Source organism: Pseudophryne corroboree, chromosome 3 (genome assembly GCF_028390025.1).
Source record: "Pseudophryne corroboree isolate aPseCor3 chromosome 3, aPseCor3.hap2, whole genome shotgun sequence".
Classification (NCBI taxonomy): Eukaryota; Metazoa; Chordata; class Amphibia; order Anura; family Myobatrachidae; genus Pseudophryne; species Pseudophryne corroboree.
In genome coordinates this window covers 387,118,276-387,362,068 of record NC_086446.1, presented here as the reverse complement: position 1 = coordinate 387,362,068, position 243,793 = coordinate 387,118,276, and the positions used below count along the sequence as shown (strand labels likewise).

Below are 243,793 nucleotides of genomic sequence, written 5' to 3'. Positions count from 1 at the left end.
TGGGCGGAAAATCACGTCTTAGCACTGTCAGCAGTGTTCATTCCGGGAGTGGACAACTGGGAAGCAGACTTCCTCAGCAGACACGACCTACACCCGGGAGAGTGGGGACTTCATCCAGAAGTCTTCCAACTGTTGGTAAACCATTGGGAAAGGCCACAGGTGGACATGATGGCGTCCCGCCTAAACAAAAAACTAGATATTGCGCCAGGTCAAGGGACCCTCAGGCAATAGCCGTGGACGCTCTAGTGACACCGTGGGTGTACCAGTCGGTTTATGTATTCCCTCCTCTGCCTCTCATACCAAAGGTACTGAGAATAATAAGAAAACGAGGAGTAAGAACGATACTCGTGGTTCCGGATGAACCAAGAAGAGCTTGGTACCCAGAACTTCAAGAAATGATATCAGAGGACCCATGGCCTCTACCGCTCAGACAGGATCTGCTACAGCAGGGGCCCTGTCTGTTCCAAGACTTACCGCGGCTGCGTTTGACGGTATGGCGGTTGAATTCCGGATCCTAAAGGAAAAGGGCATTCCGGAGGAAGTCATTCCTACGCTGATAAAAGCCAGGAAAGAAGTAACCGCAAACCATTATCACCGTATTTGGTGAAAATATGTTGTGTGGTGTGAGGCCAGGAAGGCCCCAACAGAGGATTTTCAGCTGGGTCGTTTTCTGCACTTCCTACAGTCAGGAGTGACTATGGGCCTAAACTTGGGTTCCATTAAGGTCCAGATTTCGGCTCTGTCGATTTTCTTCCAGAAAGAACTGGCTTCACTGCCTGGAGTTCAGACATTTGTAAAGGGAGTGCTACATATTCAGCCCCCTTTTGTGCCTCCTGTGGCACCTTGGGATCTCAACGTGGTGTTGAGTTTCCCATGATAACATTGGTTTGAGCCACTTAAAACTGTGGATTTGAAATATCTCACGTGGAAAGTGGTCATGTTATTGGCCTTGGCCTCGCCCAGGCGTGTGTCAGAATTGGCGGCTTTGTCATGTAAAAGCCCTTATCTGATTTTCCATATGGATAGGGCAGAATTGAGGACTCGTTCCCAGTTTCTCCCTAAGGTGGTATCAGCTTTTCACTTGAACCAACCTATTGTAGTGCCTGCGGCTACTAGGGACTTGGAAGATTCCAAGTTACTGGACGTAGTCAGGGCCTTAAAAATGTATATTTCCAGGACGGCTGGAGTCAGGAAAACTGACTCGCTTTTTATCCTGTAGGCACCCAACAAAATAGGTGCTCCTGCTTCTAAGCAGACTATTGCTCGCTGAATTTGTAGCACAATTCAGCTGGAGCATTCTGCGGCTGGATTGCCGCATCCTAAATCAGTAAAAGCCCATTCCACAAGGAAAGGGGCTCATCTTGGGCGGCTGCCCGAGGGGTCTCGGCTTTACAACTTTGCCGAGCTGCAACTTGGTCAGGGGCAAACACGTTTGCTAAATTCTACAAATTTGATACCCTGGCTGAGGAGGACCTTGAGTTCTCTCATTCGGTGCTGCAGAGTCATCCGCACTCTCCCGCCCGTTTGGGAGCTTTGGTATAATCCCCATGGTCCTTACGGAGTTCCCAGCATCCACTAGGACGTCAGAGAAAATAAGATTTTACTCACCGGTAAATCTATTTCTCGTAGACCGTAGTGGATACTGGGCGCCCATCCCAAGTGCCGATTGTCTGCAATACTTGTATGTAGTTATTGCCTAACTAAGGGTTATTGTTGAGCCATCTGTTGAGAGGCTCAGTTATATTTCATACTGTTAACTGGGTATAGTATCACGAGTTATACGGTGTGATTGGTGTGGCTGGTATGAGTCTTACCCGGGATTCAAAATCCTTCCTTATTGTGTCAGCTCTTCCGGGCACAGTATCCTAACTGAGGTTTGGAGGAGGGTCATAGTGGGAGGAGCCAGTGCACACCAGGTAGTCCTAAAACTTTCTTTAGTTGTGCCCAGTCTCCTGCGGAGCCCGTCTATTCCCCATGGTCCTTACGGAGTTCCCAGCATCCACTACGGACTACGAGAAATAGATTTACCGGTGAGTAAAATCTTATTTTTCCAGTTATCCTCACAGAATCACTAGTAAAAATAAGTAGCTCCACCTGTGGATCTTTTCAAATGGGTCAGTGAGGAATAAATATACCTGTGCACCTGCTAGGTGACCTGGAAACGAACTGTGGTGGTTCTGAGGACCGAGTTTGAGAACCACTGGTCTAGACTAAAGGGCCCTACTCACTCGGCGATGTGCCGCCGAGGTGCCCGACGGCCGACGAGCAACCCGGCGGCGGGGGGGCAGTGACGGGGGGAGTGAAGTTTCTTCACTCCCCCCGTCACCCGGCTGCATTGAAGTGCAGGCATATATGGACGAGATCGTCCATATTGGCCTGCATGCACAGCCGACGGGAGATCAGCGATGAACGAGCGCGGGGCCGCGCATCGTTCATCGCTGGAGTCTCCACACTGAAAGATATGAACGAGTTCTCGTTCATTTATGAACGAGATCATTCATATCTTTCAGAATATCGCCAAGTGTGTAGGGCCTATAAGAGAATGCTACACTCAGCCTGCTGTCTGATTAAGCCAGAGGTTCTCAAACGTGGTCCTCAAGGCACCACAATGGCCTAGGTTTTAAGTATATCCATGCTTGGCCACAGGTGCCTTAATTAGTAGCTTAGCCTTATACTACATTCAGACCGCAAATGCCGGATCCTACCCGGTAAGACAAACGTGTACTTACCGGGTGGGATCCGGCATTTGCGCTCCGCTGCTGGCTTTCCGACCCAGCAATATACCGGGTCGGTTGCCATAGCAGCGGAGGGAGCAGCAGCAGCAGGGGCGGGGGTGGAGGCGGCGTCGGGAGATGAGCTCATCTCCTGCGCCGCCTCTCCCTATGCTGTGAATGGGAACCGTGTCGCATCGACACGGCTTCCATTCACACCGCACCTGACCCGGTAATTAACCCGGGTAAAACCCTTCTTTTTTACCGGGTTCAATTACCGGGTCAGGCGACCTGCTAAATCGTGAAAGGACCTTTCACATCGCACACTGACCCGGTTCGACACGGCAATATGCCGTGTCGATACCGGGTTATTTGTGCGATGTGAAAGGGGTATTAGTCAATTTGATTTAACCATCTGTGCTGAGCCATAGATATACTTAGAACCTGAACCATTGGGGTGCCTAGAGGGCCGCGGGTGAGAACCTCTAGATTAAGTGATCCAAATGCAAGAATAGCACATCATCATGTAAATCACTGTGACAATACCTTCAGCTCGGTCTCAATATTTCTCTGCCTTGAGGAATACCTAAATTGCAGAACACAGATAACTTTTATATTCAAGTGTAGTCATAATTAATGTTTGCTACCACAAGTCATGTGCATGATTGGAGGAGATCAGTACGTAATCCCGCTGGATGGGATCCCGGCGGTCGAAATACTGACGCCGGAATCCCGACCACACAATCCCGACAGGGGTGGCGAGCGGGACGCAGCCCCTTGCGGGCTCGCTTTGCTTGCCACGCTGCAGGCACGGTGCCTCGCTACACTATTATATTCTCCCTCTATGGGTGTCGTGGACACCCACGGAGGGAGAATATATCGGGATTGTGGCGGTCGGTATTTCGACCGCCGGGATCCCGTCCAGCGGGATGTTGACCGCATCCCGATTGGAGGAGGAGGAGAGGGGGGTCATAGGTTCAAGTTCAGAACATGGGACCTCCTGGCTTACCATAACTAAGCTGCTTCAGAACACCGTTAAACTAATACTGACTTTTTCCACCACGCTGAGAATGGACACCAAGAAATAAAGAATGCACCACAGTCGAACAGAATAAATTGCACCATATACATATGTGTTAAAGTAATGCATTAAACACCTACATCATGTATAGCAGTGGTTCTCAAAGTCGGTCCTCAGGACCCCAAACTGTTCACGTTTTCCATGTCACCCGGCAGCTGCACTGTGTATCACCAACTGTCACATTTTACAAATCTACAGGTGACCTGCAAAACATGAACCGTGTGGGGTCCTGAGGACCGAGTTTGAGAACCTGTGATGTATAGTATACGTACTACTTTCCCTTATTAGCGACAATACGGGTGGTACTCACTATCCCGGCGATCAGCATACCGGCGCCGGGATACCGACAACTATTCTCCCTCTTGGGGTGTCCAAGTCACCCCTGGAGGGAGAATAAATAGCGTGGCAAGTCCACAAGGGGCTCTTTTGCGCTAGCCCCGCTGCCGGCATTCCGGCCATCGGGATCCCGAACAGCAGGGCAAGTGTAGTAGACCCCCCCAACAATACTGTACAACCTACCCTGGTGTACTGCTGCGTCCGCCAGAATCCACCTACAGCGCCCCCTGCCTGTCTCCCTGTCCGCACTCTCTCGTCTGTGAGTGGCGGTGAGCTTCTCCAGTCTGAGTCGTGTCAGGCTGCTTCCTGTTTGCGTTCCAGGCCTCTGAGTGCGCCGAGGTGCAGCGTGAGTGGCTGCGGCGTGGCGGGAGTGTGAGCTGTGCTTGGAGACCGGCTGCGCTCCCGGGCCTGGCTGTCACCGAGCATCGGGGCGATGAGTAAATCCAAGGACGCTGCGGGTGAGTTATATCTCGGTGTTGCTGCCGCCCCGCTTCTGGGAAACGCTGTGCCGGTGCAGCGACGCTTCTTCGTGGCCCTCGTCCCGGTAATAGGCTCACGCTGCACATTTCTGTGTCATTTATTATCGTCATGGGGAAATTAAAACCGGGCTCCTGGAGGTGACGTCAGGGAGCTGGAGTAACCGGGGTAACAGGCCGGCGTGCACGAGGCTCTCTGTTTTCTTTTATTAAAGTCTTCTCTTGTCTACAGCCAGCGGTGTTATACTCACTTACCTAACCGACCAAAACAGGCCGTACAGCGCACAGGACGTGTTCAGCAACCTGCAGCGGGAGCATGGCCTGGGGAAAACTGTGAGTGAAGTGCTACTACTGCACGTGGTGCTTGTTATGCTCTATCTATCATCTATCTATCTATCTATCTATCTATCTATCTATCCATCTATCTATCTATCTATCCCTGAACAAGCCACTTCCCTATGCAGTGCCTCCCTTACTTAACTCTTGACACTTTTACTCTGGTGCATACTGTTCATCTTCCGAGATCAACACCTCAACCCTGGCATTCCAAATTCATCAGACAGCTGCAAAACTGTTCATGTACGGTACTGCCTAACGACAGTGGAGGAAATCGCACTGTAAAGGGGGGTACACACATAGAGATGTGTGCTTAAATTCTAAGCAATCTTGCTTAGAAATGAAGCACACATCCCTCCGTGTGTATAGCCCATAGTGATAGCGATGCGCAGCCCCTCGTGTCGCTATTGCTGACTCTAGATTGGCCTAGTCAGATCGCTCACTTCATCGCTGGGTGAAGTAAGCATTTTCCCCCCCCTCGCTCAGCACACAACGCTCGCACTGTGTGCTGAGCGTCCTGAGAGGTGCACTGAGCGATCTGTGCTCAGCACACATCTCTGGGAGAAATCGGTCCGTGTGTGCCCCCTTAAGGCAGACTTCCTGCATTTCAAATTTATGCTCTCATCCTTTAGTGCTGCCCTTTCCTTCTTTAAACATTTGTACTTCAATAACCTCATCTCCTCCTAGTCTTCAAATCCCTTGACGCAGTGGTTCCCAAACGTTTTTGAATCACAGCACCCTAGAGTATCAGATTTTATTTTCTCTTACGTCCTAGAGTAGGGCTGGCCAAACCCGTCCTCGAGATCTTCCAACAGTTCATATTTTCTAGGCCTCCTGGAGACCTGTAGAATGGTCAGTTAGGAATGAATGCAGCACATCTTAATTAGAAATGACTACACCTGTGCACCAGCTAGGTGGTCTGGAAAATGTGAACTGTTGGTAGATCTCGAGGACTGGTTTGGCCAGCCCTGTCCTAGAGGATGCTGGGGACTCCATAAGGACCATGGGGTATAGACGGGCTCCGCAGGCGGCAGAAGACTTCAGATCTTCACTGAGGTAACGCGCAGCGCCATTGCTCCCACACAATCACACACAGCGGGCACTGTAAGGGTGCAGGGCGCAGGGGGGGCGCCCTGGGCAGCAATAAAAACCTCTAGGGACACTGGCAGATAAAGTAGATACTGCGGAGGCAGTATATTAATAAACCCCCGCCAGTATAAATAATTTGAGCGAGACCGAAGCCCGCCGGTGAGGGGACGGGGCTTGGTCCTCCAGCACTAACCAGCGCGATTTTCTCAACAGCACACTGCAGAGAAGCTGGCTCCCTGGACTCTCCCCTGCTGCAGTGAGTATATTTATATAAAAGCACTGTACTAACTGGGATTTTATTCCGTTGGGGCTGGGTGTGTGCTGGCATTCTCTCTCTCTCTCCAAAGGGCCTTATTGGACTATCTCCATATAGATATATCCCTGAGTGTGTGGGAGTGTCGGTACGTGTGTGTCGGCATGTCTGAAGCGGAAGGCTCATCTAAGGAGGAGGTGGAGCAGATGATTGTGGTGTCTCCGTTGGCAACGCCGACACCTGGTTGGTTAGATATGTGGAATGTTTTAAATGCAAATGTGGCTTTATTACATAAGAGATTTGACAAAGCAGAGTCCAGGGATAACAGGGAGTCAATCAATGGCTTTGACTGTGTCACAGGGCCCTTCAGAGTCTCAAAAACGTCCCCTGTCCCAAGTAGCAGACACTGATACCGACACGGATTCTGACTCCAGTGTCGACTACGATGATGCGAGGTTACACCCAAGGGTGGCCAAAAGTATTCATTATATGATTATTGCAATAAAAGATGTTTTACATATCACAGATGACCCCTCTGTCCCTGACAAGAGGGTATGCATGTTTAAGGAAAAGAAACCTGAGGTAACCTTTCCCGCATCTCATGAGCTGAACGCGTTATTTGAAAAAGCTTGGGAAACTCCAGACAAAAAACTGCAGATTCCCAAGAGGATTCTTATGGCGTATCCTTACCCTGCACAGGACAGGGTACGGTGGGAATCCTCGCCCAGGGTGGACAAGGCTTTAACGCGCTTGTCCAAGAAGGTGGCGCTACCGTCTCCAGACACGGCGGCCCTCAAGGATCCTGCTGATCGCAGACAGGAAACTACCTTAAAATCAATTTATTCACATACGGGTGCTTTGCTCAGACCGGCAATAGCATCGGCTTGGGTTTGTAGTGCGGTAGCTGCTTGGACAGATACCTTGTCAGCTGATATTGATACCCTAGATAGGGATACCATTTTATTGACCTTAGGTCACATTAATGACGCAGTCTTATATATGAGAGACGCTCAGAGAGACGTTGGGCTACTAGGTTCAAGAGCCAACGCCATGACGATTTCTGCTAGGCGAGCCCTATGGACCCGCCAATGGACGGGTGATGCAGACTCAGAGGCATATGGAAGTTTTGCCTTACAAGGGTGAGGTGTTATTTGGGGAAGGTCTCGCGGACCTGGTTTTCACAGCTTCCGCGGGTAAATCTACTTTTTTGCCTTATGTTCCCCCACAGCAAAAGAAAACACCACAATATCAGAGGTAGTCCTTTCGGTCGCATAAATCCGGAAGAGGTCGGGGCTCTTCCTTCCTCGCCAGAGGTAAGGGTAAAGGGAAAAGAATGCCTGCCACAGCTAGTTCCCAGGAGCAGAAGTCCTCCCCGGCTTCTACTAAATCCACTGCATGACACTGGGGCTCCACTGAGGGAGTCCGCGCCGGTGGGGGCACGTCTTCGACTCTTCAGCCACATCTGGGTTCAGTCAGACGTGGATCCTTGGGCAATGGAAATTGTATCCCAGGGCTACAAGCTGGAATTCGAAGAGGTGCCTCCGCGCCGATTTTTCAAATCGGCTTTACCAGCTTCTCCCCCAGAAAGGGAGATAGTTTTAGCTGCAATTCAAAAGCTGTGTCAACAGTAAATTATTGTCAAGGTTCCACTAGTTCAACAGGGGAAGGGGTACTATTCAACCCTGTTTGTGGTTCCGAAACCGGATGGCTCGGTCAGACCCATTCTAAATCTAAAATCCCTAAACCTGTACTTGCAAAAGTTCAAATTCAAGATGGAATTGCTCCGGGCAGTTATCTCCAGCCTGGAAGGGGGGGATTTTATGGTGTCACTGGACATAAAGGATGCATACCTTCATGTCCCCATATATCCCCCTCATCAGGCGTACGTGAGATTCGCTGTACAGGGCTGTCATTACCAGTTTCAGACGTTGCCGTTTGGGCTTTCCACGGCCCCGAGGATTTTCACCAAGGTAATGGCGGAAATGATTGTGCTCCTGCGCAGGCAGGGAGTCACAATTATCCCATACTTGGACGATCTCCTGATAAAAGCGAGATCGAGAGATCAGTTGCTGAAAAGCGTGTCGCTCTCCCTGAGAGTGCTCCAGCAGCATGGCTGGATTCTAAATCTACCAAAGTCACAGTTGGTTCCAACGACTCGGCTATCTTTCTTAGGCATGATTCTGGACACAGAACAAAAGAGGGTTTTTCTCCCGATGGAAAAAGCCCAGGAACTCCAGAACATGGTCAGAGACCTGTTAAAACTGAACAGAGTGTCAGTTCATCAATGCACTCGAGTAATGGGAAAAATGGTGGCGACCTACGAGTCGATCCCCTTCGGAAGGTTTCATGCGAGGACGTTTTAGTGGGACCTTCTGGACAAGTGGTCCGGGTCCCATCTTCAAATTCATCAGAAAATAAGCCTGTCCCGCAGGGCCAGGGTGTCTCTCCTGTGGTGGCTGCAGAGTGCTCACCTTCTAGAGGGTCGCAGGTTAGGCATTCAGGACTGGGTTCTGGTGACCACGGACGCGAGCCTCCGAGGATGGGGAGCAGTCACACAAGGAAGAAATTTTCAGGGACTATGGTCGAGCCAGGAGGCTTGTCTACACATCAACATTCTAGAATTAAGGGCCATATACAACGGCCCACGACAACGTCACAGCCGTGGCTCATGTAAACCGCCAAGGCGGGACAAGGAGCAGAGTGGCAATGGAGGAAGCCACCAGGATTCTTCGCTGGGCGGAAAATCACGTAAGCGCTCTGTCAGCAGTCTTCATTCCGGGAGTGGACAACTGGGAAGCAGATTTCCTCAGCAGACACAATCTCCATCCAGGAGAGTGGGGACTTCATCAAGAAGTTTTTGCAGAGATAACAAGTCTTTGGGGACTTCCTCAAATAGACATGATGGCGTCACGCCTCAACAAGAAGATTCTGAGGTATTGTGCCAGGTCAAGGGACCCCCAGGCAGTAGCGGTAGACGCCCTGGTGACACCGTGGGTGTTTCAGTCGGTCTATGTGTTCCCTTCTCTTCCTCTCATCTCAAAAATATTGAGAATCATAAGCCGAACAAGAGTTCGGACAGTACTCATTGTTCCAGATTGGCCTCGAAGGGCCTGGTATTCAGATCTTTAGGAGTTGCTCACAGAAGATCCATGGCCTCTTCCTCTCAGGGAGGACCTGTTGCTGCAGGGGCCCTGCGTTTTCCAAGACTTACCGCGGTTACATTTGATGGCATGGCGGTTGAACACCGAATCCTAGCTGGGAAAGGTATTCCGGAGGAAGTCATCCCTACTCTGATAAAGGCTAGGAAGGAGGTGACGGCAAAACATTATCACCGTATCTGGAGGAAGTATGTATCTTGGTGTGAAGCCAAGAATGCTCCTACGGAAGATTTCCACTTGGGCCGTTTTCTCCACTTTCTACAGACAGGAGTGGATATGGGCCTGAAGTTAGGGCCGAAATCTGTACCTTAATGGTGCCTATCTATATTCTTTCAGAAGGAATTGGCTTCTCTCCCAGAAGTCCAGACTTTTGTAAAGGGAGTGCTGCACATCCAGCCTCCTTTTGTGCCCCCAGTGGCACCTTGGGACCTTAACGTGGTGTTACAGTTCCTAAAATCTCACTGGTTTGAGCCTCTTCAAACAGTTGAATTAAAATTTCTCACTTGGAAGGTGGTCATGTTGTTGGCCTTGGCATCTGCAAGGCGGGTGTCCGAATTGGCGGCTTTGTCTCACAAAAGCCCCTATCTGATTTTCCATGTGGATAGAGCAGAGTTGAGGACGCGTCCTCAATTTTTGCCTAAGGTGGTTTCATATGAACCAACCTATTGTGGTGCCGGTGGCTACGGGAGACTTGGAGGATTCCAAGTCCCTGGATGTAGTCAGGGCCTTAAAAATTTACGTAGCCAGGACGGCTCGGATTAGGAAAACAGAGGCACTGTTTGTCCTGTATGCGGCCAACAAGGTTGGCTCTCCTGCTTCTAAGCAGACTATTGCTCGCTGGATCTGTAACAAGATTCAGCAGGCTCATTCTACGGCTGGATTGCCGTTACCAAATTCGGTAAAAGCCCATTCCACTAGGAAGGTGGGCTCTTCTTGGGCGGCTGCCCGAGGCGTCTCGGCGTTACAGCTTTGCCGAGCAGCTACTTGGTTGGGTTCAAACACCTTTGCAAAATTCTACAAGTTTGATACCCTGGCTGATGAAGACCTCATGTTTGCTCAATCGGTGCTGCAGAGTCATCCGCACTCTCCCTCCCGATTTGGAGCTTTGGTATAATCCCCATGGTCCTTACGGAGTCCCTAGCATCCTCTAGGACATAAGAGAAAATAAGATTTTAAACCTACCGGTAAATATTTTTCTCCTAGTCCGTAGAAGATGCTGGGCGCCCGTCCCAGTGCGGACATATTTCTGCAAGGCTTGTATATAGTTGTTGCTTACATAAGGGTTATGTTTCAGTTGAGATCAGTCTTTGGCTGATGCTGTTTTGTTCATACTGTTAACTGGTTGCGTATATTCCAGGTTATAAGGTGTGGGCTGGTATGAATCTTGCCCTTAGATTAACAAAAATCCTTTCCTCGTACTGTCAGTCTCCTCTGGGCACAGTTTCTCTAACTGAGGTCTGGAGGAGGGGCATAGAGGGAGGAGCCAGTCCACACCCATTCTAAAGTCTTTAGAGTGCCCATGTCTCCCCCATGTCTCCCCCATGGTCCTTACGGAGTCCCCAGCATCCTCTACGGACTAGGAGAAAAAGATTTACCAGTAGGTTTAAAATCTTATTTTTTTCACGTCACCCCTAGGCCAACAAAATTCAGTAAAAAATATTAAATTAAGAAAAAAAAATTATATGTCATCCTTAGGTTCAATTGTGTGGTGAGGGAAAGAATTCGCGTCTGCTTGTCCATATATTTTATGATTGACAGCCACCCTCACTGGTTTTGTCTATTACATTAACATAAATAATTTGAATTGATCCTGGTCCACCAATCCGAGGCACCCTTGCAAGTGAGAAGTTCGATAGACTTCTTGGAAAGCAGCCACTAACCCCTATTGCACACTGTAACTGAAGCCGCTGCGGCCGCTGTAATAAATCCTTTACCTACGTACTCTGTCCCCAGTTAGCGTACACAGTTCCGTACTGTGCACGCACTTTGCGTTCACACGCCGGAATAGCTGTGCAGCTTACACTCAGTGCATACACACAGACCGACACGCTGAGAGCACGAGGCAGCTCTAGGTGTGGCAATTATACTATACAAACGCTCAACAGAAACTGAATGCGACACCAGTATTTGATTGTATGTTGTGGTCCAAAGCAGCAACAAGTAATAATATATTTGTAAAAGGGGATTACAATAAGTTCAAATATAAATGGTGCAACACAATACAATTCAATCACAGAGAGAGAGTCACACCCAATGATACATACGTTTGTTCGGCTGCGCAACCCGGATCCGGTCCTCTAGTCGATCTGGCAAGATGACCTTAGAGCAAGAGAGAGAGAGAGAGAGAGAGAGTTACCGGCCCAGGTGCAAGGTTTATATACCCTTGCCCAAAATACAATACAATGGGGTTGTATGCTCTCCACCGATTGGTTGGAGGGATGGTCGTTTACAGTACAGGAGAGGTCATTGGTCGGTTTGAAGAGATGGGCGATGCCTTGATCCAGGGGTGTGTACAGCTGGTCAGCTCTGGATTCCCACCGCATACCAAGTACATAATAAACACAAATATACCTTTAATCTGCCTTTGCGAATAACTATTCGCAACGACATGCGATCTTCTCCAAATCAACACCAAATTATTACTCATAATTATCCGAACACGTAGATACCATGCATGATGCTCTGATCAGTTACTGTCCCCTCGCATACTGTAAAGGTGTATAATTCCCTTGTTGTGCCTTGTAAATAAGTAAAAGTTGTTTTAGAAGAATGTGTATGTGTGGTTTGATTAGCCTGTGTGTGAACAGTAACTTGCCTTTGAAGATTACACAGTCTGTACAAATTCTGTACTATAAGGATAGAATATGGAACATGGCTTTGGGGGCCTTTCTATGCGATTGCATATGTCACCGTATTTACCCATACCCCACGCTAATACGCAGGGCTTCACGAGCCAATGTATGCAGCGTCCGGGTTTGCGCACGCACGGCTAATACGCAACCGCACAGAAGCCACTCTGAATGGTGTCTGTATGTGTAGTGCGGGTTTGTAATATTTTCCGACTTTGACACAAGTGTCCTGTGCCACGGCACAGTTTGAGAACCACTGCCTTTTTCGTCTCTTTGCCACTGTCAGACCCTTCTCCTTATGCCCTTGATTTTGCCACCCACTTCACATCCAAAATTGACTCCATACGACAGGACATCACATCCCACCAGACCCACAACAACCAAATTGTGACTTTTTTTTCCCCCTGTAGACTCTTTCCCCTCCCGCTACCTCTTTCTGCCTGTACCCACCTTGCCGTCCTGCCATTTCCATCTCAAAAATATTTCCAGGATCAGACCTTTAATTACCGCAGATGCTACTAAAACCCTAATTCACTCGCTTGTCATTTACAGATTGGACTACTGTAATCTCCTCCCTAATCTGGCCTCCCTAACTCTCGTCTCCACTCCAATCTAGCCTCAGTGCTACTGCCTGGCTCATCTTCCTCTCCAAACGTGCTATGTCCAGCCCCTCTCTTACAAGCTCTGCACTGGCTCTCCTTTTCAATCCAACTGAAGCCTCTTACACTCGCAAAGCCCTTACTTCCTCTCTATTTACATATCTGATCTTATCTCCCTTTAATCTCCCACCCGCCCTCTTCGGTCTGCAAATGCATGCTGACTCTCCTGCCAACTGATTACTTCCTCCCATTTCTGACTCCAAGATTTTGTCAGTGGTGCTGTCTACCTGTGGAATTCTCTACCTCTCCCTATCAGACTCCACCTCTACCAAACTTCACACGGACTCTAAAGACATACTTCTTCCTCCAACCCAGTCATCTCTCATCCTAACCATCTGTTCCATGCTCACTTCTACCCCATCTGTGTCACCCCTATCTCTCTGCCCCTCACCTTCAGAATGTAAGGTCTCGCGAGTAGGGCCCTCTTCCCTCATCTGCTTTTATCTCTTACTTAGACAATCGTCTGTTCCTTACTTCTTACACTAGTACCTACCCCTTTGATTTCTGCCACCCTGATGCTTATTTCACTGTCATGTCCCCTGATGCAGGAATGTTTATATACCATGTACTTGTTCTACATTATCTTGTACTATAAGTCGCTATTTTCTTGTTTTGCTCATTTCTTTATATGTACTGTTAGGCGCTGTGGAACGCTTGTGGCACCATATAAATAAACAATAAAAATGATATAACCAGACTGGGCATACAGAGGTGTTCTGATGATGTATTTGTTTTATGGCAGGTGCCTAGATTATAGTCCTCCTTGTCAAAACCTGATCCTGGGTCTCACATTGCAAGAGAACACAGCTAATCATTGAGCTTCCACCCTGTGAAATGTTTGTAGGTCCTAGCATTGTGTATAAACCGATGTCAATCATTTAGTTTTCTTAGAACAAAAATTACTTCTGTGCATATTTTGTAATCTAGAATTAAATTGATTAATAGTTTAAATAACTGGTTTGAAATTATGTATAATTATTATAATGATGTTGATTTTATCTGCTGGATAATATCAGTGATTAGTCTCTTATTTGCACATAAATGTGAAACATTCTGCCATGAACTACAGCTATCATTGGAGACTAACTATTAACAATCCAGTCATTATTGACACCTCATTTTCCCTGCTTTAGGCTGTTGTCAAAGCGATGGAGCTGCTTGCTCAGCAGGGCAAAATCAAAGAGAAAGTGTATGGGAAGCAGAAAATCTACTTTGCAGATCAGGTGAGTGAAAGCTGGATACCCAGGTCCGCTGAACCGCCTTCGTCCACACAGACAGGGTCGTCTGTAATTCCTGTGTTTGTTACATAAATTAGGAGAAGTTTCCCAGTGTGAGTGACTTAGAAATCAAGAATCTGGACGTCCAGATTACAGAAATTACCAGTAAGGTGCAGAATACCCAGCAGAGCTGCCGACAACTGGAGTCAGGTTTGAGACTTACTACTGGTTATTTCTCATGTTCTCTTATAGTTTTGTGTAATCTGGTCCAATATAGTGTCACCAACAGCAAAGCAACTAACATACCGTAACTTTTATTAAATGCCTTAGTCCATTCTACCCGGAATTCCCAATCTTTTATTCTGATCTCAGTAGAAAACAAAATCCCAGTACATGACCAGTAGGGGTAAAATCTGTCTTTTGCGCGGTAGTATAGTATATGTGTACTGGTGTGATAGAATACAAGGCCAGGCAAAACTTGTGCCTCCTGTCTCGGGGATTATCTTTGTGCATACAAAGAACCTACCACAAACCACATCCACCTCTGGATCGTTGACTAGGTACTCTACTCTCCTACTCACAATGCAGCACTCCCATCAGCGGCGCATACAAGGTACTACCCTTTACAGCTACATGCATCAGGGTCTTGCCTGAATGTTGTGAGCCCTGACAGCAGATGCAGCACTGTTTCTATTTCCACTGTGCCAGTGTAGAGGTGCTTTCATCCCACTGTTCAATTCTATAGCAAAACGGGGGACAGCAGATACTGATGCATATCAGTACACAGGATCGATATTACCTATCTCCCCTTGATTAGTGATTATGCTCTAAACTGGATTTATGCATTTCTGATTACCAACAGCTAGTGGTTATATGGGCAAATGTTAAAACAGCCCTCTGCTCCAATACTGTAGAGGAGATTGACATAATCGGTTATGGTCTATTGCAGAGGTTCCAAAGTGCGGTACTCAAATCACCCTAACAGTCCAGATTTTAGGTATATCCATGGCTCAGCACAGATGGTTAAATCAAATTGACTAAGGTGCTAATTAAGTCACCTGTGGCCAAGCATGGATACATTTAAAACCAGGACCGTTGGGGTGCCTTGGGGACCGCATTTGGGAACCTCTGGTCTATTGATTACATTTCTTACCTTTTTCAGATATCTGTAGCATCAGCCATTATTCTGCATTTGTTTTGTGGTGTGCTATTTTAATCTAAGACAATATCTGTGAGAAGTGAAAGAGAATAGACAAGATAATAACATTAAAGGGCCGTATTGACGGCCCGATTTGGGGAGAGATGTGTGCTGAGCGAACCGCTCAGCACACATCTCTCCCCCCGCTCAGCACAGCACGATGTGTGCTGAGCGTGCGGGGGGAGACGGGGGGCCACTCACTTCACCCAATGGGTGAAGTGAGCGACTTGCTAGATTGGCCTGCATGCAGGCCAATCTAGCACCAGCGATAGCGATGCGCGGGGCTGCGCATCACTATCGTTGTGAGGGGTACACACGGAGCAATCGTTGCTTAAAATCTAAGCAATCGCTCAGTGAGTACCCCCCTTAAGAGTATCTGTATATACTGACATTTCTCTAACGTCCGTAGTGGATGCTGGGGACTCCGTAAGGACCATGGGGAATAGACGGGCTCCGCAGGAGACAGGGCACTTTAAGAAAGAATTTGGATACTGGTGTGCTCTGGCTCCTCCCTCTATGTCCCTCCTCCAGACCTCAGTTTGAATCTGTGCCCGGACGAGCTGGGTGCTACTTAGTGAGCTCTCCTGAGCTTGCTATAAGAAAGTATTTTGTTAGGTTTTTTATTTTCAGGGAGCTCTGCTGGCAACAGACTCCCTGCATCGTGGGACTGAGGGGAGAGAAGCAGCCCTACTCTCTGAAGATAGGTCCTGCTTCTTAGGCTACTGGACACCAAAAGCTCCAGAGGGATCGTACACAGGATCTCACCCTTTGTTGTCCGATCCCGGAGCCGCGCCGCCGTCCCCCTCGCAGAGCCGGAAGACAGAAGCCGGGTGAAAGAAGCAGCTGTGCGCCATTGCTCCCACACTACACCCACATACTCCGGTCACTGTAAGGGTGCGGGGCGCCCTGGGCAGCAATTAGAGACCTCTTTGGCAAAAGTTTGCATAATATACAGTTGGGCACTGTATATATGCAGTGATCGCGCTGAGACCAAAAAAAAGTGGGTCCCAGGGACCCCTCACTTTTAAAAATTGGGGTCCTACTTGTCCTTTTCTGGGTCCCATCGGAATGAAGGTTTTAATTAGTCTAATTAATGATTCAAACATAAAAACACAAACTTGATTTGGACACTACAAAAGGGGTGCAAGGGGGAGGATGGGGTGACGATGCTGCTGGGCTGTGTAGCATACAGGACACCCCGCACTTTAGATGTAATTAGACATTTTGGTGACCTTGTGGCAGAAAGAGAATTGGTTCTCCCGCACTGAGACTGAAAACTGCGACAGTGCGCGCCGAAGGCTCGCTGAAATTTTTTAGGGGTGTAGCTTCGTGGGGAAGGGGCGTGGTCACATAATAGTACCAATTCACATTATTCCACACAGTAGTGCCGCTTATACACATTGCACCACGTATAACCTCCTATACACACTGAGCCAAGGAGAGCACGTTATTCACATTGCACCAGGTAGAGCACGTTATACACATTGCGCCACACATTGCACCAGGTAGAGCACGTTATACGTATTGCGCCAGGTAGAGCACGTTATTCACATTGCGCCAGGCAGAGCACGTTATTCACATTGCGCCAGGTAGAGCACGTTATACGTATTGCGCCAGGCAGAGCACGTTATTCACATTGCGCCAGGCAGAGCACGTTATTCACATTGCGCCAGGCAGAGCACGTTATTCACATTGCGCCAGGCAGAGCACGTTATTTACATTTCGCCAGGCAGAGCACGTTATACACATTGCGCCAGGCAGAGCACGTTATTCACATTGCGCCAGGTAGAGCACTTAACAATTATATGATTAAAAAACAGGACAACATTATTAAATAATACATTTTCTATATGTAATGGCTTTATGGTGCCGCTATAATAGAGCCCCAGACTGGATTTAGACACTACAAAAGTGTTGTGGGGGAGGGTGACAATGCTGCTGGGCTGTTATCATATCGGAAGTATGCATTCAGGATCCTGACTGTCGGGATCCCAGCAGCCGTAATACCGATGCCGGAATCCTGACAGCAGCCACAATACCAACGCTGGCATCCAGAGGTGATCAGGATCCTGGCAACGATATAGCGACAGTCAGGATCCTGAAGGGAAGTATGCACTGCCGCCACTGGTTTAGCGTGCGGATGGGAAGGGGGGGGGGGGGTTAGGATATGGTGTTGGGGAGGGTTAGGCTGCAGAGGGGGGGGGGGGGGGGGTATAAGTGTTAGGCACTAAGGGGGTGGGTTAGGTTTAGGCTGCGGGAAACGGAGGGTAAGGGGTGGGAGGTTAGGGTACCCTCTGCACTCGTCACTCTTGTCGGCTTTGCTGCGATCGGGATGCTGGTGTCGGTATACTAAATCCCAACATCCTGACGACGACTTCGGACACTTGGTACAACCACTGGATTTGAGTCATGCTGCCTGTAATTTATGTGCTGACTGATCAACTTCAGTGACACTCACTGTGCTGGCTGCCTTTACAGTAACCAGCGGCAACCAGCAGTAACCAACAGCAACCAGCAGTAACCAACAAAGGCAGCCAGAACAGTGAGAGTCACTGAAGTTGATCAGTCAGCACATAAATTACAGGCAGCATGACTCGAACCAGTGGTTGTATCAAGGGTCCTGTATGCTGCAGAGACCAGCAGCACTGTCACCCTCTCGCCTCAGCCCCACTCCATACCACAAAAATGTTGCGTTTAACACCTGTTTGCAGGCGCCATGCAGCCCCCATCTCCGCCATCCCACCGATATGAGCAGCCCCCCAGCCGCCACCGCAAGTCCAGCTCACCCCTCCGCACAGTCCCCGGTCACCGGCGTTCAACATCCCCGCAGCACAGTGTGTAGCGCGCCGCAGAGCCGTCCTCACTGTCTGTCCGGCTCCGTGAAGCTCCAGCGGGTGATCGGCGGGGGGGGGGGGGGGGGCGTCCTCACTCTGTCCGGCTCCGTGAAGCTCCAGCGGGTGATCGGCGGGGCGTCCTCACTCTGTCCGGCTCCGTGAAGCTCCAGCGGGTGATCGGCTGGGGGGGCGTCCTCACTCTGTCCGGCTCCGTGAAGCTCCAGCGGGTGATCGGCGGGGGGGGGGGGGGGCGTCCTCACTCTGTACGGCTCCGTGAAGCTCCAGCGGGTGATCGGCGGGGGTGGGGGGCGTCCTCACTCTGTCCGGCTCCGTGAAGCTCCAGCGGGTGATGGGGGGGAAGGGGGGCGTCCTCACTCCGGGTACGTCTCTTCCTGTAGCGCGTAAAAACGCGCTATAGCGCGTATTTTGCGATCACTGTATATGTATGAGCCCCCGCCAAAATTGTACATGAAAGCGGGACAGAAGCCCGCCGTCGAGGGGGCGGGGCTTCTTCCTCAGCACTCACCAGCACTCACCAACAAGTTACTGTGTTATTCCTGGGTTAATAGCGCTGGGGTGTGTGCTGGCATACTCTCTCTCTGTCTCTCCAAAGGGCAGCGTGGACAGGTACCTTATCAGCAGAGATTGAGACCCTAGTATGTATATATATGTATATATATGTATATATATATATATATATATATATATATATATATATATATATATATATATATATTAAAGATGCTGTCTTAAGAGATATGTATATATAAAACATGCCCAAAGAGACATGAGTATACTGGGTCCTAGAGTCAAAGCTATGTCGATTTCTGCTTGACGTGTCCTGTAGAATATGCAATGGACAGATGATGCCGACTTAAGAGGCATATGGAAGGCTGAGGATTGTGTGGAGAAGGGTTCTCGGACCTGGTCTCCACAGCTATAGCTGGTAATTCTGATATTTTGCCTTATATTCCTGCACAGCCTAGGAAAGCACGACATTATCAAATGCAGCCTTTCGAATAAAGAAACAAGAAAGTCCGAGGTGCGTCTTTTCTTGCCAGAGGCGGGGGCAGAGGAAAGAAGCTGCACAACACAGCTAGTTCACAGGAACAGAAGTCCTCCCCGGCCTCTACAAAAATCCACCGCATGTTGCTGGGCTCCACAGGCGGAGCTAGGCCCGGTGGGGGCACGCCTTCGTAAGTTCAGCCACAAGTGGTTTCACTCCCTGTTAGATCCCTGGGCAATAGTTATTGTGTCTCAGGGATACAAGCTGGACTTTGAGAAGATGCCCCCTCACCGACGGCCCTGCCGGCTTCCCTTCACGAGAGGGAAACAGTGTTAACTGCAATTCACAAATTGTATCTTCAACAGGTGGTGGTCAAGGTTCCCCTCCTTCAACAAGGAGGGGGTTATTATTCGACCATGTTGTAGTCCCGAAACCAGACGGTTCGGTCAGACCCATATTGAATTTAAAATCCCTGAACATACACCTGAAAAGGTTCAAGTTCAAGATGGAATCGCTAAGAGCGGTCATTGCAAGCCTGAAAGGGGGAGATTTTATGGTGACTCGGGACATAAAGGATGCATACCTTCATGTCCCCATTTATCCACCTCATCAGGCGTACCTCAGAATTGCGGTACGGGATTGTCATTACCAATTTCAGACGTTGCCGTTTGGTCTCTCCACGGCCTTGAGAATATTCACCAAGGTAATGGCGGAAATGGTGCTCCTGCGGAAGCAAGGTGTCACTATTATCACGTACTTGGACGATCTCCTCATAAAAGCGAGATCAAGAGAGCAGTTGCTGAACAGCGTATCACTTTCTTTGGAAGTGTAACGGCAACACGGCTGGATTCTATATATTCCAAAGTCGCAGTTGGTTCCTACAGCTCATCTGCCTCTCCTAGGCATGATCCTAGACACAGACCAGAAAAGGGTTAATCTCCCGATAGAGAGAGCTCAGGAGCTCGTGACACTGGTCAGGAATCTATTAAAACCAAAACAGGTGTCAGTGCATCACTGCACTCGAGTCCTGGGAAGGAGGGTGGCATCATACGAGGCCATTCCCTTCGGCAGGTTCCATGCGAGGATCTTCCAATGGGACTTACTGGACAAGTGGTCCGGATCACATCTTCAGATTAATCACCCTATCCCCCAGGGCCAGGGTGTCTCTCCTGTGGTGGCTGCATAGTGCTCACCTTCTCGGAGGTCGCAGATTCGGTATTCAGGACTGGGTCCTGGGGACCACGGATGCAAGCCTCCGAGGGTGGGGGGCAGTCGCATAGGGAAGAAATTTCCAAGGGCTGTGGTCAAGGCAGGAGATTTGCCTTCACATCAATATCCTGGAACTAAGGGCCATATACAACGCCCTAAGTCAAGCGGAGACCCTGCTTCGCGACCAACCGGTTCTGATTCAGTCAGACAATATCACCGCAGTGGCTCATGTAAAACCGCCAAGGCGGCACAAGGAGCAGGGTGGCGATGGTAGAAGCCACCAGAATTCTTCGCTGGGCGGAGAATCCCGTAAGCGCCCTGTCAGCAGTGTTCATTCCGGGAGTGGACAACTGGGAAGCAGACTTCCTAAGCAGGCGCGACCTCCACCCGGGAGAGTGGGGACTTCATCAAGAAGTCTTCATGCAGATTGCAAGTCGGTGGGAACTGCCACAGGTGGACATGATGGCATCCCGCCTCAACAAAAAGCTGCAGAGATATTACGCCAGGTCAAGAGACCCTCAGGCGATAGCTGTGGACGCACTGGTGACACCGTGGGTGTTCCCGTCGGTCTATGTATTTCCTCCTCTTCCTCTCATACCCAAGGTGCTGAGAATCATAAGGAAAAGAGGAGTGAGAACAATACTCTTTGTTCCGGATTGGCCAAGAAGGACTTGGTATCCAGATCTGCAAGAAATGCTCACAGAGGACCTGTGGCCTCTGCCTCTAAGACAGGACTTGTGCAACGGTATCCGTTCAGGTGGTCGACCATGTTATGGTCGACAGTCATTAGGTCGACCACTATTGGTCGACATTGACATGGACACATGGTCAACACATGTAAGGTCGACTCATGAAAACATGAGTTTTTTTTAACTTTTTTTTTTCTGTTGGGGAACTTTTCCATACTTTACGATCCACGTGGACTACGATTGGAACGGTAATCTGTGCCGAGCGAAGCGAAGGCACCATGCTCGAAGCGCGAGCCATGCGAGGGGACGCGGTGCACTAATTGGGGTTCCCAGTCACTTTACGCAAAAAAAGCTAAAAAAACTCATGTCGACCTTTTCATGTGTCGACCTTTTCATGTGTCGACCATGTGTCCATGTCGACCATGTCAATGTCGACCAATAGTGGTCGACCTAATGACTGTCGACCATTCATACCGGAACCTTGTGCAACAGGGGCCCTGTCTGTTCCTAGACTTACCGCGGCTGCGTTTGACGGCATGGCGGTTGAACGCCGGATCCTAGCAGAAAAAGGCATTCCGGATGAGGTCATTCCTACGCTGATAGAGGCTAGGAAGGATGTGACGGCTCAACATTATCACCGTATATGGCGAAAATATGTTGCTTGGTGTGAGGCCAGGAATGCCCCTACGGAGGAATTCCAGCTGGGCCGTTTCCTTCACTTCCTACAGTCGAGAGTGACTTTGGGCCTGAAATTGGGTTCCATTAAGGTCCAGATTACGGTCCTATCCATTTTCTTTCAAAAAGAACTGGCTTCTCTTCCTGAAGTTCAGACGTTGTAAAGGGAGTTCTGCATATTCAGCCCCCTTTTGTGCCTCCAGTGGCACCTTGGGATCTTAACGTGGTGTTGAGTTTCCTGAAGTCACACTGGTTTGAGCCACTCAAAACCGTGGAGTTAAAATTTCTCACGTGGAAGGTGGTCATGCTATTAGCCTTGGCTTCAGCTAGGCGTGTGTCAGAATTAGCGGCTTTGTCACATAAAAGCCCCGATCTGGTTTTCCATATGGACAGGGCAGAATTGCGGACCCGTCCACAATTTCTGCCAAAAGTGGTGTCATCTTTTCATATGAACCAACCTATTGTGGTGCCTGTGGCTACTCGTGACTTGGAGGATTCCGAGTTGCTGGATGTGGTCAGGGCTTTGAAGGTTTATGTAGCCAGAACGGCTAGAGTCAGGAAAACTGAGTCGCTGTTTATCTTGTATGCATCCAACAAGCTGGGTGCTCCTGCTTCAAAGCAAACTATTGCTCGCTGGATCTGTAACACGATTCGGCAGGCTCATTTTGCGGCTGGTTTGCCGCTTCCAAAATCAGTAAAAGCCCCCTCCACAAGGAAGGTGGGCTCTTCTTGGGCGGCTGCCCGAGGGGTCTTGGCATTACAGCTTTGCCGAGCAGCTACTTGGTCAGGTTCAAACACTTTTGCAAAGTTTTAAAAGTTTGATACCCTGGCTGAGGAGGACCTTGTGTTTGCTCATTCGGTGCTGCAGAGTCATCCGCACTCTCCCGCCCGTTTGGGAGCTTTGGTATAATCCCCGTGGTCTTTACGGAGTCCCCAGCATCCACTAGGACGTTAGAGAAAATAAGATTTTACTTACCGGTAAATCTATTTCTCGTAGTCCGTAGTGGATGCTGGGCGCCCGTCCCAAGTGCGGACTTCTTCTGCAATACTTGTATATAGTTATTGCTTAAATAAGGGTTATGTTGTGGTTGCATCGGGGTTGATCTGATGCTCCGTTGTTGTTCATACTGTTAACTGGGTAAGTTTATCACAAGTTATACGGTGTGATTGGTGTGACTGGTATGAGTCTTGCCCTGGATTCCAAAATCCTTTCCTTGTACTGTCAGCTCTTCCGGGCACAGTTTCTCTAAAGTGCCCTGTCTCCTGCAGAGCCCGTCTATTCCCCATGGTCCTTGCCGTTCGTCCCGGAGCCGCGCCGCCGTCCTCCTCGCAGAGCCGGAAGATAGAAGCCGGGTGAGTATGTGAAGAAAGACTTCAGAGGCGGCAGAAGACTTCAGATCTTCATTGAGGTAATGCTGCGCGCCATTGCTCCCACACAACACACACACGGCAGGCACTGTAAGGGTGCAGGGCGCAGGGGGGGTGCCCTGGGCAGCAATAAGAACCTCCATATCTGGCTTAAAAATGATATATACAGGCTGGGCACTGGATATAAGAGATCCCCCGCCAGTTTTGAAAATTTTTCAGCGGGACCGAAGCCCGCCGCTGAGGGGGCGGAGCTTGTTCCTCAGCGCTCACCGGCGCCATTTTCTCCACCGCACACCGCTGAGAGAAAGCTCCCCGGACTCTCCCCTGCTTACACGGTGAAAGAGGGTTTTTAAAGAAGGGGGGGGCACATAATTTGGCGCAGATAAGGATAAACAGCGCTATCTGGGTAAACATATGGTGTTTTTTTTCCCTGGGTCATTAGCGCTGGGTGTGTGCTGGCATACTCTCTCTCTCTGTCTCTCCAAAGGGCCTTAAGGGGGAACTGTCTTCAGATAAGAGGATTCCCTGAGTGTGTGGTGTGTCGGTACGCGTGTGTCGGCATGTCTGAGGTAGAAGGCTATCCTAGGGAGGAGGTGGAGCAAATGACTGTGGTGTCTCCGTCGGCGACACCGACACCTGACTGGTTGGATATGTGGAATGTTTTAAGTGCTAATGTGAATTTATTGCACAAAAGGTTGGACAAAGCTGAGTCCAGGGAATGTACAGGGTGTCAAGCCCTGCCTGCCCCTATGTCACAGGGACCTTCGGGGTCTCAAAAGCGCCCACTATCCCAAATTGTAGACACGGATACCGACACGGATTCTGACTCCAGTGTCGACTACGATGATGCAAAGTTACAGCCAAAATTGGCTAAAAGTATTCAATATATGATTATTGCAATAAAAGATGTTTTGCATATCACAGAGGACCCCCCTGTCCCTTACACGAGGGTTCACATGTATAAGGAAAATAAACCTGAGGTTACCTTTCCCCCGTCTCATGAGCTGAACGAGTTATTTGAAAAGGCTTGGGAATCTCCAGACAAAAAACTGCAGATTCCCAAAAGGATTCTTATGGCGCATCCTTTCCCCGAATAAGGACAGGATACGGTGGGAATCCGCCCCAAGGGTGGACAAAGCGTTGACACGCTAGTCCAAAAAGGTAGCGCTGCCATCCCAAGATACGGCTACCCTCAGGGATCCTGCTGATCGCAAGCAGGAGACTACCTTGAAGTCCATTTACACACATTCTGGTACCTTACTCAGACTGGCGATTGCGTCGGCTTGGGTTTGTAGCGCTGTAATAGCGTGGACAGATACCTTATCGGCGGAAATTGATACCCTGGATAAGGATACCATGTTATTGACCCTGGGTCATATTAAAGATGCTGTCTTATATATGAGAGATGCTCAAAGAGACATTGGCCTACTGGGTTCTAGAGTCAACGCTATGGCGATTTCTGCCAGACGAGTCCTATGGACCCGGCAATGGACAGGTGATGCCGACTCCAAAAGATGTCAAAGTCGAAAAATATTGTAATGCATATGCCTTGTACTAACCCCATGCACATGCCCGCTGCTCGTGCACTTAGTCTGCCGTGCGTGCACATATCCGCAATTTGCGTAGGATCGCTCCGGCGATCATGCGCGTGATATGGGTATTTACGGCGGAGTTTGTGAGCGCATAGAGGGTTATCAGAACATTACATATTTAACCCAAATAGTGCACATTGTACACACAGCCCCCTGCACCACATCAGAAAGAAATAGCTGTTTAAAATGGTAACAGAACAAAGGGATTCACCTTTACAGGATAGGAGGGGACAGAACAAGGTTACAAGGTGGTGTTTGGTATCCAGCTGTAGGGTATTTTAAGGGAAACATTCTGGTGTTGGTTTGAGGAAGATCGCATGTTCCTGTGGATAGTTAGATGCAGAATATAGGTTTAAACTGTATTTACTGTATATTATGTATGCTGGGGGAATCCAGAGGAGACCACCCACAAGAGCAGTTGAGAAAGACATAGCCCACTTTTTCAAATCCACCTATGACCTCTTCTGTAATGTAAAGACACATACCTGTGTCCAATGGACAATGAGATTACATTGACCATTGTATTGTGTATGCATGTTGTGTATAAAAAGCCCATTGTTGCCTGGCCGGTCAGAAGACTGAACGCTATCTGTATGACCAGCGGAGGACCCGCCAGGTTGCGCTTGCGAACATTCTCACGTATGTACATTCTCTGTAGCCATTATTCTGTTTAGATTTACTTGTTAGCTTGTAGTGTATGATTTGTACTGTTTACCTTTTGGAATTAATCCACTGTGGCCTTAGAACCCTTTGGTTTCAACTACAAATCAGTGTTGCGTCTTCACTTTCCTGCAAGGGTCTTAGAGTGTATTTATCTGTATAAGGTGTATAAGTATTGATAAGGTGTACGCACTGCGGTTACTTTATACCGTCAGTGCTACTTAAGGTTTAAAGATATAACATCGTTGCAGTACTTTGTTGTTAAGGGTTTAAAGTGTAATCATATCATCACATTGTATCATTAACAAGATTTAAAGGTTATCAATTGTGTGTGCGCACGCTGTGTGTACTCTGTACACTCAGCGCGGCGTGTGTACGCCAAGTACGTACCACGTGCAGGACTCTGTACGCAAATAGCGTACAAAATGCGTAGCACGTGTATTCAGTCTAGCGGCCATAGCGGCTCCACGGTAAAAGTGTATTTAGAGGTATAGCTTTACGGTCTAAGATAATATCAACATTATCAAAGACATGGAGGTTTTACCTTACAGGGGTGAGGAATTGTTTGGGGAAGGTCTCTCGGACTTGGTTTCCACAGCTACGGCAGGTAAATCAAATTTTTTGCCTTATATTCCCTCACAGCCTAAGAAAGCGCCACATTATCAGATGCAGTCCTTTCGGTCAAATAGAAACAAGAGTACGAGGATCGTCCTTTCTTGCCAGAGGTAAAGGCAGAGGGAAAAAGCTGCCTACCACAGCTAGTTCCCAGGAGCAGAAGTCCTCCCCGGCCTCTACAAAATCCACCGCATGACGCTGGAGCTCCGCTGAGGGAGTCCGCCCCATTGGGGGCACGTCTTCGACTTTTCAGCCACATCTGGGTTCACTCACAGGTGGATCCCTGGGCAATAGAAATTGTTTCCCAGGGGTACAAGCTGGAATTCGAAGAGGTGCCTCCTCGCCGGTTTTTCAAATCGGCCCTGCCAGCTTCTCCCCCAGAAAGGGAGATAGTTTTAAATGCGATTCACAAATTGTGTCTTCAAAAGGTGGTGGTCAAAGTTCCCCTGCTTCAACAAGGGAAGAGGTATTACTCAACCCTGTTTGTAGTCCCGAAACCGGTTCGGTCAGACCCATTCTAAATTTAAAATCCTTGAGCCTATACTTGAGAAAGTTCAAGATGGAATCGCTCAGAGCGATCATCGCCAGCCTAGAAGGGGGGGATTTTATGGTATCCCTGGACATAAAGGATGCATACCTTCATGTTCCCATTTATCCGCCTCATCAGGCGTACCTGAGATTTGCGGTACAGGAGTGTCATTACCAATTTCAGACGTTGCCGTTTGGGCTTTCCACGGCCCCGAGGATTTTCACCAAGGTAATGGCGGAGATGATGGTGCTCCTGCGCAAGCAGGGTGTCACAATTATCCCATACTTGGACGATCTCCTCAGAAAAGCGAGATCACGAGAGCAGTTGTTGAACAGCGTGTCACTTTCACTGAAGGTGTTGCAGCAACACGGCTGGGTTCTCAATATCCCAAAGTCACAGTTGGTTCCTACGACTCGTTTGACCTTCTTAGGCATGATTCTGGATACGGACCAGAAAAGGGTTTATCTTCCGATAGAAAAGGCCCAGGAACTCATGACTCTGGTCAGGGACCTATTGAAGCCAAAACAGGTGTCAGTGTATCACTGCACTCCAGTCCTGGGAAAGATGGTGGCGTCTTACGAGGCCATTCCCTTCGACAGGTTCCATGCGAGGACTTTCCAATGGGACCTACTGGACAGGTGGTCCGGGTCACATCTACAGATTCATCAGTTGATCACCCTGTCCCCCAGGGCCAGGGTATCTCTCCTGTGGTGGCTGCAGAGTGCTCACCTTCTAGAGGGTCGCAGGTTCAGCATTCAGGATTGGATTCTGGTAACCACGGACGCGAGCCTCCGAGGTTGGGAAGCAGTCACACAGGGAAGAAACTTCCAAGGTCTTTGGTCAAGCCAGGAGACTTGTCTTCACATCAACGTCCTGGAGCTGAGGGCCATATACAACGCCCTTCGTCAAGCGGAGACTTTGCTTCGCGATCTACCGGTTCTGATTCAGTCAGACAACATCACCGCAGTGGCTCATGTAAACCGTCAAGGCGGCACAAGGAGCAGAGTGGCAATGCCGGAAGCCACCAGGATTCTTCGCTGGGCGGAAAATCATGTCAGCGCTCTGTCAGCAGTGTTCATTCCGGGGGTGGACAACTGGGAAGCAGATTTCCTCAGCAGACACGATCTACATCCAGGAGAGTGGGGACTTCATCAGGAAGCCTTCGCACAGATTGCAAATAGACATGATGGCGTCCCGCCTCAACAAAAAACTACAGAGGTATTGTGCCAGCTCAAGAGACCCTCAGGCGGTGGCAGTGGACGCCCTGGTGACACCGTGGGTGTTCCAGTCGGTCTATGTGTTTCCTCCTCTTCCTCTCATCCCCAAGGTGTTGAGAATCATAAGAAAAATAGGAGTACAGAGAATTCTCATTGTTCCAGATTGGCCGCGAAGGGCCTGGTATCCGGATCTGCAGGAAATGCTCACAGAAGATCCGTGGCCCCTTCCGCTAAGACAGGACCTGTTGCAACAGGGGCCCTGTCTGTTCCAAGACTTACCGCGGCTGCGTTTGACAGCATGGCGGTTGAACGCCAGATCCTAGCGGAAAAGGGTATTCCGGATGAGATCATTCCTACTCTGATAAAGGCTAGGAAGGACGTGACAGCTAAACATTATCACCGTATATGGCGGAAGTATGTTTCTTGGTGTGAGGCCAGGAAGGCTCCTACGGAAGAATTCCATCTGGGCCATTTCCTTCACTTCCTACAAACTGGAGTGAATTTGGGCCTAAAATTAGGCTCCATGAAGGTTCAGATTTCGGCCCTATCCATTTTCTTTCAGAAGGAATTAGCTTCTCTCCCAGAAGTACAGACTTTTGTGAAGGGAGTGCTGCATATTCAGCCTCCTTTTGTACCTCCGGTGGTGCCTTGGGACCTTAACGTGGTGTTGAGTTTCCTTAAGTCCCACTGGTTTGAACCACTTAAAACGGTGGAATTAAAATATCTCACTTGGAAAGTTGTTATGTTAGCCTTGGCTTCGGCTAGGCGAATGTCGGAGTTGGCGGCTTTGTCTCACAAAAGCCCCTATCTGGTTTTCCATGTGGATAGAGCAGAATTGCGGACTCGTCCTCAATTCTTGCCCAAAGTGGTTTCATATTTTCATATGAACCAACCTATTGTGGTGCCTGTGGCTACGCGAGACTTGGAGGATTCCGAGTCCCTTGATGTAGTCAGGGCTTTGAAAATTTACGTGGCCAGAACGGCTCGGGTCAGAAAAACAGAGGCACTGTTTGTCCTGTATGCAGCCAACAAGGTTGGCGCTCCTGCTTCTAAGCAGACTATTGCTCGCTGGATCTATAACACAATTCAGCAGGCTCATTCTACGGCTGGATTGCCGTTACCAAAATCTGTTAAGGGCCATTCCACTAGGAAGGTGGGCTCTTCTTGGGCGGCTGCCCGAGGCGTCTCGGCATTACAGTTGTGCCGAGCAGCTACCTGGTCGGGTTCAAACACCTTTGCAAAGTTTTACAAGTTTGATACCCTGGCTGAGGAGGACCTCATGTTTGCTCAATCGGTGCTACAGAGTCATCCGCACCCTCCCGCCCGTTTGGGAGCTTTGGTATAATCCCCATGGTCCTTACGGAGTCCCCAGCATCCTCTAGGACGTAAGAGAAAATACGATTTTAAACCTACCGGTAAATCTTTTTCTCCTAGTCCGTAGAGGATGCTGGGCGCCCATCCCAGTGCGGACTGCTTCTGCAAGACTTGTACATAGTTATTGCTTACATGAGGGTTATGTTAAAGTTTTGTTCAGTCTCTGACTGATGCTGTGTTGTTTCATGCTGTTAACTGGTTCATATAACCCAAGTTATACGGTGTGATTGGTGTGGCTGGTATGAATCTTGCCCTTGGATTAACAAAAATCCTTTCCTCGTACTGTCCGTCTCCTCTGGGCACAGTTTCTCTAACTGAGGTCTGGAGGAGGGGCATAGAGGGAGGAGCCAGTGCACACCCATACCTAAAGTTCTTTTTTTAGTGCCCATGTCTCCTGCGGAGCCCGTCTATCCCCATGGTCCTTACGGAGTCCTCAGCATCCTCTACGGACTAGGAGAAAAAGATTTACCGGTAGGTTTAAAATCTTATTTTCTCTGACGTCCTAGTGGATGCTGGGACTCCGTAAGGACCATGGGGAATAGCGGCTCCGCAGGAGACAGGGCACAAGAATAAAAGCTTTAGGATCAGGTGGTGTGCACTGGCTCCTCCCCCTATGACCCTCCTCCAAGCCTCAGTTAGATTTTTGTGCCCGAACGAGAAGGGTGCAGGCTAGGTGGCTCTCCTGAGCTGCTTAGAATAAAAGTATATTTTAGGTTTTTTATTTTCAGTGAGTCCTGCTGGCAACAGGCTCACTGCATCGTGGGACTAAGGGGAGAAGAAACGGACTCACCTGCGTGCAGAGTGGATCGGGTTTCTTAGGCTACTGGACATTAGCTCCAGAGGGACGATCACAGGTTCAGCCTGGATGGGTCCCGGAGCCGCGCCGCCGGCCCCCTTACAGAGCCAGAAGAGCGAAGAGGTCCGGTGAAATCGGCGGCAGAAGACGATCCTGTCTTCAGACTAAGGTAGCGCACAGCACCGCAGCTGTGCGCCATTGCTCTCAGCACACTTCACACTCCGGTCACTGAGGGTGCAGGGCGCTGGGGGGGAGCGCCCTGAGACGCAATATAACAGATACCTTAGGTTGGCTAAAGAATACATCACATATAGCTCTTGGGCTATATGGATGTATTTTAACCCCCTGACACTTTTTACAGAAAAAGCGGGAGATAAGGACGTCGTGAAGGGGCGGAGCCTATCTCCTCAGCACACAAGCGCCATTTTCCCTCACAGCTCCGCTGGAAGGACGGCTCCCTGACTCTCCCCTGCAGACTTGCTACTGAATCAGGGTAAAAAAGAGAAGGGGGGGCACTATTGGCAGCTAAAAACTATATAAACAGCAGCTATAAGGGAATAACACTTATATAAGGTTATCCCTGTATATATATATATAGCGCTTGGTGTGTGCTGGCAGACTCTCCCTCTGTCTCTCCAAAGGGCTTGTGGGGTCCTGTCCTCTATCAGAGCATTCCCGGTGTGTGTGCTGTGTGTCGGTATGTGTGTGTCGACATGTATGAGGAGGAAGATGATGTGGAGGCGGAGCAATTGCCTGGGTTAGTGATGTCACCTCCTAGGGAGTCGACACCTGACTGGATGATCGTATTTAAAGAATTAAGTGATAATGTCAGCACTTTGCAAAGAACGGTTGATGACATGAGACAGCCGGCAAATCAATTAGTGCCTGTCCAGGCGTCTCAGACACCGTCAGGGGCCCTAAAACGCCCGTTACCTCAGTGGGTCGACACAGACCCAGACACGGATACTGAGTCTAGTGTCGACGGTGAGGAGACAAACGTAATGTCCAGTAGGGCCACACGTTACATGATCACGGCAATGAAGGAAGCATTGAACATTTCTGACACTACAAGTACCACAAAGAAGGGTATTATGTGGGGTGTGAAAAAACTACCAATAGTTTTCCCTGAGTCAGATGAGTTAAATGAGGTGTGTGATAAAGCGTGGGTTTCCCCCGACAAAAAACTGCTAATTTCTAAAAAATTATTGGCACTATATCCTTTCCCGTTAGAGGTTAGGACACGTTGGGAAACACCCCCTAGGGTAGATAAGGCGCTCACACGTTTATCTAAACAAGTAGCGTTACCGTCTCCTGATACGGCCACCCTCAAAGAACCAGCAGATAGAAGGCTGGAAAATATTCTTAAAAGTATATACACACATACTGGTGTTATACTGCGACCAGCAATCGCTTCAGCCTGGATGTGCTGTGCTGGCGTCGCGTGGTCGGATTCCCTGACTGAAAATATTGATACCCTGGATAGGGACAATATACTGTTAACTATAGAGCATTTGAAGGATGCATTACTATATATGCGTGATGCACAGAGGGATATTTGCACCCTGGCATCAAGAGTAAGTGCTATGTCCATTTCTGCCAGAAGAGCGTTATGGACGCGACAGTGGTCAGGCGATGCGGATTCCAAACGACATATGGAAGTATTGCCGTATAAAAGGGAGGAGTTATTTGGGGCTGGTCTATCGGACCTGGTGGCCACGGCAACGGCTGGAAAATCCACCTTTTTACCCCAGGTCACTTCACATCAGCAGAAAAAGACACCGTCTTTTCAAACTCAGTCCTTTCGTTCCCATAAGTACAAGCGAGCTAAAGGCCATTCCTTCCTGCCCCGGGGCAGAGGAAGGGGAAAAAGACTGCACCATGCAGCCGCTTCCCAGGAGCAGAAGCCCTCCCCTGCTTCTGCCAAGTCTTCAGCATGACGCTGGGGCTTTACAAGCAGACTCAGACATGGTGGGGGCCCGTCTCAAGAATTTCAATGCGCAGTGGGCTCACTCGCAAGTGGACCCCTGGATTCTACAGGTGGTATCGCAGGGGTACAAACTGGAATTCGAGGCGTTTCCCCCTCGCCGGTTCCTCAAGTCTGCTCTACCAAAGTCTCCCTCCGACAGGGAGGCAGTTTTGGAAGCCATTCACAAGCTGTATTCCCAGCAGGTGATAATCAAGGTACCCCTCCTACAACAGGGATAGGGGTATTATTCCACGCTGTTTGTGGTACCGAAGCCGGACGGCTCGGTGAGACCAATTTTAAATCTGAAATCCCTGAACACTTACATAAAGAGGTTCAAATTCAAGATGGAATCACTCAGAGCGGTGATAGCAAACCTGGAAGAAGGGGACTATATGGTGTCTCTGGACATCAAGGATGCTTATCTCCACGTCCCAATCTACCCATCTCACCAAGGGTACCTCAGGTTTGTAGTACAAAACTGTCATTATCAGTTTCAGACGCTGCCGTTTGGGTTGTCCACGGCACCTCGGGTCTTTACCAAGGTAATGGCCGAAATGATGATTCTTCTTCGAAGAAAAGGCATCTTAATTATCCCTTACTGGGACGATCTCCTGATAAGGGCAAGGCCCAGGGAACAGTTAGAAGTCGGAGTAGCACTATCTCAGGTAGTGTTACGTCAGCGCGGGTGGATCCTAAATATTCCAAAATCGCAGCTGATTCCAACGACACGTCTACTGTTCCTAGGAATGATTCTGGACACAGTCCAGAAAAAGGTGTTTCTCCCGGAGGAGAAGGCCAGGGAGTTATCCGAGCTAGTCAGGAACCTCCTAAAACCAGGCCAGGTGTCAGTGCATCAGTGCACGAGGGTCCTGGGAAAAATGGTGGCTTCTTACGAAGCAATTCCATTCGGAAGATTCCATGCAAGAAAGAGGGCCGCAGATTTGGCATTCAGGATTGGGTCCTGGTGACCACGGACGCCAGCCTGAGAGGCTGGGGGGCAGTCACACAGGGAAAAAATTTCCAGGGCTTGTGGTCAAGCATGGAAACATCTCTTCATATAACAGGCGGTATTGATCCAATCAGACAACATCACGTCAGTCGCCCACGTAAACGGACAGGGCGGCACGAGAAGCAGGAGGGCAATGGCAGAAGCTGCAAGGATTCTTCGCTGGGCGGAAAATCATGTGATAGCTCTGTCAGCAGTGTTCATTCCGGGAGTGGACAACTGGGAAGCAGACTTCCTCAGCAGACACGACCTTCACCCGGGAGAGTGGGGACTTCACCCAGAAGTCTTCCACCTGATTGTAAACCGTTGGGAAAAACCAAAGGTGGACATGATGGCGTCACGTCTAAACAAAAAACTAGACAGATATTGCGCCAGGTCAAGGGACCCTCAGGCAATAGCGGTGGACGCTCTGGTGACACCGTGGGTGTACCAGTCAGTGTATGTGTTCCCTCCTCTGCCTCTCATACCAAAAGTACTGAGAATCATAAGAAGGAGAGGAGTAAGAACGATACTCGTGGTTCCGGATTGGCCAAGAAGGACTTGGTACCCGGAACTTCAAGAGATGCTCACGGAAGACCCGTGGCCTCTACCTCTAAGAAAGGACCTGCTCCAGCAGGGGCCTTGTCTGTTCCAGGACTTACTGCGGCTGCGTTTGACGGCATGGCGGTTGAACGCCGGATCCTGAAGGAAAAAGGCATTCCAGATGAAGTCATCCCTACCCTGGTCAAAGCCAGGAAGGATGTAACCGCAAAACATTATCACCGCATTTGGCGAAAATATGTTGCGTGGTGTGAGGCCAAGAAGGCCCCTACAGAGGAATTTCAACTGGGTCGTTTCCTCCATTTCCTGCAAACAGGACTGTCTATGGGCCTAAAATTAGGGTCCATTAAGGTTCAAATTTCGGCCCTGTCGATTTTCTTCCAGAAAGAACTGGCTTCAGTACCTGAAGTTCAGACATTTGTAAAAGGGGTACTGCATATACAACCTCCTTTTGTGCCTCCAGTGGCACCTTGGGATCTCAATGTTGTTTTGAGGTTCCTTAAGTCACATTGGTTTGAACCACTCACCACTGTGGACTTAAAATATCTCACATGGAAGGTGACGATGCTGTTAGCCCTGGCTTCAGCCAGGCGTGTGTCAGAATTGGCGGCTTTATCATATAAAAGCCCTTACTTAATTTTTCATTCTGACAGGGCAGAATTGAGGACTCGTCCTCAATTTCTCCCTAAGGTGGTTTCTGCTTTTCACATGAACCAACCTATTGTGGTGCCTGCGGCTACTAGGGACTTGGAGGACTCCAAGTTACTTGACGTTGTCAGGGCCCTGAAAATATATGTTTCCAGGACGGCTGGAGTCAGAAAGTCTGACTCGCTGTTTATCCTGTATGCACCCAACAAGCTGGGTGCTCCTGATTCTAAGCAGACTATTGCTCGTTGGATTTGTAGTACAATTCAGCTTGCACATTCTGTGGCAGGCCTGCCACAGCCAAAATCTGTAAAAGCCCATTCCACAAGGAAAGTGGGCTCATCTTGGGCGGCTGCCCGAGGGGTCTCGGCTTTACAACTTTGCCGAGCAGCTACTTGGTCAGGGGCAAACACGTTTGCTAAATTCTACAAATTTGATACCCTGGCTGAGGAGGACCTGGAGTTCTCTCATTCGGTGCTGCAGAGTCATCCGCACTCTCCCGCCCGTTTGGGAGCTTTGGTATAATCCCCATGGTCCTTACGGAGTCCCAGCATCCACTAGGACGTCGGAGAAAATAAGATTTTACTTACCGATAAATCTATTTCTCGTAGTCCGTAGTGGATGCTGGGCGCCCATCCCAAGTGCGGATTGTCTGCAATACTTGTACATAGTTATGGTTAACTAAATCGGGTTATTGTTGTTGTGAGCCATCTTTTCAGAGGCTCCTTCGTTGTTATCATACTGTTAACTGGGTTCAGATCACAAGTTGTACGGTGTGATTGGTGTGGCTGGTATGAGTCTTACCCGGGATTCAATATCCTTCCTTATTATGTACGCTCGTCCGGGCACAGTATCCTAACTGAGGCTTGGAGGAGGGTCATAGGAGGAGGAGCCAGTGCACACCACCTGATCCTAAAGCTTTTATTCTTGTGCCCTATCTCCTGCGGAGCCGCTATTCCCCATGGTCCTTACGGAGTCCCAGCATCCACTACGGACTACGAGAAATAGATTTATCGGTAAGTAAAATCTTATTTTTTTAATCACATATCTAATCAAACATCACTTTAGAAAAAAAAAAACATATGGGCAATACTAGCACATCTCTGCATACACTTCCAGCCCCACTGGATTCTTCCTATGATTAATAGGTTTAATTAAGTGAGAGTTGATTTATAGGGATGATGACATGTCATCAGTTACAGTGTGGTCAAGCAGCAAGGGGGCAGCGATATTTTGATGCTTTGCAGCGCAGAACTAGCATGCTGGCATGTAAACTCTCCCGCTTGTTGACATCTTAAAGGCCCGTACACACTAGTCGATAAAGCAAATGACGTCACTCATTTTGACCGACATTGTTCATTATATCGACTAGTGTATACGCTGTAAACGATGAGCGCTGTGCTCATCGTTAACTACCCTCAGTCTCGGCTCTGCATGCAGCTCAATTTGAACTAATCGGCCAAAGCTGCATGCTCCAGTCGGCCGCGTCATGACTGCGTCACTGTGCGATATTGCTAGCCGTATCGCACAGTGTGTGCCCACGTCGGGCGGCCCGGCCTGGGAGGGGGACACGCTAGACGATGTCGCTCTCTGAGCATATCGCCTAGTATGTACTCACTTTAGCTGTCAAACAGCCATACCAAACCCTATTTATATACAGACCTCTCATAGGGATCCTCCAATTGATCTTGAGGTTAATTATGTGTCCAAGGTTATATTTAGGTATGTTGGTATCTTTATTTAACTTATTTAATTTGTATCTTAATTCCAGTAGAGGTAAAATTTCAGTTACAGTTGTATATACATCTTGTGAGCGCCCCAACTATGTAGTACTTTCTCCTTGTTGTACCTTGATCACTTTACACATAGCAAGGTAATCATGCTACAAACCCTACTAACATTTCTCACACTGCTGTCAGATCTGCTGCAAATAATGGTTGCTAAGGATTGCATATTTACGGTGATATTTAATAAACCTGTTATTGATTTGTAAAAAAGAGTTAGAATAACCGTATATTGGTATTTTCTGTTTATGTACTTCTGTCATGATTTGTAGCCCAGGTTTGGTCACATGAATCGGAATGACTGACTACACTTTTAAGGAAAACACAATTTTGTAGAGCTGTGACTATTGTGCAGAGAATTTTATGTAACTGTATGGCTCCTTTCAATCCATATTTACAAACATCAACTTTGTAGAGCTGAAAGATTTGAGCAGTTCCATGACTACTGAAGAGATGATAAAAGAAATAAAGGAGTTAAAGGCAGAATGTAGTAGACACCAGGAAAAGCTGCAGAAAATTAAATCTGCAACCAACCATGTCACTCCGGAAGAGAAAGAGAAGGTACAAGTTCAGTGTGGTGGTTTGAGATGAGTGATGGCATTAATACATGAGAAGTGAAAATATGATATTGTGTTGTGTCTGCACGAATACCTGTACTGCAAACTGCTTTATATAATGTGATACTACTAAACTGTTTGTTTTTTCTCCTCTTGTAGGTATATAGTGAACGGAAGCAGTTTTGTAAAGAATGGAGGAAAAGGAAAAGAATGGTGAGTTTTGCTTGCTGCTGAGCCAGCCTTGCTCTTTTGACCAAAATCAAGTGTAGGACCATCAGAAGTGGGATTATGTTTATTTTATATGTTGAATTTTGTCTAAATTCCAGCTGAATTATTCCACAAATGCTTTTAACAGAGAGAGCCTGTCCTAAAGCCGGCCCTACACTGGGCCTCATTCAGACTTGTATGCAAACCCAATGGTTTGCATACAAGATCAATGGTGGATGGTGTGAACATACACAGGACTCACACTGAGAGTACCCAAGCTGCAGCATGATTGATATGATGCGGCCATTTGGTGGCAGGGTGGCATAGGGCGGCGTTTTTTTAAAACTTGTGTATCGCCCCCATTTGGTAGGTGTGGCCAGGGACATCCTGGCTCCAACTGAGCAGTTCTGGTTATTCTGAGTAAGCTGAGGCTTTTCTATCTGACATTAAAGTGCTCTTTTCTTGAGAATTGAATAGAAAGTTTCTGCAATGCAGTGATCAAGCCAGAACTAAAACAAGGTTGTATATATATATAAATGTTTAGCACAATGGCAGAAGCAATTGTGACTGTATACTCATGTATGATTTCCCTTCAACACCAGGCCACAGACATTTTTGATGCTGTTCTTGAAGGTTATCCTAAAAGCAAGAAGCAATTCTTTGTAAGTAATATATCTTTTAGACATTTAAAACACTCCTGAGCCTTTACCTGCCAACATTGCTGTATATAAAATGTTTTGTTGTATGCATAGACATGTACAAAATGATTTCATTAAACTGTACAGTTTGTGGTATTTTTTTGTAAGTTTACGTAAGCATACCTCCCAACATGCCCCTCTCCAGGAGGGACAGAATGCTCTGCTCCTGCACTTCACTCTTAATGTATGATTGCAGTCACCTGTGGTGAAACACCTTTCTTATCCATTAACTAGTTCAATACCGGTGCCGGCAATCATACATTAAGAGGAAAGTCCAGGAGCAGAGCATTGTGTCCCTACTGGAGAGGGTCATGTTGGGAGGTATGTGTAAGCATGCATAAAAAGTCCCTTATATGGACAGTATTCACTTGATGTCGGATCCTTTCCAACGGAAACTGGCAGCCCCATTCAGTAGGTCGAATCATGATTTGACCTAAAAAAGTCGGAAACTGCTGTCCTTCCGTCTTCAATTGAATACTGCCCTATGTCTCTTGTGAGTGTATATTTTGTATCCATATCCCAAGTGTATGTTTTTGTAGATTACAGAATTATAATAGTGTTGAAGTCATGTTTCTTATAATTGAGGCTGCAATGGAAACTACAGTACATAACTTCAGACAAGCCTATCAAATACAGACCCACCCACATAACCTTCAGTGCTTCCCTATCTAATTACATCCTCTCTGTACAGTACACATAACATCACATATGTTGTCTTTCTTTACTCTCACACCCTCCTGACACTTGGCCAACATTGCGGGGTATCCTCATACATCCCATTAAGAACCTTTGCAATCTGGCAGGACCATTATGCAATAGGTAGCTTCTATCCTTGTGTATCCAGGCCTATTTCCCTATAGATTGTAAGCATGCGAGCAGGGCTCTCCTACCTCTATGTCTGTCTGTTTTTACACAGTTTTGCTCTATTACTGTTGTTCTAATTGTAAAGCGCAACGGAATATGCTGCGCTATATAAGAAACTGCTAATAAATCAAAAATAAACAAATAATAACTACTGTGTGTGTGTGTGTGTATGTGTATATGTATATATATATATATATATATATATATATATATATATATATATATATATATATATATATATATATATATATATTTCTCTGACGTCCTAGTGGATGCTGGGAACTCCGAAAGGACCATGGGGAATAGCGGGCTCCGAAGGAGGCTGGGCACTCTAGAAAGATTTATGACTACCTGGTGTGCACTGACTCCTCCCACTATGACCCTCCTCCAAGCCTCAGTTAGATCTTGTGCCCGGTCGAGGTTGGATGCACACTAGGGGCTCTCCTGAGCCCTTAGAAAGAAAGTATAGCTTTAGGTTTTTTATTTTCAGTGAGACCTGCTGGCAACAGGCTCACTGCAGCGAGGGACTAAGGGGAGAAGAAGCGAACTCGCCTGCTTGCAGCCGGATTGGGCTTCTTAGGCTACTGGACACCATTAGCTCCAGAGGGATCGACCGCAGGCCCAGTCCTTGGTGTTCGGTCCCGGAGCCGCGCCGCCGTCCCCCTTACAGAGCCAGAAGCAAGAAGAGGTCCGGAAAATCGGCGGCAGAAGACATCAGTCTTCACCAAGGTAGCGCACAGCACTGCAGCTGTGCGCCATTGCTCCTCATACACACTTCACACTCCGGTCACTGAGGGTGCAGGGCGCTTGGGGGGGGCGCCCTGAGCAGCAATAAAAACACCTTGGCTGGCAAAAATACCACAATATATAGCCCCAGAGGCTATATATGTGGTAAATACCCCTGCCAGAATCCAGAAAAAAGCGGGAGAATAGGCCGCGGAAAAGGGGCGGAGCTATCTCCCTCAGACACACTGGCGCCATTTTCTCTTCACAGTGCAGCTGGAAGAAAGCTCCCCAGGCTCTCCCCTGTAGTTTTCAGGCTCAAAGGGTTAAAAAGAGAGGGGGGGCACTAAATTTAGGCGCAAATATTGTATATACAAGCAGCTATGGGGGAAAATTCACTCAGTTATAGTGTTAATCCCCACATTATATAGCGCTCTGGTGTGTGCTGGCATACTCTCTCTCTGTCTCCCCAAAGGGCTTTGTGGGGTCCTGTCCTCAGTCAGAGCATTCCCTGTGTGTGTGCGGTGTGTCGGTACAGCTGTGTCGACATGTTTGAGGAGGAGGCTTATATAGTGACGGAGCAGATGCCGATAAATGTGATGTCGCCCCCTGTGGGGCCGACACCAGAGTGGATGGTTAGGTGAAAGGTATTAACCGACAGTGTCAACTCCTTACATAAAAGGGTGGATGACGTAACAGCTGTGGGACAGCCGGCTTCTTAGCCCGCGACTGCCCAGGCGTCTCAAAGGCCATCAGGGGCTCAAAAACGCCCGCTCATTCAGATGGCAGACACAGATGTCGACACGGAGTCTGACTCCAGTGTCGACAAGGTTGAGACATATACACAATCCACTAGGAACATCCGTGACTTGATCCCGGCAATAAAAAATGTGTTACACATTTCTGACATTAACCTCTAAAAATGGGTTTTTATGTTTGGGGAGAAAAAGCAGGCAGTGTTTTGTTCCCCCATCAGATGAATGAATGAAGTGTGTGAAAAGCGTGGGTTCCCCCTGATAAGAAACTGGTAATTTCTAAAAAGTTACTGATGGCGTACCTTTTCCCGCCAGAGGATGAGTTACGCTGGGAGATATCCCCTAGGGTGGATAAGGCGCTCACACGATTGTCAAAATAGGTGTCACTGCCGTTTTAGGAACGGCCACTTTGAAGGTACCTGTTGATAAAAAGCAGGAGGCTATCCTGAAGTCTGTATTTACACACTCAGGTATTAGACTGAAACCTGCAGAGCGTGCTGCTGCAGCGTGGTCGGTGACCCTGTCAAACATACTAGTTTGCTAACATGAGAACATATTAAAGACGTCTTATATATGAGGGATGCACAGAGGGATATTTTGCCGGCTGGCATCCAAAATGAATGTAATGTCCATTCTGTCAGGAGGGTATTGGAGACCTGTCACTGGACAGGTGATGCTGACTTTAAAAGGCGCATAGAGATTCTGCCTTATAAGGGTGAGGAATTATTTGGGGATGGTCTCTGGGACCTCGTATCCGCAGCAACAGCTGGGAAGAAATATTTTTACCTCAGTTTTCCTCACAGACTAAGAAAGCACTGTATTATCAGGTACAGTCCTTTCGGCTTCAGAAAAGCAAGCGGGTCAAAGACGCTTCCTTTCTGTACAGAGACAAGGGAAGAGGGAAAAAGCTGCACCAGTCAGCCTGTTCCCAGAATCATAATTCTTCTCTCGCTTCCTCTGAGTCCACAGCATGACGCGGGGGCTCCACAGGTGTAGCCAGGTACGGTGGGGGGCCGTCTCAAAAATTTCAGCGATCAGTGGGCTCGCTCACAGGTGGATCCCTGTTTCATTCAAGTAGTATTTCAGGGGTACAAGCTGGAATTCGAGATGTCTTCCCCCTGCCGTTTCCTCAAATATGCCTTGCCGACAACTCCCTCAGGCAGGGAGGCTGGGCTAGAGGCAATTAATAAGCTGTATTCCCAGCAGGTAATACTGAAGGTGCCCCTACTTCAACAAGGACGGGGTTACTATTCTACACTGTTTGGGGTACCGAAACCGCATGGTTCGGTGTGACCCTTTTTTATATTTAAAATCCTTGAACACATACATAAAAAAATTCAAGTTCAAGATGGAATCGCTCAGGGCGGTTATTGCAAGCCTGGACGAGGGGGATTACATGGTATCCCGGGACATCAAGGATGCTTACCTGCATGTCCCCATTTACTATCCTTGCCAGGAGTACCTCAGATTGTGGTACAGGATTACCATTACCAAGTCCAGACTCTGCCGTTTGGACTGTACATGGCACCGAGGGTGTTACCAAGGTAATGGCCGGAATGATGATACTCCTTCGAAAAAGGGGAGTTTTTAATGATCCCGTACTTGGACAATCTCCTTATAAGGGCAAGGTCCAAGGAGCAGTTGCTAGTCGGGGTAGCACTATTTTGGAAAGTGCTACAACAGCACGGTTGGATTCCAAACAGTCCAAAGACACAGCTGTTTCCTACGACACGTCTACTGTTCCTGGGGATGGTTCTGGACACAGACCAGAAATAAGTGTTTCTCCCGGAGGAGAAAGCCAAGGAGCTGTCATCTCTAGTCAGAGACCTCCTGAAGCCAAAACAGTTATCGGTGCATCATTGCACGCGAGTCCTGGGAAAAATGATAGCTTCCTACGAAGCAATCCCATTCGGCAGGTTCCATGCAAGAACTTTTCAGGGGGACCTGTTAGACAAGTGGTCTGGATCACATCTTCAGATGCATCGGCTGATAACCCTGTCTCCAAGGACCAGGGTATCTCTACTGTAGTGGCTGCAGAGTGCCCATCTTCAAGAGGGCCGCAGGTTCGACATACAGGACTAGGTCCTAGTGAACATGGATGCCAGCCTTTGAGGCTGGGGGGCAGTCACACAGGGAAGAAGCTTCCAGGGACTTTGGTCAAGTCAGGTGACTTCCCTACATAAATATTCTGGAATTGAGGGACATTTACAATGCCCTGAGTCAGGCAAGGCCTCTGCTTCAAAACCGGCCGGTCCTGATCCAATCAGACAACATCACGGCAGTCGCCCATGTAAACCAACAGGGCGGCACAAGAAGCAGGATGGCGATGGCAGAAGCCACAAGGATTCTCCGATGGGCGGAAAATCATGTGTTAGCACTGTCAGCAGTGTTCATTCCCGGAGTGGACAGCTGGGAAGCAGATCTTCTCAGCAGACACGACTTCTACCCGAGAGAGTGGGGACTTCATCCAGAAGTCTTCTAAAGGATTGTACACCATTGGAAAAGGCCACAGGTGGACATGAAGGCGTCCCGCCTCAACAAAAAGCTATAAAAGATATTGCGCCAGGTCAAGGGACCTTCAGGCGATAGCTGTGGACGCTCTGGTAACACCGTGGGTGTACCAGTCGGTTTATGTGTTCCCCCCTCTGCCTCTCATACCAAAGGTACTGAGAATAATAAGAAGGCGAGGAGTAAGAACGATACTCGTGATTCCGGATTGGCCAAGAAGAGCCTGGTACCCAGAACTTCAAGAAATTATATCAGAGGACCCATGGCCTCTGCCGCTCAGACAGGACCTGCTGCAGCAGGGGCCCTGTCTGTTCCAAGACTTACCGCGGCTACGTTTTGAGGGCATGGCGGTTGAACGCCGGATCCTAAAGGAAAAGGGCATTCCGGAGGAAGTCATTCCTACGCTGATTCAAGCCAGGAAAGATGTAACTGCAAAACATTATCACCGCATATGGCGGAAATATGTTGCTTGGTGTGAGGCCACAAAAGGCCCCAACAGAGGAATTTCAACTAGGTCGATTTCTGTATTTCCTACAAGCAGGAGTGTCTATGGGCCTAAAATTAGGCTCCATTAAGATACAGATCTCGGCTCTGTCGATTTTTCTTCCAGAAAGAATTAGCTTCAGTACCTGAAGTTCAGACATTGTGAAAGGAGTGCTGCATATTCAGCCCCCGGTTGTGCCTCCAGTGGCACCTTGGGATCTCAACGTGGTGTTGAGTTTCTTAAAATCACATTGGTTTGAACCACTAAAAACCGTGGATCTAAAATATCTCACGCGAAAGTGGTCATGTTATTGGCCTTGGCTTCGGCCAGGCGTGTATCAGAATTGTCGGCTTTGTTATATAAAAGTCCTTATCTGATTTTCCATATGGATAGGGCAGAATTGAGGACTCGTCCCCAGTTTCTCCCTAAGGTGGTATCAGTTTTTCACTTGAACCAACCTATTGTGGTGCCTGCGGCTACTAGGGACTTGGAGGATTCCAAGTTACTGGACGTAGTCAGGGCCTTGAAAAATTATGTTTCCAGGACGGCTAGAGTCAAGAAAATTGACTCGCTATTTATCCTGTATGCACCCAACAGGCTGGGTGCTCCTGCTTCTAAGCAGACTATCGCTCGCTGGATCTGTGACACGATTCAGCAGGCGCATTCTGCGGCTGGACTGCCGCATCTTAAATCAGTGAAAGCCCATTCCACAGGGAAGGTGGGCTCATCTTGGGCGGCTGCCCGAGGGGTCTCGGCTTTACAACTTTGCCGAGCTGTTACTTGGTCAGGGGCAAACACGTTTGCAAAATTCTACAAATTTGATACCCTGGCTGAGGAGGACCTTGAGTTCTCTCATTCGGTGCTGCAGAGTCATCCGCACACTCGCGCCCGTTTGGGAGCTTTGGTATAATCCCCATGGTCCTTACGGAGTTCCCAGCATCCACTAGGACGTCAGAGAAAATAAGATTTTACTCACCGGTAAATCTATTTCTCGTAGTCCGTAGTGGATGCTGGGCGCCCATCCCAAGTGCGGATTGTCTGCAATACTTGTAAATAGTTATTGCTAACTAAAGGGTTATTGTTGAGCCATCTGTTGAGAGGCTCAGTTGTTTTCATACTGTCAAACTGGATATAGTATCACGAGTTGTACGGTGTGATTGGTGTAGCTGGTATGAGTGTTACCCGGGATTCAAAATCCTTCCTTATTATGTCAGCTCGTCCGGGCACAGTGTCCTAACTGAGGCTTGGAGGAGGGTCATAGTGGGAGGAGCCAGTGCACACCAGGTAGTCATAAATCTTTCTAGAGTGCCCAGCCTCCTTCGGAGCCCGCTACTCCCCATGGTCCTTTCGGAGTTCCCAGCATCCACTACGGACTACGAGAAATAGATTTACCGGTGAGTAAAATCTTATTATATATATATATATATATATATATATATATATATATATATATATATATATATATATATATATATATATATATATATATATATATATATATATATAAAAAAGAAAGGAAATTGGCGCCCAAAGGTTATTTTAACCTATAAATACAGGGAACCCAGTGGGTTTCACAATTAACATTGATTTTAAAACATAAACATGAACTGTTCTTTCATTAAAAATGTATTAAAATGTACAGAAGCAATGAAGCAAGTCCATCATATTACACAGACAAAATGATGTAATTTCTCTTCGAATACTCCATCTTTGAAGTTGATAGAGGAATATCGGCAACTTAGTGCAGTATCTTTAATCTTCCTCATATACTATTCAGAGATAACATCAAATATAACAACCCAACGCGTTTAGTCTAGTAACTAGACTTCATCAGGGGTATGTCTTTTGGTATTAACATTTATCAAAATGTGATCAATCAGAGTGGACACTCAGGATTTTTCAAAGAATAACTTCAAAACATCAAAAAGGAGACTGACAAAACTTCAAGCCAGTCTCATATATTCGATTGATCAGAATTCAGCTATTTCCTATGTTTCAAACTTTCAAAAGGAAGGTGAAAACAGCAAGATCCTGCCAAAAATGGACCTCATGTGTCAAACACAAACGTGAAATACAGATACGTATAAGCTATCCATACAGATTCACACAGGAAAAAACTTTCCAAACAGACAGCCAGTGGTACTCCAGTGTCCTTTTGAAAGTTAGAAACATAGGAAATAGCTGAATTCTGATCAATCGAATATATGAGACTGGCTTGAAGCTTCGGCAGTCTCCTTTTTGATGTTTTGAAGTTATTCTTTGAAAAATCCTGAGTGTCCACTCTGATTGATCACATTTTGATAAATGTTAATACCAAAAGACATACCCCTGATGAAGTCTAGTTACTAGACTAAACGCGTTGGGTTGTTATATTTGATGTTATCTCTGAATAGTATATGAGGAAGATTAAAGATACTGCACTAAGTTGCCGATATTCCTCTATCAACTTCAAAGATGGAGTATTCGAAGAGAAATTACATCATTTTGTCTGTGTAATATGATGGACTTGCTTCATTGCTTCTGTACATTTTAATACATTTTTTATGAAAGAACAGTGTGTTTTAAAATCAATGTTAATTGTGAAACCCACTGGGTTCCCTGTATTTATAGGTTAAAATAACCTTTGGGCGCCAATTTCCTTTCTTTTTATATTTTCTGTATCTAGTCCCTCCTAACAAGGGACTTAGTGAAATAGGCAGCCCCTCCCAAGGAGTACTGTATCTTATTGTATCTAATTAGCCTTAGAACAGCGAAGAAGGAGAGTATTTGGTTGATAGGGAGAGGACGTGGCTGGTGTCCTCTCCGTTTATTGTAGAACTAGAAGTTGATTGGTTTATTGCTTTTGCTTAATTGTGGGGAGGATTGGGGAGCAGCTGTTAGGAGGAGTACAGTGCAGAGTTTTGCTAATAAGTGACCACCAGTTTTTATCCGTTCTCTGCCTGAAAAAAACGCTCCATACCATATCTGTGCTCAGTGTGCTGCATAATATATCTGTGCTGAGTGCTCACACTGCTTAATTGTGGGGACTGGGGAGCAGCTATAGCAGGAGTACAGTGCAGAGTTTTGCTGACAGTGACCACCAGTATACATTGTCTGCCTGAAGAAAAACACTCCATATCTGTGCTCAGTGTGCTGCTTTATTGTGGGGACTGGGGACCACCAGTATAATTAATATTATATAGGAGGAGTACAGTGCAGAGTGCACTGCTGTACCTACCTCTGTGTCGTCATCCATTAAGTATACTATCCATCTACATTCTATACCTGTGGTGCATTTTAGACAGTTTTGCAGTTTGCTGACAGTGTCCACCAGTATACTATATATATACTTATAGCAGTACGGTAGGCCACTGCTGTACCTACCTCTGTGTCGTCACTCGTCATATATTAAGTATACTATCCATCTACATTCTATACCTGTGGTGCATTTTAGACAGTTTTGCAGTTTGCTGACAGTGTCCACCAGTTTATTATATATATACTTATAGCAGTACGGTAGGCCACTGCTGTACCTACCTCTGTGTCGTCACTCGTCATCCATTAAGTATACTATCCATCTACATTCTATACCTGTGGTGCATTTTAGACCGTTTTGCAGTTTGCTGACAGTGTCCACCAGTATACTATATATATATATATATATACTTATAGCAGTACGGTAGGCCACTGCTGTACCTACCTCTGTGTCGTCACTCGTCATCCATTAAGTATACTATCCATCTACATTCTATACCTGTGGTGCATTTTAGTTTTGCGCAGTAAATATAGTAGTAGGCCATTGCTATTGATACTGGCATATAATTCCACACATGAAAAAAATGGAGAACAAAAATGTGGAGGTTAAAGGGAAAGATCAAGATCCACTTCCACCTCGTGCTGAAGCTGCTGCCACTAGTCATGGCCGAGACGATGAAATGCCATCAACGTCGTCTGCCAAGGCCGATGCCCAATGTCATAGTAGAGAGCATGTAAAATCCAAAACACAAAAGTTCAGTAAAATGACCCAAAAATCAAAATTAAAAGCGTCTGAGGAGAAGCGTAAACTTGCCAATATGCCATTTACGACACGGAGTGGCAAGGAACGGCTGAGGCACTGGCCTATGTTCATGGCTAGTGGTTCAGCTTCACATGAGGATGGAAGCACTCATCCTCTCGCTAGAAAAAAGAAAAGACTTAAGCTGGCAAAAGCACAGCAAAGAACTGTGCGTTCTTCAAAATCACAAATCCCCAAGGAGAGTCCAATTGTGTCGGTTACGATGCCTGACCTTCCCAACACTGGACGGGAAGAGCTTGCGCCTTCCACCATTTGCACGCCCCCTGCAAGTGCTGGAAGGAGCACCCGCAGTCCAGTTCCTGATAGTCAAATTGAAGATGTCACTGTTGAAGTACACCAGGATGAGGATATGGGTGTTGCTGGCGCTGGGGAGAAAATTGACAAGGAGGATTCAGATGGTGAGGTGGTTTGTTTAAGTCAGGCACCCGGGGAGACACCTGTTGTCCGTGGGAGGAATATGGCCATTGACATGCCTGGTCAAAATACAAAAAAAATCAGCTCTTCGGTGTGGAATTATTTCAACACAAATGCGGACAACAGGTGTCAAGCCGTGTGTTGCCTTTGTCAAGCTGTAATAAGTAGGGGTAAGGACGTTAACCACCTCGGAACATCCTCCCTTATACGTCACCTGCAGCGCATTCATCATTAGTCAGTGACAAGTTCAAAAACTTTGGGTGACAGCGGAAGCAGTCCACTGACCACTAAATCCCTTCCTCTTGTAACCAAGCTCCTGTAAACCACACCACCAACTACCTCAGTGTCAATTTCCTCCTTACCCAGGAAAGCCAATAGTCCTGCAGGCCATGTTACTGTCAAGTCTGACGAGTCCTCTCCTGCCTGGGATTCCTCCGATGCATCCTTGAGTGTAACGCCTACTGCTGCTGGCGCTGCTGTTGTTGCTGCTGGGAGTCTATCGTCATTCAAGAGGGGAAGTCGGAAGACCACTTGTACTACTTCCAGTAAGCAATTGACTGTCCAACAGTCCTTTGCGAGGAAGATGAAATATCACAGCAGTCATCCTGCTGCAAAGCAGATAACTCAGGCCTTGGCAGCCTGGGCGGTGAGAAACGTGGTTCCGGTATCCATCGTTAATTCAGAGGCAACTATAGACTTGATTGAGGTACTGTGTCCCTGGTACCAAATACCATCTAGGTTCCATTTCTCTAGGCAGGCGATACCGAAAATGTACACAGACCTCAGAAAAAGACTCACCAGTGTCCTAAAAAATGCAGTTGTACCCAATGTCCACTTAACCACGGACATGTGGACAAGTGGAGCAGGGCAGACTCAGGACTATATGACTGTGACAGCCCACTGGGTAGATGTATTGCCTCCCGCAGCAAGAACAGCAGCGGCGGCACCAGTAGCAGCATCTCGCAAACGCGTTCCTAGGCAGGCTACGCTTTGTATCACCGCTTTCCAGAATAGGCACACAGCTGACAACCTCTTAGGGCAACTGAGGAAGATCATCGCAGAATGGCTTACCCCAATTGGACTCTCCTGGGGATTTGTGACGTCTGACAACGCCAGCAATATTGTGCGTGCATTACATCTGGGCAAATTCCAGCACGTCCCATGTTTTGCACATACATTGAATTTGGTGGTGCAGAATTATTTAAAAAACGACAGGGGCGTGCAAGAGATGCTGTCAGTGGCCCGAAGAATTGCGGGCCACTTTCGGCATTCAGGCACCGCGTACAGAAGACTGGAGCACCACCAAACATTCCTGAACCTGCCCTGCCATCATCTGAAGCAAGAGGTGGTAACGAGGTGGAATTCAACCCTCTATATGCTTCAGAGGATGGAGGAGCAGCAAAAGGCCATTCAAGCCTATACATCTGCCCACGATATAGGCAAAGGAGGGGGAATGCACCTGACTCAAGCGCAGTGGAGAATGATTTCAACGTTGTGCAAGGTTCTGCAACCCTTTGAACTTGCCACACGTGAAGTCAGTTCAGACACTGCCAGCCTGAGTCAGGTCATTCCCCTCATCAGGCTTTTGCAGAAGAAGCTGGAGACATTGAAGGAGGAGCTAAAACAGAGCGATTCCGCTAGGCATGTGGGACTTGTGGATGGAGCCCTTAATTCGCTTAACCAGGATTCACGGGTGGTCAATCTGTTGAAATCAGAGCACTACATTTTGGCCACCGTGCTCGATCCTAGATTTAAAACCTACGTTGTATCTCTTTCCGGCAGACACAAGTCTGCAGAGGTTCAAAGACCTGCTGGTGAGAAAATTGTCAAGTCAAGCGGAACGTGACCCGTCAACATCTCCTCCTTCACATTCTCCCGCAACTGGGGGTGCGAGGAAAAGGCTAAGAATTCCTAGCCCACCCGCTGGCGGTGATGCAGGGCAGTCTGGAGCGAGTGCTGACATCTGGTCCGGACTGAAGGACCTGCCAATGATTACTGACATGTCGTCTACTGTCACTGCATATGATTCTCTCACCATGGAAAGAATGGTGGAGGATTATATGAGTGACCGCATCCAAGTAGGCACGTCAGACAGTCCGTACGTATACTGGCAGGAAAAAGAGGCAATTTGGAGGCCCTTGCACAAACTGGCTTTATTCTACCTAAGTTGCCACCCTCCAGTGTGTACTCCGAAAGAGTGTTTAGTGCAGCTGCTCACCTTGTCAGCAATCGGCGTACGAGGTTACTTCCAGAAAATGTGGAGAAGATGATGTTCATCAAAATGAATTATAATCAATTCCTCCGTGGAGACATTCACCAGCAGCAATTGCCTCCAGAAAGTACACGGGGACCTGAGATGGTGAATTCCAGTGGGGACGAATTAATAATCTGTGAGGAGGGGGATGTACACAGTGAAAGGGGTGAGGAATCGGAGGATGATGATGAGGTGGACATCTTGCCTCTGTAGAGCCAGTTTGTGCAAGGAGAGATTGATTGCTTCTTTTTTGGTGGGGGCCCAAACCAACCAGTCATTTCAGTCACAGTCGTGTGGCAGACCCTGTCGCTGAAATGATGGGTTCGTTAAAGTGTGCATGTCCTGTTTATACAACATAAGGGTGGGTGGGAGGGCCCAAGGACAATTCCATCTTGCACCTCTTTTTTTCTTTCATTTTTCTTTGCATCATGTGCTGTTTGGGGACAATTTTTTGGAAGGGCAATCCTGCCTGACACTGCAATGCCACTCCTAGATGGGCCAGGTGTTTGTGTCGGCCACTTGTGTCGCTTAGCTTAGTCACACAGCCACCTTGGTGCGCCTCTTTTTTTCTTTGCATCATGTGCTGTTTGGGGACAATTTTTTGGAAGGGCCATCCTGCCTGACACTGCAGTGCCACTCCTAGATGGGCCAGGTGTTTGTGTCGGCCACTTGTGTCGCTTAGCTTAGCCATCCAGCGACCTCTGTGCAAATTTTAGGACTAAAAATAATATTGTGAGGTGTTCAGAATAGACTGGAAATGAGTGGAAATTATGGTTATTGAGGTTAATAATACTATGGGATCAAAATGACCCCCAAATTCTATGATTTAAGCTGTTTTTTAGGTTTTTTTAAAAAAAAACACCCGAATCCAAAAACACACCCGAATCCGACAAAAAATTTTCGGTGAGGTTTTGCCAAAACGCGTCCGAATCCAAAACACGGCCGCGGAACCGAACCCAAAACCAAAACACAAAACGTGAAAAATTTCCGGTGCACATCACTTCCTTTTTGGGTGTGTTAAATGTCAACCGATGAATTGCTAGGATCAAGCCATAAACCCAAATATTTATATTTGTCCAATGTTGTTAGTTTGGGATTTGCTACATTTTCTCATGGATTGTGTTTATCAGAGTTGTAGACCAGTTTGTTTGCGTTATCCATTGATCTACTTTTTCCAAGGCAGAAGTCTAAAGGCCTGCATGCACCTGGCACCCCCGACCCGCCAGCACTGCCAATCCACCAGATATGCCGATCGGCGGTCATCATGATCGGCCATCTGTTGGGGGAGCAGGGAAATTCTGCATGTTAAAAATGCCTGATTCTCGGATCTCTGGATTTTTAAACATGTTAAATATTTTTGATCCCCCAACGCGATCGTCAGGGTGTTTTTGTTTTTTTTTACAGTAAATCCCTGCTGTATGGGAGCCATAAGATCACAGATTGTGCAGTGTGTCTGTACGACCGCGCAATACTTTGTACCATTGGTCCTCGGTTTGGCTGGGATACACATCGTCCTGAAGTGTATCCAGCCTAAATATTAAGTAGGATACACACTAGGCGATTTCAGCCTAAAAAATAAGTATTATATCGTCCAATGTGTATGGGGGCAATATTGGTGAACATCCGTGATCGTTATCGTTGAACAATAACTTTCAGTGTGCATGCTGATAAAGCTAAATATTTATCGTGTATATAACCCTTTATGAGGTCTAAGAACACTGTACGCTATCTACGTAAGAAGTACCGTAAGGGTACGCAAGTTGCGTATCGATCGCTTAGCCGTGATCGAGACGCTCAGGCGTCACGTTCACTCACGGCCAAGTGATCGCAGGCAGGCAGACTATTGGCTGTTGACTTATCGTAATGATTCGCTATAGCGTAGCGGCGCTCGGGACCACGAGGAGATCACCAGCGATGCAGACGCTCACAACGTTAAACCTTTATATCTATACCTTTAGTAATGAAATACACAGCAAACCTCAATGTAGAGACAAAGTGTAAGTGCAACCTTGTGTAACCTGATTAACTACAAAGCTGCTTGAGCGTCACCGATGCTCAGGGAATACTTAACACTATAAAGAATACACAGATACCTGGGCTTAGGGTCCGAAACCTATTATATGTATTATGACTATTATACTTGCAAAAAGAATCACAGTACAAAGCATACACTACAATATAACATAAACCAACTAACCAGATAACTACACAGGGAAATACAATACAATACAATTAAGTCTAATCCAGGAAAAATACGAGAGAATGAGAAGAGAGGGAGAGAGAGAAATGGCTCACAGTAAGACAATATGATTACGGAGAGAACTTACGCACAAGGGGAACGATCGCATGCGCCTCGATATCCAGCTCCCGATTATCAGCAATGAGAACCGTTGAAGAGAGTGAAGTTGGATATGGTCGGCCTGCTATTTATGCCCCACACACAATACAATTCAATGGTCCCTACAATCTCATTGTTCATTGGACACAGGAATTCGGCTTCGCATTATAACAAAAGGTCATAGGTTGATTCATACAGGTGGGCTGTGACTATTTCCAACTGCTCAGGTGGGAGGGAAACTGGGTTTCCCGCCGCATGGGTAATAAAGTGCAAATAAAGTAAATGTTCATAAACTTCTTATGTCCATAACTATTCGCACGAGCGATTGATCTGCTTCAAACCAACACCGGAATATTTCTAATTAAATATTCTTCCGATGGATACTAAACACCACTGTATTACTCCTATCTGACCCTTCGTATCAAACAAAGAGGGATTCCTCTGTTCATAAACATTCTATACTAACCAAACTTTCAGAATCTATCAAAGGGACCATGATCTACAAAATACATTATTAGTGAAAATATGTAATGATTGAGTCGCACGCTATGATCGCATAAACTCTACCGTAAATACGCATACCATGCGCCTGCGGGTGCCCGCGACTGTGAGTATGCGCACGTACGGGAGAGCGTACGCATGCGCAGCACGGACCTGTGTGAGGTGCAAATATGGTAGTGTGCATAGAGATATTTTTCTGACTTTGACAATGCGCTATATCGATGAACGTTATATCGTTCAACGATATAGTTGCTCATCGCCGGCATTCCTGCATCGGCTAGTGTGTACCCACCTTTTAGAGTGATAGCACCGGAACATTTAGCTTTATACATAGTGGAGTTTTCCTGTGAAATAGGCGTAAAAGCACTTCTACACTACCTGTGCACCAAATTCTGCTTAATAGTATAGCACAGTGGTTCCCAAACTTTCTTGAATCACATCGTCCTATAGTAGGAGGATATTTTTCACGGCACCCCCAGTCAAAAACTTTGATTGAAAAATGTAGAAAAAAAAAAATTGAACAACTCCTTAAGTTCAGTTAGGTGGTGGTAGACAGGGTTGTACTTCTGCTTGTCCATTTGTTTTTTATGATTGGTAGCCACAAGCAATGGTTTTGCAACTTACAGGTTCTTTTACTGCACCAATAAGGATCCTTTTAAAGCTTAAATAGTTCTGTCCTATATATTGAATTTAGATTTTATAGGATGAATGTCTTTCATTCTAATAGGAATATATAGATTACAATCCCTAAGTCTTTGGGTATGATGAATTCCAAATTCTGCAGCCCACTCCTGCTGGCCATATGTTTACCTCCGGCTCTCCATTGGTATGGCAGAGGTAACCAAAAGCTCACTGGTGATGAAAGAATCAGCCAAGATCATGGAATGGGTAGAAAATGGGATTTTGGTACTTACCGATAAGTCCTTTTCTCCGATTCCATAGGGGACACTGGAGTGAATATGCTGGGGTATAGACGGTGGACGAGTGGGCTGGCACTTTACATTTCTTTAGAATGTTAATTGGCTCCTCCCCCTCTATACCCCATAGGAACTCAGTTAAGTTTAACCAAGCCCGAGTGGAGACGGATACCATAAACAACAGAGGAAGGTGAGAAAGTACTACAATACCATACCATGAAAATCACAGCAAATATGAAACTGATGAGAACAGAGACCACAGAAGCTCTTAGCCTAAAAGGCAGAGAAGCGATGCAGAAGGAGGAACCAACTAAGAAGAAACAATAAATAAATATATCCAAATCGCCCCAATAACGAGATGCCGCCGAGAAGCAAGAGCGGTGGGAACGTCATGACAACACTGCAGTAACAAGAAACAGCACAGGGAGGGTGTCCAGTGTCCCCTATGGAATCTGAGAAAAGGATTTATCTGTAAGTACCAAAATCCCATTTTCTCCTCCTTCCACTAGGAGACACTTGAGTGAATACACTGGTGACGTCCCAAAGTTGACCTCCCGGGAGGAAATGTGCTGAGAGTCTGCAGTACCCCTGACCGAGTCAAAGACAGTGGTCACATGGAACACAGTAATTGTCGCCCTAAAGCGGAAAAGGAGAGATCCGTGAAGAAACGACTAGCCCCAGCTGGAAGATAAAAGTAGAAGTAAAACCAGCACAACACCCAAAGAGGACAAACAACCTCCAGAGGTGAAGATGTATGGGAATCTATCAAGGAGGAACTCCTAGACGAGGAATGTGTGAATGGGACCCAGCAGTGACTAACAACACACTGTGTGAAGTGCAACACGACCCCTTGAAGAGGTATGCGTGACAGGGCAAAACCCGACATCCACTGAGCTGTAGCATAGTCCACAGAAGAACCACGTTTATGGCGACATTGGAGATTGATCCACTGCAGGGAGTGAGCACATCCTAAGAGGAGGCAAACAACCCTGGAGATAGAATGCATAGGCAGGAGAGCACCATATCTGAATAATGTTGAAAAATGTACTTGCAGCAGAAAACAACATGGTAGCAGAACCCCGGATGTACAAAAAAATGAAGGCCTAAATGGCTTATGGTAGTGCCGCAGGAATACAACCGTTACAGTCACCCTGGACCACAGACGTGGTAACAGTATACGAGACGGTTTTATATATATATAGATCGGCAGATATATCTATGGACGGATTGGGGAGTGTGCTGTGCATACACACGCCCGCCCAGTTCATGACGTCAGTCCCTGAGGGGGCGGGCGTGTACACACGCCCGCCCAGTTCAGCTGTCAATCGCCGGCCGCCGCAGCATGTGTACGGGCGGCCAGCTGGTCGCCCATACGCACACAGCGATGCGGCAATATATCGGTAGATATATTGGCCGTCGGCTGTGCTGCGGGGCCGACGCGATATGTCTGTGAACGACGGAGTTCACAGACATATAGGCCATACACACTGGCCGACGGACCCGCGATATATCATCTGTTCAATAGAACGTCCGATATATCGGCCAGTGTGTACCCACCGTTAGATTTGGTGGGTTATATTGTTTCTGTGCAGGGTAATTACTGGCAGCTTTATTTTTACACTGCAATTTAGATTTCAGTTTGAACACACCCCAACCAAATCTAACTCTCTCTGCCTGCCCTACCTCCCTGCAGTGCACATGGTTTTGCCCAACTACTAACAAATTTGCTGCTGCGATCAACTCTGAATTAGGCCCATAGTCTCCTACAGGCTATGAGGTATATGCAATAGCGGGCGAATCGGCAAAAAAGGCGAATTCCGGGCCGTTTTCGCCTCCAAAAATCAATTCGCCTATGCAGTGCAGTCATTTTTCGCAAAAAAACGGCCCGTCAAAATTCGCCTTTTTTCAATTCGCGTTTTTCCGAATTCGCCTTTTCTGCAATGGTACAGATGCTGCAATTCGCCTCCAGCATATTCAATTCAAGTTTGGAAATTCGCCTGCAGTGCTTTTAGACAGCAAATTCGCGATTTTCCATCCGCCACACTTTGGAGGGTGAAAACCAATAAAAAAAATTTAAACATGTTTTTTTTTGTGTTTTTTTTTTTTGGGAATAGTAGATCTATTTATATTAGAAGGGATTAGGTTTTTTTTTTTTTTTTGGGGGAGGCACAAATATTATTTATATATTTTTTAAAATAATATTTTTTTTATTTTATTGCTGGAACGTAAAATCAGAAAAAAAAATGGCGTGGGGTCCCCCCTCCAAAGCATAACCAGCCTCGGGCTCATTGAGCTGGTCCTGGTTCTAAAAATGCAGGGGAAAAATCGGGCAGGGATCCCCCGTATTTTTAAAACCAGCACCGGGCTCTGCGCCTGATGCTGGTGCCAAAAATACGGGGGACAAAACGAGTAGGGGTCCCCCGTATTTTTAACACCAGCACCGGGCTCCACTAGCTGGACAGATAATGCCACAGCCGGGGGTCACTTTTATGCCGTGCCCTGCGGCCGTGGCATTAAATATCCAACTAGTCACCCCTGGCCGGGGTACCCTGGGGGAGTGGGGACCCCTTCAATCAAGGGGTCCCCCCCCCCAGCCACCCAAGGGCCAGGGGTGAAGCCCGAGGCTGTCCCCCCCCATCCAATGGGCTGCGGATGGGAGGGCTGATAGCCTTTGTTGTAAAAAAAAGATATTGTTTTTTCCATTAGTACTACAAGTCCCAGCAAGCCTCCCCCGCAAGCTGGTACTTGGAGAACCACAAGTACCAGCATGCGGGAGAAAAACGGGCCCGCTGGTACGTGTAGTACTACTGAAAAAAAAATACCCAAATAAAAACAGGACACAGACACCGTCGACAGTAAAACTTTATTACACACTGCCGACACACACATACTTACCTATGTTCACACGCCGACATCGGTCCTCTTCTCCATGTAGAATCCCGGGGTACCTGAAAATAAAAGATCAATATACTCACCTCAACAGGCTCCAGAGATAAATCCACGTACTTGGCAAAAAAAGAAAGCGCATTTACCCGCTCCATAACGGACTGAAAGGTGTCCCATGTTGACACATGGGTCACCTTTCCACGATTAAGATCTGACAGTGACAGTTGTCACTGACAGGTCTCTAAGCCAATCAGGAAGCGCAAATTCGTTGCGCTCACCTGATTGGCTGATCGCTGTGACAGCGCCTTGCAAAGCCGCTCCATTATATTCAATGGTGGGAACTTAGCGGCTAGCGGTGAGGTCACCCGCCGGTCAGCGGTGACCGGCGGGTGACCCCACCGCTAGCCGCTAAGTTCCCACCATTGAAAGTAATGGAGCGGCTTTGCAAGGCGCTGTCAGAATACAGACGGCGTCCAGCCAATCAGCTGAGCGCCACGGAAGTAGCGCTTCCTGATTGGCTGAAGGGACATCAGTGACAAGAGTCACGTGATGTCCCGGCATTCGGGAGAAAGTAGTGTAATGTGAAAACATTACACTCCTTTCTAGTACGTATGGCTCGCTGATCGTTTTTTATTTTGCCAAGTACGTGGATTTACCACTGGACCTGGACCTCTGGACGGACGCTGGAAGGTGAGTATAATTTTTTGACAGGTACCCTCGGATCGTCGGAGATCGTTGCAGTCGGCGTGTCAACATAGGTAAGTATGTGTGTGTCGACGTATGAAATAAAGTTTTACTATCAAGGTGTCTGTGTCCTGTTTTTATTTGGGTATTTTTTTTTCAGTAGTACTACAGGTACCAGCGGGCCCGTTTTTCTCCCGCATGCTGGTACTTGTGGTTCTCCAAGTACCAGCTTGCAGGGGAGGCTTGCTGGGACTTGTAGTACTAATGGAAAAAACAATATCTTTTTTTTTTACACAAAAAGGCTATCAGCCCTCCCATCCGCAGCCCATTGGATGGGGGGGGACAGCCTCGGGCTTCACCCCTGGCCCTTGGGTGGCTGGGGGGGGGGGACCCCTTGATTGAAGGGGTCCCCACTCCCCCAGGGTACCCCGGCCAGGGGTGACTAGTTGGATATTTGATGCCACGGCCGCAGGGCACTATATAAAAGTGACCCCCGGCTGTGGCATTATCTGTCCAGCTAGTGGAGCCCGATGCTGGTGTTAAAAATACGGGGGACCCCTACTCGTTTTGTCCCCCGTATTTTTGGCACCAGCATCAGGTGCAGAGCCCGGTGCTGGTTTTAAAAATACGGGGGATCCCCTGTCATTTTTTTCCCCGCATTTTTAGAACCAGGACCAGCTCAATGAGCCCGAGGCTGGTTATGCTTTGGAGGGGGGACCCCACGCCATTTTTTTCCATGATTTTACCGTTCCTAGCTATTGGGCAGGAAGGCGAATTCAGCACGCCCACTGCTCGCCGATTGGCCTGGATCCGCCTGCGGGAGGGGCGAATCAGTTTTACATTGAATATAGTGAAACCAGCGTCCCGGCGACAGGGCTGCAGCTGGCGATAGCGGGCGAATCACACAGAGGCGGATCTAATGCCGCGATTCGCCCGCTATTGCATATACCCCTATGTGTCAAGGAATAATAGTGTACATAGCTAAGCGGGGTCGTATGAACCAGTTAAAACACTCTACCGGTGTCTTGATCCTGTGACCCTCTGTACTGAAGGCTGGAGCCCTGCTGGGTGAGCTATAATTAGCTCTATATACAGCCAGTAACCGAAAATGTAGCTAGAGTATTTAAGAATATATGGAGAGACAAGAATGGACAGTATAGCTGCTAACAGGACGGGAGTCCCAGCAGACTATGAAAGGTGAACATATAATTATATGTCGTTGTACGTAAAGATATAAGTTGACCACTTGACCACCATGTGGGCTCGAGACAAGGGTAATTAGGTAATGTGATTGTATTAGATTCATGTAACCAGTTGTAATGGGAAATTAGAAGCTAAACCACTGTAAGAAGGGGCCTATGCAGAGCAATTTGTGGTGCAAATCACTTTCCTGAAACCGGAATAGGGCAGTGACAGGATGTGTATATTACCTCGGGATTACAATCACCTCCAGGAGACTCGTGTCTCTTCAGTAAGAAGATGTGATTATAGGAAGCTGCTGGGATAATAGGCATGTGTAGAATGTGCTACAGACCGACCCACACACAAAGCCAAAAGCAATGTGTAGTCCTGAGACATAAGGCATGGCGAAGCACATGACGCTATACAGAATCCTGACAGCAACCTACGAACTATAGTTGCATACAAACTGTTTCTGCAGCGGAGTACACTGGTATTCCACAGGGAATAACATCGGGGTGTAGAGATGGATCTTGATCCGAGGCACCAACAGGCTAAAGCTTTGACTGTTCCCAGGATGCACTGCACTGCCTGCTCTATATCCCCGCCTCCAGGCACTGTAGCGAGGTTTGTAAGTTGGTGCCTTCAGTGCAGGCAGCTAACAGGGAGGGCTCTGTTAGGCAGCACTGAAAAGAGCTTTTCTCACAAGAAAGAAGACTTCACGGGCCACAGCGTAGGCACTTGGTGCTATATGTCATACTGCTGCGGCTCCTTCACCTCCCCCAGCGGCGCTGTATACTCCCGCGTCCTGGTTGCCAGGTACTTACAGCGGAGGCGCTCTGGTCTCATCAGGCACACATAACGCCGCTGCTCTCCTGGTTGTGGTCTCCGGTGACGGACTGCGCCACTGGCGTGGACACTGTGGCCTTGCAGGGACCCCACTATATCCACCTGGGCAAGGAGCACAGGTCGGATTTACTAAAATCCATTTAGTACAGGCATAGTACCCAGCGGTGAAGTCCAGCAGAGGGGATAAGGCGCTGACCTGTAGCCCCTCCCCCAGGCGCCATCTACAGCAGATGTTCCCGCCCTGGAGCTGCATCTCTTCCTCACTCTGTCAGCGTTTGGGCGCCATTACACACAGCTGCGCTAATTCTGGGACTGCTGGGCACTGTCTCCTCTGTAAAGCTGCCTGCCTCATCAGCGCTGTGCATTTATAGAACACTTAAGTATTCTACATGTCGTTTAGACAGCGTTAGTTAAGAACAAGTGCACCACTGACAGAATATATAGTACAAGTATTCTGTGATATACATCAGAATCCGCTTTATTGGCCAGGTGTACTCACGTACACTAGGAATTCTTTGTGGTACAATGCATCGCAAAGCAGCAACATGAAGGGGGAATACATAGCATAAGAAGGGGGAAAACGTAGCATACATTACAAACATTACACATATAAGTTCATACTGCACATTACAACTGTACAATAGACTCAACATATTATACATGTAAGACTAAAAACGAAGGCTGCTTGGCACCTATGCATTGGTATATCTGTATACATACATAGCTTTACGTAGTATTGCTAGTCCAGTGCAGTTTTATTGTTGTTTGTAATAATCTCTGTATTGTACATGTGACTGTGTGTGCCAATAGATGCTGTGTGGTTCCTATTCTGTGTATCTCACACATATTGCTGTTCCTATATTCTCTGATTGTGATCTGCATTGCATTCACCACTCCACAGGTAGTTTTTGTCAGGTACTGTCTGGCTATTTTGTACTGTTACACCCTAGGGCTACATTCTCCAATAATGTGTGCGTCACAGGGCGGGAGATCCGTGGCTGATCCTGCGTCATGCAGTGCTGACGCCGCAGATTTATCAGAGGAAAATATTCCAGCTGAGGGTCCAGGTATTGGGGGTTCTGTACCCCTCGGTCAGCCTGCAGCACTGGTGGCACACCAAGACCCACCTTGGGCTGCTTTTTCTAATTTACTGACTACGCTAGTAACTAGACTTGCACCCCCTGTGGGACCTCCTGTGCCATTACAGCCACATATTGTCCCTGTAGCTAATCCACCATGGGCGGATACTCTGTCAACTCAGATGCAGTAGTTAAATCTGTCTGGTTAAACAAAAGCCTGACACTCTCTCCCTCCTAGGACCAAAGGGTCATCTAAGCGGGCCATTTCTTCCTCACAATCCACGCATGTTTCAGATACTTCATCCGATGAAGATGGCGTATATACTGAGCCATCAGACACTGATGCTGATGCTTCTGATGGGGAATCTACAACACAGGTGGATGTTCCTGACCTCTTGGAGGCTATCAAACTGATTCTTCAGATTGATGATGAACCTGAACTTCCAGATACGTCTAAGAAACCTGATCAGTTCAAACGTCAGAAGGTTACTAAATTAGTTTTGCCACAGTCTGACCATTTAGTTGACATACGTCAGGAATCCTGGGAGTTTCCAGGAAAGTAATTGTCCCTGTCTAAAAAGATGCTAGCTCGTTATCCCCTCACTGCAGAGTTAAGTAAAAATTGGGAAACAACGCCGCCGGTGGACACGCATGTTGCACGTCTGGTGGTGTCTTCTACTCTGCCTGTCACTACCGTCACCTCGCTGAAGGAACCGACGGATAAGCGTGTGGAGGGTTGCTTGAAGTCTATTTACACTTTTGCGGGTGCTGTACATAGACCTACTATAGCGGCTTCTTGGGCTGCAAAAGCTATTGAAGCCTGGGTTCAAGAAGTTGAAGTGGAGATACCTCTGAATTTTTCTGATAATGCCAGACAGTGTCTTTCATATATTACCACAGCCTCTCATTACATTCTGGAGGCGGCCTCTGATGCTGGTGTGCTGGCAGCCAAAGCGTCTACTACGTCCATTCTGGCTCGCCGGATTCGGTGGTTATGGTCCTGGTCTGTGGATCTGGACTCCAAAAAGACCTTGGAGGTGATCCCTTTTAAGGGAAACATCCTTTTTGGGGAAGATTGTTGCTGACTTAGCGTCTGCTAAAACTGCATGTCTGCCGAGTACTAATCCTTCGGCTCCGAAGGCTAAGAGTACCACCTTTTGTTCTTTTCGACCTCCAAGTAAAGCAAAGGGTCAGGCGTACCCAAAACGGGCTCGCACTTCCAAAACCTCTAATCCCAAACCTAAACATTCATGGACTGCCCTGCCCTTCAGCTTGCTTCCAAACCAGACAAGCCTGCTGTATGACGGGGCGGGCCTCCCCCTGGGGGATCCCAGGGTGGGAGGCCGACTTCTGCAGTTCGCCCAGGTATGGTTACGGACCACTTCAGTCGCCTGGGTGAGGGAAGTCATCGCTCACGGATACGCCATCTCTTTCAAGGAACGTCCCCCTCGCCAGTTTTGCTTGACAAATATCCCTTCGGATCCATTGAAAGCAAAAACTATTCAACGCTGTTCCTAGTTCCAAAACCGAATGGATCCTCCCGGCCCATTCTCAACCTACGGCTCTGCCTGACCTTCATACTTTGACTCAGAGCGTTTTACGGATTCAACCTCTCTATGTCCCTCCTGTGGCTCCTTGGGATTTGTCGGTTGTTCTGGATGCCCTACAAGAGTCTCCGTTTGAACCTCTTGAGTCTGTGGACCTTAGATGGCTAACACTTAAGGCCTTTTTTTTTTTTTTTTTGCGGGCTATTGCCTCTGCTAGAAGGGTTTCAGACCTGGGTGCCTTATCCTGTCGGTCACCCTTTCTGATTTTTCACCGTGACCGTGCGGTTCTTAGTAGTCGCCCTGGTTATCTGCCTATGGTGTTGTCGTCTATCCACCTTAACCAAGAGATTGTGGTTCCGGCCTTTATCTCTCCTAGTTTGTCCACCAAAGAACGGTCTTTTGATGTGGTATGGGCTCTCCGTATATATGTGAAGAGAACCGCCTCTCTTAGAAGATTTGATTCTCTCTTTGTCCTTTTTGGTTTTCACAAACGTGGCTGGCCTGCGAGTAAGCAGACCTTGGCCAGATGGATTAGAATGGTGATTGCACAAGCTTATGTACAGGCTGGACTTCCAGCTCCTGCTACTATCAAGGACCATACTACTCAGTCTGTTGGACTGATCCCGCCGTGGTGCGTCCCTAGAACTATTGTGCAAGGCAGCTATGTGGTCCTCAGTGAACACGTTCATCAGGTTCTATGCCTTTGATACTTCCGCCTCCCATGATGCTTCCTTTGGACGCTGGGTTCTTGTGCCCGCTACAGTGCGTCCCCTCCCATGAGGAACTGCTTTAGGACATTCCCGATGTTATTCCCTGTGGAATACCAGTTTACACCGCTGCCGATTTTTAAATCTTTCTGCAAGGTACACTGGATGCCACAGGGCGCCCACCCTGACGCACTTAGCTTCTTTGGGTTTGCATGGCATTAGCTGCTGGTACCTTCTCTTGTCGTGAGAATGTGGTTATCTGTGGCTACTAACTACTGTCGTCTTTTACCTGCTACTGCATTGGACTGGTTAACAGAACTGAGCTCCAGTGCCTGGAGGCGGGGATATAGAGGAGGCGGTGCAGTGTATCCTGGGAACAGTCAAAGCATAAGCCTGTTGGTGCCACGGATCAAGATCCAACTCTACACCCCAATGTTATTCCCTTTGGAATCCAGTGTACCTCGCAGAAAGAGATTTAACAATGGTAAGTCTTACCATAAATCTCCTTATCTTACTGTAAGAGAATCCAGGGTGCTAACCGCATTTTATTGGAATTCCACCTTGTGGCTGGAATGTGTGCCTAAACATGCTACAGGTTCCCTTAGGACTCACTGGGATTAGAATATAAGCATATTATAGATGTCATATCCACACATATAGTGTGAGTATACTGCACCTTGCCCAGGATTGCTGTACAGCAAGGATCAAACTACCGTATATACTCGAGTATAAGCCGACTTTTTCAGCACTTTTTTTTGTGCTGAAAAAGCCACCTCTGCTTATACTCGAGTCAGCATTAGGAGGGACACGGAGAGCGCAGCGCGCGGCTCCCCTGTGTCCCTCCTGCATCTCCGGCAGCAGCGGCGTGTGTGTTAAAGGAAGTGCACGAACCGGCACTTCCTGTAACACACGCCACTGCCGCCGGAGACGCAGGAGGGACACAGGAGAGCTGCGCTCTCCGTGTCCCTCCTTCAGAAGACAGCGCGGGAGCGACGGAGGGTAAGTATCTGGCACTGTGGGGCACATCTGGCACTGTGGGGCACATCTGGCACTATGAGGTCTGTGTACGGCTAGAGCTGCATTTCCCACCCTATGCTTATACTCGAGTCAATACGTTTTCCCAGGTTTTTGTGGTAAAATTAGGTGCCTCGGCTTATATTCTGGTCGACTTATACTCGAGTATATACGGTAAATGTTACTCTGTTACTTTTGCAGTTTGTAGATAGGGCAGTATTCAATCTTTTTACCCCCTTCCAAACCCGTTCTGTTTCTTCTGACGACTGTGGTATAATCATTTCAACTCTCTACCCTCGCGGTAGCGAGGGCGCCCAAGCTTTTACGCAGCTAAACCTGATTACTATTGGTGCAATCTGTAAAAAAAAAAAAATATATATATATATATATATATATATATATATATATATATATATATATATATACATACACATACACACACATACACACACATACACACACACACATACACACACACACACACACACACACACACACACCCATGGTGCAAATCAATTCCATGACCTCAGCACTGTGAGGCAGCAATACCAACCACCACACCATCCGTGCCCCCCATAGCAGTAATGGGGTAACTTTAGAAAGGGGATTGGGCGTGATAGATCATTGAATACCACTCATAGTGTTATTTAGTCTGTGAGCAGGGCCTTTTAAGATCTGCAGCTGCCAATGCGCCATAACCTGGATTCGTAGCCAGAGTACTGGCAGTATAAAACATTGCCTTAACCCCTATGCCATGTACACAAGCCCTTTTGCTGTTTCTATTTGTAAAGCACAATGGAATTTGCAGCGCTATATAAGAAACTGATAATAGATATAGATACAGGTTGAGTATCCCATATCCAAATATTCCGAAATACGGACTTTTTTGAGCGAGAGTGAGATAGTGAAACCTTTGTTTTTCGATGGCTCAATGTACACAAACACAGTTATTAAAAATATTGTATTAAATTACCTTCAGGCTGTGTGTATAAGGTGTATATGAAACATAAATGAATTGTGTGAATGTGGACACACTTTGTTTAATGCACAAAGTTATAAAAAATATTGGCTAAAATGACCTTCAGGCTGTGTGTATAAGGTGTATATGTAACATAAATGCATTCTGTGCTTATATTTAGGTCCCATCACCATGATATCTCATTATGGTATGCAATTATTCCGAAATACGGAAAAATCCGATATCCAAAATACCTCTGGTCCCAAGCATTTTGGATAAGGGATACTCAACCTGTAGTACGATTAATGATGCACCATGCCTCCCATCATTCACTGCTTAGCTTCCAAGATCAGATGAGATTGGGCATTACAGTAATGTATAGCAGAAAGCATTTATGAACCCAGAAGTTTCGTTGTAGATAGTAAAGATAACTGAGCTTTCTTGTCAGAAATACTGAAAACGTGCTGCATTGTGCCATACTAGGGCTGGTCAGGTGGCATTTGGGCTTACGACCGTCACGCATTTGCTGCATAGCACTAGTCACCTCAGTTATGTAAGCTTATTCATAAAATAAGAATTTACTTACCGATAATTCTATTTCTCATAGTCCGTAGTGGATGCTGGGGACTCCGAAAGGACCATGGGGAATAGCGGCTCCGCAGGAGACTGGGCACAAAAGTAAAAGCTTTAGGACTACCTGGTGTGCACTGGCTCCTCCCCCTATGACCCTCCTCCAAGCCTCAGTTAGGATACTGTGCCCGGACGAGCGTACACAATAAGGAAGGATTTTGAATCCCGGGTAAGACTCATACCAGCCACACCAATCACACCGTACAACTTGTGATTTGAACCCAGTTAACAGCATGATAACAGAGGAGCCTCTGAAAAGATGGCTCACAACAATAATAACCCGAATTTTTGTAACAATAACTATGTACCAAGTATTGCAGACAATCCGCACTTGGGATGGGCGCCCAGCATCCACTACGGACTATGAGAAATAGAATTATCGGTAAGTAAATTCTTATTTTCTCTAACGTCCTAGTGGATGCTGGGGACTCCGAAAGGACCATGGGGATTATACCAAAGCTCCCAAACGGGCGGGAGAGTGCGGATGACTCTGCAGCACCGAATGAGAGAACTCCAGGTCCTCCTCAGCCAGGGTATCAAATTTGTAGAATTTTGCAAACGTATTTGCCCCTGACCAAGTAGCTGCTCGGCAAAGTTGTAAAGCCGAGACCCCTCGGGCAGCCGCCCAAGATGAGCCCACTTTCCGTGTGGAATGGGCTTTTACAGATTTTGGCTGTGGCAGGCCTGCCACAGAATGTGCAAGTTGAATTGTACTACAAATCCAACGAGCAATCGTCTGCTTAGAAGCAGGGGCACCCAGCTTGTTGGGTGCATACAGGATAAACAGCGAGTCAGATTTTCTGACTCCAGCCGTCCTGGAAACATATATTTTCAGGGCCCTGACTACGTCCAGCAACTTGGAATCCTCCAAGTCCCTAGTAGCCGCAGGCACCACAATAGGCTGGTTTAAGTGAAATGCTGAAACCACCTTAGGGAGAAATTGAGGACGAGTCCTCAATTCTGCCCTGTCCGTATGAAAAATTAGGTAAGGGCTTTTATAGGATAAAGCCGCCAATTCTGATACACGCCTGGCTGAAGCCAGGGCTAACAGCATTACCACTTTCCATGTGAGATATTTTAAATCCACAGTGGTGAGTGGTTCAAACCAATGTGATTTTAGGAATCCCAAAACTACATTGAGATCCCAAGGTGCCACTGGAGGCACAAAAGGAGGCTGTATATGCAGTACCCCCTTGACAAACGTCTGAACTTCAGGAACTGAAGCTAGTTCTTTTTGGAAGAATATCGACAGGGCCGAAATTTGAACCTTAATGGATCCTAATTTGAGGCCCATAGACAGTCCTGTTTGCAGGAAATGCAGGAATCGACCCAGTTGAAATTCCTCTGTAGGGGCCTTCCTGGCCTCACACCACGCAACATATTTACGCCAAATACGGTGATAATGTTGCACAGTTACATCCTTCCTGGCTTTGATCAGGGTAGGGATAACTTCATCCGGAATGCCTTTTTCCTTCAGGATCCGGCGTTCAACCGCCATGCCGTCAAACGCAGCCGCGGTAAGTCTTGGAACAGACATGGTCTCTGCTGGAGCAGGTCCTTTCTTAGAGGTAGAGGCCACGGGTCTTCCGTGAGCATCTCTTGAATTTCCGGGTACCAAGTCCTTCTTGGCCAATCCGGAGCCACGAGTATAGTCTTTACACCTCTCCTTCTTATGATTCTCAGTACCTTGGGTATGAGAGGCAGAGGAGGGAACACATATACTGACTGGTACACCCATGGTGTTACCAGAGCGTCCACAGCTATTGCCTGAGGGTCCCTTGACCTGGCGCAATATCTGTCCAGTTTTTTGTTGAGGCGGGACGCCATCATGTCCACCTTTTGGTTTTTCCCAATGGTTCACAATCATGTGGAAGACTTCTGGGTGAAGTCCCCACTCCCCCAGGTGAAGATCGTGTCTGCTGAGGAAGTCTGCTTCCCAGTTGTCCACTCCCGGAATGAACACTGCTGACAGTGCTATCGCATGATTTTCCGCCCAGCGAAGAATCCTTGCAACTTCCGTCATTGCCGCCCTGTCTGTTTACGTGGGCGACTGCCGTGATGTTGTCTGACTGGATCAACACCGGCTGACCCTGAAGCAGAGGCCTTGCCTGACTTAGGGCATTGTAAATGGCCCTTAGTTCCAGGATATTTATGTGAAGTGACGTTTCCATGCTTGACCACAAGCCCTGGAAATTTTTTCCCTGTGTGACTGCTCCCCAGCCTCTCAGGCTAGCATCCGTGGTCACCAGGACCCAATCCTGAATGCCGAATCTGCGGCCCTCTAGGAGATGAGCACTCTGTAACCACCACAGGAGAGACACCCTTGTCCTTGGAGACAGGGTTATCCGCTGATGCATTTGAAGATGCGATCCGGACCATTTGTCCAGCAGATCCCACTGAAAAGTTATTGCGTGGAATCTGCCGAATGGAATCGCTTCGTAAGAAGCCACCATCTTTCCCAGGACCCTTGTGCATTGATGCACTGACACTTGGCCTGGTCTTAGGAGGTTCCTGACTAGGTCGGATAACTCCCTGGCTTTCTCCTCCGGGAGAAACACCTTTTTCTGTACTGTGTCCAGAATCATCCCTAGGAACAGCAGACGTGTCGTCGGAATCAGCTGCGATTTTGGAATATTTAGAATCCATCCGTGCTGTCGTAGTACTACTTGAGATAGTGCTACTCCGCCCTCTAACTGTTCTCTGGACCTTGCCCTTATCAGGAGATCGTCCAAGTAAGGGATAATTAAGACGCCTTTTCTTCGAAGAAGAATCATCATTTCGGCCATTACCTTGGTAAAGACCCGGGGTGCCGTGGACAATCCAAACGGCAGCGTCTGAAACTGATAGTGACAGTTCTGTACCACAAACCTGAGGTACCCCTGGTGAGATGGGCAAATTGGGACATGGAGGTAAGCATCCTTGATGTCCAGAGACACCATATAGTCCCCTTCTTCCAGGTTCGCTATCACTGCTCTGAGTGACTCCATCTTGAACTTGAACCTTTTTATGTAAGTGTTCAAGGATTTCAGATTTAAAATGGGTCTCACCGAGCCGTCCGGCTTCGGTACCACAAACAGCGTGGAATAATACCCCTTTCCCTGTTGTAGGAGGGGTACCTTGATTATCACCTGCTGGGAATACAGCTTGTGAATGGCTTCCAATACCGCCTCCCTGTCGGGGGGAGACGTTGGTAAAGCAGACTTCAGGAACCGGCTCGAATTCCAATTTGTACCCCTGAGATACTACCTGCAGGATCCAGGGGTCCACTTGCGAGTGAGCCCACTGCGCGCTGAAATTCTTGAGACGGGCCCCCACCGTGCCTGAGTCCGCTTGTAAGGCCCCAGCGTCATGCTGAGGACTTGGCAGAAGCGGGGGAGGGCTTCTGTTCGTGGGAAGAGGCTGTCTGCTGCAGTCTTTTTCCCCTTCCTCTGCCCCGGGGCAGATATGAGTGGCCTTTTGCCCGCTTGCCCTTATGGGGACGAAAGGACTGAGCCTGAAAAGACGGTATCTTTTTCTGCTGAGAGGTGACCTGGGGTAAAAAGGTGGATTTCCCAGCCGTTGCCGTGGCCACCAGGTCCGATAGACCGACCCCAAATAACTCCTCCCCTTTATACGGCAATACTTCCATATGCCGTTTGGAATCCGCATCACCTGACCACTGTCGCGTCCATAACCCTCTTCTGGCAGAAATGGACATCGCACTTACTCTTGATGCCAGAGTGCAAATATCCCTCTGTGCATCTCGCATATATAGAAATGCATCCTTTAAATGCTCTCTAGTCAATAATATATTGTCCCTGTCCAGGGTATCAATATTTTCAGTCAGGGAATCCGACCAAGCCACCCCAGCACTGCACATCCAGGCTGAGGCGATTGCTGGTCGCAGTATAATACCAGTATGTGTGTATATACTTTTTAGGATATTTTCCAGCTTCCTATCAGCTGGTTCCTTGAGGGCGGCCGTATCAGGAGACAGTAACGCCACTTGTTTTGATAAGCGTGTGAGCGCCTTATCTACCCTAGGGGGTGTTTTCCAACGTGCCCTAACCTCTGGCGGGAAAGGGTATAATGCCAATAATTTTTTAGAAATTAGCAGTTTTTTATCGGTGGAAACCCACGCTTCATCACACACCTCATTTAATTCATCTGATTCAGGAAAAACTACGGGTAGTTTTTTCACACCCCACATAATACCCTTTTTTGTGGTACTTGTAGTATCAGAAATGTTCAAAACCTCCTTCATTGCCGTGATCATGTAACGTGTGGCCCTACTGGAAAATACGTTTGTTTCCTCACCGTCGACACTGGAGTCAGTGTCCGTTTCCATAAGACCATCCAGTCAGGTGTCGACTCCCTAGAGGGTGACATCACTAACACAGGCAATTGCTCCGCCTCCACACCATTTTCCTCCTCATACATGTCGACACAACGTACCGACACACAGCACACACACACAGGGAATGCTCTGACAGAGGACAGGACCCCACTAGCCCTTTGGGGAGACAGAGGGAGAGTTTGCCAGCACACACCAGAGCGCTATATATATATATATATATAGGGATAACCTTATATAAGTGTTTTTCCCTGATATAGCTGCAATATATATTTATCTGCCAAATTAGTGCCCCCCCTCTCTTGTTTTACCCTGTTTCTGTAGTTCAGGACTGCAGGGGGAGCCTTCCTCCAACGGAGCTGTGAGGAAAAAATGGCGCCAGTGTGCTGAGGAGATAGGCTCCGCCCCCTTTTCGGCGGCCTTTCTCCCGCTTTTTTATGGAAAAATTGGCAGGGGTTAAATGCATCCATATAGCCCAGGAGCTATATGTGATGTATTTTTTGCCAAAAAAGGTGTTTTTATTGCGTCTCAGGGCGCCCCCCCCCCCAGCGCCCTGCACCCTCAGTGACCGGAGTGTGAAGTGTGCTGAGAGCAATGGCGCACAGCTGCGGTGCTGTGCGCTACCTTAGTCTGAAGACAGGATCGTCTTCTGCCGCCGATTTTCCGGACCTCTTCAGTCTTCTGGCTCTGTAAGGGGGACGGCGGCGCGGCTCTGGGACCCATCCATGGCTGGGCCTGTGATCGTCCCTCTGGAGCTAATGTCCAGTAGCCTAAGAAGCCCAATCCACTCTGCACGCAGGTGAGTTCGCTTCTTCTCCCCTTAGTCCCTCGGTGCAGTGAGCCTGTTGCCAGCAGGTCTCACTGAAAATAAAAAACCTAAAACTAAACTTTTTTTCTAAGCAGCTCAGGAGAGCCACCTAGACTGCACCCTTCTCGTTCGGGCACAAAAATCTAACTGAGGCTTGGAGGAGGGTCATAGGGGGAGGAGCCAGTGCACACCAGGTAGTCCTAAAGCTTTTACTTTTGTGCCCAGTCTCCTGCGGAGCCGCTATTCCCCATGGTCCTTTCGGAGTCCCCAGCATCCACTAGGACGTTAGAGAAAATTACATTTTTAACCTCATGCAAGTATGCGAAAAACACAAACTCCACACAGACAGGGCAGTGGCAAGAGTCTGTGATGTCTGGCCACCCTTGGCTGCGTTAAATTGGGAGAGTTTGCTGCAATGTCTGAGTACTTACAAGTGTTCCGATGCCACACAACTGGCTTCCCACTAAATAAGAGATGGGACCTAAGGAACAGCCTCTAAATGGGATCTGCATTTGTTTACTATAAACATAGTGGTCAATTCAATTCGGCAATTTATGAATAGCGCCGGGACTTAGCTCCCGACGCTATTCAATTCAGCTCCAGTTAAGTCGGCGATGTCCCGTTCTCGCCGACTAAACAGGTTGAATTGTCGGGAGAACGAGCATTCTCCGACTTAACTCCCCGGCGCAAGGCTGATTCCCGACAGAATCAGCCTCGCGCCGGCCGCGAGGCAGCACTTTTGTCGGGTTTCTTCTCTCATCCCCCGGATGAGATTTGTGAAAAGGTGAGATCGACATAATGTTCTTTTGGCTAAATCACAGAGGACCAGTTCTATTGGAGGACCAAAATTCTGCAGCTGTTTTTTATGGATACCATGTCTAATGGAATTATCTTCTTGGATACATATATTCACCTATAGCCATGGTACCCCGGGTATTTAAAAAAAAAAAAATAAGATTTTAAACCTACCGGTAAATCTTTTTCTCCTAGTCCGTAAAGCTGAGATGGGGAACCTTCGGTCCTCCAGCTGTTGTTGAACTACACATACCAGCATGCCTTGCTGCAGTTTTGCTATTTGGCCATGCTAAAACTGTTGCAGGGCATGCTGAGATGTATAGTTCAACAACAGCTGGAGGACCAAAGGTTCCCCATCCCTGCCGTAGAGGATGCTGGGGACTCCGTAAGGACCATGGGGTATAGACGGTCTCCGCAGGAGACATGGGCACTATAAAGAACTTTAAGTATGGGTGTGCACTGGCTCCTCCCTCTATGCCCCTCCTCCAGACCTCCGTTAGAAAACTGTGCCCAGAGGAGATGGACAATACGAGGAAAGGATTTTGTTAATCTAAGAGCAAGATTCATACCAGCCCACACCAATCATACCATATAACCTGGAATATACACAACCAGTCAACAGTATGAACAAAAAACAGCATCAGTCAAAGACCGATTCCAACTGCAACATAACCCTTATGAAAGCAACAACTATATACAAGACTTGCAGATTTAGTCCGCCCAGCATCCTCTACGGACTAGGAGAAAAAGATTTACCGGTATGTTTAAAATCTTATTTTCTCTTATGTCCTAGAGGATGCTGGGGATTCCGTAAGGACCATGGGGTTTATACCAAAGCTCCAAACCGGGCGGGAGAGTGCGGATGACTCTGCAGCACTGACTGAGCAAACGCAAGGTCCTCCTCAGCCAGGGTATCAAACTTGTAGAATTTAGCAAAAGTGTTTGAACCCGACCAAGTTGCTGCTCGGCAAAGCTGTAATGCCGAGACGCCTCAGGAGAGCCACCTAGCCTGCACCCTTCTCGTTCGGGCACAAAAATCTAACTGAGGCTTGGAGGAGGGTCATAGGGGGAGGAGCCAGTGCACACCACCTGATCCTAAAGCTTTTATTCTTGTGCCCTGTCTCCTGCGGAGCCGCTATTCCCCATGGTCCTTACGGAGTCCCAGCATCCACTAGGACGTCAGAGAAAATAAGATTTTAAACCTACCGGTAAATCTTTTTCTCCTAGTCCGTAGAGGATGCTGAGGACTCCGTAAGGACCATGGGGATAGACGGGCTCCGCAGGAGACATGGGCACTAAAAAAGAACTTTAGGTATGGGTGTGCACTGGCTCCTCCCTCTATGCCCCTCCTCCAGACCTCAGTTAGAGAAACTGTGCCCAGAGGAGACGGACAGTACGAGGAAAGGATTTTTGTTAATCCAAGGGCAAGATTCATACCAGCCACACCAATCACACCGTATAACTTGGGTTATATGAACCAGTTAACAGCATGAAACAACACAGCATCAGTCAGAGACTGAACAAAACTTTAACATAACCCTCATGTAAGCAATAACTATGTACAAGTCTTGCAGAAGCAGTCCGCACTGGGATGGGCGCCCAGCATCCTCTACGGACTAGGAGAAAAAGATTTACCGGTAGGTTTAAAATCGTATTTTCTCTTACGTCCTAGAGGATGCTGGGGACTCCGTAAGGACCATGGGGATTATACCAAAGCTCCCAAACGGGCGGGAGGGTGCGGATGACTCTGTAGCACCGATTGAGCAAACATGAGGTCCTCCTCAGCCAGGGTATCAAACTTGTAAAACTTTGCAAAGGTGTTTGAACCCGACCAGGTAGCTGCTCGGCACAACTGTAATGCCGAGACGCCTCGGGCAGCCGCCCAAGAAGAGCCCACCTTCCTAGTGGAATGGGCCTTTACCGAATTAGGTAACGGCAATCCAGCTGTAGAATGAGCCTGCTGAATCGTGTTACAGATCCAGCGTGCAATAGTCTGCTTAGAAGCAGGAGCGCCAACCTTGTTGGCTGCATACAGGACAAACAGCGCCTCTGTTTTCCTAATCCTAGCCGTCCTGGCTACATAAATCTTTAAGGCTCTGACCACATCCAGGGACTTGGAGTCCTCCCAGTCCCCCTTAGCCACAGGCACCACAATAGGTTGGTTCATGTGAAAAGAAGAAACCACCTTAGGCAAAAATTGAGGACGTGTCCTCAACTCAGCTCTATCCACATGGAAAATCAACTAGGGGCTCTTGTGGGACAAGGTCGCCAATTCGGACACCCGCCTTGCAGATGCCAAGGCCAATAACATGACCACCTTCCATGTGAGAAATTTTAATTCAACTGTTTGAAGAGGTTCAAACCAGTGAGACTTCAGAAAGTTTAAGACCACGTTAAGGTCCCACGGTGCTACTGGGGGCACAAAGGGGGGCTGGATGTGCAGCACTCCCTTCACAAACGTTTGGACTTCTGGGAGAGAAGCCAATTCCCTCTGAAAGAAGATAGATAAGGCCGAAATCTGTACCTTAATGGAGCCTAACGTCAGGCCCATATCCACTCCTGTCTGTAAAAAGTGGAGAAATCGGCCCAGATGGAAATCTTCCGTAGGAGCATTCTTGGCTTCACACCAAGAAACATAATTTTCTCCAAATACGGTGATAATGCTTTGCCGGCACCTCTTTTCTAGCCTTTAGTAGAGTAGGGATGACTTCCTCCGGAATACCTTTTTCCGCTAGGATTCTGCGCTCAACCGCCATGCCGTCAAACGTAACCGCGGTAAGTCTTGGAACACACATGGCCCCTGCTGTAACAGGTCCTTTCTGAGAGGAAGAGGCCACGGATCTTCTGTGAGCATTTCCTGAAGATCTGAGTACCAGGCCCTTCGAGGCCAATCTGGAACAATGAGTATTGCCTGCACTCTCCTTTGCCTTATGGGTCTCAACATTTTTGAGATGAGAGGAAGAGGAGGAAACACATAGACCGACTGAAACACCCATGGTGTCACTAGGGCGTCTACTGCTACTGCCTGAGGGTCCCGCGAGCTGGCGCAATACTGTCGAAGCTTCTTGTTGAGGCGTGACGCCATCATGTCTATTTATTTGAAGAATTCCCCAAAGACTTGTTATCTCTGCAAAAACTTCTTGATGAAGTCCCCACTCTCCTGGATGGAGATCGTGTCTGCTGAGGAAATCTGCTTCCCAGTTGTCCACTCCCGGAATGAAGACAGCTGACAGAGCGCTTACGTGATTTTCCGCCCAGCGAAGAATCCTGGTGGCTTCCGTCATTGCCACTCTGCTCCTTGTTCCGCCTTTGCGGTTTACATGAGCCACCGCTGTGATGTCTGATTGAATCAGAACCGGGTGGCCCCGAAGAAGATTCTCCGCTTGTCGCAGGCCGTTGTATATGGCCCTCAACTCCAGTATGTTGATGTGTAGACAAGCCTCCTGGCTTGACCATAGTCCCTGAAAATTTCTTCCTTGTGTGACTGCTCCCCAACCTCGGAGGCTCGCGTCCGTGGTCACCAGAACCCAGTCTTGAATGCCGAACCTGCGACCCTCTAGGAGGTGAGCACTCTGCAGCCACCACAGAAGAGACACCCTGGCCCTGGGGGACAGGCTTATTTTCTGATGGATGTGAAGATGGGACCCGGACCACTTGTCCAGAAGGTCCCACTGAAAAGTCCTCGCATGAAACCTTCCGAAGGGGATGGCCTCGTAGGTTGCCACCATTTTTCCCAGTACTCGAGTGCATTGATGGACCGATACACTTTTCAGTTTTAACAGGACTCAGACCATGTTCTGGAGTTCCTGGGCTTTTTCCATCGGGAGAAAAACCCTCTCTTGTTCCGTGTCCAGAATCATGCCTAGGAACGATAGCCGAGTCGTTGGAACCAATTGTGACTTTGGCAGATTGAGAATCCAACCGTGCTGTTGGAGCACTCTCAAGGAGAGTGACACGCTCTCCAGCAGTTTCTCTCGATCTCGCCTTTATCAGGAGATCGTCCAAGTATGGGATAATTGTGACTCCCTGTAGTGTTCACTCTAGGATTTTTTTAGGGCAGGGTGCTGAGCAGTGAAGAGGGCACATTATTATTTTGAAGGGCACATTTTTTATGTGACGCTTTGCGCACAAAGCATAGTGCATATGTTTATAGTTTTTGTACATACATTTTGCCCTTAGTAAATCATATACCAATGCATACATATAAGACACCTAACATCTATACTGAGAAACATGCTTTATATGTCCAGTCTTCTATGTGTTATAAAACAGAAAAGTTAAACAATGGGTTGAAATATATAGGAAAAAAATAAGTCTGTTCTACTAGGGAAATACTGTAAGCAGTACATGCTCACTGCTTACCCTGTTCTTTCCCTCTTTATCAGAGTGCTGTGTTATTTACAGTGCCTCCTCTGCCATCCAGTTTGCTAAAGGATAGAAATTGTGCTCCAATTTCAGAGGTGGGCAAGGAGTAGACGACAACATTGTAACATGCACTCTGACTGTTGCATTCTGTATACAAGGGGATGATTTATGGTCCTGCAGGGTGCACTGAAAAAGGGCAGGGTGCTTTTTCACATTTCAAAAATGGGCAGGGGGCAGCACCCTGCTGAAACAGCCTAGAAGGAACACTATCCCTGCCTGCGCAGGAGCACCATCATCTCTGCCATTACCTTGGTGAAAATCCTCGGGGCCGTGGAAAGCCCAAACGGCAACGTCTGAAACTGATAATGACAGTCCTGTACAGCGAATCTCAGGTACTCCTGATGAGGAGGGTATATGGGGACATGAAGGTATGCATCCTTTATGTCTAATGACACCATAAAATCCCCCCCCTGTCCAGGCTGGATATGACCGCTCGGAGCGAGTCCATCTTGAATTTGAACTTTAAGTACAGGTTTAGGGATTTTAGATTTAAAATGGGTCTGACCGAACCATCCGGCTTCGGGACCACAAACAGGGTTGAATAATACCCTTTTCCCTGTTGAACCAGGGGAACCTTGACCACCACTTGCTGTTGACACAGCTTCTGAATTGCAGCTAACACTACCTCCCTTTCCGGTGGCGAAGCTGGCAGGGCCGACTTGAAAAATCGGCGGGGGGGCACCTCTTCGAATTCCAGCTTGTAGCCCTGGGAAACCATTTTGATTGCCCAAGGATCCACTTCTGAAAGAACCCAGATTCGGCTGAAAAGTCGAAGACGTGCCCCCACCGGTGCGGACTCCCACAGGGGAGCCCCAGCGTCATGCGGTGGATTTTGTTGAAGCCGGGGAGGACTTTTGCTCCTGGGAGCTAGCCAACGCAGGTGTTCTTTTCCCTTTACCCTTACCTCTGGCAAGGAAAGAGGAGCCCCGACCTCTTCTGGCCTTATGCGACCAAAAGGAATGCATCTGATACTGTGGAGTTTTCTTTTGCTGTTGGGGAACAAAAGGTAAAAAGGTAGATTTACCCGCGGTAGCTGTGGCAACCAGGTCCGCGAGCCCCTCCCCAAACAACACTTCACCCTTGTAAGGTAAAACCTCCATATGTTTCTTGGAGTCTGCGTCACCCGTCCATTGGCGGGTCCATAGAGCTCTTCTTGCAGAAATAGCCATGGCATTGGCTCTGGAACCCAGCAGCCCAATGTCTCTTTGAGCGTCCCTCATAAATAACACTGCATCTTTAATGTGAGCTAATGTTAATAAAATGGTATCCCTGTCTATGGTATCAAGGCCATCTGACAAGGTATCCGTCCATGCTGCAACTGCGCTACATACCCATGCCGATGCTATTGCCGGTCTGAGCAAAACACCTGTATGTGCATAAATAGACTTTAAAGTAGTCTCCTGTCTGCGTTCAGCAGGATCCTTGAGGGCTGCCGTGTCGGGAGACTGTAGCGCCACCTTCTTGGACAGGCACGGCAAAGCCTTGTCCACCCTGGGAGAGGATTCCCAACGCACCCTATCCTGAGCCGGGAAAGGATACGCCATAAGAATCCTTTTGGGAATCTGCAGTTTTTTATCTGGAGTTTCCCAAGCTTTTTTAATCAACTCGTTCAGCTCATGAGAAGGGGGAAAGGTGACTTCGGGTTTCTTCTCCTTATACATGCGCACCCTCGTGTCTGGGACAGAGGGGTCATCTGTGATATGCAAAACCTCTTTCATTGCAATAATCATACACTGAATACCTTTAGCTACCCTTGGGTGCAATCTTGCATCATCGTAGTCGACACTGGAATCAGAATCCGTGTCGGTATCAGTGTCGGCTATTTGGGATAGGGGACGTTTTTGAGACCCAGACGGGCCCTGTGACCTAGACCAATCTGTGGATTGACTTCCAGCTTTTTCCCTGGACTCTGCCAGGTCCAGTCTCTTATGTAATGAGGCCACACAAGCATTTAACATATGCCACATGTCCATCCATTCATGAGTCGGCGTTGCCGACGGAGACACACCACTCATTCGCTCCTCCTCCTTAGACGAGCCTTCCGCCTCAGACATGCCGACACGCACGTACCGACACCCCCACACACACAGGGATATATCTATAAGGGGACATTTCCCAACAAGGCCCTTTGGAGAGACAGAGAGAGAGTATGCCAGCACACACTGATACTGGAATACATCCCAGATAGCGCTTTTTATTATTAATCAATGTGTATAACACTCACTGCGCCTAGAAAATGCCCCCCCCTTCCCCCTCCCTCTTTTTCAGCCCTCTGTCACAGAGTTCAGCAGGGGAGAGTCCGGGGAGCCAGCTTCTCTGCAGCGTTCTGTGGAGGAAATGGCGCTGTTAGTGCTGAGGGATCAAGCTCCGCCCCCGCCAGCGGCAGGCTTCGGTCCCGCTTCAATGTGTAAAAAATGGCGGGGGATCTTTACATTTACTGACTCCGCAGCCTAATGTACACAGAAAAGCCATACCCGAGGTTTATTGCTGCCCAGGGCGCCCCCCCTGCGCCCTGCACCCATCAGTGCCTGTTCCGTGTGTGTGTGTCCTGTGTGGGAGCAATGGCGCGCGCTTACCTCAATGAAGGTCTGAAGTCTTCTGCCGCCTTGAAGTCTTATTTTCTTTATCATCCACTAGGGGTCACTGGAGTACTCTTGGGATATGGACGGGCGTAGCCGAACAAAGGCACTGAATATTCAAATTTAGGACTCTCCCCCCCCCTCCATATCCCCAAGTACCTCAGTGTACTTTGCCAGTGTTTTTTCGGTGCTCACAGATGAACATCGGCTTGTGGCAATGGCCACTTTTCAGATTTTTATTTTTATTTTTAATTTTTACACTTCCCGTCTCAGTTTATGGAAAAACATGGGTCCGGGATGGTGCCGCTGCAAGGCAGCGGATGGCGTGTCGGTCCTCACAAAGAGCACCCTCACAGCCACAGGCGCTATAGGCAAGCGCATGGCGTGTCGGTCCTCACAAAGAGCACCCTCACAGCCACAGGCAGCCACTGTCTCCTGCAAACTGAACGGAGCTTACAGAAAGAAGCTCCGTCACAGCCAGGATAAGACAAAGAGCTGGAAGGATCTACAGCTGCAAGGAGCTTACAGAAGCTCCGTCACAGCCAAGATGAGGCTGAAACGGAGCTTGCAGAGAGAAGAGAAGGCGGCACAAGGTATGAGTGTCAGGGCGGTCAGCTCACGCTGCCGCCCTGCTGTGTGTGAGTGTTATACTGTAGAAATGCCATAGCCGCTGAGCACGTGAGTGTTATACTGTAGAAAGAGCACGCCGCTGAAGGTCTTGCTGAACGATGCGCAGAGCGGCCGCACGTCACTCAGACGTTGGCCGCTCTCACTGCGCTGATGGCCCGGTACGAGAATCTCCGTGCGCTGTACTAAGCAGAGCGGCCGCACGTCACTCAGACGCCGGCCGCTCTCACTGCTCTGAGGGCACGGCACCGCTACACGCCACCGACATTCTCCTGGGCTGAACTAAGCAGAGCGGCCGCACGTCACTCAGACGCCGGCCGCTCTCACTGCTCTGATGCGGCACCGTTACACGCCGCCGACATTCTCCGGGCGCTCAACTAAGCAGAGCGGCCGCACGTCACTCAGACGCCGGCCGCTCTCACTGCTCTGATGGCCCGGCACCGCTACACGCCGCCGAGACGCTCCTCTACTAAAGAGAGCGGCCGCACGTCACTAAAGGACGCAGGCCACTCTTCCAGAGAGACACCGCAGACACAGGGAGACTGTGTACTGCTGTAGGAAGCAGCTGCCGGACGGCTCCCCGGCGCTAGATTCAGGCTCTCCTGCTCTCCCTGCTCCCGATCTCCGTACGCTGCAGGTAAGGGATGCAGGGGGGGGGGGGGGGAATAATACCCATAGCAGCAGCAACGGCTGCAGGGGTTCAAAATACACAAGCAGCGCAGCACGTTAAACAATGTACACTGTGTACTGTGATGTTTCAGCACGTTTTATATATATATACATATAATGAAGCTTTTGCTGGCGAAACTGTCTATAATATCAGTATGAACTGTGATTATATGTGTAAACACTTTGTATATATATATAATATATATATGAGGCTTTGGCTGGCAATAGGTTATCAGTGGCATAACCTATTGCACGTTTAACCATGTTTTCTGTTATTTTTGGTTACAGTTGCAAGATAAATACACTGCAGGCAGTGCTCATATTATTTGAATAAATGCATATATTTTACTGTATCCTACACCTGGGCAAAGTAACTGTATAATAGGCTATTAAGCCTATATTAAAACTGCAGCAGGTAACCTGTACTGTGATTTTCTGGGAAAGCATGGCATGACGGCCATTTTAATCATTGCTGGTTTTCCAGTTATAATTCCAGACCATACACCTCTACTCCACAAGGAGGCGCAGGGGTGTTAGTGGGAATTTTTTTAGTTCAAGATAATTCTAGAACATTCCTGCCCTACATCTTTAAGCCACCAGAAGGCGCAGGGGTGTTAGTAGGAATTTGGTTCGGGTTTCATGCCCATGTGAACTGCTTTTCACATAAAGACTTTAGTTTCCTAATAAATATGCTGTTCAGCAATAACATATATATATAGATATATATGCCATATAATAATGTTATTAAGTCGTGCAAGTGTCTGTCTGTTGCCTATTATGATGTCTGTCTACATAGCGAATAAGGCTCTAGTGCAGACTAAAAATGTTAACATTGGCAATTCAAATTAAAACAGCGGTAATCGGAGTCTCAGAATAACTCCGCCAGCGCTAACAAAAGACAATCTTTCCAAAGTGACAATTTTCCTTTGGGTACCAGAGTGTTTATTTCACTAGTCTTATAATTTAATGCACGATTCTATGTCAAATCTCACACCGATAACTACAAGTGAGAAGGGTACATTAGTCCAGCATTCAGATAGTGCGGGGTTTTGGACAACCATACATAATCGTTTCCAAAAGGACGCGATCCGCCATTGGTATATGCGTTTCTGTCAAACATTATAAAAACCACAGATACATTTGGGTCACTAGAATCTATGTATGAAACCATGCCGATCACGGTTAAAAGAAGCTGCAGAGTATATCTGTAAAGCTTTTGCTAACGCCGGTTATTTTCAATGTCGCTAGTTAAGCGCGACAAGGCCAGAGCTTGTTTGCTCCTAAATTGGATATATGTGTAACGACATTTTATCCCTTTACGATATTCTGCCATTAGCGCATACAATATACTTGTAACGGCGTTTTATTCCTTTATAAAAATCACTCACGCCTTGTAACGACAGGACGTTACAGTCAGCAAGCCAGTGGTTTGATGACCTCTTTTACAATTGTGGAAGTGCGTCTTTTCAGGTTACATTTGCGAGGTTTCATGACTTCAACTCATATATGTCTCAGCTATTTACAGCTTAGAGTACAAAACTGCTTCTGGCGAACGGTTTGGCAGGTTGTCATTTAGTCTTTGCTGGTTTATAAACCAGGCAATAGTACGCCAACAGAGTCAAAATTACTTATTCCCGTCTGTTTGAGCAAAATCAAACAGCTCCGTTGCAATATCAATCAGCAAGTCATTTACTACAGTTAGAAAATGGATTTTCTGCAGTTAGTTTTTGCTTATTGCAGCCACAAAATTGTATAATTGCATTTGATCTTCACAATGCGTATTTACCCAGTCCGGTTTCTTCATCACAGGTTCTAGCGTTTGCAAATCGCCACAACCATTAACCATTTCATTTATACCGTTGCTTATCGCTTCCGGTATTTACCAAAGTGATGTTGGAATAATCGCTCATCTCACATAAGAACTATGTATCAACAAAGTTCCTCTATCTTGCGCTACTAAGGTATACTGCGGTAGCAGATTAAGTTCGAAAACAATCACATCTAAGTCGGTCTAAACGATGTCAATTCCTAGGTAAGATTATAAATAAGGTAAATCAAAGACTTTTACCTACTACACCAGCAAGAACAAAGGTACACGCACAGCGGTACATTGGTGTATTCACTTATTAAGAATAAAGATGTGTTTTCAACGCAAAGGTTCTAAAACACGACAGATTGCTGTCAATAAATGTCCTAGAACTCTGTGCATTTTACAATGCAATAGATAAATGTCCTAGAACTCTGTGCATTTTACAATGCAATAAATGATTCGTTTTCAGTCTGACCAGGGATAGACTCTGGGTTCTCTTCAGAACGAATAAATCTTTCGCTTTTTACTAAAGATTTCTGTGGACAGGAACAACCGTGAGTTTCATGTAATTTTGTTTTTTCATGCCTGGCTCACGCTGCCCTTAAGCAGTCAAACAAAGCAACGGCAGTTGCATACACAACAACCAGTGAAAACCAAGAAGCCGCATGGCACTGCGGCAGGTAACTCAAATCTTCAATGGCTCAGAACGCCATTATGTGAAAATGTCAAGACATCAATCCGTGAGTGGACATTTGTTAGACAAAAGATCTCACCCGTCAGGGTTTGGATCTTGAAAACTGGACATTAAATCCAGAGGTGTTTCATATGTGAGTCCACAGAAGGCGGTTACCCCAAGTATACATAATGGCATCTCGCCACAATTACAAAAGCTCAGTATGTGTACATCACATTCATGGGGTCATTCAGCATCGTGTATCTGGCTCCACCATTTTCCGCTTCTCTCTTCGTTGCCAAAACGGATCAGAAGACAGTTCGTCACAGTCATACTGGTGGTATCTCATGGGTTTCGGAGAAGTTTGCTTCTCGAATTTTCAAGTAATACTTGCACACGATCTTGGCCTGCTCATAATACGGCCAACCTGTTACATCACGGAACGTTCTTTTACCCATAGTTACCTATGTACCTATTATCTATGTACCGCAGCTGCGGTTGACGGGGTGAGAGTTCAGACCGCTCTCTTAAAAAATAGAGAATTACAGTATCGGTTATACCAACCATGTTACGAAATAGTAAGCCGCTTAAGGCAGCTCATAAAAAAAAAAAAAAAAAAAAAAATTTCGTGTGCTTACATAGGTTATAAACCTCGGAAGTTTCCAACATCATACTTCAAGTACCCGTATTCTGTTAAACGGGATGGGTTGGACAACTGCGTTCATCTGCACTAAGAGTGCAGGTATCTGTGTGGTAAACTTATTTTCAAAGCGTTTGCCTCTATTTACGTCTGTAAACATCTTTCTACAAGGTGTCACCAAAGTTCAGACTCTATTTATCCCACCTACAGCGCCAGGCGATTTAAGGTTGGGTTCAGATTTCTTAGTTTTCATATTTTGGAATCCTTTCAACAAATGGGAATTAAGTTTCATATTTTTGAACCCTTACAACAAATGGGTATTAAGTTCTCACTTTGGAAAACATTTTTCTTCTAGCCTTGGCTTCGCCAAGGGTGCTTCGGCAAGGATTTTGTTTTCATATTTGGGTGCCTTGTATTCCAAGCCACCGTATTTGAGTTTTCTCATTACAAAGCAGATCTTCCGACGAAATCCGCTTTCGTATTCTTCACATCAATATACCAATAGTGGTTCCTGTGGGGACAGCACATTCTAAAATTCTGAATGTGGTACACGCGTTACGCGTTTATATATGTAGTACGTGATATGAATACGTTGTTTGTTCTATATGATACTGCAAACTGGGGTTAGCCAGTTTCTCAGCAGATTTTATCCGGTTGGATAATAATGACTACAAGTCAGGCTTACTTTAAGGCTAAGTTACACTCGCCTACGTCAGTAATAGCATCCCACAGGTTCTGTGGGAATGTCACACCCAGCGGGTCGTGGAGCGTCTACGACGCGGCTACATAGCCTTTAGTGCACCACGTTTGTGCACGTTTACACGTTATGAATGGTGGCGCCATCAGCATTTAGCTTTGGCTGTCTACTGTTACAAGTATCAAACAGCTCTCCCGCCCACGAGGGAAGCTTTGGTACGTCCCAAGAGTACTCCAGTGACCCCTAGTGGATGATAAAGAAAATAGGATTTTGGTACTTACCAGGTAAATCCTTTTCTTTGAATCCATAGGGGGCACTGGACGCCCACCCAGAGCAGTTTTACCTGGGTTGTTGTAAGCTCAAGGGAGCTTAGTGAACAAATTTAACTTGGATGGTATTAAGCTCGAAGGAGCTTAGGGTAACACATTTTCACCAATTGGCTCAAATTATAAAGTTCTATCGGTTAAGGTGTCAACTGTTTAGTTGACAATAAGGTTACGGATCAACTTTGTGGTTGTCCGTTATGTTATAGGGATTCTCCATTGTCAACCTCTCTATATCCTGTTCGCTCAGTAAAAAACACTGGCAAAGTACACTGAGGTACTTGGGGATATGGAGGGGGGGGAGAGTCCTAAATTTGAATATTCAGTGCCTTTGTTCGGCTACGCCCGTCCATATCCCAAGAGTACTCCAGTGCCCCCTATGGATTCAAAGAAAAGGATTTACCTGGTAAGTACCAAAATCCTATTTTCTTCTTATACTCACCCGGCTTCTATCTTCTGGCTTTGCGAGGAGGACGGTGGCGCGACTCTGGGACGAACTGCGGGGTGAGACCAGCGTTCCGACTCCCTCTGGAGCTAATGGTGTCCAGTAGCCTAAGAAGCAGAGCCTATTATCTAAGTAGGTCTGCTTCTCTCTCCTTAGTCCCACGATGCAGGGAGCCTGTTGCCAGCAGTGCTCCCTGAAAATAAAAAACCTAACAAAAGTCTTTATTTAGAGAAACTCTGGAGAGCTCCTCTGTAATGCACCCTATCTCCTATGGGCACAAAATCTAACTAAAGTCTGGAGGAGGGGCATAGAGGGAGGAGCCAGTGCACACCCATACTAAAAGTTCTTTATAGTGCCCATGTCTCATGCGGAGCCCGTCTATACCCCATGGTCCTTACGGAGTCCCCAGCATCCTCTAGGACGTAAGAGGGGGAAAAAATAGTCCACTTTTGATCACGATTACTTCCGATAGGACCCAGACTGTTAAATCGGGCCCAGTTGTGCACCAGGACTTGGCTCATCTGTCTAGTCTCTGAGTAGTGGCTGAGACTGTAGAGGAAGGTGCTTCAGAATGTGTAGTTAACTCTTAGGCTGTGTAGACATTGGATATATTTCCGAGGTGGATCAGAACGATAGTCTAGTGCAGGCATGTCCAAACTGCGGCCCTCCAGCTGTTGTGAAACTACATATCCCAGCATGCCCTGACACAGTTTTGCTGTCAGAGAATGCTAAAGCTGTGTCGGCATGCTGGGATGTGTAGTTTCTCAACAGCTGGAGGGCCGCAGTTTGGACATGCCTGGTCTAGTGTATACCCCAATCGCATGTTGCTGCTAGCCGTCTCATCAGGTGCACTGCACGACCAATGGGATGAGCCTGGCAACGATGGCATGCAGGTGAATGTGGCCATGATAATATTTCGGTCGGCTGTACACACTGGATGATATCGGCTGTGTTTTTGGCCAGGAAACACATTGGGAGACATCCTACAAACAGAATCTGAGAACCGGAGTTGTCATAAGCCCCAAAATATCCTAACTTTTCCTATGATATAAATGTAAAGGTAACTTGAAGATTAGACACTACACATCCTTTATTTTTAAGCCATTATAATGTAACTATTCAAACTTTTTTCCTGTTTTCCCAATATGCTGAATGTGTAAAAGTGTTGGTTTAAAGTATGTGTTTTACAAATGAGATGATTTTGTTCTCCACTGTGTAACTGTAAAATTGTTTTGCAGGAAGAAGTTGGTGTGGAAACAGATGAAGAGCATAATGTGACTTTGCCAGATATTTGACACATGTAAAATCAGTGGGTTCTGCAAGGTTTTTATACTTCCATATTAACTATCTTTCATTGTACAAGACGTCAGAACACTGGTTACTAAATAGCTTTGTGTATAGTAGCATTTAAGCTTCAGTTGGTTTACACTCTATTGCATAGGTTTTCACACTCGGGGGTCAATCCAATTAGCTGCGATATCATCACGGCAGGCCGAATTCGCACAAAACTGCTCACTACCCCATAGAGGTCCGAGCAGTTTTGTGCAAATTGGGGCTGATTCAAGGCCGTGAAGGGTGCGAGATCAGGTGGCGTTGCCTGCGTTTAAACGCCGTTGCAACTGCACTACGCACCCTTCAGAGCTAATTGACCTGACCCCTTTGTTCTCAGGATCCCAAACATTTCATGTTTTCCAGGTCTCCTCATGGAATAGTAAGTGAAATTAGCTCAACCTGTGGATCATTTAAATTGTAAGTAATAAATACACTGTGCACCTGCTATGTAACCAGGAAAACAGGAACTGTTTGGGGTCCTGAGGACTGGGTTTTGATAAGCATGCTTATTGCAGTAGAGCAGTGCTTATGTAAAAAAAAAAAAAAAAAAAAAGACTTTCCCAATCTGTTATTGTGAGGATCAATGAGAACCAGAGATGATTCTATAGCAATAAGAAAATGCTGGTATTTGGTACATATATACAGTATTCTCCATTATGCTATTTCATTAGCTTTATGAATCTACAAGAACAATGGCTCTTTACTATAAAACACCATAAGAAACAGGCTTTGTAACATTGGATTGGACTACATTTTATGTCAACTAGCAGTGATGTGCAGCTGCGCAAGTCTCCACTTATTAGGGATAAAGTGGGGTGTAATTAAGAATCTGCACCTAGGAGCTTGCAAGGTGCTGAAGAAGTAGTTGGAAAATTGGCACCATGCTAACTGAAAATCCACCTTAGAACCTTACCAGGAGGGACAGAATGCTCTGCTTCTGGACTTTTCTCTTAATGTATGATTGCCAGCACCTGTGTTGGCAATCATACATTAAGAGGGGAGTCCATGAGAAGAGCATTCTGTCCCTCCTGGAGAGGGCCATGTTATTTTACTGTGATATTGGCAGTAGAGCAAATACTGTTTACGACTGCCAGAGGCCTAATATGGCATACTTGCCTACCTGACCCTCTCCATGAGGGAGAAAATGCTCTGTTCCTGGACTTTCCTGGTAATGAATGATTGAGCTAGCTAATTGATAAGAAAGGTGTTTCACCACAGGTGATGGCAATCATACATTACCAGGAAAGTCCAGGAACAGAGCATTTTCTCCCTCATGGAGAGGGTCAGGTAGGCAAGTATGGCATATGGGAGGTCTAAAAAAAAAAAGTTCCAAATTTGTCCATGAAATTACACAAACCATAGAAGGTGACAACGTTTAAGACTCAACAAAATAAACAATACTGTCTAGATATCTTGATTAATAACTTATATTTGCATATCGCATGTTGTGCATTCACTGCTGCTGGACCAATAGTGATCCCATATTCCTGTTCACAGGCCGTTAGCTACACTAGCCATCAAGCTGCGGTTAGTACTTGGAGAGGATATGAAATGACTGTACAATACTCCTTCTGTTTCCTGTTCTAAAACAATTGGCTACACTTCATTTCCATAAGACAAGCAAGCTCCAGCAATGAATATTTATGAAAGTGTGCAAACCATTATCTGATGTGAGAAGCATACTTACTGTCATTCTACTTTTCCACGCTTGAAGCATAATATGCCCAGTTTAATACAACGTGGAGACATATATTTTTTCCGATTCCCCCACTTGTGAAAATGCAGCTTAGAACTGCACTCGCAGGGTTATAGGTACATTCTCCCATATCGGCTTAGCCCACACAATGGCTCTTTACACTGTGTAGGGGACAAGTACATGGAGTTCTTATGTTGGGATGTTCTGCCAACCTCAAGAAGAACCAAAAATGTAATGAATATTTTTCATAAGTTTGTAGAAGCAGATACATTGTAAATAGTAGTATGTATAATATGGATATATAGACTAGGTATGTATAATTAAGCCAATGTTGTTATTAAAATACAGGTGTTACTTTACATGTTTTATTTTGGTGTGGGTTTCTTATGCACATGACAAGCTGGATGTCTGAAAATGTATGAACAAAGTTTGATCTGTAACCAAAACTAAACAAGCAAAGAACTGATTCTTAGGCTGGGTACACAGCCAGATATCATTTGTACAGGTGGTGAAAGTGATATTGGCTGGGCCATCGGCTCGTATGTACTCCAGATATGCCATAGACGTATCCGGTCATCCATGCAAATATTGTTACGTCTGCCCATGGATATGAACAACCTCCAACTGAACAATTTATTGACCACAAACACCATTTCTCTGACGTCCTAGTGGATGCTGGGAACTCCGTAAGGACCATGGGGAATAGCGGCTCCGCAGGAGACTGGGCACAAAAGTAAAGCTTTAGGACTACCTGGTGTGCACTGGCTCCTCCCCCTATGACCCTCCTCCAAGCCTGTTAGATTTTTGTGCCCGGCCGAGAAGGGTGCACACTAGGGGCTCTCCTGAGCTTCTTAGTGAAAGTTTAGTTTTAGGTTTTTTATTTTCAGTGAGACCTGCTGGCAACAGGCTCACTGCATCGAGGGACTAAGGGGAGAAGAAGCGAACCTGCCTGCTTGCAGCCAGCTTGGGCTTCTTAGGCTACTGGACACCATTAGCTCCAGAGGGACCGAACACAGGCCCAGCCTCGGAGCTCGGTCCCAGAGCCGCGCCGCCGGCCCCCTTAAAGAGCCAGAAGCAAGAAGAGGTCCGGAAAAATCGGCGGCAGAAGACATCAGTCTTCAACAAGGTAGCGCACAGCACTGCAGCTGTGCGCCATTGTTACTCAGGCACACTTCGGTCACTGAGGGTGCAGGGCGCTAGGGGGGGGCGCCCTGAGCAGCAATGTAAACACCTTGGCTGGCATAAATACACCACATATAACCCCCAGGGCTATATGGATGTATTTTAACCCCTGCCAGAACTCACCAAAAAGCGGGAGAAAAGGCCGCCGAGAAGGGGGCGGAGCCTATCTCCTCAGCACACGGGCGCCATTTTCCATCACAGCTCCGCTGGAAGGACGTCTCCCTGACTCTCCCCTGCAGTCCTGCACTACAGAAAAGGGTAAAAAAGAGAGGGGGGCACTAATTTGGCGCAGTTTTAATACTAACAGCAGCTATAAAGGGAAAAGCACATTTTATAGTGGTATTCCTGTCTATATATAGCGCTCTGGTGTATGCTGGCATACACTCCCTCTGTCTCCCCAAAGGGCTAGTGGGGTCCTGTCCTCGATCAGAGCATTCCCTGTGTGTGTGCGGTGTGTCGGTACGATTGTGTCGACATGTTTGAGGAGGAAAATGAGATGGAGGCGGAGCAATTGCCTATTATAGAGTTGTCACCCCCTAGGGAGTCGACACCTGAGTGGATGAGCTTATGGAAGGAATTGCGTGACAGTGTCAGCTCTTTACGACAGACAGTTGACGACATGAGACAGCCGGCTACTCAGCTTGTGCCTGTCCAGGGGTCTCAAACGCCATCAGGGGCTTTAAAACGCCCGTTACCTCAAATGGCAGACACAGACACGGATACTGACTCCAGTGTCGATGATGAGGAGACAAACGTGACTTCCACTAGGGCCACACGTTACATGATTGAAGCAATGAAAAATGTATTGCATATCTCTGATAATACAAGTACCACTAAAAAGGGTACAGGTTGAGTCTCCCTTATCCAAAATGCTTGGGACCAGAGGTATTTTGGATATGGGATTTTTCCGTATTTTGGAATAATTGCATACCATAGTGAGATATCATGGTGATGGGACCTAAATCTAAGCACAGAATGCATTTATGATACATATACACCTTATACACACAGCCTGAAGGTCATTTTAGCCAATATTTTTTATAACTTTGTGCATTAAACAAAGTGTGTCTACATTCACACAATTCATTTATGTTTCATATACACCTTATGCACACAGCCTGAAGGTCATTTAATACAATATTTTTAATAACTTTGTGTATTAAACAAAGTTTGTGTACATTGAGACATCAAAAAACAAAGGTTTCACTATCTCACTCTCACTCAAAAAAGTCCGTATTTCGGAATATTCCGTATTTCGGAATATATGGATATGGGATACTCAACCTGTATTATGTTTGGTGAGAAAAAACTGCCTGTAGTTTTTCCTGTATCCGAGGAATTAAATGAAGTGTGTGATGAGGCGTGGGTTTCCCCCGATAAAAAACTGATAATTCCTAAATGGTTATTGGCATCGTACCCTTTCCCGCCAGAGGATAGGGCACGTTGGGAAACACCCCCTAGGGTGGATAAAGCGCTCACACGCTTGTTTAAACAGGTAGCACTACCCTCTCCTGATACGGCCGCCCTAAAGGAACCTGCCGATAGAAAGCTGGAGAATATCCTAAAATGTATATACACTCACACGGGTGTTATACTGCGACCAGCAATCGCTTCAGCCTGGATGTGCAGTGCGGGCCTGGCGTGGTCGGATTCCCTGACTGAAAATATTGATACCCTAGATAGGGACAGTATATTACTGACTATAGCGCATTTGAAGGATGCATTTCTATATATGCGTGATGCACAGAGGGATATTTGCCGACTGGCATCAAGAGTTAGCGCGCTGTCCATTTCTGCAAGAAGAGGTTTATGGACGCGGCAGTGGTCAGGTGATGCGGATTCTAAAAGGCACATGGAAGTATTGCCTTATAAGGGGGAGGAGTTATTTGGGGTAGGTCTATCAGACCTGGTAGCCACGGCAACTGCTGGAAAATCCACATTTTTACCCCAGGTAGCTTCTCAACCTAAGAAGACGCCGTATTATCAGGCGCAGTCCTTTCGGCCCCATAAGGGCAAGCGGGCAAAAGGCGCCTCATTTCTGCCCCGTGGCAGAGGGAGAGGAAAAAGGCTGCAACAAACAGCCAGTTCCCAGGAACAAAAGCCCTCTCCCGCCTCCGCAAAGTCCTCAGCATGACGCTGGGGCTTTACAAGCGGACTCGGGCACGGTGGGGGCCCGTCTCAAGAAGTTCAGTGCGCAGTGGGCCCACTCGCAAGTGGACCCCTGGATCCTTCAGGTGGTATCTCAGGGGTACAAATTGGAATTCGAGACGTCTCCCCTCGCCGTTTTCTAAAGTCTGCTTTACCGACGTCTCCCTCAGACAGGGAGGCAGTATTGGAAGCCATTCACAAGCTGTATTCCCAGCAGGTGATAATCAAGGTACCCCTCCTACAACAGGGAAAGGGGTACTATTCCACACTATTTGTGGTACCGAAGCCGGACGGCTCGTGAGATCAATTTTAAACCTAAAATCCTTGAACACTTACATACAAAGGTTCAAATTCAAGATGGAGTCACTCAGAGCAGTGATTGCAAACCTGGAAGAAGGGGACTATATGGTGTCTCTGGACATAAAAGATGCTTACCTTCATGTCCCAATTTACCCTTCTCACCAAGGGTACCTCAGGTTTGTGGTACAGAACTGTCACTATCAGTTTCAGACGCTGCCGTTTGGATTGTCCACGGCACCCCGGGTCTTTACCAAGGTAATGGCCGAAATGATGATACTCCTTCGAAGGAAGGGAGTTTTAGTTATCCCTTACTTGGACGATCTCCTGATAAGGGCAAGATCCAGGGAACAGTTGGAAGTCGGGGTAGCACTATCTCAGATAGTGCTGCGCCAGCACGGTTGGATTCTCAATATTCCAAAATCGCAGCTGATCCCGACGACACGACTTCTATTCTTAGGGATGATCCTGGACACAGTCCAGAAAAAGGTGTTTCTCCCGGAGGAGAAAGCCAGGGAGTTATCCGAACTAGTCAGAAATCTCCTAAAACCAGGCCAAGTCTCAGTGCATCAATGCACAAGGGTCCTGGGAAAGATGGTGGCTTCTTACGAAGCAATCCCATTCGGCAGATTCCACGCAAGAACCTTCCAGTGGGATCTGCTAGACAAATGGTCCGGGTAGCATCTTCAGATGCATCAGCGGATAATCTTGTCACCAAGGACAAGGGTGTCTCTCCTGTGGTGGTTGCAGAGTGCTCATCTTCTAGAGGGCCGCAGATTCGGCATTCAGGACTGGGTCCTGGTGACCACGGATGCCAGCCTGAGAGGCTGGGGAGCAGTCACACAGGGAAGAAATTTCCAGGGCTTGTGGTCAAGCCTGGAGACATCACTTCACATAAATAGCCTGGAGCTAAGGGCCATCTACAATGCTCTAAGCCTAGCAAGACCTCTGCTTTAAGGTCAGCCGGTGCTGATCCAGTCAGACAACATCACGGCAGTCGCCCACGTAAACAGACAGGGCGGCACAAGAAGCAGGAGGGCAATGGCAGAAGTTGCAAGGATTCTTCGCTGGGCGGAAAATCATGTGATAGCACTGTCAGCAGTGTTCATTCCGGGAGTGGACAACTGGGAAGCAGACTTCCTCAGCAGACACGACCTCCACCCGGGAGAGTGGGGACTTCACCCAGAAGTCTTCCACATGATTGTGAACCGTTGGGGAAAACCAAAGGTGGACATGATGGCGTCCCGCCTCAACAAAAAACTAGACAGGTATTGCGCCAGGTCAAGGGACCCTCAGGCAATAGCTGTGGATGCTCTGGTAACACCGTGGGTGTACGTGTTCCCTCCTCTGCCTCTCATACCCAAGGTACTGAGAATCATAAGAAGGAGAGGAGTAAGGACTATACTCGTGGCTCCAGATTGGCCAAGTAGGACTTGGTACCCGGAACTTCAAGAGATGCTCACAGAGGACCCGTGGCCTCTACCTCTAAGAAGGGACCTGCTCCAGCAGGGACCCTGTCTGTTCCAAGACTTACCGCGGCTCCGTTTGACGGCATGGCGGTTGAACGCCGGATCCTGAAGGAAAAAAGCATTTCGGATGAAGTCATCCCTACCCTGATCAAAGCCAGGAAGGATGTAACCGTACAGCATTATCACCGTATTTGGCGTAAATATGTTGCGTGGTGCGAGGCCAGGAAGGCCCCTACAGAGGAATTTCAACTGGGTCGTTTCCTGCATTTCCTGCAAACAGGACTGTCTATGGGCCTAAAATTAGGGTCCATTAAGGTTCAAATTTCGGCCCTGTCTATTTTCTTCCAGAAAGAACTGGCTTCAGTTCCTGAAGTTCAGAAGTTTGTTAAGGGGGTACTGCATATACAGCCTCCTTTTGTGCCTCCAGTGGCACCTTGGGATCTCAATGTAGTTTTGGGGTTCCTAAAATCACATTGGTTTGAACCACTCACCACTGTGGACTTAAAATATCTCACATGGAAAGTGGTAATGCTGTTGGCCCTGGCTTCAGCCAGGCATGTCTCAGAATTGGCGGCTTTATCCTATAAAAGCCCTTACCTAATTTTTCATACGGACAGGGCAGAATTGAGGACTCGTCCTCAATTTCTCCCTAAGGTGGTTTCAGCGTTTCACTTGAACCAGCCTATTGTGGTACCTACGGCTACTAGGGACTTGGAGGACTCCAAGTTGCTGGACGTAGTCAGGGCCCTGAAAATATATGTTTCCAGGACGGCTGGAGTCAGAAAATCTGACTCGCTGTTTATCCTGTATGCACCCAACAAGCTGGGTGCTCCTGCTTCTAAGCAGACTATTGCTCGTTGGATTTGTAGTACAATTCAGCTTGCACATTCTGTGGCAGGCCTGCCACAGCCAAAATCTGTAAAAGCCCATTCCACAAGGAAGGTGGGCTCATCTTGGGCGGCTGCCCGAGGGGTCTCGGCTTTACAACTTTGCCGAGCAGCTACTTGGTCAGGGGCAAACACGTTTGCTAAATTCTACAAATTTGATACCCTGGCTGAGGAGGACCTGGAGTTCTCTCATTCGGTGCTGCAGAGTCATCCGCACTCTCCCGCCCGTTTGGGAGCTTTGGTATAATCCCCATGGTCCTTACGGAGTTCCCAGCATCCACTAGGACGTCAGAGAAAATAAGAATTTGCTTACCGATAATTCTATTTCTTGTAGTCCGTAGTGGATGCTGGGCGCCCATCCCAAGTGCGGATTGTCTGCAATACTTGTACATAGTTATTGTTACAAAAATCGGGTTATTATTGTTGTGAGCCATCTTTTCAGAGGCTCCTCTGTTATCATGCTGTTAACTGGGTTCAGATCACAGGTTGTACGGTGTGATTGGTGTGGCTGGTATGAGTCTTACCCGGGATTCAAAATCCTTCCTTATTGTGTACGCTCGTCCGGGCACAGTATCCTAACTGAGGCTTGGAGGAGGGTCATAGGGGGAGGAGCCAGTGCACACCAGGTAGTCCTAAAGCTTTACTTTTGTGCCCAGTCTCCTGCGGAGCCGCTATTCCCCATGGTCCTTACGGAGTTCCCAGCATCCACTACGGACTACGAGAAATAGAATTATCGGTAAGTAAATTCTTATTTTAATATGACATCACAAGTGGGCTGGTACATTCAAATGGGTCTTCTGGACAGACAGCGGTGTGTATACACAAGATTGTTTGTGCATAAACCTTACCAATCGTTAGGTCACCGGCAGGTATAGCTAAATGGGACTCCAGTTTCTATTTTTAACTGAAGGCATCACTTTACTGGTGTTTCCAGTTACAGAAATAGCCTGAAATGTAATGTCTGGTCAGGGTTTTCCAATGGCACAGTAACGTGTTCCCAATCTATTACCCATGCTTACGCAGAAACAAAGTATACTTTACCACACATCCGCTGCCTGTTTCATTGTATGTGCTAATGGCTGGAAAGCTAAAAACCCTCTCCCGGGAAGCCTGGATCCTTATACCCGTTTAAAAAAAAAAAAAATCAAGATAAACAACACATTTTTTGGAGTTTTTAGAGCATATTTATGATCATTAAACAAGTTTTTTTGCAGGTGAAAAAAAAACCCTGAAAATACAAATTTCCTCAGAAGCAAACCTTTAAACTGGAAACCTTAATTATAAATGAGCAGTGCAAATAGGATATCCACACAGAAATAAATATAAAAAGATCCAGCTTTTAAAATAGTAAATTTATCTACTCTGTAATCTGAGCTCAGAAGATAATTACTTATTCCACCTGACAACATATAAGCAACAAAACTGAAGCTGTCCATAATGAAATGGTACAAATTGCAGCCACTAGAAGGTGCTGTTCTATATTACTTGAAATGCTGCCCCTTAGGGTCTCTGTAACCAAATAAAGTGTGTGAGTTACAGTAACCGAGGACTCGAAAGACGCTACATTTATTTTCAATTATGGGGGCAGGCTACTGCCATTGCATACGTGAGGTACCTGACATCACCGGTAACAGAGACCCTGCTAAAGCTTCCCCAGTTGAGGTGTAAATGGCAGCATTCGTATGCTCTTAGAAAAACTAACAACATTTTAGGGGTGACCTTACCAAGGATCAATTAAAGTAACATTAACTAGTATAAAGGTACAGCCTTTCTTATTGCAACAATGGTATGCCTTACTGTCCAAAGTAAGCCATAAGAGTACACACTGAGACAAATGTATAGGTCCTGTAATGAAAAGAACAAAAAGATCTCATGCTCACAGAAACAGGTCAGTAGAAACATTAAGGGCTAATTTGTACGAGCAGTAAGGTTTCTCATTTAGGGAGAGATCAGACCTTTAAAGAGGACAAGTGAAGGTGCTGCCCATAGCAACAAACCAAATGCTATCATTTTATAGAATGTACTAGATAAATGACATCTAGAACCTGATTGGTTGTGCTTTTTATGAGGTTTGATAAATTGTGTTCCATTTGCAGAACATGTGAGCAAGCTACTCTGAATATCCCACATGCATTTAGAGACTATTGAGCTTGGATACATGTATGCCACAGATGAACAGTGGAAAAAGACGCAGATTAGCCTCAAATCGTTAATATTTATCATATATGTCTGATATTCTGGGGTTTGGGGCTAACCCTTAGTTTTCAGTGTAATTCATCTGTACATCGCATTCACTGACTGTTGACACAAACCCTTATTTCACTTTCTAAATTGATTATATGTTTCGGTGTCATGTTTTGCTTCCAAATAATGCCACATAATCTTGATATCTGGTTACAGGTGTGTCCTCATCTTTGCTCTGTGCGCTACAAGTAACGATACATATAACGCACGAGTGCTGCATGACTCTGTAGCACCTGAGTGTATTTTTATTGCATTTTTCCTGCAAATATGCGTCTTAGCCACAAAACAATAGGACGCACAAGCAGCTTCTGCTGATTAAAATGCTATGCAGCATGCCTATATTCTGTGTGTGACTGTATTTGCATACAAAATGCTATGCTTTTCCTGAAAAACACTAATGTGGCATTTTGGATTATGTTACAGCTGCAATTACACACAGAATATAGGCATGCAGCATATCATTTTAATCAGCAGAATCTATCTGCTTGTGCGTCCGCTTGCATTATTTTGTGATAGACGCTCGGCGCTACAGCAAGGCACAACTTGAAGAGCTGTTTAGTGTGAATTACAGCAAGGATGGAAGAAGACACATCTGTATGTACTTTGACTTAAGGGCCCTACACATTGCCGCCGAGCTGCCCGATGGCAGATACGGACGAGATCGTCCATATTGGCCTGCATGCACAGCCGACGGGGCACCAGCGATGAACGAGCGTGGGGCCGCGCATTGTTCATCGCTTGTGCCTCCACACTCAAAGATATGAACAGTATCTCGTTCATTAATGAACGAGATCGTTCATATCTTTGCGTGATATTGCCTAGTGTGTAGGGCCTATTAGAATGCTACTATAAACTATGGAGGGGGTGTCTGACTCTATACTTTAACCATATGAAGTGTGACTCCTAAAGCAACCAATGTGTTTATTCTTGTATGATTAAGAATGATTTAATCTCCCAAGACTCTAATGTATTTTGGATACCTTAACAGCCCATTGTCACTTAAGGTTACTGGAAGAGAACAATGTCATATAATTGGTAGCGAGAATGTGAAGCTTTAGAATATATGGCCAATGACAGTCTGTTTTGGCATCAGAGTAGCTATGCAATATTTTTAAAATACAGTTAATCCCAATTGTAATTCCATCAACATACACAGTCATCTGCTGTAACCTCCTTGCGGTCTTGGGCCTGTAACAGGTGAGGTGTGTCTCAGTACAGCGGTCTCTTCAGCTGGTGCAGGACACTCTGCACTATGTCATGAAGTGTCTGGGGAGAGAAGGAAATAAATTACTAACAACTTCCTGCAACAGTAGTGCACTGAAAAATCTGTCACCATATATTTTATTATTTATACAGTGCATATATATTACTCGGTGCTTTACAGAGATTTAATTTTACACTAGGGTTATTTGTTTTTGTTTGTCGGAAGCCAGTTCATTTACCAGAATGATTCAGATTGTGGGGAGAAAGCGGAGCATACGACTTAAGCCCATGCAAACAAGGGATTTTTGACCCTACCTGTAACACCCTTTTCTCAGAGTCCATGGGGAACACCGATCACTATGGGTATACATGCTTCCAGTTTAGAAACCAAGACAAGGAGAAGGAAGACCGGGATGCAGTTAAGTTCCCCACAGTCGGAATTGTGGCGGTCAAAATGCGGACGACGGAATCCTAACAGCAGTCAAAATAGTGATTTTTGTTTACTTGCGTAAAATCTTTTTCTCTGATTCTATCTGGGGGACGCTGCGCACTTACTAATGGGTTAGAGTGTGTGGGTTAGGAGTTTGGCACAGAACCAATAGAAAACTAACTCCTAACCCCTCCCATCTCCAGCCTCACCAACAAGCACCTCCGTTAACGTTTAGCCAAGCCTAAAGAGAAACAGAATTTAACCAATAAACCAGACAAATATACGGGAGGGATTGCAGCGTCTCCCAGATGGAATTAGAGAAAGAGATTTTACGGTAACTAAACAAAAATTCCTATTTCTCTTTCATCCATCTGGGGGACGCTGCGCACTTATTAATGGGATGTCCCAAAACAAGTTAGAGGAGGGAGATCCAGACGGCATAGCTGTCTGTAAAATTTGACTCCAAACCAAAAGTATGAAAATGGTAGAACTTTGTGAAGGTTTGCACGGACGACCAGCTCGCTGCTCTACACAACTGTTCGACAGATACACCCCCACAAACAGCCTAAGAGGCTCCAACAGCTCAAGTCGATTTTGGAAGATACATAGGCTTGTCGAGTAGCCTAAGTTACCCAACGAGCCACTGTGTTTTTAGAAGCCGCCCAACCCCATTTAGGTGCGTCAATCAAAACCAACAACATAGATGTACCACAAATAGATTCGGTACGAGACAAATGCGTAAAGCCCTAACAACATCCAATAAGGCTAAATGGTTATCCTCTCCGGAGGAAGAATGAGTAAACGCCGGAAGCACAATGTCCTGATTTAGGTGGAACGCTGACACAAGCTTCTGTCGTCATGAAAAACCAAGAAAGGGCCGCCAACTCAGACACGTATGGCCGAAGCAATGGGCAAAAGGAATACAACCTTGAGTGTGAGGAACCTTAATTCCACAGATTCCGATGGTTCAAGCAGAGATTTCTGAAGAGCTGTAAGAACTAAATTTAAGTCCCAGGGAGGAACCGGGGGAACAAATGGCGGTTGAAACCGTAGCACTCCCTGAAGAAACTTCTGGACCTCTGGAATGAGAGCCAATCTTTTCTGAAAAAGCACAGATAAAGCGGAAACTTGCCTGTTATGGGAGGAAAGCCGTAGTCCTTTAGTGAGACCATCCTGAAGGGAAAGACAACAGGCAAGGTACTCTAAATAGGTCTAGTGCCAACCCGTGTTTAATCTCAGGGTGTGGTGTATTTACATTGCTTGGTGTGAGAAATTCCAGAAGTTACTGGCTTCCTAGCCTGGAGCATCGTTTTCACGACTGGCCAAGATAATCCTTTTGCTCTTAAAATGCTGGATTCAAGAACCATGCCGTCAAAGCCAGTCGGTTTAAATTGAGGTGGCGACACGGTCCTTGGAGAAGAAGATCTGGTCGCAGAGGTAGATTGAAAGGTTCCTGGACTACCATGCTGCACAGAAGTGTGTAACACTGACGACGCAGCCAATTAGGACCTACAAGAATGACTGGCAGACCTTCTCGCCGAATGCGTTGAAGTAGGTGTGGAATTAGGGAAATCGGCAGAAACGCATATCCCCGTTGAAACTGCCGTGGAGCTGTCAAGGCATCGATTAGTGTTGCCTGAGGATCTTGAGTACGCGACCCGTATTGAGGGAGCTTCTTATTGGGACGAGTCTGGTATTCCCCACAGAGACACTAGAGCAAGAAACACCTCCTGGTGAAGCTCCCACTCTCACCGGTGAACTGTGTGACTGCTTAAGAAGTCTGCTCCCCAATTTTTGACTCCCGGAATGTGAATCGCGGAGATGGCCGGAACCCAATGCTCTGCCCACCTGAGAATGAGATACCTCTTTCATGGTGTTCCAACTTCGAGTTCCTCCCTGTCTATGTAAGCCACCGCCGTGGCGTTGTCGGACTAAATATGCACTGGATGACCCTGGACCATGGTATGTATTTGAATGAGCATACCGGATCGCTCTCAATTCGAAAATGTTGATCCGTAACGTCGATTCTTGGGTCAAGAGTCCCTGAAAGTGATGAGTTTGAAACACTGCTCCCGAGCTCGTGAGGCTGGCGTGCGTGATGACCAACATCCAAGACCAAATAGTGAACGGAGCTCCCTTGGTCAGATTGTGGCTGTGAATCCACCAGTGGAGAGATTGACCAACAAACGGAACAATTGCGAGTACAGGCGAGGGCCCATCCAAGTCCAACAGCTGAGAATTTGAGGGGCTTGAAGGGGTCAGGCATGAAATCTGGCATATGGCACTGCCTCGAAGGTTGTCACCATCTTGTCTAACACCTGCATGCATCTGAGAACTGAGACTATCTGTAATTGTAACAGTACTCGAATTCTGGATCGTAGGTCCTGAACCTTGTCCTGAGGAAGAAAAACTTTCTGGCTCTTTGTGTTTCTAGGACTCTTATTCGACACCATCTTCTGGGAAGGAAGCAGGGACGATTTTGGAAAATGTATCCACCCAAATGACTGCAAGGTGTCTATTGTGAGCTGCAAGTGCTGGTGAAGAATAGTCGCTGATGGAGCCTTGATTAACAGATCGTCCAAGTAGGCAGTAATGTTGAGTCCCTTATACCTCAGTACCACCTGAGTACGAAAGGACCAAAACCTCGTGGGTTTCGGTTTTTGAGGGGCAACGGGAAGATAAAGACTCTTGCCTCTTTGTTAGTTCCGAGCCAAAAAAAAAAAAACTCTCCTTCAACGGGCACAGCTGTTAAAACGAGTTTTATGGTAAGAACTTACCTTTGTTAAAACTCTTTCTGCGAGGTACACTGGACTCCACAAGGATTGGACAATGGGGTGTAGAGTAGGATCTTGATCCGAGGCACCAACAGACTCAAAGCTTTGACTGTTCCCAGAATGCACAGCGCCGCCTCCTATATCACCCCGCCTCCCAGCACAGGAGCTCAGTTTTTAGTTAACCAGCCCAATGCAGTAGCAGGAAAAGAGACGACAACGGTTAGTAGCCACATACACCACACTCTCACCACAAGAGAAGTGTCAGTGGCTAATGCCATACCAACCCAAAGAAGCTAAGTGCGTCATGATGGGTGCCTTGTGGAGCCCAGTGTACCTAGCAGAAAGAGTTTTAACAAAGGTAAGTTCTTACCATAAAACTCGTTTTCAGCTGCGGGGTACACTGAGCTCCACAAGGATTGGACAATGGGGATGTCTTAAAGCAGTTCCTTATGGGAGGGGACGCACTGTAGCGGGCACAAGAACCCGGCGTTCAAAGGAAGCGGCAGTATTGAAGGCATAGAACCTTATGAACGTGTTCACGGAAGACCACGTAGCCGCCTTGCACAATTGTTCAAGGGTCGCACCACGTTGGGCCGCCCAAGAAGGTCCAACAGACCGAGTAGAATGGGCCTTAATGTGATCAGGAGCAGAGAGACCAGCCTTCACATAAGCATGTGCAATCACCATTCTAATCCATCTGGCCAGCCACGTTTGTGAAATCCAAACAAAACAAATAGAGAATCAGATTTTCGAATAGAAGTAGTTCTCTTCACATAGATACGGAGAGCCCGTACCACATCCAAAGACTGCTCTTTGGGAGACAAATCAGGAGAGACAAAGGCCGGAACCACAATCTCCTGATTAAGGTGGAACGAAGAAACCACCTTAGGTAAATATCTGGGACGAGTCCTAAGAACCGCCCGGTCACGGTGAAAAATCAGATATAGGGAACTACTAGACAAGGCACCCAGATCCGACACTCTTCTAGCAGAGGCAATAGCCAGCAAGAACACCACCTTAAAGGAAAGCCACTTAAGGTCAGCTGAACCCAGGGGTTCAAATGGAGGTTCCTGCAACGCCTCCAAAACCACTGACAAGTCCCAAGGAGCCACAGGCGGGACATAGGGAGGTTGGATACGCAACACACCCTGAGTGAAAGTATGAACATCAGGCAAAGTCGTAATTTTTCTCTGAAACCACACCGACAAGGCAGAAATATGAACCTTGAGGGAGGCCAGACACAGGCCTAAGTCCAGGCCCTGCTGAAGAAAAGCCAAAAGCTTGGCTGTACTAAACTTGGAAGCGTCATAATTGTTAGATGCGCACCAAACAAAGTAGGAATGCCAGACCCTATGGTAAATCCGAGCAGAGGCCGGTTTCCGGGCCCGCAACATAGTTTTAATGACCTCTTCAGAAAAACCCTTAGCCCTCAAGACGGAAGCTTCAAGAGCCACACCGTCAAAGACAGCCGGGCTAGGTCCTGGTAGACACAGGGGCCCTGAACGAGGAGGTCTGGGCGTTGTGGTAGTAGAATTGGACGCTCTGACGACAGGCCCTGCAGGTCTGAGAACCAGTGCCGTCTGGGCCACGCCGGAGCTATGAGAAGCAGATTTCCTTTTTCTTGCTTGAACTTCCGAATTACCGTGGGCAGGAGGGACACCGGAGGGAACACGTACGGCAGCCGAAACCTCCACGGCACCGCTAGCGCATCCACGAATGCGGCTTGTGGATCCCTCTTCCTTGCTCCGAAGACCGGAACCTTGTGATTGTGTCGAGACACCATCAGATCCACATCTGGGAGACCCCACTTTTCCACGAGGAGTTGAAACACTTCTGGATGGAGGCCCCACTCACCGGCATGCACGTCCTGACGACTGAGAAAGTCCGCTTCCCAATTCAGGACTCCCGGAATGAATATTGCTGGTAGATGGCGTTCCGCCCAACGTAGAATCCGTGATACTTCCTTAAATCGCCAAACGGCTTCGAGTGCCGCCTTGATGATTTATGTAAGCCACTGTGGTGGCGTTGTCCGACTGTACTTGAACAGGACGGTTCTGTGCTGGAAATGGCGCCCTGGGGGAGGGGCTTCAGGTCTAAGCCTTATCCCCTCTGCTGGCAAAACCACAGGGTACTGTGGGCGATATAAAAACCGATTTAGAGGGAAAACCTGACCTGCGCCCATGCCCTGGTGATCTAGTGGGATCGCCTGTACTGCCACAGTGTCCACTGCCAGCGCGAGCGGCCCGCCTCCCACTGACCGCGCCGAATCACGATAAAGACCGGGTCCCGCAAGCGGGGGCCACGCGATCCTGGAGAGCCCCAGCCGTGTGTGTCTAACGTGAAAAAAAAACGGAGCCTCCGCTGTAGGTACCCGGCAACCAGAGCTCGGGAGTGTACAGCGCCGCTGGGGAGAGCTGGACCTGCAGCAGTGAATGTCACAAGACATTTATCACCGCTGCTGCCCTTGAAGTCTTCACTTTTTACTTCATAAAAAGCTCTTCTTAGGGCTGCCTGAAGCAGCCCCTCTGTTAAGTGCCTGCTTACTGCAGCACCAACTTACAAAACTGAGCTCCTGTGCTGGGAGGCGGGGTGATATAGGAGGCGGCGCTGTGCATTCTGGGAACAGTCAAAGCTTTGAGCCTGTTGGTGCCTCGGATCAAGATCCTATTCTACACCCCATTGTCCAATCCTTGTGGAGCCCAGTGTATCCCGCAGCAGAAAGTTTGTTTTGAATCGGAGTCAGCGTTCCAAACCTGAAGCCAGAGAGATCTTCTTGCCATGGCAGATACACGTGACTGGAGCGCAGTAGTCCAGCAAGGCTTCTCCTACATAAGTCAGAGCTTTAGAAATCTGTTCTGCTAATTGAATAGCTTCCGATGGATCGTCAGATTGCATTCCAGACACCACTTATGCTAGCCAGTCATCCAGGGCCTAAAGCACCAGCGCGGATTGGCCGTAGAGAAATACCTGATAAGGCAAACATAGATTTAAGAATTGCCTCTATTTTTCTATCTTTAAGATCCTTCAAGGTAACCGATTGTATGGAGGGAATAACCGTTGCCTTCGCCAAGTGTGTAATAGGGGCATCTACCTTTGAGGCTGTTTCCCAAAATTGTGTGTCCTCCTCCATAAATGGATACAGAAATCTCAATTTCTTAGGGGCCTGGAAAACAGAGTCTGGTTTAAGCCAGGGCTCCTTCAAAATATCCGCAAATTGTGAATAAGAAGGGAAGACAGCCACTTGTCGTTTCTGCCTTTTGAAAAAGGCTGTTGAAGTTTCCACCACTGCCGTATCCTGGAGATTAAGAGTTTGACGAATGGCTTCTATCAGTAATCTGACACCTGAGCTCGTAGAGAGCTCCTCCTCTTCCCTAGCAGAAGCATCCTCCCACTCCGGGTCTACTTCACCTTCCTCTAAGGGAGAGGCTACAGAATCTAACTCCTCCCCTGGAAAAGTTACAGCGGGTAATGGCTCTAGAATTACCTGCAGTCACTATCTTGTTCAAGGACTGAGCTAAATCAGAGAGACACCTGCACATATTTTTTGCCTACAGTGGCTCCTCGGGAGTCTGAGTACCCGATTTGGACTGACGCAAATATGATATGGCATCGGCCATGTTTTTGGCCCACAGAGGCATAGACTGATCTGCAGAACCTCCCTGCTGGTCCAATACCGGTGATCCAGAGCACGTAGTACAGAGAGTACCCGCATCCGTCCTACCTTTTGAAAGCTTGGAACCACATTGTGAACACGCAAAATAAACAACCGAGCCAGCTTTCCCTTTTGCCGACTTGTCCGGTTTATTGGCCATATTACTATTCTTACCAGTGGTCCAATAATAAAATAAAAAATCTGCACAACAGACTAAGGTAAAACTCATCTAATAATGTGCCCTAAAAATTATATACGCCTCCTGTGTGAATAACAGGGTGAGGTATCTACTATGAGTGAACCCCACTATTAGTAAGGAGTGTATCACTAAATTATAGGCTCTGCAAATATAGAAAGGGCAGCCAAAATAAACACTGATAATAATAGTACTTGCTGTTGTCTGGTCACCGTCTGTAAGAAAACAGAGTGAGAATGTGTGTGTGTGTGCGCGCAGCATCCCCTGTACTGGAGCCCCTCCAGCGTGTAGAAGATGGCACCCAAGACCTCACACAGTAAGTGGGCGGATGTGCGTGCGGGACTAGCAAGGTGGGAAGTGTCTTCTTCCCCTTCAGGTTCACCGCCGCGTCTGTTGGAAAATGACCTTCAGTAGAAGGACTGTCTACAGCTGAGAGACCGTGGCTCCCCTTCTGGAAAAGTACCGCGACGCGACCTGTCACTGACTGTCTGGTGGGCAGCGGGAAGGAATTAACCTCCTTTCACTCCCGCTCTGCTTGTACACAAACCCGCTGTCCTGTTGAAAGGCAGCAGTAAAAGTAACAGTGCCTCCGCATACTACAGAGCGCCACAGCTTACCCCCAAGGGAAGGAAGATATAAGGAACACTGAAAATAAATGTCTCCACATACTATATACATATACACACACGCACCACAACAGAAAGAACAGCGCAATGCTGCCAAGGCAGATTGTGGCTGTCCTACCTTAACAGTGCCTTCTCAGATCCTATCCGGATAGAGAGCCCCAATGATCTGAGTATGGTGGCATATTAGAGTGGGAAATACGACTTACTCTAAGCTAACCCCACTCTAGTTGTACCTGCTACCTGTATACAGGGACTAAGTACCTCAAATAAAACAACAAAAAAAGCTATAGGCATATATGTCTGTATTCCACAGGCACAAAACTAAAACTGAGGTGCTTGTTGGTCAGGCTGGAGGGGGGAGGAGTTAGTTTTCTGTAGGTTCTGTGCCAAACTCCTAACCTACACACTCTAACCCATTAGTAAGTGCGCAGCGTCCCCCAGATGGATGAAAGAGAAATGGCCAGTATTCCCACTAGGGTGGTGGTCCACGCGATCAGCTGAGGGGGAACATAATAGTGTGTCCCACAGTGTGGCAAACCTGCAAGGGGACACACTGTGCTCGATGTCGGGAAATCATACTGAATCCGGAAGACCAACGTGCGCGCGCACACACACAAATCAAACAAACATACATAGTGAAATAAAATTTGATGAATATATGAGCACGTTGCGGACTTACTGTGGAGGCGCTGCCCAAGAAGCGCACACAACCCTGGTGGAATGAGCACAAATGGAGGCCGGGAGCGGACAATTAGCCAAGAAGTACACCTGTCGAATAATCCAACATAGGCACCGGCCAAGGTCTGTTTAGTGGCCAGCCAGCCCCGTGGAAATCAGATTTGCGAAAGTCTACATAAATTCTATCTACATAAATCCAGAAGGCCTGCACAACATCTAATAGGCCCTACACACTGGCCGACATCAGTCAAAGATATGAACGAGATACCGGAGTGTGGAGGCTCCAGCGATGAACGATGCGCGGCCCCGTGCTCGTTCAACGCTGGTCCCCTGTTGGCTGTACATGCAGGCCAATATGGACGATCTCGTCCATATTTGCCTGCACTTCAATGGAGCCGGGTGACGGGGGGAGTGAAGAAACTTCACTCCCCCCCGTCACTGCCCCTAAGCCACCGGGTCGCCTGTCGGCCATATCCGCCGTCGGGCAGCTCAGCGGCGGATCGGCCAATGTGTAGGGCCCATAAGAAAGCCTGCTCCAGAGAAGCAGCAGGCGCCTGAAAGGATGGAACCACAGTCTACTCATTGATGTGGAACCGGGATATGACCGGCTATGTTATATATCATTTGAAAGCCCACAAGGAGAGATTTACAATTACTCTAACTCAATTAGGGACAATTCAAAAAAATGTTAATAGCAAATTTTTTTGTTATTTGCAGCTTTAAAGGCATAAATCCAGCCTAAGATTTGGGAGGTTTCTGTACACCCATGGTATTTATCATAACTAATTCCATTACACGCTGAAGCAGTCAGTTTAAAACCTGTGTTGATTTGGTGTGGGATAACTATTATATTACTTGAAACTTAAATGTAAAATATAGAATACTCTATACTGGGGTATTTTTCTAAAGGTTCTCCTATTTGAAGGTTTACATAATGTCAAATGAGGATTGTCACAATAAGAGCTTTCAGTACCATGCCTGACATGTGATTTATTTTTTCTTTATTGTGACGTGATGCAGTGTAACTCAGTGTCATTGAAAGAGGAAGGAAACCGATAAGGGAATGGCGCTACAAAGTGTAACGCCTTTACACCAGGGGATGATGAATGAAGCTCGGTGATGCAATGTGCTAAAACAGAAGGAATTCATTGACTGAATGGGATGGGTGTAGTGTTATTTGGGAGTTACAATGACATAAAGTAGTATTATTAGTATGTATGATTTTAAAGGTTACAAATGCATGTTTTCTTTGCTTTATTTATTTAAGGTACCTGTGTGCATGCATGACCGAGTCCTGCACAGCTGATGGGTCTCATCTGGCAATACTACTCAAAGTCTACCTAGGCTATAGACAGCACCATCAACTATTTACTGCAAAGTTATATTACCACTATAATGACAAAGTACAGGCCATTCAGATGGAGAGATAACAGTTACAGCTTCTCTATAGAAATAACTAAAGAGTTATATAAAATTCTGAGGTTAAAGATGACTGCATACCTGAGGCTTACAGTGCTCCTCTATCCAGCTGAAGACACAAGCTGACAACTCCTGGAAACTGTTCACAGAAATGGAGGCATTGAAGGTCTGAAACAAAGAGTCCATGATGCCTTCAAACACACTGAATTTCACCTGGTCGGGGACATGGTCAGTCCCTTCATGTGGGTTATTATGATGAGCTTTAACAATCTGTTCATAATTTCTGTAAAATAAAAGGTTTTTATTCAGACTCCATTTCCATATAGTACAACTGAGTTTCTGTAAGTTACATTGCACACAGAACAGCTATTATTTCTTTTACAAGTTCGGTTTAGCTATTTGGCAGCCTTCAATGTCCTGCAAGTTACAACTGCACTTATGGGGGTATATTCAATTGCAGTCGAAATTTGCCGTCTGTCAAAGACCGCATTTTGAGACTTTTTTGGGTCGGAAGGGGTTCCGACCTAATCAATACACCCCAAAATTATCCGACAAGTTGGGAATTCCGACTTGTCGGAAAGCACGTGGATTGGCGGAATAGCCGCCGATCCGCATGCTTCTGCCGGAAACAGGGACAAATCTGACAGGTTTTGGCCCCCTTTCCAACCATCTCAATCAGACTTTAAAAACAGTCGGATTGAGATAAGGGACCTGACAGGAGGAGACGGGGAGAGCAGTGGTACGACGGGGGAGCTCAACGGCTACAGCGCAGTAGGAGGATGGGGCAGTGTCCGCCCAGCACCAGCAAGCGAGGTCCTGCTTGCTGGAGCCGGGTGGACGCTGCCGTGCGGTCTAGCGGCGGTGCTACATCCTCCTGTTATGGCGCTACACTCCTGTAGCCGCTGCTCTCATCCGTCCCCCCGCAGCTCTCCCCGTCTCCTCCTCTCAGGTCCCTCATCTCAATCCGACTGTTTTTAAAGTCGGATTGAGATGGTCAGGAATGGCCAAATCCTGTCTGATTTAGCAGTTGATTGAATAGCCCTTAACGGATCCATTCCGACAAATGCATGTCGGAATGGATCCGGCTGTGATGGAATATACCCCATGGTCTACAAATACGACAAGGATAGCCCTAGCAACATTGCACCTGCAGGGTTAAAGATGGTAATACATTGTATCAAAAATATAGTCTTTATCATTTCATTTATTCTTAAGCTGGGTACAAACTGGAGGGATGTGTACCCAGACAATATGCCAGCCAACATAACTTATCCGTGGTACACATCAGCACGATGTAATAAAGGACGGCCTTCATTATACTGTACGGCGTCACATGTGATATTGGCCGTGCAGCATGGCTGACAACACGTGACCGTAGGAGCGCGCAGATTGGCTGTACACACTGAACGATCCGACTGACATAGTGGGCTGATATCGCTCTAGTATGTACACAGCTTTAAAGTGCAATGTTTGCATACACGCAGTGGAGGTGTTAATTGCACTTTGTAGATAAATGTGGCATGGTCATGCATATAGTCCAGCCTACATTTGTTGCCTAACCAAGTTAATTTTCATTATTTTCCACAAGACATGCCTATATTTAATTAGAATACTGGCATATTTTTATGTAAAATTCTTCAAGAAAAAAACAGCTAGTGGGAAAAAGAAAAGTCTGTGTATTGCTCGTTCTCACATGCATTAGCAATACCAATATGGGGCTGGGTGTAATGACGCCCAAGATTGCAGGTGGTGCGAGATGCCTGCCTATCTCTGATGGGTTTTTTAAAGGGGCAATCACTAACAAGGCACGATTTTGCCTCTTAACGGATTGCTCCTTTAAAAAAAAAAAGTCAGATCGCCCAGCATCTCGCACCTCTGAATCTCTGGCATCATTATATCTGGCCCATGGTCTGATTTACTCTTGCTCTGAGTTATAAGCTCCAGGAACAACAGTACAAGTTTCCTAATCCTACACTATGCTGTTATGTCTGGAGCACATCTCCACTCCCCTTCCTTCATACTAGTACAAAGTTAGGTACAAGCCCACAGGGTTATGGTCATTCCACTATGCCCTGAAATTCACAGACTACTGAATAAATGCCATCAGCCAATAGTGCCAATGCACCAGCTGAATTGATAAGAGGCAGCTGGAGTGTACAGTTGTCCAATTGGCTACATTACAGACAAATAAGGCATAGACTGCAACCTGTCAGAAAGTGATTAAGAAATCAACAGTAACAATTTGTATTACAATTATTAGCTCTTCCTTCAACAATCTCTCAGCATTTACACATGACTAAAAACAAGAGTTGTATCATGTATGTCACCTGCTGGAGAAAGGGGTCTATGTAGCAGTGTGGAAAAGATTATTTTGGATTTTTATTTTTTTTCAAAGCTTACGATTTCATGATCTTCAAGGCCATGACCTCTTTACGCAGGGTAGAAACTTCCTCCTCATGTTTTTTCTTCTCCTTGTGCAGGAATTGAATATAGTCTATGGCTGTGGGAAAGATTCATAGCAATGTTAGACAGAAGTCAACTTATTGGCATACAGGACTGGGGATAGATGACTTTGCTAGAACGTACAGCGACGCTGCTAAATGTATATACAGTGCAGGCTGCAAGTGTAGGTTATGCCACACTGCTGGAGGGCATTGGGCTGGTGGTTTTTAGTCTCTTGTAGTTGGAATACCCTCTGTGCTATGTGCCGACAACTGCACAGAATCTTATAGACAGCATATACACATGTGAATGGAGCCACTAAGGGGCTGATACAGTGAAAACAGTGAAGTTGCCCAGATTTAGCAGGTACACTCTAAAAAAAAAATCATAGGTAGAAACGGATTGGCTGCAATCTGCAACTTCTCCACTGGTCCACTATTCTTTTCACTGCTAGATGCATGAACCTGTAAGTGCCTCATCAATAGCTGGCCACGAAGGGCCTCTGATATCAGAAAATTCTTCACCATGTGTACTGGGGGTATGCAGTTAAAATGCCGGCTAACAGGATCCCGGCGTTCAGGAAATAGATGTTTGAATCCCAACAGCAGGCATTTTTACGGTTGGCTGGAACACAGATAAACCCCCTTCCCATAATTCCCACTCAGTTGGTGGATCAACACCACCAATCGAGTGGGAATAGAACCTGTGGCGAGCAAAGCATGCCACTGGGCCCGAAGTGTAGTAGCGAGCCCACGAGGGGATTCGCTGACTGCATTCCGGTAGACGGAATACTGCTGTCTGTATACTGACAGCCGGCATCCCGTCTTCCGGTATATCATACCGGATTCGTGCTGGGGACCGGTTCACTTCAAGGGATGAGATACAAGTAGATAAAAAAGAAAGAATTACAAAAAAAAGGAAGACAGTGATCATGCTTTTCATAAGGGTTTTGAATTGCACATATTGTGAATACGTTTTACCCATTTTGTTTCCATTGTCAAAAACCGGCTTCATTCACCAGAGTAAGCAAAAGGCAGCTCAGATACTGATACGACTATGGATACCAGCTCTAAATTAAAAATACTTTGGGGGTAATTCCAAGTTGATCGCAGCAGGATTTTTTTTTAGCAGTTGGGCAAAACCATGTGCACTGCAGGGGGGGCAGATATAACATGTGCAGACAGAGTTAGATTTGGGTGGGTTATTTTATTTCTGTGCAGAGTAAATACTGGCTGCTTTATTTTTACACTGCAAATTAGATTGCAGATTGAACACACCACACCCAAATCTAACTCTCTCTGCACATGTTAAATCTGCCTCCCCTGCAGTGCACATGGTTTTGCCCAACTGCTAAAAAAAAATCCTGCTGCGATCAACTTGGAATTATCCCCTTTGAACGATCTTTTGTTGTTTTGCAGGTCCGCTTGGAAATGTGTATGTGGTAGAACTATAGGTTGAATGTCCTGCCTACTAAAAACACCAAAAACTCTTTAAGTGCTTTATGTTTTAAACAATGGAAGTGGGGGAACATAAGAATTTGATATAACTGTGGTCTTTAATCCCTCTGGAAGTATTTGCCACTTGCAATGATACTGTAAGTGGAGAGAACGATCTGCATCCCCGTGAAACAGGGAAGTTACCTTCTCTTCTTCTTGGATCTCATTTTAAAATGAGGCATTTCCAGCTAAGCCGGTCAGAAAATGGAAACGATGAAATCCCCTCCCCCAGAAACCAGCATCTTGATGCACAAATCCATGCTCTGCATTTGCAAACACCTCTGTGACATCACAAGTCTTGTCCACCACATAATATGCATTTTTCTTAGGGTTCTATAGGGGAGGCAATCAATTTGCCAGCAGTCAGGATATGCGTTTTCCTCATCACTCCCAGAAAACGGTCAGTTGCCACCCACATCCGCCTCCTGCTGCCAATCCTCTTGCGCTTGCCGCTGCGATCACTTCCTTCGCTGTTCTGGTCGCTGTCTGGTGACGGCCGTCTCAGGCAACGACATGCCTGCGCATTGCCGCCGGCGCGCATGTGCAGTTGTGACCCCCTAAGTGCCTGGCATCTCGCCATCCTATTCCAGTGGAATAATATTTAAAGTGGGAGACTACCCCTCTTATCGATTCTTTTGTGACACGTTTAGGCAAAACATCCACTTTGCCGGCCACTACAGTTTCATTAAAAGAAACTACAGATAGTTGAATTGAAACTTGCCTCAAGTCTATCTATTCCCTAACAGGTGCTGTTAACAGGCCCACAATTGCAGCTTCATGGGCAGCTAAAGCCACTGAACACTGGTCACAAGCAGTGGAGGAGGAAATTTCCTCTGATCTCTCACAAAAAAGGTATGTCCTACTTGTCTCTCTTACATAAGCAAGGCGCTTTCTGATGCTGGATTTTTGGCAGCCAAGGTGTCTGCTACTGCAGTGCTCGCACGCTCTATTTGGCTCCGGTCCTCGAAGGCTGACATGGATTCCAAGAAAACCCTAGAATTTCTACCCTTCACAGGAGAGGTTTTGTTTGGAGCAGATTCAGACAAGATTGTTGCTTTCCTAGCTGCTGCGAAGACGGCCTTCCTACCTTCAGCTCTTACTCCTCGCCCTAGGACTTCCAATTTTCATTCCTTTTGCCCACAAAGCAAAAAGGACAAGCGTTTCTTAGACAAACGTCCACCACAAAGGTTACTAGACATAAGGCTAAGCAAGCCTGAGCTGCACACCAGTCCCAAGACAAACCTGAAAAACCCGCAGCCTGATGGGGTGGGCCTCCCCCTGGGGGATCCCAGGGTGCAAGGCCGACTTCTTCATGCATGCCTGGAACCTGATCACTTTAGACGCCTGGATGCAAGAAGTGGTCTCTCGCGGGTGCGCAGTCTCTTTCAAAGGACGCCCCCCTCAACTGTGCAAAATAATTGGTCTTCCTTCAGATCTGGCAAAGGCTCTGATACTGAAAAAGGTCGTTTTATCCCTCCTGCAATCAGGGGTGATAGTACCGGTTCCTCAGTCTCAATGCGGAAGGGGCTACTATGCATATCCCTATGGTTGATTCTATATCGGAGTGGGAGAAGGGAACTTCTGATGTACCTAGGGGAGGAGACACGTCACCAGGGGGAGGAGCTACGGCCGCACAGGGTACCCGAATAGTACCCTCGCGGGCTCGCTTTGCTCGCCACCTGATTACTGGCGTGGATAGTAGAGGAACTATCCCGCTGGCCTTGCTCCTCCCCCTTGTTTCGTGGCTCCTCCCCCTGACGGAAAAGGTCCCTTAGCCCACTTGGATCTAGCATCAACCATATCCCTATTGCTCCTTCTCATCAACTTTTCTACATCATCGCGGATTGCTCATCAACTGGAAAAAGTCATCTCTTTTATGCCATCACAACGGATATTAAACCTGGGAGCTCTGCTGGACTCCGAGTAAGTGGCTCTTCCTGCCAGCGGACAAAATCTCGAAACTGCAGGGCCAAGTCCGCAAGTTGCTTCATCCTCGCCCGGTGTCAGTCCACTCAGCCATGTAAGTCCTCGGATTGATGGTCTTGACCTTTGATATGGTAAAGTATGCTTAGTTTCATTCTCGCCCTCTATAGCATCTGATCCTATTCAAGTGGAATGGATAGCCACATCTGATCAGATCACAGATGATATCTCACCTGGACAAAGGACAACCCTTTTGGATCCCGTACTGGGCCCTCCTTACAACGGATGCCAGCCAGACCGAACAGCACTCATTTCAGAGCCGTTGGTCCCCAGCAGGAGTCTCGGTTACTAATCAATATAATGTAACTGCAAGCAGCATACAATGTATTAATTCTGGCACACAGTGTCCTTCAGGGCAGACCAGGTTCAACCCAAGTTCAATCCCACAATGCTACGGCTGTGGCATATCTCAATCACCAGAGCAGCACTCACAGACAGATGGCAATGCAAGAAGTGGCCTGAATTCTCAAGTGGGCCAAACATAATTTTCCAGCCATCTCAGCCGTATTCATACCAGGGACTCTCAACTGGAAAGCAGACCGTCAGTCGCCAAGATGTCCAAGCGGGCGAATGGTCCCTATACCCGGAAGTGTTTCAGCTTCTAGTGGACAAATGGGATCTGCCAGGCGTGGACGTCATGGCCTCACGACACAGCCACAAGTTTCCTGTGTTCAGATCCAGGTCAAGGGATCCGCAAGCTGTGTTTGTGGATGCTCTCTATCAAATGGACCTTCCATCTACTGTACATCTTCCCTCCCGTATCCCTTCTGCCAAGGGTCCTGCGAAAATTCAAACCGGAGGGAGGCAACCTCCTCATAGTAGCCCCAGCGTGGCCCAGACCTCATTGATTCTCCGACCTACAAAGTCTCTCAGTGGGAGTCTCCCTCCAACTTCCTCTACGACAGGACCTGCTGTCTCAGGGACCATGTCTACACCCGGACCTAGCACAACTGTCTTTGACGACGTGGTTCTTGAATCTTCCATATTGAGGGCGAAAGGTTTTCCTCATTCTGTTGTACAGACCATGCTTAAGGCACGAAAACTGGCCACAGGCCATATTTACTGTAGTGTATAGCATACTTACTTCCAGTGGTGGGCTACCAAGCACCATGACCCAGCAGTCTTCAGGGTATCAAGAATACTTGCCTTCCTACAGCATGAATTCAGTCTCGGCCTTCACCTAGCTTCCCTTAAAGTACACATCCCTGCTTTGTCTGTATGGTTTCAACGCAGAATTGCTCCATTACCGGATGTTCGCTATTTTCTGCTGGGCATTATCTGGGTCCAACTTCCATATGTTCCTCCGGTTGCTCCTTGGGACTTGTCAGGGTTCTAGATGCTCTTCAGCAGCGACCCCATTTGAACCTCTGGAATCAGTTGATCTTAAGCAAAGACATTGTTCCTTTTAGCCACTGCATCTTCCAGACAGTTGTTGGACTTGGAAGCACTCTCCTGTCGCCCTCTTTTCCTAATCTTTCATCCGGACAGGGCTGTTCTCCGTACTCAACAGAGTTACCTCCCTAAAGTTGTCTCCCGTTTCCATCTTAATGAAGAAATTGTGGTTACAGCCTTTGTTTCACCAAGTCTCTTTGCAGGAGAAGTTTCTTTGGATGTCTTCCGCACTCTCCGTCTCTATGTTGATCTGACCAGTTCCATTAGGAAATCAGATTCGCTATTCATCCTCTATGGTTTTCACAAATGTGGTTGGCCAGCTAACAGACAGACTCTGGCCAGATGGATTCGAATGGTTATTGCACAATCATACACTCAAGCTGACCTTCCGATACCAGCTTAGATCTCTGCTCATTCTACTCGGTCTGTGGGACCGTCAAGGGCAGCGTGCTGAGATGCGTCCGCTGAACAATTGTGAAAGGTTTTTTAGTTTTATGCATTCGCTTCCCAGAATGCTTCCGTCTACTATCCAATCAGGAGCGTCTCCACCCTTGAAGTACTGCTTTAGGACATACCCCAATGTTTTCCCTGTGGAGCCCTGTGGAACCTTTCTTAACTCTCTTTCGTCGAGATCCATAAGGTCCACAGGGAGCCCACCCTGAAGCACCTTGCCTATATGGATTTGAGGCTTTGGTCACTGGTTCCCTTCTGCTCTCTGCGAGTGTGTTCTTCTGTGTACCATACCTTTCTTCTCTCCTCTTCCTGCTTTGGGCTTGTTAACAAAACTGACGTGCCTGAGCATGGAGGCAGGGTTATAGGGGGGGGTAAGGGGGGACTGAGCCATCCTGAGATATCTGAAAGTTTAACTGTTTGGTGCCCGGACCTGATCCATCATCTACATCCCCAATGTTATTCCTGTGGACCCTATGGACCTTGAAGAAAGAGAGTTAACAAAAGGTAAGTCTACCATAACTCTTGTTTTTGAACTGTAGCAAATCATCTGCATGCTGGGCGTTACTTATTTATAATTAATTGTAAAACTCACTTGGTCCATTTAAATTAAAGAGACACTTGTAAAGACTATTGTGGGTTAAAAAGGAAGTTTTGAGAAAAGGAAGTTTTGAGAAAAGATTTTTTATTTTTATTTAAACACATAAGGACTCACAAAGGCAAACCTACATAGAACATATATTGATTAAAACGTATGCAGGCATACTTTGGTGTTTATCGCCACCCCTTTTCCATTTTCTATTCTGTACTCTCCTCCCCTCCTTTAATATGTGTATTCAATGTACCAAATGCACACAGTAGGAATCTTTTCAACACACATTTGAGACAAAGACATACAGTTGAAGGTCTATCTGCATTGGTTCTGCCCAACACCAACTAAATATGCACCCTTGTTTATAATCTCATGTAGCTTTAAAGACACTAATTGATTAATAAACCAATCAATATTTCACTTTGATAATAACTTATTTAAGAGGATAGATCTGCATGTGCTAACTGTAACCAAAGCACTCTAAAAAAATAAAAACAGCTAGCAAAAAAACACAAATCGCTAGGAAGTCTATGGGAGGAAGAAGGAGCAGAGAATACACTTACTCTTCTGCAAGACAACTGCCTTGCTGAGCTTCTGTGCACCTATAGAACAATCCTGTTGTTGACAAGTAGGCACTATGGTCTGTAAATCATCATAACCTTTCTGCAGGGGAAAAAGAAAAAAAGATAGATTTAGTTTAATAGTTAAAATTCATATCAAACAGCTTTTGACATTTAGCATTAAAAATTAACATTTTATATTCGGACATTTTAATAATCACTGCAAGGAAAGATTATTATCTCTACTGCTGCATTAGTAAAGGTTACATGACCATAAAAGGTCACCTACTAACTGGTATAAAGTGCCTCTAAAGACACTTTGCATGACATGCACACAGACACCCCATCTATCCCCCAATATGTGGGCGGTGCAGTAAGTTTCTGGATGTGCAGTGCATAGGTAGAGTAGAAACAATCTGACTGTCTGGTTGTGAACGGTAATCTCTGAATAAAGTTCTTGTGAAATGTCACAGCACAGAACCGTATATAAGGAGCACTGCACATTGAAGAAGTCAGCACGTTCACTTCCTTCACAAACAAGTTATGGAGCTCAACAGAGACCACTGGAGAGCCATGATCTTCTACAACTACAAAGAGTGGTCTGCAACAGCAGGGGAGTTTTGACCCTTTTGCGAGCTGCTTTTGGGAAAGAAGAACCCCCCAGAACCACTGTGTTTGAGTGGTTTGCAGAATTTTGGAGCAGGAAACAGTCCCTGGAAGACTAGCGCTGCGGCCGACCTGTGTCTGCCATCACCAAGGACAACGTTGCTGCGTTTCTGTATGCTGGGTGCTCAGCTGACTCGAGGGCGGGAGGAAGCTTGGGCGACTTGGTGCTGCAACATGCTGGCCAGGTTTGACGGCAGTCACTCAAACTCTGTCTGGGAGATCATCAGTGGCGATGAATCCTGGATCTACAGTTTCAACCCAGAGAGCAAACAGTGGACCTCAGTTGGAGATGCGCTGCCACAGAAGTTCCGACGACAGTTCAGTGTGACCAAGCATATGGTCGCTGTTATTGTGGCCAAGACTAGTCAAGTAGCTATGGTACCACTCGTGCAGCAGCGCACCATCACTTGGAACTGTACGCCAACCAATGCCTGCTGCAAGTGCTGGAAGTCATTTCCAGGCTCGTGGTGCCCTTCTCCATCACGACAATGCACCTGCCCAGGAAAGTGGTGGATTTTCTAACCCATGAACACATTCAGGAGCTTTGTCATATGCCGTACAATCCAAACCTGGCCCCCTGCCACTTCTTTGTGTTCCCACAAATCAAGCACAAGATGCACTGAGTCACTGGAAGCTGCAGTGGAGACCTTCATCCAGCATGTAGAAGACCTACCTGCTTTGGACTGGTCCAGCTAATTTACCAAGTAGTTTAAGCACATGCAACTTTGCATAGACTCCTCCGGCGAATAATTAAAAAAAATGTAGTTTTCACTTCATAAATCCAATACTTTTTGTGCATCCGGAAACATTTTGCACACCCCTCGAACTATACTACACAGTCACTAGTATCTGAGGATGTGTCACTTGGCACATTAAAAAGGTATAAGAGGGTACAGCAGCAGAAAACTAATGCATGATGTCACATTTTTATAGCTTGGTAATTACTCCCCTAAATTCACCTCTGAAAATGCCACAGAAATCATCCTAAAAAACAGGAGACAATTCTGTGATGCTACTAAGTGGTAATATTTACACAAAAGCACATCAATGTATCGTTTTGTTAAACAAGAAGCGCCCTACAAAAATGTATTTATTTATTTATTTATTTATTTATTTATAGGGTGCCACAAATTTGTGCAGTGCCATAAAGTAGACATAACAATATTTGGGATGTAGTTGCATTGCTGGCAGTCGGGATCCTGGCGGTCAGGATACAGACGTGGGAATCCCGACCACTGACCATACCGCCAGCCAGAATCCCAGCTCACAGGGGCTATTCCCACTTGTGGGTGTCCCCGACACCCATAGAGCAGGAATAAAACCTGTGGCGAGCCACTGAACCCGCAAGGGGCTTCTTTGCGCTCACACCCCTGCCGGCATTCTAGTGACCGGGATCCCTGCATCGGTATGCTGACTGCAAGAATCCCGGCCGCCGGCATCCCATACCCAACGCCAACATTTAGGAGGTTCGACAAGCAAAATATACAATAAAGTAAAATGCAGAACATTAAAGAAGCATAATTGCAAACATGCCAAATAATTAAGCACAATATGCAAGATTTAACAACATGAAAGATAAAAGGTACAGAACAGAGCGTATAACAGTACATGCAAGAGACAATACAATAATAGATGGAAATGGTGGGAGCAGGCAGAACAATAGGACGGGTATGGTATGGAGGGTCAACAAGAGTTAGGTCGACAGTGCCTAGGTCTTCCACTATTGGCCGACAGTAAGTAGGTCGACATGGGTTCTAGGTCAACAGGGACTCTAGGTCGACATGACATGAGTTTTTCACTTGTTTTGGTGTCGTTTTCGCCGTACAGTGACCGGGAACCCCAATTAGTGCACCGTGTCCCCTTGCATCGGCACAAATTACCATTCCCAATTGTAGTCCACGTGGATCGTAAAGTATGAAAAAGTTTTTTTTGTAAATTACTTTTTTTTGTGAAAAATTCATGTCGACCTTTTATCGTGTCGACCTAGAAACCATGTCGACCTACTTACTGTCGAACAATAGTGGTCGACCTAGACTCTGTCGACCCAAGTCTTGTCGAACTAGAGACCGGATACCCAATAGGACAGAAGGAGCTAGTGAACTGCTCATGGAAGTTTAACATTGAAGGTCATAGGATTTTACAAGTTTTATTGGAATATCCCTTTCAAATAAGACTATTAGGAGAGAATGTCAGCAGTACATTAGCATGCTGGGGATTATTTACCAACAATTTCCATTATCTGCAGTAACCCATGACAACCAGATATTTTCTTTAACTCTCTATTTTGCATTAGATTACTGAAAGCTTATCACCGATTGCTTCACATGGGAAACAGACTCTGGTAATATCAACACCCAATGTTTCTTAAATAATTGAAAATATTTACATAAAGATTTGTGGGTTATTACAAATGGCTTGGGTTTTGTTAAGGATGACTAACTACAGCTAAAATTGCCAATTACCATATTTATGCAAGTTATTTATTATCCAAGACCAGGTGTTCCCAAACATAAGACAAGGTATGTAATGAGGCAGAATAACGGGCCATCCCCATTATTTATCAGTGGTAAGTAACCTGGTCCTTTCTGTTGTGACACATAAGTGTAGGGGAAAATGGTTTGTACACTAAGGCTTTGTTCTAGTGTAATGATGGGAATATGTATGTATTGTTGTTGCATGGATGGATGTGGATAGAAGCAGAAAGTAAACAGATACTAATGGGCACAGGATGTTGTGACAGATGCACATGGAGCGATGGCGTAGCCATATACAGCTCTACAAAACACCCTGATCCACTATCACACATCAATACTTCAATAAGACATAACAAAAACCCTCACATTAATGTGACAATAGAAACAATGCCATTGGGATGGCAGACTGGCAATCTGTAACCTGATGTACAATTACCAGCTATAGAACATCCTCACTATTCCATCAGCACTAAAAGAAATCCTGCCACCAGCACTGACTACAGGTGGATTCTGTGCCGTACATACAGCCATCATAGCAGTTTATATGGAAGACTGGCCATGCTTATTCTAGCTTACGGGCTGGGTATGGGATACTGCCAGTTATGATGCCGGCGGTCAGAATACATACACTGGCATCCCGGCTGCTTCAAATCCCGACAGGTGCGCCGCAGCAAAGTAACCCTAATTCTAACCCTCCACCCCCGCAGCCTAACCCTAACCCTCCCAGGCATACTTATGTATTGGGATTCCGGCATTGGCATTCTGACAGCTGTCAGGTCTCTGTTGCTGATATTCTGACCACCGGGATCCTGTACGTCTGTATGTCAACTACATCCCAGGCTTACATAAAGCATTTATTATTCTAGATATGTGTTAAGAAACTTTTTTTCTCTACAGTATCTAGTGCATCTAGTTTCCTTTACCCGGCAGAGAGCACAGAAAGACAGCATTCTGCGTAGTGCTCTATCTACTATATGCATGACGCATCCTCAACAATGACAGGCTGTCAATAATGCACTTTAATGATCATAACAGTAATGACCCTTTTAAAAAGTAGACAATTAATCAAGCATTAAATTACTGGACACATGCTATGTTCAAGTTATGGAAAAGGCATACAGTAGCTTATGCATATTATAGATGCTCATAGTAACTGCTTACCTTAATAGCGTCCCTCCGCTTCTGCTCAGCTTGGATATGTGCCCTTCTGCGTCTATCTTTGAAGGCATCCTTGATGCTTTCCTGACGATAATCGCTGTCCTCGTCATCTGAGGTTGGGGAACAAGTATTGTCGATTATGCAGCGGGCTAGGGGGGTTGAGGGGACACACATATAGATGCCATAGTCACCCTAAAGAACGTTTATGTGTATGTTTCCTCTCTCTATGGAACAAGACAACTGCAAAAAGCATGAACTACATCGCTCAGTTACAGTACAGGCACAGCTGGTGGCAGAAAGACATATACAGTGAGGAGACTGTAGCTCAGTGTGATGGTCAGCCAATTGTTAGACTCAATCATTTCCAATTAACTGTTCCTCCATACAGCACTATGAACACCCCATCTGCACACTGCAAATCCTCATTTCCACAACTTCCTGCACATACAATACAACATATTTATCACAATGCAACACTACAGTAAAAAAGGGACACATGACAATATCACTTTGACCACACTACAATAATACAACCCTGTTTCCCCAGTACCAAAAACATTCTCGGAATGCAAGACTGGTGCCAGTGCTGCAACAGAAAATGTACTGAATAAGCAAAAAAATCACAGGTTAGGAAACCGCATGGGTCAGCTTGTTAGGCCCAGAGCTTGAATGTTTGGACAGGTACCCTTAGTTAAGAAAACCTGCTATGTTTACAAAAAATTGTGCACAAAACTAAGAAACATGGTCTACCTTGTATTCATTAAGTGAAAACTGAATTGTTACTTTTCACTGTATTTCGCATCAGTTCGTTGCAATATATAGATTATTTAAGTAACAATTCATGTACACTTACCGTTCTGGCAATGCGATCCTGTCTTCAGCTGCGGTCCTCTGCTAAGCGTGGAGTCAGCAGTCAGGTCCTTTCTGTGAATGCGCTGGCAGGTGAGGCTGCTGGGATATCAAGGGGGCGGAGCAAGTGCTGGGCCGAGAGCAGGGAAGCATTAAACTTCCCTAACTGTTTTGCACTGCAGTTCACATTACACTATCCTGAGATGGCAAATCTGAACACAGTGGAGAAGCAGAAATCTGAGCTCTCAATCCTTTAATGAATTGCACTCACCATACTAAAGTATGGTGATGCAATTCAGGCACGGAGCGGGGGTGCTGCCGGAGAAGTCAGAAACTTCTCCACAGTAACCCGCTCCATGAATAGCATTTAAGAAGAGAAAAGTACTGTTTTCTGCAAAGCTTTTCTCAACTCTGTGAATAGACCCCATGTGAGCAGCAGATTTGTGAGTGAAAAGTCTTGTTGCAGAGAGAGGTCAGATGAGTATTTGTAGAATGGGTAAAGCGGACAGTAACTCACATAAAATAAGAATTTACTTACCGATAATTCTATTTCTCGGAGTCCGTAGTGGATGCTGGGGTTCCTGAAAGGACCATGGGGAATAGCGGCTCCGCAGGAGACAGGGCACAAAAAAGTAAAGCTTTTACCAGATCAGGTGGTGTGCACTGGCTCCTCCCCCTATGACCCTCCTCCAGACTCCAGTTAGGTACTGTGCCCGGACGAGCGTACACAATAAGGGAGGCAATTTGAATCCCGGGTAAGACTCATACCAGCCACACCAATCACACCGTACAACTTGTGATCTAAACCCAGTTAACAGTATGATAACAGAAAGAGCCTCTTAAAGATGGCTCCTTAACAATATAACCCGAATTTGTTAACAATAACTATGTACAGTATTGCAGATAATCCGCACTTGGGATGGGCGCCCAGCATCCACTACGGACTCCGAGAAATAGAATTATCGGTAAGTAAATTCTTATTTTCTCTATCGTCCTAAGTGGATGCTGGGGTTCCTGAAAGGACCATGGGGATTATACCAAAGCTCCCAAACGGGCGGGAGAGTGCGGATGACTCTGCAGCACCGAATGAGAGAATTCCAAGTCCTCTTTTGCCAGGGTATCAAATTTGTAGAATTTTACAAACGTGTTTTCCCCCGACCACGTAGCTGCTCGGCAGAATTGTAATGCCGAGACCCCTCGGGCAGCCGCCCAAGATGAGCCCACCTTCCTTGTGGAATGGGCCTTAACAGATTTAGGCTGTGGCAGGCCTGCCACAGAATGAGCAAGTTGAATTGTGTTACAAATCCAACGAGCAATCGTCTGCTTAGAAGCAGGGGCACCCAACTTGTTGGGTGCATATAGTATCAACAGCGAGTCAGATTTTCTGACTTCAGCCGTCCTTGAAATGTATATTTTTTAAGGCTCTGACAACGTCCAACAACTTGGAGTCCTCCAAGTCGCCAGTGGCCGCAGGCACCACAATAGGTTGGTTCAGGTGAAACGCTGATACCACCTTAGGGAGAAAATGCGGACGAGTCCTCAGTTCTGCCCTATCCGAATGGAAGATTAGATAAGGGCTTTTATAAGATAAAGCCGCCAATTCAGATACTCTCCTGGCGGAAGCCAGGGCCAGTAACATAGTCACTTTCCATGTGAGATATTTAAAATCCACCTTTTTCAATGGTTCAATCCAATGGGATTTGAGGAAATCTAAAACTACATTTAGATCCCACGGTGCCACCGGAGGCACCACAGGAGGCTGTATATGCAGTACTCCTTTAACAAAAGTCTGTACCTCAGGAACTGAGGCCAATTCTTTTTGGAAGAATATTGACAGGGCCGAAATTTGAACCTTAATAGATCTCAATTTGAGACCCATAGACAATCCTGATTGTAGGAAATGTAGGAAACGACCCAGTTGAAATTCCTCCGTCGGAACACTCCGATCCTCGCACCACGCGACATATTTTCGCCAAATGCGGTGATAATGTTTCGCGGTGACTTCCTTCCTTGCCTTAATCAAGGTAGGAATGACTTCTTCTGGAATGCCTTTCCCTTTTAGGATCTGGCGTTCAACCGCCATGCCGTCAAACGCAGCCGCGGTAAGTCTTGAAAGAGACAGGGACCCTGTTGTAGCAGGTCCCTTCTCAGAAGCAGAGGGCACGGGTCGTCCGTGACCAACTCTTGAAGTTCCGGGTACCAAGTCCTTCTTGGCCAATCCGGAGCCACTAGTATTGTTCTTACTCCTCCTCACCGTATAATCTTCAATACCTTTGGTATGAGAGGCAGAGGAGGAAACACATATACTGATTTGTACACCCAAGGTGTTACCAGTGCGTCCACAGCTATTGCCTGTGGATCTCTTGACCTGGCGCAATACTTGTCCAGTTTCTTGTTGAGGCGAGACGCCATCATGTCTACCATTGGTCTTTCCCAACAGTTTACTAGCATGTGGAAGACTTCTGGATGAAGACCCCCCTCTCCCGGGTGAATATCGTGTCTGCTGAGGAAGTCTGCTTCCCAGTTGTCCACGCCCGGGAAGAACACTGCTGACAGTGCTATTACGTGATTCTCCGCCCAGCGAAGAATCTTGGTAGCTTCTGCCATTGCACTCCTGCTTCTTGTGCCGCCCTGTCTGTTTACATGGGCGACCGCCGTGATGTTGTCCGACTGAATCAACACCGGTTTTCCTTGCAGGAGTGGTTCCGCCTGGCTTAGAGCATTTTAGATTGCTCTTAGTACCAGAATGTTTATGTGAAGAGACTTTTCCAGGTTCGTCCATACCCCCTGGAAGTTTCTTCCTTGTGTGACTGCTCCCCAACCTCTCAGGCTGGCGTCCGTGGTCACCAGGATCAAATCCTGTATGCCGAATCTGCGGCCCTCCAATAGATGAGCCTTTTGCAACCACCACAGAAGATATACCCTTGTCCTTGGCGACAGGGTTATTCGCAGGTGCATCTGAGGATGCGACCCTGACCATTTGTCCAACAGATCCCTTTGGAAAATTCTTGCATGGAATCTGCCGAATGGAATTGCTTCGTAAAAAGCCACCATTTTTCCCAGGACTCTTGTGCATTGATGTACAGACACCTTTCCTGGTTTTAGGAGGTTCCTGACAGGTCGGATAACTCCTTGGCTTTTTCCTCGGGAAGAAAAATCTTTTTCTGAACCGTGTCCAGAATCATCCCTAGGAACAGCAGACGTATCGTCGGAAAACAGCTGCGATTCTTGGAATATTTAGAATCCAGTCGTGCCGTCGAAGAACTACTTTAGATAGTGCTCTTCCGACCTCCAACTGTTCTCTGGAACTTGCCCTTTTTAGGTCGTGCAAGTAAGGGATAATTTAGATGCCTTTTTTCTTTGAAGAAACATCTTTTCGGCCATTACCTTGGTAAAAAGGCCCGGGGTGCCGTGGATAATTCAAACGGCATCGTCTGAAACTGATATTGACAGTTCTGTACCACGAACCAGAGGTACCCTTGATGAGAAGGACAAAATTTGGACATGGAGGTAATCCTTGATGTCCAGGGACACCATATAGTCCCCTTTTTTCCGGTTCGCTATCACTGCTCCGAGTGACTTTATCTCGATTTGAACCTTTTATGTAAGTGTTCAAAACATTTTAGATTTAGACTATGTGTCACCAAGCCGTCTGGCTTCAGTACCACAATATAGTGTGGAAAAATAATACCCTTTTCCTTGTCGTAGGATGGGTACTTTGATTATCACCTGCTGGATATACAGCTTGTGAATTGTTTCCAATGCTGCCTCCCTGTCGGAGGGAGCCGTTGGTAAAGCAGACTTCAGGAACCTGCGAGGAGAAGATGTCTCGACTCTCCAATCTTTACCCCTGGGATAATACTCGTACGATCTAGGGGTCAACTTGCGAGTGATCCCACTGCGCCCTGAGACTCTTGAGACTACCCCCCCACCTTGAGTCCGCTTGCACGGCCCCAGCGTCATGCTGAGGACTTGGCAGACGCGGTGGAGGGCTTCTTTTCCTGGGAAAGGGCTGCCTGCTGCAGTCTACTTCCCTTACCTCTATGTCTGGGCAGATATGACTGGCCTTTTGCCTGCATGCCCTCATGGGAAAGGAAAGATTGAGGCTGAAAAGACGGTGTCTTTTTTAGCTGAGATGTAACTTGGGGTAAAAAAGGTTGGATTTCCCAGCTGTTGCTGTGGTCCCCAGGTCCGATGGACCGACCCCCAAATAACTCCTTCCCTTTATACAGCAATACTTCCATCTGCCGTATGGGATCTGTATCACCTGACCACTGTCGTGTCCCTGACATCTTCTGGGAGATATGGACAACGCACTTATCTTGATGCCAGAGAGCAAATATCCCTCTGTGCATCTCACATACATATATATAGAATGCATCCTATTAAATGCTGTACATGAATAAAATATTTTTAGTCAGGGAATCCGACCAAGCCAACCCAGCACTGCATCTCCAGGCTGATGGCGATCGCTGGTCGCAGTATAACCACCGTATGTGTGTATATACTTTTTAGGATATTTTTCCAGCTTCCTATCAGCTGGCTCCTTGAGGGCGGCCGTATCTGGAGACGGTAACGCCACTTGATAAGCGTGTGAGCGCCTTATCACCCTAAGGGGTGTTTCCCAACGTACCCTAATTTCTGGCGGGAAAGGGTATAACGCCAATATTTGCTATCGGGGTAACCCTACGCATCATCACACACTTCATTTTATTTTATCTGATTCAGGAAAAACTACAGGTAGTTTTTTCACTCCCACATAATACCCTTTCTTGTGGTACTTGTAGTATCAGAAACACGTAACACCTCCTTCATTGCCCTTAACGTGTGGCCCTAATGAGAAATACGTTTGTTTATTCACCGTCGACACTGTATTCAGTGTCCGTGTCTGTGTCTGTGTCGACCGACTGAGGTAAATGGGCGTTTTTTTAAAAACCCCTGACGGTGTTTCTGAGACGCCTGGACCGGTCCTAATAGATTGTCGGCCGTCTCATGTCGTCAACCGACCTTGCAGCGTGTTGACATTCTCACGTAATTCTCTAAATAAGCCATCCATTCCGGTGTCGACTCCCTAGAGAGTGACATCACCATTACAGGCAATTTCTCCGCCTCCTCACCAACATCGTCCTCATACATGTCGACACACACGTACCGACACACAGCACACACACCGGGAATGCTCTGACAGAGGACAGGACCCACTAGCCCTTTGGGGAGACAGAGGGAGAGTCTGCCAGCACACACCAAAAACGCTATAATTATATAGGGACAACCTTATATAAGTGTTTCTCCCTTATAGCATCTTTTATATATATACAATATCGCCAAAATCAGTGCCCCCCCTCTCTGTTTTAACCCTGTTTCTGTAGTGCAGTGCAGGGGAGAGCCTGGGAGCCTTCTCTCCAGCTTTTCTGTGAGAGAAAATGGCGCTGTGTGCTGAGGAGATAGGCCCCGCCCCTTTTTCGGCGGGCTCGTCTCCCGCTATTTTTGAAGTTAGGCAGGGGTTAAATATCTCCATATAGCCTCTGTGGGCTATATGTGAGGTATTTTTTGCCTCTAATAAGGTTTTTATTTGCCTCTCAGAGCGCCCCCCCCAGCGCTCTGCACCCTCAGTGACTGTTGTGTGAAGTGTGCTGAGAGGAAAATGGCGCACAGCTGCAGTGCTGTGCGCTACCTTTATGAAGACTCAGGAGTCTTCAGCCGCCGATTTTGGACCTCTTCTCTCTTCAGCGTCTGCAAGGGGGCCGGCGGCGCGGCTCCGGTGACCATCCAGGCTGTACCTGTGATCGTCCCTCTGGAGCTAGTGTCCAGTAGCCAAGCAGCAAATCCACTCTGCACGCAGGTGAGTTCACTACTTCTCCCCTAAGTCCCTCGTTGCAGTGATCCTGTTGCCAGCAGGACTCACTGTAAAGTAAAAAACCTAAGCTAAACTTTCTCTAAGCAGCTCTTTAGGAGAGCCACCTAGATTGCACCCTTCTCGTTCGGGCACAAAATCTAACAGGAGTCTGGAGGAGGGTCATAGGGGGAGGAGCCAGTGCACACCACCTGATCTGGTAAAAGCTTTACTTTTTTGTGCCCTGTCTCCTGCGGAGCCGCTATTCCCCATGGTCCTTTCAGGAACCCCAGCATCCACTTAGGACGATAGAGAAATATGTGCTGCAACACTGATATGCAGATACTCTGAATGCAAAGTGCAGCAAACATTGAAGTGGATGGGTAACAGTGACAGACGAACAAATCACATTCCACTCCCGTCAGCTAAAATATGGAAAGTAAATCTACCTTGGCCACAAGCTCACAAAAACTAGAAAATCGAATGCTGGAAAAACGTCACCAGTATGACACACCTGGATTTGCGCTATGACCTGCAGATGGTGGGATCCAATCACTCTTGCCTTGTGTTAACTTAACAGACCCCCTAATACCAATTGAGCATTGCTTAAATGCTACAGCCCGAGTATTGATACTGATCAACAACAATACCAGAGTACTGTTTATGGCCAAAGTCTACCCATTTTCTCTAACGTCCTAGTGGATGCTGGGGACTCCGTCAGGACCATGGGGGATTAGCGGCTCCGCAGGAGACAGGGCACAAAAATAAAGCCTTAGGATCAGGTGGCGTGCACTGGCTCCTCCCCCTATGACCCTCCTCCAAGCCTCAGTTAGGTTTTTGTGCCCGTCCGAGCAGGGTGCAATCTAGGTGGCTCTCCTAAAGAGCTGCTTAGAAAAAGTTTTTAGGTTTTTTATTTTCAGTGAGTCCTGCTGGCAACAGGCTCACTGCATCGAGGGACTTAGGGGAGAGAAGTCAACTCACCTGCGTGCAGGATGGATTGGCTTCTTAGGCTACTGGACACCATTAGCTCCAGAGGGATCGAACACAGGCCCAGCCATGGAGTCCGGTCCCGGAGCCGCGCCGCCGACCCCCCTTGCAGATGCCGAAGATGGAAGAGGTCCAGAAGCAGGCGGCAGAAGACTTTTCAGTCTTCCTGAGGTAACGCACAGCACTGCAGCTGTGCGCCATTGTTGTCAGCACACTTCACACAGCGGTCACGGAGGGTGCAGGGCGCTGGGGGGGCGCCCTGGGCAGCAATGTATAATACCTTTTTATGGCTAAAAAATACATCACATATAGCCCTTGAGGCTATATGGATGTATTTAACCCCTGCCAGATCTCACAAACTCCGGAGAAGAGCCCGCCGAAATAGGGGGCGGGGCTTATTCTCCTCAGCACACAGCGCCATTTTCCTGCTCAGCTCCGCTGTGAGGAAGGCTCCCAGGACTCTCCCCTGCACTGCACTACAGAAACAGGGTAAAACAGAGAGGGGGGGCACTTTTTTTGGCGATATTACTATATTTAAGCTGCTATAAGGATACAACACTTATATAGGGTTGTTCCCATATATATTATAGCGCTTGGGTGTGTGCTGGCAAACTCTCCCTCTGTCTCCCCAAAGGGCTAGTGGGGTCCTGTCTTCAATAGAGCATTCCCTGTGTGTCTGCTGTGTCGGTACGTGTGTGTCGACATGTATGAGGACGATGTTGGTGTGGAGGCAGAGCAATTGCCGGTAATGGTGATGTCACCCCCCAGGGAGTCGACACCGGAATGGATGGCTTTGTTTATGGAATTACGTGATAATGTCAGCACATTACAAAAATCAGTTGACGACATGAGACGGCCGGAAAACCAGTTAGTACCTGCCCAGGCGTCTCAGACACCGTCAGGGGCTGTAAAACGCCCTTTACCTCAGTCGGTCGACACAGACCCAGACACGGACACTGAATCTAGTGTCGACGGTGAAGAAACAAACGTATTTTCCAGTAGGGCCACACGTTATATGATCACGGCAATGAAGGAGGCTTTGCATATCTCTGATACTACAAGTACCACAAAAAGGGGTATTATGTGGGGGGTGAAAAAACTACCTGTAGTTTTTCCTGAATCAGAGGAATTGAATGATGTATGTGATGAAGCGTGGGTTAACCCAGATAGAAAAGGGCTAATTTAAAAAAAGTTATTGGCATTATACCCTTTCCCGCCAGAGGTTAGGGCGCGCTGGGAAACACCCCCTAAGGTGGATAAGGCGCTCACACGCTTATCAAAACAAGTGGCGTTACCGTCTCCTGATACGGCCGCCCTCAAGGATCCAGCTGATAGGAGGCTGGAAACTACCCTAAAAAGTATATACACACATACTGGTGTTATACTGCGACCAGCCATCGCCTCAGCCTGGATGTGCAGTGCTGGGGTGGTCTGGTCGGATTCCCTGACTGAAAATATTGATACCCTGGATAGGGACAGTATTTTACAGACTTTAGAGCAATTAAAGGATGCTTTTCTTTATATGCGAGATGCTCAGAGGGATATTTGCACTCTGGCATCGAGAGTAAGTGCGATGTCCATATCTGCCAGAAGAAGTTTATGGACGCGACAGTGGTCAGGTGATGCGGATTCCAAACGGCATATGGAAGTATTGCCGTATAAAGGGGAGGAATTATTTGGCGTCGGTCTATCGGATTTGGTGGCCACGGCAACTGCCGGGAAATCCACCTTTTTACCTCAGACCCCCTCCCAACAGAAAAAGACACCGTCTTTTCAGCCGCAGTCCTTTCGGTCCTATAAGAAGCGGGCAAAAGGACAGTCATATCTGCCCCGAGGCAGAGGAAAGGGTAAGAGAGGGCAGCAAGCAGCTCCTTCCCAGGAACAGAAGCCCTCCGCGGGTTCTGCAAAGCCCTCAGCATGACGCTGGGGCTTTACAAGCGGACTCAGGAACGGTGGGGGGTCGACTCAAGAATTTCAGCGCGCAGTGGGCTTGCTCACAGGTGGACCCCTGGATCCTGCAGGTAGTATCTCAGGGTTACAGGTTGGAATTCGAGAAGTCTCCCCCTCGCCGGTTCCTAAAGTCTGCTTTGTCAACGTCTCCCTCAGACAGGGCGACGGTATTGGAAGCCATTCACAAGCTGTTTTCTCAGCAGGTGATAGTCAAGGTACCCCTCCTACAACAGGAAAAGGGGTATTACTCCACGCTATTTGTGGTACCGAAGCCGGACGGCTCGGTGAGACCTATTCTAAATCTGAAATCTTTGAACCTGTACATACAAAAATTCAAGTTCAAGATGGAATCACTCAGAGCAGTGATAGCGAATCTGGAAGAAGGGGACTTTATGGTGTCCCTGGACATAAAAGATGCTTACCTGCATGTCCCAATTTGCCCTTCACATCAAGGGTACCTCAGGTTCGTGGTGCAAAACTGTCATTATCAGTTTCAGACGCTGCCGTTTGGATTGTCCACGGCACCTCGGGTCTTTACCAAGGTAATGGCCGAAATGATGATTCTTCTGCGAAGAAGAGGCGTATTAATTATCCCTTACTTGGACGATCTCCTGATAAGGGCAAGGTCCAGAGAACAGCTGGAGGATGGAGTAGCACTAACCCAAGTAGTGCTGCAACAACACGGGTGGATTCTGAATTTTCCAAAATCTCAGTTGACCCCGACAACACATCTGCTGTTCCTGGGAATGATTCTGAACACGGTTCAGAAAAAGGTGTTTCTTCCGGAGGAGAAAGCCAAGGAGTTATCCGAACTTGTCAGGAACCTCCTAAAACCAGGAAAAGTGTCTGTGCATCAATGCACAAGAGTCCTGGGAAAGATGGTGGCTTCTTACGAAGCAATCCCATTCGGCAGATTCCACGCACGAACTTTTCAGTGGGATCTGCTGGACAAATGGTCCGGATCGCATCTGCAGATGCATCAGCAGATAACCTTATCGCCACGGACAAGGGTGTCTCTTCTGTGGTGGTTGCAGAGTGCTCATCTGTTAGAAGGCCGCAGATTCGGCATACAGGACTGGGTCCTGGTGACCACGGATGCCAGTCTGAGAGGCTGGGGAACGGTCACACAGGGAAGAAACTTCCAGGGAGTATGGTCAAGCCTGGAGATGTCTCTTCACATAAATATACTGGAGCTAAGAGCGATTTACAATGCTCTAAGCCTGGCAAAACCCCTGCTTCAGGGTCAGCCGGTGTTGATCCAGTCGGACAACATCACGGCAGTCGCCCACGTAAACAGACAGGGCGGCACAAGAAGCAGGAGAGCAATGGCAGAAGCTGCAAGGATTCTTCGCTGGGCGGAAGATCATGTGATAGCACTGTCAGCAGTGTTCATTCCGGGAGTGGACAACTGGGAAGCAGACTTCCTCAGCAGACACGATCTACACCCGGGAGAGTGGGGACTTCATCCAGAAGTCTTCCACATGATTGTGAACCGTTGGGAAAAACCAAAGGTGGATATGATGGCGTCTCGCCTCAACAAAAAAACTGGACAGGTATTGCGCCAGGTCAAGAGACCCTCAGGCAATAGCTGTGGACGCTCTGGTAACACCGTGGGTGTTTCCAGTCAGTGTATGTGTTTCCTCCTCTGCCTCTCATACCCAAAGTACTGAGAATTATACGGCAAAGGGGAGTAAGAACGATACTCGTGGCTCCGGATTGGCCAAGAAGAACTTGGTACCCGGAACTTCAGGAGATGCTCACGGAAAATCCGTGGCCTCTACCTCTAAGACGGGACCTGATTCAGCAGGGACCGTGTCTATTCCAAGACTTACCGCGGCTGCGTTTGACGGCGTGGCGGTTGAACGCCGAATTCTAAGGGAAAAAGGCATTCCAGAAGAGGTCATTCCTACACTGGTTAAAGCCAGGAAGGAGGTGACTGCACAACATTATCACCGCATTTGGAGAAAATATGTTGCGTGGTGTGAGGCCAGGAAGGCCCCCACGGAGGAATTTCAATTGGGTCGATTCCTACATTTCCTGCAAACAGGATTGTCTATGGGTCTCAAGTTGGCGTCCATTAAGGTTCAAATTTCGGCCCTGTCGATTTTCTTCCAGAAAGAATTGGCTTCAGTTCCTGAAGTCCAGACTTTTGTAAAAGGAGTACTACATATACAGCCCCCGGTTGTGCCCCCAGTGGCTCCGTGGGACCTTAATGTAGTTTTGGATTTTCAAAAATCCCATTGGTTTGAGCCACTCAAATCGGCGGATTTGAAATATCTTACATGGAAAGTAACCATGCTACTGGCCCTGGCTTCAGCCAGGAGAGTGTCAGAATTGGCGGCTTTATCGTATAAAAGCCCATATCTGATTTTCCATTCGGACAGGGCAGAACTGCGGACGCGTCCTCATTTTCTGCCTAAGGTGGTGTCAGCGTTTCACCTGAACCAGCCTATTGTGGTGCCTGCGGCTACTAGCGATTTGGAGGATTCCAAGTTGCTGGACGTTGTCAGGGCATTGAAAATATATATTTCAAGGACGGCTGGAGTCAGAAAATCTGACTCGCTGTTTATACTGTATGCACCCAACAAGCTGGGTGCTCCTGCTTCTAAGCAGACGATTGCTCGTTGGATTTGTAGCACAATTCAACTTGCACATTCTGTGGCAGGCCTGCCACAGCCTAAATCTGTCAAGGCCCATTCCACAAGGAAGGTGGGCTCATCCTGGGCGGCTGCCCGAGGGGTCTCGGCATTACAACTCTGCCGAGCAGCTACGTGGTCGGGGGAGAACACGTTTGTAAAATTCTACAAATTTGATACCCTGGCTAAAGAGGACCTGGAGTTCTCTCATTCGGTGCTGCAGAGTCATCCGCACTCTCCCGCCCGTTTGGGAGCTTTGGTATAATCCCCATGGTCCTGACGGAGTCCCCAGCATCCACTAGGACGTTAGAGAAAATAAGATTTTACTTACCGATAAATCTATTTCTCGTAGTCCGTAGTGGATGCTGGGCGCCCATCCCAAGTGCGGATTGTCTGCAATACTTGTACATAGTTATTGTTACAAAAAAAATCGGGTTGTTCTTGTTGTGAGCCGTCTGTTCAGAGGCTCCTACGTTGTCATACTGTTAACTGGGTTCAGATCACAAGTTGTACGGTGTGATTGGTGTGGCTGGTATGAGTCTTACCCGGGATTCAAAATCCTTCCTTATTGTGTACGCTCGTCCGGGCACAGTATCCTAACTGAGGCTTGGAGGAGGGTCATAGGGGGAGGAGCCAGTGCACACCACCTGATCCTAAGGCTTTATTTTTGTGCCCTGTCTCCTGCGGAGCCGCTAATCCCCCATGGTCCTGACGGAGTCCCCAGCATCCACTACGGACTACGAGAAATAGATTTATCGGTAAGTAAAATCTTATTTTCCAATGGCTACTTCCTGCACAACACATCATAGTGGAAATGTATAAAATTTTCTCAGAAGTGAAAAAATTAGGGCAAACTAATCAGTTCTAGCTAACATTTATCAAGTACATCCTATAAAATTATAGGTAGAAGCTCATTTGCCATGGGTGACTTCTCCAAAGAATAAATCCTCTCAAGTTGGTTTCATAAACAGGATAATGAGTTCAGTGGACTCCCATCTCCTACGCTCTCACCAAATCTATATCCAATAAAGCCCATTTGCAATCTGGCGGAACAGGAGATTCCCAGTAAGAATGTGCAGCAACTGTATGATGCTATGATGTCACCATGGACCAAAATCCCTAAAGAATGTTTCCAACATCTTGTTGAATCCATGGCAGGAAGAATTCTGGCTGTTCTGGGGCAAATTGGGCTTCTACTCAGTACTATAAAGGCTAACCAAATAAAATGGGAATAAACTGCAAAAGGAGACGTATAATAGAGAGAAGGTTGCCAATCCTGTCAGAGCAAATAGTTATTGAAGTCCTGACATTGGCAATCCCAGTAACGTCATGAGTGCAAGACAAGCCTGGGGGAAGATTCCATATACATCATTTCTCATTAGAAACCAAGCTGGCAAAATATTATTAAGATTTGCCCATCTGCCTTTGACTGTATTCCATAGAGTACCACCCACACAAGAGAAACAAAAAAGTTTTTCACCAAATGCAAGTATATTGAACTGTAATCTGATGACATCATGACTCACAGAGAATGGCCAGATCTGATTGGATCATACCTGTATTAGGAACAGAAGAGGCACTGGTAGAGCCAATGCTGTTTGCTCTGGATACTAGGCTTCCTTTTCGTTCCATGATGTGACCTAAAATTAGGAAATAATTAGCTTGTGACAATACATTAAGACATTTTAAACTTGTCCAAGTACAACTGAATAATGTGGCGTGCCTATCTGCAATTTTCTCAGATAGCTATGAATAATTTCCATCAAAATGCTATAGTATAAATGCTACATGTTCACCTGTGATATCTGCATGTACATTTGGTGCAGTGTGCTAGAATGAACACTAATTCTCCAAAGTTGTCCTATCACAAGCATTAAAAACGTGCCACGTTCACAAAAGTCATATTTGTGGCTTATTACCTCTTTGCTAATTTGTGACAATATATTGACATGGGAAGCAATCATTTCAGGAGGCCGACGCCGGAATCTCGACACCCGGTGAAATACCGGCGGTCAGAATCCCGACCGCTGGCCTAAATCCCCACTCGGTGGTGGTCCTCACCACTACCCTAGGGGGAATATAATCCGGGGCCGAAGCGCGGCGAGTGCAGCGAGCCCGTGAGGGGACACACTGCGCTCGCCACCGGTATTCTGGCTGTCGGGATCCCGGCGTGGGTTTCCTGACCGCCAGCATATCATACTGATGTAAATGTACAGTAATAAAGAACACATTCTTACCTGCATCTACATTATCACTGAATGATGTGTCAGACTGAAAAATTAAGATATTAACATGAGGCGATTATTTACAACAAACAAAAAAAAGCCTTGACATGTCTTTTTTTTTAGTTATCTTAAAGAAATAATTAGACCTCCCATGCATTCTTTAACACTGGCTGAAAATTACCTGCAAGATGTTTTAATGTACAATTGCTTATAGAATTTAATGGAATACTATTAAGCACATTACACTGTAGTCCTCATGGGAGGCAGTCAATTGACCGCCTGTCGGGATCCCGGCAGTCAGGATACCGATGCCGGAATCCCAACACAAGCTGAAATACCGGCGGTCGGACCCCTGACCACCGGCTGGTTACCCCTCTTGGGTGGTGGTCCACACCACCACCCGGAGGGGAATAGAAACCTGTGTTGCCACCGGGCTGAAGCGTGGCAAGCACAGCGAGCCTGCGAGGGGACATGCTGCGATCACCGCCGGGACCCCGGCGTCGGTCTCCTGACCGCCGGGATCACGTACTGATCCCATCCTCAGTATTCTCAATGGGGGTATGGGTCATTAGGTCAACCACACTTAGGTCAACAGTCATTAGGTCGACCACTATTGGTCGACAGTGACTAGGTCGATGCCTGGAATAGGTCGACACAGTCATTAGGTCGACATGAACAAGGTCGACATGGAAAAAGACCCCTAAGTGCCGTATTCTCAATGGGGAAAGCAGCCTGGCCCCTAAGTGCCGTATTCTCAATGGGGAAAGCAGCCTGGCCCCTAAGTGCCGTATTCTCAATGGGGAATGCAGCCTGGCCCCTAAGTGCCGTATTCTCAATGGGGAATGCAGCCTGGCCCCTAAGTGCCGTATTCTCAAAGAGGAATGCAGCCTGGCCCCTAAGTGCCGTATTCTCAAAGGGGAATGCAGCTTGGCCCCTAAGTGCCGTATTCTCAAAGGGGAATGCAGCCTGGCCCCTAAGTGCAGTATTCTCAAAGGGGAAAGCAGCCTGGCCCCTAAGTGCCGTATTCTCAAAGGGGAAAGCAGCCTGGCCCCTAAGTGCCGTATTCTCAATGGGGAAAGCAGCCTCGCCCTTAAGTGCCGTATTCTCAACGGGGAAAGCAGCCTGGCCCCTAAGTGCCGTATTCTCAACGGGGAAAGCAGCCTGGCCCCAAAGTGCCGTATTCTCAATGGGGAAAGCAGCCTGGCCCCAAAGTGCCGTATTCTCAAAGGGGAATGCAGCCTGGCCCCTAAGTGCCGTATTCTCAATGGGGAATGCAGCCTGGCCTCTAAGTACCAATCTCCAAAACACATAGGCCCTCATTCCGAGTTGTTCGCTCGCAAGCTGCTTTTAGCAGCTTTGCACACGCTAAGCCGCCGCCTACTGGGAGTGAATCTTAGCATAGTAAAATTGGGAACGAAAGATTAGCAGAATTGCGAATAGACACTTCTTAGCAGTTTCTGAGTAGCTACAGACTTACTCGGCAACTGCGATCAGTTCAGTCAGTTTCGTTCCTGGTTTGACGTCACAAACACTCCCAGCGTTCGCCAAGACACTCCTCCGTTTCTTCAGACACTCCCGCGTTTTTCCCAGAAACGGCAGCGTTTTTTCACACACACCCATAAAACGGCCAGTTTCCGCCCAGAAACACCCACTTCCTGTCAATCACATTACGATCACCAGAACAAAGAAAAAACCTCGTAATGCCGTGAGTAAAATTCCTAACTGCATAGCAAATTTACTTGGCGCAGTTGCAGTGCGAACATTGCGCATGCGCAATTAGCGGAAAATCGCTGCGATGCGAAGAAAATTACCGAGCGAACAACTCGGAATGACCACCATAGTTTTTCAGAGCTTGGACCCAAAGGGGTAGCCACTTTATGCATGTGGAGAGGGATATTATGATCCGTCTCCCACAGCCTTCTGTAAACTAAAACTGTGAGCATGCAGTGTCAGATACTGGGTTTTTTTCAAAAGTGCAGTCCCTATATTCAGTACATTTTTGATAGCCAGTTTAATCATGTTAAAAATTATTATTCCTGGTGTAATGCCAATAATCAGGTTACAGCCGTGATTATTAATATATAAGCCTCTTGAACTTGTATAGAAGCAACCAGAAAATGAAAAGTATAATCTGCAATTTTACTAAAATGTTGCGGTCTCAGACTAGCATTGCAACGTTTCCATTATTGTCCTTCTTACCAGGATTTTAGACTACACAGAAGAGTCCTGGAAGCAATTTTTCTCTTCCATTACATTATCTGAGATGCGGACCAGGTTCTGCAGCTGGTGCTGACACTGAATTGAGACTTGGGAAGAAGTGTCAGTTCTTTGTCTCAGAAAGCCTAATCAGTCTAGGCACCCCTTTCATGGACAGTGAGCAGCACAGTAGCGCACAGACCTGGGTATATAGTCAATCCGCCTGACTGAAGTGGCTGCAAAAATGGCCAAGTGCGACTGCATAGTGAGTGCCAATTATATGAAGCCTTACACCAGGGGTGGCCAAACAGTCGATCGCGATCCGCCGCCCAGCCACCCGGAGCCGCGCCTCTCCTGCCTGCCGCTCTGCCTCCTCAGTCTGGTCTGCGGCAGTAACGGCCGAGTGTATAGCTCAAATCAGGTGCCGGTTCGTTAGCCAATGAGAGCTCGCGGACCGGCGCCTGATTTGAGATATACACACTGCCGTCACCGCCGGAGATCAGACTGAAAAGCAGGGCGGCAGACAGGAGAAGCGCGCGCTGCGCTCTCCACTCCGGTGAGCTCTACTATGGGGGCATATCTGGCATTGTGGGCACATGGCTCAGTGGGGGCATATCTGGCAATGTGGGGCATATCTGGCACTGTGGGGTCATATGTGGCACTGGGGGCATATCTGGCTCTGCGGGCACATGGCACTGTGGGGGCATATCTGGCACTGTGGGGACATATCTGGCACTGTGGGGACATATCTGTAATCTGGCGCTGTAGGGGCATATCTGGCACTGTGGGGGCATATCTGTATCTGGCACTGTGGGGGCATATCTGGCACTGTGGGTGCATATCTGGCACTGTGGGCACATGGCACTGTGGGGGCATATCTGGCACTGTGGGGGCATATCTGGCACTGTGGGCACATGGCACTGTGGGGGCATATCTGTAATCTGGCGCTGTGGGGGCATATCTGGCACTGTGGGCACATGGCACATCTGTATCTGGCACTGTGGGGGCATATCTGGCACTGTGGGGGCATATCTGGCACTGTGGGCACATGGCACATCTGTATCTGGCACTGTGGGGGCATATCTGGCACTGTGGGGGCATATATGGCACTGTGGGCACATGGCACTGTGAGGGCATATCTGGCACTGTGGGGGCATATCTGGCACTGTGGGACTATTAACAGAAAACGGGTGATGAGCAGAGAAGGAAACACGGCGGAGCTGTGGGCAGTATTGCACATAAACACTGAACTCCCACGCCTACTCCCCGCTATCCCCCAGCCCAGGCCTCTCCTCGTACCTCTCCCAGGGCCTCGCAGATCTAACATCCCCGCTCTGTCCTACGCCGCCCTCCTTACTTTGCTCCATGGATCCTCGGGAGAAGCGGCGCCCGCTGCCTCCGACATCCTGCAGTGCAGCGACTGACAACAAGGCCTCGGAGTGACCGCCCTCTGCTGGGCGGGGAGTACAGGAGAGGCCGGGGGAGCAGCACAGGCCTGGCCCACTGCAAAACATTACATTTAATATTGGGATGTGTAATTTAAAAGTCATGAGAATGGTCCCTGTGTTTTTGAAGTGCCGCGCGGCGTGTCTATGGGTGGGTAACAGGAGACACATTTTATAATGTATTAATATAACACAGAGGGCCAGATGTACTAAGCCTAAAAAGTGATAAATATCACTGTGATAAAGCACCAGCCAATCGGCTCCTAACTGTCATTTTTCAAACACAGCCTGTGACATGGCAGTTAGGAGCCGATTGGCTGGTGCTTTATCACAGTGATATTTATCACTTTTCAGGCTTAGTACATCGAGTGAGATAAACGTGTGTTACCGAGGTTACTTTGTGACAACTGGGCAAACTTTCAAAGCAAAAACTTGTTATTTCCCATAGCAGCAAATAAAGGTTTGCTTTCAGTTTATGCTAAGCTTTATTAGAATATTCAGTTTGATGAGTGGTTGCTATAGACGACAGCGCATGAGCAATTTAAGAGAGGATGGGGCTCATGTGCAGACTCTGTGACCCCTCCACTCTGCGGTGCAGTAGACTAGCATTGTCTACTGCGCATGCACAGGTCTCCAGGAACGTGGTGCCATGCCATGTTCCCAGTATTAACTCTACTACGCATCCGCAAATCTCCAGGGAAATGGCCGCCATGCCATATTCCCGGTGATTTGTGCTGCTATTGCAACACCGAAGCTGGACTCTAGAGAGGTTAGTATTAAACATGGGTGCTTCCCGGTGATTTGTGCTGCTATTGCAACACCGACGCTGGACTCTAGAGAGGTTAGTATTAAACATGGGTGCAGGGTTGTACAGTGTCGGCCCCTTTTGGACACAGGTGCCCATGTGCACTGCACACCCAGCAACCATTATAGACAATGGTGAATTTCCCATTAGGCACGTGCGGCACATGTTTGAGGGCAGCACTTGGATGCTTGTGTTGGTATGCGCACCCCAAAATGTACCGGTAACTGAAAATATTTCCATGGTACCTTACCATATGCCATCTTGAATGGAGTGTAATCGGGTAGGACATGCTTTTAAAATTAAAAAAATTAGGCAGGCGGGCAGGGCAATAGAGAGCCTAGCTAGACCCAGGTACTTTTCAGGGGGGCGTGGCCTAATCACTGGAGTCTTAGGTAGAGATGAGCGGGTTCGGTTTCTCTGAAACCGAACCCGCACGAACTTCATGTTTTTTTCACGGGTCCGAGCAGACTCGGATCCTCCCGCCTTGCTCGGTTAACCCGAGCGCGCCCGAACGTCATCATGACGCTGTCGGATTCTCGCGAGACTCGGATTCTATATAAGGAGCCGCGCGTCGCCGCCATTTTCACACGTGCATTGAGATTGATAGGGAGAGGACGTGGCTGGCGTCCTCTCCATTAGAAATTAGATTAGAAGAGAGAGAGAGATTGTGCAGAGTCAGACAGAGTTTACCACAGTGACCAGTGCAGTTGTTGTTAGTTAACTTTTATTTATTTTAATATAATATATCCGTTCTCTGCTATATCCGTTCTCTGCCTGAAAAAAAACGATACACAGCAGCAGCCAGTCACACAGTGTGACTCAGTCTGTGTGCACTCAGCTCAGCCCAGTGTGCTGCACATCAATGTATAAAAGGCAAAGCTTATAATAATTGTGGGGGAGACTGGGGAGCACTGCAGGTTGTTATAGCAGGAGCCCCCAGGAGTACATAATATTATATTAATTTAAAATTAAACAGTGCACACTTTTGCTGCAGGAGTGCCACTGCCAGTGTGACTAGTGGTGACCAGTGCCTGACCACCAGTATAGTAGTATATTGTTGTATGTATTGTATACTATCTCTTTATCAACCAGTCTATATTAGCAGCAGACACAGTACAGTGCGGTAGTTCACGGCTGTGGCTACCTCTGTGTCGGCAGTCGGAACTCGGCAGGCAGTCCGTCCATCCATAATTGTATTACAATATATACCACCTAACCGTGGTATTTTTTTTTCTTTCTTTATACCGTCGTCATAGTGTCATACTAGTTGTTACGAGTATACTACTATCTCTTTATCAACCAGTGTACAGTGCGGTAGTTCACGGCTGTGGCTACCTCTGTGTCGGCAGTCGGCAGGCAGTCCGTCCATCCATAATTGTATTATTATTATAATATATACCACCTAACCGTGGTTTTTTTTTCATTCTTTATACCGTCATAGTGTCATACTAGTTGTTACGAGTATACTACTATCTCTTTATCAACCAGTGTACAGTGCGGTAGTTCACGGCTGTGGCTACCTCTGTGTCGGCAGTCGGCAGGCAGTCCGTCCATCCATAATTGTATTATTATTATAATATATACCACCTAACCGTGGTTTTTTTTTCATTCTTTATACCGTCGTCATAGTGTCATACTAGTTGTTACGAGTATACTACTATCTCTTTATCAACCAGTGTACAGTGCGGTAGTTCACGGCTGTGGCTACCTCTGTGTCGGCAGTCGGCAGGCAGTCCGTCCATCCATAATTGTATTATTATTATAATATATACCACCTAACCGTGGTGTTTTTTTCATTCTTTATACCGTCGTCATAGTGTCATACTAGTTGTTACGAGTATACTACTATCTCTTTATCAACCAGTGTACAGTGCGGTAGTTCACGGCTGTGGCTACCTCTGTGTCGGCAGTCGGCAGGCAGTCCGTCCATCCATAATTGTATTATTATTATAATATATACCACCTAACCGTGGTTTTTTTTTCATTCTTTATACCGTCGTCATAGTGTCATACTAGTTGTTACGAGTATACTACTATCTCTTTATCAACCAGTGTACAGTGCGGTAGTTCACGGCTGTGGCTACCTCTGTGTCGGCAGTCGGCAGGCAGTCCGTCCATCCATAATTGTATTATTATTATAATATATACCACCTAACTGTGGTATTTTTTTTTCTTTCTTTATACCGTCGTCATAGTGTCATACTAGTTGTTACGAGTATACTACTATCTCTTTATCAACCAGTGTACAGTGCGGTAGTTCACGGCTGTGGCTACCTCTGTGTCGGCAGTCGGCAGGCAGTCCGTCCATCCATAATTGTATTATTATTATTATAATATATACCACCTAACCGTGTTTTTTTTTTCATTCTTTATACCGTCGTCATAGTGTCATACTAGTTGTTACGAGTATACTACTATCTCTTTATCAACCAGTGTACAGTGCGGTAGTTCACGGCTGTGGCTACCTCTGTGTCGGCAGTCGGCAGGCAGTCCGTCCATCCATAATTGTATTATTATTATAATATATACCACCTAACCGTGGTTTTTTTTTCATTCTTTATACCGTCGTCATAGTGTCATACTAGTTGTTACGAGTATACTACTATCTCTTTATCAACCAGTGTACAGTGCGGTAGTTCACGGCTGTGGCTACCTCTGTGTCGGCAGTCGGCAGGCAGTCCGTCCATCCATAATTGTATTATTATTATAATATATACCACCTAACCGTGGTTTTTTTTTCATTCTTTATACCGTCGTCATAGTGTCATACTAGTTGTTACGAGTATACTACTATCTCTTTATCAACCAGTGTACAGTGCGGTAGTTCACGGCTGTGGCTACCTCTGTGTCGGCAGTCGGCAGGCAGTCCGTCCATCCATAATTGTATTATTATTATAATATATACCACCTAACCGTGGTATTTTTTTTTCTTTCTTTATACCGTCGTCATAGTGTCATACTAGTTGTTACGAGTATACTACTATCTCTTTATCAACCAGTGTACAGTGCGGTAGTTCACGGCTGTGGCTACCTCTGTGTCGGCAGTCGGCAGGCAGTCCGTCCATCCATAATTGTATTATTATTATAATATATACCACCTAACCGTGGTTTTTTTATACCACCTAACCGTGGCAGTCCGTCCATAATTGTATACTAGTATCCAATCCATCCATCTCCATTGTTTACCTGAGGTGCCTTTTAGTTCTGCCTATAAAATATGGAGAACAAAAAAGTTGAGGTTCCAAAATTAGGGAAAGATCAAGATCCACTTCCACCTCGTGCTGAAGCTGCTGCCACTAGTCATGGCCGAGACGATGAAATGCCAGCAACGTCGTCTGCCAAGGCCGATGCCCAATGTCATAGTACAGAGCATGTCAAATCCAAAACACCAAATATCAGAAAAAAAAGGACTCCAAAACCTAAACTAAAATTGTCGGAGGAGAAGCGTAAACTTGCCAATATGCCATTTACCACACGGAGTGGCAAGGAACGGCTGAGGCCCTGGCCTATGTTCATGGCTAGTGGTTCAGCTTCACATGAGGATGGAAGCACTCAGCCTCTCGCTAGAAAAATGAAACGACTCAAGCTGGCAAAAGCACAGCAAAGAACTGTGCGTTCTTCGAAATCCCAAATCCACAAGGAGAGTCCAATTGTGTCGGTTGCGATGCCTGACCTTCCCAACACTGGATGTGAAGAGCATGCGCCTTCCACCATTTGCACGCCCCCTGCAAGTGCTGGAAGGAGCACCCGCAGTCCAGTTCCTGATAGTGAGATTGAAGATGTCAGTGTTGAAGTCCACCAGGATGAGGAGGATATGGGTGTTGCTGGCGCTGGGGAGGAAATTGACAAGGAGGATTCTGATGGTGAGGTGGTTTGTTTAAGTCAGGCACCCGGGGAGACACCTGTTGTCCGTGGGACGAATATGGCCGTTGACATGCCAGGTGAAAATACCAAAAAAATCAGCTCTTCGGTGTGGAGGTATTTCACCAGAAATGCGGACAACAGGTGTCAAGCCGTGTGTTCCCTTTGTCAAGCTGTAATAAGTAGGGGTAAGGACGTTAACCACCTCGGAACATCCTCCCTTATACGTCACCTGCAGCGCATTCATAATAAGTCAGTGACAAGTTCAAAAACTTTGGGTGACAGCGGAAGCACTCCACTGACCAGTAAATCCCTTCCTCTTGTAACCAAGCTCACGCAAACCACCCCACCAACTCCCTCAGTGTCAATTTCCTCCTTCCCCAGGAATGCCAATAGTCCTGCAGGCCATGTCACTGGCAATTCTGACGATTCCTCTCCTGCCTGGGATTCCTCCGATGCATCCTTGCGTGTAACGCCTACTGCTGCTGGCGCTGCTGTTGTTGCTGCTGGGAGTCGATGGTCATCCCAGAGAGGAAGTCGTAAGACCACTTTTACTACTTCCACCAAGCAATTGACTGTCCAACAGTCATTTGCGAGGAAGATTAAATATCACAGCAGTCATCCTACTGCAAAGCGGATAACTGAGGCCTTGACATCCTGGGTGGTGAGAAACGTGGTTCCGGTATCCATCATTACTGCAGAGCCAACTAAAGACTTGTTGGAGGTACTGTGTCCCCGGTACCAAATACCATCTAGGTTCCATTTCTCTAGGGTTGCGATACCGAAAATGTACACAGACCTCAGAAAAAGAGTCACCAGTGTCCTAAAAAATGCAGCTGTACCCAATGTCCACTTAACCACGGACATGTGGACAAGTGGAGCAGGGCAGGGTCAGGACTATATGACTGTGACAGCCCACTGGGTAGATGTATGGACTCCCGCCGCAAGAACAGCAGCGGCGGCACCAGTAGCAGCATCTCGCAAACGCCAACTCGTTCCTAGGCAGGCTACGCTTTGTATCACCGGTTTCCAGAATACGCACACAGCTGAAAACCTCTTACGGCAACTGAGGAAGATCATCGCGGAATGGCTTACCCCAATTGGACTCTCCTGTGGATTTGTGGCATCGGACAACGCCAGCAATATTGTGCGTGCATTACATCTGGGCAAATTCCAGCACGTCCCATGTTTTGCACATACCTTGAATTTGGTGGTGCAGAATTTTTTAAAAAACGACAGGGGCGTGCAAGAGATGCTGTCGGTGGCCAGAAAAATTGCGGGACACTTTCGGCGTACAGGCAGCACGTACAGAAGACTGGAGCACCACCAAAAACGCCTGAACCTGCCCTGCCATCATCTGAAGCAGGAGGTGGTAACGAGGTGGAATTCAACCCTCTATATGCTTCAGAGGTTGGAGGAGCAGCAAAAGGCCATTCAAGCCTATACAACTGACCACGATATAGGAGGTGGAATGCACCTGTCTCAAGCGCAGTGGAGAATGATTTCAACGTTGTGCAAGGTTCTGCAACCTTTTGAACTTGCCACACGTGAAGTCAGTTCAGACACTGCCAGCCTGAGTCAGGTCATTCCCCTCATCAGGCTTTTGCAGAAGAAGCTGGAGACATTGAAGGAGGAGCTAAGACAGAGCGATTCCGCTAGGCATGTGGGACTTGTGGATGGAGCCCTTAATTCGCTTAACAAGGATTCACGGGTGGTCAATCTGTTGAAATCAGAGCACTACATTTTGGCCACCGTGCTCGATCCTAGATTTAAAACCTACCTTGGATCTCTCTTTCCGGCGCACACAAGTCTGCTGGGTTTCAAAGACCTGCTGGTGAGAAAATTGTCAAGTCAAGCGGAACGCGACCTGTCAACATCTCCTCCTTCACATTCTCCCGCAACTGGGGCTGCGAGGAAAAGGCTCAGAATTCCGAGCCCACCCGCTGGCGGTGATGCAGGGCAGTCTGGAGCGACTGCTGATGCTGACATCTGGTCCGGACTGAAGGACCTGACAACCATTACGGACATGTCGTCTACTGTCACTGCATATGATTCTATCACCATTGATAGAATGGTGGAGGATTATATGAGTGACCGCATCCAAGTAGGCACGTCACACAGTCCGTACTTATACTGGCAGGAAAAAGAGGCAATTTGGAGGCCCTTGCACAAACTGGCTTTATTCTACCTAAGTTGCCCTCCCACAAGTGTGTACTCCGAAAGAGTGTTTAGTGCCGCCGCTCACCTTGTCAGCAATCGGCGTACGAGGTTACATCCAGAAAATGTGGAGAAGATGATGTTCATTAAAATGAATTATAATCAATTCCTCCGCGGAGACATTGACCAGCAGCAATTGCCTCCACAAAGTACACAGGGAGCTGACATGGTGGATTCCAGTGGGGACGAATTGATAATCTGTGAGGAGGGGGATGTACACGGTGATATATCGGAGGATGATGATGAGGTGGACATCTTGCCTCTGTAGAGCCAGTTTGTGCAAGGAGAGATTAATTGCTTCTTTTTTGGTGGGGGTCCAAACCAACCCGTCATTTCAGTCACAGTCGTGTGGCAGACCCTGTCACTGAAATGATGGGTTGGTTAAAGTGTGCATGTCCTGTTTTGTTTATACAACATAAGGGTGGGTGGGAAGCGCCCAAGGACAATTCCATCTTGCACCTCTTTTTTCTTTTATTTTTCTTTGCGTCATGTGCTGTTTGGGGAGGGTTTTTTGGAAGGGACATCCTGCGTGACACTGCAGTGCCACTCCTAGATGGGCCCGGTGTTTGTGTCGGCCACTAGGGTCGCTTATCTTTCTCACACAGCTACCTCATTGCGCCTCTTTTTTTCTTTGCGTCATGTGCTGTTTGGGGAGGGTTTTTTGGAAGGGACATCCTGCGTGACACTGCAGTGCCACTCCTAGATGGGCCCGGTGTTTGTGTCGGCCACTAGGGTCGCTTATCTTTCTCACACAGTCAGCTACCTCATTGCGCCTCTTTTTTTCTTTGCGTCATGTGCTGTTTGGGGAGGGTTTTTTGGAAGGGACATCCTGCGTGACACTGCAGTGCCACTCCTAGATGGGCCCGGTGTTTGTGTCGGCCACTAGGGTCGCTAATCTTACTCACACAGCTACCTCATTGCGCCTCTTTTTTTCTTTGCGTCATGTGCTGTTTGGGGAGGGTTTTTTGGAAGGGACATCCTGCGTGACACTGCAGTGCCACTCCTAGATGGGCCCGGTGTTTGTGTCGGCCACTAGGGTCGCTTATCTTTCTCACACAGTCAGCTACCTCATTGCGCCTCTTTTTTTCTTTGCGTCATGTGCTGTTTGGGGAGGGTTTTTTGGAAGGGACATCCTGCGTGACACTGCAGTGCCACTCCTAGATGGGCCCGGTGTTTGTGTCGGCCACTAGGGTCGCTTATCTTTCTCACACAGTCAGCTACCTCATTGCGCCTCTTTTTTTCTTTGCGTCATGTGCTGTTTGGGGAGGGTTTTTTGGAAGGGACATCCTGCGTGACACTGCAGTGCCACTCCTAGATGGGCCCGGTGTTTGTGTCGGCCACTAGGGTCGCTAATCTTACTCACACAGCTACCTCATTGCGCCTCTTTTTTTCTTTGCGTCATGTGCTGTTTGGGGAGGGTTTTTTGGAAGGGACATCCTGCGTGACACTGCAGTGCCACTCCTAGATGGGCCCGGTGTTTGTGTCGGCCACTAGGGTCGCTTATCTTACTCACACAGCGACCTCGGTGCAAATTTTAGGACTAAAAATAATATTGTGAGGTGTGATGTGTTCAGAATAGGCTGAAAATGAGTGTAAATTATGTTTTTTGAGGTTAATAATACTTTGGGATCAAAATTACCCCCAAATTCTATGATTTAAGCTGTTTTTTAGGGTTTTTTGAAAAAAACACCCGAATCCAAAACACACCCGAATCCGACAAAAAAAATTCGGTGAGGTTTTGCCAAAACGCGGTCGAACCCAAAACACGGCCGCGGAACCGAACCCAAAACACAAAACCCGAAAAATTTCCGGCGCTCATCTCTAGTCTTAGGCCTGTTCCCTTAGAAAAGAAATACAGAAAAATAGTACTTTAATCACCTCCCTGGCCACATTGCAGCCCAGCACACAGCAGTGTATGCTGGGCTGAGGAGAAAAGCTACAGCTGTTACTGCCAGGTAAGGGGGTGGAACTTGGGCCCCCACTGGGCCCCTCCATATCAGACCTGGGCCCGTGTAAATAGTACCTGCACCCCCTCTCTGCTCCACTGCAGGCGGAGGGTGGTCATTACTGTTGTGCACAGTGGAGCCCTGACACCTAAATCCACCCCTGATTATATATATATATATGCCAAAGTAAGAGCCCCTTTTCTCCTTCGTCCTAGAGGATGCTGGGGACTCCAAAAGGACCATGGGGTATAGACGGGATCCGCAGGAGACATGGGCACTTTAAGACTTTAAATGGGTGTGAACTGGCTCCTCCCTCTATGCCCCTCCTCCAGACCTCAGTTAGATTCTGTGCCCAGAGAGACTGGACACACACTAGGGGAGCTCTACAGAGTTTCTCTAGAAAATACTTTCTGTTAGGTTTATTATTTTCAGGGAGCACTGCTGGCAACAGGCTCCCTGCATCGTGGGACTGAGGGGAGAGAAGCAGACCTACTTCTGTGAGTTAAAGGCTCTGCTTCTTAGGCTACTGGACACCATTAGCTCCAGAGGGTCTGATCACTTGGTATAGCCTAGCTGCTCGTTCCCGGAGCCGCGCCGCCGTCCCCCTCACAGAGCCAGAAGAGAGAAGCCGAGTGAGTAACCGAAGCAAAGAAGACTTCAGTGAAAGCGGCAGAAGACATCAGTCTCGGAGGTACCGCACATCGGTCGCACTGCGCGCCATTGCTCCCACACACCAACGGCACAACTTGGGTGCAGGGCGCGGGGGGGGCACCCTGGGCAGCAATAAGACCTCAAATCAGCCTGGCAAAAGTACATACAGTGCATAGGCACTGTATACTACCCCCGCCAGTATAAAAAAACAGCGGGACATAAGCGCGCTGTTACGGGGGCGGGGCTTGGTCCTCCCAGTTCTAATCAGCGCCATTTTATCTCCACAGTGAAGCTGCATGAGACGCTGGCCCTGACCTCCTCCACTTCTGTGACAAGTAACAGGGTGCTAAACGGGGGGGGGGGGGACAGCAAAATTGGTGTTGATTATTATTAAAAGCGCTGTCAGGTCGGGGGCATTATATATATATATATATATATATATGTGCATTCAGACTGGGATAGGCGCTGGCTGTGGGCTGGCAAACTCCCTCTGTGTTTCTCTAATAGGCCTTATTGTGGGTCTGTCCCCTATAGCCCAGTGTGATAGTGGTGTCGGTACGAGTGTGTCGACATGTCTGAGGCTGAAGGCTCTTCCCAGGAGGAGGCTGGAGTAGAGACAGAACAGTGTGAGGGAGTGAATCTGTCGGCACCGCCGACTGCTGATTGGGTAAATATGTTGAGTGCCTTGAATGCAAATGTGGCTTTATTAAATAAGAGGTTGGATAAATCTGAGGCTCAGAACCAAACATGGAGACAATCCATGGAAGATGCTTTATCCCAAACGCAGGCTCCCTCAGGGTCACAGAAACGTCCGTTTACCCAAATAGCAGACACTGATACCGACACGGATTCGAATTCCAGTGTCGACTATGGTGATGCCAGGTTGAGTCCTAAACTGGCTAAGAGCATTCAGTACATGATTGTGGTAATAAAAGAAGTGTTGCATATCTCGGAAGACCCTGCTGTTCCTGAGACAAGGGTCTGTATGTATAAGGGAAAGAAAGCTCCGGTAACGTTTCCTCCCTCTCATGAACTGAACACTCTTTTTGAAAAGGCTTGGGAAGTTCCTGACAAAAAGTTGCTGATTCCCAAGAGAATTATTTATGGCATACCTGTTTCCCTCTGAGGATAGGAAATGGTGGGAGTCGACCCCCAATGTGGACAAGGCTCTAGCACGGCTGTCCAAAAAGGTGGCGCTTCCGTCCCCTGACACGGCGGCCCTAAAAGATCCGGCGGATCGTAAGTAGGAAACTACTTTGAAATCTATTTATGTCACTACGGGTACACTGCTCAGACCTGCAGTAGCATCGGCATGGGTGAGTAGTGCAATTGAGAAGTGGGCAGATAACTTATCATCTGACTTGGACACCCTGGATAGGGATAGCGTTCTTTTGACCCTGGGTCATATCAGGGACGCTGCAGTCTATCTAAGGGAGGCTGCAAGAGATATTGGCCTCTTGGGATCAAGGGCCAATGCCATGGCAATCTCGGCTAGGAGAGCATTATGGACTCATCAATGGAATGGGGATGCTGACTCTTAAGAGGGCTATGGAGGCGCTGCCGTATAAAGGTGGTGTTTTGTTTGGTGAGGGCCTCGCGGACCTGGTATCTACAGCTACCGCGGGTAAGTCGTCTTTTCTACCTTTTGTCCCTCCACAGCAAAAGAAAAAGCCTCAGTATCAGATGCAGTCCTTTCGATCTAATAAATTCAAAAAAGGACGAGGGTCCTCCTTCCTTGCTGCTAGAGGTAAGGGAAGAGGAAAAAGATCACCGGCTGTGGCAAGCTCCCAGAAGCAGAAGTCCTCCCCGGCTTCTGCCAAGTCCACCGCATGACGCTGGGGCTCCGCTGCGGGAGTCCGCACCGGAGGGGGCGCGTTTTCAACTCTTCAGTCGGGTCTGGGCTCGTTCAGGCCTGGATCCTTGGGTGCTGGAAATTGTGGCCCAAGGATACAAACTGGAGTTTCAAGACGTGCCCCCCACCGATTTTTCAAACCGGCCTTGCCAGCTTCTCTTCCGGAAAGGGAAGTGGTGTGCGCTGCAATACAAAAGCTGTGTCAACAACAAGTCATTGTCGCGGTACCCCCGTCACATCGGGGAGAGGGGTTTTATTCAAGCCTGTTCGTGGTCCCGAAGCCGGATGGCTCGGTCAGACCGATTCTGAATTTAAAATCCCTCAATCTATATTTGAAAAGATTCAAATTCAAGATGGAATCTCTCCGAGCAGTGATTTCCAGTCTGGAAGGGGGGGATTTTATGGTGTCAGTCGACATAAAGGATGCTTACCTACATGTCCCCATATATCCTCCACATCAGGCTTCCCTGAGGTTTGCGGTTCAGGATTGTCATTACCAATTTCAGACGTTGCCGTTTGGTCTTTCCACGGCCCCGAGGATTTTCACCAAGATAATGGCAGAAATGATGGTGCTCCTGCGCAAGCAGGGTGTCACAATTATCCCGTACTTGGACAATCTCCTGATAAAGGCGAGATCAAAGGAGCAGTTATTAAAAAACATTGCGCTCTCGCTGACAGTTCTGCAACAACATGGTTGGTTCCTAAATTTGCTAAAGTCACAGTTGATTCCGACAACACGGCTGTTGTTCTTGGGAATGGACACGAAACTGCAGAGAATTTTTCTCCTGATAGAAAAAGCTCTGGAAATCCAGAACATGGTCAAGGGGATTCTGAAACCGGCAAGAGTGTCGATTCATCAATGCACTCGGGTACTGGGGAAGATGGTGGCGGCCTACGAGGCCATCCCGTTTGGCAGGTTCCATGCCAGGGTTTTTCAGTGGGACTTGTTGGACAAGTGGTCCGGGTCTCACCTACACATGCACCGGAAGATAAGCCTGTCTCCCAGGGCCAGGATTTCTCTCCTGTGGTGGCTCCAAAGTTCTCCCCTTCTAGAGGGACGCAGGTTTGGGATCCAGGATTGGATCCTGGTGACCACGGATGCAAGTCTCCAAGGCTGGGGAGCGGTCAAACAGGGAAAAAATTTCCAGGGAAAATGATCAAGCCAAGAAACTTGTCTACACATAAACATTCTGGAATTAAGCCCCATTTACAACGGCCTTGTGCAGAGCGGCAATGGTGGAGGCCACAAGGATTCTTCGCTGGGCGGAAAAACATTCAAGCGCTCTGTCAGCGGTCTTCATTCCAGGCGTGGACAACTGGGAAGCAGACTTCCTCAGCAGACACGATCTCCATCCAGGAGAGTGGGGTCTTCATCAAGAGGTCTTTGCAGAAGTGACGAGTCGTTGGGGACTTCCTCAAATAGACATGATGGCGTCTCGCCTCAAGAAGAAGCTTCAGACGTATTGTTCCAGGTCGAGGGACCCTCAAGCAATAGCAGTGGACGCACTAGTGACACCGTGGGTTTTTCAGTCGGTCTATGTGTTCCCTCCACTTCCACTCATGCCAAAGATGATAAGGATCATAAGAAGAACAGGAGTTCAGGCGATACTCGTTGTTCCAGATTGGCCACGGAGGGCCTGGTATCTGGATCTTCAGGAATTACTCATAGGAGATCCCTGGCCTCTTCCTCTAAGAGAGGATCTGTTACAGCAGGGGCCGTGCGTGTTCCAAGACTTACCGCGGTTGCGTTTGACGGCGTGGCGGTTGAATGCAAAATCCTAGCGCGAAAGGGTATTCCGGGTGAGCTCATCCCCACTCTACTGAAAGCTAGAAAGGAGGTAATGGTGAAGCATTACCACCGTATTTGGAGAAAATATGTGTCTTGGTGTGAATCCAAGAGGGCTCCTATGGAAGAATTTCAGCTGGGTTGGTTTCTCCATTTTTTACAAGCAGGTGTGGATGCGGGCCTGAAGTTAGGCTCCATTAAAGTGCAGATTTCGGCCTTATAAATTTTCTTTCAAAGGGAATTGGCCTCGCTTCCAGAAGTACAGACTTTTGTGAAAGGCGTGCTGCACATCCAACCTCCATTTGTGCCCCCAGTAGCACCATGGGACCTTAACATGGTGTTACAGTTCCTTATGTCACATTGGTTTGAACCTTTACAAACGTTTGAGTTGAAATTTCTCACTTGGAAAGTGGTCATGCTATTGGCCTTGGCGTCCGCAAGGCGGGTGTCGGAATTGGCGGCTTTGTCTCACAAAAGCCCCTATTTGATTTTCCACAAGGATAGAGCAGAGTTGAGAACTCGTCAACAATTTCTACCAAAGGTGGTTTCTTCGTTTCACATGAACCAACCTATTGTGGTACCTGTGGCTACTGAAGCCTTGGCTGATTCAAAGTCTCTCGATGTGGTCAGAGCTTTGAAAATTTATGTAGCCAGAACGGCTCGTATTAGGAAAACGGAGGCTCTGTTTGTCCTGTATGCTTCCAACAAGATTGGGGCTCCTGCTTCTAAGCTGACTATTGCACGCTGGATCTGTAATGCGATTCAGCATGCTCATTCTACGGCTGGATTGCCATTACCGAAATCAGTGAAGGCCCATTCTACCAGGAAGGTGGGCTTATCGTGGGCGGCTGCCCGGGGAGTCTAGGCGTTACAACTTTGCCGAGCAGCTACTTGGTCGGGTTCAAACACTTTTGCAAAATTCTACAAGTTTGATACCCTGGCTGATGAGGACCTCATGTTTGCTCAATCGGTGCTGCAGAGTCATCCTCACTCTCCCGCATAGAGGGAGGAGCCAGTTCACACCCATTTAAAGTCTTAAAGTGCCCATGTCTCCTGCGGATCCCGTCTATACCCCTTTTGGAGTCCCCAGCATCCTCTGCAGAGTCATCCGCACTCTCCCGCCCGGTCTGGAGCTTTGGTATAAACCCCATGGTCCTTTTGGAGTCCCCAGCATCCTCTAGGACGAAGGAGAAAATAGGATTTTAATACCTACCGGTAAATCCTTTTCTCTTAGTCCGTAGAGGATGCTGGGCGCCCGTCCCAGTGCGGACTCTATCTGCAGTACTTGTTCATAGTTATTGCTTTTGTTACACAAAGGTTGTGTTTTTGGTTTCGATCAGCTTGTTGCTGATTTTTTGGTTCATGCTGTTAACTGGTTTTAGTTAAATGCCATGTTGTACGGTGTGTTGTGGTATGAGATGGTATGTATCTCACCCTTGGTTAACAAAAATCCTTTTCCTCGAAATGTCCGTCTCCCTGTGCACAGTTCCTATAACTGAGGTCTGGAGGAGGGGCATAGAGGGAGGAGCCAGTTCACACCCATTTAAAGTCTTAAAGTGCCCATGTCTCCTGCGGATCCCGTCTATACCCCTTTTGGAGTCCCCAGCATCCTCTACAGACTAAGAGAAAAGGATTTACCGGTAGGTATTAAAATCCTATTTTTTTCATATATATTACTAATTTTAGTGAGAAATGTGGGTAAAATCCAGATCCATACCAAGTATTTTGTGAAAGATGGAACCATATTAAATTCACACAGATATGCACTCAGAAAAGCCAGATCCAAACTAAAAACATTGAAAAATCCAGATCTACCGTAAAAGCCGGATCCATACAAAACACGGAAAAAGTCGGATCCAAAAAACCCCCAAAAAGTAATCAATACCAAATACATTGAAAATGCTGTATCTATTCTATACTAAATACATTGAAAAAGCCGGATCCATATTGACTACATTGAATAAAAAAAACAGATACACCAAAGACATGTAAGGGTTTACTGTTATATGTAATAGGTTCTGATATTATGGTATCTGTTGTGATGTTGGCAAGTTCGCAGCTAAATTTAAAGTGCCAGTTACTTAAAAGGTTGGTTTTCCCTTATAACTGACTAGCTCAATACTTCACTACAGGATGAGGATAGTAAATTAGAATTATAGTTGTTAATTAATTTACGTTGGTTAGAGATCTAGTATATAGGCATATCTTGCTTCCCTGACCCACTTTGTGTAGTGGCCGGACCCCTTTTTGGTCCCCCAAGGGACCCTGCTCTTCCCACTATACAACTCTCAGTCTGTGGTTTCTTGCTGCCTCCATTCGCCTCCTCACATCATGTCAGTGCCCCTCTGAAATGATCTATTTATTTACAGTTTCTTATATAGCGCAGCACTTAATGCATCTTCTGATATAGTCTGTGCTGCTGGGGGACCCTGCTACTTCCACTATATAACTCTCAGTGTGTGGGTTCGTGCTACCTCCATTCCGCTCCTGACATCATGTCACTGCCCCGTCACATACAGCCCTGTCCTGCCTGACATATCATGCATCTCCTAATATACTCTGTGCTGCTGGGGTTCCTGCTCCTCCCACTATACAACTCTCAGCGTGTGGCTTCCTGCTACCTCCATTCCCCTCCTCACATCATGTCACTGCCACTGTCACATTAAGCCCTGTTGTCACTGAGATATCATGCATGTCCTGATATAGTCTGTGCTGCTGGCCCACCCCTAGGGGTGTGTTACCCCCACAGTGTTTGTTCCCAGATTGTAAGTCATATGTACAGGGGGCAAACTACAGGGGCACAACTAATGAAGGCACAGCAACAGGGGGGAAAACTACAGGGGCACAGCAACAGGGGGCAAAACTACAGGGGCACAACTACGGATGGCACCGTAACAGGGGGCAAAACTACTGGGGGCACAACTACTGAGGGCACAACTAAAGGGGACACAACTACTGAGGGCACAACTACTGAGGGCACAGCTACAGGGGGCAAAACTACTGGGGGCACAACTACTGAGGGCACAGCTACTGGGGGCACAACTACTGGGGGCACAGCTACAGGGGGCACAGCTACAGGGGGCACAACTCTGGGGGCAAATCTGCATGGGGCACAGCTACAGGGGGCACAGCTACAGGGGGCAAATCTACTGGGGCACAGCTACAGGGACATAACTGTGACCACGCCCCTTCCCTGTGAAGCCACGCCCCTATTTTTCCCGCGTGCCTACGGCGCGCACTAACCCTGTTTTGCCTATTGGGTGGGCGCCAAAGGAAACGTTCACCCTTGGCGCCACAAGGTCTAGAACCAGCCCTGTATACATACATACATACATACATACATACATACATACATACATACATACATTTCTGCTGCGGGGTACACTGGGCTCCACAAGGATTCACATCGGGGTGTAGAGTAGGATCTTGATCCGAGGCACCAACAGTCTCAAAGCTTTTGACTGTTCCCAAGATGCTCAGCGCCACCTCCTCTATAACCCCGCCTCCACGCACAAGTAGCTCAGTTTGTAAGTCGGTGCCATGCAGTATATGCAGGCACTTAACAGGAGGCTGCCTTATGCAGCCTATTCAGAGCTTAGTTTTTTACAGACAGAAAAATAAATTCTTGTAAGAAGACTACAGGGCTGCTGCAGGCAAAGTCTCATAGACTTCCCTGCGTGCAGCTCCATCACCCCCAGCGGCGCGGTATACTCCCGCGCCCTGGTTGCCGGGTCACTGCAGCGGAGGCGCCGGCTTCTTCCTCTTCAAACAGGGAGTCACACACACACAGCCGTCTCCCGGATCGCGGGGCCGCAGACAAGGGGGAGGTAAGGGGCTCCTGTGCCACACTTTACCGCGATCCAGCGCCGCCGTAGGCACTGAATACTGGGCAGCTGCTCCACTAGCCACCAGGGTTGATTGATGGGCACAGGTCAGGGGGATATACTGAATACCCTTCCTTTTTTTACACTGCGCGCACACCCGGTGGGGATGCCAGCAGGGGGAGCAGGTCGGACCTGAGGCCCCTCCCCCAGCCCCAGGGCGCCATTTCAGCGATGTTCCCGCCCTGGAGCTGCTTCCCTCTCCCTCACTCACGGTCAGCGGCCGTTACAGACAGAGCCTTGCTGTTCCTGGGACTGCTAGGGAAAATCCTCCTCTGTGGAACCGCCTGACTGCCAGTGCTGTGCTTCCTACAGGACACTTGAGTATTCTACCTGTCACTGGGACAGTGTTAGTTAAGAAAGAGTGCATATATTCAGGGTTGTGTGGTACAAACACCCTGTGATATACATTCAGTGTTTACTGTGCGTTGTTATATCTATTGTCATATAGCCATACTGAGTATTACTTTGTATTGCTAGTCCAGTGCAGTTTATGGTACATAATTTCTGCATGGTACGCTTGTGACTATGGCCCTCATTCCGAGTTGTTCTCTCGCTAGCTGCTTTTAGCAGCAGTGCAAACGCTAAGCCGCCGCCCTCTGGGAGAGTATCTTAGCTTAGCAGAAGTGCGAACGAAAGGATCGCAGCGCTGCTACTAAAAAAAAATTGTGCAGTTTCAGAGTAGCTGAAGACCTACTCCTACCTTGCGATGAATTCAGACTATTTAGTTCCTGTTTTGACGTCACAAACACGCCCTGCGTTTGACCAGCCACTCCCCTGTTTCTCCAGCCACTCCTGCGTTTTTATATGGCACGCCTGCGTTTTTACACACGCTCCCCGAAAACGGGCAGTTACCTCCCAGAAACACCCACTTCCCGTCAATCACTCAACGATCAGCAGTGCGACTGAAAAGCGTCGCTCGAGCTTGTGTAAAACTGCATCAGCTTTTGTGAAAGTATGACGCACTGCCCCATACGCATGCGCAGAATTGCCAATTTTTTTGCCTGATCGCTGCGCTGCGAACAACGGCAGCTAGCGATCAACTCGGAATGACCCCTTATATAAGTGTGTGTGCATGTAGCTGCTGCGTGGTTGCCTTATTGCAGGGTATTTCACTCAGTGGGCTATTCCTATATTGCTATACCTGAAGGGGGCAAGTGTTTCAGGTTTTTATTTATGTTTAATATAGGATTGTATCACAAGTTATACTGACGGTGTATTTTTCCTTGTGATTTATAGTCACCATATACTCTATATCTCTTGAACTCCCGGTCTGTACTATCATAGGCACACTTTACTGAGATTTCTAGCTAGGTATAGTGCTGCTACGCTTTGTACCAGGTTGCCCAATATTGTGCACATAGTTATGTCTGCTACACCTGGCAACGGCGCTGGGGCTTCTCCCACACTGCGGGGTAGTGAGGCCTGATAATGCTGATTTTGATTACCTTATAACCTTCACAATAATGGGTAAGAGACACAGTACGCAATTGGCGTATGGGGTACCGTAAGGGTACGCACTTAGCGTAGCATACGCTCGGCCGTGATCGAGACGCACATGCGGCACGCTCGCTCACAGCTTAATGCGTGGTGTCGAGCACGCTATAGGCGAGCGACTACCGTAATGCTACGCTACCAGCGTAGCGGACGCTCGAGACCACGAGGAGATCACGAGCGGCGCAGACGCTCACAAGATGACAATCAGTAAACCTTGAATGTAACACACAGAAAGGATACTCTTATGCTGTAAACCTTGTTCTGAAACACTGTAGCGATATAACGCTGCTTAACCTGATTAACACTAAAGCTGTTTGAGCGATCGAGATGCTCCTATTACCCTCTGCAATGTAATGAACACACGATACCGTGCTAAGGTTCCAACACCTTTACTAACAAGCTTTTAAGTTATATCGAAAAAGGTAAACAGTTCACAAGTCATACACTACAAGCTAACATATAATTCTAACAGAATATCTAGACAGAAAATATACAATATCATCACAAACTTATACTATAACAGAGAGAGGGAATGGCCAATACAAACAGAGAATAAGTTGGTTTGCAGAGAATTACTTACACACACTGGGAATGATCGCTGCGCAGCCTGGTGCCAGCTCCGAGTTAGTCAATATGAAAACCGTTTGTGGAGTGAGAGCGAGCTGCCCAGGCTGGCTGATCTTATATACACTGAGTACAGTATACTACAAAGGGACCTATAATCTCATTGTTCATTGGACACAGGAATGTCTCCTCGTATCATAACAAAAGGTCATAGGTTAGTTTGAACAGGTGGGCTGTGACTATATCAAACTGCTCAGGTGGGAGGGAATCTGAAGATTCCCGCCGCATGGGTAATGAATCGCAAATATATGAAATGTCCAGAATCTACTAATGGCCATAACTATACGCAGGAGCGATTAATCTTTACCTAACCAACACCGGATTGTTGCTATTAAAATGTTCTTTAGTTAGGTACCAGACACAGCTGTTCAAACCCTGTCTGACCCTTCGTACCATACAAAGAGGAATTCCTCTGTCCAGCGACCATTTACATTAAACAAACTTACAGTCATTATTAAGGGGAACATTATCTATAAAACATACTATTTGGTGTTATTATTAAACGATTGAGTCGCCCGCTAGACGCACACAAACTCTACCGTAAATGCACATACCACGCGCTCGAGCGCGTGGTCGAGGCGCCATTACGCGGCTGTGTATATCCGCACGCACGGGAGAGAATGTGCACGTGCAGCAGGCACGCGCATGAGGTGAATATATGGCAACGTGTAGCATGATATTTTTCTGACTTTGACAGTCCACCCTTTGGCAGTCATCAATAACTGCCACTTCCTAAAACAGTTCAAAAAGAGAAAAATATATGTCATGTATAAATACATTTCTATGATTGGGTAAGGGAGAAGAGAGGAAGGTGGGAAAAAGGTACGAACTAGTGAGATAGTAGAAGCATGTGTGTATGAATCCATGTTTGAGGGGTCATGTATCATCGTGCCGTACGTGTTTTAAATTAAGCTTCGAGGTACTGCGAAGTATACATTTGAATTCCTTCTTATCCCGTATTACGGGTCTGTGGATGGGCTGTCAAACTTTACCGAGCTCTTTTCGGCTTTTTGTTGCAACAAAATGGGGGAGCACATTTTAGTTGATGATACATGAATGGGGGAATATGCGAGTGCTGATATCTGTGCCTATATTCCCTATCGACTATGTGTGTCATTTCCTGAAGGTTGTAGAAATGAAGATAAGAAGCAATTATGGTAAATGCAGTCATAAACTATGTGAGTTTAATATACATTTGTTGATTGAGGTCTTGTCTTGCGTCTTGTCTCGATGTACATGTTGACTGATGTCTCTTTGGGCTTTTGCTATAATGCGAGCAAAGCCGTTTCAATGTCCATAAAATTTTAAATCACTAAAGTTCTGGGCTAGCGTTTTCATTAAAGTCACTAGGGATATTGGGGGCCGGCAACATAGTCCATAAAAAAAAATCTTTGTATAAATGTGGTCTTCAAATCCTTCTTCCAAGCGAGTCTTTGTACCTTGGAAAAAAAACAAAGGAGAAACGGGTGAAAGAAACGGACCGTGGAATCACATTTTCATCACAACATTGTCTCTATCGTTGGGTCATACATCAAATTTGTTGTTGTTAGTACAGTGTCCTCGCTCCTTAGACTCATCACCCTGGTATTACTTTTACGCTTCGCTAAAACCCGAACGCATCTAAATATCAGACCGACCAATATGATGACACCCAGAATACACAAGAGAAATTTCCCTACATCCATAATAATACCTTGGGCCCATTCTCCTAAACCAGAGAACCAATTTCGTGGGTTCAACCATGACACCCAACTGGTCAGCTCATTACCCACAGCAGCGAGTGTGAGATTGTGTTTCCTTCGAAACTCCCACTTTAATTGTAAAATGTCATCCATCTTTTGGTCTATGACCTCGGCTGGGTCCTCCGTGCTGTTTGTAATGTACGTGCAGCACTTGAGTCCATATTGAGTTGCCAGGGTAACACATTACCCGCCTGTCACAGCTGTGAGGTAATTGAGAATCATCCTATGCTGAACCAGTTCTGTTTTGTAGGCTTGTAACTCTTTCCCAGTGTACCTAAATGTGTCGTCATACATTACGGTGATATTGTCTAATAAATTTGCAAGCGCAGATATATATTTGTAATTTATCACTCCTCTGGCGGTGCGAGTGATATCTAACGCGATTAGGAATTGAATCCCGGTGGATTCATGGATCAGGTCAGAGGCCGGATGCTCTGTTTTCTCTATCAGGTGCCGTTTAACGATGTGCTCGTAATGAGTGTGAGTATAAGGAGCTTGGGCACTGCGGTGAATATCTTTCATTTTAGTGTGGGATACAGTCATTACCTCAGGCAGTACTTTTCCAATATAACATAACCCTTCTGAGTTTGGGGCAAGCCACTTATACGCCTTCCTCCCGCATATGAAATATGCCTCATCGGGGAGAACATATGGGACGGAGTGTGACATAACCATATTACAAATTTTCCATGTGAACTCTCCTAACCCTAATTCTCCCATCTGTTTAGTACACGTATCAGTTTGTACGATCTGTGCACAGTATCCTGGTGATACTTCTCCAACTCGCATGATCCTACTTCCTAAGGTGTACCTATACCGAAAGAATTTCCTATGGTCAGCTATCTGGCGTATAAGTTCTGTGTCTATGGGCAATCTGTCGGCTCTATGTGAGAATGTCATGGTTTGATTACTCCATGACACTTCCCAATTTCCCGGCTTTCGGGGATTGGAAATGTTAAAGCATACTAAAGACCTATCCACATGATATTGGTGGAGCTTCAAACTAGGAGGACTAGAGATATTAAACCTCTTGTCCACCGGCCTCCCACCACTTAGCTCAAGTACCTCTCCTACAGTTAAAGGGAATGGTACTAGTCCTGATTTACTATGGCCTTGAGGTACTTGAGAGCATACCCAACAGTCTGTCTGATTTAACACTTTACCCACTAAGGAGTGATAGTCACTCAATGGATGCCGGTCCATGTGGACATTAAAACTGGACAGACATTTCTTTATGCACCCATCCTCAACTATATTGTCACAATGCCTACAGATGCAGTTCTCTTCAGCTAACAATCCTTCACAATTCCTTCTATTGTCAATGCTACCAGATCGTTTTCTGATACTCGCCTTTACTCGGAGATTATGTTGTTCTTGGAAATCTACGCCTGCATCCTGGTCATCAGAACCCATTCCCGATCCTTTCTCGACCTCCATGGTACTCTCACCGAAACAGACTGCTCTGGTCAACATTATGGTCAACAGGAAAATCCGGATCACAGTCTCTTGGGGCAAGTCCATCTTAGAGGAGTAAAAGGAGAAAACTAAGAAGGGGGAAAGGAAATAGGAGGGAGGTGGGAGCTGGAGAAAATAACAAATGGGAAAAAGAAATCTGTCTCGACAAGCTTCCGGTCTTGTTATTCTCAGCGCTCAGGTGTCGTCTCAATCCTCCCTGAACAGACACTCTAGTGATACAACCTCTACCGTCTGTTCTTTATCACGGGACCTTTCTGGGTCAGTGACCTTTTTACAGTGAGACGAATGGACCCAAGTCTCTCTCTCGGCAACCTTCAAAGCAGTTGTGCTGGTCAATAAGACTTGATATGGTCCTTCCCATCTGTCAATAAGGCAACCTGAGCGTAGAAAATTCCGTATCATTACATAATAATCCCCAGGTTCAATGTCATGACAATTACTGTCTGGCAAATCAGGAATCACCAACTTTAGATTATCATTCTGATTCCTCAATTGCTTACTCATCTTAACCAAGTACTTTACGGTTACTTCATTGTTACATTTCAAATCATCCTGGGGGTTAATCATAACATGGGGTTGTCGACCAAACAGAATTTCAAAAGGAGATAGATTAAGAGGGGACCTGGGGGTGGTTCTGATGCTGTATAATACAATTGGCAAAGCTTCCGGCCATAACAGTCCTGTTTCAGTCATTACCTTGCTCAATTTATTTTTAATAGTGCTGTTTACTCTTTCCACCTTCGCGCTCGCCTGGGGGCGGTACGGAGTATGCAGCTTACTAATAATTCCCATCAACTTACACATTGTTTGAAAGACTTCACCTGTGAAATGGGTACCCCTATCACTTTCAATTATTCTAGGGATACCGTACCTACACACAAATTCCTGCACAATTTTCTTTGCAGTAAATATAGCGGTATTTGTGGCCGCAGGAAATGCTTCAACCCAATTTGAGAACACATCAATACAGACCAAAACATACTTTAAATTTCTACAAGGTAGCACATGTATGAAATCAATCTGTATTACCTGGAAAGGACCATCTGTCGGAGGGATATGGGATGGCTCTGTCGGTATTGCCTTTCCGATATTCTTCCTCAAGCAGGTGAGACATGTCATCGCTCTTTTACCCGCGTGGGAAGAAAATCCTGGGGCGCACCAATAAGCTCTTACTAGCTTACACATTCCTTCTTTGCCTAGATGAGTCAGCCTGTGTGCTGCTTCCGCTAGACTTGGAAGGTATGCTCTGGGTGCCACTGGTTTACCATGTCCATCTGTCCAGAGTCCTGAGGACTCCTGGCCATATCCTTTTGACCTCCAGACTGCCTTTTCCTGTGGGGAACACAAATTTTGCATTTCACACAATTTCTGTGTGTTTACAGTATTAAATACCATCAGTCGTGTACTATCTGTTTGTATGGGGTTACCAGCTGCTGATTTAGCAGCTTCGTCTGCTTGGCTGTTACCAAGTGATACCGGGTCTTGGCTATATGTGTGAGCTTTACACTTGATAACAGCCACTCTGTCGGGTTCCTGTATCGCTGTTAGAAGTCTTTTGATGTGGGCTGCATGCGCTACGGGTGTGCCAGCTGCCGTCATGAAATTTCTGAGGCGCCATAGGGCTCCGAAATCATGGACTACTCCGAATGCGTACCTAGAATCTGTGTAGATATTGGCTGACTTGCCCTTAGCCAATTCACATGCTCTGGTTAGGGCAACCAGTTCAGCAACTTGTGCTGAGTGAGGTGGGCCTAGCGGTTCTGCTTCTATGGTACCTTGGTCATCTACGACTGCGTATCCAGTACACAAGTCTCCCGAGTCCGTCTGTCTGTGACAACTACCATCAGTGTAGAAAGTAAAATCTACATCTTCCAGTGGGTTGTCACTAATGTCAGGCCTTGCCGTGAAATTTTGGGTCAAATATTCCATACAATCATGCATGTCATCCCCTGTATTAAATCCTCCTTCACCATCACTCTCATCCTCCACCCTTTGTGCCTGTCCAGGCACACCTGGGAGATACGTTGCAGGATTTAATGCACTGCATCTGCTTATGGTGATGTTTACGGGGGCCATCAATGCCAATTCCCACCTTGTAAACCGTGCTGATGAGACGTGTCTGGTTTGGGCAGAATTCAGTAAGGCTGACACTGCATGTGGTGTATGAATTGTGAGGTTGTGTCCTAGCACTACATCTTCGCTTTTTGTGACTAGCAATGCTATTGCTGCAACACTTCGCAAGCATGTGGGGAGGGATCGCGCTCCCGTATCTAGCTGAGCGCTGTAGTAAGCTACCGGCCTGCTGGCATCACCATGCTTCTGGGTTAAGACACCTGCTGCGCACCCAGCACTCTCTGTTCCGTACAGCTCAAAGGGTTTCCCATAGTCTGGCATACCTAATGCTGGTGCCTGCGTTAGGCACTGTTTAAGTCTCTCAAATGCCATCTCAGATTCGTCTGTGTGCGAAATCCGATCAGGTTTGCTTGATGAGACCATCTCCTGCAAAGGTAAGGCCAGTATGGAAAAACCTGGGATCCAGTTACGGCAATACCCACACATTCCTAAAAACGTTCTAATCTGTTGCTGGGTTTGTGGCAGGGTCATGTCACGAATTGCTTGAATTCTATCAGCGGTAAGGTGTCTCAGTCCTTGTGTTAGACAGTGTCCCAAATACTTCACACGGGTCTGGCATAATTGTAACTTGTCTTTGGAAACCTTGTGTCCTGTGTCTGAAAGATGAAACAGGAGCTGTTTCGTATCTCTCAGGGACGCTTCCAGTGAATCTGAACACAGTAGTAAATCATCCACGTACTGGATCAATACTGATCCACTCTCTGGTTGGAAAGACTGTAAACAATCATGCAGAGCTTGTGAGAAAATACTTGGACTGTCTATGAAACCTTGTGGTAATCGAGTCCATGTATATTGAACTCCTCTGTATGTAAATGCAAATAAGTATTGACTGTCAGGGTGCAGAGGTACCGAGAAGAAAGCAGAGCAGAGGTCAATCACAGTGAAAAATTTGGCAGTGGGAGGGATTTGCATTAGGATAACAGCTGGATTTGGCACTACGGGGAATTGACTCTCAACTATTTTGTTGATCCCTCTTAGATCCTGCACTAATCGGTAACCCCTCCCCCCACTCTTTTTAACAGGGAAGATGGGACTATTTGCAGTGCTGGACGTCCTTACCAGAATGCCCTGTTGTAGCAAGCGCTCTATTACAGGGAAAACTCCTAACTCCACCTCTGGCTTCAGAGGATATTGTGGGATTTTTGGAGCTATCCTACCATCTTTTACTTGCACAACTACTGGGGCTACGTTTGCCATCAATCCAGTGTCTTGTCCATCCTTGGTCCAAAGTGATTCCGGTATCTGGGAAATCATTTCCTCTACCTTGGACGGACACCTATTTACAACAACAGTGTGTGACATTAATCTTGTTGGGGAGTCTACCATATCCTGCGCTTCCTGAGCGTGGTTTTCGGGTATATCCAAGAACACACCTTCAGGAGTACAGTATATGACGCATCCCATTTTGCACAGTAAATCTCTTCCTAGGAGATTAGTCGGAGCCGATGCAGCCAGCAGGAAAGAATGCTTGGTATGCAAAGGCCCTATCGTAATCTCTGCAGGTTTGCTTAAAGGGTAGTGCTGTACTACTCCTGTTACTCCCATGGCTGGAATTGTTTTACCAGTGGTTCTCATGCCCACGGTCGAATTTATCACTGACTTGGCCGCCCCCGTATCTACAAGGAAATTTAGAGATTTACCAGCTACATCAATTGTGACCTCGGGTTCACTTCCAAGGTTCGCAATTAATTTCACTGGCTGCAGATTACAGGTGTGGCCTCGCCCCTATGGTGCGTGGTGGCCTCCCTGCATTGCGCTGGCAGCTATTACCTGTGAAGGGGGTAAATGGGATCTATCAGTGACTTGCCAGTCTCTTTTTGGGGGATACCTTTTTGTTTCCCCTGCGTGTGGCTCATAACTCCGTCTCTGCGGTCCTTGATCCCAATTTCGTGTGTCATGTCGTTGTCTAGGGGGTTGATATGATTTTTGTGCATTCTTTGATCTACAGTCTCGTGCAAAATGTCCCTCTTTATGACAGTAATAACAAGTTACCACATTTGACTTACCCACAGGGGTCGGAGATTTATACAGAGGTTGCCTGGTGGTCAGGGCCTGTATACTTACGGCCATTAACTTATCACTCTGTGACTCCCTGTGTCTGGTGATATTCCGATCATGATCAACAGCGGCCTCTCTCAAAGTAGCCACCGACAGACCTCGCCAACATGGTTGGGTGGCCTGTACCCTTGTCCTCAATACTTCCTTTAAACCATCCATTAACACAGATACTGCTACTTCTCTATGATTCACATTTGTCTTAATGTCTTCTATGCCTGTATACTTAGCCATATCCTGTAGTGCCCGATGAAAATAATCAGCTGCTGTTTCTCCCTCTTTCTGTTTGATGGAGAAAATTTTGTTCCATTTGACAACAGCTGGAAAATACTCTTTTAACTGTAAATTTATTCTCTTTACATTATCTTGGTTGTACACATCCGTAAGGGGTACATCCTCATCTAATTTACAGTCAGCTAAAAATTTTGCTGAGTCGACATTGGAGGGTAAACATGCCCTCAGCAATATCTGCCAGTCTTTGTTATTGGGCTCCACAGTATTTCCTAGCTCTCTAATGTATTCCTGGCTTGCAACTAGATCTTTCCTAGGATCAGGGAATTCAGACACCATTGTTCTTAATTCCATTCGGGAAAAGGGGCAGTGCATGGCAATGTGTCTGAGAGGAGTGACTCCTGAAGTGTCAGTTTTCCCATTTGGCACTGCAATTACCCTAACGGGATTAAGTCCAATAACATCATTCTGAGTAGATTCTACAGCATGTGGTGAAATGGTTTCAGTATATTGTATGGTGCCGTACTTACCAGCTGATACGATCTCACCTGTCCCTCCACTAGGGACCTTTGATACTAATCTTACGGGTTGGGCCGTGCCCACTGTTGTTTCTGCTATGGTGGCTGCTAGAGAGAGTGCCGATATTGTTGTTGGTTCATCCTCTTGGTCACAATCCTGGGGAAAGTTTAAAACAGGATACAGCTTGCACGGGTTAACATTAGCATTAACAATCTTGGTTACATTAGGCTTAACATTTATACAGTTACTAAGTGCATGTTTATCATTCACCAGTGTGCCATTCTCTGCAACCACCTTCTCTCCCGTTATGTATGGTGGTGGTGGCGCGGTGGCTATCAGTTTTCTGATAGGGTTAGATCCACCCGCTTTGTCACAACTGAGGGCCTGAGCTGACGGGAGGCAGCCTCAGTTGTAGGGGCTGAGATGTACCGGAACCTGGGAGGTTGTATCAGACCCCTGGACATGTAAGTAACATGAATAATAACTGCCCGAAGGCGTGACCACGACAACTTGGATAAAAGTCAATGATGTTTATTATGACAACTCCGCAACACAGCAGCAGTAAAAGAAAACGTAAAAGTCAGCAAAGAATAAATACAGTTCCTCGGTACTACAGGATGGCAGGAGCCACAGGGCACTGGTAGTGTGAGATAGTTCTTATGATCTTCTAGATGGAAAGTCCTTACCAGGCCCGACTGTAGCAATGGAGATAACCCAGGATTGTGCCAGCTGGTGTTCCAGGAAAAGCTGGGTTGCTGAAGATAAAACAGCTGCTGTGGATACTGGCTGGAACCAGACTGTTGTTAGCACGGAGTGGATACTGGCTGGAACCAGTTAAATAATAAATGAACTGAAATGTAGAACTTGAGAGCGGAGAAATAATAATACCGGTGGAGAGTGGTAAAGTGTAGAAAGGACACCGGCCCTTTAAGGGAAGCTGTACTCTGCTGGAAGCTGAGCTGGAAGCAGGTAATGTTGTAGCTGGAAACAGATGAATCCACAATGGATTGGAGAGTCAGGCTACACCGCAGGTGGAATGCTGGTGCGGGTCTCTAAGGTGGAAGTCTTGAGACAGGAGCTGGAACCTGGAAGACAATCACAGGAGAGAGACAAACAGGAACTAGGTTTGACAACCAAAGCACTGACGCCATCCTTGCTCAGGCACAGTGTATTTATACCTGCAGCAAGGAAGGGATTGGCTAGGCAATTATGCAGATTATCAATACTGAGAACAGATTGGTGGAAATGATCAGCTGACAGAATCCAAGATGGCTGCGCCCATGCAGACACTTGGAGGGAAGTTTGGTTTGTAATCCATGTGGTAATGAAAACAGTAATGGCGGCGCCGGCCACCGGAGACAGGAGGCGCCAGGCTGACAGATGCACATCCAACCACGCGGACACAGCGGAGGCCGCGGCTGACGTAATCGCCACTCAGACACTCTGCATGCAGAAGTTCAGGGACGGCGGCGGAGGCCGCGGGAGACGCCATGCCAGGTGTAATATGGCGTTTACTGTGACAGCGTCCCAGAGTGACAGGAGAGGATACAGGAATGTACACATCAGGATAACAGATGGGATCCGGTCCTGGAGCGCTGAGCCAGCCTTAGGAGGCATCTGATGGGTAAGAAATGGCGTCCAGATACCCGGATCGTGACACGCTTGAGCCAATCCTCTTTGTATTTCACCTTCCTGTTGCCATAACTGTAAATAATCATAATATTTGATCCGTCTCTTTGCAGATTTAATGAGACATATCCTTCTCCTTAGATTCTGTAACACCTCGGGACTAAAACTGCCTACCCGTGGGAACTTTTCCCCATCGTGCACAGTCATTCTTTCCCATTCATCGCACAAAACTTCTGTGTGTGAACCGTATTTCTCACACATTACATACCTTGCCGACCCGATTGGTCGGGTTACTAAATCAACCCGAACCGAGGTTGATCGCCCCCTACCTGAACAACTGGCCCCCATCTTTGTAGGTGTTGCTTTCACTACCTCTGACCTTCAAATCAGGGTCTTCAGCGAACCCTTACAAAAACCAAGATGTCCGGGGTAGGCCGGCGGTGGCAGTTTACCGAGTACTCCACTCACTCGCCCACGTCGACCAATACGCCCACACACTGCTCTAGCGCTGGCGTACTCGACCTAGGGCCCCTGCGACCTGAACCTCTATTTACTGGAACATGTGGGTGTGATCCGAAGAGCACTTAACCCTTTCCAGTAACTATTGGTTGTTGGATAGTTCCCAAGTGACTAGCGAACTTCCCTTAAAATAAAAAAAATTACACAAATCACGTTAGAATGTACAAATAGCGTTTATGACCCCTCTAGCGTACGCAAATGGTACTGGGTCAAGTTACTAACTAATGCACACAATTACGTGCGGTACAATCGTTCTGCACATAAGCAACTAATCTTATGTGCGGAGCGACCAGTGGAATCGAAAATTGTGGCTGCGAATTCCTTCAGCCTGAGCTTAATGGCCTATATGGGTACCGCACCAACCCTTCCTGGTGTTGTGCTCCTTTACTCTTTATCTATAGTGGACTTCTTAGTCTGCTGTACCTGGACCTCCTGGTCTGTCTGGACCTCCTGGTCTGCGCTACAGTAGACCTCCTGGTCTGCTATACTCTAATGCTCTTTTTTAAATGTTTAACAAGGGATGCCTCCCAAGCCACCATGCAGTCACTTACACGTATGTACCTTCACGAGAACTCGATGATTTCCTTGGTTCAACCCCAAAAATTAGAAACTTATATATATGTATACACACTCTTTCAGCTCATGTACTCTTTACTTTCGTTTCTGCGCAGAAATCCCTTTCATTCAGTATCGCAGGCTAATCCCGAGGAGTTACAACTAGAGAAGGATCTATTAGCTTAAAATTTTGGACACTGAGATCGATTTGCGCTATTTTCGCGTTGCCTCCTTATCGCCTAATTAAAACAATACTATCGTGTGATTTGTATTATGTGGGCGTACCCAGATGCTCCGTTGCGTAATATACGCTCCGTGCGTCGGCCCTTGCGTCGCGTACCCTAGTCCCGCCCTTTGTTAGAGACACGTGTACGCCAGCCAGGTATATCCACAGAAATACAATTTAACACGTTTATATCAATGTAGATGATCTTTAGCTGTAATCATCTACTGAACACCACACCAAACTTCCTTGTATCTTAGGCAAGCCGTGCGCGTGTATTACAAATTACTCCTTAACGTATTATTTTTACTCTTTAACTACCAATAGCAACAAATCTTTCTCAGCACGTTATCAATTGTGAAATGGCAACCAGGAAAGTGATATGTGAAAATACACAAGTGAAAAGAAATACAGGTGTGTGCGTGCGTGCGTACGCAAAACAGAAATAAACAGTTTTAAAAGACACTATAATACAATACGTTCTTACCTCCGGTTCCGGATTCCACCAGCACTCCTTCAACGTAGCGAAACAGACGCTTACCTAGCCAGCACTACTGTATCCCGATACGAAGGGATACTGCCTTCCCGCCCTTGCTGACAGATAATGTTTGTTTTCGCTAGTGCGGATATGTGGAGGACGGACGAGCCGCCAATTGATAATGCTGATTTGATTACCTTATAACCTTAACAATAATGGGTAAGAGACACAGTACGCAATTGGCGTATGGGGTACCGTAAGGGTACGCACTTAGCGTAGCATACGCACGGCCGTGATCGAGACGCACATGCGGCACGCTCGCTCACAGCTTAATGCGTGGTGTCGAGCACGCTATAGGCGAGCGACTACCGTAATGCTACGCTACCAGCGTAGCGGACGCTCGGGACCACGAGGAGATCACGAGCGGCGCAGACGCTCACAAGATGACAATCAGTAAACCTTGAATGTAACACACAGAAAGGATACTCTTATGCTGTAAACCTTGTTCTGAAACACTGTAGCGATATAACGCTGCTTAACCTGATTAACACTAAAGCTGTTTGAGCGATCGAGACGCTCCTATTACCCTCTGCAATGTAATGAACACACGATACCGTGCTAAGGTTCCAACACCTTTACTAACAAGCTTTTAAGTTATATCGAAAAAAGTAAACAGTTCACAAGTCATACACTACAAGCTAACATATAATTCTAACAGAATATCTAGACAGAAAATATACAATATCATCACAAACTTATACTATAACAGAGAGAGGGAATGGCCAATACAAACAGAGAATAAGTTGGTTTGCAGAGAATTACTTACACACACTGGGAATGATCGCTGCGCAGCCTGGTACCAGCTCCGAGTTAGTCAATATGAAAACCGTTTGTGGAGTGAGAGCGAGCTGCCCAGGCTGGCTGATCTTATATACACTGAGTACAGTATACTACAAAGGGACCTATAATCTCATTGTTCATTGGACACAGGAATGTCTCCTCGTATCATAACAAAAGGTCATAGGTTAGTTTGAACAGGTGGGCTGTGACTATATCAAACTGCTCAGGTGGGAGGGAATCTGAAGATTCCCGCCGCATGGGTAATGAATCGCAAATATATGAAATGTCCAGAATCTACTAATGGCCATAACTATACGCAGGAGCGATTAATCTTTACCTAACCAACACCGGATTGTTGCTATTAAAATGTTCTTTAGTTAGGTACCAGACACAGCTGTTCAAACCCTGTCTGACCCTTCGTACCATACAAAGAGGAATTCCTCTGTCCAGCGACCATTTACATTAAACAAACTTACAGTCATTATTAAGGGGAACATTATCTATAAAACATACTATTTGGTGTTATTATTAAACGATTGAGTCGCCCGCTAGACGCACACAAACTCTACCGTAAATGCACATACCACGCGCTCGAGCGCGTGGCCGAGGCGCCATCACGCGGCTGCGTATATCCGCACGCACGGGAGAGAATGTGCACGTGCAGCAGGCACGCGCATGAGGTGAATATATGGCAACGTGTAGCATGATATTTTTCTGACTTTGACAGGCCGCAGACGTAACGGAGGATAATATGGCAGCTGAGCGTTCAGGTTCAGGGGGTTCCTTACCCCCCAGTGGGTCGGTAGCACCTGGGGCATCACAAGACCCACCTTGGGCAACATTTTCCACATTGTTAAACACGCTTGCGACTAAATTGACGCCCCCTGTGGGACCACCTGTGCCACTGCAACAGTTTATGGTCCCTGCTGTGAACCTGCCATGGGCGGATCAGCTTTCCACTCAGTTATAGCATTTGAACCGATCTAGACTAAATCTAAGGGTCACTCTCAACCGCCTAAGACTAAGTCGTCTTCTAAATGGGCCATTACCTCCTCCCAATCCACTGCTATCCCAGACACGTCTCATTCTTCAGGTGTCTGATGATCCTGAGCCTGAGACTGTCTCCAAGAAACCAGATAGGTTTAAGCGTAAGAAGGTGGTTAAACAAGTTTTACCCCATTCTGAACACCTGGTTGACATACGTCAGGAATCCTGGAAAAATCCGGGGACTAAATTCACACCGAATAAGACATAAAAAAGATATCCTAGACGGAAATCAATACAGGCGCTTTAGGATAAAGACCACACTATTGTTAGGCGCCGAGGGTCCGCTCGTCAGTGCGGCCGGCGCCTAGCAACGGGGACGCCACTGTCGGATCGTGTTCCCCGTTGCTGGGTCTAAGTTTATATCATCACTGGTTTCCTGGCTGTGTAGCATGCAGCTGCACGGCATGTTGTAATTATCACTCATCTGTTTCCCTGGCCATGCAGCTTGTCAGCTGCATGGCATTTAATCCAATCAGCCTCCAAACAGCTGATTGGAAGACTCTCTGTTAAAAGCACTCCCAGGACTCCTCACAGACGCCGGTGATAGCTTCCTGTTTGCCTGATTCTGCTGCAGAGAGAGTTCCCAGTCCCGGTCTGTTCGTTTGTTCCTGTTCTCAGTGATCCAGTACTCGGAAGTTACCATCTGTTCCTGGAGTCTGACCGAGCACCTTTAACATCTGGTGGTGTTCGTGAGTCGCGGCGCAGCCGTGTGTTGCGGCTTGTCCGCTACTATTTATTATTGTGTTTATTTTGAGTTCTGGAGCTTTGCGGAGGATTCCGCTTCCACAAGATCCACTCTGGTGTCCAGCGGTGCCGGATAGGAGTGTCGGATCCGTGGATCCTTGGTTGTCCTTTTCCCTGGCGGCTAGTCCGCACATACCTTTTGATTTAGTTAAGTTAGCTTGTAACCCCTGGCTTGGTTGCTTAGTCAGAGGGCCCCTTGTTATCTCCCTGTCTCGGACTTCCCCTTGTCTCCCATTAAGACCTGCGGGGGCATCGGGGTTGGGCAGACATAATCCGCCCTTCGAACGCGGCTGCCATGGGCTCAAGCAACCATAGTCTCGCAGGGGATTTCTGATAACACGGGCGAGACAACGGAGTTAGGGCGCCAGGGGTTACTAGGCTCTCCAGCTCCCACAACCTGTATTTCATTCCTGTACTCAGATCTCTGCCATAAGATCTTCTCCAGTCTGGAGTACAGGAATCGTAACATTATCACCGGCCAGACAAAAGAAAAAATTTCAACAGGAGTTAATTTTTTCACTTATCCAGTAGGGAGAATTTTGTCGGCCTCATGAATCCCACCGGTGTTGGGCCAAATCCTGGCCAGTTTTTGGTTAGTCAGATTCAGGAACTTACCCAGATGGTTCAGGATCTGTCCCTCCGGGTGAGCTCACAGGAAGATCTGTTACGGACTTCCCCGAGGGTCATCTCTGAACCAAAAATGCATCTGCCTGACCGTTTTTCTGGGGATAGAAAACAGTTTTTTAATTTTAAAGAGTCTTGTAAACTGTATTTTCGTTTAAGACCAGTTTCCTCAGGTACGGAGGCTCAGCGGGTTGGAATTATAATTTCTCTGCTTCAGGGGGATCCTCAGACCTGGGCTTTTGGTTTAAAGACAGACGATCCGGCCTTATCGTCTGTAGACGCTTTTTTGAAATCTTTAGGGCTATTGTATGACGACCCTGATAGAGAGGCATCCGCAGAAAGTCAGTTGCGTGCTCTAAGACAGGGTAGGAATCCTGCAGAGAATTATTGTACGGAGTTTCGCCGTTGGTCGAACGACTGTGGCTGGAATGATCCTGCCCTGCGCAGTCAGTTTCGCCTCGGCTTATCTGAATCTATAAAAGACAGCCTCCTTCAGTATCCCGCTCCTGAGAACCTTGATAAACTCATGGAGCTCTCTATTAAAATAGATCGTCGGCTCAGAGAGCGGAGGACTGAGAAAGGGGCATCTGTAGTTTCTTTTCCCTGTGTTTCTTCCGTTCCGATAGACATGGAGGAGCCTATGCAGATTGGTCTCTCCAAATTGTCTCCGGAAGAAAGAACCAGGAGGCAAAATTCTGGTCTGTGTTTGTACTGCGGAGGTAAGGGACATTTTGCCCGTAGTTGCCCAAACAAGTCGGGAAACTTCCTGACCAAGTGAATAGTGAGGGGGTTCACTTTGGTCTACAGCTCATCTCCTCAAATAATTCACTATTGGTTCCTGCTAAAGTTTCTTATGACAGCCTCTGTTCCTCGGTCTCTGCTTTTGTGGACAGTGGAGCTGCAGGAAACTTTATGGACTTAACATGGGCCAAGGCCTTAGGTATTCCTCAGTTAACCTTAAGTAGGTGTATCACCATGCATGGTTTAGATGGGAGTCCCTTATCCAATGGGGTTATTTCTCTATGTACACCTCCTGTTTTGCTCTCGGTGGGAGCTCTACATTCTGAAAAGATTGAGTTTTTTCTTACCCATTGTCCAGCAGTTCCTGTGGTTCTGGGTCACCCTTGGCTGGCCTTTCATAATCCCATCATAGATTGGCAGTCTGGGGAGATTCTACAATGGAGTACCATCTGTGATAAAGAATGTATTACACTTCCTATCCGAGTAGCTGCTGCCAGGTCCGCACATATTCCTGGAGAGTACCAAGATTTTTTGGATGTGTTTTCCAAGGGCAATGCGGATATTTTGCCTCCCCATAGGCCTTATGATTGTACCATTGAGTTAATTCCTGGTGCCACGTTGCCTAAAGGAAGGTTATATGCATTGTCTGGTCCTGAAACTGTGGCCATGAATGAGTATGTGAAAGAAAGTCTTGAGAAAGGGTTTATCAGGCCATCTAAATCCCCTTTAAGTGCAGGTTTTTTCTTCGTAGAGAAGAAGGATGGTTCCCTCAGACCCTGCATTGACTTTCGAGCCCTGAATAAAATCTCAGTAAAGAATACTTACCCTCTGCCTCTGATCTCTGTCCTCTTTGATCAGCTACGTTCGGCTGTTATTTTTTCCAAGATTGACCTGAGAGGAGCATATAATCTCATTAGAATCAGATCGGGGGATGAGTGGAAAACGGCATTCAGTACTCAATCAGGTCACTATGAGTATCTGGTCATGCCTTTCGGCCTATCTAACGCTCCGGCAGTCTTTCAGGATCTCATTAATGATGTGCTCCGTGAGTTTCTGGGAAGATTCGTTGTGGTCTATTTAGACGACATTTTGATTTATTCTGATTCTATAGAACAACATGTTACCCAGGTGCGTCAGGTACTTAAGAAATTACGTGAAAATCACTTGTATGCCAAACCGGAGAAGTGTGAATTTCACGTCACGGAGGTATCCTTTTTAGGGTACATTATTTCCCCTCGGGGATTCCGAATGGAACCTAAGAAGCTCCAAGCCATCCTGAGTTGGGCGCAACCCACCAACTTAAAAGCAATTCAGCGCTTTTTAGGGTTTGCGAACTACTACAGAAGGTTTATTCACTCTTTCTCTGACATAGTTGCTCCCATTGTGGCACTCACTAAGAAGGGAGCAGATCCTACCAATTGGTCATGTGAAGCTAAAGTATCTTTTCAGGCCTTGAAACAAGCCTTTGTCTCAGCCCCTGTCCTTAGACATCCCAACCCAGAATTGCCTTTCATCGTTGAGGTAGATGCCTCGGAGGTTGGTGTAGGGGCTATCCTTTCTCAGAAGGATCCAGATTCCCTTGAGTTACATCCTTGTGCCTTTATGTCCAGGAAATTCTCATCTGCTGAATCCAACTACGATGTTGGTAATCGGGAGTTGCTGGCTATTAAATGGGCTTTTGAGGAGTGGAGACATTGGCTTGAAGGAGCGACCCATACCATTTCTGTTTTGACAGATCACAAAAATCTTCAATACATTGAATCAGCTAAGCGACTGAATGCCCGACAGGCTCGTTGGGCTTTATTTTTCACTCGTTTCAAATTCATTATCACCTTCAGACCTGGTTCCAAGAATACCAAGGCAGATGCCCTCTCACGCAGTTTTCTTCCCGCTCAAGACAACAGTCCTGTTACTCTCATACTTCCGCCTTCAGTCATTCAGGCAGGTCTCACACAGGATGTTTTTTCTCAATTGAAGCTGCTTCAACATCAAGCTCCGGGAAATACTCCTGCTGGTCGTCTTTTTGTTCCTGAGTTTTTGAGAGCAACTGTTTTGGAGGAATTTCATGATAGCAAAGTTGCAGGGCATCTGGGAGTCGCTAAAACTTTTGAATTGGTATCCCGCTCAGTGTGGTGGCCTGGTCTTTCTAAAGACATTAAAGAGTTTGTTTTTTCGTGTCAGGTCTGTGCACAGCATAAAGTTCCCCGTTCTTTGCCTATTGGTCAACTTATGCCATTGAATGTTCCTCTTAGACCATGGTCGCATATCTCCATGGATTTTGTGGTGGATCTCCCTCTGTCAGCTGGATGCACAGTCATATGGGTGGTAGTGGACCGTTTTAGTAAGATGGCTCATTTTATTGGTCTTCCCCGATTGCCATCTGCCCAGGGATTGGCAGTCTTGTTCCTCCGTCATGTTTTCAGACTCCATGGGTTACCCACTGATATTGTTTCTGACAGGGGTCCACAATTCATTGCACAGTTTTGGAAGTCTTTTTGTGCTTCGTTAAAAATGAAATTATCATTAACCTCCGGTTATCATCCACAATCAAATGGACAGACTGAGCGAGTGAACCAATCCTTAAAACAATATTTGCGTTTGTACTCGGCCAAACTCCAAAATGACTGGTCTGAGTTTCTTCCATTGGCAGAGTTTGCTTATAATAATGCCTGTCATTCCTCCACCAATGTGTCTCCATTTTTTGCAGTTTTTGGTTTCCACCCCAGAGCTAATTCATTTTTCCAACATTCCTCTGTCTCCTCTCTGGCCCTGACCTCTCATCTTAAACTTATTTGGAAAAAAGTGCACATAGCTCTCAGAAAAGCAGCTTTCAAGGAAAAAGATTTTTCGGACAGGTTCCGGCGGCCGTGCACTTTTAGAGTAGGAGACAGGGTGTGGCTGTCGACTCGCAATATCAAACTTCGACAAACCTCAGCCAGATTGGGTCCTAGATTTATTGGACCATTTCTCATTATCAAAAAAGTCAATCCAGTTGCTTTCCGGTTACAGCTACCAAAAACGTTACGAATCGGAAATACCTTCCATTGCTCTTTGCTCAAACCATATGTTTCATCTAGCAGATTTCCTCGTAAAAAACCTCAGGGGAGATCACCAGTTAATGTACAGGGTCAGCAGGAGTTCGTGGTTGAGAAGGTTCTCGATTCCAAGCTGTCCCGGGGTCGGCTTTATTTTTTGGTGCATTGGAAAGGTTATGGTCCTGAGGAAAGGTCGTGGGTCCTAGATGAGGACCTTCATGCCCCAAGGCTCAAAAGGGCATTTTTTCAAGAATTTCCTCAGAAACCCGGATTTAGGGGTTCCTTGACCCCTCCTCAAGGGGGGGGTACTGTTAGGCGCCGAGGGTCCGCTCGTCAGTGCGGCCGGCGCCTAGCAACGGGGACGCCACTGTCGGATCGTGTTCCCCGTTGCTGGGTCTAAGTTTATATCATCACTGGTTTCCTGGCTGTGTAGCATGCAGCTGCACGGCATGTTGTAATTATCACTCATCTGTTTCCCTGGCCATGCAGCTTGTCAGCTGCATGGCATTTAATCCAATCAGCCTCCAAACAGCTGATTGGAAGACTCTCTGTTAAAAGCACTCCCAGGACTCCTCACAGACGCCGGTGATAGCTTCCTGTTTGCCTGATTCTGCTGCAGAGAGAGTTCCCAGTCCCGGTCTGTTCGTTTGTTCCTGTTCTCAGTGATCCAGTACTCGGAAGTTACCATCTGTTCCTGGAGTCTGACCGAGCACCTTTAACATCTGGTGGTGTTCGTGAGTCGCGGCGCAGCCGTGTGTTGCGGCTTGTCCGCTACTATTTATTATTGTGTTTATTTTGAGTTCTGGAGCTTTGCGGAGGATTCCGCTTCCACAAGATCCACTCTGGTGTCCAGCGGTGCCGGATAGGAGTGTCGGATCCGTGGATCCTTGGTTGTCCTTTTCCCTGGCGGCTAGTCCGCACATACCTTTTGATTTAGTTAAGTTAGCTTGTAACCCCTGGCTTGGTTGCTTAGTCAGAGGGCCCCTTGTTATCTCCCTGTCTCGGACTTCCCCTTGTCTCCCATTAAGACCTGCGGGGGCATCGGGGTTGGGCAGACATAATCCGCCCTTCGAACGCGGCTGCCATGGGCTCAAGCAACCATAGTCTCGCAGGGGATTTCTGATAACACGGGCGAGACAACGGAGTTAGGGCGCCAGGGGTTACTAGGCTCTCCAGCTCCCACAACCTGTATTTCATTCCTGTACTCAGATCTCTGCCATAAGATCTTCTCCAGTCTGGAGTACAGGAATCATAACACTATTAATACTTAAAAAATGTTCTGAAGAAACCGACGCTACACAAAGTCGGAGAAACGCGTCAAGGGGCAGTGATACGGAGCGACTGAGCCGTGATATCCACTTCACATATCCAGATCATCATTTTTGAGCTATACTGAGACCTGCATTGCCTATTCAGGTGCGCCCCTCTGTTGCTAATTACAGCTTGGCTCGCTGCCACTTCTGCATGGGCTGGACGGTCCTTGTGCGATAGGACCCGGCACTGTCTTCAAACATCCACCGCTGCTGTAGCCGCATCGTCCTTGTGCTATAGGACACGGCTTTAAGAACTGCACTCACGGTGTGAATTTATACCCCACTTCCATATGTGCTGGACGGTCCTTGTGCGATAGGACCCGGCACTACCTCCAAACATCCACCGCTGCTATAGCCGCATCGTCCTTGTGCTATAGGACACGGCTTTAAGAACTGCATATACGGTGAGAATATATACCCCACTAACGGCTAAGGGGCCCCAGTATTACGCTGGTAAAGAAAACCATCTTTTAGGTGGAGGTTATTGCGCACCTGTACTTTTGAATGAAGCAATTAATTATATCATAGGCAAACATACTTTACAACAAGGAGTCAGCTGAATAACAACAATTGTTCTGGATATTAAGGAACTCATTTCTTTCTTTCCATCTTTATTGGATCAATAATCACAGGAGCTCATAAAAGTTTGCATTTAATGAATTATCCTTAATTGATTATAAACATATGGTATGATCTGATTTAGTGGTTTTACATGAGTACATGGCTCTTTAGCTCCATTGTATAAGAATATAGTTAATTTAATTTTAAATGCTGTTTATATCAATAAATTGTTTTTATTACAATTAAGATGTATGTTTGCGCTCTCTATTATAGTCTTCCACACCGAATAAGAGACTGTTGGCTCGCTGTCCTCTCTCTGCGGAGGTATGTAAAAATTGAGAAACCCCTCCGTCTGTAGATTCTCATGTGGCGCGTATGGTGGTTTCCTCTGCTCTGCCAGTAACTATGTCACCTCTTTGAAGGAACGATGGATCGACGTGTGGAGTGCTGTTTAAAAGCGTTTTATACCCGGGGGGGCGTGGCCTGGTGGCTGAACTGGTAGGAAGCATTCTCAGAGTGCTCCTGAGATTAGGCTTCTAAATTCCCCCTTTATATCATTTATCACCCCTGCTTTATGGCCCCCACGACTGGGTTTATAAACACTGTGTCTCTCTGGGGTTGGTGGACTCTGGCCGCGGAATCGGGGAGCCGGTTTCCTGGCTCCTGCGGGTTGTGGCCTGTCCACCAGCATCAAGCCGGGACCTCGATTACCTGTCACCGGAGGTGCTGTGGCCGCGGACGCCGCTGACGAGATCCCTGGGTGCCGTGGATTCTGCTGTTGAGCCTGTGCCTGACTGTGGAGGAGCACTGCGGACGACGGCCCTGCGATCCCTGTCCCGGGTGTCCGTGAGTGCGGCGGATGTCTCTGAGAGGGAGGACGGAGCTACGGGGTCTCGTGGCGTCAGACGGGGGATCGCGACCCGGCCGGGGCCTGCAGAGTGAGATTGCCGCTGGTGCCGGGGTCATCTTAGCGCCGCACATTAGCCACTGTGGCGACGTCCTCTCCAGCGCTGCCTAGCCCCTGCTCTCCCCAGCGGCCGTGGAGACGGGTGCCTGAGCCGCATAGCTGCCGCTGGCTCCTTGTGCTCTGCCTGCCTGACACCCGTTCTGCGGGCGGGGCGGGCTCCAGGGACACACTGCAATTGCCGGCTCCCAGCTTACTCACTGTTTGCGAGCTATTCTGAGGGGAGCATAGCCCTAGCATCACACTGCAGCTGCTGGCTCCCTATGTTGATTATTGATAGCCAGCTGCATTGCAGTTACAGTAGTGGGGCTCTTGTTACTCCCCCCTGATGCCGCTAGCCTGCAAGGCAGCAACCCCAGGACCGCACTACAATCACCTAACCTCGATTTCATACAATACCCTCTGACCTGGCCCATATTATATTCCTGCTTGTGCCCCTGCTTATTCTGCTTGCTCCTGGAGGTTGTTGTGGGGCACCCCGGGCTCTGGCTGGTCCGTGACCGGGACCCACCGCCTCTTGGCCCCCACTGGGCGATTCCTCAGGGTCCCTGATACATTATGCAGCAGGGGGGTGCCGGAAAATAGATGCGGCAGCTCCAACTCTATTACAGCCACCTATAAATCCCCACTCCCTCTTGCAGTTGGTCGACCCACCACTTTGAGTTCCAGTGACCGGTCTGGGACGAACCCCTGGGCTGTGCTTTGACTACGCTGCGGTGGCTGCTCTTCTGATTGGCAGCGATAATTGTTTCCAACAGCTGCGATATATTCTCTTTGTCTTCGCCATCTCCACGGTCTGGTCCTGGTGTCCCTCACGGCCGCGATGGTATCTGGATGAATAACGCCCCATGGTCGGCCTGACCGCCTCATAACTTTCCTGTGTCAATTACCACTCTCTACCTCCCTACTCCTTTCCCCTTTATATTGCATCTTTCCCGGAGAAGATAGACCCCTCCCCTGCCTGCTTTCATTATGTCACAAAGGAACAAGAAGGCTCCCCAAGCACCCACAATTTTTTTTGGCGGCAAGTCTAAGGGTTCCCAGAGCCTGGCACACTCTCCGGAGTCTCCTTCGTCCCCGCGATCCTCAGAGTTGGGTATTGACCCTCAGATACAGGCAGTGATGTCTGGCCTCTTGTAGGGTGTGCAAATAGCCTTCAAACAGGAACTGTCCAAAGCGGTCCTTGATTTCAAATCAGAGATCGCCTCGCTTGGAAATCGTACAGAAGCCTTGGAGACTAAGACCGACAATTTATGCAGCTCGCAACTGCGTCTTGACCACGAGCTCTCAAGGCTCCACGCTGAGGTGGAGACCCTTAAGGAACGCCAAGAAGACCAAGAGAACCGGTCCCGTTGCAATAATTTGCGGATACGTAACGTGGCGGAATCAGTTCAGAGCTCTACGTTGCCGTCCTTCTTGAGAGACCTTTTCCAGAATTTGGTCCCAGATTTGTCTGATGAAGACTGTCTCTTTGACAGGGCACACAGGGCCCTGCGGGCCAAGCCATCAACATCCCAGCCTCCTTGGGACATTATAGCCCGTCTCCATTATTACCGCTCGAAGGAAAAAATAATTGCCTCCGTCCGGGACACCTCTGACATAGTCTTCCGAGGCATGCAGGTGCAGATCTACCAAGACCTGGCGCCTTCGACCATTCAGAAACGACGGGACCTCCAACCGATTACTAGGCTTCTACGCCAACACCAAATTCGATATCGCTGGGGATTCCCCTTCCAAATGCAGCTCTCTTTTAAAGGCACCAATTATGCGATTAAAACCCTGCCATAAGGGCAGGAAATGCTTCATAAGCTTGGTCTTCTCCCAGAATCGTCGTCCTCTTCTGTCGACCCATCTGCCTCTCCGAAATCACAACGACTCCGTCCGCCCCAACCGGACTGGACGAGAGTGTCTCGTCGTGGGGACGAAGATGATACTCCCCCCTGATCTCCCACCCTTTCCTCTCCCATTGTTTTCATTGTGCCATTGCATCTAATTGCTGGAGGCTCCCCCTGGACTAGACTGTTCGTCCTTTATTCTCCGGACTTTCTTGTTTTGTTTTTAATTTATGTTGACTTTATATAATGCTGGTAATGCCATGTACCTAATGTTACTAGATTTTTTGAAAGCTGAGGGCCCTCCTCGGAGCGGGTTGACCTGGTCCCTGCTCCGTGGACACCCTTGGTTCATTTCAGGCACTTTGTATGATAGTCCTGTAGATGCTTCACCCATTATAGCTATAACTGTTCACTTTGCCTATAGATTTCTGGTCAAATGTTGACTGGTCGGTTTGCGGTTTGGTCCCTGTGGCTTAGCCTACTATACGGACCACATGCTATTGCTTCACTACCCCCTTTGATATTCCCCTCCCCTCTCCTTCCTTCCCAACTTTCCCTCTTCCCCCCCCCTTTTTTTTCTCTCCCTTCTCTCGCCCTCTCTCTCTCTCTCCTCTGCCTCCCCCTTCCCTCCCTTCCTGACACAGGTTTCGTTTTCAAGTTGTATACTTTTTTGGCCTCAGCCATTTTGTTCTCGGTCAGGCCGCCAACCTGATGTGTTGGTGCGTGCCACTACCCCCACAGTATTTGAATACTCTATTGATTGTATTTTTCCTTTGTTTGGCGGTCCTGTTACGAGCCCCGCTGTTAAAGGGTTTCTACCCGAGTGGGCTTTTTCTTCTCTCTTCTTGCTCTTTCTTGTTTTCTTTCTGTGGCCTTCTTTTCCCTCATTTCCTTTTTCTCCCTTTGTCCTTGTGGTGGATTCCGGGTATCCATTTTACTTGCCATCGTCCTTTAATGGATAGCTTGGCACCGGGAGGCCTTTGTTTTTGTACCCCCTTTTTCATGATTTTAAATGAGATACCGTTTCTCAGGCCAACATGCCCCTAAAGATATTATCAGTTAATGTAAACGGTCTCAATTCCCCCAAAAAAGGACGGTGCTCTTGGGTGCCTGTAGACGTGAGAAAGCTGACGTAGTTTTTCTCCAAGAAACTCCCCTCACGGGCTCCCATACTCAACTCCGTGGTAAGCAATTTACACAAACTTTTTTCGCCTCCGCGGACTGTAAAAAACGTGGGGTCGCAATTTTAATTAACATGCCCCTAAAGATATTATCAGTTAATGTAAACGGCCTCAATTCCCCCCAAAAAAGGACGGTGCTCTTGGGTGCCTGTAGACGTGAGAAAGCTGACGTAGTTTTTCTCCAAGAAACTCACCTCACGGGCTCCCATACTCAACTCCGTGGTAAGCAATTTACACAAACTTTCTTCGCCTCCGCGGACTGTAAAAAACGTGGGGTCGCAATTTTAATTAATCGTCACATTCCATTTACACATAGCAAAACTGTGGCGGATCCAGATGGACGATACTTGATGGTTATTGGTACACTCCGCTCTGAAATCCTGACACTTATCTCTGTATATGCTCCTAACCAAGATCAACCTCAGTTTTTCCACTCCCTTTTCCGTCACATTGGCAAAGTTGCACAGGGTCACATCGTATTGGGTGGGGATTTCAACACCATTCTTGACCCCCTATTAGATAAGACTGGCCCCCCTTGCCTCTAGAGCTTCACACACGCTTGCAGCCTCCCTTAAATTTCACGACCTCCGTGACTCATGGCGTCTCTGCCACTCGGTCGCCAGAGACTATACCCATTATTCAGACCCGCACCAGCACTACACCCGGATTGATATGCTACACATCTCTTCCTCCATTGCCTCTAGAATTACTGATGCAGGAATAACCCCTTTCACGTGGACTGACCATTCTGGTGTTTATATACTTATAGATATGTATTATTCCGCACACACTGTTCGCAAATTGCGTTTCGATGAATCCCTGTTGCTTAACCCATCAGTTTCCGCAGACATACAACTGGCGATAGAACAATACTTTACTGAGAATACCACACCTGACATCTCTTCTGGTATTGTCTGGGAAGCCCATAAGGCCACCTTGAGGGGCCTTCTTATGGCACGGACCTCTTCGCTTCGCAAAAAAGCGACGCAGGAGATACACTTGCTAGAATCGCAAATTGCTGAAGCTGTTGAGGCGTGGGCTCAGGAACTTGAATCGGAACTGCCTTCCAATGCATCTGAGTAAGCTCGACAATGTCTCTCATATATTGCCATGGCTTCTCTGTACCTTAAGGAGGCGGCCTCCGATGCCGGGGCGCTCGCGGCCAAGGCTGCTACTGCGTCCGTCTTGGCCAGACGTATCCTTTGGTTGAAATCCTAGTCGGTGGATATGGATTCCAAGAAAACCCTGGAGGTACTTCCTTTCAAGGGAGACATTCTCTTTGGAGAAGACCTCAATAAGATTGTGGCTGATCCGGCTACTGCTAAAACAGCTTGCCTACCTAGTACGGCTCCTTCCACGCAGAAAGCTAAAATATACTTTCCCTCGGACCTTTCGTCCTCCAGGAAAAGTAAAATGTCAGGCGTACCTAAAGCAAGCTTGTGCTTCCAGACCTGCCAAGCCCAGACCGAAGCGTGTCTGGGCCGCCCGTCAGCCTGCTTCCAAAACGGACAAGCCTACCGCATGACGGGGCGGGCCTCCCTCTGGGGGATCCCAAAGTGGGGGGCCAACTTCTAGGTTTTGCCCAGGAATGGTTGAAGACCACTTCAGATACCTGGGCGAGGGAAGTCGTCGCTCGAGGTTTCGCCATACCCTTCAAGAATCGTCCCCCGCAGCGGTTTCGCCTGACAGATGTGCCTCTGGATCCGGCAAAAGCATACACGTTGCACTCGGTGGTACATTCCCTCCTGACCACAGGAGTGGTAGTACAGGTGCCTCTGGCTCAGAAAGGCAAGGGGTTCTATTCATCGCTGTTTCTAGTCCCAAAACCGAACGGGTCCTCACAGCCCATTCTCAATCTGAAGTCCTTGAACAAGCATGTGCGGGTTTCCAACTTTCGTATGGAAACTCTGCGCTCTATTGTTCTGGCCATGGAGCCTGGAGACTATATGGTCTCCCTGGACATACAGGATGCCTACCTGCATATTCCTATTGCGGTATCTCATCAACAGTACCTGCGGTTTGCGGTAGGCAACCTTCATTACCAATTTCGGGCGTTACCCTTTGGTTTGACAACGGCTCCCCGAGTTTTCACCAAAGTAATTGCGGTTATAACGGCTACACTCCCCAGAACTTCTCCGTGTCATCTCGATCTGACGGTCCAGTGCATGACAACCCATGGGGTAAGATCTCACATGATCTAGTTGTCTCCAGAGGTCCGCCTGTCACTGAGCTGGTGGCTGCAGGACCTACAATTGAGCAGGGGCCGTCCCTTCTGGATATCCAACTGGGTCCTTCTGACAACGGATGCCAGTCTGAGAGGTTGGGGCGCGGTATTAAAACAACACTCTCTTCAGGGTCGGTGGACCAAGGAGGAGTCTCTACTCCCGATAAATATTCTGGAACTGCGGGCAGTGTTCAATGCATTGACAATGGCCCAGCATTTCATTCAGAACAGACCTGTTCAAGTACAATCGGACAACGCCACCACGGTGGCGTACATCAATCATCAAGGCGGCACTCGAAGCCTCATGGCAATGAGTGAAGTATCACGGATTCTTCAGTGGGCAGAACGCCATCTGCCGGCCATATCCGCAGTGTTCATTCCGGGCGTCCTGAACTGGGAAGCGGACTATCTCAGTCGTCAGGACGTTCATGCAGGAAAGTGGAGCCTCCATCCGGAGGTGTTTCAACTTCTCGTAGACACGTGGGGCCTTCCAGATGTGGATCTGATGACGTCTCGACACAATCACAAGGTTCCAGTCTTCGGAGCAAGGACAAGGGATCCTCAAGCTGCATTCGTGGACGCTCTGGCAATTCCATGGAACTTTCAGCTACCGTATGTGTTCCCTTCGGTGTCACTCCTGCCCAGAGTAATACGGAAGTTCAAGCAAGGAGGAAACCTGCTTCTGGTCGCTCCAGCGTGGCCCAGACGGCACTGGTTCTCTGATCTACTGGGTCTCTCGTGGGATCGTCCCCTTCTACTTCCACAACGACCAGACCTCCTCGTTCAGGGCCCTTGTGTTTCCAGGATTTGGCCCGTCTGGCTTTGACAGCATGGCATTTCTGAGGCGGTCATTCAAACTATGTGGAAGGCCCATAAGCCGGCTTCTGCTCGGATATACCATAGGGTCTGGAATGCTTACTTTACTTGGTGTGCGTCTCACAATCATGACGTTTTCAAGTTTAGTACGGCCAAACTATTGGCCTCTCTACAACAGGGCCTGGACTTAGGCTTGCGTCTGGCCTCCCTCAAGGTTCACATCTCTGCTTTGTCGGTTTGGTTTCAGAGAAAGATTGCCACCCTACTTGATGTCCATACATTCACTCAGGGTGTGTTGAGGATTCAGCCTCCTTATGTGCCGCCTGTGGCCACTTGGGACTTGTCGGTGGTTTTTGGAGGCCTTGCAAGTGTCTCCTTTTGAGCCGCTTGCCTCTGCTGACCTTAAGTGGCTTTCCATTAAGGTCCTGTTCTTGCTGGCTATTGCTTCAGCTAGAAGGGTCTCGGACTTGGGTGCCTTGTCCTGCAAGTCTCCCTATTTGATTTTTCACCGTGACCGGGCGGTTCTTAGAACACGGCCAGGTTATTTACCTAAGGTGGTATCTTCTTTCCACCTTAACCAGGAGATTGTGGTTCCGGCCTTTAATTCTCCTGAGTTGTCTCCCAAAGAACGGTCTTTGGATGTGGTACGGGCTCTCCGTATCTATGTGAAGAGAACTTCCTCCATTAGGAAATCTGATTCTCTTTTTGTATTGTTTGGTTTTCACAAAGTGGCTGGCCTGCTTCCAAGCAGACTCTGGCGAGATGGATTAGAATGGTGATTGCACATGCTTATGTACAGGCTGGTCTTCCAGGTCCTGCTACCATTAAGGCCCATTCTACTCGGTCGGTTGGACCTTCTTGGGCGGCCCACCAGGGTGCGACCCTTGAACAATTGTGCAAGGTGGCTACGTGGTCCTCCGGGAACACGTTTATAAGGTTCTATGCCTTCGATCCCGCCGCTTCTCAGGATGCTTTCTTTGGACGCCGGGTTCTTGTGCCCGCTACAGTGCGTCCCCTCCCGTAAGGAACTGCTTTGGGACATCCCCGATGTGAATCCTTGTGGAGCCCAGTGTACCCCGCAGCAGAAAACGAGATTTATGGTAAAAAATTACCGTTGCTAAATCTCTTTCTGCGAGGTACACTGGGCTCCACAAGGCACCCACCCTGACGCACTTAGCTTCTTTGGGTTGGTATTGGCATAGCCACTGACACCCTCTCCTGTGGTGAGTGTGTGGTGTACTTGGCTACGAGCGGTTGTCGTCTCTGGTACCTGCTACTGCATTGGGCTGGTTGATGAAACTGAGCTCCTTGTGCGTGGAGGCAGGGTTATAGAGGAGGCGGCGCTGAGCATCTTGGGAAAAGTCAAAAGCTTTGAGCCTGTTGGTGCCTCGGATCAAGATCCTACTCTACACCCCGATGTGAATCCTTGTGGAGCCCAGTGTACCTCGCAGAAAGAGATTTAACAATGGTAAGTTCTTACCATAAATCTCGTTTTATGGCGATTTCTCTGGATGGGCAGTGACATTTGTAAAACCGGTTCTTACCAAGTACCTGGGACCTGAGGAGAAGCTACCTGCCAAGTTTCAAGATTGCCTTTATATATATATATATATATATATATATATATATATATATATATAGACGTGGTGTAGAATTGGCACTCGTTGCTGAATGTGCTTGCTGGGTGGGTGCCTTCAGTAAATAGTCGAGGTATAAAGAAGCAAAGACTGCGGCACTCCACTGATTGAAAAGGTTTTTTAGTGGTAATAGAACATGAGCTGGAAAAGCTGCCAGAAAACTACATCAATGGTTGACGTTTCGGTGCTACGCAGGCACCGTTATCAAAACCTAGTAGTTAGCAGAACCAAACAAATAGAATGCATGAAAAACACTCACCTAAGTAGAAAAGAACACCCGCCGACGGAGAGAGCCGGTTCCGGTCAGCGACCCGCGTGTCCTCGTACGCGGCGTCCACTTCCGGTGACGTCAAACTCCTGCATCCGAATTCACCATGGCAACGCGTCCCATGGTGCACGGCAACTGGATGATCGGCGTGCGGCTCTCCGCCGCCGTGCACCATGGGACGCGTTGCCATGGTGAATTCGGATGCAGGAGTCTGACGTCACCGGAAGTGGACGCCGTGTACGAGGACACGCGGGCCGCTGACCGGAACCGGCTCTCTCTGTCGGCGGGTGTTCTTCCCTACTTAGGTGAGTGTTTTTCATGCATTCTATTTGTTTGGCTCTGCTAACTACTAGGTTTTGATAACGGTGCCTGCGTAGCACCGAAACGTCGACCATTGATGTAGTTTTCTGGCAGCTTTTCCAGCTCATGTTCTATTACCACTAAAAAACCTTTTCAATCAGTGGAGCGCCGCAGTCTTTGCTTCTTTATATATATATATATATAGACATATATATATATATAGAGAGAGAGAGAGAGAGAGAGAGAGAGAGAGAGAGAGAGAGAGAGAGAGAGATTTCTGCTTTACATTTATAGGTGAACTCTCGTAAATCATACCGGTACTGTAATCCTTGAACCTATTTCATAACACCCATAGTGTGGATCTGGCATTTTTGTTTGGGTGCATTTAGTATGGATCTGTTTTTCTATATACATAGAATGGATCTGGCTTTTGCCCTCCTCCTGTTAATAACTAATAAAATAAAAATGAATACCAAAAAAAACTATACAGTATGAAAACACAGGTAATGTCATTTTTTTTTCTTTTTATAATATCTTCTGTCCGTTTTAATAGCTCAGTGGTAAATAATCAAATATGATTTTGTTGGCTGATACTTTACTGAGATTTCTATAAAAAATATGAAACAGAAACATATGACTGTTAAGGGTATATTTGCTTAAGTGCAAATTTATAGAAGTGGAGATGTTGCCCATAGCAAACAATCAAGTTTTAGCTATTATCTTCTAAAAGGTGCTAAATAAATGATAAGTAGAATCTGATTGGTTGCTATGGGTAACATCTCCACTTCTACAAACCCGTACTTAGAAAGAGTGGTGTTTTTTTTTTAGAAAAAGATGGCAACTACATGATTTGGTCTGGTTAGTAGAATCAGAATCAGCTTTATTGGCCAGGTATACTTACGTATACTAGGAATTTGTCTTCGGTTTGCTATACAACAGCCAAGTAGGTAACAGGTAAGCAGGTGTGTGTGTGTGTGTGTGTGTGTGTGTGTGTGTGTGTGTGTGTGTGTGTGTGTGTGGGGGGGGGGGGGCAAGTAAAGTTACACAGATAGGTATACCGTAGGGACACAAGTGAGTTACATGTACGTCTAGTCAGTCAATGTTCAGGAGTTCAGCAGGCGGACAGCTTGGGGAAAGAAACTTTTGAGGCTTCTGGTGGATCTGGCGGGGACAGCCCTGTAACGCCTGCCTGAAGGAAGCAAGTTAAACATGCTGTGGCCGGGGTGTAGCTGGTCTTTTACTATCTTCATTGCCCGCTTTTTAGCTCTGGACAAGTACAGGTCCTGGACTGAGGGAAGGTCGGCCCCGATGATCTTCTCTGCGGTTCTGACCACCTTTTGAAGCCTGCATATGTCCCTCGCGCTGGCGGAGCTGTACCATACGAGTATCGAGGAGCACAGTACCGACTCCACAATCGCGGAGTAGAAGAGGAGCAGGAGCTTCTGTGGGATGTTGAACTTCCTTAGTTGCCTGAGGAAGAACAACCTCTGCTGCGCTTTCCCAACAGTGGCGTCAGTGTTGGACCCCCATTTAAGGTCCCTGGAGATTGTGGTCCCTAGAAACTTGAAGGAGTCCACTAGCGATACCACACTGTCAGCAATCGTTAGCGGAGGTGCACTAGATGACTTCTTCCTGAAGTCCACTATCATCTCGACAGTTTTGAGGGGGTTGAGGTCAAGGTTGTTGTGGATGCACCACTGGGCCAGCCGGTCTACTTCCCGTCTATAGGCCGATTCGTCCCCATCTTTGATGAGGCCGATGACGGTGGTGTCATCGGCGAATTTGATGATCCTTACTGATTGCGCCTCTGAGGTACAGTCATTTGTGTACAGGGAGAAGAGCAGGGGTGAGAGGACACAGCCCTGAGGGGCCCCTGTACTGATGGACCGCGCTTGAGAGGTGAATTCCCCCGCTTTCACCACCTGTGTCCTATCTGTCAGGAAGTCTATTATCCAGGAACAGGTAGCTTCTGGGACCCCTAGGCGAAGTAATTTGGGGTGGAGGATGCTGGGGACAATTGTATTGAAGGCCGAGCTGAAATCGACAAACAGGACCCTCGCGTAGGTACCGGGAATGTCTAGGTGCTGAAGAATGTAGTGCAGGCCCAGGTTGACTGCATCCTCGACACACCGATTCGAGCGATAGGCGAACTGCAGGGGGTCCAGTTGGGGGCCAGTCACAGTTTTCAGGTGATTCAAAACCAGACGCTCGAACGTTTTCATGACCACAGACGTCAGTGCTATCGGCCTGTAGTCGTTCAGGTTCGTGATAGTGGGTTTCTTGGGGACCGGGACTATAGTAGACCTTTTGAGGCAGGAAGGGACTTTCTGTAGCTCCAGCGATTTATTGAAGATCTTGGTGAATATGGGGGCGAGCTGACCCGCACATGCTCTTAGGGCAGATGGTGACACTCCGTCAGGACCCGGAGCTTTCCTGGTTTTGGTCCTTTTGAACAATGCCTCCACCTCTTCTTGGGTGACTTGCAGTGCCTGGGGTTGGCCGTCGGTGTTCGGGGCATCGTAGAGGTGATTGTTTGGGTTGCAGGGGACTTCTTTTGCGAACCTGCAATAAAAGTGGTTCAGTTCATCTGCAAGGTCTTGGTGCATGGCGGTGGACTTTGATGTTTTCCTATAGTTGGTTATGGATTGCATTCCTTTCCATACAGATACGGGGTCATTGGTGGAGAGATCGTTTGTCAGCTTGTCCGAGAACCGCTTTTTTGCTAGCCTAATTCCTTTAGTCAGAGAGTTCCTAGTACGGTTGTATAGTGCTCTGTCACCGCTGCTATAGGCCTCCTCTTTGGCTCGACGAAGTTGCCTGAGCTGGGCATTGAACCAGGGCTTGTTGTTGTTGTAAATGCGGTAAGTCTTGGTAGGTACACACATGTCCTCACAGTAGCTGATGTAGGATGTGACAGTGTCTGTCAAGTCATTCAGGTCGGTTGCCGAGGCTTCAAAGACCCCCCCATTCCGTGCAGTCAAAGCAGGCCTGGAGCTTCATCTTGGCCTCATTGGTCCATTTCTTGACAGTCTTAACGACAGGCTTAACTGCTCTCAGCTTCTGTGTATAGGTAGGGAGTAGGTGGACGAGGCAGTGGTCAGATAGGCCGAGTGCAGCACGCGGGATAGACCGGAAGGCAGACTTGAGGGTAGTGTAGCAGTGATCAAGGGTGCGCCCTTCCCTAGTGGGACACGTGACTTGTTGTTTGTACTTAGGTAGCTCCTTGCTCAGGTTAGTTCTGTTGAAGTCACCCAGTACTGTAAGCAGAGAGTCTGGGTGTTTTTGTTCTATGTCGGATATACATATGGCCAGGTGGTGCAGGGCTTCGTTCGCGCAGGCGAGGGGGGGGATGTACACTCCCACAAGGACAATTGAGGCAAATTCCCGGGGGGAATAGAAGGGGTTGCAGTTGATACTCAGCATCTCCAGGTGAGGGCTGCATGATTTGCCTATGATCGTGACATTGGTGCACCATCCGTCGTTGATGTAGAAGCAGATGCCACCACCCTTCGTTTTTCCTGAGAGAACCTTGGAGCGATCGGCCCTGAAGAGACTGAAGCCCGGCAGAGACATCGGGTTGTCCGCAATATGGTCGTCCAGCCACGTCTCCGTAAAGCAGAGGATAGATGACCCTGTAATGCCTGACCCTGCGCTGCCCAGAAGGAGGGACAATTCGTCGAACTTGTTTGCCAGTGAGCGCACATTCGAAAGCAGGATCGCGGGTAGTGCAGACCGGTGCCCTCGCCGCCGCCACCTCACTAGGGCGCCTGCGCGACAGCCTCTCCTCTGAGTCCAGGTCCTTCTACTAGGGCCGACATGAGGGCCTCCGTCATTCTCTTTCCGGGGCCGGTGATCCATCCGCCAGTCGCCACCTGGGCTGCGGGGGGGCGCGGCTGCTCGGTCATCCACTTTGGTGTCCACAACGTCTGCATCCTTGCCACACAGGGCAGCAAGGGCAGCGAGGGCTGCAAGGGCCGCTGATCTGCCCGCCGACGGGCCCGAACGTGTGGTAAGCACCTCGGGAGCGCTCCAACTAAGGAGGGCTTCCCTGCTGTATTTGGTCACCGGTGGGGTAGACAAGGGCAAGGGAAAACAAGGGGAAACAGGTATTTTGGCTGAGCTGCGTAGCTCCGAGGCAGCCATCTGCGGCGCCATCTTAGATTGTAATTGCTATAATCGTTGTTGCTGTAACCTATTGCTGCTCCTTAATACAATGGGTATATTTGAAACAAGTGATACTGTAAATAAAATAACTGCTTTTTCTGTTGCTGATTTAGTCAAAAGCAGGCTTGTGGAGAGGTGTTAGAATCCAATTCCTGTTGTGTAGGTGTGAAAGATCTCAGTGTGAGAGGCCTTTGAAGTAAATTTCTTGTGGGGGTTAGTGATAACATGTGTCCTTTGGAATGGCTCTTGCAAATTGAAGTGAACAGTGACCCTTCTGTGATTCAGAGCCTGAATATGCTGTATATTAGTTGATTAATGCAAGAAGTCAGTTATTTTTTGCTCAGAGAACAGAGGTGAATGATGTCTAAGTGAGGGGCTGGATGGAGCCAAATATAGGTTGTAGTTCACAGTACCTTGGCCCTCATTCCGAGTTGTTCGCTCGGTAAAAATCTTCGCATCGCAGCGATTTTCCGCTTAATGCGCATGCGCAATGTTCGCACTGCGACTGCGCCAAGTAAATTTGCTATGCAGTTAGGAATTTTACTCACGGCTTTTTCATCGTTCTGGCGATCGTAATGTGATTGACAGGAAATGGGTGTTACTGGGCGGAAACAGGCCGTTTTATGGGCGTGTGTGAAAAAACGCTACCGTTTCCGGAAAAAACGCAGGAGTGGCCGGAGAAACGGAGGAGTGTCTGGGCGAACGCTGGGTGTGTTTGTGACGTCAAACCAGGAACGACAAGCACTGAACTGATCGCAGATGCCGAGTAAGTCTGAAGCTACTCAGAAACTGCTACGAGGTGTGTAATCGCAATATTGCGAATATATCGTTCGCAATTTTAAGATGCTAAGATTCACTCCCAGTAGGCGGCGGCTTAGCGTGAGCAAATCTGCTAAAATCCGCTTGCGAGCGAACAACTCGGAATGAGGGCCCTTGTCTGGGATGTCCAATGCAGAGCACAGTAGATTCCAAACTGAAGGACTTCTAAGTGGAGAGTTGCAGAGGTTTCAATCTAGTGTGTATCTCAGCGCAGGAATGCAATCCGTTGGTTTTGATCAGATGTCCGCGTAGAGTAGAACAAGTTAAAGGTAAGTCCTTGGATATTTACGATGATTTATGGGTCAGTTGTGGTGAATTTCAGCTGTTTTATGGAGATGATCAGGAGCATGCAAAAGGTGATGCAGCCATCTTGGTGTTGATGTGTGTGGCTCACTAAATTAAGAAATCAGAATATGTGTACACCTGGCAAACTATGGTCTTACCATATGACACACAATTCAGAACCTTGTCACATGTAACTTGATAAGCTTCCACTCGGGCAAATTTTTTTTAATAGGAAGCCGTATTAACGCCATGATTAAAAAGCACAACAGTAAGCTTGCCAGGCATGTTGAGTGCAGCGGCCTGTCTTATCGCTAGCCTATGGAAGTATTAGGACCTTCATACCATGGCTGCCCTCCTGAAGATAATATGGTAACTACAGTATATGATATGGAGGCCCTATCCTCTGTACCCATCTCTTTCTGACAATAACATCTCTCCTGGCCGTTTCCCAAATCCCCTGCCCTGACTCCTCCCTGTCCATCACCCCACACATGATAATCCAGGACTAAGTGATCATTTTATTGTATGTTTGTCACTTTGTAGCTGGTTTGTACAGGAAATTTGAATAATCCCTCCACAGTGAGACCTGTCTCTGGTTGCATATTTCCTCTGCAGATGGATATCGTACCCAACATGTACTGTCACTTATCAACTGTTTCTGTTAATGTGTATTTTTTATCATGCAATGTCAATTTATTTTAACCTAAGCGTTAGACTACAAATTAGAGATGTGCACTTGAAATTTTTTATTATTTTTAGTGATGAGCACCGGAAATTTTTCGGGTTTTGTGTTTTGGTTTTGGGTTCGGTTCCGCGGCCGTGTTTTGGGTTCGACCGCGTTTTGGAAAAACCTCACCGAATTTTTTTTGTCGGATTCGGGTGTTTTTTTTCAAAAAACCCTAAAAAACAGCTTAAATCATAGAATTTGGGGGTCATTTTGATCCCAAAGTATTATTAACCTCAAAAACCATAATTTCCACTCATTTTCAGTCTATTCTGAACACCTCACACCTCACAATATTATTTTTAGTCCTAAAATTTGCACCGAGGTCGCTGGATGACTAAGCTAAGCGACCCTAGTGGCCGACACAAACACCTGGCCCATCTAGGAGTGGCACTGCAGTGTCACGCAGGATGGCCCTTCCAAAAAACACTCCCCAAACAGCACATGATGCAAAGAAAAAAAGAGGCGCAATGAGGTAGCTGTGTGAGTAAGCTAAGCGACCCTAGTGGCCAACACAAACACCTGGCCCATCTAGGAGTGGCACTGCAGTGTCACGCAGGATGGCCCTTCCAAAAAACACTCCCCAAACAGCACATGACGCAAAGAAAAATGAAAGAAAAAAGAGGTGCAAGATGGAATTGTCCTTGGGCCCTCCCACCCACCCTTATGTTGTATAAACAGGACATGCACACTTTAACCAACCCATCATTTCAGTGACAGGGTCTGCCACACGACTGTGACTGAAATGACGGGTTGGTTTGGACCCCCACCGAAAAAGAAGCAATTAATCTCTCCTTGCACAAACTGGCTCTACAGAGGCAAGATGTCCACCTCATCATCATCCTCCGATATATCACCGTGTACATCCCGCTCCTCACAGATTATCAATTCGTCCCCACTGGAATCCACCATCTCAGCTCCCTGTGTACTTTGTGGAGGCAATTGCTGCTGGTCAATGTCTCCACGGAGGAATTGATTATAATTCATTTTAATGAACATCATCTTCTCCACATTTTCTGGAAGTAACCTCGTACGCCGATTGCTGACAAGGTGAGCGGCGGCACTAAACACTCTTTCGGAGTACACACTTGTGGGAGGGCAACTTAGGTAGAATAAAGCCAGTTTGTGCAAGGGCCTCCAAATTGCCTCTTTTTCCTGCCAGTATAAGTACGGACTGTCTGACGTGCCTACTTGGATGCGGTCACTCATATAATCCTCCACCATTCTTTCAATGGGGAGAGAATCATATGCAGTGCCAGTAGACGACATGGCCGTAATCGTTGGCAGGTCCTTCAGTCCGGACCAGATGTCAGCATCAGCAGTCGCTCCAGACTGCCCTGCATCACCGCCAGCGGGTGGGCTCGGAATTCTGAGCCTTTTCCTCGCACCCCCAGTTGCGGGAGAATGTGAAGGAGGAGATGTTGACAGGTCGCGTTCCGCTTGACTTGACAATTTTCTCACCAGCAGGTCTTTGAACCCCAGCAGACTTGTGTGTGCCGGAAAGAGAGATCCAAGGTAGGTTTTAAATCTAGGATCGAGCACGGTGGCCAAAATGTAGTGCTCTGATTTCAACAGATTGACCACCCGTGAATCCTTGTTAAGCGAATTAAGGGCTCCATCCACAAGTCCCACATGCCTAGCGGAATCGCTCCGTGTTAGCTCCTCCTTCAATGTCTCCAGCTTCTTCTGCAAAAGCCTGATGAGGGGAATGACCTGACTCAGGCTGGCAGTGTCTGAACTGACTTCACGTGTGGCAAGTTCAAAGGGCAGCAGAACCTTGCACAACGTTGAAATCATTCTCCACTGCGCTTGAGACAGGTGCATTCCACCTCCTATATCGTGCTCAATTGTATAGGCTTGAATGGCCTTTTGCTGCTCCTCCAACCTCTGAAGCATATATAGGGTTGAATTCCACCTCGTTACCACTTCTTGCTTCAGATGATGGCAGGGCAGGTTCAGGCGTTTTTGGTGGTGCTCCAGTCTTCTGTACGTGGTGCCTGTACGCCGAAAGTGTCCCGCAATTCTTCTGGCCACCGACAGCATCTCTTGCACGCCCCTCTCGTTTTTTAAATAATTCTGCACCACCAAATTCAAGGTATGTGCAAAACATGGGACGTGCTGGAATTTGCCCATATTTAATGCACACACAATATTGCTGGCGTTGTCCGATGCCACAAATCCACAGGAGAGTCCAATTGGGGTAAGCCATTCCGCGATGATCTTCCTCAGTTGCCGTAAGAGGTTTTCAGCTGTGTGCGTATTCTGGAAACCGGTGATACAAAGCGTAGCCTGCCTAGGAAAGAGTTGGCGTTTGCGAGATGCTGCTACTGGTGCCGCCGCTGCTGTTCTTGCGGCGGGAGTCCATACATCTACCCAGTGGGCTGTCACAGTCATATAGTCCTGACCCTGCCCTGCTCCACTTGTCCACATGTCCGTGGTTAAGTGGACATTGGGTACAGCTGCATTTTTTAGGACACTGGTGACTCTTTTTCTGAGGTCTGTGTACATTTTCGGTATCGCCTGCCTAGAGAAATGGAACCTAGATGGTATTTGGTACCGGGGACACAGTACCTCCAACAAGTCTCTAGTTGGCTCTGCAGTAATGATGGATACCGGAACCACGTTTCTCACCACCCAGGATGCCAAGGCCTCAGTTATCCGCTTTGCAGCAGGATGACTGCTGTGATATTTCATCTTCCTCGCAAAGGACTGTTGGACAGTCAATTGCTTGGTGGAAGCAGTAAAAGTGGTCTTACGACTTCCCCTCTGGGATGACCATCGACTCCCAGCAGCAACAACAGCAGCGCCAGCAGCAGTAGGCGTTACACGCAAGGATGCATCGGAGGAATCCCAGGCAGGAGAGGACTCGTCAGAATTGCCAGTGACATGGCCTGCAGGACTATTGGCATTCCTGGGGAAGGAGGAAATTGACACTGAGGGAGTTGGTGGGGTGGTTTGCGTGAGCTTGGTTACAAGAGGAAGGGATTTACTGGTCAGTGGACTGCTTCCGCTGTCGCCCAAAGTTTTTGAACTTGTCACTGACTTATTATGAATGCGCTGCAGGTGACGTATAAGGGAGGATGTTCCGAGGTGGTTAACGTCCTTACCCCTACTTATTACAGCTTGACAAAGGCAACACACGGCTTGACAAATGTTGTCCGCATTTCTGTTGAAATACTTCCACACCGAAGAGCTGATTTTTTTGGTATTTTCACCAGGCATGTCAATGGCCATATTCCTCCCACGGACAACAGGTGTCTCCCCGGGTGCCTGACTTAAACAAACCACCTCACCATCAGAATCCTCCTTGTCAATTTCCTCCCCAGCGCCAGCAACACCCATATCCTCCTCATCCTGGTGTACTTCAACACTGACATCTTCAATCTGACTATCAGGAACTGGACTGCGGGTGCTCCTTCCAGCACTTGCAGGGGGCGTGCAAATGGTGGAAGGCGCATGCTCTTCACGTCCAGTGTTGGGAAGGTCAGGCATCGCAACCGACACAATTGGACTCTCCTTGTGGATTTGGGATTTCGAAGAACGCACAGTTCTTTGCTGTGCTTTTGCCAGCTTGAGTCTTTTCATTTTTCTAGCGAGAGGCTGAGTGCTTCCATCCTCATGTGAAGCTGAACCACTAGCCATGAACATAGGCCAGGGCCTCAGCCGTTCCTTGCCACTCCGTGTGGTAAATGGCATATTGGCAAGTTTACGCTTCTCCTCCGACAATTTTATTTTAGATTTTTGAGTCCTTTTTTTACTGATATTTGGTGTTTTGGATTTTACATGCTCTGTACTATGACATTGGGCATCGGCCTTGGCAGACGACGTTGATGGCATTTCATCGTCTCGGCCATGACTAGTGGCAGCAGCTTCAGCACGAGGTGGAAGTCGATCTTGATCTTTCCCTATTTTTGGAACCTCAACATTTTTGTTCTCCATATTTTAATAGGCACAACTAAAAGGCACCTCAGGTAAACAATGGAGATGGATGGATACTAGTATACTTATGGATGACGAGCGACTGCCGACACAGAGGTAGCTACAGCCGTGGACTACCGTACTGTGTCTGCTGCTAATATAGACTGGATGATAATGAGATAAAATTAAAATATATATATATATCACACTAGTACTGCAGCCGGACAGGTATATATTATGTAATGACGGACCTGCTGGACACTGTCTGTCAGACTCAGCACTGCAGACTCCTAAAGTAAGCTACTAGTATCAAGAAGATAGAAAAAAAAAAAACCACGGGTAGGTGGTATACAATTATGGATGGACGAGCGACTGCCGACACAGAGGTAGCTACAGCCGTGGACTACCGTACTGTGTCTGCTGCTAATATAGACTGGATGATAATGAGATAAAATTAAAATATATATATATATCACACTAGTACTGCAGCCGGACAGGTATATATTATGTAATGACGGACCTGCTGGACACTGTCTGTCAGACTCAGCACTGCAGACTCCTAAAGTAAGCTACTAGTATCAAGAAGATAGAAAAAAAAAAAACCACGGGTAGGTGGTATACAATTATGGATGGACGAGCGACTGCCGACACAGAGGTAGCTACAGCCGTGGACTACCGTACTGTGTCTGCTGCTAATATAGACTGGATGATAATGAGATAAAATTAAAATATATATATATATATATCACACTAGTACTGCAGCCGGACAGGTATATATTATGTAATGACGGACCTGCTGGACACTGTCTGTCAGACTCAGCACTGCAGACTCCTAAAGTAAGCTACTAGTATCAAGAAGATAGAAGAAAAAAAACCACAGGTAGGTGGTATACAATTATGGATGGACGAGCGACTGCCGACACAGAGGTAGCTACAGCCGTGGACTACCGTACTGTGTCTGCTGCTAATATAGACTGGATGATAATGAGATAAAATTAAAATATATATATATATCACACTAGTACTGCAGCCGGACAGGTATATATTATGTAATGACGGACCTGCTGGACACTGTCTGTCAGCACTGCAGACTCCTAAAGTAAGCTACTAGTATCAAGAAGATAGAAAAGAAAAAAAAACCACGGGTAGGTGGTATACAATTATGGATGGACGAGCGACTGCCGACACAGAGGTAGCTACAGCCGTGGACTACCGTACTGTGTCTGCTGCTAATATAGACTGGATGATAATGAGATAAAATTAAAATATATATATATCACACTAGTACTGCAGCCGGACAGGTATATATTATGTAATGACGGACCTGCTGGACACTGTCTGCAGAATGCGTTTATAAAAACACCACACGACGAGTGTTTAACTTTTTCAGGCAGACAATCACAATATACTGGTGGTCAGCAGACAATCACAATACTGGTGGTCAGTGGTCAATGGTCAGTCACACTGGCAGTGGCACTCTGGCAGCAAAAGTGTGCACTGTACTTAAAATATGTACTCCTGCTATAACTGCTCCCCAGTCTCCCCCACAATTAAGCTGTGTGAGCAGTGAGCACTCAGCACAGTCAGATAATGATATACAGTATTACATATGATGCAGCACACTGGGCTGAGCACAGATATGGTATGTGACTGTGTCACACTGTGTATCGGTTTTTTTCAGGCAGAGAACGGATTAATTAAACTGGTGGTCACTGGTCACACTATCAGCAGCAAGTAGTACTCCTCCTAATAATATGCTCCCCAAAATTTGTGTCTCTCTCTAGTACTCTAGTCTAAACGGAGAGGACGCCAGCCACGTCCTCTCCCTATCAATCTCAATGCACGTGTGAAAATGGCGGCGACGCGCGGCTCCTTATATAGAATCCGAGTCTCGCGATAGAATCCGAGCCTCGCGAGAATCCGACAGCGGGATGATGACGTTCGGGCGCGCTCGGGTTAACCGAGCAAGGCGGGAAGATCCGAGTCGCTCGGCCCCGTGTAAAAAAAACTGAAGTTCGGGCGGGTTCGGATTCCGAGGAACCGAACCCGCTCATCACTACTACAAATAGACAGCAATAGTAAAATGCAGGCATATGACTTGTCCTCTCAGTATGCTGATCTTGTGACTTGCTTACATAAGAAACAGCCTTTGTGATGTCACTCAGCCTTAGTAGAAAGGTCACTGCTTTGTAGATGACTGCCAGATGATGGTATTTGCTGATATATTTTACAGTATAAGGTAAGATTATCTAAACCTAAATGGTATATGAAAATGTTAGAAGAATACAGAATGATATACTGTAATAGATGGATTAGGCCTTTCCAACTTGTGGCTCTCCAGCTGTTGTGAAACTACAAGTCCCAGTATAACCTGTCACTGATCCGCTGGTTAAGCATGCTGAAACTTGTAGTTTTACAACAGCTGAAGAGCCACAGATTGGCCAGACCTGAGACAGATAATGTACCGTATATTTATGGGGTATTGCATGTAGGATATGATTTATAGGGGTATATTCAATTACTGTCGGATCCATTCCGACATGCATTTGTCGAAATGGATCCGACAAGCCCTATTCAATGAGCTGCCAAATCCGACTGTCGGATTTGAGCCTAATCCGACTGTCTGATTAGGCCGTTCCCGCTGTAGTGTCCGTGCTGCTGCTGTCAGCAGCTCCCCATGTGTGAGATCACAGGGAGCTGCTGGAGGGAGCCTCACATCATGGCACTCAGCCATGTATCCCAGTGCTGGCCGGGGAGCGCTGCCGGCAGAGGGGTGGATGGCCTGGGGGTACCCGTCATAAGGTACCTGCCTGCCCTTCTGCCCCTATAGCCAGCCACCTTGCTCCCCCGTCTCATCTCCCAAATCCAACTTTTTTTAAAGTCGGATTGAGATTGTCGTAAATGGGACGAAAACCTGTCGGATTTGGCCCTGTTTCCGTCAGAAGCACGTGGATCGGCGGCTATTCCGCTGATCCACGTGCTTTCCGACAAGTCGAATTTCCAAACTTGTCGGAAAACTGAGGGGGGAATTTAATAGGTTGGAACCCCTTCCGACCTGAAAAAGTTGAAATCTGCCGTCTTTCCGACAAGACGGCAAGTTTAGACTCTGATTGAATATACCCCTAAATCTCAATAGACTGATCATGTGATTTGCTATAGAACTGTCAGTTATTAACTGTATCTGGTAATGTGTAACCGTGTAATATAAATATCTTTTAACTTACATGATAGATAGAAATAGATAGCAATGGTAAAATGCAGACAAGATGTGATATTTTCCCCTTAGTATGCTGATCATGTGACTTGCTTAAATCATAAATAGCCTTTGTGATGTCACTCAACCTTGATATAAAGATCATTGTTTAATAGAGAACTGCCAGATATCAACTGTATCTGCTGATATGACATATTACATTGTAAGTTAAGCTTATTTAAACGTAAATGGTATATGGAAATTTTAGATGGAAACGGGAAGGATAGATAGATAGATAGATAGATAGATAGATAGATAGATAGATAGATAGATATTAGTGGTCAAATGCAGGTAGTATATGACTTATAACTGTCAGCGTCCGGAGTCTTACCGGTACGCTGGGGCCGCGGGGCTGGCTTCCTTGGCGATGTGCGGGCAGCGGCGGAGGTGGGCTGCTGCGCCGGATCCGTGGGCAGCAGTAGCGGCGGTGAGGGGGTCCGCTCGTGGCGGCGGGACGCAGCTACAGCGGGTCACTCTTGCTGAACCATTGCTTGGAGACCAGGGGCAGTGAGCAATGTGGCTTTGCAAAAAGGTCTGCATTACTGGGCGCCGCCATGTTGGAGACCAAGTTTTAAGCATAGTTCCTGTTTCCTGTTTCTTCCAGCCAATCCAGGGGAAGCTCTCCCTATAAAAGGGGGCTGGTTTAGGACAGGGACGCCAGTGCTTCAAGTTACAACCCTGTTGTAGGTGCTTTAGCCTGTGCTCCCAGGATTCCTGCTGTATTCTAGTTTCTCCTGATCCTGCTTGGTCGGTTCTCTGTTGCTGCTGCAGCCCTGCCGTTTCTAGCCTGCTACTGCCTGTGGAAGCGCTCCTGGAAAACCCGGTCCAGTAAGACTCTTTGGGCACAGTCAGCCCCGGGTCTTCTGCCTCGTCTTTCAAGCCACACTCTACAGATCTCCTTCACCAGCCATGCCTTTGTACCACTGACCACAGCCTGCAGATTATTATCTTCAAGCCTCGTTTTCCAAACCACAGTCCACAGTCCTTGTCTCCAGCCACGTCTTCAACCACCATCCACAGTTCCACAGTTCATCATCTACAGTCTCATCTTTCAAATCACAGTCCACAGTTCTTCGCCTCCAGCCACGTCTTTAACCATTGTGCTCCAGCCTCGGTATTCTACCTCAGTCCTGTACATAATAAATACTTTCCATTGACTCTCAAACCCTGCCTACGTTCTTCATTGCCCTGTGTCCCATGCGAAGGAACTATATCCAGCCCCCTCATCTGGTTCATTCACAGCCTGCTACCTCCTCGGGCAAATCTCAGCTGCCGGATCCTCAAACTCTGCCAGACGTGACAATAACCTCAAACAACTAATCATGTGACTTGCTATATAACTGTCAATTATCAACTGTATCACTTGATATGTCTTTTCACAGTGTAATATAAGTTTATTTTTTAACCTAAATGTTAGATATATTGATTGATAGATTACACATATATAGCAATTGTAAAATGCAGACAGAATGTGATATTTCACCGTAGTATGCTGATCATGTGACTTGCTTACATCACGAACAGTCTTTGTGATGTCACTCAGCCTTGGTAGAAAGGAGCCTCTTTGTCAAGAACTGTAAGATATCAACTGTATCGGCAGATATGACATTTTACAGTCTAAGGTAAACTTATTTAAACCATAAAGGTATATCTCCTGATATGTCTTCTGGCCATGAGATAGATAGATAGATAGATAGATAGATAGATAGATAGATAGATAGATAGATAGATAGATAGAAAGAAATTCAAATGTTGCCGCCCCCTCCTGGCCTCTATCGCGCCTGCTGGTTGCAATTCAAATGTTGCTGCTGGTGGGCGCGACAACAGCATTTCAACTACCCCAGAGGTAGCAAGCTGAAATGTGCAAAAAGTGACCCAATAGGGAGCCCAAATGGGACTTTTCATGATCACGCCCATGATTGTAGTCGGGTTTAGCCACTTCACACGGTTAAACACGACTACTATGGGTGCATTTGGGGCGATAACAGAGGACAATTGTATATCGCCCCGCGATCTCCCATCACTTAAGACGGGAGATCGGGCGTGATATATCAATAGAATCTCGCCCGTAGATAGATAGATAGATAGATAGATAGATAGATAGATAGATAGATAGATAGATCATAAATATATAGCAATGGTAAAATGCAGATACAATGTGATATATAATATGACTTGCCTACATCATAAACAGCCTTTGCAATGTTACGCAACTATCACAAAACACTCTAAAGACCTCAGATACTGATACCTGCTACTCTGGATGCTGTCCTGGCGTCTCAGAGGGTACCCGGGGTGCTGTTGTTCTCAGACTGCTGTCGCAGCTCCTGAAGTCTCTGCTAGTTTCGAAGAGGTGGGCATCCCTGGCATCCCCGATGCGACAGCTCCCGCCGGCTCTGGTTGCTGAGCAACATCATGTTGGTCTGAGCCAAGTGATCACTGTATTACCAATGCAATTGAAGTTCTTGGCCATCTGATAACAGCAACGAATTCACAGCCAGCAGCTCCTATAAAAAGGATTTTCTGTAAGGCTGTCTGGTTGCCAGTGCAATGTTGCTCACAGCCTTATCTGTGACCAGGCCCTCTGTGCTCCTCAGTGTGTGTACTCTGAGACTTGAGAAACCAAGTTCCTATTCTTCATCTACTAGCAATTACGGTTCCAGTCTGTTTCTCAGCCATTCCAATTCCAGCCAGGTTCCAAGCAATTCTGGCTCCTGTCCGGTTCTAAGTCAATCTAGTTCCACACCAGTGGTCAGCAAATCCAATTTGAAGCTTAAAGACTATACTGCACCACGGGAACCCTCTGCAGCCCAGTTACACTCTAAGCCGCAAGTCTTTGCCAGTCGAGTATTCTCCCGACCCAAAGTCACTCATCAGCTCTAGAACTACTAACACTAGCCACTTCTAGCAGATTCCAGTTCATGTGTAGGAACTTTATAAAGCCACGAAGCTTCCTGCATATAGCCTTTCAACCACATCCTACCCCAGATACCAATCCAGGAACACAAACAGCCTTGGCAAAAAGGTCACCGCTTTGTGATATTTTACAGTGTAAGGTAAGCTTATTTGAATCTAAATGGTATGGAAATGTTAGATGAATACAGAAATGGTATGGAAATGTTAGATGAATACAGAAATGGTATGGAAATGTTAGATGAATACAGAAATGGTATGGAAATGTTAGATGAATTCAGAAATTATATGGAAATGTTAGATGAATACAGAAAAATATGTATTTTGGCCGTGTAATGTAAGCTTATTTATATCTAAGAGATAGATAGATAGATAGATAGATAGATAGCAATGGTAAAATCCATTCATTACTATGCTGAGAACCGCTAAATTGCTGAAACCGCAAGGGTCAGCCCCAATTGACCTTGTGGTTTCTCCTCTAACCTCTAAACATACTGTAAATATTCCAAAATATTACAATCTGCAAGAGTAGAAGCAATGTCTTAGGTTTGCCTATGGCTGTTAGCATTTAAAGCATATCCTCTCTTCCTCCAGGTCTATGGGTGTGGCTGTTCTTGCTGCTGCTGTTGCCGTAAGCAATTGTGATTATATGTTTATATGGGCAGGAGCTAACCTGAGCATAGGGACGCCCACTGCTATCGCATTATTTCCATCCACGTGTATAATTGCTGATACATCAGTACCACTGTCGCAAATCGGAACATGTCGTAGCTTCTGAGTGCCTCTGAAGACGCGCAGGCTGAGTTGCTCTCTTGGGACACAGAGGGCTCTCCAGTAGCAAGATCGCAACTGCTAATTTATGCACACACAGAAAGTGGCCTCAGAACAGCCATGACATGCCAGTACCACTCTCAAATGCTGTCTTCTTGTCACTTTGCAATGAATTCCTCACCGTGACTGCAATCGCAATACACTCGCTGCACATTCGCACTGTGGCTCAGTTGCATGCGCAGTAATAAAAGCGTCTCATTTGCTTACAATAGTAGCATTGTATCAGGCCCCATATGTGTTGTTTCTCCGGCAGGGTCCACAGGTTATCCACAGGATAACAATGGGATATGATGGAGCGACAGTGGATTGGCACCAAGCGATCAAAGCTTTCTGGCCTCCCAGGATGCAACGGGCCCGTCCATATATCCCCGCCCACTGGCTCAGGCAAATCAGTTTTTTGTTTGGTGCGGCAGGAGCCAGACCATGGTCAGAGGACTGCTGTTTTTTTTTAGCAGCCCTAAGCTTTCTTATGTTATTTTTATAGTCTTACTAGTTGTTTTTTTTGTGATCCTTCTAAACAGCGTCTTATACGCTTAGAAAGTGTCGCTCCAACAACTCTCCGCCGGGTCGCGACAATGCTTACACACGAGTACAGTGCTGTTTCGGCGGGCGTCTGTGTCGGATATACTAGCAGGTCCAGTAGACGTTACCAAGCTGTGGGCGGAGCACCAGGAGAAGGTAAGGCATTGGTTCCATTTAGTAGATGGAATATGGACACAGCCGCACTGTATTGGGAGGAGACTACCAAACAGTAGCTGACGCGGCTGCCACCACGGGTGCACCAGCGCTAGGCCTTAGGGATCATAGGCTCCAGGAATAGCATGAGGCTGCGATCCCTAGGGTTGATGTCAGTAGGGGGAGTCAGACGCTCTCCTGGTCGCCCCTCCCCCCCCCCCCCCCGGTTCATGACCAGTTTCCGCCGAGTCTCCCGCCATAAACTGTTTCCTCGCTTCCGCCTCAGACGCTACCACGAGGGGGCTCGTCGCAGAATAGGCTGCTGTGTGACCGGTGCGTCTGTGTACACTGAGTGCTACCACAAGGGGACCCAGTCGCTGCATAGGCGGCTGTGTGACAGGTGCATCTGTGTTCACTGAGCGTCTGTGTTCACTATAGGTTCATGGAGCGGCAGTGTACACTAGTAGCGGCTGGATCCACTCAGCGTTCGCTAACGTATTGATCGATCCTGGAAGCGAGGTGAGTCTCCCTGTATCCCACTCTACTGAGTACGGGCTATACAGCACTAAATCTCTATCTACTTTTTTGAGTACGAATAGTTAGATAAGTGCCTATTGCATATGAGTCTGTATACATTTACTGTTTCTGTCGCATTGCATCTGAATACGTTAGGTCTGTTTAAACAGGATTCAGTAATATGTGCTCCTACATACTTAAAAATGTGTTTGTAGTTGATGATGTGCTCATATGACTAATATATAACATGTGACTGACTGCTAATGTGATTGCTGACTTTACTGTATGTTGTCAGTTGTTTTTTTCTGATCCTCAGTGCTGGTGCATGGGTAGGGTCATATTGTATATCACTTTAGAAGGTTTAAAGTGATTACAGTCACAAATTGTGTAGTACACTGTGAAAGTGCTGATTATTTATCATATCTAAGAGCGGCAAAGGTGACAAAGGTACACTTACAGCAATACCAACACTCATATCATGTTTGTCTTGCAAAACTGTATTATCCTCTCAGGATCTGGTTCAGGATGGTTTTTGTGCAAATTGTTTTGCTTTTCAGCAGAATACAAGGCAGATCCCTGTACAACGTCAGGTACAGATGGATCCACCTTAGGCTATGTTTGCACAGACCTTGTCCAGTATAGATGAGCGGATAATTCCTACAGCTTCTGTACCAGGAATGGGGTACACTATTAACCCTTACATGCAGCTCCCTACCTACGGTATGTAATTTCCCCCAGCAGCTTCTCAAATGAATCAAGCTGATAAACTGGTGGTAGGTAAATCTTCACCTTCACAGGCTACACATGAGGATTAATCAGAAGATGAGAGCTCAATTTACTCTACTTCGGCATATGAAGAGGAGGAAGAAGGTCTCAGCTCAGTGGATATAGCTGAGTTAATTAGAGCAATGAAAGCCATTTTATCCTTAGAAGATACAGCAGAGCCTGTGTTTAAAAACCAAGGCACCTGTGTTTAAACGTCCCAAAACAGTTAAGACTGAGTTTCCAGGGTCAGATCAGCTGACGGAAATCATGGAAGAGGCTTGGGCTGCACCCAATAAATAATATAGGATTCCCAAAAAAGGGGATTCAATTATCCTTTTCCAGCTGGGGATTGTTTAAAAAGGGAGGCGGCTCCTAAAGTAGATACGCATGTGATTCGATTAGTGCGAAAATCTATTTTGCCTTTGCCGTCAACATCATTAAATGATGTCACGGATAGGAGAGTGGATGGTTTCCTAAAAAACATATTTTTTTCTGTCTGGAGCAGTAATAAGGCCAGCCATGCCTTCAGCTTGGATGGCAAAGGCAGTGGCTGCCTGGGCTGATGAGTTGAAAGGGGATTTTTCATTAGTTTCCAGAGAGCAAAAATCCCATATAGCTCATATTAAACAGGCTGCAGTATTCTTGGAAGAAGCAGCATTAGATATGGGTACTATTGCTTCTAGGGCATCAACCTCAACAATAGCTGTTCGCAGAGCAGTTTGGTTACGTATGTGGAAAGCTGATTCAGAATCCAAGAAGGTTTTAGAATCTTTGCCTATTTCTGGAAATATTCTTTTTGGTAAAGAATTGACAGATATTCTGGAGTCAGAAGCAGACTCCAAAAATGTCAAGTTTCCTTCCACATATATCTCCAAACCTAAGGGTCCGGCTTTCCGGCCCTTTCGGTCTCACGAAAAGCAAACGGAAAAAGTGATCGCAAGCAGCCCCAATACAATAAGTTTGGTAAGTCAAAAAAGCATTGGGCTACCAGAGGGCCGGCTTCCAAACCAGAAGACAAGCCATCACCCTGATGGTGCGGGCCTCCACCTGGGGGATCCCAGGGTAGGGGGCCGACTTCTTCAGTTTGCACAGATCTGGCAGCAGTCTACAACAGATGCCTGGGTGCAGGAAGCGGTATCTCTAGGTAATGTTTTTCCCTTCAAGAAGAATCCTCCACGAAAGTTCTTCTGCACCAGCCCGTCTCGGGTAGAGACGAAGGCCAGGGCTTTGCAAGAAGCAGTTCAGAAATTGCTTCAGGAAGGAATAGTCATTCCAGTACCCCCTGCACAATGAGGACAGGGTTTTTACTCCAACCTCTTTTTGGTTCAGAAGCCAAATGGGTCATTTCGGCCCATTCTCAATCTCAAAATGCTAAACAAATACATTTGGGTACCGTGGTTTCACATGGAGACTTTACGTTCCATAGTTTTGGCCATGGAACCAGGGGATTATATGGTATCCCTCGATATTCAGAATGCTTACCTACATGTTCCTATAGCACTGTCCCATCAGTGTTATCTCAGGTTCGCTATCCTCCAACAGCATTTTCAGTTCCAGGCCCTACCCTTTGGGTTAGCCACAGCCCCCAGAGTATTTACCAAGATTATGGTGGTCATGGCAGCTTATCTCCGCAAGCAGGGGATAAGAATTTTTCCATACCTCGACGACCTTTTAATCCTGGCACAGTCACAGGAATTGCTCCTGTGTCATTTCCAACAGACAATAACATGTCTGCAGAGGCACAGGTGGCTCATAAATTGGGCAAAATCATCTCTGGTTCCATCACAATGGATGACTCACTTAGGGGCTGTACTGGATTCAGGTCTGCAGAGAGTATTTTTACCTCGGAACAAGATATCCAATCCATTCACTCAGCAATGCGAGTGATGGGTTTGATGGTGTCAACATTCGACGTGGTGGAGTATGCACAATTCCACTCAAGACTTCTGCAGCGTCTGATTCTTGCCAAATGGAATGGAGTACATCAGACAATAAAGAAACAGACTATGGTACTTTCGGTAAAAGTAAGAAAGTCATTAGCCTGGTGGCTACAAACATCCCATCTAGAGAAGGGGAGACCCTTTTGGACATCAGATTGGGAGATTCTGACAACAGTTGCCAGTCTTCAGGGCTGGGGAGCAGTGTCCGGAAAATTATGGCCCTACCCTTTGGGTTAGCCACAGCCCCCAGAGTATTTACCAAGATTATGGTGGTCATGGCAGCTTATCTCCGCAAGCAGGGGATAAGAATTTTTCCATACCTCGACGACCTTTTAATCCTGGCACAGTCACAGGAATTGCTCCTGTGTCATTTCCAACAGACAATAACATGTCTGCAGAGGCACAGGTGGCTCATAAATTGGGCAAAATCATCTCTGGTTCCGTCACAATGGATGACTCACTTAGGGGCTGTACTGGATTCAGGTCTGCAGAGAGTATTTTTACCTCGGAACAAGATATCCAATCCATTCATGCAGCAATGCGAGTGATGGGTTTGATGGTGTCAACATTCGACGTGGTGGAGTATGCACAATTCCACTCAAGACTTCTGCAGCGTCTGATTCTTGCCAAATGGAATGGAGTACATCAGACAATAAAGAAACAGACTATGGTACTTTCAGTAAAAGTAAGAAAGTCATTAGCCTGGTGGCTACAAACATCCCATCTAGAGAAGGGGAGACCCTTTTGGACATCAGATTGGGAGATCCTGACAACAGTTGCCAGTCTTCAGGGCTGGGGAGCAGTGTCCGGAAAATTATGGCCCTACCCTTTGGGTTAGCCACAGCCCCCAGAGTATTTACCAAGATTATGGTGGTCATGGCAGCTTATCTCCGCAAGCAGGGGATAAGAATTTTTCCATACCACGACGACCTTTTAATCCTGGCACAGTGACAGGAATTGCTCCTGTGTCATCTCCAACAGATAATAACATGTCTGCAGAGGCACAGGTGGCTCATAAATTGTGCAAAATCATCTCTGGTTCCGTCACAATGGATGACTCACTTGGGGGCTGTACTGGATTCAGGTCTGCAGAGAGTATTTTTACCTCGGAACAAGATATCCAAGGTACAGTCAAGGATTCAGGACTTGTTATACACAGTCAAACGGTATCCATTCACGCAGCAATGTGAGTGATGGGTTTGATGGTGTCAACATTCAACGTGGTGGAGTATGCACAATTCCACTCAAGACTTCTGCAGCGTCTGATTCTTGCCAAATGGAATGTAGTACATCAGACAATAAAGAAACAGACTGTGGTACTTTCGGTAAAAGTAAGAAAGTCATTAGCCTGGTGGCTACAAACATCCCATCTAGACAAGGGGAGAACCTTTTGGATATCAGATTGGGAGATCCTGACAACAGATGCCAGTCTTCAGGGCTGGGGAGCAGTGTCTGGAAAATTGTGGTTCCAGGGACAATGGACCAAAGAAGAAATTTGCCTGCCAATAAATCTGTTGGAACTTCGAGCCATATACATGGCACTGATTCAGGCAAAGGACATTCTTCAAGGAAAACCGGTCCAGATCCGCTCGGACAATGCAACGGCAGTAGCGTACCTCAATCATCAGGGAGGAACTCGCAGCCAAAAAGCAATGAAGGAGGTAAGTCACATACTAAAGTGGGCAGAACTCCATCATCCAGCCTTGTCCGCAGTGTTAGTTCCGGAGGTCCTAAACTGGGAAGCGGATTTTCTCAGTCGACACACCATTCAAGCAAGCGAATGGGCTCTACACCTGGAGGTCTTTCAGACTCTAGTAGACAAATGGGGGTTGCCAGCGGGGCCGGCCCTATAGATAGGCAAACTACGTGGCTGAGTAAGGCGCCACACATAGAGGGCACTCTTGCCGTCTGTCTCACTTATTCACTGACTTCACTACAGTCAGTAATACTGCTGCTGCTGCCTGCCGCGGACCATGCTCCAACGCCAGTGGCGGATCCAGAGGCAAGCCACGCTACGCCCCCCCCTTCCTCCCATCGCTTACCCGTAAATACAGTGAAGCAGAGCAGTGGACCCAGCCGGCAGTCAGGGCTTTGCATTACAGTGTCTGGCTGGCCCCTCCCACCAGGCTCAGAGTGGGCTGCGTGTGTCAGCCGCCCGGCCCTGCCCTCTCTTCCTGCTCCTCGGCTGCATACACTTCCTGGCTGCCTGTGTCCATGCTGGCTTCTACTATTCACAGTAATAAACAAGAAAGCAAGGTAGGGGCTGTGGTTAGTGGGGGGTAATATGGAGGAGGGAGGGGGCACTGTGTATAAAAAAGCATGGGTGTACTAGGGGGGGGGGGTTCTGTGCAATGTAATATATTATGGGTGTGGGAGGGCAGTGTATATTATACTATGGATGTGCTGAGAGCCTGTGTATAATGTAATATAGTCTGGGTGTGCTATGGAGGAGGGGGTTGTGCATAATGTAGCATGAGTGTGCTATGGGGGAGGGGGGCTGTGTATATTTAATGAAATATAGTATGGGTGTTCTATGGGGAGGGTGAGGCTGTGAATAATGTAGTCTAATATGTGTGTGCTATGGGAATGGGGACTGTGTATAATGTGATATAAATATACTATGGATGTGCTATGGTGGAGGGGGATGTGTATAAATGTAATAGTAGCATGGATGTGCTATGGGGGAGGGGGGTGCTTGTGTACAATGTAAATACTATGGGTTTGGGTGTGATATGGGGGAGGGGGCTGGATATAACATAATATACTATGGATGTGGCTGTGCTATGGTGAATGCATGGTGCTGTGTATAAGGTAATATAGTATGGGTGTGCTATGGGGGAGGGGGTGTGCTATGGGGGAGTGGGAGTCTGTGCATAATATAATCTGTGCTGTGTATACTGGAGACAGTGGCAGATTCAGGCATGTGCCCCCAGGTCGTTCAGTTGATTTTTTTATTTTATTTTATTGCAGCTGCATGGATGAGGCTGCTGCTATCAGCCCTCCCCATGCTGCTATGATTGATCTCAGTAGTGGACCGTTGCCGGCGTGGCTCTGCGGTCTTCATTTTCAGCGTCCTCAGCTGCCGTAGACCGAGCAGCAGTGGACGGGTGTTGGTGAACCTGTGTGCGAGCTCATACTATGTGGCGTAATATGAATTTCAGCTCATACCATGTGGCTTAATATGAATTCTGGCTCATACTGTGTGGCATAATGTGAATTTCGGCTCATACCATATGGCGTAATGTGAATTTCGGCTCATACCGTGTGGCATAATGTGAATTTCGGCTCATACCGTGTGGCTTAATATGAATTCCGGCTCATACTGTGTGGCATAATGTGAATTTTGACACATACTGTGTGGCGTAACATGAATAAGGGTCACTACTGTCAGTAGCTGGTGAGCATGGGGACATGTGTGACAAATGCTGGTGTCCTACAGAGAAGGGGACTGATGGCATGGAAAGTGGCTATGATGGCACGTGTAAAACTCAAATGTTTGGCCCCCTAAACCTCCCGTACTTTTCAGAGTGGCCAGCTCAAAATCAGGGTGTAGGTGGTGGGGGTGCAAGGGGTGAGGTGTGTGGGGGTGGGGGGAAGGGGGGGGGGTGCATATGCACCTAGACCCAGCACTCTCTAATGCCACTACTGGGCCAGGTATAGGTTAGGGAAGTGTAAGCAGTGATAGGGTTTAGCGGCAGCTAGGGCTCAGGGTTATGCCATAGCGGACAGTTAGTATCGGCCGGTGGTCGCACCATTATGTTTCATTTTATTTCTCTGGGGTGTTTTAGATCTACTTTATTATTAGGAACTAGGGAGAAATTAGATTAAGCCATGTGATTTTACTAAGAAAATGTAAAATAGTGATAGACAAGCCCCTGGGTGGTGCTAGACACACCCTTCCTGCAGTGCACCCCCTAATAAAATTAGCTGCTCATGCCTATGATCAGGACGGAATCCCGAATCTCCCTGCATACCAGCCCCTGGGGCCGCCTGAGAGCTGAAAGGAGGTGGATGGAAGGCTGGGGGGAGAGACCGAGCACTTGACCAGGTACAAAGCATCCTAATCGAGACTGGGCTGCCTGGTAACAGGAAGCCACACACCTCCCACCTGCTGTTACTGTGGCCCCTGCTGTCCCTGTCTCTCTCTCATTGCAGATGGTCTGTATTGTGGGCATGAAGGCATGTAGCACTCTAGGGAGCCATCTCCATGTGTGCCTGGTGTGCAGTATGCTAGGAGTCACCCTATGCATATGATGTTATCATGTATTAGATAGGCCACTGATGTGTGTGCTGTGTACAGAAGCCATGGTTTTCAGCTGGGCACTCCCTCCTTCCCACCTCTACTGTGGTGGAATGTGTGTAAGGGGCCCTAACATATATAAAGGGTACTACTGTGTGGTGTAGTGTGACTGACGGACACTACTGTAATGCACTAACCCTATTTTAAATTGGGGAGGAGCGCCAAAATCTATATTTGTGTACCAATTTTTTTTGCCTTGGGCCGGCCCTGGTTGCCAGAGATAGATCTCATGACGTCTCAACAACAAAGTGCCCGCATACGGGTCAAGAACAAAGGATCCCAGAGCGATCTTGGTGGACGCCTTGTCGGTGAGATCGGACTTTCATCCGGCTTATCTGTTTACTCCGATCACTCTATTACCCAGGGTGGTGAGGAAAATAAAGCAAGCAAAGGGTGCCATGATTCTAATAGCTCCGGCTTGGCCCAGAAGACATTGGCACACGGATCTGCAGAGAATGTCGATAGATGCTCCATTTCTGCTCCCTCAACGTCCAGACCTACTGACGCAGGGTCCTTGTTATCACAAACATCTGGATCAGCTGTCTTTGATGGCGTGGCTCTTGAAACCTCTATCCTAAAGTCAAGAGGATTCTCACAACAAGTAATTCAAACAATGCTCAGAGCAAGGAAACCCTCCTCAGCTCTTATTTATCACCAAATATGGAATATTCATTGGTGCAGTGAAAGAAATGTGGACCCGAAATCTTTCAGAGTTTCCAGGGTCTTAGCATTCCTTCAGGCAGGAATGGATAAAGGTTTGAAGGTGGTTCCAAAAGAAAATTGCCAACTTACAGGATGTGCATACTTTTTTCCAGGGAATGCTGTGCATTCAACCTCCTTTTGTTCCGTCTACAGTACCGTGGGACTTTTGTTTAGTCCTGAAAGCTCTTCAAGTTGCCCCATTTGGACCACTTAATAAAGTGGATCTTAAGTGGTTGACAGCTAAAGTGCTCTTTCTACTGACTATGGCATCAGCTAGAAGAGTATCAGATTTAGGCGCGCTGTCATGTCGTTCCCCATTTCTGATTTTTTTATCCAGATAAAGCAGTACTCAGAACTAGGTCTGGGTATCTTCCTAAGGTGGTGTCTAAATTCCACTTTAATGAAGAAATTGTAGTCCCGGCTTTTCAGGTATCGGGACTTTCTGCGGAAGATGCATTGCTGGACGTGGTCCGTGCATTAAGGATCTACGTGGATCGTACCAGTGCCATCAGAAAGACAGATTCTCTCTTCATTCTCTACGGATTTCACAAGAGAGGATGGCCTGCTACTAAACAGATGCTGGCAAGATGGCTTCGAATGACGATTTCAGAAGCGTATTCGCAAGCTGATCTCCCTGTTCCGGCTAATGTCTCTGCTCACTCTACTCGTAAAGGTAGGTCCTTCATGGGCAGCACAACATGGTGCTTCAGCAGAACAGATATGTAAGGCAGCCACATGGTCTTCCATTAACACATTCATTAGACATTATGCCTTAAATACTTTTGCCTCTCATGATGCTGAATTTGGGCGTAAGGTTCTCCTGTCCAATCAGGAGTGTCCCCACCACTTAATTACTTTGGGAAATCCCATTGTTATCCTGTGGATAACCTGTGGACCCTGCCGGAGAAATATACGTTATAGTAAGAACTTACCATTGATAATGGTATTTCTCTAACGTCCTAGTGGATACTGGGGACTCAGTAAGGACCATGGGGAATAGACGGGCTCCGCAGGAGACAGGGCACTTTAAGAAAGAATTTGGATACTGGTGTGCTCTGGCTCCTCCCTCTATGTCCCTCCTCCAGACCTCAGTTTGAATCTGTGCCCGGACGAGCTGGGTGCTACTTAGTGAGCTCTCCTGAGCTTGCTATAAGAAAGTATTTTGTTAGGTTTTTTATTTTCAGGGAGCTCTGCTGGCAACAGACTCCCTGCATCGTGGGACTGAGGGGAGAGAAGCAGCCCTACTCTCTGAAGATAGGTCCTGCTTCTTAGGCTACTGGACACCATTAGCTCCAGAGGGATCGTACACAGGATCTCACCCTTTGTCGTCCGATCCCGGAGCCGCGCCGCCATCCCCCTCGCAGAGCCGGAAGACAGAAGCCGGGTGAAAGAAGCAAGAAGACTTCGAAATCGGCGGCAGAAGACTCCAGTCTTCATATGAGGTAGCGCACAGCACTGCAGCTGTGCGCCATTGCTCCCACACTACACCCACATACTCCGGTCACTGTAAGGGTGTAGGGCGCAGGGGGGGGCACCCTGGGCAGCAATTAGAGACCTCTTTGGCAAAAGTTTGCATAATATACAGTTGGGCCCCCGCCAAAATTGTACATGAAAGCGGGACAGAAGCCCGCCGTCGAGGGGGCGGGGCTTCTTCCTCAGCACAGACCAGCGCCATGTTTTTTCTCCACAGCACCGCTGAGAGGAAGCTCCCCAGTCTCTCCCCTGCAGTTACACGGTAGAAGAGGGTAAAAAGAGAGGGAGGGGGCACATAATTAGGTGAAAAAATCAATATAAACAGCAGCTACTGGGTTAACATTAAGTTACTGTGTTATTCCTGGGTTAATAGCGCTGGGGTGTGTGCTGGCATACTCTCTCTCTGTCTCTCCAAAGGGCCTTATGGGGGAATTGTCTTCAGATGAGCATTCCCTGAGTGTGTGGTGTGTCGGTACGTGTGTGTCGACATGTCTGAGGTAAAAGGCTCCCCTAAGGAGGAGATGGAGCAAATATGTGTGTGAGAGGGTGTCTCCGTCGACAACGCCGACACCTGTTTGGATATGTGTAATTAAGTGCTAAGGTGAATTTATTGCACAAAAGATTAGAGAACAGACAGGAAATCTACCCATGTCTGTCCCTATGTCGCAGAGACCTTCAGAGTCTCTCAATGCTCACTATCCAAAATAATAGACACTGATATCGACACGGAGTTTGACTCCAGTGTCGACTACGATAATGCAAAGTTACAGCCAAAATGGCAGAAAAGTATTCAATATATGATTATTGTAATAAAAGATGATTTGCATATCACTGATGACTCATCTGTCCCTGACACAAGGGTACACATGTTTAAGGGGAAGAAAGCTGAGGTAAATTTCCCTCCTCTCATGATGAAAAAGAGCGGGAATCTCCAGACAAGAGACTGCAGTTTCCCACAAAGAATTCTCAGGCAGTATCCTTTCCCCACTAGGGCCAGGATATGATGGGAATCTTCCCCTAGGGTGTCACGTTTGCCCAAAAGGTAGCCCTGACGTAACAGCTATTCTCAGGGATCCTGCAGATAGCGTGCACATTCTGGTACACTACTCAGACCGGCGATTGTGTCGGCATGGGTTTATAGCGCTGTGGCAGCGTGGACAGGTACCTTATCAGCAGAGATTGAGACCCTAGTATGTATATAGATATATATATATGTATATATAGGGATATATATATATATTAAAGATGCTGTCTTAAGTGATATGTATATATAAAACATGCCCAAAGAGACATGAGTATACTGGGTCCTAGAGTCAAAGCTATGTCGATTTCTGCTTGACGTGTCCTGTAGAATATGCAATGGACAGATGATGCCGACTTAAGCGGCATATGGAAGGCTGAGGATTGTGTGGAGAAGGGTCTCGGACCTGGTCTCCACAGCTATAGCTGGTAATTCTGATATTTTGCCTTATATTCCTGCCAAGCCTAGGAAAGCACGACATTATCAAATGCAGCCTTTCGAATAAAGAAACAAGAAAGTCCGAGGTGCGTCCTTTCTTGCCAGAGGCGGGGGCAGAGGAATGAAGCTGCACAACACAGCTAGTTCCCAGGAACAGAAGTCCTCCCCGGCCTCTACAAAAATCCACCGCATGTCGCTGGGGCTCCACAGGCGGAGCTAGGCCCGGTGGGGGCACGCCTTCATAAGTTCAGCCACAAGTGGGTTCACTCCCTGTTAGATCCCTGGGCAATAGATATTGTGTCTCAGGGATACAAGCTGGACTTTGAGAAGATGCCCCCTCACCGACGGCCCTGCCGGCTTCCCCCCACGAGAGGGAAACAGTGTTAACTGCAATTCACAAATTGTATCTTCAACAGGTGGTGGTCAAGGTTCCCCTCCTTCAACAAGGAGGGGGTTATTATTCGACCATGTTGTAGTCCCGAAACCAGACGGTTCGGTCAGACCCATATTGAATTTAAAATCCCTGAACATATACCTGAAAAGTTCAAGATGGAATCGCTAAGAGAGGTCATTGCAAGCCTGAAAGGGGGAGATTTTATGATGACTCGGGACATAAGGGATGCATACCTTCATGTCCCCATTTATCCACCTCATCAGGCGTACCTCAGAATTGCGGTACGGGATTGTCATTACCAATTTCAGACGTTGCCGTTTGGTCTCTCCACGGCCCCGAGAATATTCACCAAGGTAATGGCGGAAATGATGGTGCTCCTGCGGAAGCAAGGTGTCACTATTATCACGTACTTGGACGATCTCCTCATAAAAGCGAGATCAAGAGAGCAGTTGCTGAACAGCGTATCACTTTCTCTGGAAGTGTAACGGCAACACGGCTGGATTCTATATATTCCAAAGTTGCAGTTGGTTCCTACAGCTCATCTGCCTCTCCTAGGCATGATCCTAGACACAGACCAGAAAAGGGTTTATCTCCCGATAGAGAGAGCTCAGGAGCTCGTGACACTGGTCAGGAATCTATTAAAACCAAAACAGGTGTCAGTGCATCACTGCACTCGAGTCCTGGGAAGGAGGGTGGCATCATACAAGGCCATTCCCTTTGGCAGGTTCCATGCGAGGACCTTCCAATGGGACTTACTGGACAAGTGGTCCGGATCACATCTTCAGATGCATCGGTTAATCACCCTATCCCCCAGGGCCAGGGTGTCTCTCCTGTGGTGGCTGCAGAGTGCTCACCTTCTCGAAGGTCGCAAATTCGGCATTCAGGACTGGGTCCTGGTGACCACGGATGCAAGCAGTCACACAGGGAAGAAATTTCCAAGGGCTGTGGTCAAGGCAGGAGACTTGCCTTCACATCAATATCCTGGAACTAAGGGCCATATACAACGCCCTAAGTCAAGCGGAGACCCTGCTTCGTGACCAACCGGTTCTGATTCAGTCAGACAATATCACCGCAGTGGCTCATGTAAACCGCCAAGGCGGCACAAGGAGCAGGGTGGCGATGGTAGAAGCCACCAGAATTCTTCGCTGGGCGGAGAATCACGTAAGCGCACTGTCAGCAGTGTTCATTCTGGGAGTGGACAACTGGGAAGCAGACTTCCTCAGCAGGCACGACCTCCACCCGGGAGATTGGGGACTTCATCAAGAAGTCTTCTTGCAGATTGCAAGTCGGTGGGAACTGCCACAGGTGGACATGATGGCATCCCGCCTCAACAAAAAGCTGCAGAGATATTGCGCCAGGTCAAGAGACCCTCAGGCGATAGCTGTGGACGCACTGGTGACACCGTGGGTGTTCCTGTCGGTCTATGTATTTCCTCCTCTTCCTCTCATAGCCAAGGTGCTGAGAATCATAAGGAAAAGAGGAGTGAGAACAATACTCTTTGTTCCGGATTGGCCAAGAAGGACTTGGTATCCAGATCTGCAAGAAATGCTCACAGAGGACCCGTGGCCTCTGCCTCTAAGACAGGACTTGTGCAACAGGGGCCCTGTCTGTTCCAAGACTTACCGCGGCTGCGTTTGACGGCATGGCGGTTGAACGCCGGATCCTAGCAGAAAAAGGCATTCCGGATGAGGTCATCCCTATGCTGATAGAGGCTAGGAAGGATGTGACGGCTCAACATTATCACTGTATATGGCGAAAATATGTTGCTTGGTGTGAGGCCAGGAATGCCCCTACAGAGGAATTTCCAGCTGGGCCGTTTCCTTCACTTCCTACAGTCAGGAGTGGTTTTGGGCCTGAAATTGGGTTCCATTAAGGTCCAGATTTCGGTCCTATCCATTTTCTTTCAAAAAGAACTGGCTTCTCTTCCTGAAGTTCAGACGTTGTAAAGGGAGTGCTGCATATTCAGCCCCCTTTTGTGCCTCCAGTGGCATCTTGGGATCTTAACGTGGTGTTGAGTTTCCTGAAGTCACACTGGTTTGAGCCACTCAAAACCGTGGAGTTAAAATTTCTCACGTGGAAGGTGGTCATGCTATTAGCCTTGGCTTCAGCTAGGCGTGTGTCAGAATTAGCGGCTTTGTCACATAAAAGCCCCTATCTGGTTTTCCATATGGACAGGGCAGAATTGCGGACCCGTCCACAATTTCTGCCAAAAGTGGTGTCATCTTTTCATTTGAACCAACCTATTGTGGTGCCTGTGGCTACTCGTGACTTGGAGGATTCCGAGTTGCTGGATGTGGTCAGGGCTTTGAAGGTTTATGTAGCCAGAACGGCTAGAGTCAGGAAAACTGAGTCGCTGTTTATCCTGTATGCATCCAACAAGCTGGGTGCTCCTGCTTCAAAGCAAACTATTGCTCGCTGGATCTGTAACACGATTCAGCAGGCTCATTCTGTGGCTGGATTGCCGCTTACAAAATCAGTAAAAGCCCACTCCACAAGGAAGGTGGGCTCTTCTTGGGCGGCTGCCCGAGGGGTCTCGGCATTACAGCTTTGCCGAGCAGCTACTTGGTCAGGTTCAAACACTTTTGCAAAGTTTTACAAGTTTGATACCCTGGCTGAGGAGGACCTTGTGTTTGCTCATTCGGTGCTGCAGAGTCATCCGCACTCTCCCGCCCGTTTGGGAGCTTTGGTATAATCCCCATGGTCCTTACGGAGTCCCCAGCATCCACTAGGACGTTAGAGAAAATAAGATTTTACTTACCGGTAAATCTATTTCTCGTAGTCCGTAGTGGATGCTGGGCGCCCGTCCCAAGTGCGGACTTCTTCTGCAATACTTGTATATAGTTATTGCTTAAATAAGGGTTATGTTGTGGTTGCATCAGGGTTGATCTGATGCTCCGTTGTTGTTCATACTGTTAACTGGGTAAGTTTATCACAAGTTATACGGTGTGATTGGTGTGACTGGTATGAGTCTTGCCCTGGATTCCAAAATCCTTTCCTTGTACTGTCAGCTCTTCCGGGCACAGTTTCTCTAACTGAGGTCTGGAGGAGGGACATAGAGGGAGGAGCCAGAGCACACCAGTATCCAAATTCTTTCTTAAAGTGCCCTGTCTCCTGCGGAGCCCGTCTATTCCCCATGGTCCTTACGGAGTCCCCAGCATCCACTACGGACTACGAGAAATAGATTTACCGGTAAGTAAAATGTTATTTTCTCCTAAGTCCATGGGTTCCACAGGGATCCCACCCTGACGCACCTGATTTGAGGATCCTTCTACTCACTAACCTCTTCCTTCTTGTATGGAAGAGTGTGCATGTGTGGTCTTATCGCCTGATTAGGGTTCTACATGATGCTCCTGCCTTGTGCTTTGGAATACAACTGATTTGCCTGAGCCAGTGGGCGGGGATATATGGACGGGCCCGTTGCATCCTGGGAGGCCAGAAAGCTTTGATCGTTTGGTGCCAATCCGCTGTCGCTCCATCATATCCCATTGTTATCCTGTGGAACCTGTGTACTTAGGAGAAATACCGTTATCAAAGGTAAGTTCTTACCATAACGTATATTTATGCTGCAAATATTCAATTGCCTGGGGTGGGATCTAAACAGGATCAAAACATTGCTTTTTATGACTATCTGTTTAAACCAACATAATTAGTATATGTTCTATTGTAGATATAACACCTTGTTGGTGGTGCTCTCAGAATTAGGTATAAGTTATCAATTACACATTACAAGGGATGCAGTTTGATCCCAAATACAACTATAAAGAGTGCCCCAAGGTTTTTTTTCTTCTGCATCTATGCAATTTGAGCAATATGCTGCAAATGTGATGCAGTTAGCATTCCGTCATTCGGGATACTGGCAATTGGAATACCGACTCCAGAATACCGACACTGGTCAGAAGACCAACGTTGGGATTCCAACATTGCTCACAAGGTCGGTGCCGGAATCCCAACTGTCGGCATCCGATCATAAGTACGCTGGGGAGAGTTAGGGTAAGGCTGTGGGGGAAGGTTAAGTTTACGTACTTGACGGAAGGTTAGGGTTAAGGTGTGTACACACAGTGAGATCCTTGCTATGGCCGATTTTGACAATGCTATTTCCCTTGAACTCCCCGGAGCCCAGCACTACAGATTTTGACTAACTTTTCTTGAGATATGGACTATGTGTGCTTACGATTTTTGCTTATGTGAGATGTAATTGACATGTGAGATGAACTAGATAGTACACCGATCTAGCAAGGATTGACTTGCCTGCACAGTCTATCTTTTCTTGCGATGCCGACCTGGCGGGACCGCGCATCGGGATCGAATCGGGATCGCAAGGTGACTTTCACCTTGCGATCTGCACTAACTTTTCTTGAGAATTTTACTATATCGTCAAAATCGAAAGAAAATATCTCACCGTGTGTACACACCTTTAGGCTGGGGGGGGGGGGGGGGGGGGGTTAGGTTGCTTAAGGCACTAAAAAGGGAGGGTTAGGGTTAGGCACTAAGTGGAGAGAGTTAAGGTTGGGCTATGGGAATAGAGGGTTAGGACAAATTGCACCACGTGCATGCACTGGCGATGCCGATGCGCGGTCCCGCGGGATCGGCATTGCAAGGTAATACTGTGTGTGCAGGCAGGGTCAATACTTACTAGATCGGAGGTTCATGCCTCTGGGCAGTTTCTAGTCAATATCGGCCGTTAGCCAGAAATGCACCGTGTGTACGTACCCAGTGGCGTAACTATAAATTTTTCTCCCCTCTCCCCCAAGCCCAAAAATTCTCCGGCGTCCCCCCCCCCCCCCCCCCCATAATTGTCACTAGTAAAGGGACAATCAAAGGGGTGTGGCTTTGTTGAAATGGGCGTTGCTTCGCATAAAGGGGCATGGCATTGCAGGAAAAGACTACCTTATACCCCAGTTTTGCAACCTGCACGCCCAGACGTTGGCCACCACAGGAAAGAAAAATAATCTTGATTCATGCCCCTTACATTATTTGTCATTTTTCCTCCTTATAGTAATGCCCAGTATACATTATGCCACATACTACAATGGCCCTTAGACATTATGCCGCACACAATAATGCACATGACACAATATGCACACACCATAATGCCCCCGACACATTATGCCGCACACCGTAATGTCTGTGACACATTATGACAGGAATCGCAATGCCCGTTATACATTATGACACACACCGCAATGACCCTGAGACATTATACCACATACCACAATGCCCGTGATATAGTATACCACACACCGTAATGCCTGACACATTATAACACACACCGCAATGTCCGTGATACATTATGCCACACACCGCAATGCCCGTTATACATTATGCCACACTGCAATGCCCCTGAGACATTATACCACATACCACAATGCCCGTGATATAGTATGCCACACACCGTAATGCCTGTGACACATTATGACACACACCGCAATGTCCGTGAGACATTATGCCACACTCTGCAATGCCCATTACACATTAAGTCCTACAGTAAGGCTTCTAATTACTTTTAAATTACCTGCTCGTTGCCAGGGGTTTCATGCTCTTGGTTCCATGCACAGTGCCAGGGGTTTTCATGCTCAGGGTGTCATGCTCGTTGCCAGGGGTTTCATGCACTGGGTGTCATGCTCGTTGCCAGGGGTTTCATGCACTGGGTGTCATGCTCATTGCCAAGGGTTTCATGCACTGGGTGTCATGCTCGTTGCTAGGCGGTAATGCTTGTTGCTAGGGCTGTGCTCCCAGTGCCACATATGCCCCCAGTTCCAGATATTCCCCCACAGTGCCAGGTACACACATGCCCCCAATGCCAAATATGCCCCCCCCCCCCCAAGTGTCAGGTACACATATACCCCTCAGTGTCACATATGCCCCCTCAGTGCCACATATGCCCCCCCAAGTGCCAAATATGCTCTCCCTCCCCCAGTGCCAAATATGCTCCCCCAGGTACAGCTCACCCCTGCTCCCCGCTGTTTTGTGAAGGAGGGACATGGAGGGCACAGCGCGCGCCTCTCCTGTGTCCCTCCTGCTTCTCCGGCGTGCCTGTTTAAATGAAGTGCCGGTTCGTGAGCCAATCAGAGCTCACGAACGGGCACTTCATTCAATAGACACGCCGGAGACACAGGAGGGACGCAGGAGAGGCGCGCACTGTGCCCTCCGTGTCCCTCCTTACAGCAGCGGCTAGGGAAGGAGGGAGACAGCAGATTGACATGCGGACAGCTCGTCCGCATGTCAATCTGCGCTAAATCAGTGGCGGCGCCCCCCGCAGCCCTGCGCCTCCAAGCCACCGCGAGGGCTGCGGGGGCAGTAGTTACGCCACTTGTACGTACCCTAAGCAGTACAATGAAATGAAATGTAAAATATACAGGAGTGTAGTTCCTGAAGTTTGGCCGCCCATAAATATATTCAATAAACTTAATTCAATTAAGTTGCAGGATTCACCACAGGCTTTTATCTGCCGGATTAAGAGCCCAGAGCTATTCAATTTCTGTAAACGGTATGCTCTGAGGGAGCACTTAATCCGTGTTAAGTACACCCTCGGGGCTTATTGTAGGCATACTGCACCTGGAATCTAATTCTTAACACGCATTACATAGCCATAGTGCTTACCACGGAAAGTAATTGAATAGCTCCTAATCCGTAAGCGAGGAGCTAAAAGCCCGCTGGAAGTCCTGTGTGTAATTGAAATCCCCCTATGAGTATGGGGGTAATTCAAACTTGACCGTAGCTGTATGAAAAAACGCACATTTATGATAATTTTCTCAGATGTGCGGGGGGACACCCAAAACAGGGCAAGTCCACCCTGCATGCCGGGTTCTGTCCCCCAGAGACATGCAAAAGCATCGCATGGCGGAGATGTTTTTGCATGGTTCGAGCAGCCCTCTGCCTACGCTGCCCAGCTGCTAAGGCAGACGGCTACCCGCTATGTTTTGTGTTGCAGCAGCTTTGTGTGACGTCACTCAGCTGCCGCGACCCGCCCTCAGCTGTCGACACCCCGTTCCCTCCAGGTCTTAAACTGCGTTCTGAAGAGAACGCAGTTTAGGACCTTGCACATGCATGTACCGGCGTTAACGTATGCGCACATGTGCAAAAATTGCTTCATAGCGATTTTTGCACACTTGCGACAGGGTCTGAATTACACCCTATATCCAGTTCACAGAAATCTTTAACTGACTAGTTATATAGAGCTTTTAACACTAGAGGTCAGAATGCCATTACAGCAAACCTGGCACCAGAGGAAAGTTACAGCACTTTAGAATGCCACATAAATTATCCTGTATAGTGACACATACATAATTATAAAATACATTATAAATAAAATAAATTATAAAATACATAATTGTCCCTAATTTCCAGGGATAGTCCTAGGGTTGAAAGATTTATCCCCGGAAATATTCCAGTTTTTTTAGTACTGATCAACCTCAGAATAATATTCCTCACCTGCATATTTGATGCAGTTCTTCACATGTGTGATGTTGATTTTTCTATTTTATTCAACAACAAAAAAAAGTATTTATGTAGCAAGAAATTATTTTTTAATCAAATTCCGAAAATACAGACGTCTCAATGTAGGTGGGATAGTTGTCTGTCCTGACTGGAACGACTTTTGTCCCGACTACCGGAAATGTGGAGAGGATTGCTTAGCTTCTTTACAGGTTGGGAAGTGATTTGACACATCCTAGCACTTCAGATGGACTAGCCAATACCCAGAGCCGACCCTAACCAATATGATGCCCTAGGCAAGATTTTGGCTGGTGCCCCCTAGCACCACCGCTGGTTCTGCCTCTGACCTTGCACCTCTTTCCCAGCACCATCACCCCTCACCCATAGCAGTCCTTATTTTGGTGTTTGTATCGCCTACATTTTAAATAGGAACAGTTCACACATTTGGCGCACAGCCCAAAAAGGGGTGTGTTTTTGCTGGCAAGGGGCATGGCCACACAATAGTAACCCCAATTCCAATTACGCCACACAGTACTGCAACTTTATTCACATTTGATCATGCGATAGTGTCCATAATTCATATTACATCCCACAGTAGTATTACTTTACCTTATAAACATTACTCCTCACAGTAGTGCCCCTTATTCACATTACATCATGCTGAATTGCTCCTTATTCACATTACACCACACCCTATTGCTCTTTATTCATATTAGACGACACAGTAGTGCCCTTTTTATATGCAACACCACATAGTAGAGCACCTTATACACATAATGCCACACATTAGTAATGCATTTATACACATAATTCCACACAGTAATGCTCCTTACACATTATTAATGTCCTTATAAACATAATGCTACTTACACATTATGACAGCCTTTATTAATGCCCTTTTACACATAATGTCCCTTACATATATGCCGCACATTATTAATGCCCTTATACACACAATGACACACATAGTGCCCCCTACACATTTGCTGCACATTATTAGTGCCCCTATACGCATAATGACACACATACAGTAGTACCCTGTTACACATATGCCGCACATTATTAATGCCCTTATACACATAATGACATACATAGTGCCCCTTACACATATGTTGCACATTATTAATGCTTTTTTACATGACACACATAATGCACCTTAGACATATTCCGAATACTACTGCACAACCAACCCACTCACATGCACACAGCACTCACACTGCCACTAACACTGTGACCTCTGCCTCTGCTTGGATACAGATGTGTCCTCATAAATCTTGCCTCAATGCTAACGTCGGGCACCTTGTTTTATGAAAATGCATCTTATTTGCATTGCTATGTGGCTAGGATGCACAAGCAGATTCTGCTGATTAAAATAATATGTGGCATGCCTATATATTGTGTGAGACTGTGGCTGTATCTGCATAAGAAATGCTACACACAGATATAGGCATGCCACATATCATTTTAATCAGCAGAAGCTGCTGATGCCCCTAGGCATATCAAATGCCATAGGCAATTGCCTAGTTTGCCTATGCCTATGGCCGGCTCTGCCAATACCCAGAAGACACTGCACACTGCTATGTGATGCAACCACCTTAGAAACAAAACACGATGCATGCACACACCTCTTTTTGCAATGGTATTGGCACCCAGCTTGGACAGTGAAAAAGAGGGAAGGGGGATTCGAACTAAGCCTGCCGGCTTGGTAAGAGGTACTGGGTGTGCCCAGTAAAGTGTGTTTGTGTGTGTGTGTGTGTGGGGGGGGGGGTGCTAAGTGTGCCCATTAAGGGAGTTGGCTCTTCTTAATTTTGCTATGGGGCCCACAACTTCTACTATGTCCCTACATAGATGCATATACTAAATGCCTGGCAAGAGGTATATCTTGTGTGGATGCTGGATAGCTGATGCAAAATACACAAAATATTGACTCCAACAATATTAACTCCAAACCAATCCTAAAGTGTAGAAGAAAGCTCTGCATATTGAACTGATTGATTGTAGTCTGTTACAGGCAGGGATGAACTGGAGCCGTGAACCCTTGAGGGCATAATACCGCGATTCACAGGTGTAATGTGGAGGTGGGACCTAGTGTTATGAAGTGCCCGCAACCATAAGAGACCTACGGTAGATGCTTTAACAGGTAGTGTTCCCCTCCTCTCTCCCTGGTACTCTTACTCTCGCTCCCCTCTCTCTCCCAGGCACACTCTCTCCCTCTCCCTCCCTGACACCCTCTCGCTCGCTCCCCTCTCTCTCTTGCTCCCCTCTCACCCACTCTCTGCTCTCTCTCCCTCTCTTTCTGATAACCTCTCTTTTCTTGGCATCCTCTCTTTTTATTCTCTCTCCTCCCTCTCCCCCTCTCTCTCTCTCGCTTCCATCTCTCTCTCTCTCTCTGACACCCTCTTTCTCTCACTCCCCTCTCTCTCCCTGACACCTCTTCTTTCTCTCTGACTCTCTCTCCCATCTGTTTCTCGCTCCCCTCTCTCTCTCCCTCATCTTTTTCTTGCTCATCTCCCTCACACATTCTCCACTCTGTCTCCCTCTTTTCCTGTACCATCTCCATGACATCCTCTATCTTGCCTCCCTCTCTCCTCCTCTATTTCTCCATTTTTCTCTCCCCTGTCTCTTTGTCCCTGATGGGTGGTATTCATGTGACCGCCAGTCAGCTGACCGACAGTCACATGACCTCCTCCACCAGCTATCCCGATGGTCGGCATGCCGACCAACAGGGACTATTTCCACTCGTGGGTGTCCACGACACCCATAGAGTGGGAATAGAACCCGTGGCGACCGCAAGGGGCTTGCTGCACTCACCCCTCCCCGCCGGGATCCCGGCGTTGGTATGCTGCCGGGATCCCGCCGTCGGTAAGCTGACCGGCGGTCTCCTGACCGCCGGTCAGACATACTACACCCGTCCCTGACACAGTCTCCGTCTCTCTCGCTTTTCTCTCTCTCCGTGACACTCTCTCACTTCTCTCACTGGCTTGTGTCTCTCTCCCAGACACCCTCACTTGCTATCTTGTTCCCTTCTCTCTCCCTGGACTCCTCTCCTCCTCTGACACGCTCTCCCTTTCTCACTCTCGCTACCCACTCCCTCTCCCTGACCCCTCTCTCCCTGACACCATCTCTCGCTCCTCTCTCTTTCTCCACCCTTTCTCTCTCTCTGACACCCTCTCTTTTCTTGACACCCTCTCACTGTCTCTCTCTCCCCTTTTTCTTTCCCTGACACCCTCTCTGTCACTCCACTCTCTCTTTCTTTGAGACATCCTCTCCCTTTCTCTTGCAATATCCGGATGATAGGTCGACAGTCAGTAGGTCGACACCAAATGGTTGACGTGTATATGGTCGACATGGTCAAAAGGTCAACATGTTCAAATGGTCAACTTGGCAATACGGTCGACATGAGTTTTTTGGACTTTCAACGTTACCATCCTCGTGAACTACAATTGGGAACGGTAACTGTACCGAGCACAGCGGTAGCAGAGCAAGGCACTTTGCCAAAAGCATGGCAAGTGAGCGGTACACTATTTGGGGCTCCATGTGCTGGAAGATAAAATTTGACAACACAAAAAAAACCCATGAAAAACTCATGTCAACTTTTCACATGTTGATCATTTGGTGTTGACCTAGATATTGTTGACCTTTTGACTGTTGACCTATTATTCCATAACCCTCTCGCTCCCTTCTCTGACACCCTCTCCATCTCTATCCCACTTGCTCCTCTCTCTTTCCCCTCTTTCTCACTTACCTCTGTCTCTTGCTTCCCTCTCTCTCGCATACGCTCACCCTCTCTCTCTCTCTTTCCCCCTCCTCTCTCTTCCTCTCTTTCTCGAATCCTCTCTCTCCCTGACACCCACTTTCTTGCTCCCCTCCCTTGCTGATACCAGCTCGGTCTCTCTCGCTCTCCCCTCTCTCACTCTCCCCTTTCTCGCTCCCTCTGTCTCCCTGACACACACTCTCTTGCTTTCTTCTCTCTATGGTTTCTCTCCCTCTTCTGCTCTCTTGCTCCCTTTTATCTCCCTGACAACCTCTCTACCTCTCCTCTCTTGCTCCTCTATCTCTCTCTCCCACCTCTCTCTCTCTCTCTCTCTCTCTCTCTATCTCTTACTCCCACTCCCCTTATTAGAGAGAGGGAAACCATAACTACGATGCTGCCAACCATTGGAGAGTCCTTAAACAAGGAAAGGGGCATAGTGATGACGACAGGGGTAGGGTGGTCATCAATTTTATTGGTGGGGGCCAGCACAACTTAGTTGCCCCAGGGCTCCCACTAGCCTTAATCTGGCCCTGGTGACACCACACCTTATCAATTCACAAGGAACCACTACGTGCAAACCTTCCTAGTAGATTGATAGGCTGCTTTACCATGAATGTTTCTTCTTCTCTCATAATAATTGAGAAAAGGGGTTTTCTCTAAAGCGGTTCAGTCTGGAGACTAGGCTCACTTACAGATGTTACTATACTGTTTTAGTTGCAATGTGTTTCTCCTTTTCTCTGTAATAGTTCAGCAGGATAGCAGCTGCATAAGCAGGGGACAGGGAGTGCAGCCAATTTTCTCTTATGTATTGGTTTTGATGCAAGAGAACAATTTGTTTGCTAAGATAAATTATGTTTGTCTTTTACAGTCTAGCCGCAAGGAGATTATACAGCTATATTTGGCAATGGCCTTCTTAAGGAGAATTCAGTTGTTTCTCCCCGCGGCCCCACTACATGGCGCCCAACAGAGCAATTCAATTGTTACTCCGTTTGGGCACAATGAGCTCTGGGGAAACACATTTCAGATCGCAGCCCCATGTGCTGGCAAGCTGAAATGTGCAAAAAGTGACCCTTTTGGGTGCCCAAATAGCACTTTTCGCATTGTTCCATATAATCAGATCATGATTGAGGTCCCAATGCAACAGGAGGATTCACACAAAGTACCAAGTACTTGCGCTGGACTTGTACTGCTCATATGGAGTACAGTTTCTGCGTCGTTAGACGCGGAATGGCTGCAGACCGCTGTAGACATCAAGTGATTGACAGTCTGTATCCATTTGGAGGGGTCCGTGGTGTAGTGCCTCCATTTTATGGGAGTGCCAAGGCCAGGGTCTCCGTCTTCTGTCGGACATTTCCTGGCATCTTCGAGGGAGCTGCGGCGGCCGGCTTGCATTTCGCCATGGGTTATTCAGCCAGCCGATGGTATCGCAAGTGATCTGACGCTGTGTCCTTGGACCAACACTGGATCACACATGCATGCAGGAGGCATCTACTTATACCAGACACCTCCTACTGCATTAACATATGCTGAATCCAACTACATCTGAATCAGGCCCCATATGTGGTTCTGTTTGTGTGACCTACTGACAAGTGCACATACTGTACCTGCCATCTGGATTTAAAGCAGTGGTGCAAGTAGAAAAAATGTGCCCCCCAAAAATGGGTGTGACCAAATACAACATGGGGCGTGGCCAATGAAAATGGGGGCATGGTACACATATGGGGAGAGGGGCAGATACACATATGACCCCAATAGTGCCAGATACATGTTGCCCCACAGTGCCAGATACACATTGCCCCACAGTGCCAGATATACATTGCCCCACAGTGCCAGATACACGTCACTGTACCAGATACACAAATGCCCTCAGAGTGCCAGATATACATTGCCTCACAGTGCCAGATACACATTGCCCCGCAGTGCCAGATACACAAATGCCCCCAGAGTGCCAGATATACATTGCCTCACAGTGCTAGATACACAAATGACCCCACCATGTCAGATATACATTCCCCTCCAGTGCCAGATACAGAAATGCCCCCACAGTGCCAGATATGCCCCCAGTGCCAGATACACATGTCCCCGCAGTGCCAGATATGGCCACAGTGCCATATACACATGTCCCCGCAGTGCCAAATATGCCCCCAGTGCCAGATACACATGTCCCCACAGTGCCAGCTATGCCCGCAGTGCCAGATACACATGTCCCCCCTGTGCCAGATATGCCCTCAGTGCCAGATACACATGTCCCCCGCAGTGCCAGATATGGCCACAGTGCCAGATACACGTCCCCCCAGTGCCAGCTATGCCCCCAGTGCCAGATACACATGTCCCCCCAGTGCCAGATATGCCTGGAGTGCCAGATACACGTCCCCCCAGTGCCAGATGTGCCCCCAGTGCCAGATACACATGTCCCCCCAGCGCCATATATGCCCCCAGTGCCATATATGCCCCCAGTGCCAGATACACGTGTCCCCCCAGGGCCAGATATGCCCCCAGTGCCAGATATACATTGCCCCACAGTGCCAGATACACGTCACTGTACCAGATACACATTGCCCCACAGTGCCAGATATACATTGCCCCACAGTGCCAGATACACGTCACTGTACCAGATACACAAATGCCCTCAGAGTGCCAGATATACATTGCCTCACAGTGCCAGATACACATTGCCCCGATACACAAATGCCCCCAGAGTGCCAGATATACATTGCCTCACAGTGCTAGATACACAAATGACCCCACCATGTCAGATATACATTCCCCTCCAGTGCCAGATACAGAAATGCCCCCACAGTGCCAGATATGCCCCCAGTGCCAGATACACATGTCCCCGCAGTGCCAGATATGGCCACAGTGCCATATACACATGTCCCCGCAGTGCCAGATATGGCCACAGTGCCATATACACATGTCCCCGCAGGGCCAAATATGCCCCCAGTGCCAGATACACATGTCCCCACAGTGCCAGCTATGCCCCCAGTGCCAGATACACATGTCCCCCCTGTGTCAGATATGCCCTCAGTGCCAGATACACATGTCCCCCGCAGTGCCAGATATGGCCACAGTGCCAGATACACGTCCCCCCAGTGCCAGCTATGCCCCCAGTGCCAGATACACATGTCCCCCCAGTGCCAGATATGCCTGGAGTGCCAGATACACGTCCCCCCAGTGCCAGATGTGCCCCCAGTGCCAGATACACATGTCCCCCCAGTGAAATATATGCCCCCAGTGCCATATATGCCCCCAGTGCCAGATACACGTGTCCCCCCAGGGCCAGATATGCCCCCAGTGCCAGGTATACATGCCCCCCCCCCCCTTCCCTTGCTGCTCACCTCTGCTGCTGTCCTGTGTGTGTGTGAGGAGAGGAGAGCGCAGCCTGCACCTCTCCTGCCCCTCAGTCTCTGGCGGCGGTGCAGGTGTCTTCCTTCAATTCAGTGCCGATCTGTGAGCCAATCAAAGCTCGCGGTCCGGCAGCCTTGGCTGCCGCTCCGCAAGCTCTGATTGGCTCACGGGCCGGTGCTGAATTGAAGGAAGACACTGAGGGGCAGGAGAGGCGAACGCTGCGCTCTCCTCCCCTCGCAGCAGCGGTGGTGAGCAGTGGAGGGAGGGAGCAGCGAGGAGCGGCTGCCCGTCGGCGGTGGTTACAGCGTACCCACGGCTAAATTCTTAAGGGTACGCCGTACCCACCCGTACCCCCCCACTTGCACCGCTGTTTTAAAGCCCAAAATTATTGATTTAAATCGGATTAATATCAGGCATGGAGATTGTTTGAGGGGCCACACATATCATTATGGTTTCAAATTACTTGATTAATGTTACTTCAAAAGATAACTTTTCTCATGATAGCTGTTTCACACCTAAAGCCTGATGGCATGATCATATCTCTGAGCTTGGTACTCATATTTCTGTCACTTGTGTTATAATACAAAAACCACCAGCAAAGAATACCCACACCAGCAGATATGTACAAGTGTCAAGACTCCTGCTACCTCCTGATGAAACCAGAGCAGATTAACATTAAGGAGCATGTTATCCACCTTAATCTGGGTATGTCTGGATCTTGGCAGTGATACTGCTGGAAAACGTACTGTACATGTGATAGAAAGGAAGCCGCTCATATAAAACCTGCCACGCTGTCACTGCCCTTTTGTTCTTTTACGTCAAAGGCATGTGTTTGCACAATGCCTGTATAAAATATGAAGCAGAACAATGTGTGCATGCAATGCACCTGAACAGGAGAACTATGGTAGAGTAGTAGTCGCATTATTGCACTTCATGATAATAAATTGCAACAGTGTAGTGAGGTAGGTGAATAGGAAACCAGCAGTAATAGTATAATATACTGTATGTACCTCTTGTCAAGGTAAACTGTTCACCTAGATCCCTGCTGAAAACTGGATAATAGGCGATGATGTGACCTTGGGTGTCGCAGGTTAGCTTGTTTTTCCATATTACGTAGATTGGAGAGGATGTACGATAGAGCAAGATGATAACAGTCATAGAAAGGTGTACGTGCTGACAGCTTTAGGTTGTTTTTTTCCAGGTATACTTTTGCTCTATAATTATGGCTGTTGGCAGAGTCATCTGGTTTAACTACAACTGTTATCTGAGATTGCAAAGTGTAACTTGAACAGTTTTGTTTGACTATAGCTATTTAGAGCTTTGTTATTCCAAATAAATATCACAAAAATACAGTATTTCCCTTTTAAAAGAAAGAGTATGGTAAAATGTAAATGACCACTAAACCACAAAATGTAAATTGTATGATATGAAGCATGAAGGATTGTTCAGTGATAACCTGACAGTTCCAGCAGCTCTGCTAAACAGTAAATATTACCTTCCCGCAACATTAAAGACTGCTGAAGTTACTAGTACTACCGTACAGCAGTATGTACGTGGTTTTATTCTCTAGGTTCTTACTCTTACTCATGGTCCAAACCAGTGGCGTAACTACTGCCCCCGCAGCCCTCGCGGTGGCTTGGGGGCGAGGGGCTGCGGGGGCGCCGCCACTGATTTAGCGCAGATTGACATGCGGACGAGCGTCCGCATGTCAATCTGCTCTCACTAACCCTCCGCTGCTGTAAGGAGGGACACGGAGGGCACAGCGCGCGCCTCTCCTGTGTCCCTCCTGGGTCTCCGGTGGGTCTAATAAATGAAGTACCGTTCGTGAGCTCTGATTGGCTCACGAACCGGCACTTCCTTTAACAGACCCAGGAGGGACACAGGAGAGGCACACGCTGTGCCCTCCGTGTCCCTCCATCACAAAACAGCGGGGGAGCGCGCGCTCGGGGGGGGGGGGGGGGGGGCATCTGGGGGAGCATATGCGGCACAGGGGTAGGGGGACATATGTGTACCTGGCACATGGGGGGGGGGCTATATTTGGCACTGGGGGCATGTGAGTACCTGGCACTGTGGGGGAATATCTGGCACTGGGGGCATATGTGGCACTGGGGGGGTATATGTGTACCTGGCAAATGGGGGGGGGCTATATTTGGCACTGGGGGCATGTGAGTACTGGCACTGTGGGAGAATATCTGGCACTGGGGGCATATGTGGCACCGAGGGGGTATATGTGTACCTGGCACTTGGGGGGGGGGGGGGGCTATATTTGGCACTGGGGGCATGTGAGTACCTGGCACTGTGGGGGAATATCTGGCACTGGGGGCATATGTGGCACTGGGAGCACAGCCCTAGCAACAAGCACTACCCCCTAGCAATGAGCATGACACCCAGTGCATGAAACCCCTGGCAACGAGCATGACACCCAGTGCATGAAACCCCTGGCAACGAGCATGACACCCTGAGCATGAAAACCCCTGGCACCGTGCATGGAACCTGGGGCATGAAACCCCTGGCAACGAGCAGGTAATTTAAAAGTAATTAGAAGCCTTACTGTAGGACTTAATGTGTAATGGGCATTACGGTGTGTGGCATAATGTATCACAGACATTGCGGTGTGTGTCATAATGTGTCACAGGCATTACGGTGTGTGGCATACTATATCACGGGCATTGTGGTATGTGGTATAATGTCTCAGGGGCATTGCAGTGTGGCATAATGTATAACGGGCATTGCGGTGTGTGGCATAGGGTATAACGGGCATTACGGTATGTGTCACAGGCATTACGGTGTATGGTATATTATATCACGGGCATTGTGGTATGGTATAATGTCTCAGGGGCATTGCAGTGTGGCATAATGTATAACGGGCATTGCGCCGAAGAATTTTTTGGCTTGGGGGAGATAAATTTCTAGTTACGCCACTGGTCCAAACATTGAAATCTCACACTTGCCCTAGAGAGCAAATCTCTAAGCATTCTAGCTCATGGGCCAACTTAAACCCTCTGCTAATAAACAGAAACAGGGCAATACAACAACTGGTGTTATACTTGAAAGCATCAGCCACATCTATATTTTGAAAACTCAGTGTATGGCGTAGAGCAGGGGTGGGCAATTAATTTCTATAGGGGGCCGCATGAAAAATCTGAACTGTGTTGGAGGGCCGAACCAATGATAACTTGAACTTAATTATGCTCAATATTGATTTTCTCCCACTATAAAAAGCAGCAAATTATATATTTTGATAAGATGCTACTGGTAATCAGAAGTTTAAGAATATTCTGTAAATATTTATGTAAATCTATGAATTGTGGTGTAGGTCAAAGAGAAAAATATGGGAGCGCATATACAATTGTAAATTATAAGATTATTTATTTATACACATATAAATACATAGATTTTTGTGGATTCTAACTAAAAAGTTTATAATGCTTAACACAACCTAGGAGCATTTACCACAGTTCTTATGTTCCGGTTATTGGTTGTAGAATAGTCACAGTCCCATTGGCAGAGCCGAAACTAGGATTTTCATCACCCAGGGCAAGGCAGTAAGTTGGTGCCCGCCGACACCCTTCCACCCAAAAAAATAAAATAAAAATAAAAAACAAACAAACCCCAAAACACTGTCAGACTAAGGGGACACTATTGGACAATATTCCCCTATGTGCCTCAAATGCCTAATGTGTCACATGCACCTCCAGCTACCTGTTCAAATACATGCACCTCTGTGTGTCCCCATACATTGCACTATATCACTGCACTATGAGGGTCATTGTGACCCGTTCGCTCGCTGCGTTTTCACGCAGCAGAGCGAACGGGTCCCTGCTGCGCATGCGCCGGCACCTTTGTGCGCCTGCACATGCGGGACGGCCGACGGCCGTAGCATGACAGCGATCGCCTGATTGACAGGCAGGGGCATTCGATGGGCGGAAGGGGGCGCTACGGCGGCGTTTGGCCGCCATTTCGTAGGCGCGGTCCGGCCAATGCAGGCGTGGCCGGACCGAATGGGGGGCGGGCTGCAGTGGCTGCGTGATGTCATATGCAGCCGCTGCGGGCCAGGGAGCGAGGAGTAGCTCCCGGCCAGCACGCTAAAGCTGCGCTGGCCAGGAGTTACTCCTGAAGGGCAAAGGCATCGCCGCTGTGCGATGCCTTTGCACTTCTGCGAGGGGGGTCCAGCACTAACATGCGGGGCGGACTAGCCCAGTGCTGGGCGTCCCTCCACATGTCAGGAAAGTTGATCGTAGCTGTGCAAAGTTTTGCACAGCTACGATCAATTCGGAATGAGCCCCTATATCATAACACTTCATCACATCACTACATTCCCCTATCCACTGCACTACTATACTACATCCCTACACACTGAACTACATCACTACACTACATGCCCTATACACTGCACTACAAACCCTATATGCTACACTACATCACTACACTACATCCCCTTATATGCTACACCACATCAGTGCACTACATGCCTATATGTACTGCAATACATTACTACACTACATCCCTCTATAAGTTACACCAAATCCCCCCATCTGGGACGCAATGCGGAGGTTGATACTGCTAACTGGGAGCACAGCGCCGATAATAAAGTCTGTCTTTAAACTCACCACAAAACTGCTGTACTGGTACTTGGTGAGATTTGGAGGTTATCCAGGCTCTAAGTTTCCACTGTCAAGTGGATAGCTAGCAAAGTGAACCTTTGCACCTGTTAACAAGCATAAGGATTGAAAGTAGCCAGCATAGGAGAGATCCCAGGTACTGGAGCTCACCCGCACAGCATCAGAGCCAGCTCTGGGCAGACAGGTGGGTCAACGACACTGCCCCGGGAGCTGTCTGCTGTCTCACTGGAGCAGCACAGCACTGCCGGTAAAAAAAACAAACCTGCTCCTCTGTAACTCTTCAGCGCCCCCTCAAATCCTGCACCCGGGGCGCATGCCCCCTTAGCCCCCCCCCCCCAGTTACGGACCTGCCATTGGATATAATCTGTGTCCACTATTTATTATAATATGTTGGTGAAATGTCCACAGACTAATAAGCATGTAATTTGCAGCGTGTCCCTTCTTAATAAGGTGATTTAATTATGCTCACCACTGCTGGGGTTCCTTTCAGTAAACTCCCAGGTATGCAGGGCAGTGATGAATGAAAAGCATATATATCTCTGGAACAGAACACCGCGGGATGAAGGAGGGCAGCCGGAGGGGATCACCGTCCAGTGCTTTCCGCAAGCTCGTGCTGGGAGCTCCGTATGCGGCAGCAGAATGGTTCAGCGGAGAGCCTACGCAGGCCGGACAAGGATTGCCAAAGGGCCGTATGTGGCCCGCGGGACGTACTTTGCCCAGGTCTGGCGTAGAGCTATGCACAGGACACTTGAGTATATTAAAACTTGCAAATACAGGAACCCCGGGATGTAGTTATGTGACCGACGTGCTGAGGGGCCAGTAACACCAGTTTCATCTCTGTAATGGAGATAGTCTTTATTGATTCTGCAATCAGGATATATTATAGTTCATAACTTATGCAATTGTACAATTAAAGTACAATATCTCCAGAAATTGCAGATACATTGCTGTTTGAATATAAATCAATTGCTCCTTGGATCATTTATGAGCAAAGATAGACTAGTTTTATGTGGTGAAAAGGTCTCAGGGGGAATACTTTTTATACCAACACTGACAGTATGCTGCAATAAAAGGAAACATATTAACCTGTTCATCACAGGAAAATAATACCCCCCATGGGGCAGCAGCATCATTGCTCAGTAATCCAATAAACAAAATCTAAAACCACTGGTGAAGACTTAACTGTGCCTATCCACAGAGATAATCCATAATCCCTTCTTTCTGGCCACTGATTATGATTACTGAGCTACCAATGTGCCATGCCTGGTGCTGCCCAGGGTGGTGCCAACAGGGAAGAGGTGCCCACCAAAAGATAATACATTAAAACATGTCACAGAACCTCTGCAGAATCAGCCTAAGACATGTTGGGCACTATCTGCTTCCTCCCCATGGCAGGGTGGTATATAGCGCAAACTGAAACCCGTACCCATTAGCGTGAAAGAAGATAAAGTAAACTACCTGGTGACATAGTTAAACGGTGGACTGATATCCTTTTATGAACAGATGGGTTTTCAGCAGGGCTTGTTATAGACAATTTGGCTCCCTGTGCAAAAACTAAAAAGTGCCGCGCAGCGCCCCCTCCCCCCCACACACCCCTTGTGGACATTGTAAAAATAAAATGCTTGATCTTGCCAAAAAAAGGGGTGTGTACACTATGCAATATCGCATATGATTTGGCTGATATAGGCCAGTTCCTAACAATATTGTATAGTGTGTATGCTCGATATAGTGTACGATGCGTGCTCACAATGAGTCGTATGCTGCATCACACGTCAGACCTACATGCAGGTCGCACCTGACATCGGCAAGTCCAATATTTGCGATGTCGTCCTAATATGTACATAGCCTTACATCAACACAGTAGTGCCCCTTACACCATATTATACCCCACACAGTAATGCACCTTGCACCATATTATGCCCCACAAAGTAATGCCTCTGACACCATATTATTACATCAACACAGTAGTGCCCCTTACACCATATTATACCCCACACAGTAATGCCCCTTGCACCATATTATGCCCCACACAGTACTGCCTCTGACACCATATTATTACATCAACACAGTAGTGCCCCTTACACCATATTATACCCCACACAGTAATGCACCTTGCACCATATTATGCCCCACACAGTAATGCCTCTGACACCATATTATTACATCAACACAGTAGTGCCCCTTACACCATATTATACCCCACACAGTAATGCACCTTGCACCATATTATGCCCCACAAAGTAATGCCTCTGACACCATATTATTACATCAACACAGTAGTGCCCCTTACACCATATTATACCCCACACAGTAATGCACCTTGCACCATATTATGCCCCACAAAGTAATGCCTCTGACACCATATTATTACATCAACACAGTAGTGCCCCTTACACCATATTATACCCCACACAGTAATGCCCCTTGCACCATATTATGCCCCACACAGTACTGCCTCTGACACCATATTATTACATCAACACAGTAGTGCCCCTTACACCATATTATACCCCACACAGTAATGCCCCTTACACCATATTATACCCCACACAGTAATGCCTCTGACACCATATTATTACATCAACACAGTAGTGCCCCTTACACCATATTATACCCCACACAGTAATGCCCCTTGCACCATATTATGCCCCACACAGTACTGCCTCTGACACCATATTATTACATCAACACAGTAGTGCACCTTACACCATATTATACCCCACACAGTAATGCACCTTGCACCATATTATGCCCCACACAGTACTGCCTCTGACACCATATTATTACATCAACACAGTAGTGCCCCTTACACCATATTATACCCCACACAGTAATGCCCCTTGCACCATATTATGCCCCACACAGTAATGCCTCTGACACCATATTATTACATCAACACAGTAGTGCCCCTTACACCATATTATACCCCACACAGTAATGCCCCTTGCACCATATTATGCCCCACACAGTACTGCCTCTGACACCATATTATTACATCAACACAGTAGTGCCCCTTACACCATATTATACCCCACACAGTAATGCACCTTGCACCATATTATGCCCCACACAGTAATGCTTCTGACACCATATTATTACATCAACACAGTAGTGCACCTTACACCATATTATACCCCACACAGTAATGCCCCTTGTACCATATTATGCCCCACACAGTACTGCCTCTGACACCATATTATTACATCAACACAGTAGTGCCCCTTACACCATATTATACCCCACACAGTAATGCACCTTGCACCATATTATGCCCCACACAGTACTGCCTCTGACACCATATTATTACATCAACACAGTAGTGCACCTTACACCATATTATACCCCACACAGTAATGCACCTTGCACCATATTATGCCCCACACAGTACTGCCTCTGACACCATATTATTACATCAACACAGTAGTGCCCCTTACACCATATTATACCCCACACAGTAATGCACCTTGCACCATATTATGCCCCACACAGTAATGCCTCTGACACCATATTATTACATCAACACAGTAGTGCCCCTTACACCATATTATACCCCACACAGTAATGCACCTTGCACCATATTATGCCCCACACAGTACTGCCTCTGACACCATATTATTACATCAACACAGTAGTGCACCTTACACCATATTATACCCCACACAGTAATGCACCTTGCACCATATTATGCCCCACACAGTACTGCCTCTGACACCATATTATTACATCAACACAGTAGTGCACCTTACACCATATTATACCCCACACAGTAATGCACCTTGCACCATATTATGCCCCACACAGTAATGCCTCTGACACCATATTATTACATCAACACAGTAGTGCCCCTTACACCATATTATACCCCACACAGTAATGCACCTTGCACCATATTATGCCCCACACAGTACTGCCTCTGACACCATATTATTACATCAACACAGTAGTGCACCTTACACCATATTATACCCCACACAGTAATGCACCTTGCACCATATTATGCCCCACACAGTACTGCCTCTGACACCATATTATTACATCAACACAGTAGTGCACCTTACTCCATATTATACCCCACACAGTAATGCACCTTGCACCATATTATGCCCCACACAGTACTGCCTCTGACACCATATTATTACATCAACACAGTAGTGCCCCTTACACCATATTATACCCCACACAGTAATGCACCTTGCACCATATTATGCCCCACACAGTACTGCCTCTGACACCATATTATTACATCAACACAGTAGTGCACCTTACACCATATTATACCCCACACAGTAATGCCCCTTGTACCATATTATGCCCCACACAGTAATGCCTCTGACACCATATTATTACATCAACACAGTAGTGCCCCTTACACCATATTATACCCCACACAGTAACATACCTCCCAACTTTGCTTGAATTGAAAGAGGGACATCTGCGCGTGCCCGAAATTAGGAGGTGTGGTCTACAAAAAGGGGCGTGGCCTCGTGGGAAGTGCCACAATCGCAAGCCACGCCCCCGTTTTCATCATTATGGGGGCATGGACAGCGCTGTGAGAGCTGCTGGCCATGCCCCCTGTCCCTCTCTGCCAGGAATAGAAGCTGTGCACATGCGCACAGCGTCTATTCACCACTGCTCTCCTCAGAGCAGCGAGTGACAGGGAGGGATCTCCCAACTGCCCCCCCCCCACTCGCAGTACACTGCGACCCGCGGGTGGGACAGCGGGACAGACCGTGAAAAATGGGACTGTCCTGCCAAAATCGGGACAGTTGGGAGGTATGCAGTAATGCCCCTTGCACCATATTATGCCCCACACAGTAATGCTTCTGACATCATATTATTATATCAACACAGTAGTGCCCCTTACACCATATTATACCCCACACAGTAATGCCCCTTGCACCATATTATGCCCCACACAGTAATGCCTCTGACACCATATTATGGCTGCCCCACAGAGACAGTAATGACCCTTACACCATATTAACATATTATGCCCCACAGAGACAGTAATGCCCCGTGCACCATATTAACATATTATGCCCCACAGAGACAGTGATGCCCCTTGCACCATATTAACATATTATGCCCCACAGAGACAGTGATGCCCTGTGCACCATATTAACATATTATGCCCCACACAGACAGAAATACCCCTTACAGCATATTAACATATTATGCCCCACACAGACAGTAATGCTTCTTGCACCATTGTTATGCCCCACATAGATAGTAATGCCCCTTGCACCATATTTATGCCCCACACAGTAATGCCCCTTAGAATTATGCCACTGTGCTACACTACCTAACTGCTCATTGCCAGTGGTTTCCGACACTTTTGCGCTGTTTGCACCTGCCAGGGCTGAAATGTCCCTCCCAAAATGGCTGCTGCCTCAGAGGAGACACTTCTGAAGATTACTAGAGGATGGCCGAGGCGACAGTCATTTTGGCTGGGACATTTTCAACAGTATTTTATGAGAACGGCCAAACCACAATTACAGAGTACATAAACAAATAAACAAAACAGGAAAACAGCGACTTACAGTTGTAGACCATATGGAACAAGTAACAGGAAAGAAAGAATGAGATTAAAATTGGTGCACTTAGTAGCAGTGTGCAACCAGATCGTCCTATACCAAAGAGGATTCCTCAAACCTCCACCACAATATACAAACAAGAACGAATAGGTATGACTTATCCGGCTCTACTGTCAGGATGGCATCCCAATCTGGTTATCCTGGGATATTCCTCTGTATAACAGGATTAAATGCAGATGAACCCAAAAGCAAAAAAGGAACTAATATAGTGTAATACAATTTTTTAATTATAAACAATATATCACAAATAAAATCACATATATGCTCCACACATAAAACTAATATGCAAGGATCCTCTAGGTGACTGTGATAAATGGAATTACCAGAAGGATGTGAACTGATGCATGGAGTTCATATTTAGCATGTAAAAGTAAGTCCCGGGCTCCCACAGATCTTAATCATGCTGCTCCAAGTCCCCTGGATCCACGGGTCACAGTCACCGCCGGCGGCCACTTGCAAAATACCTTTACCACATTTCGACCCCAACGCTGGGGTCTTTTTCAAGGAGTCCCATAAGTATGAATGTGGGGCTGTCTCCTAAGGTGCTTTTTAAATAGTGCATAATCCAATGGAGCGGCGCCAGTCCCAGCTGATCCCTATACAACAATCTCCTACAGGTCCCATGATCCTTTGCTGTGATCGGCAGCCGTTCCCATAGCAACGTTGTGTCACATCCGGTGATTTATTGCGATACGTCACATCAGGTCTTGTTTCCATAGTGATATGACGGCACCGCTTACTTTCTATCATACAGTTGTTTACTAATCGCAAATGTCATCTCCCCTCAATCTCGCAGGTATAAACTAGGATCCAGATAGTTTCCGATTTTTATATATATACATGTGCTGACATAGTTTTCAATATAGAAAAGGGGAGAGAGGTTCCCAAAACACTAAAAACAAAAACATATAAAAATTACTATTATTACATCAACAAAGAACACAGAAGAAGGATATATTTATGTACATATTTAAGAAAATAAGACGATGATAAAATCTTGTTTAAGATACCTAAAGTTACCTATATTGGTAATTATAAAAATTATTTGATCTCAAAATCTGAATTTAACCCCCCTGGCTTAAAAGTCCCTAATTAAAAAAATCGACCTCATTTCAGCTTTTGCCACTTGGATGGCTAAATCCCTTGGCCCGATATCCATTTCAAACCAAAGAATCTTTTTTATCTAAGATGTACTACAACCGTGGGGTTTATTTACTAAGATTCGTATATTTCAGAATCATGTTCAAGTTCAATCGCGACTGACATCGACAGTGTAAACTTGCAACTTTTTGAATTGATTACGACTCATTTACTAAGCGTTCGTATTCGTATTTTTTCAATCTTCCGATGTCGATGTCATTCGTGCTTTTCTGCTGTTGATTGCGGCCGCGTTTGCTATTTCGCGGCCGCGTTGGGGGTGTTTTTTTACGACTGCGTCACAAGTCTGTTACGGCAGTGATTTGGAATTTGCTGCCGCGTTTTGACTTCTAAGTTTCGTTTACGTCACGCGGCCGTGATTGGTTGTATTCGTAAAGGAGGAGTGTCTGTGCATGTTACTATAAAAACGCCCCAAACACTCCGCACCTCGTGGGTTTAGCTAGTGGAGAGGAGAGAGGAAGGTGTATTTGGAGTTGGTGAGTTTGGTGGAGTTTTTGGTGGATTTGGAGAGGAGTTTGGTGATTGTTGAGTGCTGTACTGTGTGTGTTAGGAGTCTTGTGAACTTTGTAGTATTGTTTTTTCCCAGTTTGTAAACTTTTTTGTCCTTGTTTTATTATTTCAGTCTTTTGTCATTGTTTGTGAGTGAGTGAGCGTGTGTTGGCTGTGTGGTGTGTAGTAGGAGTAGTGGAGGAGTGTGTTTTGTGTTTTCATTTTTCAGTGTTTTATGTTGTTTGTCATGTCCGACTCAGAGGTCAGTGTGGTGGCGGAGGTTAGTGAGGTGGAGGCTGGTAGTGAGGTGGAGGCTGGTAGTGAGGTGGAGGCTGGTAGTGAGGTGGAGGGGGGTAGTGAGAGGGAGGAGGTTAGTGAGGAGGAGGAGGAGGAGGGGGTGCCTGTTGCTGGATTTTCCAGTGATAGTGATGGTGTTGTGGCTCCGCAGCCACGCACCACTACCAAGACTGGCAGGAATATAAAGTTCAGCTATGCTGAAAACATGGCGTTGGTACGTGAGCTGATGAAGCACCATCGCCAATTGTTTGGTCAGGATGCTGCCAGGGTGTCCTCCCGCAGGAAGTCTGCCCTGTGGGGGCAAGTTATACTTGCTGTAAATAGTGAGGGTGTGGTGAGGCGGACAGAGGACACGTGCCGCAAGCGATTTTACGATATTAAGCGGCGTGTCAAGGCCAAGATGGCCAAAGAGTCCAAATCTGCACGTAGAACCGGAGGTGGGCCACCTTTACGTGTAAGCTATCGGGACTGGGAGGAGCCTGTGCGGGCATTGATTCCTGGCGAGGTGGTGTCTGCTACTCATGTCCGGGATTCGGACCGACCCACGCAGGATGGTAAGTTTGTTTTGTATTATTGTTCTTAAAATGTGTGTTCAATTTCTTTAATGTAATTTTTAAAGTTTTAAGGATGTTTTTTTTGGCAAAAAACAGATTGCATGCCTATGCTCCCTTAAGGTGTGTTTGTTTTTTGAATGTGTTTTTTTGCTCCTTGTTTTTTTTTTTTTTATAACAAAAACGTGCAGTTTTTTTAAATGTTTTTTTTTTTGGTGCAATTTTTTGCGATAATGCTTGAACATGTGTGTTTGTTTTAAATCCTCAAAATGTATTTGTTTTAAGTAAAAACTTAAAAGCGGGGCAATTTTTAAAACATTAAATTATTTTAAAATTGCCAAGTACTGAATCTCTGCAATATCTGAGTCCAAAATCTTTTAGGTATAAACTTTATTGTGTGCCACATCAAGTACATTTTGATATTCAACTAAAAATCATGAATATAGAAGCTCTTAAGCTTATTTTTTTTTTGGAAACCAAACCAAATAGATGCTTACAGTACATTAATGGTTTTCACTGGTTCATTTGACAAAAAACATGGTAATAATGTTGGGGTCACTTTTTCCACAGTCACACAGACCAGCCGCCCAGACAGGCCTCAGACCAGTCAGGATGATGGTGGTATTGCAGGTAAGTCTTCACTGTAGTCACATATTCTGAAAACACATAGAAGTACAAAATAATAATGCTAAATTTTGCACCTAGGTTCTGCTTCTGGAAGCCGACCTCCTGTAAGGCGCCCATCACAGGGCTTGGGCCACTTACCCAGGAGGCCAACTAAGACACGGCGTCTTGGCTCTGATTCTGCACCTCCATCATCCCCACCCAGGCGAAGACTATCGGCAGTGTCACCCCAGCCACCACTGGCACTATTGGCGAGTTCGCAGAGTGATGAGCCCAGATCACCTCAGTTATCTGGTGAGTAAAAACATAAATTAAACACATAAGCAATAATATACACAGTACACTTAAGATGTTGTTAGTTGGTTTGGAGTTTACATGTTTTCCTCAACAAGCAATGTGATGTAACGTCTTCAATTGCTCAAGGTGCTTTATTAAAAATAGATAAGGTCTTAGTGGATGGTCTAGACAACCTATTTGTATGAAAAGAACAGATTTGAGTATACATTAAGCACACACACGTTCAAATTTTTCAAAAATATGAAGACAAATAAATTTTGGCCCCAAAAAAAAAACCTATTACAGTGTTCACACATCGCCCCTGTCCAGTATGTAGATGGCTTACTTGCTCAGCTCCTCTGGACTATACAGGTAAGTAGTCTATATCGTGGTGAGGGGAGGGAATCTAACAGTGTAATGTTGTGGAGGGAAGTTAGTTAGGTGAGGAATATGCTAATTTGCCAATGTTTGCGCCTGTGTTGTTTTTTTTAACAAAAAATGTTATCAATTTTTTAAGTTGCAAAAAACAAGAGCTACTAATGCAAAAATGTAGTTTTAGGAATGTAATAATGTGTTGCATTAGCCTTGACAAATTCTAAAAATTACAACATTGCATGTTGCCTACCCCATACAGAGCAC

At 47.3% G+C, this 243,793-nt stretch overlaps 2 protein-coding genes and 1 non-coding gene across 8 annotated transcripts; 2 read left to right on the top strand and 1 right to left on the bottom strand.

The window, feature by feature from the left end:
- The first annotated feature begins 4,209 nt into the window (after window positions 1-4,209).
- Window positions 4,210-106,047, top strand: PSMC3IP (PSMC3 interacting protein). 5 transcript variants are annotated; one of them, XM_063960029.1, is made up of 9 exons: window positions 4,211-4,586; window positions 4,837-4,937; window positions 14,082-14,171; window positions 14,264-14,375; window positions 36,284-36,429; window positions 36,585-36,638; window positions 37,235-37,294; window positions 84,738-84,808; window positions 105,581-106,047. In XM_063960029.1, the coding sequence occupies exons 1-8, from the start codon at window positions 4,562-4,564 to the stop codon at window positions 84,792-84,794; spliced, it is 645 nt and encodes a 214-aa protein (XP_063816099.1). In that variant the 5' UTR covers window positions 4,211-4,561; the 3' UTR covers window positions 84,795-84,808; window positions 105,581-106,047. The 5 variants fall into 5 exon arrangements, with proteins under 5 accessions (XP_063816101.1, XP_063816099.1, XP_063816100.1 ...); XM_063960030.1 differs by lacking the exon at window positions 105,581-106,047 and adding an exon at window positions 86,329-86,886; XM_063960028.1 differs by lacking the exon at window positions 105,581-106,047 and adding an exon at window positions 86,329-86,886 and having other exon boundaries at window positions 84,738-84,822.
- Window positions 81,204-81,319, top strand: LOC134899905 (U5 spliceosomal RNA). The gene has a single exon (XR_010173449.1). It is a non-coding gene; the product is annotated as a U5 spliceosomal RNA (small nuclear RNA).
- On the bottom strand, window positions 95,376-137,122 carry MLX (MAX dimerization protein MLX). 2 transcript variants are annotated; one of them, XM_063960024.1, is made up of 8 exons: window positions 136,979-137,122; window positions 133,438-133,471; window positions 132,757-132,840; window positions 118,949-119,055; window positions 114,651-114,750; window positions 108,133-108,232; window positions 105,814-106,015; window positions 95,376-96,020 (listed from the first exon to the last, which is right to left on the bottom strand). In XM_063960024.1, the coding sequence occupies exons 1-8, from the start codon at window positions 137,024-137,026 to the stop codon at window positions 95,964-95,966; spliced, it is 732 nt and encodes a 243-aa protein (XP_063816094.1). In that variant the 5' UTR covers window positions 137,027-137,122; the 3' UTR covers window positions 95,376-95,963. The 2 variants fall into 2 exon arrangements, with proteins under 2 accessions (XP_063816094.1, XP_063816096.1); XM_063960026.1 differs by lacking the exon at window positions 136,979-137,122 and adding an exon at window positions 136,921-136,974.
- Between the last annotated feature and the right edge of the window lie 106,671 nt (window positions 137,123-243,793).

Coding starts and splice junctions, on each gene's coding strand:
- PSMC3IP (XM_063960029.1), top strand. CDS start 4,562: ATGAGTAAATCCAAGGACGCTGCGG. Junction 14,172..14,263: donor AAATCTACTTTGCAGATCAG/GTGAGTGAAAGC, acceptor TACATAAATTAG/GAGAAGTTTCCCAGTGTGAG. Junction 14,376..36,283: donor CTGCCGACAACTGGAGTCAG/GTTTGAGACTTA, acceptor TCAACTTTGTAG/AGCTGAAAGATTTGAGCAGT.
- MLX (XM_063960024.1), bottom strand. CDS start 137,026: ATGTCGGAGGCAGCGGGCGCCGCTTCTCCCGAGGATCCATGGAGCAAA. Junction 119,056..132,756: donor CTCTTCTGTTCCTAATACAG/GTATGATCCAAT, acceptor CCCCAACCTCAG/ATGACGAGGACAGCGATTAT. Junction 106,016..108,132: donor GCCTTGAAGATCATGAAATC/GTAAGCTTTGAA, acceptor TTTATTTTACAG/AAATTATGAACAGATTGTTA.